Source organism: Cygnus olor, chromosome 11 (genome assembly GCF_009769625.2).
Source record: "Cygnus olor isolate bCygOlo1 chromosome 11, bCygOlo1.pri.v2, whole genome shotgun sequence".
In the NCBI taxonomy this organism is placed as follows: domain Eukaryota; kingdom Metazoa; phylum Chordata; class Aves; order Anseriformes; family Anatidae; genus Cygnus; species Cygnus olor.
This window is the reverse complement of record NC_049179.1, coordinates 12,642,456-12,930,813: the sequence shown is the minus strand read 5'-3', so window position 1 is coordinate 12,930,813 and position 288,358 is coordinate 12,642,456. Positions and strand designations below refer to the sequence as shown.

Here is a 288,358-nt window from a genome sequence, read left to right as displayed (position 1 = left end):
CATTTCTTGCAAAGAGAAAGCTATAGTCTGTATATGAAGTAACATACTATTCTATCATTCAGAGGCAGATTTCTATTAAATGTTAACATTGTCTTCCTTTACAAGTTAAAGGCAAAATAGACATTTCATGTTATATTTGTACTCAGAATAAATCACCACAACTACAAGAAAATTTTCCCTCTCAGCTATCACTTGATTCAGAAAAAATCTTTGGAATGTAAATTCAATTTTAAGTTAATATTCACTGGTTTAAGTATAGCATGGCTACTTTATGAGTTTATCAACACTGTAGACTATTTTGTGGGTTTTAATCGTGTAGCTTTAATTTGGCAGACATTGTTCAGAAGCAAAGAGATATTTTTTGTGCTGATTTTTTTTGAATTATGTATATTTTCATTTTATATTTATATTGTCATTAATATGTATTTTTGTTTACAGTTATATCTAGCAAGTGACCATAAATCATTCATCAGATTTGCTAAAAAATCTCACCTTCAGCAAGTATTTTTGACAGATGAGCTTTCTTATTTGACTTGCTGGCAAGCTACCTTCTTGGATCCACAGCTGCGTCTTGAATATGAAGGATCTCCAGTTCCTGTAAGAAATTAAAAATGTAAAAAAAAAAAAAAAAAAAAAAAAAAAAGTTGAGTATTTAATTGAAAGAGTAGATCGACTATTTAAAAGAAAATTGCATCCATTTTATTAATTCATTTTGCATATGTAAACTCTAAACTGTAATTTTAAGAAAGAGAAGAAGGAAGTTTTTGTTTGTTTGTTTGTTTGTTTTTAAACCAGGGAATCTGGTGCTCATTTGAGGTTGACTTGCTCAGTTTTTCAAAAATTGTCAAAGGTGGGCACTGACGTGTTTGGAGGATGCAGTACTTGGAATCTGCATTTCAGGACTTCTGAACACTAAATTCCATTTCCAATATTGGAAGCTTTGATTGTTTAAGAATGTTAAATTTAAAAACCAACAACAACAAACAGCAAGGCATCTGGAAAAGTGGATGCTTTTCCAAATTTTTTGTTGTTGTTGTAAATACATTAAGCGGATACAGTATTTTCCTGTTCCACATAACTTCTTGGCTTCCCAAAGTGCTGGGTGTATAGCAAAGTATCACAAATATAACGATTCCACTACAGCCTTGATTTGTGACTCATTTACATGAATCAGCTCACTAATAAACACAGTCAGAGTTACGTAATTGTCAAAGACAACATTCTTTCACAGTGGTGGTAAATGAGGGTGACTAAAGATTCTGTTTTACCAAAAAAAAAAAAAAAAAGGTAAAATATAAGGGTCCAGATCTAGGCTGTATCCCCAGAACACCTGGATCTCTCATCTGGCAAATATCCACTGTAAGCAGTATTACCCTGGCATAACTCTCCATTATTTATTATTTTTATATTATTATTATTAAAGTGCCCAACACAAGGGAGTGGAGTGGAATGTATTGGGCAGAAGAATGTGTCTGACCTGGGGGCTAAGTGTTTGGCTAGTCTGAACTGTTAAGATAGTTTTGTTGAGAACGGATGGCTTAAAATACCTCACTATCAATCTACAGCATGATACACAGCCATGCAGACTTGCATTAAACAGTAAAGTAAATCATTTAATTTGAATAAGAGTTATTAAAATCAGTCTAAAAGTATCTATCCCTCTTTTGGTTTTGTTTGTTTTTGTTATTTTTCCAGGCAAACTCTAAAGTGATTATTACTCATTGCCATACTAATCGGAGCTTAGCCGTTCCAAGAAACTTTTGGACAAGGTAAGAATAATTTATAACTGGCTGCAATATGCATTATGATACACCAGCTCAGTACATCAAGAATTACTGTAAGAAGCAATATAGTTGCTTTAGGAACACACCGAGGAAACGGAAAAGAATGCAGAATGCATGTTCTCCTTTTCCCCAGTTTTATTTCTTGGCTGTAATGTGTGCTACTGTGATCCTGTAGACAATCAGCTGTCTTACTCATATTTGTTCTTCCTTTTTATTTCATTTCACATCATGCTTCTAGCCTTCCTTAGTGTCTTGGTGTTTCTCCCTTTCAATATCTTGAGCAATTAAATTTATTTTTTTCTAAGAAAAAATGGTATGCCAAGAAGTGTAAGGAGTAACAGAAAATAACTACACACTGCATAAAATTCTATATTTCTTATATATCCATATGACTCACAACAAATGAAAGTTAGTCCAACAATTCAAGTTCATATGCATGTATTGAATTAATATTGGTTAAACGTTGCTAAGGAGTATAAAAATTGTTTCTCATTAAATTGAGGAAAGAAATTGACTGAGGATTTGTTTCAGTTTTTTGAGTATGAAACAAGGTCTGAAAGGCTGAGACTGAAATGATTAAGTAGCCGGATATATCTTCAGTCAGAAAGAATGGTGATATAAAAGGCTACAGAGAACCTAACCTGCTTCCACGTACTCAGTCAGGGTATCAGTGCTGTATACTGTTGGGGCTGATTTAGCTCTGAGACTAGAAAGGTGGCATTTCCCTTTGAATTCAAATTCCTAGGTTATTAGTGACTAACAAAGTGATATATAGTTGTGTTTCTATTAAGTGTCCAATCTTTGAAAGTGCATGCTAATATTTCTGAATAAACCAAGAAAAACATGAGAAAACGTTGAATGTCTTACAGCTAATTCAGACTTGCCGAACGTGTATATATTCATTCTATGCCCACACCCTTTTCTTTGACTTTGCAGGTCTTATTTTGGAAGGGAGTATGAAGTAATTTGTCACACTTACCTGGACTCCCATAGAGTTGAAGAAGATAAGAATTACTGGGTAGTAGTTACAGCAAATCCCAGTGACGATGGTACTATGATTGATAGACCCGACCCTCAGCCAGGGGGAATCTGAAAGAGTTTTGTCAAGAGACAGAGAATATAAAAATCCCAGATTACAAATGACAAAGATTGATGAGATTCTGATTCTTATTTTTTCTGCTCAGATTTTAATATTAGAGATGTTTAATTAAAAACAGAAATGAAAGTCTACCATTAATAATTTTACATAATCTCATTAACTCATCGGGGTTATGTGGATGGCAAAAATTGACTAATAAAGTTTGATGAACAATGCACAACATCAAAAATTTGGGAATCAACAAGGGTTCATTTTCGTACTTTCACATTCACTGATGGCAAAAGAAGTCAAAACACAGTAAATCAAGTATATTTGCACAAAATTACTGGCCTTTAGAGTGTATTTAACCAATGCTTCCAAAACCAAACCAGTGTCACCCTTTTGAAAAGAACGAGCGTACAGTTTCCAAAACACTAAAAACCAAACTCATGCAAGCTATCATGGGACACTTTGACATTTAAAGATCATCTGAGAGAAATTTGGTGGTTGAGCTTGTTCCACACAATGCAATGTTGCCAATTATTAAAAAATCTCAAGTACGGTCTCTATATCTCAAGATCGGCTTCAAATTTATGGGAATTAAATTAAGAAAAAAGTATAAATTTTTACTTTCATCTGTGTACTCTAAAAATTTAAGTTCCAAGTACTCGAGCAGTGCACAGCGATGAAGAATAGAAACTTCTGAGAGCCGTTTCCATGCATCACCATGTTCCATTTGCTTCCTAATGGCAGAATTTTTCAATCCATAATCATTTCAATCAAGTTTGACAGCAAGGTAAAATTCTCAAAGAAAAGTAAGCTCATACATGTCAAGATAGGAAAAAAATGAGAGACCCTGTAAATTTGCCTAATAAGACTTCAGTCTATGTTCATACGTAATCAGACACCACACGAAGAATCCACGTGAAAGTATACATGGCCCAAGAATGGTTAAAAGATGGAACTCACATTTTCTTAAACATCAAAATCAACAAATCACGAGACGCAAAGATATGGGAAACAGTTATCTGTCTTTATATAGAAGCTGAAACTACCACAGAGAAACTTCTTAATATTTGGCATTCCATTATATACATTTAGTACAGTTGCATGTATACATACTCCATTTCTTATTTTACTGCAATGGCAGGCTCTTTCTGCACAAACTAAATAATTGAATTTCTGAGTTAATAAGTCCATTCCCACAAAGCATTCCAAAGATCTTCAATGTTCGTAAAAGTTAAACTAAACTTGTTAAGTTTAACCAGAACAAAAATATGAAACTTTCACAAAAGAAGGGATCAGTCCAAACATTTATGACTTCAAGCTCTGTCCCAGATAGATGATGACCTGTTTCAAACCAACTGGGAAAACTTTAGAAGTTCTTGCCTTTATTCAATATAAATTAAATAGCAGGATAGGCTAAATGGCACTTGTCATACGGTGTCTCGGAGCAGGTGAAAGATTACAGTTCTGTGACATGCAGATTTGCTCTGGGGGAGCGTATCACAGAGGATCATTTTTGAATCACATTCCATGTGTGCGAGCCTTGACAGGTCTGCTATAGATAAAGCTATTTCAAATCCGGCAAAACATCTTTTCATTGAGTTAAATGTAATAAACAAGAAGCCTTAAAACAAAACTATTATTGAAACAAAGCTTCATGTGAACTCATGCAGGAATGAGAACTGTGTGGGCAGAGAGTCTTGGCTGGCCAATGTTATGGATAGGAGTGTTTGTGTGAGTGTGTGTGCATTTGTGTGGGAGAGAAGCAATGCAGGCTGTACAAAAACAGGTTTTGTATGGTCTTAGAGGAAAACCAGAGATAAATGGACACAGAAATGAGTGCAGGAGTAGACAATGTTGTAATTAAGTGCTGATTAAAAGTGGCTTGGAGTCTTTCACATGTTTTGATCAGACTGCACCTTTTGGGAAAGGACTACCTAAACTGTTGGAAAATAAACAGGATTGAATCAATTCCTGATTATCTTATCAGTTTTTCTTCTGACCTAGTACAGTTTTAAGACCAGAGATTGTGCAAAGTTTCATATATCACAAGATATCTATTTATAGTATAACTGATTCTTGATGTCAAATGCAAATATTTGTCTGTTACTCATTTTTTAAAACTTCTTTTTACACTTCTTAATATTGTCCACACGATGGCACCACGTTGTCTAAAAGGGGTGATTACTGCCAGCAGGATTATTGCTACATATGTAAAAATAACTTGAAATGTTCACATTCAAATAAGTTCTTGATACAATGCCAGAAAAGCTAACCAGATGAAATCAGGCTTGAATTTTGGGCTAGGAAATGTGATCAATGTTTTATCATCTTTTTAGAAAATAAAATCAAGTTAAGCAACAAAGGTAGATAGAAGACAGTACAACATATGTGCTTTGCAGGCAATCAATTTCTTAAAATTAATTGGAATATTAATTTCTAACAAAAAACATACAGAAAAAGTATGTTTTTGAAGAAAGAGTAATACTTTCTACATAAAGATATGAAACCTGATGTGCAGCAAATGATGCATGTTTATATAGGGGCACTGCTGTTATTTACACCAATTTACAGAGATTAAAATTCTGCACATTTTCAAAATAGATTGACATAATTCTACTTTGATGTTGTGGGTAATTAGCTAGAAAAAATCAAGCTGCATGAATGTACTGCAGAGTTTCTAATTTGACCAGTGTGGACATTTATTGGTAAACACTGGGTTTAATATAAAGCTTTATGGGACTGAATATTAGCACAGAATCTGAACAATCCTGTGACTGCCACAGTGTGGCCTAAATTGATGGAGTAATGGAGATCTGAACCATGCTCTAGACCTGACCATTGAGCAACTAAGGGCATGTACTGTATTTTGGTTTCGCTGGTTTTGCAATCCATGAAATGTGGACAGTGATTCATATTGCCTCATTTGCAAAGCACTTTGACATATAACAATGAAAAGCAAAATGTCTTAAGAAAGCTCTTAATGCTTCTTCCAAATTACACCCAGTAAAGAAAGGTCTACAAAGTACATTGTGGGCAGATAAAACTCACTTCCAGGCAGCTCAAACGCTGTTAGCATGAAGCTAATCCTGAGCTATTAGTCCCCGCTAAGAGACAGGGTGCATTAGTTCAGATTTGGTGCTGTGCTGATACAGCTTTTTGGAGGCCTGAGGTATAGAGAGCACTCGCATCTGCATATGTTTTGCTGTGTGATGTATATTAACAGCACACCATTGAAGTAAAGAAGAAGTATGGAATTCAAGACAGCCCTCATCTTCCTAGTTAACTGACACAGAAATAACACTGGAAAAATGAAAATCCAGTTATACATCTGCCTTTTCACTTTCCCTGCTCTTTTGCATGATCCCCTATATCATATTTCACATCACTTCTCCTCTGCCATGTCATCTACCCAAACCTACTGATTTGCAATGGTTATAAAGTTCTCTTCTAGCACTCAGTCCAAATTCCTCGTCCCTCACTCTAATCATACCAGTATCTTCCTAGGCTGCTTTCTATTTTCTGATTGTCAGGAGGTATTTTTTAGCTCAGTCAGCTGGTCAGAGGAGGAAGCCATATGCAGACTTAATAACTGGATATCTGAAAAAAAGAAAAAAGAAAAGCACAGAGAACATTACAATAAGAAATTCCACACAGCAGTGGAAGAATATATCCAAGCACTGGAAACTTTGGTGGAGTTGGCAGGTAAGAGGGTGATTTTGATAACGTCTGTGCCCACTCACCCTAAATTAATATTGCATAAATGCTGTAATTTGGGATGGAAGGGAGTGTCCTTCTAAAACGTTCTTTAGAAACACTTAGATATTTTAAGCATGAAAACTAAACTAAGGGGGCCACAGATGAGGAATACATAAGACATGAAATGCAGAAGGCATCAAATACAAGTGGAAATTAAGAAATCTCTATGTTGTTTTGTCAGCTACACCTCTCTTCTTTTCTGGTCTTGCCTCCATTCCCTGCCTAACCTGCTCTCCCTTAGTTTCCTTGCCTGTATGTAGTATAAAGAGGGAAAAGCACCTTGTATCATGCTGGCTTGGCTTCATCCTGGAAGTAGTAAAAGGGAATCTAATCCTAATTCTAATACTGTACTCCCCTGGGTAAGAGTAAAGGTTGGAAAGACCTGTCATCTTGCTGTGACGTGTGCTATTTCAGCAGGGAGATGTGCAGCCCTAATAATGCCAACTACAAGATTTGCATGATAGGTGTAGCACTGCTTATAATGAGAGGGACAACTTGTTATAAAGACAAAGGGAGAGACACCCATATTGTTTGTATTGTTTGCTTTTTTTTTTTTTTTTAATGGAGGATATACGATGAAGCGATTGACAAATGGTGGGCTTGTACAAGGCAATGCCTTTTATGTGAGAGAACAGAATCATCAGTGCTGTGCTAGAAAGGATTGCCATGACAGAGTCACTTTAGCTTTCTTTCAAGAAGTTTCTGTGTTTTTTGTCTAGGAGGTCTCAAAGTGCAACAGGATAGGCACAAGCATTAGAAAATGCTTGATGACATTAATACACACATTCACTGATGAAATTAATTCATACACATGCATCTCTGCTGTATGTTTATATGAGAAGCTCAGAGAGCTCATTTTCCAACATCTGTTAAATGCTGCTTCATACAGTACGTCAAAACAAAACTAAACAGACCATCCAGTTACAGGCCAGCTAGTATATACGTTTCTATAATGCTGGTCTTGTTTTAATTATAGGCTCCTTGGGGCAGGGACCATACCTTTATCTATTTCCCAAATAGGAACAACTACAGCAGAGATGCTCAGTAAGCAATAGCCTAAAGTTGTTATTAAAAGTGGTTGAAAGATGACAGGAAATTGAAATAGACCTGGTGCAAATAACCAGAGATACAGGCATATGAATTCTACACATAAACCAGCACCAACTAGTAAATTCTCAGTGTGGGGTATAAAGATGCAGCTGCCCGAGTAATTCTGACGTTAATAGGAGTTGCTAGGAGAAGAGCCCACAAACCACAGTGCTGTCTCTGTGGGTCTGACAAGCCCACAGAAGGGAATAAGAATTATACATGCCAGCATTTATTTATATATACATATATATAGTTATTTAATTATATGGCACACCGGTTAAAAATACCTAACCAGCTTTTAGCATAAATCCCATTTCCAAAAGTGGCAACAGTCCTGAAGAGCCAAAGAGTTGTTTCTGCAGCTTGTTCACGTTAAAACTTTTAGGAGTTAGGTGATCTATGCCTTTGAAGATCTCAGTCTATGAAAAAGACCTTCAAAAATTGCATTTAGCTGTTTCAGAAAATGTTGCATGTAGAATTTATAAAAAATATTATATCCTGAAACAGCATGAAAGCAAGAAACTAGTGAATAAACAAAGCTCTGAATTAAAGCTTGAGTTATCTGTCCTTTATAGGCAGTATTTAATAAAACTCTTAAAACTCCTGAAACACTATTTAGCATGGATTATTGTTATAGGGCCTCTTTAAAAATTAAACACAGCAGTTTGTGAAACATCAGACAGCAATTTCTATCCTTCCTCCCTGGTTTCCTACCACTCCTCTCTTGCTTGGGCTTTGTGCCTCTTCTATATCCTGAAGAAACAACTGAGCAGTTGTTTGGGGAAAAGTTTAAGGTTCATCAGCTTTTCCGGTCTTTTTGCTGACAATTTTGGCAGCATCAGTTCAGCCAGAACACCCAAGATGTATTATAGTCTTGCAAGTAACCAGTAAATTTAATTGACCATGAAAAGTTATATTTTGCCAAATAAATATATATCTATGCATGTATGTATACATATACGTGTATACATACATATGTATGTACATATAATAAAAGTGAATTAGCTCTATACACACATACTAGGTACTTTAATGTTGGCACAGCAATAACATGTAGTTCAGTGTGTGAAGGAGAACAATCTTACCTCATCTAAAAATATTAACTGGTTTCTTTTGAAACTACCTGAACTAATCTGTTCTTTCAGCGTAATCTTGTGTGGTCCTGGACATATTCATACTCAAGGCTGATTACAAATGACTTCACATCACATGGTAATCCAGAATAGCACTCTAGCTACATTTTATGCTTCATCATGTCCCTTTTTTTCTTGTCCATCATCTTTCCCCTTTCTGCCTGATGCACAATTCTGTCCACAAATCCAGTTGACCTCAGGTTCTACTTGTGGCTGAGAAGTCACTCAGAGACAGGCCAATTTATGAGGCTGTGCTCTTTGGTCCTCTTAAGCCAGTCAGTGTGATAACTCCCCCTAGGACATGTTGAGCAGATGACCATGTTGAGTGCCTCCCACCTTGTTTCCTACAGAGGGGAAGCCAACCAAGATAAAGGGGAAAATCAAGGTATGAAACTGCAAACAACAGTTAACCCCAGCCTAAGAAGTTCCTGAAGGAAGTAGTCAGCTGTAATATCCTTGGTAAGCCCAGAAACAAGCTTCAGAGGATGAGGAAGTCACCCAGTGATCAGACAGTCACAAAGATGCATGGCATAACAAGTTCATGCTCATACCTGTTACGAAATAAAATCACAACTCATAATAAAATAATAAAACATATTTCTTACAAAAATGGGAGTGGACTAGCTTTCTATGTGCATGGTAAACAGATGAAGCCCAGGTGAAGGACTGTAACTAACTGTCTTTTGGTTTTATGGCATCATCTTTGATTAGTGATCATGGTAGATAGAGGTAATAAATAAAGAGAATACCAAGGCCAAAAATCCCCTAGATTTGATCTTTGTATTTCTGGTCACTGTTTTAAAGAAAGTGAAAACTCCTTCCGTTTCCCTAGCTAACATGGGTAACAGTACCCTATTTCACACTTTGTCATACATGTATCAGGTACATTTTCATCCTTAGTTTACCATACCTGTGTGTTAGCATCCTTGCCTGATAAATGGGCATAACTCCTTTGTAAAGGATATAATAAGAACTACTTTGTGGATGGTTTCTAGGTGCTGACCAAAGCACCATATAAATATTGCAAATAAAATATTGTTCATAAATGTCCTGGCATTCTAAAATGTACCACAAAATCTTTCTGCATATATTTGGTGTCAAATCACACCAAAATTCACAGGTTTAATTAAAAATAAAATTGATAACTCCATCATGACAAAAATATTCAGGATCTGTTGTCTTTTCCCCACATTCTTTTTCCAGGCACAAGTGAAAATTTGTTTAAAAGGCATCCACATAACTATCTCAATAATTGCAGTGCATGACCTTTGATAAAACATACCTTATTGTTCTCACTGCTCATTGAAAATGTTGATGCTTCCAGCAGTGCTTGTATTTTAACATTTTCCTCTGTCCCATGCTAATTAATATCTAGCTGCATATATCAACTGATTATGCCATGTTAGGCGGTTTTGGAATTTTATCTTGAAGTGCTAAGTGATTTTAAACAGCATCATGCTCTGGGACTTGTGAATGGTTTCTACTGAACACTAGGCTTAACACAGAATTAAGAAACACCAACACAAATTCCTGCTTCCTATGAAATTAGCTTAACAAGGATTTGAGGAGTAACCATTTGCACTATATGGTTGATGTGAGCAACCATTTCATCAAAGCAATTATGTCTGAGAACAGAACATTCATTCATCACAAAAAGAATTGAAACAAAGTTGATTTATACCACACATTTGACCTGTTACACAACACAACCATTAGCTGTTTGGTTTTAGAAGTTAAATGTTACATGTAAGTGATGCAGGTTATTTGGTCAGTCCATGTAACCTATAGCAATTTTAGGTTTTCTGCAATAACACAAGGTTCATATCGTAAAGAAAGATGTCAGAGTCAGTATAAATGCACAATAATGATTCTTCAAACGTATTTCAAGTTATTGTACAAAGAGAACATATTAATGTGCTGGGGTAGGGCAATTTTTCTAAAGGAACAGTGTAATTAACTGAGGACAATTCTCCTGTGTAACTGCCATGAAGAGAGTATTCATCAGCTGGAGACGTTGTGCCTGCAACATAACAGCACCATTGGCTAAAACATGCTTCCTGAGGGTGGGACAGTGAAGTTGAAACTGAACTGATAGGCAAGGAAAGAGTTCTTAAAGAGCCTGCAAAACATATCTATGAAATCAAAACTACAGAGAAAGAGAAGAACATAAACTAAAGCTGTTCAAAATATTTTAAAATTTGTATGGCTATCTGTGCCTGGGGAGAATCTAATATGACATGAAGCATCTGAACGTGAACAGAGATTTTCCCCACAGAAATAAACAATAAATCATCTTTTCAGTTTAGTAGTCAGATATAGCTATAATTAAATTCTTCAGTAACAGTCTATGAAGTTTTTTGCTGATACTTTTCTCCCCTGTTGATCCAAGTTAAAAATGTTCACTTGAAAGAGTATTTTAGAGACTAAAAAATAAATAGATCTTTGCAAAAGTTAAAAATAGTTTGTTGCATATCGTTCCTGTTACTGTGCAAAGATCCTGGTATGCTTCAAGTTATGGAAAGAAAAGTGTGTTGCATTTACAGCCCTGAATTCATTGTCTATGTACCATTTTCATGTTGAGTACAATCAGGGCAGCACCAGGGGAGGTATAATTAATAGCTTCACTTAGGTAAAGAAAACAAACCATTAGTGAGGTGAATCTATTTTACCCAATTTTGCCAAATTACTGTGTTACATTCTTCCAATCCAGAAGAACATTAATGGAAAGTGTGAATAGATGGGCAGGCTTTTGTAAAAACAACAACTGAATAGCTCTTCAAATTGGTTACAAGAGTAACAGCTGTTGAAGATCAGCTATTATACCCCAAACCCATTGCTGCTGTAGTAAATTTCACAGAGCAGAATAAACATTCCAGAATGCTTTAATTACCTTAAATTATGAACATTTTTTAAAACCATATTTCTGATTCAAATAAGTCTGTCTTTCCATCCCAGTCCTCTGAATTCTGTCTCATGAAGCTATGTACACAGACAGCAAAGAAATCATCTTGCAACAATCTGCCAGAAGAAAATAAAACAGATTCTTTAGTCTCTTAGTGCAATACATACTCCTCAGACTTTTTATATATTTTTTTCTGAACTCTTTCCACCTTGTTAACATCTGTTCTAAAAAGAGTGGATGCCCTACCTGGGCAGAGTGGCTCATGTAATGCTTTATTCAGTGGTAAGGACACTGTTCCCCCTTAACACTTGGCACACACACACCCATTTCCAAGACTGCATTCACCGTGAGGGTGGGTGGGTGGCTTGGGGCTAGCCAGAGAAAAGGGTTGCAGTCCTCCAGTCTCCTCTTCTCATTTCCATTTGCTAGAGTAGTCTGAGACCTGCACATGCTGCTTCCCCAGCATCAAGGAAGCAGGAAGGAGAAGGGAGATTGGATGCATGGAACAAAATGTGGGTTCAATAGATAGGCTCAAAGCACCTAGGAGCTGCTTTACTGAATTCAGGTGTTACTGAATTATTCCATGCTGCTCTTGGGAGACTAGAAGGGACTCCTCTTGCACAGTAGGATTACGATTTTCTCACTCCCAACCATTCTGCTGCTCTAGGTAAATGCTAGTTTTGCCTACAGCTAGGCTGGCTGTATTTGTCCGTACACAGTTTCAACAACCAATTTCCATTAAATTCTTTATTAAAGACATTACAAAAGGAGATGAAGTTATAATTTTAGAGGTATAATTAGGTATATATTCTAAATAGCGTAAAGCATTTGACTTAGGGTCAGTAGTCAAGACCAAATAAAAAAACACAAGTTAATGGCTATTTTCAGCTAGGAAGCATATTAACAAGGAGATATCCAAAAATCTACACCCAAACTGGGATTAATATAATGTATTTACTACTCATCTGGAAAGCAAGCAAGCATGCAACAACAGAGATGGCATAACTGTGAAATTACATAGGATTGTTTAGAAAAGCCATAACTTAAAGAAATAAAGGAAATAAACAAAAGCTAAAGGAAGGGTCTGGGCAACAAGATGGCAGCTGAAATTTAGCATAGTTAAGTGTAAGGTAATGTGCATTGAAAGGAACAATTCAAACTATTCATATACACTGATGGTTTGCAAAATCACTCAAGAAAAAGATTTAGGCGTTACTGTGGACAGCTTAATGGAAATTTCTACTCAGTGCACAGCAGTGGTCAAAAAAAGCAAACAAGATGTCAGGCTATATTAAAGATGGATTGGAAAATAATACTGGAAATAATAACAATACCATCAAATACATCAATAATGTATTCTCTGTTTTAAGAATAGCTTATTTTGCTTTCACTCTTGAAAATCACCTAAAATATGGAATTGAAGTGGATTTAAAGGCATAGATAAACTTCTATAAAGTGAAAGTTTTTTAAAGGATATCAGAATTGTGACATCCTTGAAATTAATTTTCTTTTCCTTTAAACAACTTATCTGCTCCTCAGTTCATAAGTTTGTAAACAAAGATAGTGGGAGGCACTTACCTTTGCCATATCTATAGATGAATGGCTTAAAAATGACATACAGCCTATTGATGGGCCTCTTTCCAGCACAAATGCGTCATTTCTCTGTTACTGCTGAGAAAAATGGAAAGGAGCAGTTCTTCACCAAGCCTCCTCTCTGCTCTCCCCTGACCCTAGTCTGCAGGGCCCAATCCAGTGCCACTTCCTATCTGGTTTACACTCAGCTGGTGTCTGTACCCATCACCTTCTATTCAAATTTCACCTGCTTCCCCAGGTCCAGTCCAGCACCCTAACCTGAGACCTCCCTTCCTTTAATCCCTTCCATTTCCTCATGCCCCACACTTGCACATCTCAGAGCTGATCAACCCTCTGCTGCTTCTACAGTCCCACACCAGTTATCCCAGTGCTCTCCCACATGACTTTATGACCCACTTTTCCCCCACTGCAGGCACAGCTCACCAGCTTAGTTCCTTCAGCTTTGCTGTCAGGATTGTTGATGCTGCTGGACATCCCTTATTTGCCTCCCCTGCAGTATTTATGCAGCAGGTCGCTTCCCCATGTTCTGCAGACCACTGTCAGACATGCATTATGCTGTTGACATTATCACTTACACAGTAAACTAGAAAGACTAAAATCAGAGGTTAATTTATGGCAGAGGAACCCCCCATGTACACACCCACCCAGTTTAGGGCTATAGCATACCTCAGTGCATATATCGCTTAGATATTATTTAAGGCAGAGGTTTCTCTCCTGAATACTTGACATTCCAGATTGAAGGCTGTCCTATGAACTATGGACAGTGATATACACCAACCTTTGTGGTTCCTAGGTTCGTAGTGCTTGCTGTAATTAGATGTCAGATTTGTAAATTCAACATTGTTTAGTCTGAGGATAAGTGAGGAAAATGGGAAACTCATTTGCCTAGCAGTGGGAGGGTGTGGAGTGAGACAGTGTTGTTTTCTGCAGAGGATTTTTATTTTTATTACTAGACTCCTGAGAGCCTAAAGATGTCACTAGGTCCTTACGCTGTTCTGGGCTGTGAAACCAGCAAGGGAAAATATGAACTGATGCAGTTTTATATAACTTACAAATGTGTTTAGCATTTTCTGTGACAGAGTGAAGGCAGTCAAAAAATTTAACTGTTTCCTTTATGAACTTTATTTTGTTTATCTGTAAGCTTGCTCTATACCAGCAGAACTGGCAGTAGTCTTGTCCAGAGCAGGGGCAGGACACTTTCCCACATAACCATAAATTCTTATTTCAATGAAAGCAGGAGAAGAAAAAAAAAAAAAGAAGAAAAGAAAGTTATGCTGTGAAATGGCATTATTACCTCTAACAAAAAGCATATGGAATAGTAGCTTGCACATAGGTCTGAGAGCCAGGAATAAATCAGTGCTAGTCTAGACATGCTGATTCCAGCTGTGGTCCTGAAACAAGCTGTTAGTGCTAGAATTTGATTAAGCCTAATGCCCATCTGGAGAAGATGATGAATGAAGGCAGAATACCACTGTCCCATCAGAGTTGTGCTTAGAGGTATTTGTATTATGGCTGGAAAACAGGCCGGAGAACAAGGGTTTCTCATTGTATTCCTGTTTCTCCCAGTAACTGACTGGTTCCACAGCCAGTACGGTACAGACAGTGTGGTACATTCTATGGAATTGTGACTTACCACATAGCCCTTTTCTTCGCCTCAGTATAGGCAAAGCAGCAGCAGCAATGTCTTTACTCGGTCCTGGTTTCCACCTATTTAGTATGGCCCTCAGTCATTACGTCTCTTGTGCTTTCTCCACAGTGGCTGTAACATTTAATTAATTAATATTTATAAGCACACAGGAGATGGAAAGCCCTATATATTATATGTTTAAGGTGAGTAATTACCTCACAAAAAGACAAACTCTGACCAGTGATGTAATTTCAGAATGCAGAGTGCTGGCAGGGACTTAGAAACCCTCACAAACATACCTCCTCCCTCCTGCCCTTCTCCTTCCTTCTGCCTCCTCTCCCTTCCCCAAAAGAATGAATCCCTGTCAAAAGTGACCTGATATGAATAACATTTGCACCTCCTTTACTATTATTTTCTTTTCATGCAGCATAAGGGTCCTGGTTTATCTGTTCACTTTAGTTTAAATTCTGCCATCCGCAGACAAAACTTTTTGCTCCACTACACAGACTTTATTCACCAAAGAACAACCTCCCCAAACCCTTGCAGAGCTTATGAAAGGCGTTTTCACTCGCTTGGGTTAAATGAGCACTGTGTGTTTTCTTTCTTCTTCCTTTTTTTTTCTTTGGTTAGGAGTAATAAATGAATCATTTCAACTTTGGGCAAGGAGTTTAGGTGTTGTATTTGTACCATGCAACTACATAAACACAGAACGAGCCAGTTAACCAATGAATTGCAGGGATTAGAAGCAATGAGATGATCTAAAGCATTTTAACACATTTTCCATATATTAGTCCTTGGACTAGTTGTGTTTTGCTTTCTTACAACAGACACAAGTCAGTAAAAGTCCAAAAGGAAAGTTTGAGGTTTTACATTTCTGTTTGTGGTACAGGAAAAGGGTTACGATCTCAGTGGTTGATTCAGTGAAATAACATCTCTTTTATACACATCTGCCTAGCAAGTAGGGCGGTAGTTGGAAATACCCAATCTAAAGCATTAAAGATTTGCTGGCAAATAGCAAGGCATTTTCTGCTGAGGAAAAATTGTTATATTGAGTAGTCACTTTGAATGCTTAGGAGTTACAGTCAAATATCCAAACACTGTGGAGTTACACTGCATTTATTATTTTCTCAAGTATTTAACACACTGGGAACTGACTCTGCTGTATATATCATGTCCAAGAAGGAACGATAATAGTGAACTTAAATAAGAAGAACCTTGGCAATGGTAAGTAATATTTTTATATCAAATTATTTGGGCATCATACAGTCAACTGTTTTTATATGTCAGTATGTATCATTTTCAATTGTTTTTATTTGACAATTTAAATGAGAAGAGTAAACAGGTAAGACATAAAACCAGAGGTATTTCACAAACTATATATTTTTTGCCTTTCTATTCACTGTTTTGTTTTTAAGTTATATGAGAAATTTGAAGGAAGTTATTGTTGTTGAATTATCAGTCTTATGATTTAAAAGAGAGATGCTGTACACGGAAGTACCTTAACTTAGGTCACTTTTGCTTTGCTATACATTTCTCTTGACACATATGAAAGTCAGCAGACTGAGAATTTTGTGAGCTTGTAGCTTTCTTCAGTTTTGAAGGCCTCTTAAAATCTGCAATATTGGGAGGCAGAAAAGAAACAAAAACATAAATCAAATGATTCATTGCTCAAATGCATTTTAAATTTACAAATTCTCTCTCAATAGTAATTCATCTTCATAAAAAAGAGAAAGGAATTAATTTCAAAACAGGATATAGAGGAGAGGATATGGGATATTTTTTAGCTTTTGCTAAGTACTTTTTTTTTCAGAATTGTTTCTAACCTTTCTGCTCACTTCAAATGTTGTGTAGCTGCAAGCTTTACTCTTAAATGTTTTATTTTTCTTTAAAGAAGAAATATAGAAAAATGTATGTCTTCATGAGAACTGGATAGTACTACCTAATCCTCTGAAAACACATGCGCATTTCCAATCCATTTTACAATTAAATATTAATATGATTATTATGTTTCAGAACATACTTCCAGGCAAGACATCCAAATGCACTATTTACTTGAATCTCTGTATGAACTAGCCTATACAGGAAATCAGTAAATTGGTCCAGAGTCTCAGACTCAAAGGGGATGCATATTTGTTTAGTCATATACTATAAATAACATCTGTAGCCTTGGAACTGTGCCAACATTATTAATGCAATGCTCACTTAATAGTTCCCTCTGTTATGAGCCTCATTAGTAACTGATTCATACAGTATGAGCCTACAGAAAAAACACGCAGGCTAGTACAACACACACATTGACGATATATTGTCCATACTGCCAGCGTAACCTCATTTGTTGTGCAGCTGGTAAGCTGTGAGCCAAGGGCACACCTCCTGGCCAGCAGCCCCCTGGGAGATGCAGTCAGTGCAGAGGCTCTCTGCAGGGGGATTGCTGTCAGGGTGAAAGTGGGGGCCAAAACACTCCCCTCTTCCCCCACGATACCATCCTGTGGCTGGGAACAGATGACATAGTGCTCTGCGGCTGTCAAATTGCTTCACTCTATGCTGAGGGACAGACCCTACGGACCATGGCCTCTTCATCACTTCAACACGGTTTTGCTATTAGAGAGCACCAAGGATGTGGTCTGCTCCTTGTATTTTTCTAGTACTGTTATAACATTTATCTTGCCTGTATTACAGTATGACAAACACTGTACACTGTAAAATAACTTGCATATTTTCCTGCTTTGATATTTCTGGAATTACCATACAGAATAAACTTTGTAGGAAATATATTCTGCATAATGAGATGGGTTGGTATAGGATATCATTACTTGACACCAGCAAATACTTATTGTTTTCTAAGAGTAGTTGATTGCCTTGTCTAATTAAAAGACTATCACTTAATTCTCTTTTAGTACTTTTTATCAGAGAAATCCCCACCCATCTGAGAAAGAAGGTAACAGCCACAACTCATTTGCATTGATGAGGACAGGGATCCAGAAGCACAGGGAAGTAAACTTATCTGATGTTAAAGCATCAGGTCGCTATCAGAGCTGGAAGGAGATATCCAGACTCACAGTACAGTGCTCCGTTGAAAAATGGGCTGGGGCATATTGTTACTGTTTTATGGAGTGAGTGGTGTGTATTAGATATGGTAGATAAGGATAAATTATAGGTACTTGAAGTCATTGTCCAAGATTAATGGTCAGCCTACACTGATATTGACAAAAACTTAACATATTATACGTAGAGATCCTTTGTTTTGGCCAGAAACAGGAAAACCAAAAACCAAAACCAAACAACTACCACCAACTTTTAAACTCCTGTTCTTGTATGCTACCCCCAAAAGTCTGGATATTCTTAACTCTTGAATGTTTGAGTCAAGTATTTTAAGATCACAAATTAAAAGACAATATTTATAATCGGTTAAAAAGATGTTGAAGAAAATGTAAAGAAAACCAGACTGGAAATCTTGGGTTACAATGTTGGTTGTATGGTTGTCTTAGAACATGATGTTAGACAATCGTTTGGGACTCAAATTCCAGAAAAGACTGTTTCTTTTGGGATACTTGAGTTTAGACAAAGGATTTAGGATTATTTCTTACAGAGAGAACACTAGATATTTTCTGGATTCCTACTCAAAAATGGGCACATGTGAGGAAAAAGGCATTGAAAATTTGACCTGCCTGAGCTCATTTCTGCTCCAGTGTCAGTCATTCAGTGGCTGCCCTGAGTCCTAAGCCTGCTTTAGCACATGGCAATCTGTAAGCCTGACCATGCTGTTTTACACATTCACAGACATACCAGGTTTTTGCACATACCCAGACAGCCTTCCAGAGAGCCTTTCCTATTCACAAGACAGACATGCAGTCAGGAGGTAGACAAACTGTTGCATAATCTGATCTCACAGCTGCTCTTGTCCCCTGCATCAGTTGCAAAATAAATATAGTAGCTGTGATCTGAGTTATAACTACTTCTTATGGAATAAGGTATCCCTTCCACTCCTTAATGCAATGGATCTCAATTACCCACTCTCTGGGAACCCTGGACTACAGACACTGTGGAACTAACAGTTATTTTTCAGTGTTAAAACTGATGTCATCACAAAAATAAAAAAAAATAAAACCAATAAAATATTAGGACATGCAATAACGTTTCATGACACCTCCCGACCACCACCTACTGATCTTCATGAAAAAATGCTAGGGAAGTGATCATGGTTTTTAATGTGCCATAACAGTACTATTCAAGCTCTTTTGGACAAATACGTAAATAAATGCAAATGAGTATCTGAATACAGAGGTGTTTAAAATAAATAGTAACTAACAATCTATATATGGCTAGAACAAGTTTTCAGGATTGGGGGGATAATGTCTTCACATTCAGATTTGATGCTTATTTTAAAAGATATGCTTTACCTGGAGCAGAAATTGTTGCCATCAAGACAGGAATAACAGATTAAAATTTTCTTTGTCAGGCCAATTAGACTAATTAATTTGAACAACTTCTTCTGAACCTAAAATCTGTAGGAAAAAAAATAAAAAATCCCAGGTCAGGAATCCTCATCTGAGGCCTCTTGGTCACTAACTCCAAGCTATTTAACATTAGATACTGCTCTGAAGGTGTAGACTGATCTCAAAACATGTGAGAAAAGCTGTCTCCCAAAGACACTAGATCCTAGACTGTTTAGAATGCTAAATTTGGCTCCAGTATCAATCACACACTCAGGCTAGATTGTAGTCACCCTCATTGGATCTCATGAAGTGCCAGGAGCATTATGTTTTGTGTCTTACCAGGGAGCTATTTTTTCTGACAGACTATATTATTTCACCCACAAGAAACGTGTACGGTAATTTAGTCTCATCTTGCTGTCAACAATGATGCTAGTGAGCAATGCATGCAGTCAAGAGCGAGACAGCTGCCACTGGAGCTTTATACTGTTATCTTCAACACCACAAATAAAAACCATCCACTCAGACTCATTCTGATTGTCACAGCCTTAGAGGCACAGTAAAGCAAAAGAAATGTGTGTCAAGGTTTTGTTAGTGCAGAGAAGTGGCTGTATTAAGTAGCTGTGCCTCTTTGAGGCATCAGGAATGACAAATACTCAGAAGTAGCTTTAGCTAAAGCCTTGCAACTGAAATGACTACTGTACTTATAAATGCAGTAAAGTCATCTTATTCAGGCATAGGTATCTACAAGAAAGAGATTGCGTAATTTCTCATCAACCACTGACAATGTTAAATTAAAAACAAAAAAATAGCAAACCCAGCAACCAAGACAGAACCATGCATACTACCTGTGAGATGCTAAGTGATAAAAAGCCCCAGACTTCACTGAGGCTGAGATCAGGCTATAGAAAGTGGTGCCTGTGACAGAAAGTAAAATATGGAGCAAATTCTGCCACTAGTACTCAAATGGACTAAATATATTCATCTTTGATTACTTCCATTCATTCCTATCTCTCTGTTCAAGGCATAAAGGAAAAGGTAGTAGCAACAAATATGGCAAAATTCAGAGACTCACAATAAAAATGCAGCATCAGACAGGTCTAAATACACCTTTTATACTGAACTAATGAAAAATACAGAGAAAATTTTCATATGATTTTTATATGTGGAATAAGTTCATTTTTCTTTTTGCCCTTTACTTTTTTTGCCTGATAAATCATAGTTTTGGCAATTGATAATTCCCCTTTCATTCAACCTAAAGGGCCCCTTATTTCAGCTTACAGTTTAGGAGAATATAAATCAAAAGGAATGCAAAGTCAGATGAAAAAGGAACATTATGTGACTAGAAATGTGGAATGAGGAGGTAAAGTCATAACTTTTTAAAATATTTGTTTTAAATTAGAATGACACCATACAGGGGAGCTCACATACTGTTTTTACTACTCTTGTGCTGCAGTAACTTATAAACTCTGCATTGGTCAATGGCTTTAAAGAAATTGATGGACCTTTTTTTTCAGTACCAGCTATTTAGTAATTTCATAGTTCAGACACAAACATCCTGTAGTATCACTCTAATCCCAACATAATCATTTATGCAGTCTATAGACTCAATACAAAAATATTAAAATAATAAACACAACTCAAAACCTCATGTTTAAAGAGTACCATTCTTGCTGTGTGTGATACACCATACCATGGCTAAAGTCAATGCACTAACCACTGACACTACTGTTATTGTTCAATTAGACTTGCTTTTAATGCAGTATTTATATCATATAGGTTACTTTTCTGTAAACAAAGCATTGTATGCATAGAGTAACAGAGTTTGGGAGATGAAGCAAAAGTACCTTCTGATGAGCGTATGCTTCATATTAAATCTTCATCCATGGACCTACATAAGCACTATTTTACAGGATCTCTCTAAGGCACTACAACAAGCAAGAACACCTGAATAAGGTTAGTAATCATGCACAGCGAAAGTGCATGTCATGCAACATAAAGTATTTGGGAATACCAGGTCTAGGAACTTTAATTAACTCAAAGGGTGGCACTGCATTGGAAAAGATTCTAGGAGGCTGCAGAACTGGATACCATTATGAAAGAGTCAGGTAATAAAGCTCACACAAGGAAGTCAATTTTAAAAAAGGATCTGAAGAAAAAGGAGGAGATCCAAATATATGAGAGCAGCATGAAGCTGAGAGAAAAGAAGGGCAGAGGAAGGAAAGATAAAAGTATGCAGAGAATAGAGGATGACATCAGTACAGAGATAAATGAGAAAAGAATTCTACAAAGACTTGAAGAGCAGGGTATTTTTCCTAGTACAAGAACTGAACAAATTTTAGAGGCAACAAATTTGAAACAATTACAAAGAAGTATATTTTTAGGTAGCACATGAAACTCATTGCCTCTGGGTAATCAAAACTTAATGGGAGCCAGAAATGGGTAGATTATAGGTACACTACACAAGATTCATTTCATCTGTAGAAGAAAAATCCTTTATGCTTCCTGGCAAAAGCAGGTACTAAGTGATGAAAAGAATTAGAAAGAGATTTACCTAATTTGACATAGTGCAGTACTTATCCATTATGGCCTCATGTAGCTTCTCTTAAAACAATACTATCCAGTCATAACGTAAAAAGCTCCAACAGTTTTGGAATTCATACAAAACCTCAGAGAGCCAGCCTACTCTTATCAACAAGGCACTCAGAAGAAACTCTTCCTGAAAGCAAGTTACCTCTTGAGTACTTTTTTTTGCAAGGTAATTGTATTGAAGCAATTGCTATTAGCCATTGCTGGAGAAAATACTGGATTAACTGTGCTTATAGGGTGACGCAATGTGCCAGTTCTTATGTTGCTCTGTTTTGATGGATGGAAGGGCAGAGTGAAAGCTGCAAAACCCAAGACAGAGATGACTAATCCAGTCCTGGCTTAGCAGCAATGAGGGAAAAGACTGTCTTGTGCAACGTAGCTGTTGTCTGGAACGTGGCAATGTGTGAAAACTGTGACTGTGCTCAAGGCAAAACTAATTAATCAGTTTGCTGAGCAATGTAAGGACAGGACAAAAACTAGAACACCTCAAACTATTGGCTTTCTCTCCTATTAACACAAGCACTGCTTGGACTTGGGAGGGGATCAGGACAGAGGCTAAGTTCCATCATCACTTAGATTTGCTTTGCCCAGTGCAAATGTTCTGTTTAAATTTATATGTTGCTTTTTGGAAAAGGTTATCACCAGTAGCAACGGGCAAAATATTTGGTACTGAATAGTCTGTAAATTTGTCCTCTACAATCCAAATCTTTGGATTTGGAAAATAATTTGAAGGGAAGGAAGGATCAGCTCCTGTATCTGCTGTGGTTCCAGACACATCTTGAGTTTAGGCAAAAGAGAACTCTCATAAAAAAATAAATTCAATGGTTCCTCTATTGCCTTCTCAGAAAAGTGTCTCCACTTTGTGGTAACTAGGATGCTACCCCAGGGCAGAAGTATCACTCTACCTGTGAATGGTACTGTTTGACTTTTATTCTGAAGCAACAGTTCCTGCCCCTTCTGCATGCTATTTCCTTTAACTGCAGTTATTATTTTTTTAATCTACTCACCTCTTGGGGTGAAATCTGTGTCCCACTGAAATCAAAGGCAAAACAGCTAACTTCAAAGACCTAATAATTTCTACCTTCTCGTTCCTCATAATAATTATGCTTTAGATTTCAAGTATTTCCTTTTATTTATTTGAACTCTTCATTTTATTGCATTCTTCCTTTCCTGTCCCTTACATGAGAAGAGAGTAAAGAAACCCAGCTGATTTTCCCTATAGTAACTATTATTTCATAAACCTTTAACGATTCAGCTCCTTTCTGTAGAGAGAGTTCACATCACTTCAGTCTTTTCAAACAAAATCCCAGCCTCTGATCAGTGTTCATTGGCATTTTCCTAGTACGATAACTTTGAGCTATGTAATGAAGATTGACCACAAGATCCAATATCAAAGCATACCATTAGTGCAACACGGCAGGCGCAGCAGAGTTTCTCTCTCCCTCTCTCCTTTTCCTTACGGCTTCTTAAAACATGCTTTTCTGTTCACCACTGGGCACTGAACAATTACTGTACAGGGAAGATGGCAAAAATTGCAAAAGGTTACAGTGAAACATCAAGAAAAAGCAGCCCCTCCTTGTGATATTTATTTTTCTGCTGCTGGCCCTGGCAGAAGTCCAGATTCTGAACGAACAAAACTCCCAGTGGCTTAGGAACTACAGAATTCTGCCCATAGTCAGGAAATGCAATAGCATATGACAATGGGAATTAAAAGAAAAAAAAAAAGAAAAAAAAGCTTTCCAATCCTTTCGAGCTTCCAGCTCAATCAGTTTGGATCAAAATACAGGGACTGTTGAGATTTTGCATGAATGAGTTCTCTATTGCTAAACAAAAACATGTGTGTGTTACAGTGTAAGACAGTTAAATGGTAAACAGTACGTGGCTCTGCTGCCTCAATGATGTTTCATTTTCACAGTACTAGAACTTATAAAATTCCATTTTATATAGAAGGCCAATATCCTCTCTATTCAAACACAGTGCGGAACTGTTTCCTAAAACAGAAAATCACATCCCTATTTCTGACCTTTCCAGGAAAGCTACTTGATATCCACTGTTCACTACTCAGCATCAAATCATGATTCTTCTAAAGATTAGTATTTAAAAGACTGTGGTAAAGTTTATTGTCATCTAGTGATTCAAGTTAAAACTGTGTCCTTTATAACATATTTCCCTAGGGTAACTAATACCTGAAAACCCATTAGCTGGGAAAATAATGCCAAATTTTCTTCTTTTTGTAAATACTTAAAATACAAGGTAACCACTATTCTATTATCAGGGGCAGAGAGTTTCAGGGCTACTGTAGGTGCTGTACAAAGCAGAAATTTCAGCTTCACTTTTTGTCCCAGTATGTCATTCTCCTGGAGCAGATGCTTGCCTTCACAGTCCAAATTTTATCTAGAAGTCACAGGAGACCACTAAACATGAGACCATGTCAGCAAAATTTTTACAACCCTTTTTAAACTCTCTCTCTTTTGAGAGTTTAGTGAGAGACCAATAAAACCAGGATCTTCAAGCCTCATAATGCAAAGGGCAGCAGGTGTCTAAACACTCTTGTTGGCCATTTCCATGACCGGACAGGTCTGAATGTAAAATTCTGCTTTCTGTTTACATTTTCCAGAAAAGTACAGGATGCATGGTTTGTGAGAACATTCCAAAGAGGTCTCACTATTTCAATAAATTAGCATTAGCTGTCTCAGAGATTTTTATTTTTTTTTAATTTACAAACTCTCTATGTAACTTGTTCCTACTTTCCCCTGAAAGCAGTCACGCCATTGAGAGAAAGTAGGTTTCTGAAGCAAGATTGCTAATCATCAATGTGTGAGCAGAGCTAGGGATCGACAGGCAGAGAAGAGCAGACTGATGAATGAAAAACAGCTGAGCACGCTTAGGGACATGGCAAAAAGGTGGCTGTCTGCTCCTACCACTGACAGTGGATGCAACTCAAGCAGCGTTTTGGTGAGAGGAGCTGCCATAATAATAGAAGGGACTATGAACCATTTATTTCACAGCATATTAAAGGTGCAATTGAGAAAATGGGCAATCTGTGGCATAGTTCTCATTTCCCACATACTCCATGGAAGGAGCAACAATTTTCTGAGTCCTTGATAAGGCTGGATCACAAAGGTGCAGTCTAGCCCATGAAGGGGAGAGTATTTAAAAACTAGCAGGTTAAAGGGACCATGACACTTTGTGATGAAAAACACAAGGAATTGGTATTCAAAAGTAGCTCCTATTATTATTATTTTGCTCCTGGAGCAGAAGCTGCCTATGAAATTGTTACTAGCTTAATGTTTAAAATATCTGAAAAAAATTGTGTGAAACATGCTTGCCATCTCAGCCCCCAGCAGCAAATCCTGCCCTCGATTAATATAGATTCCCCCATGCTCCCCTGTAGGTTCAACATGTTTGAACCCCATCAATCCTAGGACCAGAGAGCGACGCATAAAAATAAATTACACAAACCCCTTAAATGGAGTAGCGCCTTTGGGTAACTGGAAGTTTGCTGGAAAGTTTCCCCCAATACAGCATCCCATTGCTTTTGTTTATCTATCCTTGCTGACATTTTCTTCAATTAGGAAACAATAGCTCCGTTCCAATGTACTGAGCAGAATTACTGAAAACAAGTCACGTGACGCCACGAGAGTGTGTTTTCAATTATTCACTCTGTCTTTTTTTGCCAGGCCTATGAAGAGGAACAGCCTTCTGCAGGAGTCAGGTTTGTCTGCCTCGCTGTTGTAAGTTTGTCCTTTTGAATTTTTATTTTACAATTACTGATTTTTTTTTGACTGTAAATTCAACTCTCAGAGAGTTTCTTGCTCTTTTATTAGAGAATTTCCAAATCTCTTGCTCTTCCTGCTGCCTGGAAATCCTTGACATCTGCAACAGTTCAGTTCTAATAGTACTGCTCAGTAACGAATCTGATGAAGATCACAAGATCTAGATTAAAAAGGCATGCAAGGTATCACGCTATTAGCACTTGGTAATGTAAAACTCATCTTGCTCTTGCTAGTAAAGAAGCTTTAACTTTCCTATTGTCTGGTTAACAGTAGTGCATTCCCATTCAATCTGGGAGCTACACCAGATTATTTACATCTTGTAAATGCTTGGTTTAATATCAACCAAAAATTTGAACCAAATGAGCACAGCTCAAATCACGTACTTTGTTTGCAGAAGGCAGACTGAGTTAGGACTTTTTAGATTTAAAGCTGGAAAAATAAAGCTTGGGGAAAAAAAAAAAAAGAAACAGAAGGAACATTTGGTTTGCATTACAAACCACAGACAACTTCCATCAGGCATGCTGAAGGTATAAGAATGGCAAGAGAAAATGACAAGCAGTGAGTGCACAGGAGGTAAAGATGAATGGGTTGGAGAATTGACTTTGAAGTAATTGTCCATGCCCACAATACCTTGAATTCAGTTTGCTGTAATATGGTAATTAATCATAAAGCTTTTCCAGCACTTGTGATATTGTTTTCTGTGTAACATTGTGTTTCTGGATATTTTTATTGGAAAACTTATAGAATATGTTTTTGGTGGCTCCTATATTTCTGTCACTCACGCAACCCTGAATCAGCAGCTCTGGAAAGGATGTTGCCTTAGTTAAAGACCTGGGTTGTAATCTAATCCCTAGAGCAAGAGCAAGCATTTAACTGAAAATCTTCAGGTCTAATGGGCTTATTTTCACTGCAGCCACTGTGTTGAGATACTAGGTAAGTCATTCAGGGTTAAATTTGGTCTTTGAGTGAATAAAGCTCAAAGGAGGACGAGGAAGTAGCTGATGCAGCAGAGCTAAAGAGAAATTCTCTCTCTATAATGTAAAATTTCTCAGGAGAATTGCAGAGGGGTGGGATGGAAGAGTGCACTGGAAGCAATGTTTCCTTCCCTGTGTCAACAGGTGCTTCTGTTTTCCCTGCATCCCAGATGCTTAGCACTAGTCAGAGGCACCTTTTGAAGCATTTACTATTGATGGCAGTGCTCGATCCTGATGCTCTTCAGCTCAGCAGCTTCAGGCAGTGAGAAAGGCCTCCCACATCTCCCCCCATCTTTTATTCTATCCTGCCAGTCTCCAGAGAGCTGTATTTTGACCATTAAGCTATTAAGTCCTCTGCTTACCCATGAGCTTAATGGCTGTGATTTTTATTTTTATTTTAATTATTTCTCTTCACAGAAGTAAGAGTGCAGTTAGTATTTGCACAACATAGTATTTCATTCAAGGATTTCTATTTCTCCTAATTTTCTCCCATAGGCAAGATTGTTTAGGTATGAATGTGCAACTTGGGCTCATTTCTGACAGTGTTATTGCTAATATCTAATAGTGATTGCCAGAATCACAAAAGAAACAACAATCCCTTCTATAGACTTTCAAGTGAGCGCAATCCACAGACCTTCAGCAAGTTAGTTCTGTTGCTTTCTACCCAGGTGATGAGGTAGAAACTTGAAGAAGTTACCTTAATACATCACCAGCAAAGCATGAAGTTCCCCTCATCCTAACCATCCTATTGCTTTTTCAAGTCCACATTCTGGTCTAATGGGCCAGATTACATTTTTTCCTTCCTCTGAAATACCTTCAGACGTACAGGAAAAGCAATATCAAGCTTTACAAGATAAAATTCTTAATATATTAGTGACTCTAACAGAGATTTCTCAACCCCAAAATTGAAACTAAGTTCATACCTATTATGGTATACTAAAGTTCTGTGCTAACCAAAACACTAAAAAGGTGTTTTTTTTTTTTTAATAAAAAATAAAAAAAAAATCACCAAACCCTGAAAGTCTTAATATATTAGTAGTATCAGTCATCTTTTAACTAATGTAATCAGTGAAAAATCATTGCACTTTTCATCTCTGTACTTCAAAATAAGTTCTGAGAAGTAGCTTCTCTCAATAGTGTAGAAAGGGAGATTAACCTCAACGAAATAAGATCACAAGTCAACCACAAAGTCCATCTGTTAAAGCTGAATTCCATGTCAACCCTTTCCCCATCCCGTCTGTATCCTTACATACAAGTTCAGATGTCCTTTATTTCAGTGTGAGCTGTACATCACAGGAAGGGAGCGTGGCTGTGCTGTTGGGTTGTCCTCCATCCACACTTGTGGCTGCATTCAGACATGGTTGCAAGTCTTCATAAGAAGAGGGGGAATTCTGAAAAAAAGAAAAAAGAACATTCAGTGCACTAAAGAAAATACACTAACTTAGTTTGACCCTGAAAGATTTCCTCATGACAGTGTGGGGAAGGCTGGGAGCCCAGTAACTTTGGTACCAATATTCCTGTAAAGTGGGGTCATATTTTTCCACATCAGCAGGGAGGCTCCCAAAGACACACAGGAGAGAGTCAGAAAATAATGGTTTTGATCAACTTGACATGTTCTCCAGAAACTTTAAAATTTCAACTTTGCCATGGCACCATGTCTTTCTGGAAATCCTGAGGAGTTTCTGAAGTGTTGGGGATTTTATTTTGGAAGAGAGAGATCAGGCAGCAGATCAATGTTATGACTGGTATGACAGAAGTAAGTTATAATTGAGGGTTGCAGGAGCATTACCTATCAAAAACATCAGAAAGGAGTGCACTCCCTGGGAGAAAAAGGGACCTCTTTTCTCCTCCCGGAAGAGCTATTTCCAAGGTTTTTCTTTTATAAATCCAAATTCAGATTCACACTGGATTGTGTACTTCTCCAGGAATGCCATATAGCTCCTTTAAACAGGCAGCCAACCACATAGTGCTTACCATCTTTTTTCCTTTTTTTTTTTCCTGGTTATTTGTATGAGATGAAAAAAGCAAAAAATATAATCCTTAGGATTTATTATATGGCTGTCTTGTGTTTATTTATAAATATGGGTCTGGTTTGGCTAGAATTTGCAGGCCTATGTTTCTTGTCAGGGCTGTAAGGAGCCTTTAGAAAATCTGCCTTCTCCTATTTCCGTATCACCATTTTGGGCAAAAAGTGCATATGTGCCCACCTAATTCTGCATCAAACCCAAACCAGACAGTTTGTAGCACACTGTACAACCGTTTTCTCTCAGTGGTATACTTGAGAATGTCTTTTGTAATAAATATGATAATCAAAATTAAGCAAGCCAAAGCAATTCATTTAGACTTCCTCACGTTGATTTTTTTCTAACACCAATAAATTCCTAACAAAATAGTTCCACACAATTTCTGAGAGAAAAAGGAAACAACTTTAACAAAACTCCCCTTTGCTATCTTAACATGCTCATTACGTTTTTTTCATTTTACAAAAGCTCCAACTTGTCACATTTTGATTGTATAGCATTTCTTCCATTTTCTCTTAATTTGGTATGCTGTATCATACGCTGAAGCAAACCATTTCTGTAATGGGACACTTTTTGATTGATGTATTGGAGCTGTAATCCTTTATAAAGTTCAATCCTTAATCAGATATTCATATCTAAAGTGCTTCACTGGATCTCTGTTACTGTTAAATGCAAAGTCTTAAGTGAGTTCTGGTCTGTGAAGGTAGGAGCTTTATAGCAGCCTGACATTCCTTACTCTCTCACGGCTAAGATCTTACTTTTGCTAAACCACTTACAAATCAGATGTGCCAGGCAGAGAACTTAACCTCGACAATTTGATTAATCTTTGAATTATAGTGGTTTCATGAATCAAACTTCAGAAGGAGCTTCCTCTTTTCAAGTAATGTTAGCAGGACAGAATAATGCTTTTAAAGTATCTTCCTTTTCAATCTAGGATTTCAACATGCAAATTCAGCAGAAGCCATAAAGCAGTAGTACAATGGAAGCATCAAAAACATTTATTAAAAGCACTCCATTGTGCTTGGGGAGCATGGGAAGAGAATGAAAAGGTGAAGGAGAATTTAGTAGAGCACTGCACAGAAACAGAATTAGCAAGTCATGAGATATCACGTGGCTGTTAGCAGACTGAAAGGCTCTGTTGATTCAATTTATTCATTAGGGCTTTTCAGTAGTGTAGGTTATTAAGTAGGGGTATATTACAACTTACTTTTTATATTTCCTTTCCTTGAGGATATTTAGCACCAGAGAAGCGGAGAAAGTTATTGAAGGTATCATGCCACATAAGTGGGAGAACGATAGGAAAAAGAGCAGCACCACCAGCTCTCTGAAGATGGATCGAAAGAGCAATGCTGGGAACAGGAAGTCAAGAAAGTTTCGCTCCATTTCTAGATCACTTATATTGTGCAATGCCAAAAACAGTGATGATGGGTCAAGTCCTGATGAGAAATGCCCTGATCCCTTTGACATCTCTACTAGCTGGGGTCAAGAGGATTTTGACTGCTGCCCTAGAACACAACTGCAATGCACAACAGAGACAGAAGACAGCCCACTTGATCCTCCACGTGTGATCACCAGCGTAGTCCAGTCCAAGGCTGCAGCAAATGAGAACTGCAACAACATGAGAAGAAAGTTACTCATCAAGGTAGGCAACAGCGTGTTATATTGTAATGTCTCCTATTGCAGTAATTCCTAAATGGGTTAATTCATATTTCTCAGGAACACAGGATTCCGTCTGTCTTTTTCAGAGCTTATGAGCTTGCAGTGTTCCTGCTCTGTATAAACTGCATGAAAATGTATTAGCTTCCCAGCTGTGCTGTTACACTCTGCTGATTAACGTTCTACTGAAATCAGTGACTGATTGGTCACTCCTCAGTGTATTCATACTAGCACAGCTGATGCTTCCTACTTGAAATATGTACTCAGCTCAAAATACAAAACTGTCGCTATAGGAAAATGAATGTGAGCATAAATTATATTAACACTGTTAAAGACGCAGGAGATTCAGCAGGCAGATTCCATCTGATTCAGGAAGGAGGTAGTGGTGGCTCCAAACCAAAGAGGTCACTTTCTAAAGAAAATATTTACATCTTTTTAGAGATGTAAATGTTCCATTTTTCTTTAATCAAGAAGCAACTATTTTAACCCCCAAACCATTTTTCAGTCTAGGCAATGTATTTTGGATGCCTTTAGAAAGTTGCTTCTCTGTGACATATCCTATTTGTTCACTTTCTGTCTACCTGTTGGTGTGAGGGGGAAGGGGGATGTCACTGCAACTATGATATGATTTTTAATAGTCTGTGTCCTTCCAGCACCTAATATCATTCTAATACCCAGTATTTTATGCTTTTTACCTATGCAAATAGTGGCTTATGTGGGAAAAAAAAGGTTTTCACCTATAATATTTCTCTTACATATTCTATTGTACTTACCTTCTGTAAAAATTGACTAAAATCAGACCTCTACATGTAAAGACAGAGTGGCACTGAAAATCTGAATCTCCCCTTACTTCTTGAGTTTCTTTCTGATGATCACAGCACACAGTCCAATATTACAAAGACTACAGCAGGACAGAATTCAGGTGAGGAGGTATTTTAGCCCCTTGGCAAAACCACAGAATGAGGACAAAAACAAGCTAACTTCCTATTGCATTCTGACAGAGAACATAAATAGGTGGAACTGACCAAAGTCCCAAAATACACTCAGTCACCTGCAAAACCATACAGCCTCCTCCCATTTGGAAACAGTTCACATGCACTCTGCTGATTTCTATGTGTGAGTAAAGAAGGAGCTGGCCTCTGTGGATTCTCCCCTTTTCTCTTTTATCACAGCCTGAAACACTTTCTTAGGTGTGTGTCAACTGCTGCAGTCTGATTGATTGCATACCTCCAAAATATGCCAAGCTCCAGTAACTGTCATGATCCATATGCTTGTGAAACTACTCAATATCTTATTGCAGACTCTAAGTGTAGATCATTTGGTTTTATAGCTGGGAAGCAGCTCAAATAGGGATCTGGGGAACAGAGTAAGTCTCATAACTAATGCTGTTGCACAGGTAAAATACAACTGCTGAGGGTATAAATCCTCTCTTAGGTTGGAATGTTAGTGTCACTGAACAGGGTGGGTCAGGAGCCTGGATGGAGGATGACATAAACCAGTCAGTAACCCAGGCCTTTCTGGCAGCATTTGGGTAGCTTACTGCCACTATAGACAAAAGGCACAGTAAATTCTTTCTCCAGAGCTCTCATAGCAATATAAAGTTCTTCAGGTGCCACTTGCTAATATTCCTACCTTTAAGAGTCATGGATCAGCAACTCTAAAGTCTTATCTCAGCATGCTAAATATGATAACTCCTACGCTGACCTTACCCTGTACCACTGCTGCTGAGGTTTTGCCCTATATTATGAAAGCAGTGATCTTTTTTTTTTCCATACGGCATAAGCCTGGCATAGCAATCTTTCTATACCATGTGTGTTAACTTAAGCTTAAAACCTCTCTGTCTAAGAAAGGAGTCAACAACTATTTTTCAAGTTCTAATGTACCACACTCTCTTCAGTCCATGTGACACTTCAGAAATTCACGATGTGTGACTCAGAGCTAAAGGGTCCTTGTCTTTGTTCAGGAAAATTGATTCCATTCTTTCTGTGGTGTTGCTGAGATTATTCCATTATTCTTCTGCTTTCCAATGCCTGCAGCCTTAAGCATGACTCTGAAGGTGCTAATAACTCCCACAGAACTGAATAACTTAATGTTTTCTGTCACACTGGAAGTAGAGAAGAATGTTTAAAAGTGCAGCATGATTTACTGCTCCCTGAGACTCTCTTCTGCAGAGCTAAAGGGGAACCTGGAGCATCAGTCTTCCTGATACTAGTTCTTCTCTACTGCTCAAAAACTTAAGTATCTCTCTGATCCATACCCTCTCAATTGCATGGGATTCACTGTTACAGAAACCATACTGCACTGATCGGGATGGGACTGAAAAGTGATGTCACTGTTCCTCCACCATCTGACCCCACAGCACAGTGCAAGCACTGACTTGTACTAACACACACATTTTTGTTTTTAACCACGGCATTCGTAGCCAACGTTTATGCTGCTAAAAGTTGTGACACTGACTACCATTTTCATTGTGATGATGTGTGGCAGTACAGGGCGATGAAGATGGTGAAGGGCCTAGAGGGGAAGACATATGAGGAGTGACTGAGGTCACTGTGCCTGTTCAGCCTGGAGAAGAGGAGGCTGAGAGGGGGACCTCATCGCGGTCTACAACTTCCTTGCGAGGGGGAGTGGAGAGGCAGGTGGCCTATTCTCTGTAAACACCAGTGATAGGACCCGCCAGAACGATGTTAAGCTGAGGCAGGGGAAGTTTAGGCTGGACATCAGGAAGAGGTTCTTCACCAAGAGGGTGGTCGCACACTGGAACAGGCTCCGCAGGGACGTAGTCACTGCACCAAGCCTGTCTGAATTTAAGAAGCGATTGGACTGTGCACTTAGTCACATGGTCTAAACTTTTGGGTAGACCTCTGCGGTGCCAGGAGTTGGACTTGATGATCCTTATGGGTCCCTTCCAACTCGGGATATTCTATGATTCTATGACTAGAAGACAGGGATTCAGTTTATAATTGCATCTTCTAAGCAACTTCCTTCCAAAAGCATATGGCATGGTGGCACAGTCACCGTGTAAAGGACAGACAACTTTACCTGTTGTCATTGACACGTCATCCATAGTGAGGTTATAACCTCTTTGGTGGAAGGGAAGAATGTTGAAACAAGACTTAAGTAGGAGCCTATCAACATCTATTGAGTGGTTCATTACATTCAAGGCAAAAACTTCAGTGAGTGCTACATCCATGTAAACTATGCAGTTACCTGAGACATTTGGACATTCAAATCCTGACAAAAGATGCCCATTATATTTTGCATAGGGCCCTGTGTACCAAATCTTAGTGGTTATGCCCTTCCATGACTTTAGCCTACACTGTTGCCATAGATATGTCATTCTCCTGCTGAAGTCCTACCTTCCAGTCACTTTTTTTTTTTGTCACAGAAAAGCTGTTATGACATGCAGAGAACAGAGAAGACAGGAGGCAATCTGGGAAAAGGGAAAGGGAAAAGGGAAAAGAAAGAACTATGAAGACAGGAAAAGAGGAAACAGAAAATGTATACTTGACTATAAAATACTTCAAAGCAAGTGAAGCAAGAGGAGGAAAAAGCAACAGCCAGGAGCAGCGAAGGAATCAGACTTACAGCAAAGCGCATTAGTTAACTATTCCACGCATCCTATCAAATACCACATTCTTCCTTTTTTTCCTTCTCTGCCTCCCCAGTGCATTTTGTGCATTGCAACAGCAGCTTTATTCACCTACATGTTGCTCAGCAGAAAGGCAAGTATAGATGACACACCTAAGGGCCATTAATTCATAGACTTCCCAACAATTTCTTTCTTTCTGTCTGACCGATTGTACAGGAAAGCAATAAAAGCAAATAACACATAACCATGCACACCCAGGCAAAGAAAAGCTGGATCAAAATCTTATAGCACATAACTCACACGCTGTAAAATTGTACCTGGGAAAGAATATCTCAGTCTGATCCATTACTCTCTCTTATCCTCTTCAATGCATCTCCTCTACTTTCATTATATATTCTAAATAGCAATGATTTTTCCCCCCTTCTCTAAATGTACTGCTAACAATGATGAGAACAGTCTTTTAATTCATTTGGTTCTGTGTTCCAAGATTCACTCATATTGACTCTTTCTCATTGTGCCTACAGCACCTGGCATTACCCAGGCATCATCCATTCAGCCAGCTCCTGAACCACTTAGCTTCTAAAGTGAGGCGTACTTACTCTGGCACTGACAGAGCTGGAAAACCAGCTTGTCAATTTATAAATAAGCAGATCTCCTTTATAGCTTGCTTCTCACAAACTCAGCAGTTTCAGTTGGCCTGAAAGGGAAAAAAAAAAAAAAGAAAAAGAAAAAGAAATTATCTGATACATGATGTACTGACAAAGCAAACACTTTTGAAGACAGCCTTGCCTGCTCATGTCATTACAAACTCTGAGGCTTTGTCAGTTGTAGGAAGGATGGACAGGAGTAGACAATATCGACTTGTTCTTCAGAGAACAGCAGTCTATGCTGGGTATGAGAGACGCTCCCAGAAGCATTCCATTACAGTCAGTGGGCTCTCCTCCCTGCACTGTGGGCAGTCTGGGAAGCACTGAGGTACGAGCCACAGAGGATGATGGTAGGGGTGAAAAAACATTTAGAATAAACTGTAACATGGAAGGGATGGCTCTTTACACAAACATTAGATCCAAAGTGATCTGACTGAATGGTTCCTCTTGGTTCTAGAAACTTCTCTGTCCTTGCTCCCCTTGGTCCCTGACCGTCTGCTTGAAGAAGGAAAAAAGCAAAAGGTCATTTTCTCTCTCGGTCGTCACAAGAATTATTTTTATTAACTCGCCTTTGTGCAAAAGCCAGTTAGTTGGCTGCTCAGTACCAGGACAAGTGTTATGGCAACAGACTGTAATGTCTTGAACATGAGCCTATGGGAAGGATGGAAAAACAAAGCAAGTAAGGGAGACTGTATTTATTTAGACATTTATGTTTTCTCCTCCCTTTTTCTATTTGCTCTGTCTTCCCAGTCTTCCTGTTTTGTGACATCAGGACCATGCTATGCCCAGAGCAAGTTGGGAAAGAAGCTGTTTTATTAAGATAGTGCATGCTGCAAAACGTGGGCCATTGCACAGGCTCCCAGAAAAACATACCAACGAAGGGTGGAAAGGTCTGTCTGTAACATCTAATATTCTGATTGTCTACGGAGGGCAGAACCCAAATCCCATGCCCTGATTCTTGCATAATCTAAAGGCATTCTGGCTTCTACCATTTTATTAATTGCAAAGGGAATATGCTGCTAGGAAAATGAATTACATCTACTATAAATATTTTGGAAGGACCAAGGCATCGGCTGGGGTGTCAGAATCAGTGGAGTCACGTCAGTTTGTGCCAGATATAAGCTGGAACTTTGTTAGAAATTATGCAGAAAAAAATGGTTCTTGAAGAAAATCCCCAAAGGCTGTATTCTCTTAAACTTCCACTTGGAAATCCCAGGCATTTCACAGTCAGAAGGCCAGAAAAGCCAAATATTTAAATTCACTATTGTACTGTTGTAAGACTTTTTGTTTTATTTTTTATTTGTTGGCCTTTTTTAAACAACAGTCAATCAGCTCATTGTCACATGGTTAGTTAACTGAGTCAAAGACCTTACTTGAACTAGCCTTGTGTAACACTTTACTTCATTTCAGACAATCTAACTACTGTGTCTTATGTTAAGAGTGCACAAAAGTTTTTTAGTTTTTCAGAGATGCCATGGTTACCCTTATTTCAAAACAACATCTGGAACGAGATGTTTTTGAGACGGGACTCTGGGCTAGAAACGTTTAATGAGAACATGAAGGGAAAAGAAATCTCTTAAATGTCAGATAGAAAAACATCCTCAAATTTTTCATCTGGCATGACAAAAGAACGGGAGCAGAAGGATAGAGTTGGCCTGGACTTGCAAATGACTTTTCCAGAACAAAACACATGAAAAATTAATCTACTCTCACCTGCAACACAAATAAATTTAAGACGACTCTTGAACTTTGATTTTAATGTTTCAGCAAAGTAGATTCAGCTTAAAGACTAATTTTGTTTATAATGCACTTTCAAAGTGTTGGGTTGCAAAGGCCCTTATAAGCAGAGAAAGATTATATTCACTGGCAGCAAATACACATTTAAACATATGTTCTAATAATGAGAAGGCAAAGTTGACCTAGAATCCACTTGCACACACACCAAACCTGTCAACCTTACTTTAGCAAATTTTCAGCATTTGCTACATTCAGAGCTATAAATCACCTTGCAAAAACAGCAGGACACATTAAAAGGGAGGAGGATACAAAACAAATACTGCCTTTACTTTTGGAACCATCAGCAGTATTTCTATGCATAAAATAACAAGTGAGACAGGAAATAAAAGACATTAAAGAACAAAACCCAAAGCAAATTGACTGCTGGAATGTGAATTGGTCAAATGTTTATTTTTCTAAAGAACAGCTTTTATTAATTTTCTGTCATGTTGCAACAACTTGGATGTGAATATAGTGATCTATATCCAGGATCCCAAAAAGTGCAAATGCTGACAACATACAGATATTTGCCACATGTCTCTGCAACCCAGTAATCTTTTTTAATTTTTAAGTAATTCACATAAATGAATTTTGAAAACTATTGACACACAGAGCCTATTTGAAATATAGCCCAACCTGTTAAGATGACTACAGATTTAAACAAAATTTTTCCCAAGATTTTTCTGCAGTTCACAATGAATTTAACTTCTTTTCTTCCAAATGAGTAAGTGTATGCAACTGCTCTTAGAAAGAACATTCATATAAGTTCTCATTGCTGTCATTTCACATATATGTACCAAAATTACCACCCTAGCACTTGTCCCATTGTACAAAACACATCGTTCCCAAAGGACTTAAACAGTGCAGCAAAACAAACAAACAAACAAACAAAACTTCAGAGCCAAACCAATTGTACCTCTGTGAAGTCCTGAGAAACTGATGAGAGCCAAATGCCTTTCTGACAATTAGATTACAAAGGGTTTTATAAATGCTATCAATGCAGCAGCTGAGCACTATAAGCAAGTTACTGGAAGAGTAGGAGCATAACTGATGATGTTCTTAACAGAGACAAGTAAGGGACAATCGGAAAAGGCCCACCATTAAGTTAAAATCAAGACTGAAATGGAGAAAGGGGAACAACTATGCAAAGTTCTCCATGTGGGTGCCTAACCAGTACCAGTGAGAGCACGTCAACATATTTCAAGGGAGCGGTACACAAGACTAAGGGATCCTACCTTTAATATCTACCTTACATCTTTTATGTTTTAGAATTAGCACATTGCCCTTCTGAAAACCTTAAAAATTTAATGGATGCTTCATGTTTGCAGAATGTAGCCCGTAATTTCTTACTAATACATAAAGCAAAGAACTAATGTAAATAAAGTTAGCTAACAATTTTTGCTACTCAAGATCTGACATTTCAAGACATTAGAATTCTAATCTTTGTTTTGTCACCATGCTGAAGGATTTTAAAGAAAAAAAGAACATTACATAGTCCTGATTTCAAGCATGTATTTTCCAGATACTTACTTTAGGTAAAAAGTAAATACAGAAGCTCCAAAACTAATACTAGAGTTCAAACAAACTGGTTTAAAATGGAATTTTGTCCGTACTCATGCACTTACCTATCACTCACTAGAAGTACTCTTCTTGAACAAAAGAGGCTTCGTAAAATTCAGACACTCCTCATTAATGGCAGACAATCTGGAATGCAAGCAAACCCACAGAGTTAACAAGTCGGTCAACACAAGTATAAACCTTATCCATTACCTACTGAATTCAGCCTGTAGCGAGCATACGGCTCAAACTCAAATACTTCTTTCATTCACAGCCTTAGATTTACTCTGGCAGGTCTCAGAATGGGAACCAGGCTTCAACAGCCAGGATGTCAATGACCTTTATTGGAATTGTTGTAAATTCAAAGTTTGCCTTTGCTGTCAGTCAGGTATATTGTGATCCCTATTGATCTGTGGTGAAAGGGCATCATAGTTCTAACCTTCAGGGCTGGATGAACTCTGCTTAGAGCAGAAATGAAACCCTAGTGATGCTGAAGAAGGTGATTACATAGCTTTCCTTGTGTTGTCAGAAGACTTTAAATCACTGGAAATAGTTCATGGCACTCTGACCAGGGGATCCTGGAGCAATACTGACAGTCAATTGACATATATTGTGGACAAGACAGCAGTCCTGACAACAGCCTGTCCTAACGTACGAAATGTGCTTCCCCTTCAGAAATCTATACCCCAGTCACACAGATCTCTGGGAACAAGCCTGGATCCAGGATACACTGAGGACCCTCTTCACTTTGTGGAGTATGGAGAGGCTGGTGGGGGTAGGGAAGGTGGATTTAGCAGGGAGGAGAATGAGCGAATACTTGAATTAGGAGATGTAACTGAGCAAATGGAGAAGAAATTGTGTGCTAACTTCCCAGTTTCCTTTGTTTCTTCAGAATTTTGAAGTGTTTAAGCATTTGTGCTACAGGAGTGTATTTCCTAGACGAATGTGTTGTCCTTTGTATGCTTAGTCAATTCATTCCTTGCTTTATTTACTCATATGACTTAAGACTATTTCTCTTTCTGTATGCCCACATGTTAATGATTCATAACTGTGTTACGAATGTGCTTACAATTAGTCCTCCAGATGCAACACACAGACTACAGCAACCTCAGCCTGGAGCAGACAAAATCTTCCACTGTTGCAGTCATCTTTGCTCCCCTGCCCCCTCCTTAACAAGTCAGCAGCTGGGGTGGAGCTTCCAGTGTTTTGTATACACTTATTTTTCATTCAGACATCTTGTGTTTCTGGCGTATTTCCTTTTCTGGTGTATGTTTGCTTTTCCTCCCTGTCTTTTCTTATAATAGTTAGCATAGGCAAAATTTATCTAGTTACTATGAAAAGTGTATTATCAGTTCTCTTCCCCTCTGTGCAGAGGCACTCTGCTGTAGTACTTCCCTCTTTTAGACAGAAGCCACTGATGTCCTAAGGAAAACATTTTTTTCTAAACACTGACTCTATAATATAATTATTCGTTCACAATTGCACAGTGTTATAAAGGCCTGTTACTCTTAAAGGCAGTCTGGTTCTAAGGACATTTTCTGCATTTCTTAAAAAGGCTCAAGATAAGTAACTTTTAACATCCTTGGTATGTTTTCTTTCAATGCAACCTTTCATCTTCCTGAATCAGGACAGCTGCATCTGCAGATTGTGTACAACCACAGGGAACAGCAGCTCAGCAATCAAGCTCTCTAGGAATCCAAACTGTGCACCTCTCTGGAAAGGGTTCACAGGCTGCAAGGTACCTGCTGGAAGCACAGCAAACAGGTACAGTATGTATGGAGTTAGCAAGCTTATTAGGGAGCTATTTGTCTGCATGGATTTTGCATGACCATGACAAGCACAGGTTATTTTCTACTGTCATAGTAGCCTGGTTGCAAGTTATTCAAAGTCCTTGAGCATCTGTCTACATACAACAAGCTGGCCAGCATGGGAGCTTCCAGACAGGGAAATGCAGGAAAAGGGAGGGAATGGCTCACGCTTGAGCTCTGCCCCCATAGGTAGTACAGATACTAGTGGCTTGAACCATTTGGCACTGAGAACTTAAGGCTAAACAAGAGCCTTGATAGTAAAGGTAGAGTAATTAGAGCCCAGGAATGCTTACAAGTAAGAGTATTCATGGTCAGGACAGTGCAACTGGCCACATCAGGGTGTCCCTGGGTGCCTGGAGCAGGACTGCAGCCATACAGCAACAACAGCACCTACCATGGCTTTATTCTAAGGTACACTTCAAGTCTAAACTGTATCAATGGATGCAGCGGTAGGAAAGGTAGTTGTTGACCACCAGGACTGAGCAGAAGGGAGTAGCAACAGGAAGAAGTCCTAGCAAGGGGTGGGGTGCATCATACATTAAAACATGCCATGGCAGCTCTGTTCAAGGCAAGGGGAAAACTGCAGTTCACTCCTTAGTAAGGCATGTAGCACACTAGTGCCATATCGTTCTTTGTCTGTAAAATGATATGCATGCATGTTCCCTTTTTTTTTTTTTTTTTTTTTTTTTTAAGGGATGGTTGTCTGAGCCCAAGGGACGAACTATTAACACTAAATGGACAATCACTTAAAGATCTGTCTGGCAAAGAGGCTGAAACTCTCATTCAGTCATCAACACGGCTGGTGAACATAGTGATGGCTAGCAAAGTAAGCATGAAAGTTGTGTTTTCCCCTCCAACTGTGGGGTGATTTGACAACATTTACTTGAGAGAGAAGGGGAATTTGTGCATCAGACATTTGAAGAACATGTTTTTGCTCTTCCTGACAAAACCCCAAACCTCTTGTGGTCAGACTCTGGTAGCTTTCAGCATAGCTTTTTCCCAGATAAACAGAGGCTATGGGGAAGCCAAGGCCCTGGGAAATTCTAGCAAAGGCTGTACAATCCCTCCTTTTAGAAACCAATTGATTGCTAATTTTCATTTGCCATTTGGAAGTTGAGCAAAGACAGAGGTGGATTAAAGGAAGATCCATGAATCCAGAAAGCAGGCCCTGTACTGAAGTAGTGAGTTTGTTCTTTTTTTTTTTTTTTTTTTTTTAATGTACGGTCTACAGCTAGGAAGTTCTTGGGATGAATGTTACTGGAGTCTGCTACAGAGACAAGTCATCTTCTGCTTTTTAATCTACAGTAGAATCACATAGAAAGCTCTGGTATAATCCTGGAATGAGAAAACAGTCCTGACTGAAGCTGCTATCAGGTCTGGTACAAAGTACCTCTTTCTAAGATTGTAGTGTTGTGAACTGTCTCACACAGATGTCTACTGGATTCTGCCAAAATTTTTGTTTATTTTCACTCCTTTAAATGCCTAAGTGGCCAGAGATGGACTATATTAAACTATTGTAGTATAGTACCACCCAAGATGCAGCCAGGGGAACTGTGCATTTAAAGACAAATCTGCTACAAAATACTTAAGGTTAACAGTAAAGACTTTTCATGCAAGCTGACTCATGAGAGAAACACTGCAAAAAGCAGTTTCATAATGCTTCTTTAAGGATCTGAGTTTTTTTTTTTATTTTATTTTTTTTTTATTCTGAAAAGCTCCCTAGAGGAAGGGACCAGAAAGCCCCAGTAGGATTTAGCTACTTAGCAGATGTCTCCACCTGCTGTCGAAGGGGAAAATTACCATTGCTTAGTTCATGAGAAACAGCACTACTGTTTGGCTTCTGGAAGAAAGGATTTGTCTTGGTTGACCCCAGACAAGGTAGAACATACAGATCCTGCTCTGATGGTACTCTATGACTTTCTTAGCCCCTGCAGAATATTGCTGACCAAAACCCTTTTATATTTGGAATTTTATTATACTTCAATCAGTTTCCCTTTATGGTCTGCATTCAATAATATTCTTCCTTTAACTGTGGTTCCTTCAACAATCAATGGCATTCGTTGTGTCACGACAGAAATAGGGCTATCAAAAAACATATATATCCAGAAGTTATTCCTTACATCAAACTGTTTTTCAGTTGTTATCATTTATTTATTTTCAAACTGTTTTAAAAACTTGTATTTAAAAGCCTGAAAGTGTCACCTACGTGTTTTTAAATGCTAGAACTAACGGCCATAGTTTGAAGTACAAGTTTCCAATTAGAAGGAGCTGAGTTTTTGGAAAACACTAAAGCCTAGGCCGCAAAGGTTTTTAAATGCCCGGATCATATTTGGTCATTCTTCTAAGATCAGCAGGAGTTAGACACCTATTCACCTTTGCAAAGCTGGGTCTAAACATCTTCTTTTTGAAAATAATGACCTTCTAAGACAAGGAAAGCTTAGTACCCAAAAGTGCCAGTCACCTCCAAAATTAGGCAAGTATGGCTACAGTTTACCCGTACATCAAAACATTAGTCTCTCTGAATTGGCTGGGGATGTCCACTAATTTGCTGTCCATTCTGACTAAAGACCAGAATCTATTTCTATGTTATTCCTTTGGCAAGTTATAATCGTGTTTTTTAGCAAAGCTTTGAGCTGTGTTCTCTTTTATCATCCTATTTATTTTAAATAATTATCTTTGCTCAATGTTTTTGATTCAGATTGCAATTTGTAGAAGCCGAATTAGTAGAAAATCTATTTTTAAATTGAGATCACTTTCAATAATTTCTTGCAGTCTTATTATAAAAATTCAACATGTGGAAGAATTTCTACTTAAAATGTCCCTGGTGTTTTTGTTTGTTTTTAAGGAAACGTCAACCTGTAAGGAAAGACCTTTGGAAATACAAAACAGTTGTTTTCTTCACAGTAAAGCCACATGTCAACGGACTCGCAGTAACTCAACCAGTAAGTTGCAAAGAAGTAATCTTTCTTCTTGTAATATTCGGGGAGCAAACAGCACAGCACTTCATCATGTGATGGTACTGCAGTGTTGAAAGAAATTGCAGCCATTGTCCAGACTTAGGTTGGCATCCTCAGCTCTGAACTGCTGACCAAAAATCATCAGCGTTTATATTCACAGTATCCTACAATCACGGGTGTTGTGCAGAAATTTTTTTTTTTTTTAAAGGTGTATTCTAAATAAACCAATGCTCTTTTGGTAGGGAATGTTTGCTTTTACTATACTTAACACTTATGGATACTCATGCAGTTAGAATTTAAAAAGATCACTCCCTTCGCAGGAATTTACAACTGGAAAAACATTTCTAAGTAAAATTTACCTGATCAGATCAATGTGCAGAAATGCCTAAAGCTAGGAGAAGTAACCAAGACCTTTCCCCATGTCCGTCAGGCATAAACCCATACTGGACAGGGGAGACAGACTGCACAGCACCCCGGAAAGCCGTGCCCTTCAGAGATCGGCAGCCCCACGCTCTCCATACCAGTCGGAAATCACTTTCCCAACAGCTGGACTGCTCTGGAGGGAGAACCCCAGTAAGTACTACAGGAAATCACCTGAAAAACATACAAAATACACTCAGATGAGAATCTTGGAATGACGCTGGCAGCCACGCTTTCCGCCAAAATGTGCCTTCCTCTCAAGCCCTGTCAGGGAATATGGCGCCAGAGACACCTCCTGTCAGGGAATATGGTGCTGGAAATGCCTCCTGTCAGGGAAGATGGCGCCGGAGACACCTTCTGTCAGGGAAGATGGCGCCGGAGACACCTTCTGTCAGGGAAAATGGCACTGGAGATGCCTCCAGTCTCTGTCATGCCTGCTACCTCTGTTTAAAACCCCACATCTCCTCCATGAGGAGCAGGAGAGCGGGCAAAGCACTGTGCCAGCAAAACCCCTTTTCTTCAGCAGCTTCTCCCTCCCCTTGCCCCGGCAGGTTTTACAGTGTGTGTAAATCACCCCGTGTGGTTTGCACCACCTTGGTAGCCACCCGGAGCCGCCTCAGAGCTCACCGCTGAAGAGGCCCCTTCCTGGGCGTCTCCCCGCCGCTGGCCATGGAGATGCTCTGTGCACGTGGCCGATAAAACCCCGGCCTGAGCTTCGGGCCCTGCCGCCGTGAGCCTCCCGAGTCACCTCCGTTGGCCCAGACACGGCCACAAGCAGGTATGGACTTGCCTCGTGGCTGGTAGTCACTGCCCCTAGCTGTGTGAGACATCCCCCTTTCTATTCCATTGGGAGTCAGACATATTTCAACAACCTCATTAACAATGCCCCTTTGCTATCCAGGTGGATGCTAAGTAATCCACTTCAGGCCAGAAGAGCAGAGGCAGGTTAGAGGGCATGTGGGTATTTGTGGCTGAAGTCCCCAGATTCAAGCCTGGAGTGGGGTGATGGAGGCAAAGCTCATCACAGTTGGCTGCCACCTTCTGAAGCCTGGCTGGGGGACTCGTTGCTGCTGCCCTGCCTTTCCCTGGGCAGTCCTTCACCCTGAGGGCACCAGAGCCTGACTGACAGCTTTAACAGGGGGGTAAGGAGGTGGCAAACTGGAGCACAAATCCCAACCAAACAATGCCCATGCAGACAGACCCTCAGGGACTTGCTGGACTTCATCTTGCTTGAAGGTCGCACGTGGCAGATGCTGCCCATCCATCCACAGAAGATCTTTGATGGCATCCCAGTTCTGGTTACTGTTCTGTGTACATCACACGCAGAAATACACAGCACATCCTGCACAGCCAGAAATAGCTCCTCTCACAGACAGAAGCAAAGGAAATTTGAAGATTTCCACTTTCAGATTCAGGAGACCTGAAAAAGGGGAATAACCAATCACCCTGATGTGGCACTGTACACTTACCAGGGTATATTTTTGGTCTTTCATAGGCACCTCCCTGTTCTTATGTTCCCAATACCATGTTGAATAAATAAGCTTGTATTCAGGTCAAATTGAGCCTTATTTTCTGGTATATGTGAAAGCCTAATTTTTCACTGATGTTCCACACACTTTCGCACCTGCTAGTTTCACTTTGCTGCATAAAAAAAAAAAAAGTGTTGAATTTGCTTGGACTTTTAAATGAGTGCTGTTAACTCTGGCCCTGCTGAACCTTGTTCTTTGTGTTAGCTTTAGGTAATGACTTTTGTCAATGCTTAAATTAGTTTCTAATTCCCAATTCTATGTTGTTAGGAGGTTTTCATTAAATATTTCATTAAAGGTTCATTAAAATAGGTCAAATCTCAGGGGCTGGAATTAATATATCTACTAGCTGTGTAATGGAGGGAGAAAGCACTGAGAAATTCCTTGTTTTGGTTATCAAGCAAAAAGAATGTGCTTCACCCGTTTCAGATGTAGAAAGAAACCTATTTGGTTGCTTATGGAAAACAGTGCAGAGTAGTTTGTAGTATGAAGGGCTTTTGTGAGCACTAATTCATATTTTTGGGGAAATGCAGAAAAGGGGCTCTGTATGTCCCATTATATTCTGTGGCAAAATGAGGGAAGAAGTTAGAACGTCTTGTTTCTTACTTCAGTTCTTAGAGGTAAATACCATAATACTTGTCTAGGGCCCCTAATATCCATAAACAAGATTTTGGCATGGATAGTCAAGTGAGACAACAAAAATGTGTCTTTCTACACCATCACACAACCTCAAGGGCCAATTGTTTTAGTTTTTCTCTAGTTTAGTCACTACAGGGTAATTTCAGTAAGCAGGACCTCAAAGTTCAAGTCATGTGCATTTAAAGATAGCAAAAGACAGACCACCAACTGCTGAACGTACCACAAAAAAGGCCTGTTTTAGCATAAAAAGCCCTGACTACTCAGTGTGGTCTTCAGTTCCATGCAAATTGATCAGCTGAAGAAACAACCGGCTTCTGAAAATGAGAAAGATTTTTTTAAAAGCGCTTAGTAACATCAGTTATAAAGAAGAACATTTAAAATAAACAAGTTACTCTAATCTACATCAAAAATATATGGTTCTGCATTAAGAGTATATCTATTTTTTTTTAATTATTATTATTTTTTTTTTATGTTCACAGGCAATTTCAAGGCCGTCTAGATCACTAAGTACAGCACAGCTAGTGCACACATCTTGTGGCTCACAGGCTTCAGTAATCTCAAACATCGTACTGATGAAAGGACAAGGGAAGGTGAGGCTGGTTCTGTTAATATAACATAAATGGAGTTTTAACTTATTTCCCAAATGTAAACTGCGAAGTTCAAGGAAATTACTTCAGGGTGTTTAAGTTGCTACTTCTAGATTACCAACTAATATCCAGGCTTTATTAGGAGTGATTAGTTATCATTATTACCTTCTTAACTTACTGAAATATACCTGTGAAATGAACTGAAGCACAGTCTTCAAGTTCTAATAACACACTCACATCAAGCTAGCAGCATCAGTGCTGACGTTCACTGCTACTTTTTTTTCACAGTTAGAGGTAAGCTCAAAATCAGACTCAGTGTCATCTGTGGGTTTGAAATAGCACAGCAACCATAGCGCTTCCTTCAAGTCAGATGTGAGCCATAAAGACCGTTCTGTTGAGAAGGAAAACAAGATATACCAGGAAACACACACAACCTCAATAAAAAACATTTGCAAAAACCACAGTAAAGTCTGGAGAAAGACAGAAGACAGTTATATCTAGAAAACTATTGTCACTGAAGATGCAGAATACAGAGAGAATACAGAAGCTATGAACTCAAAAATATACCTTTTGAACTTGTTGAATGAGGTTCTAAAGTTATTAATAACTATTTAAGTATTTAATATTTTAATTATAACTATTTAAGCTGTGAGATGACTCTCAGAAGTTATTTCATGAAGTATGATAACCATCATTTACAAAATCATCATTTATTGTCTGTGTTTTGGGATGATGTAAGGACATCATCAGCATAGAATTTTAATTTTTCATTTGAGAGATGTTAAATGGCTTCAGAGGTACAAATTAGTCTTATGACATCCTTCTAAGGGTAGCAGATAGCATTTGACTTTTTATATAAGAAAGAAGGGAAAAAAATAAATCAAAGAGAGGTGTCTACCTACAAGGAGCTATCAGCCTTGCTTAAGCTTACAAGATGCATTAACTCTGTTTGGTAGAGGGTAAGAGACAGCTGTCTCCACAAGATCTTCCTCTAAATGTCTGCAGTTAGTTGCAAGACCAAGATCTTATATGGTGGTTTTATTACTCTCGCTTATGGGAAAGTAAATCAAGGAAAACAACAGATAAATGAATCTCTGAAAGTCGCATACTGGTCCAAGATGGAAGGAGGGGGGATTTAGAAGCCTTCCTGTGTGTTTATAATTAGGAAACAATCATTTGCAACTGAAACAAAATGCAAATCATGAGAGTATTCAACTGAATTTTTCATTTGCTTTTACTACTGGCATATAGTTTTTTTTTTTTTTTTTTTTTTTTTTTTGTGAGTTTTTTTTTCATGGATTATACTATTCTGTTAGCTAGTACTGCCTATATAGCTAATGCAGAAGACACTGCAAATAAGCTATTATGACAACTGAACTTAGGCTCTCACACATCGTTTTTGTTCCATAAATTAGGGTCTGGGCTTCAGCATTGTTGGAGGGAAAGACAGCATTTATGGGCCAATAGGCATCTATGTCAAAACCATCTTTCCTGGTGGAGCTGCTGCTGCTGATGGAAGGCTACAAGAAGGTGGGAAAACCCTCTTCTCTCCCTTTTCCCACTCCAGATTCCCAAAGAATGATATCTAACAGCAGATTAAAGTAAAGCTGAAATGATACATAAGCAACTTTTACATCTGCATCCATTTTTGCATTTCCAAGTCTCCTTTTGAGTACACTTATAATGCAACTTACTGCACAATATAGGAATAGTAACAATGTGACTTTTCTTTTAAAAACAGGTGATGAAATCCTAGAACTGAATGGAGAATCAATGCATGGATTAACACATTATGATGCTCTACAAAAATTCAAGGTTATGTACTCTCCTTCCAGCACAATTTCACTCTTTATATGCAACATGCATGTTAAGTCAACCCATTCAATCATCTTTTCTTTCCAACAGGCCAAAAAGGGTCTTCTGACGCTTACAGTCCGGACAAGCTTCAGCACACCACATTCTGCTTCCAGCTACTTGTCACCCCACTTATGCCAGTCACTGAGCTCTAGTATATGCATAACCAAAGAAAACAGCTCTTTCAGTTCAGAAAGCACAACATTCTCATTAAATGCTACAAAGCCCAATGACAGGGTAGTAATGGAAGTTAGCCTCAACAAAGGTAAGTTCCAAAATTAATTTAGCACTTGCGACCAAGGCACTGATTCACAAAACACTATTAATTTAATATCTGAATCTTTCCTCACTCACCTGGTTCTTTTCTTAAGTTTTTCTTTCCTACCATACTAAAGTAGATCTCGGTACCTGCCAGTAGTAACAACTATCCTTCAACAGCACGTTTTTGAATACCATCTGTCCTCAAGAGCCAATCTTTATGTTTTCGTTTTTTTTACTCAAGCATTTGATTGTCACATTCATGTCCGTCACATGAAAAAGTAAATCTCTTAGCAACAACTACTAGTTATTAAGCAGATTATGCAACTTTTATCCTTTATTATTCAAGGATATTTTATTATTTATCCTTTTATTATTCAAGCAGCTTGTTTCATTCTTGAGAAGGCTTAAAAAGAAATAAAATACATACCTATCTTCTTGTATTTCTATCATCTATTTATAAACAACAACAGACAGGATGAAATACACTTTTAAACATGGGAACATCAAAATAACGAACAAAGAAAAGCGTGTGAGGTAACAGCATGACTTATCAAACAGTATGGGATCTGGCATTAGTGTGCAAAAATGAATTTGCAAAAATCTTAAGCAGCATTATAGAATGCAGAAAGAGGATTGTGATGATACATCAAACAATGACCACACATCACACTTACTCCTTAATTTTTAATTCTGTTTCCTTGTAAAGACGTTTGAATTCCACTGTCATGAAAGATTTTTTGCAAAATAAACTTGCATCTCACCATGTTTGTGATATACCAGTAATGAAATATGAACCGGATCTTGGATGGATAAAAAAAAGTAGTAGGAGCAGCAGCTAATATTGGATATGTAAAATTAATAAGCACAAGAGTAGGTGTCTGGTTCATTCAGAATAAGTTATTTAAACTGAAGACAGTTGGATAGTTTTAAAAAATACATTCTCTTCATTTGTTTGTTTTAACTGTTTCTTATGCTTCTTTAAAATTATTACTTCTTTCAGAGCCAGGTGTTGGCCTTGGAATTGGGTTATGTAGCGTCCCCTACTTCCAGTGTATTTCAGGGATTTTTATTCACACCCTTTCACCAGGTTCTGTGGCGCATATGGATGGGAGACTCAGGTAGGATGAAAAACAGTGTCTTATGACAAAAGTTTTCCATTGCTCTGATATGTTTTATAGCTTTATATTTGACCTGATTGGGCAGGAAGTCATAGTGCTTTCTGGAAGTTTTGGGTTTACAGCACATGTGCTATTCTGAGTGTTTGAGCATGTATAGTTGTAATATCTGGGATTTCTAGAAACACAGCAACCCAGTGGCACTACTGTCTTTCATCTACACTTGGCAAGCTTTAGAGGACTTAGACAAGCATATAGAATTCTTTATGGAGAAGATTTCTAAGTGAAGCAATAAAAACATATCTGGGGAAAAACAAACAACCAATAGATGGTATATTCTGGCTTGCATGGGCACTAATTTTTCCATATGAAAGCTCTTCAAATTCTATCCCTTCTTGCCAATAAAAATAAAATTTTCAAAATGATATTTAGTAGAAATTCACCTCATAAGATTTATGAGCAAGTAGTCATGTTGAACATATTTAGAGTTGAATAGAACACAGCATTTTCAGTGAGGCTTTTTTTGATTTAACTTTGTGTGCTCTGTAATCCTCCTCTCTCTACATGCCCAAGAACTTAGCTGAAAGAACTGTTCTTCACTATTTGAAAGTTTGTGTGATATGAATCAATGGCTTCAGTAGGCCTCTTAATGTATGTAGGTATTTTCAGTAAAGCAGAGAGGAGTGTTCTCAGTTTCTATGCGGGCCAAATAAAGATTTCATCTGGAAGGATTCAGTCTAGCAGCCACCAGGATTACAATAGTCTGTCATTAGAATTTTTGTATTAGCAAGTTATTCATATGTAGCAGACATACGAACATCCTTTCTGATCTTAAGAGACCATAATACTAACAGAACACTAGCAGACCATAAAGATATGAAAAGTGAAGTGTTAACTGGATAGGAAGGAAGGAAGATGTAGGTGGAAACTGCAGCTGAGCTGCATACAGCAGAAAGATCACAGACACAAAGCGTGCATAGCTGAGCATGAAGTTCATAAGTTGCATGCAACAAGGCCATAAATTGAAGAAAACTCGACATCCAACTCATTCCAATTCCATTTTCTGTAAAGGGAACAATGAGACATGGTGATTAATCTGTGATCAAGTTAGAGGTCAACCACGTGGATTTGCTTCTTGCATACTTTTACATGGGTGAGACAAGGTTGGGAGGAAAACAAAACATGTTTTGTTCACATCCTTTTTTTTTTTTTTTTTTTTTGTATCTCTGTAGGTGTGGAGATGAAATTATTGAAATTAATGAAGCATCAGTACAAAATATGACCCTTAATGAAGTTTATGCCGTGCTGAGTCACTGTGATCCCGGTGCAGTGCAAATTATTATCAGCAGACACCCTGAACCACAGGTAGCACTGTATTCTTTCTGATTTCCAATAAAAAAAAACAAACTGAAGAACTAAGATTAAGTAAGAAAAGAGGTGCTAATCTACAAACAAGTGAAAGAATGTTGATAGCAAAGATTGTGATCCCTCTATAAGCATCACTGCAAGTATGAGACAGATTAAGGTACAAACCTGAGATGTGCTCTTACACATAATCATGTAAGATTTGAAGACTGATGGAGACTGTCTTACATGAATTTCTGTGTTGTGAATAAGGAAGCTACAGAAATAACATTTAAGGGATAAAACAAATTATATATCTTAGAACGATAAACTTTATTCAAGAAAGAGTTCTTAATAAGAAGAAATAAGTTTTCCCTTGGAAGAGGGAACATACCCCTCCACCCCGAAAGAGGTGGGGGGGGAGAAAGATTTATACAGCCATCATCTTTCATACCGTAATTAAAATTTAGGGCTTGCTCAACCAATGTTTATTATTAAAATATTTTTTCTTACAATAATTTTCTACAAAATGCCTCCTAACACCAAGTACAGTATAAATGATAACATTTAATTAATTTCATTAAATTATCATAAAAATTCAGCATTAAACCATCTTACACTGGTAAGTCCAGAATTAAATTTCTAGTGAAATATACAAAAGAACATTTATCTTTGACAGATCCCATTTTACCAAAACAACCAATATAAAAATATATGTGTAGAGAAATTTCAACTATATTGGAATATATGCCAATATAATGGTGTGTACTTGCTTAGCTTTAAAATTATCTGACACATGATATAACTAGGTCTATTTATTTCAATTAGAGAACTTACAAAAATTAGAAAACTTTGTGAAAGGAATCAAGATTTAAATGTTACTCATCACACAGCAATCTTGTAAGAGTGTAATAGCATGATATTTCCTAGGTATCTGAGCAACAGCTAAAAGAAGCTGTTGCACAAGCTGTGGAAAGCAACAGATTTGGAAGGGATAGACACCAATGGAATACTGAAGGTAAGGGGATGACCGCATTCATTGACATGCAGTAATTTTGACTTTAGAAGATATATAGGATGAGTATGTGCTATAGTAGAATCCTTGTAAGATTCAAGTTGCCTGGAGTCGGAAAGAAGAGGAGAAAAGCTCACAGGACATGACTCCTAACATGCCTCCTAAGATACATTACTAAAGAATGAAAAGAAAAAGAAAAGACATTTCTCTGATCCACAGCAAGAAAAAAAAATGCATTGTGCAAACAACTTCTTGCTCTTGCTTACCCTCTCCAGTGCATAATCACTGCTTAAAACTTTTCAAACAACTGTCAGTAGGTAACAAGACCGTGACAACAAGGAAGTAAATGTAACCGTTGACATTCACTTACATGCCTTTAACTCCTTTTATGGTGTGATGCATAAATCACAACTTTGCATCAACTGATGATGGCATTTAGCCACAAATTTAACCAACTGAATCTTAGAAGTAAGCCCTTTGCATGTATCTGAATAGCCATTTTGATCATGTTCCTGATGCAGGTGTTAAAAACTAGACACAAGCTGGCATGGAAGACACCCATGTGAAAAACATATTGAAAAGAACGCTGCTTATTGCAACCGCAGGGCACAGAAGCTAATGACCCGCTCCAGCAGTGACAGCAGCTACAACCCTCGGTCCTTGTGTAATAATGGAGCTGCATACCAACTGTGTGACTTGAAAGAAAGGGTACATAGCATTGATGTACCAATTACAAGACAGCCTGGCCTGCTGTACTCATTGTCTGGAAATAATTTGGAGAGAAATTCCCCTCCTACTTGTAGTGAAGGAGGTCGACCCTTGCAAAATGCTAAGAAACCAACAGAGATTCTTGTTAGAAAACCTAAATCATCAAAGCCCAAACCTCCACCAAGGAAATACTTTAAGCAAGACTGCACAGGAAATGACCAGTATAATGCAGACAGAAATGAAAAGCTTGTATCCGAAGTGGCTGTATCACCTTCTGCAAACCTTCAGGTAAAGCAAAATTTGCAAAATTTACTTGTGTGCATTTGTGAGTGAGGCAGGGGAAGGAGTAAAGCAGAGAGAGTGACTTCAATGATAACAAAGACAGGGAAGAAAGAGTGTGTTTATGTTCGTGAGCACTGGGGGAAGGGTATGAGGTTCTGTTTTGAAAATAATGGAGAAAGTATCTGAGTAGAGCCACCTGAGTTCTAAACTTGATGTTCAAAACTGAAGTCACAATGCAGAGACATGTCTGAAGGAAATTTGATTCCATATCTGAGAATGTGAATCTGAATCCCAGTTAGAACAGCCTCAAGAAAAAATCCACATTGGCATTCCCTTGGAACATGTGCCACCGGTAGTATCGAGCATTCTGTGCTCCCAGTGGGACTGCAACAGCGAGGTTCTGTGGGCTGGGACTGGAGGAGTTTGGACTGACTCTGATATCAGCTTGCTATGGTTCTTCCTAACTTCAAAATTCACAGAGTCATATAATTTGCGAAGCAGAGAAGTTGTGAAACAATTGCTTTGTTTCACCACTGGACTTCTTTTGGAAGAAAGCACTAACAATATGCAGCAGGTAATCCCGGGCTTTTTTTTTTTTTTTTTGAGATGAAGAGGTGTTAAATAAACCCATATAAGTTATCAGGTACACATTTGTTGATGAGTATTTGAAAATTAAGTGCATATTTGTACATTACTGAATTTCAGTTCCTTCTCTTATCTAAGATAAAATAGTAAGACACAGTGTTTCACATTTGCATGAGTGTGCAGGATTGTGAGATACACATGCTGAAACAAAGTTGTGGTTTGTTTAAAAATGGAACCTCTTCCCCCTGAATTTAGTAATGTCAGTAGAAACGAACAGATCTCAATGCAATGCAAAACATTTCCCAAGCTGCACAAGTCAAAATAAACTGATACAGCTTAGACTGAAGTCCAGGTATAATATTAACATCCAAGAAAGTTTAAATTCAGCACCTCATGTAAGGTGCTTTTCCCATCCCCTAAGAAGAGAGCAGTAGAAACATTGTCATCAACAGCTACTAGAAAATCACCTACCAGAAGTAAAATTCAGGGAAGTTAAGTACTTGTTGAACATATCTGCACGCAACTTATTATCCTTCACCCCTCAGTTATTCCAAATGATAGGGAGAAAAAATCCATTTTAAGATCAATGAAGTCTTTGAAAAGTCAAGTTTCTCTGTTAATGAAAATAATTTCCTCTAGAAAGAAGGCTTGTACATCTGAGGACAATAGTCCTCTGTCCCACGGAGACAGAGTTTCATGTCAGAAAGTATTTTAGATCATTAAGAGGTTTTATTGCTGCTTTTTTTTTTCTTTCCTTTATTCTCCAACCTTTTTATACTAGCCAGTTTGAGGCCTGCACACCATAGTTTTGTATGGGGGTTCTGCAGACTGTAAGGTTGCTTTTTCATAACCAAGAATGATTATTGATTAATTGATGTTTTTGACCGTGCTTTAAACCGCATCAATACAGTAGCTATAATTCCTATCAGTAGAGAGTAAGTTCAAACTGTACGTTTGGGTACAAAACAAAATGGTACTTCACTTACTGAAAGTACAATGTCCATACCTAACAGCAATGGAATAGAAGCACAACTTTCAAGTAGGCCCCTAGTAAGCATGGAGAAAGGTTTTCCTAGATCAAGAAAGCTGCACCACCACCACCACCACATTACGGAAAACTTAAAGAAATCTTCAATTACTGATTTTTTTCAGGACACACACAGACCCTGGTTGGTTTTGCTTCCTATTTGTAATCCTGTAGTTTAACTACAAAGAGGGCGCTTCCAGCATCACAATAGAGGAGATGGCAATTTAGTGTCATTGCTAACAAAGGAATCAAGTAATTTCAAGAGCATCTGTTAATGGTGCTGAGAATAGCATTCATTGTAACCTCAAATTAATCCTCTCACAGTGTTTCCAGCCAAGAACATGAAAGAGAGAGTTCTGAAGATGCAGTAATGATTTAACTTGTCCTTCAGGGCAAAAGGTCTTCAAGAGAAAAAAATTGGTTTATGGTGTTTTTGCCGTTGACTAAATTTTTGGGAAGTTAACTGCATTTTTTTCAGTCTGTTTACCAGTGTGCCATAAAATACCAGGCTGGATCTCTTGAAATACAGAAACAATTAAGTCATATGAGGAATACATCTCAAGCAGAAGTGAAAGCTTGATTCCTACTCAGTATTTCTTTTCAGATTACAAGTAAATGAAAATATGTTTTTCTTCAGATTCATGTAGTGTGGTTTGTATAATTACATTCTGACATGCTTCAATTTCCTGTTTGTTCAGCAGGAAGTTAGAGAACCAATGCTAGAGGGACATCAAACAGACGTAACTCACAGTGTCTTCACCACTTCTCCTACAGCATATCATGCTGAACACACAGCTGCTGTTCCGGCGGGCAGAGATCAAGAAAGAAAAGCAAATTTAGGTATGTTTAATGTGACGCTTGGAGATGAAACTAGCATTTAGTTTGGGCTGACTTGACCTCCATCTTTAAACGTAGACTTCACCCATGTTTGTAATTTTTTGGGTGAACAGATGAAATTTTAATCCATTGATCAGGCCTTGACAAAGTAGAAACTACATTAAAAGAAGGATACTAGATGATTTCTTGTCCATTTGAACTTTTTACAAGTATACTATTACTGTATTTTTTCAGATGATGCTTTGCTTATTTATATTGAAAAAATAATATTAAAGTTTTGTTTTAGCATTTCTAAAATACAATTTTATGTATAGATTCAAGACAAGCATTGTAATGGTACAAACCATGGATAATAAATTAGTATCTTAAAAAATTAAAGGAAGCAGTGTTAAGGGAACTAAACAATCTCAAGAAGTCCCCTTCTAACCTAAACCTTTACAGAAATTTGTACCTTCTGTCTCAGATCATTAAAAGAATATTTCCTTAAACATTATATCTTTCTTTATTCTGAGGCAGATAAAAGTAACTGTGCAAACGTACAAAGAAAAATTTGCTTCCATTCATCTCTACTGTATCTAACCTATAAGATGTTAGGATACCTTATTAGTCTGTGACGTATAAAATATTCTTACAAGAGAATTCAGTTTGTAATTACTAGAAAAATACAAGTGGAAAAGTTTGCACAAATTTCAGCTAGCATAAACATTAATCAAAGATCTTCATGGGAGAGTCTGTTTACAGCAGGATATACTTAAAAATGTAGGAAACAAAAATGAGCTTTTAAAAGAATTTACTGTAACAACAGCTTTTTCACTGCACTGCAGATAACATTGCAATTTTATCCATCTAGTTTAACTGCTATAGTTTGTATCATGACTACAGCGTCTCAAAATTTCAGGTTACCTTTAGAAGTTACAGGCCCCTTTGGAAAAGAGAGCCTGTGCCTAAGCAAGCCTTGTTTTTTCAGTTAATTTCAGTGTCAGGAAACAGAACTTGTAGATCAAGAGTTGTGAATTTAAAGTTTTTTTATTTATATTAAATTTTATTATTAAATTTTTATTTATATTAAAAAATATATTAGAGTAAATACTTATAGCGATGAATGAAAATCAAATTCAGTGAAGTAATAGCAATGCACAAATAAAGGATGAATAAGGAGAAGAAGGAGGCAGCTTGCTAATAATCGATCTTTCTCTAATATAGGAAGTCTACTTTCATCAATACAAAGGCCTGTACTTAAGAGGCAAGCACGTGTAGATTATACTCTTGATACAACAACAGAAGACCCTTGGGTTAAGATTTCTGACTGCATAAAAAGCTTATTTAATCCTACAATGAGTGAAGACAACAGCCACTTAGATTTGCAACCTGGCATCAACACAAATGAAGAAAATCAAAACCGAAGCAGCTCAGAGGCGGTTCTGCAGAAATCAGAATCAGAAATAGTCAGTTCAAAAGTGCTAAAATCAGATGAAAATGACATTGTGAAAAAGGGTCCTCCTGTTGCACCTAAGCCAGCCTGGTTTCGCCAAAGTCTGAAAGGACTGAGGAAAGCAAATTCAGACCTGAAAACACAGGCAGATCAAAGTCCTCCTGGCCTTCAGAGTATTTCCACCAAAGAACTGCAATCCAGTTTATCCTGTCTCTCTTCCAGGGGATCATCAATAAAACAAAGAATAAGCTCATTTGAATCTTTGAGTGCTCCGCAGTCACCTGAAAAAGTACACCGAAGGCTTAGCCTGAAAACATCTGTCCAGAAAGAGCACCCTCCCAGCCCAAAAGGGTCAGAGGGGTCTCCAACCCATTTAAACCAAGCCTTTCTCCAATGCTCAGAAAATAGCCAACAACAGTCAAAGTCATCTGTGGTGATGGGTACAAAAAGCCTAGACAGAACTTCCTCTCCCAAGGAGGTCCTTGCAGCTAGCTCAGAGGAAAACAACAATGCCAACTCTGAAAATTCCTCAGGCCTTTCAACTACAGAAGCCATTACAACTTCCCGTGCATTATCAGTAACAAAAGCACATAACCTAAGATCACGAAGCTTTCCACTTACCGCTACCCAGTCCTGTGAGATGATGAAGACATACGATGAAAAATATAGCAAAATCTATTCCATCAGTAGCCAGGTGTCATCTGCTTTAATGAAATCTTTGCTTTGCCTTCCTCAGTCCCCAGTCCCTTCGGGAAACAGTGCATGGGAAGCTCTGGAAACCTTGTCTCAGTCCTCTGTGGAAGAGGATGGGACTTCTCTCTTACCTGCAAGTGAGAATCATCACATGGATACTGGATTTTCTCTAAAGTAAGATATCGTATTTAAAATCAGATTTGCAGATCAGTATTGCTGGGTCTGTGTTGTGATTAGCTGACAGATTAACACTCTATGTTAGGAGCGCACAATTGTAAAACACAAATTGAGTTAAGGAACTTTTAAGAACACAAAAGTTTGAATGACTTGTGTAATTATTACTTTTATTTTTAATTTGTTTTATATATATATAGGCATATTTCAAACTTCCTCCTAGTTAAAGAGGCAGAAGGTTACCAGTAATTATTCATTACTGATAATGAAAAGTATGCATTTGCCAGTGAGGAAGCAGAGGAATTTGAGTACCCTATTTCTAAATTATGTGAAAACCTTATGATTAAGCTTCCCCAAAATAAACTGCTGTAGCCAGTCACAGTGATGAGGTGATGTAAAAATCCTGACGCTCCTAATATTTGACTTGAGTGCCACCAACTCTCCGGGTAAGTTATGCAGTTATACTGTGTATCACTGCAATAATACTTCTGTCTTAAGCAGAAGCAATTCTGGCTCAAGTACACAAAGGTGATGTAGCAGAGTGGAGCCTAGGCATTCCCCATGACACAATAGTATCACCCTGCTCAGTCTTGCTTCCTATGATTCGTATGCATTTTCTGTTAACAGCTAGTCAGGGATTTCAGGAAAGAACAAAGTGAATAAAGATAACACTTGACAAAATATTTCAAAAGTACATATGAACCTTCCAAAACTCTTTCAAAATTCTATTGCACAGGTTAAAAAAAAAAAAAATCTACTGTTTGTCTTCTCAGAGACAGTTTTATTAACAAAACTTATTATCTTTTACCAGAGAGTTACAGTCTGTGACGGCTGCACATCAAGAGATTTACATGGTGATCCAGATAAACCCTGGATTTCGAGTGTCCATCTGAATCTCTTAAATCTGCTCAACTTGAGTAGTATTTTCTAGCTCTAATTAAAAATACTGTGAAAATTGCCTCTTAGCAAAACAGCCTTACATGCATACCTACAAGAATTCCTTTCTTGATAAAAAAAGGAAAAAGCCCCAAATCAAAACCCACCTCTTTATCTAATCCCAGGCTTATCTGGAAAACACAAAATCGCATGAGAGATTGAAAAACAAAACAAACAGCAACAAAACCACAGACATTTATTTAGGTCTGTTTTAGCCTGGAGCTGAGAGATTATTCTTGTTCTCCTATATGATGGATCCTGCTTCTGTTAAACTATGATATATGTATTTATAAGACATATTACAAGAGAGAGCTGCCTCCCCAAAAATGGTAAGATCAAAATATGACTGCTAGAATTGTCTGTTCTATGCTTGTGTATATTCTTTCATAACTCAACGTTTCCTTTTTATTCTTTTCACAATGGGACACAGCCTTTCTGAGTTGAGAGAATACACTGTGAGCTTAGCAGACAGCGAGAAAGAGGAAGAGAAACAGGAACACGGCTCACCTCAAGCATCCGGTGTGTCAGGGCAGTCCGTCATCTCTCTGCTTTCCCCTGAGGAGTTAGCAAAACTTATAGAGGAAGTAAAATCATTAGATGAAGCAACCTTAAAGGTAAATCAACTTTTTTTTCCTGTATGATTTTCAGAGAGCTGTGGAGTGGATGTGCCTACTTAATCTTTGCGACTTTACATTTTTCACAAATGAACAAGTTACATCAATATGTATCAGTAGTAATAGTTAGCTCTTTTGATCTGAAATCTTAAAGAAGTCTACCACGATAACTAAGCAAGACTAACACCCATTTAAGTAACTGATAACAGCTACAGAGCAAGTGAGGTCAGTGCATGAAGTAGACACTGATACTTGGGACACCTTTCATTTTTTGTGGGTTCCCAGTCTGAGATGCCTAATGCCTCCTCTTGGGGATTGAACATCCTTTAGTACTCCTGGATTCATCTAGAATTGTAATAATGTTCAATACGAGCCAAAATCAAGGCTAAACGTGTATTCCAAAACTGTAAAGACTTTTAAAAAGACTGCCCACACTCAAAGAAAAAGCAGACAATATCTAGTGCTTTGCATGGAAAACAGTCTTCTGCTGGCAGCTGTGTGTTTACCATGTTAGACTTTACAAGCAGCCCAAAAGCAGTATAACTATATTAATGTGCCAATGAGCCTAAGTTAATATATTTTTGCCTCTTAGCTAAACTGCAGTGGCACAACTCCTAGGTTAGTTGTGGATTGCATCTGTACTGAATGAAGCTTGGGTGCCTATCTATTGGGTGCCTATTCATGTCTGCCTACCACAATACCAGCCAGGTGGACATTTTCTTGCTGACAAACTTGCAGCTACTAAAACACATTTTCATGTTGTATGAAATCAATATTAGCCTCTAGTTCTTTAAGAACTTGCTGGTAAATTGAAAAAAAAAAAAAAAAAAGCAGTTTGATAAGCAGAATTTATGAAAGCCAAGTTTCGTATCAGTTTGTGCTTCTTGTCAACATCCCATGTTGATATTTCTTGGTCTTATTACCTGTAAAATTATTCCACAATGAAACTTTAAGGACAATCTCTGAGCAGCACCTACGCTCTGTCTCATTGCAGATGGCTGGTGAATTCAATTGTGGAAGGAAACAAGACAATAGCAACAGATGCAATGACAATTGGTCACATTCTGAAAACAATTACGAAATGTGGTCAAGAAAGCCATGTTTCCTTAGGAAACTACACTAAACAGGAGTTGTTACCATATACAAATGCTTTTTTGCAATAACTGTCAAAAACAGTTCACTCTGATTCTGTTACTAGACTGTTGTTAAAAAAATAAAATACATTTTGGAAGCAATCTTTAAGCTATGGCACTTATATCCACATTAGTTGTGTGACAAATTATTTTTCCTCTTTTTCCAAAGCAAGGCCCTCTACACAATTAAATATTTTCAGTTTCTACAGCTCTCTTTAACATAATCCAATTTATAGTCCAGACCTAACAGATAACCTATTTACAGAACATAACAGTTTTGGACACAGAAACGTTTTATAAAATAGGTAATTGATTTGTGAATTTGATCAAAACTATAAACATGTCTCAGCACTATGTCTATGTCCTTAGGTCTCATTACAAAATTCCCATGGACAAAAACAAAATGTATGGATTTTCCAGTTATTCTGATTTATATACTAAGATGTTCTTAACACAATTCCCTTCTCTGCCTAGGAATTTGATGATATTCATGTTACAATTTTGCATAAAGAGGAAGACACTGGGCTTGGATTTAGCCTGGCAGGGGGCGTTGATCTAGAAAACAAAGTGATAACAGTAAGTAGCATCTTTCAAAAAAGTACTCTGAAAACAACTACTCTATCTAAAAAGAAATGTATAAGTTGCTGGTTTTCTACTACAGAGGTTGTCTTTCAGCATAATGAAAATAGGCAGCTGTGCTGATAGATCAGAAAAATCGCGGTCTTAAGTGTGCAAGAACGAGATCCTTCTGCACAGTGCTGCCCTCTCCAGGTGACTGGCAGTGGTGTCCTGTTTTCTCGGGCACCATCCTAAACAGGTCTGAAATCCAACAGCCCACAGCCCTCATGCTTATAGAAGACCCCAATGCTTATAGAAGACCATACAGGGTGGTCAGTCCTACCAGGAGGAGTGAGGTGTGTGTGTAGACAGGCAAGGCTAGAGACTAGCTTCATACCTTCTGACTGGCAGAGTAGCAAGAGGGTCAAGAAGTACAGGCATGGTACGTACTGTGGGCAGCAGGGTGTTGGCCATCTGATACCAGGGCTAGAAAGATTGCCTTGCTGCCTGATGAGTCCTGTGTCCCGGAGAGCTTATCTGTACAAATACTTTCAGCCTTCAGCCCTGAAATGTGCTAGAAACAATTTTTTCCTGTCACAGAATGAAAAATGCACATAGTAAAAACTATTAACCATAGTGATTTATCTTGTTTTTCCTCTTCTCTTTTCTTGTGTGTCTGCATGGTGACTGGGCTTTTCAATAGGTTCATAAAGTGTTTCCCAATGGACTAGCATCTCAGGAAGGAACCATTCAGAAAGGAGATGAAGTACTGTCCATTAATGGAAAGTCCCTTAAAGGTGCAACTCACAATGATGCCTCAGCAATTATGCGACAGGCTCGACAACCCAGACAAGCTGTTGTCGTCACTAGAAAAGCTAAAGATGGAGAAAAAAACAGCATTTCAATTGATTCTAGTACATCTTCAGTAGCAAGTGATGCCTCACAAGACTCTGGTAAGTTCAGTGCCGTTACCTTGCTGCCCCCACCTACTAAGTGTTTAATCATCACCTGAAATCCTTGCTGTTCATAAAGCAGCTCAGTAAGGCTGGGTAAATCTGAGAACCATGATTATGGACAGAACAGTTAATAAACAATCCTGAAATAGATATTTGGAATAACTTTGTTAGAGTGGAAAAGAATTGATGGATTTCTAAAATAAATGAACATTCTGAAGAAAGAAAGGAGAAAAAAGAAAGAAGTGTGAGATCCTCAGTATGAATTTCTGAAAACATGCAAATACTACTATCGTAGTAACAGGTCTAAATACAGTTATAGTGACAGTTCAGCGATCAGTGATTCTTTAATATTACAGTTTCTACTTTACAAGACTTTTTCTTTGTGAAAGAATTTTTGGTTTGAGCATCGTGCTAGTGTTTGATGTAGCTGGTGGCTACATCTGAAACATGGCAAGGACAGATTTTTGCAGAAACTGACATTTCTAAGATATTTTTTGTGTTTTGTTCTAAAGCATAATCTTGAGATCTGGAGCTTTAGTTATGTACTGCAAATAAAAATTAGCCCTTTATAATTAATAAAAATTTCAAAATTAACATCAAGTATGTTTATCATAAATTTTGTTCATTGAACATATTTTTATAATTCTAGTAAATATCACCAGCTTTCATTTTTATATTTCTATTCTGCCATGAGTTCAAATACAACGTACTCCAACTTCCCAGAGGGCCTGACAATCACAAAAAGAGGAATTAAAAACTATTGTTTTCTTTTTCATTTGGCAGTTTTTAGTTCCTTAGCAAACAAAACAGTTCATTTTTTGTAACAGATCCAGATTTTGTAACATTTCCAGATATGTGGTGCCCATCTGATAACTTTCCATTTATTTTCAGCAACTGAAGATACAATCTGCACTGTAACTCTAGAAAAAACACCTGCTGGTTTGGGATTCAGTCTGGAAGGAGGGAAGGGCTCTATTCATGGAGACAAACCCATTGTCATCAACAGAATATTTAAAGGTAACATACTTAAATGTGCATATGCAGGTTCTTAGCTGATACAAATGTGCAGTTCATAACTGACTGCTGATTTATACCCATGAAAATGATTGTTTTTAAATGCAGTGCAAGTAGTTTTTGCCTGCTGAGACCAGGTGGTTTATACCAAACGTGATGGTGATTCTTAATGAGTGAAAGAATCACTAAAAATTCCTCCATTGAAAGATTTATTACTATTATTTTTCTTATTACCCCCCCCCCCCCCCCCCCCCCCAGGGACTGCGTTAGAACAAAGCAGCACCGTTCAGCCTGGTGATGAGCTATTACAAGTGCACACAACTGCCATGCAAGGACTCACTCGTTTTGAAGCATGGAATATAATCAAGGCATTACCTGACGGGCCTATCACAGCTATCATCAAGAGAAGGAATCCAAGCTCTGTTACCACCAAGGCATCTGAAACTTTGTAAGAGGAGTTATTAGACTACTGCCAATATTACCAAAAAATAAAGAAAAAAATGGGGTGTAGGGGATTATCATTTGGCTAGCAGAGCAAGATATTCAGAAAGAATATATGAAAAGTACATACAATTTTACTGGCAGATACAGAGAAAGCTGTTCGGGATAAAATGTGAAGATGTGCACAAAACATGCAGTATTATTATTTCAACATTCAGAAGTGGTTGTTACAAATCGTAGAATGATAAAAATGATTTATTAATAATATACTGGTTGTAATAAAATGTGACGGCTATAGTAAGTACTCTCCTATTTTAAGCCATTAACTTAAATATCAGAAGCACATTCTATGGTTAAGTATTCAGTTCTGTTCTGCTGTTTTTGCTCCCTGCCTTACCTTCACAGAAGGAGGGAAAGCCAACAACTAAACACTGCAACACAGGATGCATAAAAGGCAGAGAAAGTGGGATGCATCTTAGTGTATCAAAACTAAAACGTGCCCTGAGAAACTCCAGCTTTTCTATTCAAACTGCAGAACAGCCAAAAACTAACTAGGGTAACTTTCTACTAGCAGTTGAAAGAGACATCTTGACTCCAGCAGGCAAACACAGGGGAGCATCTCATCGTATTGCACGGGTGAGGCTGGAAGCTGAGGGTAATACAGTGGAGGTTCTCCCAACCTTCCTCTGGCCAGACATCTCAGAGTACTAAAGTGGGAGAGCAACAAGGCCATTTAGAACCAAGACTTACCTTCTGACCACACATGTATTTTGAAATATCTCTGCTAGTTTTGTAAGGAAAAGTGCCAGTGTTTCTGAATTAAACCTTCCAAATCCATATATTTATTCTAGAAACACTAAATAACTTGGACACAAATCTATACTTCAAATGCTGCTATCAGTATTCTGGGACTGATCTCCAAACACTGTATGGAATCCTACAAACAGCACGTGCACCTACAGGAAGGCGATCTTGTGCACCCTTTGGTTCTCTCTAAACTGTTTCTCTCAAGGGAGACAAACAACACCAGGATAGAAGTATTCATTCACTAGTTGAAAGCCATATGGCTACACTGGTTGTCATCCTTGGCTGCTCACCTTCCCCATATTCTGGGAATCTGCTGCATCCTTCTAAGGTTACACAGGGGAGTCCTCCAAGATCTTACAGGATGATCTTCACTGGGACATTTGCATCTCCAATTTGGCATAGCAGAAGACTGAATGTTAAGTGCTCTTAATTCCTTCTGAATAGAAAACACTGAGCACTCAGAGAAAGGATCCTCAAGTTATTCCAATGAAGAGATTCACCTATCACCTTTATTGTTCAGAGTAATATAAAAATATAACAAATATACAATAAATAGCTAATAAAAGGCTCCCACTGTCTGCAAAAGGTTTACTTGCAGGAATAATCAGTGGTGATGTGAGCTCTGCTCTTTGAACTTTTTACTAATTAATCATAATCCTGCAAAGATCTGCCCAGATATCAAACTTCATGCCCAACTAAAAACTATAGTATATTTACTTAAATACATACAAACCTCTGTAATATCAGGCCCCAATCTCTCCTCAGTGAATGTATTACCCTTCTTTAAGCACAGAAAGCAGCAATCTAAAATGGAAATACGGACCAACCACAGACCAAAACACCTAGTGGGGAGCGCAAACAGGAGTGAAAGCTCTTCTCTGCCTTATTGCATTGAATTCAGAAAGATGCTGGAGGTCTGAGTGTCTCTTTAAGTTTCTCTGTGCAGGTGAATGTGGAGCAATTTTAGAGAATCATTCAGGAAAACAACAAGACAGCAAAAAAATATTTATTTCATCATACTTGTACGGATTTTTACATCTTTCTTTGCAAAAGAGACTAGATTAAAAATTGCTTCCTTTAAAAATCTATTCCACAGGGTGAAAATGACAGTGGAAAACTTTGTATGCAAATCTATACCCCATACTAAATATAAAACAAATACAGAACAGCAAAGCATAATAACCTTGTTAAATAACCAAATTACAGCATTAAAATCACAACCTACATTTAAATTTCTAATACAGCAATTTATTTTCCTTTTGTAATTATATGTAACCATAATAATGTCTGACACTCCTGCAGTAACCAGAAGCATAAATATTTTCAAAAGCTGCACACATCACTACACACTAGATCAGGAGCTGATTTCCCAAGATAGTGCTGTGAGGTAAACCAGTCTTAGACAGAAAGAAATGTCCTTATAGGCTGTCAAGTCACTACTGAGCTACAGAAAAGATTATTTACCCGTTAAGACCTCTCACCACAAAAAACGGTAAAATGTTTAAAATACGTGATCATTACAAGTGCAGTTAAAAATAGCAAGTAAAGTGCTTAATGCTCATTATTTATTGCCCCTGTGTCAGTGCAGTTTGGTTCATGACATTACGGAAATCACTGGTTTTGGTAGAGGGAAGGAAAGAGGAGTGTCTATGTGTCAACCAACAGACCTATGAATTGATTTGCACTGCTAGATCTTGATTTAGGAAAAGAAGCACCTAAGATATATTTACCATGAAGACTACCTGTTATCTGTGGGAACAAAAAAGTAGATCCTATAAAAAAATCCAATCAATTCTGACTTTTAAATCTTACTGGCCTGGTCTCACTGGAACATCTGAGCAGCTCTATGAGGGCTGGCAGCAGAAGAGCTACCTCTTCATTTGGGGAAGGAACATTGTTCTGCAGGAGTCTACAAGGAGCTTCAGAGACAAAACAGGGCTCACTTGCACCTGACTAATACTGGTAATGCTAAGTGGATTTTAGTGATGCTCCTCCTCTTAGGCAATGAGAAAGAAGAGTTCTAGTACACACATCTTCTCCCCGCAACCAGCCAGCAGTGCTGCCTCTAGGATTCTTCCAGCCTCTGTTATGACATTCCTCTAATTATGAAAATGAAGGAGAGCTTATTAGAAAAGTATGCGTTGCTTTGAATAGACAGGCAGAAAATGCTGTTTTAGAAATGTACTTTGCTCAATCCATTCTTCCCATTTCATGTTTCCCAAGTTTCTTTGCTGGTTAAAAAAAATGGCTATAGGTCAGCTTCATATTTCCCATGATTTCTACCCTCAAGCTACCAGTTCTTTCCTACCCTCAGCTCGTGATGCCAGCATTTAGTCTTGTCATGCTTTTAATGCCTTAACGGCTTTGGTCAGATTGCTGTAAAATCCAGCTATGCTAGCTGGAAAGAAGGAATCCACCACCGTCTGGGGAAGATAGCCACCAAGATCTGTCTGAAAGAAACTGAGGAGTTGAGTCTTGTCTGGTTCCCTGCAAAGACAATGCAAATGATTTTATAGCCAGAGGTTTGGAAACATTTAGGACTTTACAATTACTCTTACATGCATTATCTGATGACAGATATTTCTAAGTTCCTTACATGCATTATCTGATGACAGATATTTCTAAGTTCTTTTTTTAGGAAACAAGAAAACAACAGACATTATTTCTATGAACGTGGCTATCCCCGCAAATCAAATTACAGTTAAGCTAGGCCCTCATTAGGTACACGATTCTGTTTATGAACAATGACAATGTAATAAACAACTGGATACTCATTTCCCCCAAATTAAGACCATACTTGTATGTTCTGCTGAATCTCTGTTTAAGAGGTCAGCAAGAATCCTACCACAATGATAGTTCCTGTAACACTGAAGAATTATCTCTAGGAGAGACTAATTCACCACACAGAATAGAACAAAGAAGGCACTCAGTCATAACGACTACAAGTCACAGGAAGATAGGAATGTGTTATTGCTGAGGTGCTATAGATCACGTGTAGCCATATACACAAAACCACACTGCACAATGGATAAGAAGGACTTCAGAATACATAGTGGTCAAATAGATCTCTACTTACCCTGGAAGAGGTATACAGAAACAGCCACAGGGATAATTAAACCCTCTCACAAAATTTGGTTGACGAGGACACTGTGGGTGTTCCACATTGGTGGCTACAAGAAAAAGCAATTAAGTAAGAGATGTAATTTTCACAGGAGATGGGAAAGGGCCCCTTGTGCTCAAAGCACCAGCTGAGCAGCAAACTCGCTGTAAGAGAATATATTTAAGAATGGCTGCGTAACATTTTTAATGTTGGGCTGCGCCATGCAAGCAGTCAGAAAAGACCATTAAAAAGGAACCACTCTGGCTACAGAATTGAAAAAATCAAAGAAGTTTTAAATTCAGAAGCAACAGTTACTGAGCTCTAAGTATTAAGATGTTTTGAGGGAGTTTTATTGAACCTGTGCTGTGACAGTGCATTGCTTTTCTTGAGAGGTCATTCAAGTTGCTTCCAAGTAATCTATGCCACAGAGGTATAGGCCCCTTGATTGCTGAGAAGCTGCACTCCAGCAGGTATATAAATTCCTGGCAAATTGTTCCTGAACAGGATGGGAAAATTGGGCAGCTGAACAGAGGGGCAATAAAAGCACTGACTTGCAACAAGCAAACAATAGGATGAAAAGGAAAACAAAGAAGCATCCTTCCATGCAGCAGTCCCTTAAAAAATCAGCACTATTTGGTTTCATAGGAACCACAAGCCAGCGGTATGATATTCTGAACTTTAACATGGCTTTATATATATACTCTGCCTAAGAAAAAACAGTGACTAGAGACCACTAATATTTTACCTTTTGATCAAAATCAGATTAATAGCTACTAAGCAGCATATAACTTTGTATTTTATATTTATTTCTGGTAGCTGCCAATTAACTCCCAACACAACATGAGCACAAGCATCTTACCAGCAGATAGCATTGTCCCATCCTCATATTGCTTCATTAGGACCACATCCACAAATTCTCTTGGTGAAATAATCCTCATGAAAGCCGAAGGGGTTGTGGTTCTGCATACAGAGACCGCCTAGAAATTACAAAAGCCTTATGTCAGCTGATGCTCTCACAAGTTCAGCGTAAAAATCCCTGTGCCTTCTGGTACTCTTTTAGTTACGCTTGAAAAACTTATCATGAGTTCTATTACACCATTTGTTGAAAAAAAATGCAAATCAGCACAGGCAAAAGGCACCAAGGTATGTTGACAAAGAACAGCTTAATGAAGAAAAACACAATGATGCTGCATTGTTCCCAGGTCACTTAAGGTCAGATACCACAAGGGGTGCTGAAAAGCAAATCTGGCACATGTATGCTCATGGGACAGTTAAAACGCTTCTCTTTTCCAGGAATTTCATGAAGATATCTTCTTTGTAGCATATCACATAGTAAGGCAACTTGATACCCAGATTTGTTACCCTGAAGAAACCTTAAGACTTCCATCCCCTTCTATGGAGGCTCTATAGTGGATAGGCACCCCAAAACAGAGGTTTCTACTACATTGGTAAATGCTGGCAAATCTGACAATGTCTGTGAATTTCAAACAGCAAGCTGTACCGCTTCTGAAATCAAGGATTATAACTGATTGCCTGTAAGGCTCCAACAAGAAAAACTTTCACAGGACTTCCACAAACATCCCTGGGAATGGTTGTGCTTGCACCCTGGATATCTCCAAGCACAAATATCCACTTTTGATTTGGGGATCTAAATCCAACATGTTTTTAAAGTTCTGACACACAAAGAAAAAAAAAAAGGAAATTAGACTGTACAATCACAGCAACAGGAGCAGCCACTGCTCACACACAGCCCTTTTCATCTGTAATGCTCCAAGTGCAGCATCTATGTTTTGAAGAGGGAGACACTGAAGCAAAGTGCTGAGCCAGCCAAAGACAGTGGCACAGAGCACAGAGCACTGGGTGCTGCCATGGTGCAAGACAGGGCCTGAATTAATGGTTGATAATGTGAACCTTCACTACTTACTTAAGTCTATATGCTCGCTAAACCTTCTCTTTCCTCACAGATATCTTGTTAAAAATAATCACACTTACCTTGATTTACAGCATTAACAACAATGTAATGCTGGAATATTTGTAGTTTAAAAACATGTAAGTTTACAACATTAAAGTATTTAGCCAAAAACGTACAGTAGTTCCTTTCACAAAGATAATCCACTGATAATAGATAGAATTTACTCAAAATTGTACTCAAAAGAATAGATTCCTAATCCCAGTACTGTCACACTGATCCAGACAGAGGCTGCACAACTTCTTGAGACCCTTTTTACCTGCACGTGACGTAGGCTGTTTCAGAAGGCAGAGCCCAATCCCTCTGAAAACCCCGCTCATTAACCCCACCGCCACGTTTCTTAAGGAACTCACATCACTGACGGTTTCCACGACCTCGAAGTCCTTCACGTTCTGGTCCCACTTGGTTCTCAGCCCGCCAGCCACCGGTTTTATGCACTCCCAGACATCCTCCGGGCAGGCGGGCACGGTCCCCTCTGCCCTGTACCTGCGGCAGGGCGAAACGAAAGCAAATCCCGCTGCTCCACCCCACATCGCCCCCAGCCCGGCCCCGGTCGGTCCGCAAAACGCCCCAGCTTTACTCACACGTTGCCGTTGAACTCAGCCGAGGGTCTCCACGACAGCACAACCTCGCTCTGCGGGGATGGGTGAGAGCTGTGAGCCGGCATCAAACTGACCCCCCTGTCCCCCTGCCTGCCCCGATCCCCACCGCACGTCCCTCCCCGGGCTCACCGTGCTCCGGCAGCCCCGCCAGCCGCCGGGGTCCCGCCGGTACAGCCCGATTTTGGCCGCCGCCGCCTCAGCGAGCCCCGCGTAGTCCATGGCCGGGCAGGGCGGAGCCGCCGCTCGGCCGCAGCCTGTGAGGCGCCCGCTCCCTGTGGGCCGATGGCGGCACCTCCCCCTCACCTGAGGGGAAGCGGCCTGCCGCCGCCCGCCCCGGATCGGCTCCCGAGCCAGGCAGCGGCGAAGGGACGTCGATCGGGTCGCCTCCGGCCTCCAAGGAGCGCCGGGAGCCAGGGTTTTGCTGCTTTCATCCGAGATGGATGGCGTACCGACAGGCCGGAGCGGCGGGCCGGCCGGCTGCAGGCTTTCATCCCGAAAAAAAACATCTTCAGCATCTAAAGGAGGCGCAGAATTGCAAGACTGTGTGAAAAAAGACAGGATAAATCAGGAGTAATGACATACGTTTTTAAAAGGCCATGGAGAGAAAGTTTTCCCCAAAGTCTTGTAGTGAAGTTTATCAGCGTGAGCTGAGGAGGCTCCCCAGAAAATGAACACAAGACCTAGGACTTCATCTGTGAGGCTGCATGGACTTCCACGATCAAATAATTCAGTTGTCCATGTAGTACAGTGTAAAGAAACTCACTAGGCTCGGTAATTGACCTGTCACTGATTTCTTTGAGCTGCCCCATATTCAGGGTAGACTCAGCAAGATGTCAGTCGGGCTACAGGTTGCGGCCCTGCTTGGAGGAAGGTTATTACCTGCTCAATTTATTCACTGGGAGCATCTTAAGCTGTGACTGTGTCAAGGAGACAAAGAGAACCTCATCTGACATGTTTGGGTACAGGTTTAATTAACATGCCCCGAGTACATAGCTTCTGCTTTTCCAGTATTTTTAAACAGCATAACAAGTAATAAATTGCAATAATTTTCCAAGTTTTGCAATGCATCAGTTGTGATATGGAAGCAAGGTACAGTTAACAGTAAAACACAAGGCTATCTATACTTTCCCACCTCAAATAGCTGCACACACTGTTGTTCCAAAGACTGTTGTAGTTATTCGAATAGACCTCAAACAACAAGTACAACAAATGCACATACACCTGTCCAAAACACAAAAAAGGCTGGGGCACTTTCTCAGACATTTGAGCATACCAGTTCATTAGGCTCAGACATATTTAGATCAATACTGTTCTTTGATTTCTTTTTAGTGAGTTTTGACCCAGGTTTCAGGTACTTTTCTTTGCTGTGAATGACCTGGATATATTGGTCATTGCTGCTGTTCTGCGGATCACTGCTGGATTCAACGGAACCTGAATCAGATTCTGTGAGAGATTGCTCCAGCTTATGCTTTGACTTAGGTTTCATATGTGGCTCAGGACAGTGCTGGTCAGCTTCAACATTTTTCAGGTGCACTTTCTTGTAAGCATATGGAGGTCTGTCCAGGTCTAGCTCGAAACCATCATCCCAGGATTTGTAATGCACTTTGGCTAGATCCTTGCTCATAAGAACATGGCCATCAGCATGCTCCCCAACGTAAAATCTTGGTGCCGGGCGAAGATCAGACAGTGAACGAGGGCGGTGGGATCTGTTCATGTAGTGTCTCCTAAGTTCCTCTTCTTCCTCCTCCTCTTCACTGGGATGAGGAGAATACACCCGGTGTGGTGTGCGAACCACATATCTTCTAACGTTGCGTGGATACAACTCAATAACATCTCCTGGTTCTTCCATTCGGAATTGCCTTTGGAGTCGGGAGGTAAAACGGGACGATTTTTTGCGGGACTCATTTTCATTAACAATAATGTATCTGGTAGCATGTGGTCTGCGTCCCACAAAAACAGGAGCCCCCGCCCCAAGAGCATCTGAATTTGCCTGCCGGATGCTTTTTCTAAAGAGAGGCTCAGAATGAACATCTTCCATATGCTTTTTGAAAGTCATTGGTGTGTAGGGCTTTGTTTTACAGAGCTCACTTGCGCTCCCATGCACAACACTTGGGTACCTTTAGACAGAAAAAATGAATCAAATGTTGAGAGATATTCTTATGTCTCAATATAATCGAAACACATAAGAAATTAACTACACAGAAGTCAAACACTGGATTGTAAGGACAGAGATCTCCGTTGCAGAATCTGTATTGTTCAAAAGTTTTAGGAACAGTTAGAGAAACACACAGAAATTAGGAGATGCATTTGTACTTCCCTAGGAAATGGCAACAGACTGTTGACCTTTCAAAGCGTGTTCCAGATCTGTTTTCTTAATATTTTGGGAACTATTTAAAAACACTTTTAATCTCATCACTTGGAAAAAAATAAATAAATAAACGTCCCCCAAAAAAACAACAAAAACACAACACAAAAAACCCACACAGGTAGCTTAAATCATCAGTGTGCTGTCTGAACCAACATGTCCAAAAACAGTCATGCAACAACTAGACTTGCACAGGCATTCTGCACAGGATTACTTCACTGTTACTGTGTCTGTCTTGTTTTTTTAAATAGCGTCTCACACAAACTATTTTACTTATATGCCAGACGGAAAGCTTAATATTTACCTCTGCTTGAGGTATGTGTAAACTCCATCAACTACATTATTTCAAAAGTTTTATAATCCTGTCTGGCAGGCTGAATTAAGAGAGAATTAAGGAGGTGCTGTTACCAGCAGTCTGAATAGTACCCATGAATGAATCTGCTTTTACAAAATTCCTTAGCTGCTGTACTGCTTCAGACAGTTAGTCTGAATACACAGCTATTTTGCAAATAAACACAGGTATGTCATGGAGTTGAGGGAATAAATGTCATTTCAAAACAAAAAGTCTTGCCTGTTAGCGGTATGATTGTTTCTTGATTTCTGTACACTTGATACTGAGGGAGCTGACGTTAAAGAAGTTGAAGTTGTGGGATTTGCATTGACAGGTCTTGCAACATCAGTTGAGGGCACAGTTTGGGGCACAGACTGGGAAATGGTTTGTATTCTGGTGCCTTTGCTCACAGGAGATTCAAAGTTCAGGACACTGCCATTCTTCCGGGGCGTTGAGGACCGAACAGAAGATTCCTGACTGATAAGATCACTTTCTTGGTCTGGTCTCTTGTCATTCCCACCCAGATTCTGGATTCTGGCTAGAAAACAGAAATTATTACACGATCTCTCCAGGCCTCTACATTTAGAAGCAGTTGTGTAAGTGCATTGGCTCAAATTCACCCACCGGTCAGGGGATCACATGATGACAGAACCCCACAAAGAGATACTGGTGCTATACTTGTAGACAGGGTGGTAAAAAGGGGTGTATAGGCACACTGCAGTACGCAGCAGACATACTATTGCTGAACACAGAAAAACACTAGAAATTGCACTGTAGAAATCCAAGTGGGCACAAAGCCACCGTCTCTTTTCAAGAGCCCAGTTTTAGTTCATAACGTGTAAGAAGATGGCCAGATTGAGCAAACTGACCCCAGTGACTGTGCTGGTCACAGCCAAAAGCTGCATTTGGTTTCTGTAACAACGGAAATCAAATTAGCACACAGACCTCATCACACTTCATTGCCCTTTACAGTCACTCCTCATCAGTACATTGCTCTACATCAGGTTTTTCACCATTTACGTCTCCACGGTAGCGATTTAAGTGGTCAGTAACATTAAGATCTAGCCATAAGGCTACTGAACCATGGATTGTCTTTTTTCGTTTTCATCTTGGCAAATATCTACTTATTCCTTTCACTGGGAGGGATTAGAAGGACTACATCCTTTTTGTGGTTTCTTGTTGCTAAAATCTGAGAGGTGGAAGGTGTAGGCTCAAATTCCCTCAGGCACAGTAAGCAATAAAAACTTAAAATTCTTCATTGCAGATGAAATGTTCAACCCAGGGAGGTCAAAGAACAGGGGCCATTCCCTTTTCCCTCTTCTGCCTATTACCCTATGAATTTTGAGCAAGGTCTGACATGATTTGAATCAGGGATGCCTACCAGGTTCTGCCCTGTATGTGACAAAAGTAAGAAAATACTCAGCCCAAGTCAAGCTGGGCTCAAAAGTCATCTAAAAGGATGACTACCAGAAATAGTTTTTTTGAACATGGTTGAATGTCTCTCTATATAATGAGAAATCAAAATATATTTGTATCCAAATGCTTTATTAATAGTGGAATTTCTAAAGCTCAACAACTTACCCACTGCCATCTGAACCACCTTTTTCTTGTCTTCAGTTCTTTCCTAAAATGTATTCAGGAGAATGAGAAGCAGTGGATTACTATGGACTAGAAACTAAATTCATTGCTGCATAAGGATAAGAAGTACAGAATGTGTTTTACATTGTGAAACACTGAAAGTGACTTTCAAGGTGTAATTAGCTAGCACTTTCCTGAAGACCCACCAAACTGTATATAAAAGTACTTTGAGCTGTACTTACTGTTTGGATCTTCATTCTTAGCTGATTGTTGGTGAATTTCAAGGATCTTGCAATACTTTGTAGGTAATAGATAAGCATGCTAGAAGTGAAAGAGGTGATTATGAATCACATCAAATATTCTTGACAATATTCTCTTTGAAGGTTTATAAGTCATCAAAATAGTGTACAGGGTCAGTTGGTGTTCTCTAGCATTTCCTGTATATTGTAATAATGGATCACAGCCTTTTTTCAAGCAAACACACATGAAATGTAAGAAATGTGATACTGAAAACAGATTTAACAGTAGTGCTAATTGTGCCTGTGTTTTTCTTTTTACAGGTCTTTTCATTTTGCATGTAACCTTGTGTGCATTTCTAGCTTTCTCTTTCAATTCTGGACACACTCAAAATGAAAATTTTCTCCTCCTCCTTTTTTTTTTTTTTTTTTCTTTTTCTTTTTCTTTTCCAGTCCAAGGTTACTTGGAGAGGAACTACAGCTGAGGTGCACGCTCATCACAACGTCATTTTGTTGGCTGCTTGGAATAACACCTTGTTTACACTGGCACAGCTGACATCAGATCTGGCTTGGCAATGTATTACACTGGCTTTCAGATGATGTAAAGTCTTATAACTAGACTCGTTAGCACAAACATTTACATATGTGCTTAGCCATCAGTTTAAAACAATCTATAGATCTACTTAAGTTTGTAAATATGTTTATTTACGAAGCTGTGGCCTTAAAGGAAAAAGTTACAAATAATAAATACTGCTTTATGTCTTTTCAATTTATCTGAAAATCAAGCTGGGGATTTGCTATAAAAACTTGCTTGGTACTACAGTGGGACAAACTCTGCAGTCGTCTGTAGCTTATGGGGAAAAAGAACAGAAAGAAGCAAGCAAAACACATGACACTTCACAGAAGCAAAGTGAATTTCAAACAGCTCAAAGCAAATATTAATTCCCAGCTGTGAACAATTATTTAGAGACTGGAGTAAGAAAGGACTTCCACTGGAAGCTCTACAGGAAGCTGTATTACATTAACACTTAAGAGCAGACCTTCATAATTGATTTATCTTGTCAGGAATCAGCAGGACTGGGTAGCTTCTTTCAATGATGGCCTGAACCCTGTTCACAGTCATAAGCTCAACTAATCACCATGAGGAAATGGAAAATTAACTTCTGAGGAGCTCTTGAGAGGGAAGAAAGGTCTTAAAACTTCCTAGAACCAACAGCACTGTAAGCCTTGACAAAATGGAATGAACTTGCTTTAACACTGTTTCCCAGAACAAGAAATGTCCTTTTGAAAACGTGTTGACAGTCTTTTTAATATCCTCTCATTCCCATCTGATCTATATACCACATATTCAGTAAGAGTTTTTTTCCCTTCAGATATGCTTAACGCTTAACAATAATGCAGTGGTTGTTCCTTAGTATCAACATTTGACTCTCAAGAGATCAAGTTAACAGTCAAGTTAACTTTTCTATGAAAAAAAAATGCTTACAATAGAAGTAGGAGTGCAGGGAGGACCACCACAGGACTGCTGATATAAGTAATTACTGTGTTGAACCATGTGGGAAAATCATTTTGAATTGTTTCAGAAACAATATCATATATTTTTTCTTGTCCGCTACAGGAGGAAGAAAAAAGGAAGTAAAATTAAATTGTAAAAAATGTTTGGTACACCAAATTTTTAAGGAATATTGCACTGAATATATAAGAATTTTCATCCAAGACCACTTTGGAACAGTGTAGTCCAAGGGGAGAAGAAAAAAAAGATAAGCTTTTATAAGGAAGTTCATTACTTTTTAAACAAATTTACAGAAGTGCAAAAGCATTGACCGGGCTTGAAGGGTGCTTGAACTGAGACACAGGATAGTGATATGTGCTAGATTTCTTGCTGGCATATTACATCATCTAAATATGAAATATTGGAACCATGCGTATAAAGCAACTCACTCAGGAGGTTGACATATTCAGCTAATTAATTCTTAAACTGGAAAACACTGACAGCACAAAAGCATTGTCCCATCCATAAACTTCTATTTGTTGGTAATTTGGGTAACGTTAAAGCTGGTTAATTTACTGAGAGAGGGTGAAATAAAACATTCTCAATTTTCATTAGTCCATTATAACTTACCTGAAGGGACCACAGTTTAAAGATGGTTTATATCGGGCAATAGCAAAAATTGTTGGTAGCATGCATAAAAACAACATGAACAGCAACATGGCCAAGTAGAAATTATTGGATCTGCAAGAAGGCATAACATGTTTCAGATTATACTAATCAGAGAGAAAAACAGAGGCAACATGAAAGATGTAAGTCTGCATCTACCTAACAAGTTCAAGATCTATGTTTTTGAAAGATCAAAATCATTCTGTTCTGATTAAAAAGTCTGAACAGAGCCAGTTTAGACAGACCCTTAATGATCAAAATTCTATTTGCACTGCTTTCCAGATACCACTGCTACAGCCAGAGAACTGTTTATAGCACTCGTCTTTAAAAAACTCGCCTTAATTCCCAGACATGTCATGGGGAGAACACAAAAAAAGTGGCAGAACTTAAATCATCTTCAAAACACGTTAAAAATAATTGACTTTTAAGATTTAAAGATGCCCTAAGTTATTTCCATTTTGAGTAAACAATTCTGATATTCATCCTGACAGAATAAAAACGTGGAATTCTGTTGTGTTGTGCAACAGACATAATCAGATACTTAATCATAAAAAGAAATACCAAGATATAGGACTTGCAACAGTTTACACATGTAGCTTATTGCACCTTAATCAGATTTCTATGGAAATAAATCATGTGTTAGACTGCATTTACTGGTCTATGAAAAATATGTCAGGGAGGGAATATGCTGTTCTATTCATCTCCAAACTTTGGTAATAAAAATAGTTTTGATACTATTTGTTAATTTCTTCAGTGAAATGGGGAAACCCTTGATGAATCCTTCTGCCCTGGATACTGCCCATCAAAATCCATACCTTGCCTTTTTGCAGGGAATGTCCACCAGAGTTTTCAGTACAATCACAAAACAACCTTGGGCAATTCAATGCCATTTGCCTCTCTTCTGTGTACATCTTTAACTACCCAGCTTTTCAAACTCTCCAGTTTCTCAGTAACTACTTTTCTACTTTTTTTTTTTTTTTTGCTTCACAGACCTTTGTTATCTGTCAATTTTGATTGTCAATTTTCAGAACTAAAAGCTCCTTTCATTTTGTTTCTGTGCACAGAAGGCATTTCTACTGTCTGCATTTCATTTATTCTTTATCTTTCATTCTTATTTTGACTAACCGAGAGGCTCTGAAAACCTGCTGATGTGGTACATTACACGTTAACACAGCCCAGCTCCTCAGGTACATGAGTCCAATCAACTTGAGAACATTGAATGCTGGTAAGCAAGGTGAAAAGAAGGCTCCCATCCTGCAAAAATAATGTCATTTCAGTGCTCAGTATTGCTGGAGCAATTTTTATAGCAAAAAATGCATGAAAAAATAGGTAACTATCAACGGACAATCTCTTATTACAATAAAGTATAAAAATGAATTTCTAATATCCTACTTAAGTAGGTTTAATTGGGAATTATCAGACTTAGTAATCAACCCACCGACCAAGAACAAGAAAAATCACTTATGGATTACATACCAGATCATTCCTTGATTGTAGACCAAATGCAGTACATTCTCTGCAATTTTGAATTCTCCATATTCTGGCTACAATAAACACAGTGTAGAATTAATACCTTACCTTAATCCTTCCCCCTCCCCCCCCCCCCCCCCCAGATCATTTATTATAAGTATTTGACTGATGTGGTTGTCAGACAGCCCATAGCCTGAAACGTCCAGATCAAATACCCAGTTTTGACAGGCAGTGAGAACACAGTAAAACCTACTCTGTAGTAGGGGATTAAACTAATTCCTCTCTAATTCTCTAATTTACTTCACTTCTTTATTTAAGGACAAAGAACAGACTTCAGCCTTTCATGACAAGAGCTGCTTGCTAACCAAATATTACTTAGCTTAATTTTCTTAAAGGGCTATATGCTTTTGGTTCTTGCTTCTTGGACCACTATCTCCATTATGGATTGTGTGACAGCTACAGAAAAGAGGATGTGGGAAGCAACCCATGCACTTTGTTTTCAAAAGGCCAAACTACTCGTCTTTCTCTCTGGGACTGTTACATCATCTCATTTTGGGAAAAACAAAGTTTTTGCACCACAACCATGGGAGTAGGCTTGAGAAAAACACCCAATCTTAGCATTTATCCCGTGCCCTCCAAAGAGAAGCTCAGTGTGAGCTGTGCCTTTATAGACATGTGCTACCAAGAAATTATTTATCTCTTGAAAGGCTTTAAGAACATCCAGTACTAAGGGAAGGATCCTACCTATCTTTAGCATCTTTCATAAAATAAAAGCCTGTACTTACAAACTTGCTTTCTAGATCCCAGCACCAACAATCGCTTAAATATCGGACACACAGTCCACGGAAAAAATCAATTAGCAGGATGCTTGCAACTGTGAAAATCATGTCGATGATTGACAGCTTTAGCATCTCCTGAAATACATATTGTTCCAACACACAGTCATTCTGGAAAAATATGCCTCGCATACGGCTCTTTTGCATTTATGCTTCTATTTCATATTTTGGCTCCAGATTATTACCCTGATGAAATATGATTTGAATATATAACTTGTTGCCTTTTAAGCTTTTCCTGTTTGACTTCTCTTATTTGCCTTTGTTCTGGCAAAGAGAACAAATATAATCAAAATTCCAGTGTGCCTTCTACTGCTTGCAACAATGTAACTGGTCATAATGCCTTCAACCTTTCTTTCTAGTGATTGTTCTGAAAATTTTACTCTGTTGAACTCAATGCTTTATTATCCTCACTGTTGTAACACGCAGTGGATAAGTGCTTCACAATGAGAAATGCTGATTCTTCATACAAAAACACAACCCAATGACAGTAAGATCAGCAAGCCATAACAGAAATCTGTTTAATGCTTACAAAGGAATAGTTATTCCTTATTTGACCCTTAAAAACACAAAATTACATTAAAAAAGATCGTTTCCAAGAATCTCTAGCCCATTCTGAAAAAAAAAAAAGGGAAAAAAGAAAAAAAAGAACACCAATTAGAAAAAATACCCGATGCCTGTGTAATAGGGAGAGTGGCTATACAAGAATAGAAGTCAACCTAATAAACCTGGGAGGAGATTTTTGCTCCTGATGATCAAGCAAGACCTTTAATACTGCTCACTCTGGAACAAGGAGCTAAGCAAGTCAGGTGCACACTAGCGTCATTCTTACTCCAGTGGCCTGGACACTAGACATGTGCAGCACTGACAGAGACCAAAACGAATCAGGATGAAATGACAACTTTTGTCTTATGCATCCTGTTAAAATACAGTCTGTGTCAGTATCATGCATCTGTAGAGATCTGCCTGTGCAGAGCTGAAGACAGAGACTGAAGCCCGGCAAAAGGACATTCATACAACACTAAACACATTGTAGATACTGAACAAAAAAACAAAGCTCAGATCTGTGGCCGTATCATTTTGCATAGTCTTCGCTCTTTCTACACAACCCTTAGCTAAAATTCCAGAATTTGCACAAAGAAAACCTTTAAAATTGAATACAGCCCAACATGATATTAACTTTTTGGTCAAATACGGATTAGGAATGAATTGATTAAATAATATAAGTGTTACATACTTGGCCAACATAGGTCTCCCAGCACTGATCCTGTGGATTCTGGGTATTATAGGAAGCTGTTTTGTTAACCTGTGAGTCAGGGACTGTCAAGCTTTGAGTGTGAGACTCTTCCGATGTGACAATGCTGCTACTCACAATTTGTACATAAGGAATAGTTGTAGATAAATTGTCTTCTTTAGAAAAAGTTTTGTTTGCTAGGAAGGCAGTAGAATTACTTGCATTGTTGTTAACTTTGGAGCCCTGAAAAAATAAATGTCCTGAGAAGCTGCATTTTCACATGCTGTTACTTGCAATACGTACAAAAGCCCCATGCCTTCAACAAGGCATACATACGCATAAAGACATTTCTTCATGCATTTTCAAGCAGCAATTAGGTGACTTTCAAGTAGCTGCCAAAGTCCAGATGCAATTTTAGGACAGCACTAAATGCTGAGTGGAGGTCAAATATTTCCAACTACCTAAAGTGCTGATTTGTTTGAGTAGTCAAACAATGCACATAAATCTATTTTCTTACTATATATACATCAGTGATTAAATGGATCCAATTATCCTAAAAGACTACAGGTATTTGCAAAAGAACATTACAAAATAAACTTTACAATCCTATCAAGCCGTAGTGCTTTTAATACTTTGATTTGAAACTAATTTTCACCTGACTTGATATATATATTACAATAGAAGGAATTCTGTAATAAAATCTATAAATCTATAAAACCAACTGGTTTTACACATAAGCAAATATCATTAAACTTACAGTGTCACTCATGATATTCACTTTATCCAGGAGAGCAATGATTAAACTGTAGAGATTTCCCAGATACAGAACAAGAACTCTGAAAACAACAAGAAAGAGATAAAGGTTATTAGCATTGATATCCCATGGAATTCTCTTCTATCCTCTGGTTTGTCTGAAATAAAACTTGTGACCAGAATGCATCTTTCCTCTTCCTCCCTTGCTTTTTCTATGCTGCAGAATGCCCATACCTGGCCAGCTGAAAGCGAAGTGTGGTTCTTGGATGATACATCTCTAGAGCTGCCACAAGTTCAAAAGCAGAGGGTGCAATCATGGTAATCAGTGACACAACTACGCTTACCTACAGAACAGAAAGACGCAGCATTTTGTAGCTTTGCATGTTGATCTCCTGTAGTGCCTTGACTACTGACTGAAATAGTACTGCATATTTTAGTGATTGATTTTCTTGAAGAATATATGTTAAACGGTTATTATTGACATCAGTAATAACAGCAGCTGAGATCCAAAATTATAGATCTGGAACATCACTCAGGAATTTTTACTCTAGATAGTTATAGTCTAGCTTTCAAGTTATTACTTTATTAATTAAATTATGTTTGTTGAAAATATAAAGACAGCATCTTCCTCTGAAATTGATGAGTGTCTTCTCCATATCCATTCACTTCTTATTCTCAGCAGCCACTTTTTCCTCTGAACTGAAATATTCACAGAACATTCAGTACCCTTCAGCTGAAATCAATAGCCATTGTCAAAGCTGATTCCTTTCTAACAGTCCTTTCTAGTCCCTTGGGCCAGTGTTCGCTCAGCTCAATCATGGGCACAAAAGCAGATTTGTAAGTGACAGAGGAGAGTTTATGCTTTGTCCTCATGAAATAAGGGGCAGCTAGAAGCGCAGTCTCTGTGAAATGAGGACCTGCAGCACCTCCCTGCCCGTGTCAGTTCTGCTGACACCTCAGTGCAGAGCAGAGACAGCCAACATGCAAAGAGACCCAGGTAACCACAGCTCTGCCCTATTGCTCCTCATTTCTCATCTCTCATGACTTACACCTCAGTGCACACTATCACTATGGAGAGCCTCGAGACAATAATGCTGCTTCTAACACAGTGGTGACAAATGCAGCATACCTCATTTTTTTCCCAAAGAGTCAATTCCTTTTTGGCATGCTCTAACCTTTGGGATCGATCCACGACAAAATAAATGATGTAAATACTTCCAGCAAGTGAGAGAAGCACAAGGATGTTTGCAATAATCCTTAAGCTTATAGTGACTGCCCTGAAAAACAAAAAATCACACAGCCAATACAGTAGGCTGTCTTATGACACCAGGGGTCTTTTCTAACATGCTTTTTTACAAGTATGAAACGAGTACATTAGCTCTGCTATCTGCATTGAAGCAGTGCTTTGGAAAGTATCCCCAATCTTATATACATACAGGTTTTTGGTTTTCTTCTTCTCCTGCTCCTCCAATATAGCTTCCTTGAAAGAAACACAACATTATGATTTTAATAGCTGTCAGCAAAAATAACACATGCATCTTTCGCAGTAAGTATTAAGTATATTAATAAAAAACTTCACATCCTGGAAATGCAAGTAGATAAATGCCTCTTTGTTCTGCATAATGTTTTGGAAGTGCTAAGGGAGCTTAAGAATTGAAGATTTCTGAGAAATAAACATGCAAGTAATAAAATATTTGTGCACTTTCAGCCACTTTTGTCTCTTACTGTGCTGGACAGGTCCTGCTAACTTGTGTTGTCGCAGTGGTTTCATGGTCTACTAGTAGAGGTTTACACTACTGGATCCTTTTTGCAGGATGTGCCTATAAAATCTCCGAGTTAGTAATATAATACACAACTGTCAAAAGCTATCCTCAGTCACTGAAGTAACTAAATCTCATTATTAATTTGTCTTCAATGTAGTTTGAAGTAATTTGGTTTAATGATTTATAAGAATACACTAAATTTATGAAGTAAATTGCTTTTGAGGAAAACCATACCTGTTTTTAAATTCTAAGTGGAAGATATCTGTATTTAATTCAACTTTTTAATATTGATAGAGATGTAAGGTGTCTTTGGACCATTTGTTACAGAGATATGAAATAAATCAGTGTTTTTACATTGTTAATGTAACTTTGATTCTACTGTTCAATGAAATTGCATCACGAGCAAATTTGTTGCAAATTTTCTAGCTTCCTGTCACACATATGGTGGCATTAAATAAAACATTTCCCAAGAGGAACACAATGGCCATGTAGGGACACGACAGTATGAAAAGGAGCAACAGCATCGGCAAGTATGATATGACTGCATTACCACACAGAGGTATGATACCAGCCCTCCCCTAGGCAAAGACATTCATCAATGAACACCAAGAAACAACAGAGTGCAAGGAAATGAGAGGAAAAGCGTATTTAACTTCCAGCTTAACAAACAATTCAGTTCTAAAAAAATTGTGGGGTGGATGCTCACCCGAATGCTGTTAACTATGGCAGCAGCTTTGCTCTCTGCAGCCTCGGGATTTCCTATTAAATAGTCCCAGGCACAGAACAGTCTCCAACAGAAAGTGTAATTTTCATCAGAGGCACTTGCTAAACTCATTCTTGAGTTCTTCGCCATTCTGGACCAAAAAAAAAAAAAAAAAAGAAAAAAACGTTGTTGATGTGTGAAGATAAGTATCAAGTCAGTGGTTTGGTTCATAGTTTTCAGTTGTCTTTGTTTTAGAACCATGAAAATTTTGTGGCAATTGGTGTCATTGCTGTAAATTATCTGAAGAAAATAAAATAGGGTGAGGTTGCAAGAACGAACTTCACTTTTGTTCTAGTGCACAAGTGACTCAGGGTGGAAGTGCAGTTTGGTATTTACGTTCTTTATAGCTAATAATAAAAAAAAAAAAAAAAAAAGCAAACCTATCTCACTAGAGCTGTGAGCTAAAAGTGTTTTAAGATCTCCAGGTACGATCCAGCTAGAAAATGCTGTAACATATCATCACAATTAATGTGATTATGAGCCAGTCTGGCAAAACTAATGATCATGCAGAAGATCTGCTTGTTTTTGTTTTGTGTGTGTTTGTTGTTGTTTTGTTTTCATCCTCAAAATATATGTTATTGTCAAATAGAAGCCCAGTGCCATTTTACAGACTTTGGGAAAAAGAAAAAAAACACAACACCTACTTGTCACAGTCAAGAATGCAGAATATTGCAAACTCTAAGAAATTAAAAGAAGATTAATAGCTTATGAAAGAAAGGGCATCTAAAAGGACAGTGTTAAAAGGACTACAATAGTCAGGCAACCAAGAAGTCAGTGGGCTAAATCAGAAAGAGAAAAGCTAATCTGCAGAAACTGCAGATGTGTAAATCAGTGTCAAGCGTATCAGTGACCCTGGCACAAACTAGCAGCTAGAATAAAAATAAATGAAAAGGGATCAGTTTTGAAACAGAGAGTTATTATAGGCAACACTAAAAATCACCCTGGACTACACTGTGCCAGATAAATAGGTATCCAGAAGGGAGGAGAAAGTGAATCGAGAGGATAGAGTGACCTTGCCCTTCTGTAGGCACTGCACATTCCTGGATTTATGGCCAGCACTTAGTCTTGCTCTCTTCTAACTCCTGGCCCTTAAACAGCAAAGGAATTAAGCTCATGTTTGAATGGGATACCACATACCAGCTGAAATGATGCAAAGGATATTGCATCTATGACAGCATTTTTATACTTGTGTTTCAGTAGATGGGAATAATAATGCTTGAAAGCATTACACGTAAAATCTAAATTTCTGTCATAGCAATATTTAAACCAGTAAAGAGGAAAAGAGAAAAACTTCCAGGAGAGTCAGACCTAACTCTATACAAACATAAACCACACAGATCTTCTGTGCTGCCCTCCTTTTATAGACTGGGAAACCGAAGAGGGAGAAGAGATCAACAGCAAGATAAAGAGCACGCTATAATTAAAACCAGTCTGCCACCCTGCTATTAGCAGGTTAATAGAGCCATGCAGGATAAAGGCAGAGGAAATGGGATAAATACACCATTAACTGCCAGAACATGTAAGCTTATGAACGGCAACAAACGGGAAATCTTACTTCTTTAAGAGAATGATGAAGCTGTAAGCAAACACTGCCATTCCCACGAGGAAGTAGGCGAGGGGCAGCCGGTATCCTGCTTTCCCAATCTTCCTGTCCCGACCATAGTAACCGTAAAACAGAACGGAGTACTGGAGGTAGCCCTGCAGAGAGCAGAGTCGGTAAGTAAGGTCAGTAAATAACGGCTACAACCAAACAGCGAGGGGTTTAAAATAAAGAGTGGATTTAGCCTTGCCCCCAGTGACCAGATGGTGTCCAGATCTTGAGCAGAGGCGATGCGCTCCTTGGGAATGGTCTTGCTGACTGTGCTGCCGAAGGGCGCTCCGGCCAGCAGCTGGGAAAAAAGAGACAAAGTCTCAAAAACTCTGAGGGACCCTCCGACCCTCAAAGGCCTGCCCCCCATTTGGTATATCAGATAGCGAGGGCTTTGGTCATCCTGCCCCAACTAGCAATTCCACGAGAAATCCTGCATTCATTTTCCGCTAAACTAGATTTTTTTGGCCATCTGTGGTCTACCTATGAGGTAATTTAGTGCTCTGTAGACATCTTCTAAATGGCTGAAAAATGAAAAGAGAGGTCAAGTGAAATCATTAACAATACATATTTAAAATGGACAAATATCGTCCATTTCAATTTAAGCATTTTAAAATTAAATATAACAATATTTGATCTCAAAATAGTATTTTAAAATTAAATCCACTTTTATTTACAAAATCAAAAAATGAAAATGAATCTTTTCCATTTCAATTTACTTTTTTTTCTTTTTTCTTGTGCTTTGGGGGTGCTTTTCTCTTTTATCATCTTCACCAATGTGAAGAAAAATGAGACACTGACACGTTTCTGGTGACATTATTGAAACACAGGTTCGGTGAGGCAAGATAACATTTATTAATTATTTAACAAAGTTAATAAATAGCCTTATTTGTATGCAAGACCTAAACAAAGTTATGTCTGTTCAGACTTCTAGAAAATGCCTTCTAATGGACAATAAACTGGAGCCTGGACGCAAATGTTATGTTTTTCTGCCTGTAAACGACATTAGCAGGACCTGAGTGTACTCAACACCAGCTGCAGCTTTTAGGATTTGATTCTTCATTTTAGTAATCGGATACAAACATATTCTATAAAAGCATTAGTACCATGTTGACAAAATATAATCTCTAACACTAATAGCAAAATTCTCTTACCCTTTGGCAGAAAAAAACCCTCTTAACAGTGGAATTTATTTTAAATAATTTATTTTAAATTGATGTATGCCTTTAAGTGTGGCATTTGTTTAATTCAGAAAGGGAAGTGCAACAAGTAAGCATTTTTCTGCAAGTATTAACCATACGTTCTTACCTCTGGTAAGACTACAAATGCTCCTGTCATTATGGTAAGTACAATATTGATTCCAAATAGCCATCTCAAGAAGATGAAATAGGAGGCAACTCCAGACCCAAAATGACCTTAAACCACAGAAAATAGTTATCTGAGCTACACAGTATATAAAAGCTCATATCATTTATTCATGAAGTATTACTTAAAGACCAAAGAAAACCATGCCTCATTCACGCGGTGCAAACAGCAAGGTCGTGAATATGTTAGCATGTCAATGTGGAGAACACAATTCCGACACAAACTCTGCTGGGGAAGTCTGATAATTACCAGCAGTATTTATGCAAGAAGCTGCCACACTGGGTGACATCATGCAGCCATTTCCTTTGCTGCAGAAGCACATAGGTATGTGCCAGCCACTGGGAGGATGATAAGCACTGCCCTAATTCATGTCAATGACACTGACACCGGGGCTGGCGAGGCAGGTTGTATGCCACACGTGGTCCTGGGCACATCTGGACTTGGCCCAAGGATGCTGCCCCATGGACTGCAATAAGCTATGCCCAAAGCTTGCTGCTCTTTAAGAACCACAATGGGACAGAACTGATTTTATTTTTTAAAGCTACCCCACACTAAGGTCATAAATGAGAACTGTGCAGTGTCTGAGGCAAAGTAGGAAAAGGGAAAGCTCTAAGTGAAAACTGTGTTGCTGCTCAAAGTTTACGTTTAACACTTCCTCCCAAGTACTATTTAATTCAGTAAATCCAAAAGTAAATCATTTCAGCAAGTGCTTTACTGTTAAATCCCATTAAATCTTTATACTTACTCTCAATTTTTTTTATTCTCATTTCCCAAGGAATAAAGATGACCACAAAATTATATGCAAGTCGAAGAAACTTCCTCCAAAGCTGAGGAAAAAAAAAGAAAACACAAAGAAATGTGACAATTTTGCATGGAAAAGAAAAAAAAAAATCCATCAGAGCACTTTGCTCACCTCTCTTTTATCTGGTACCACAAGAAATACTGCAACTATTAATTGCTGTGGTCTCAGAGCATGTCTGTGGGGTTGAGATGGGCAAAGCAAACCACGGTGAGTTTTAGAAACACGCAAAATGTGAGAAGGCACGTGAGCCCTTGACCTTGCTTACAATCAAATCCTAACAAATATGAGGGATTTATACACCTCTGTGGGTACAGTCAGTAGCCATCAACCTGCACCTTTGACGCACAAGGGCCAGGCATACAGAAGCTGATAGGCGCTGTTCCCCATTGTTGCCCCTTCAGGCTGGGGCTGTGGAGGGAGATGCTGGGGGAAGCAGCTCTCACTCTGCCTGTGCCCATCACCCCCTTCTCCAGCCTGCCAGATGGAGTTTGGTTGCAAGATGCCTGGAAGAGCATCACAAAATGACTCCACGGCATACGCCTTTAGGGTAAGAAGTTGCAAAGATATATAACTAGACCTGAGAGTCAAAACCAAAACAAAACAAAACACAGCCAAGATCCTTAAGAGGAATTCTACAGGTCCTCTAGATAAACTAAGCCAATACAAATCAGTCTCCATATACTTTATGAGGGAATCCCACTGCACTAAACATAATAAATTGAATTTCTAGGGCAAACAAATGAACGTACAACAAATTTCAAATTTGAAGAGAAGTGGGACACCAGTTTTTCTTAGAGGACAAATAAGCTTTTCATAATTCAACAGCAGTAAATTCAGCAACTATATTCTCATCTTTGCACATTGCAATTGGCACCTACAGAAACACTGTGCTTATGCTTTGTACAGTCCTTATTCAATCTCCATATTTTGGCATGCTCAAAGCAAAGCATCTTCCTGCACACAGTGGGATGTGCACGTAGGAAAAGAAAAGATCTGCATGAGCAAAACTGAGCGTAGACTTTGATTTGTTGAATTAGAGCTGTAACATGACAGTATCAATAGAAAAATAACATTTGTATATCTTATTCATTATAAAGTACATTTCATAGTACAGCTAAATATTTTAAAAACTCTATTTTAGTCAGCAGCAGTGTCAATATTGCATCATGAAATCTAATCTCCTGAAACCAAAGAGAAGTAAATCACATTTTAATTACTGAATGTATCATCAATCTTTTTGGCCAAAGTTAATTAATTTTTATGGCGATGCGAATATTTTTATTGCATGAACTGGAACTATTTTAATTAAAGAAATTGTAGATGTTGCGAGTTGCATGGGAATTGCCAGGATTGCTACTTTCATTTGAAAACAGGATTCACAAGGCTGAGACCGGAATCAGGTAGCTTGTACCAGTTGTGTTGCAGTTTTATAAAGTACACTAAGATGTCCATGTAGTTAAAATTATAGTTAGATAACTATCATCTCTTTTTCTACCTACTACATACCTGAATAAAAAAGAAAGGATAATTATACCCTTATAATCCAGAGTATGGATATCAGCATTAAATGTAAATGTAAAGAAAAAAATAAACGTGAAAACAGTTGAACTGAAAAACAAAATTCCTTCAGTGGCAATGTCAAAACAGTAATAAGTACTTTAGCTTCAATTTTTATAAATACCATCAGGAATGGCTTGTCCAGTTATGAACAGTGTGTATTTTGCCAATTTTACAAGCTAATTTAAAAATGGATACACTTAACAGCTTCAGTTACCTTCAGACTGTTGATGACATCTTACAGGTTGATGCAAACATTTCGTTTTTAGCTCAAACATTAAATTCGTATTCTGATGATCTAGTGCTTGTTTTTACTGTGGTGCATTTTTGGTCACCACACTATTTTCTAAGATAATACTTCCAGTTTAATAAACAATTCAGCTTATTCTGTTATACTTATTATTATTAATAACTTAGCCCTGAAATAAAGGCTATATTCTTTAATTTGTGCCGGAAAAAATAATATCCTACACATAATAAGTGGTGCTAATTAACTTCTGAATTATATCTCTGTGCAGAATATCTTCAGGCAAAAGCATGCAGTAGAGGCAAATAGATTAGATACAGGCTTGAATCATTGTGAACTCTAAGATGAAATCTTGATTTTGTTATAGAAACGGGAATAAGAACAAGAAGGGAGCCCAGTACCTGATTTACCAACACATACTGCAGACCCTTAGCATGTCTCTTTCTAGTTAACATCCTAGTTCCACTGAAGTCCAAGGTATGAAACAGTATTTAACGGTATCTTACTTCCACTGCATTTGCCATACACAAAAAGGCAGAACAAGAAAAGATGAGACTTTCCTCCCTCAAAAAGTAGTAGTTTTAACTTTTGCTGTGTGCCACCATAACAGAAAACAAGCTACACATGCAGCCTTTCACTTGTTCACACAAATAATATACATGGTGTTCTATTTTACTGTTACAACCCTGACTTTTAGAATTAAGATGAATTACATCATTAAAAGTCTACTCATTATGATGACACAAATATTCTTGACTGCTTAGATGACTAAAGACCTCTTCTCTGGTCATTGCATATTAAGGACAAATTCCTGTGTGTTATTAATTTCCAGCAATTAGGGCCAGGGTCTATTTTTAGTGTTATAAATAGATTTGCTAAGATTAGATTCAAATTATTTGAGTATTATGCAAACAAAAGCCTTCTTTGACAATGTATTTATAATAAGCTACTGTAGGATTGTCTTCCAAAATAAAAGCTAGACACATTTTTCATACTAAACTATTGAACTGTGGCCCCACAGTCTGCTGAAATTGCTCTTCAGAGAATACTGACATTGTATTGTTGGTATCCCATTCCCATCACCCCCTCTGGCAGACATCAATATTCATATATTATTTGAGGAGGAAGCTTATCCTGTGTTAATAGGAGATCCATCCCTCACACATTAAATGAGTCTGCAAAAATGTAATTACTAAATTCACAATTGGAAAAAAAGAAAGGAAAAAAGAAAAAAGAAGCTTTTAACTCCTTTTTCCTCCCTCTACAGAGTTCTTGAGATGGAGATTGGGACAGCACAGAAAACACACACTCCTGTGAATAAAAACTGCAAATGACTATAGGTATAGAGAGGAGCTGTAATTTAAGAAGCAGCAGACATACCTCTGCACCAGCAGCTTGGTAGCCTCTTGTTCTAGTGAGCCTCCCTTCATACTTCAGCACAATCTCCTTTGCCTGTCTGCACAAGAAGGTGGAATCTTGTTTTACATCGATGCCATTATTCTGAACCCCTAGCTCTGCACAGGCAGCAACTAGTAAAGTGCTCTGAAACACTGTCATGGACTATGTCACACCATAAAATCCTTAACCAGGCAAAGCTTTTTTTCTTTTCCTACTGAAGTTTTTACTACCACTTTAAAACCACTGACAGCTTTGTCTGAGAAAACTTGACATTAAGAACTTTTACTGCAGGGAGAGCTCTCTCTCTCGTGTGTGTATGTGTGTGTGTGTGTGTTTTTCCCCCATGTCCTTTTAATTCAAATCTTTCTTAAAGCAGCACAACCGAAATGACTAAAATAAGACAACTGTCATGACAGCATGTTTAATCTTATGTGGATACATAAGAATATTGTATAGAGCTCTTTCAAGATGCAAATAGATTCATATCCGATCCTAAAGCTGCTTATCCTCGATCTTTAACTTCAGGAGAAGGTGGATGAGGACCACAGGAAACTCATCAACACAGAAGTCATGTAGGAGCAGGGAGACATCAAGTCACTATTCTGTGTAACAGAGAAAAATCACTTTGTTTCCAAAATTAAGCAAGGATCCTATTGCTGCTGGGACTTCCTCAGGACTACAATGCCATCCTCGCATCAGACAGTGTTTTAAGAGAAAGAGGCCTGATGAAGAGGAAAAAGAGCAAGTCCCAAGTAGACCATACTGTGAAAGACCTAACACAGTTTAACTGAAAGAGTTGGACACCCACCTTTTGCATTGCAAATATGGCAGTGTTAATATAACTATTGAGATCTTAAGCTGTGAAACATCATGACTACACCAAATGTGCTAACAGCATGCATTACTTACCGCCATTTACAATATATTACCTGAAGATTACAACCAGCTCTCAGGTCTCATCAGAGCGTACTCACACCGTGCTTTCCTAGCCACTCTTAATCATTTCTGGGCTCGTTCCTTTTCAGCTTACACTGGAAAACTGCAGCTGGAAACACGGTCAGTCAGTAAGCCTGAGAGCTTCTGTGCAAACACCGTTACCTGAGCGCCCGCAGCTTCTGCCTCATCGGCCACGGCCTGCAGCGGATGTTGGACATGACCTCCTTCTGGTACTGAATGTTCTGAAAGATCTGCTCGGGGTCATGGTTGTCAGCCTTATCCTCACTGATATCCTCATCTGAGTTGCTGACGGTCCAGCACACACCCCATGAGAGAAAAAACAAGACAAATTATTACCCTCCAGATCCCCAAACTGTTGATTTGTACAGCACCCAATCTATGAGAGCAATATGACAGCAATAAGCTAGGAAACTTGCATGACCTTCTTGTTTTTAGAGTTGATGAATAATTCGGACGATTTCCCCATCTCTAAGACGTGCCTCTTCCTCCCCACCACCTGCTACTCAGTTATAACTCATCCGTGCTCCCTAGCAGGAATTCCAGTCTTTGCTCTCCCAGCCTTTCCAGCCATACACCTTTTACATCAGGCTAGCAAGACATTCTGTATATTTTTCTGGAACAAAGTGCAGTCTAAACATTTCCAGCAAGAGCACTTAACATTCATTTGCTTGCCATGCGGTGTTGGCCTTTTACTTTGATGGTAATAATGAAGAAGTTTTTCTTTGTTAAAATGAGGGGAAGAAATGCTAAGAAATTCTTGCCCTTTGCGCCTGTTCTCTGCTGGGAGGACAGGAGTGTAAGACCCCAGCACACCAAGAATTACATATTCCTGTAAAAAAAATTATGTGTTCCAATGCAGATTTCTGTGAATGATTATTAAATCATCTTTTTGATGCTGTCACCACATTTGCTAAGCTACAGCTCTCTCATCCCATTTTAAACAGGCTATTGTACGTGATAGCAGCAATCTTCACTCTTGCAGGGACTCACGGCTAAAAACCTGTTGCCACTATTTCCCCTTGCATGATGTGAACAGAACTGAACACTTTTGAATCAATTTGAAATAAATCAACCTAAACGTTTTCTTGTACCAGCATTCAAAGGATATACGTGGTCAGATTGCTGGTCCATTGATCCACAGTCCTCACTCTGACCTTCGGTCACAGTGGATATTCAAGGGCAATTATAATACACAGGAAAAGCATAGAGAGATTTATTACCCTGCTATACCCTGAACTCACTAGAGTTATGCTGAAGATATTTATGATGCAGTATGAAATATTACTTTTATGAGAAGAAAAAAAGAAGAAAAGAGGTTTAAAGTACATCTAAAAATAGAGAGAGGAGTGATATTTCTCATGCTCCTTTTCACGTTAGTACACTCTGCCTAAACGAAAGGCAAAAGACAAGACCCCACACTTCTGCTCAATAAGGAATATTTGCACTTCAGGAGAGAGCAGGATTCCTTACCTGTGGGGTGGCTCCTGGTAGGTGTAGATGCTGGCGTGCCGCTTCACTGTCTGGTACTTTTTGCAGGACTTTGCAGTTTTTACTGCAGCAGCACCTGGAGCTGCTGCCATGGTGGGAGCTGCCGCCAGCACCAGGTGAAACTCTGCCACGCTAGACGAAAGCCTTCAGCTCACTGGTCAGCTGTCTCCCAAGCAGGCAAACGTTATTAAGTAGAGAGCAGCGAGGGAGTGCCGAGCCCTGATCATAGGATTGCTGCCTGCGCCTGGTGCTCCTGCAGTGGCAGGACCTGAAGCTTGGCAGTGCGTGCATGCCTTAAAGCGGCAGCACACAGCAGCCAGGGTGCTTTTAAATGAACTTCCTAGAAGTGAGGTAGGGAACAGGATCCAAGGGTGGGCCAGCTGCAGTCCTTAAAGCAGAGCCAAGTTTCCCTTGTGACAGATGAGGTGATCCCTCAAAGTGCCACCCTGCCAAACCAGGCTGAATCACGCTGGGTGATGTTTGCAATGACCGCGCTGGAAAGACTGTCATCATTGCTTCATGTGTTTGAGAGAAAGTTCTTGCTCATGTAAAGCAGGAATTGTTTGTATTGTATTGTGTCTTTGCTGACAGACAAAAATGTGATGGCATTTTCCCACAGAACTACCAAGGGGACAGCCCTGCCACAATGCAAGAGCTGCTGCTCTCCCGGGCCCTGGCCCCACATTGCAGTGTGACCTGCACTCACTGGCCCTGGATTTATGACTTCTCTTTTGGATGCATCAAAATACCTGCCATTCAGACAAGTACATGTTACCAAGCAATTCACTCTTTCTCAAAACTTGTAGTATCTTAGTTATTTTCAATTCCATTAAGTACTGTAACTTTTTCACCATTTGCTTTAAGCATCTTCTCAGATTATCAATATTAATAATTATTCCTAGAGCTTAAACACAGGAAAATATTGTCATCTGATGTTCATTTCCCATTTCTTCAGCTCTACTACTTAACTAATTTTATTACAAAATTAATTTCATAGATACTAAATGCACACCTAACACAAAGTCACTTTAAAAGTCAATGAATGGATCAGTGATGGCAGCTTAAGGACCTGTATTAAGTAACTACTATCTTTCTCTCACTTTATTCAAGTCCTGGGGCAAGTTCTTGCATTTTTATGCCTCGCTTCCCACCAATAAATATAGAATATTTCTGCATTTCACAGGAATAGCATGCAATTTATCACAAATTTTGAGGTACTCTGCGTCTATCATATGATGATTATGTATTATTCACAGTAATGCACTTCATTAACAGTCATTGTGGGCATAAACTTCCTAAAGTTCCTATAGTCAACTCCAACACCACCTCTCCACGGTACTGGTATTGGATTGTCAGGAAAGAATAGACTGCTCCAAGTTTTGTTGGGACCAGCAACTTGCCACATCATCAAGTGAATTTCCAGGGCCTTTCTCCATCATAAAAGTTACAGGTATTTTAGGTCACGTTATTAAAACAGAGCAAAATGGGCCAAAAAAACACCTTTGTTATTAGATTCTATGGACATAATTTGTTGCTCAGAACTTGGGAGGAAAGGGATGAGTTTACAGAGAGTTTTCACTTGTTCCTAACTTGGTGTTTCTCTCTGTAATAGCTCTGTGCACAATGTGGCAAAGGTTTCAGTTGCATAAATCAATGGTCTGTTGTAGTTAACTTTTATTTGCAGCCTCTGACAAGAAAGAACATTAAGTTCTCTCTGCTACATTTCCTGTAGAGACACGCACAGACTGCTTTTCCCCTTTGCCCTGAGCTAATCAAAAATACTGCCACTAGCTGAGAAATCCTACTTTTCCATTATTATGGTTCAGTCCATTGTACTATACTTATTTAGCTAAATAATTAAGGGACTAAAAAGTCACAAGCCTCATTACCACACAAGTATCTCTCAGACCATAAATAATGAGGCTTGTGAAGCCCAGAGCTCCAGTTGCATCTTGTTTGAAGCCTCACCAGAAATCTGGGACTTCCATTAGCACAAATGGGAAGAGCCACAGAATAGCTCCAGAAATGCCCCACCAAAAGCTCAGTGAAAGCAGGCACCTGTATTCTGCACCACTCCTTTAATTCCTCCTTTTGTCACATGTGCATGACTTCTAAACATAGTTAAAAACATTGGTGGAAACATCACTTAGCCATGTTCTATTTACTCTGTAGATTTTTCTCTGAACTCAACTCACTCATCCCAACCACATTCTGAGCATCTTCTGTACACACCTCCTTCAGCAGCAATGGAGACTAAAGGGTGTAGGCTCCAGTATTCAGCTTCCCAAGAAGAATGGAGCATAAAAATCCTACTTTTTCTGTACTATGTTTTATTATTTTCATAGTGAATTCTGTAAAACAAAGGTTGTTAGATCTCTGGCATATCAAGCTACCTGTGCCTTACCTAAATTCCCCAGCCTTGGAATGGCTTTGTTGTTTGGCTTCAAGTTCACAGGCCAGAAGAAGCACCCTAACATCCTCTCTGTGCGTCAGACCATTCATCAAGTGAAAGCAAGCAGCCAAAAGGAACATGTTTCAGCCCAGAACTATGTCTCCATTAAAAGACTTATCACCACTTTCCAGCTGGAAAAACAAACAGAGGAACTATTCTGGGTGCCAGAAAAGCCTTTTAAAGCTTTGATGTTCAGTCAGTACTGCAAACACACCCACATCACCACTTTTGTGACCTGCTGCAAGATATGCTTTCAATTTTATAATCTGAAAGCAATGAAACGTCAGTTCAAATATATTTTCTGGGTTGTAGTTAGTTATTTGCTTTGCATTTTGGCCAGTGGTACAGCAATGGGGACCAGATTCTGCTGCTTTGCTCAGGAGAATAAATGCCTCTCTATTCAGGACAGCCTACTAAAATCCATTAGTTTGCTACTTATTCCAGCTATGCTTAGTCATTGCTCTCCTTTAACAAATTCAAATATTTTCCATATATACGTAATTTCAAACAATGCAGCAATCTAGCATCCACATGGCTGTGTGTCACCCTATATCATGTGGAGAGACTATTCTGGGCCAGAAGAGCAGTGCAGCTTTGCGTCCAGGTAACAAGCCCATTCCATCAGCACTAATTGACTGTTAACATGCCTTTATTTTTTATTGACTAGTGCCAGTTGGTTAATGCTGAAGATCTCTGCATAATCGATTATCAATGTAACAACATGCCCTATGAAACTCAGTGCACCTGAAACTTATTACGCGTTTAATAAACCAAAACACACCCTTAAAACTGAAGGCTTCAAGCTAATCAAGATGGTGAAACCTAGATAAAACCTGAAGCACCTGACACCTGGTGGTGTCTTTACAGTAAGCTGACCTTGCTGCTGTGCTGGTCCTAACAGCCAGGGTATCCAGCTTTAGGTCTTCATTTTGTGGTTTGCCTGCACCACAAACTCAAACAGAAGCAGAATAATCTGAGAAAGAGCCCTGAGTAATGTGACAAACATGTAGAAACATTAAACTCATGTTACTGATAGAGGTCTTACTAAGGAAAATTTCCTCCCCCACGGAAAATAGGTTTTAACACTAACAACCCAAATCCCTCAGAGAGCATGATCTAGACCTCCAAAAACAACAGGAGAAAAACCTGTCCGCTTCTCCCTCTGTATTACAGTTCCTACTTCCCACCTCTTGCTTGGCTTCCAGATACACCAGCTTTTATTTGAAGAAACCACATGGGAGATTAAAACTTCACATCAATGGCAGTTCCCAGGGATTGCTACATTTCACAGATAAAGCGGTGTCCTTTTATGCGATGGTGGTACAGCACTACCAAAGACGTTAAAATGCTAAGATTAATGATTTATATAGATTTAATTAGCTTGTATATCTTAACACATCAACAGGGAATATATTAATTTCCTTTCTCTTTGTTAGAAGAAAGCCCAAAGTATTAAAACAAGGGGACAATTTAAGCCTGACATTTATATGGCTCTAATACTGCCAGCGCTGGAATCACATATGCAATCTGAAGTTACTACCAAACACTAAAAGCACAACGAGCAGCCAGAGACTCATGAATTCAGAGCCCATCTGACAGGAGGATGCAGAGTGCTTTTTAAGAGAAAAGAGAAAGCTGGCTTCAAGAGTTTATCCCTGATGTTGGAGGCATCCTCCGTTACCCATGACCTTTGCAATAGCCTCTCTAAAGAACTCTAGGATTCACTTGGATCACAAACAGGGTTCAGGTTTGGCTGTTCAATTCAGAAGCAGTTTAGCAGCCAGAACAACACAGCAGCCTGCTTCAATATACTCTGTTGAATCCAGAAATGTACTGGGGGTTGTTTTACTGTGAATGAATACTACAATGGTTATAGATTTGATTTCATTGTCATTAAGTGGATGTAAAACAGGATGTTAAACTTTTACTGCAAAATGTATAGTGGCATCTCTCTGTGCATAAAAGCAAGTCTCACATTTGATGCATACGGCCATGTTGCATTTTCAAATACTTAGCTGGGGAAAAAAAAACACACAAGTGGGTGGACTCTGCACATAGAAAATTGGAGTAATTGGAGCTATCTTCCCCATGCTTGTCCAGTCCTATGGAGATTCAGTTTAAATCTCCTCTTTCTTTCAGCATTGCAGTTAAACTTGGACCTTTCCCAAATGTTCTTACGTGGGAAGGGGACATCCCAATTCTAAGGTGAAAATTCAGAAAAGACTGATGTTTTCAGTGGTGTCTGTAAAAGAAAAAAAAAAAAAAAAAAAGTACCATCCCTCCAGGTTCTTAAGTATATAAAACAGATGGTGAAAAAAATATTCGGAAACACTGAAGAAAGAAACTTGTGCATCTTTAAGAGAACTAATTATCAGTACTGCTAAAAAAAATCAACTCTGTAGAAAACAGTGATAGGTAATGATGCTGTTCAGCATTCAGGTTTGTGTGAAAACACAAACCCCTCTTAGTTTGAGAACATTTACTTTTAGAGCTGGAAGAGCTATGATCAGAAGACAAGCCAGTTGGACTTCAAAGAAATACGTTCCATTCTCAAAGTATAATTTCAGTTCACCTGTTCAGGCCCCAAAGATATTAGAGATGCACAGCTGGATAAAAAAGAAGATATGGGATTTCCTGGGTAATGTTGCCAAAGCCATTGCCTTCATGAACTGAGAGTAAAATTAATCTACTGGACTCTGTTAAATCATCGTCTCCCCATTAGTTTGTTTGGACAGCTTAATTTCATACAGTAGGTTTCACTCTTCAATTTCTGCATGCTCATAACTCTTACTGACATTTATCAGACTTGGATCAAGGGGAATACTCCCACTGCAGTTCAATTTTCTCATGAATTCACATCCCACATAAAAAATCTTTCATTAAAAAAGCTCCTTGTGTAGTTAACTGATCTTACATCATCATAATAGGTATATTTTTATTCATTAGATGATTACCATGACTATTAAAATATACATTTCTGTGACAGTACAAACCACAACAGAATACATCAAATTCAGAAAACCGTCAATAGCAAAATCAGGGTAATGCTTACACGAGCATTTTAAAGCCTAACGCTGACAGTGGCGAAAGACAAAGGGAGCCACAAGCATAGCCAAGCACCCGTGTTGGGGCAGACCATGTCCCACCAGCTTTTACAGCTAATGCAACCAAGCACAAGGCCTGCAGCGCTGCCCTGATGTGCATGACACTGCCCTCTAACTTGCAGCTTCCTACTTTCAGGTAGCAAGAAAGTAACTGGACACCTAGGTAAACTTACTTTTCAATTGCCATAGGCCATAGCTACTACTTCTACAAGGGAATCTGTGTTTTGTGCAGCTTTGTCTATCCAGCAGTATGACGTGCATCCTACAGACACATTCATTTCACCAGAGACCTTTCTGAAAGCACTGTAACTAAATTATTTTCCAGGCTTACGTGAGTCATTACAAGCCAGACCTAGGAGTCATTGAAAATGCAGAAGACAATTTTATAACATTAAAAGAGAAAAGAGAGAGGAGAGACAGAGAGAGACAGAGAGAGAGAGAGAGAGAGAGAGAGAGAGAGAGAGAATTTTGACATTTTAGAAGAAAAAAGAGGAAAAGAAGATCAAGAAATTTCACAATGGCAAAAAGTAACCAAGTAATCAGAATCCCCCCCCCTTTTTTTTTTCTTTTTTTTGGATGAGATTAAAACTTTTGCACAATTGCTTCTAATAGTCTGCGGGGAACTTATTTGTCCATTAGAAAGTCTCATTTTGGCTCAGAATGAGGTCATGAAGAGCTGTCAATATTTTGAAACACAGAATGGTTGTTTCAATTCAAGTTGGTTTTCATTGTCCTCCAAACATTAGAACACAGTTTTGCACCATTTCTAATACTCACTAAAAACACAACTTTGGTTTTGCAATTCTTTGAAATGCATGGGATGAAGTTCTTAGCTACGGAGAATTGAAACAGGGTAGTCAGCATTTTTTCCAGCAAAGGCAAGGACTTCTGTGCCCCAACAGAAAAGCCTCTGAACTTCCTCCTGACCTCTCTGACATCACAGCTCATGAAAAATGGGGACACAAAATCCAGATCTACTTAATTTACTGCATAAGGAATGTTATTAATTCTACTATAGTATGACGTAGGAAGACACTTCAGATACACTATAGTCATCTCATCAGCAAATAATCTTTTGTCCACGGAAAAATCCCAAGCACAGCTATTAAAAGTATTGTCTGCAAAGACACGAGCTTGTTCTCCAGGATATCCCAACAACACAATTCCTCAGAAAAGCCAGGTGCACCAGCCTGCAGTTACATGATCACCTGAATTCAGCACCTCTTCACAGTACTTCTGGCTATCCTGACCCACCTCCAAGAGTAGGTTTTAGCAGCTCAGTTCTTTGATTCAGCTCCCATTCAGCAGCATAATCCCTACTGTGAGTGCAGGAGAGGCGGAGGGAATGAACCAAGAAGGATACATCAAGTTGGGTAGGCTCATCCCTTTCAACAGTAGTATGGATTTATGTCAAAAGAAAGTTGTAACTACCTGAGAATTGTTAAGGCCCACAAAATCCCACTGCAGTTGTTCGTTCACAGCTTGTGCCTCTTGTAGAGTATTACCTTCAAAGTTCTGGCTGGTCCCTTCCTTCCTCCCTTGGAAATGTACCTGATTCATCTCTTAAGCTTGTCTTCTCATTTCCTTATTCAGTCCCAAACTCCTTCAGCCAGCACAAACTTTCTCTCTTTCTTTAGGCCAAGGAGGCAGAGCAAATCAAACCCAGCTTTCAGCCACCAGTGTGCTCATTGGAAGTGGTCTTGTGGCCCATTTCTATTTCTCAGCACATGAAGCACACAGTAAAAATACAATGAAAGACAGTCAAGCATATACAGAGTTTGCAATATTAAACCAGGATTCAAAAGCTCTACCTAGACAAAATCCACAAACCATCAGAGTCAACCGTGCATGATGAAGATATATAATATCCTTTGCCTGGAAAACAAATCGAGCTGATTGTCTCTAGATGTAATTTAGACCAGACTGGTGATGAGAGAAACTGGTAGCATAATGACTTAGTTAGAAGAGTTTTCTAAGGGAAAAAAATGTATTTGACATTACGAAACATATTAGACATTAAAAAGCACATTAAATATATATACAATATATATTCAATATGCATAAATATAAATATATTTACATTTATTTTATATATATAGATATGTGTATATATATAAAATATATATAAGAAATATAAATACATCTAGCAACATCAAGAAACCGCCAAGGGGGAAACTTTGAAAGTATAATAAAACAAAATACCAAAGCCTTGGAGACTACAAAACATTATGCACTGGCACAAAACCATTCTTAATACCTTCACGCAAAAACAGTGTGCTAAATACCACAGTAATTCAGTAAGATTTGTCATTCCTTCTTACTCTACCCATAAGATACACCTCAGCTTCTAGGAATAATGATGTTAAGATTGATGTTTATTAAAAGTTTCAAAATGTTTTTGTTTTATGCAGTTTCTAAAGTGCCCTGTTGCCTGAACTCCCCTTGTATTGGATGACCTTGAACGTGCCTGAGTCATGGGCAATTCTAACTGCCATCTAAACAACCATCCTAACTCATACACATTGTCATGTTCTCATTATCTGGACTTTGTACTTTCCTACCATGGAAGGATTTTCACATAAATTATACAGGAAATGAAGCAAAATGTAATTACAGTGTCCAACAGTTCCAAGGAGATAGATAGCACAAGGCATGGAACACAGTTGAACTGTCAGCTTTCAATAAATGTCACCTGGTAGAAAGAATCTTAATGCAACATATATCACTAAGCCACCCGCTTTGGAATTATATCATTATCTCATCACAGGAATAAAGAGTTATAAGGTTATGGCAATTTCAAACAATCAACATTCAAGCAGATTTCTCAAAGGGACTTTCATTCTTTGCTTTTACACATCTCTATTTGGACTTGAACATATACTAGCAAATTCTATTATATTTTATTGAGTTATACCAATGAAAACATTTCTAGTAAGGTTAACCCAGACATTTAATAATCCATTAGCACCCTCACTTTTTCAATGTAATTTTTCTCATAATAGCTTTTTATTCTCAAAAGGAAAAGGCAAAGCTGTAGAGCTTTAAAGTATTCTGAACTCATGCTATTGAGCCAACAGAAGAACACTGCAATGATGAATAAAATCACATTCTTGCCCTTAACTGCAGTGGATGATAAGTCAGACCCACAGCCTTTGCATTAAATGTTCGTAGCCTAGTTTCTAGAGGGGAGCACAGAACACCATCACATTTTCTAGGGAGTATTCTTTCTTAACCTATTTTAACAGGGTAAAGATCTTGGGTTTTTGCTTGTTTGGATTTGGTGGGCTTTTGTGTGCACTATCCTCCACACAAAAGAATTATAAAAACAATGCAAAAAAGCAAAATATAGTTTAAAACACTAAGGAAATAATTACAAAATTGTAATATCTCTGCATTTCAAATAATCCTTTCATCCAAGGGCCTCATGATGCAAATACCTAAGCCTTACTCTGCTATTGAATTGTTATCGACCAGGTTATTTATGTGGAGTTTTGAGCCCCCAAAGTTAGAAAAAACTCAAATTATACAAGCAGCATAGAGACTTTCTCAGATACTGTGGTAATGATTTTTTTCTTCCTGCCAGCATGCATGAAACACATGCTGTTTTTCTTAAGCGTCTATTGTGCTCATTGGTCTCATAGTATTTTTATATGCCTAGTAGGTGGAATGTTTTGAGAAATAGACAGTATGGGCTTAGCTAAATTAACTTATCTAAGATTTGTTATGTGTTGTGAAGATGCATATGGGCAGACCCTAAGGCTCAGCTCATGCAAAGCAGTTTATGCCTTGGTAAAAGGATTGTGGATCACAACCTACCGTTAATATTTTTTCATTATTGTTGTATAGCAAAATTAGACTGATCAGCTTCATATTTTGCTCTCCTTTCTTTTTTCCTGCTTATCTATCGTGTGATTATACAGTTCTCCTGTACTCATAAAAAATAATTTTCACACTTTAAATAAAACAAAACATATGTTCTTTTCAAGGTTTTAAGATACCTGGTTCTCTTCATAATTTAAAAATATACCCAAGAATAAAACTAACCACAGAAATTGTATCAATGGAATTAAAGCAATTTTTTTTTCACATTTACTTAAATCAGTGCCATCTCTTATGAACTCCTAAATCATCTTAGCTGTAACTAATACTGACTTAATTGGTAACTAAAATCAGGTAAGTGGTTTAAATACCTAAAGAATTAAACTGAACCAACTCTACGTTAGGATGTTATTTAATTCAGCCTCTGCAATTTGTACATACAGACAGACCTTTACATTTGCATTTTAATTTAAAGCACATGAAAGAGTCAGAGAACACACCCACTGAAAGTACTAGTCTATGATCTGATTGGTTCCTTCAGAATGTGCACCCAGCTCCAAGGGGATGCCATGACTACCAATAGGTAAGAAAAGGTAACGAAAATAAAATCTGTAGGAAAAAAATAATCAGTGAGAGTTCTTATAAAAAAAAAGTCTTACTTTTATCAGCTAAAAGGTTTTCCTTTGAGGCTTCATTTCCATTATAACACAATGAATCTTCTGCCATCACAGACACAGATGTTCCCCTAAGTCTGCACAAATGCACAAAATCTCTTTGTCTTAAAATCCACTCTGGAAGGACTTCACTGTTGCAGATTAGCAATTTATTAAGTAATGTTCCTGCATCTGCTGCTAGTCCTGAGCCTTTCCCTTCAATGTGGTCCAAGTCAAGTGCTATAAGAAATGAGCCTGGAAGAAAACAAAGTATATAATGAGCTTCTTACAGGCAGAAGCCCAGAGAAGAAAGAGGGTGAAAATGATATGCTGTTTTTATTTGTAAACGTAACTGTGTATATCAGAATTTGATGCATCTAGACATGAAACATAGGCCAAGGACCCCTTCATCTGCCTGTGACAGTAGGCTAAATACAACCATAATGCAGGAAATAAACCGGAATTTGCTGGTCTGATTGAATTGGTAATTAATTTCACAATTAGATGCAGTTTCCAGAGATGAAAACCATCCATCCACACTTCTCGTTACAGGTATAAGGATAATTCCCCACATAAGGAATGACATTTCTAGGGGGAATTTACAGGACTTGGTACCTCCTCCTCTGCTGGAGGATTCTGGCAATCAGCACGTTTTTTCTTGCAGGGAGAGCAGAAAGCTCCACCATGTGGTGAAGTTGCTTCCTTGTAAATTGCTTGTTATCAGAGACGATGGTTTCCATTTGTAAATGTGTTTTATCCCTAGTAATATTTAGATTAGCTCTTGGGAAAACAAACAACAGATTGAAAAGATTTTTTTTTTCAGCTAAACAAAAAAACAGGTGGATAGTTTATTAAGACGTATTCTGACCTATTATTTCAGCTATCACAATTTCGCTTGGAATACTTAAAACATATTCCTTGTCCATTTGACTAGAACACAATGACAATTACAGCCTCTGAACTAGTAATTGGTACAATGGAGACTCTAGATGTACAGTCTATTCAAATAGCAATCATCCTGATTCATACAAACTTTGCTGATATTATTCCCCCCCCCTTTTTTTTCTTGTAGTACACTTGTGACAAGACATTTCTAGCTAATAAACTACTCCAGATCCAGTTGTACACTCCAGATCTAGTTGCACAGCAAGAGCAAGGGATGGCACTGGGAAGCTCAGGCAAGACGAGGAATACTAAAGTCACAGAAAATTAATGTGAAATTCCAGAAACAATTAAATCCCTGCGTGAAATCCAGATCAGCATTTAAAACCAAAAAAATATATTCTTCAGATTCTTTAATAAGAAATGGTGAGTAGTTAACTATGAATAAAAAAGATAGTCTATGTAACACATAAGATACATTTATTTCAGTTATTTTAATGTATTTTATTTACTTTATATCCTTCTTTTTTCCTCACTGAGATATATGGGGTGCATCTCTTTCTCTTGTTTATTTTCCTTTACTTTAAATATTTGAAACATTTAGAATGTTTTTACTTCATCCTTTCTGCTGAACTCTTTAGTAAGCTTTTTAAGCACTGCTTCTTCAGTGAAGCATAAATATTCAATACCCTATTGAAATGTTCAATATCTGTAGATGGCTATAGAGATAAGTATTATTGTTGTTAAGACATATTGACAAGAAAGCTAAGTGAGTGGACATTTAGGCTCTCATTTAGGCTCTGATTCAAAACCTTATTGAAGGTTTTTTTTTTTTTTAATTATTATTATTATTATTTTTATTTTTTTCAGTGTGTTCTAAGGCTTTTAAAATGCTCTAGCAGGACACCAAGGATTCCAGCCATAAAGACCTTGAGAATATTACCACCATTTATTGATTTCCCAGTTTGGAGTAGCGGAAAAGGTAGCAATGCAACAGAGTTTTCTTCAAAGTCTAATCCCACGCCTTCTTACCTAGAACAAACTCATCCGTTTACAAAAGCAGCAACCTCTGTGGAAAGGTGAAGATCTCATAATAAACGAGATGTTTTTGAAACTAAAAGAGGTGTCTGATTCAGATGACTAGTGCATATACCACATTTCCTAGAAATGTGTAACATGACTCTACTGTCTGTCATAGAAAAATTTCTTCTCGTAATGATGAATAATGAATAATGTACATGCCAGAACATAAAACAAACCCAGTGTGCAGACCACATTATTTGTCACTTTCATAGAAGTTTTTGAGGAAGGTAAATGAAACTTACATTGGGAACAACACTTGACATATTGACTGCCAGAGCATTTTTCTGAAAACTACTTTTTCAGGTTAATTCACTGTTTACGTACACTGGAAAAACTCCTTGAAATGGGGGCGATGCATCCAATATCAAGTGTTCTTTTCCTCCTGCACACCTGAAGTAGACAAATTCTAGAAAATATAAATTTGTAAGTACCAGGACCAGACATTTAAGCTGTTCTGTTTAAGAACAAGAAACTAATCAGATTTTGTTTTAATCTGATTTGGAATTTGTAACATGACCTAATATGAAGAAACCAGATCAATGAGATTAGGAACCTACACTTCTCTAAGGAAATAAGCCAATAGAATAATCCACAGACATACACAGAGACAAAACAACTGGAATCTGAGATGAATGTAGCAAAACAAGATTCCATCATTTGAGATGCAATCATTTCCTGGAACATTTAATATTAATACGATTTGCTACATATCAGTTAGGAGCCAAGAACACCTGAAAAAGAAAGGTTCAAGTCACTGGGTCACAAATCCCTGCTTCAGAAGATGAAAATTCTTATGCACCCATTACTGGCAATATATTCTCACCCTGGCCAGTGCAGGAGCAAACAGTTGTTTCAGGAATGGAAAAAAAAGGCATAAAAGCAATGCCTAAAGTGTTTGTCCCCTGGATTAGGAATAGCATCTGCAAGATACAATTTTATGAAAGTGGGATATGTAGCAATGCATCACCTACCAGGCACCAACAGGAAGAACTAGAGCTCAGTTATTCAGGATGTCATCACTCCTACCATATATCCAAACCAATACAAAAGGAATTCTTTTGTGAGACCGGTACAATGAACAGCACTTTGTCATCTCTAAATGTGCCACAAAGTTCAGATCTCAGAAAATCTAAAAGCTCAATTATAGCAATGAGTTTCACTGATCATGAACCATCAATGTTTCAGCAAATATGAAGATGAATTATTAATTAGGACAATCTTAAGAGATTGCTAGGAACAGAAGTTACAGAGAAATCATGGGGATGCTTAAGGATTTTCTCTTAGTAATAAACATCTGTCCAAACCCAGATAAACATGTCAATATTGATTATATTCTTGGTAATTACACTTTGATTCAGCTCTCAAATCTCATCCCACATCTCAGACCCTGTTGACAACTGCTTAATCAATTTAGGTCTTTTTTTTTTTTTTTTTTTTTTTTTTTTTAATGTGGATGACTTGTTTGTTTAATTCTTTTCATTGTGAGATTATCTGTTGGGGGTAATTATCAGTGAGCATTTAAATAATTGCTGCAATAAACTGCAATTTCCTGATCAAACAGGAAGCGAATTTCTTTTGTTTTAATCCCTCTCTATGTACATATTTCTCAAGTATATCCAACAGAGCTACCCTCAACAGCGGACCAAAGCCAGGAGGAACCTGAGGAGGAAGCAAAGGCCACAGCCTCTCCAGCTGCTCAGTTCTCCACGAAGATCTGGTCACGAGATTCTTGTGGCAGCCTTTTGCCACGGCCTCCCCAAATGGTGCACAGATAACCTTGATTTCCAGTGCATAAATTTCCCCATGATAAACCAGGAATAAATTTAGAACAAGGACATGAGCCATCACCAAGAAGCCATTTCCACGCTGCCCACTATACAAGGAAATAAGGTTACTAGGAGACATCCCTGAGGGCTGAAATCCTCCTATCAATAATTGGACGGTTAAACATGGCCAACACAAGTCAGGAGGGGAGAATGGTAGTAGGGCAGCTTGCTAGAGAGCTTGAGCAAGTTCCATTAAGGAATTAAAAGAAAAATTATACAATATACAATAGTTCTTAGAGGGGAATTCATGAACTGAATGGCCTGTACCTTCATGATTTAATACTGTCAGTCGGTACAAATCTGTTTCCAAAGGAAACTTGCTTGGTCTCTGCCTTCCTATGAGCTGAATCCACAAAACCCTCAGGGAAATGAATGCTATTTCTACTGAAGTGAGCATCCTTTGTTTTGCTGGTTTGCAAAGCAAAGTGCCAAGAGGGGAGGACAGTAAAGCAGTTATGAAAAGAAAGGAAATGCCGTCCTCAAGTCAAATTCAACTGGTTGAGTTGGCAGGATAAGAACAGTAAGGGTATAATCAGAGAGAGTGGGAAAATAGAAGGCATCTAGTTGACTGAAGGATAAAACAGACATGGCCTGTTCAGCCTTTCAGCCTGTCTGTAGCGCTGTCAAACAGCTAATCCTTCCAAAACTCCTTAGGGAAGTCAGCAGCGACTCTGACAACTGCTGTGCCACAATCCAATAGATGTAATTTCTTATGAAGTTAAAGCTTCATCGTGGCAGGGGCCTTCAGCTCTGCAGCCAGCACCCCAAACTCTGCATTCAGCCTCCTGTCAGCCTGTGGCAGCTTGGGAGGCAGAGTCAGGCCCTCTTGCTGGGCTGGTGCCTGGCAGCAGCATGCAGCCCCAGGAGCTGGGCAGTAACGTGGCTTTTCTCTAGACAGGCAGCTCGGGTTCAGCAGACTTAGCAGGAGATGTAATGTACCTCACAAGCGAGCTCCCAGGGGCTGGAAAAAGCCTGCGAGCTCAGTGGCGTTTTGCACACTAAGATCAAGTAGCCACAGGGGGTGGAAAAAAACTAAAGCCTTCCTCAGCCCTGCTAGTAAGTCTGTGGTGATGGGGGGGGGGGGGGGGGGGGGGTGGGCGGAGATTTAAAAGTAAAGGAGAAATTGTCTACCAGTACCTAGTCACTACTCACTGACATATGCCACAGGACTCTATTCACTCTGACCCAGCAAAAATTCACAGAGGCATGGAAGAGTAAAGCTTCAATGGATGTTACCAGCAACGCTACACACTGCTTACTGCATGAGTCCCTGGCGGCTCTGCCTCAGCAGACGTGCACAGACTCCCCGCAAGATGGCTGCAGAGACTGCAGCATCATAGCTGAAGCTGTGGCATCTCAATCCAAGGGCAAGATACTCGGAGTATTTCAAATGCACATGGGCACAACAGAAAGTTGCACCTTTCAAAAATGCAAATCCCCGAGATACTTTTCAAAACTTCATGAAAAAGGATGTAAGATTTAAATGAAACATTTCTCCCTTTTTGAAGTGTTTTCCTCATCCCTGTGCTCATACAGTTCTTCACAGCTTTTGGTTTTTATATGTTGCATAAGCACATGTTCCAAATCATTAGCACTGCATTTCTTTTCTTTTTTCTTTTTTCTTTTTTTTTTTTTTAAATTTTAAAATATATTTTTTATTATTATTATTTTTAAAGACCTGTTGAAAACATTGCATTTCCGTCTTCTGCAAATAGAACTTTTCTGTTGATTACACTGATTGTCAAACGTGCTTTCTTACCCATGTTTGGCTGTCATTCAGCTGTTCTTATTACTGTTCACTACACCTCCTGTCCCTCCCCAGCTTAGATTTTTTGATAATTGGCCATTCCATACCCTTGCTTGTCACTGGCTGTGGGTCTTAAGCTCTAATTCAGCCAAGGAACACATGCACAAATCCAGACATAAGCTTGGGTATGAAAAGCTTGGCCAGTCACCTAGCCCTGGAAACTTTGCCCTGACGAAAGAACATCAACACAACCTAAACAGAAATCTAAGCCAAGGATATGTACTCAATGTGTCTTAATGTGAACAGCTGTGATCCAAATTCTGCCTCATTCTACCTGCAACGGTTTTAGCACAGGCACTACAACAGCTTTAAACCAGGGAGATCTACATGCCCTTACACAGCCCTAACTTCCTGAGGTCTGAAGGACACAACATTGATTTTAGCCTGGGAATATCTTCTGAAACAGATATTAAATATCATCATAGTCCATGATCCCTTTTTAGTCCATAACTAATTGCAGCCTTAGTTTGGAAAGTCCCACAAAGAAAGCCTACAGAAGACTACTCCCAAACGAATTTCTATCCTGTCCCTGGTTGAAATCTAGGTCTTATAAGTTTTCTCTGCTGATCAGAATTCTTGTACTTACTCAAATCTATTTCATATCCCTGTAGTGGAGCAACCTTTCGTCTAAACATTGAAGCAAAGCCTATCTACTTCAACTCCATCAGACTTCAGGCCTGATTACTTATAGATTCACATGCCCTTCTTACGCATCCATTCTTCAGATGGGTTCTTCGAAACTTAGTCAAATTGCTGATGCCAGCTTCAGCTATAACCTCATCATGGAGACAGCTACTCTTGCTGACCTTGGTTTCCATCTAGGTCTAACAAGCAACCCTAATTTTCATCCGTTAGATGTGCCCAAACATCAACCAAAAACTCTACACTTACAAAAATACTTAATGCCTTTGGTTTTAAATCCCTCTTCCTGCCCCAGTAACAAACAAAATTATTCAGCATCAGACCTCCATGGACCTAGTTCATCAAGAAAAAAACAACTTCTCAACATAAATCAAACTTCATGGCCTCATCTAAACCCAGGCCCCTAATTTTCATGATTACAGGGTATGTAAAGTAATGTGAGTCACACAGATATCCATTTGGATAAGACCATAAGACTTTGTTCTCCAGACCCTGAATGTGCACATTTAACCTTCTGAAATCAATTTATATAGTCATTACTAGCTGTTATTTCATGCTTGAGGATTTGAGGTTTGGCTCTTATCGAAGAGCTGATTAATTTCAACATTGCAGAAACCTCATTTAATTAGGGGGACTTTTCTGGAGTTTTTTTAACTGAAAAACAACCATAAGAGTACATTAAAATTATGTAAGTTTGAAACTCTGAAGCTTTTCATGAGAATTTGCATTTAGAAATCTTGTGTTCTTCAAAAATACTTTCAGTCATTATGTCACTGAAATTAGATGCAATTAATTTATAACTTCTAAAAAGAGTGAGAATTATATATATACCACAAAACAAAGTTCATAATATGCCAGGTACAGGCCAAGGTCCTAGACCTGTGCATAAGTACAGAGATAAATACTGCACCAGTCAAAATTACATATTTTAGACATCTTATTACCAAAAACAGAAAGGACAGTTAAGCACTTTGTTTCTTTTACCATGGAAAGCTGTTCCATTAATGTAATTTCTCACTAAGAAAAAATATTTTATTAATATTTGTTTTGTAATTAAATCAAATTATGATTATTTGAAAAGTAATAATTGCAAATTAATTTCTTTTCCATTTTCCCTTCTTATTTTATACAATACATGATAAGGAGTCTGTGAAAATGGGAAGGGGCATCCTTTTATAACTACACTGTTGTGAGAAAAGGATAAGTAGTATAAAATATTTGGGGAAATGTGAAATCTTCAAAAAACAACATGAAAACATGAAACCCTTTCATGTACAAATCACAAATCATAGTCTTTGAGGTGAAACAACGCACACTGCAATATTTTAAAGTTTTAAAGAGAAGTGATAAATTTTATCCAGACTTGGAAACAAAGGAAGTTCCAAAAGAAAGTTTCTTCAATGAACACACAAAAGTTCAAGAATTTGTATCGTCAAGATGTATTATGAAAACAGAGTTATTTTCCCTGTTCAAATTACTATTTTCTACCTTTCACAGAAACCCTGTAATGGCTCAGCCACACTGGAGATGTTAAAAAAAATATCCTGGCAAAAAACACTTTTATAATATATACCAATTAATAAACAATATGACTGTCAATCAGATATGAACCCTAATTTTTTGAATGCGTCTCATTCTGAAGTAGGATTAAAATTCATGCATCATCCTTTGGAAAAAATAGTATTAAATAATTATTAAACTATATTCTGAATATGACCATTGCCTTTATATCCATTTGTTTTAAGTCAAAACCTTTTCTGAATGTTTCATTTTTCTGTAAATGGCAAACAGATGAATATAAATGGTATTTATCAAATTCTGGAAACAAATGGAATAATAAAACTACTATGAAATTATTTGTGTTCAGACTGTCTGAAAAGGCCATATATAATATATATATATATATATATACCCATATATAATGGATAGACTAATCAAGTACTGTAGGCTTCCTAATTTTGCAACAAAACAAGTGACACCAAGAACAAGTATACTTTAAATGGTCTTATAGAATCTAATATTGATGATTTTGTTGTTCCCACCTACTCCTCTCCAGAATGTTTGCTTTTTTACTCGGCTGGTTTTCTTTACTTCTAACGCCCTTCCATATGTTCCAATGATTCTGCATGTTTAAACAGCCTCCACAGATAGTTGACTTATTCACACGTTTCAGGAGGCACAGAAAAGCTGAAGAGCGTTACAGATGGCCATCAGAAACATCCCTTACAGAAAGGTTACTTCATGCCCAAGAGAGACAAGTTTATTTGCCCATCCATACCCCTGAGGTTAAAGACAAAATATTGAAGTATCTTGAGAAAATCCTAGTTGCTTAAAGGAAAACTAAATGGTGAACAAAAGAGACACTTCAACTTCAAGTAAACCTTATCTAGTTGGGGAAATGTAACAATAGACAGTAATTTCTTCCTGGGACAGAGGCCTAAATAATCTTCCAGACAAAGCAGTCTTAAGAATCCCTTCCTTAAGGAAATTCTAGCAGGGTAACTGTGTTCTGAGTGTGAGGAGCATGAGGAGGAGTTTGGTTTGAGTGTGAGGATAATTGCTTTACAGCAATTATCTTCTATTAATGTTATTTAACTAAGAAACCATGATCTAGCTCTTCCCATACACGGATAGCAGTGTCCTGGAAGTGGCTAACATTCTTATACGATGGAAGAAAGATCTATACATGAAATAGTGAAACACAGTCCATCCCTTATTTGGCTAATTAAGAAAGAAACTAGTATTAGCAGCTTTGAGAAAATCCACATGAAATTTAAGCATCTGGTGTTTTCTACTCATCTCTTAACTTGGGCTTTCTTGGCATATGAGCTGTCTTTTGGCTGATTTCCACTACAAGCAGGGAGCTTGCATTATAGGAGAAGTCAAGAAGAGTCCTCACTTTCCCACCATCCATCTTCACTCTCTACAAAAAGGAAGTGATAAGGCCAATGTAATTTCTTTGGCACCCCAGGCATAGGGGGAGATATCACAAACATCAAAAAATTTTAGCGTCATATATGCAGTTGCAGTATTTTTGACATACTTTCCCTACACATCAAATGACTTGGGGATTCTTGATGTCTGTTTTGGTGACTTTTTTTCTTGCCACCTCCTTTGCTATAAAATCCTTCCTTTGCTGCTGCTGAGTTTGTGGGGGGAAAAAAAAAAAAAAAAGGACTGCCAACAAATCAGCCAAAGAAGAAAAACTTGCAACTCTCCTCCTCCTCAAATATTTTCATGTATCTACTTTCTGCAAAATTTCTATGTTCCCATGTATACTAAGGATTGCAAATATTACTGAAAAAGGAAAAAAAGTCATATTACTAGACTTTAAAATGAAGATTTCATGGTGCGTGAAAAACAATCAGTCTTCTCCACTGAGTTTGACTTCATTTATCATGAACACAAGTTTACAATAGCTGATGTACAAAATAATTAAAAACCTGTTTCTTGCACATGATGAATACAGGTCTTGAACACATTCCCTCTAAACAGTTCCAGCTTTGGTTAAAGCAAGGCTACAGTAAAATGTAGTTTGGGGTCTTGTATATAACACCAGAAAAGAAATCACAGCAATATAAATTACATTTTGATCTCCAACACAGACAGTTTAATAGGCCAGATTCAGCAAAGCATTTAAGCAAATGCTTAAATCCCATTGATTTAAGTGGAATTTAAGTACGTATTAAGTACTTAGTTGAATTGGGGCCATACTGTGAAGGGACTCATAGAACAAAGAAAAAACAGTAGGCTTTGGGGATCTTTATTTACAGCTCAGACGTTAAACTTAGCAAATTTGGCTTAGGAACCTGTATAATGCAAAAGGAGCCAAGGACAGACTGCAAGAACATTTGGCTGCCCCGGGTCACTTCAGGATAATGCAACATACCAATATGGGATGGATTTAGTTTCTAAAATACTTTTATCTCATAATTTACAACATCTAATTTACAATTAAGGTGTGCCGCCTTAATGCGTCGTTCAGCACTTTACTGTACAGAGAGACTTCAGATGCTGCCAACTTTCTCGTGCTCTTATTTATTCATCTCCTGTTCTTCCCTCCCACTTTTAACCCCAACCTTCTGGTTACAGGGTGAGGAGGAGGCATATGACATTTGCTGTTTGTCAGTCAACTCTCACTGCATAACTAAAGAGGAAAAAAAAAAGGAAGAAAAAAGCTAACAACATCAAGTACATCATCCTGGAATATGGTTCTCCAAGAGGGGATCAAACCAGACATTTCAACTCAGTCAAAGGAGTTCTGTTAAAATTATGTAAATTCTCTTGTAGGTGTCTTGGAGTGAAACCAAAACTATGTTTAGTCTACATATAATTTCCTAAACATTGTAGCTGACAGAAAGAATTACATTGCCCATAGGATGACTTTTAATTATTTCCTTATCTTTCCTTCTTGACTCTAGATATAAGTTTTCTAACTCTACTAACATTACTGCAGATGGTTGAACTATTTCTATTTATCTTGCAAAGTAGAAGTTAGCTTTTGGGGACATTAATAATTCTTGTTGTCAGCTTTTCTTTTTGGGAATAAGCCTATTTCCGGGGAAGTCTGGGAAGCTTGGTTCCCTAGGTCTAAGAATAGATGAACAGGAAACAGAACATTATATCATGTCCAAGCACTGCCATTTGTAGTGAAATTAAGACTCAGGGTTTTATGAAATCTCCTAATCATGTTTTAAAACAGATTAGTTTTGAGGTCAGTTTCTATTTAGCAGAATGCTCTCATGTTTATTGGAACCCTTTCTTGGTACTATCTTCGTGGCAAGACCAAGTTAAAACATGATCAAATTTTGGTGAGCTAAAAAACCACCTGATTATATTGCTCAGGCTTATTTCAAAAAATATTTAATTATTATAGATGATACTGTCAAAATTGATAATTATAATAATTTCCATAAATAATAAAGATTATTTTCAGTTAGATAAGAGATGACCAATTTTTTTCAGGTATTTAACTAAGGTGAAGGGAGGGTTCCTAAAGTCATCCTAGACTTACAGACAAAATTTGCATATTTGTGCTGAACAATTTTATGATAGTGCCAGAAGCTAATCTCACCTTTTCTGATTCCTACGAGGTGTCACATTTTCAGAAGACCATGTTTCATTCCAGGCAAGAAGCATGAATCCACTTAGAGTACTGTCACTGCACAGAAAGTATATACAACTATTCATTCAGGTCACCAAAAAAAAAAAAGAAGAAAAAAACAACAAAAAAAACCTCTCTAAAACAGTGCAAGACCTATTTAATTACATGGTAAACTGACATGTCATTGCATGCACTTTTATTTCTGGTACTTAAAACCTGCTGAGGAAGTTGCATTAACCAGCAAAATTACTGACCCCTTTGTGGGTGCAAACTTAAATGAGTAAACACAACCCTGAGCATACAAAGGATCAGCCCTAGTTGTTCTCACCTGTGTGTGCGCAAAATGCTCTGATTTCATTACACATTAGATTTGTTAGTACTGTGTTAATCCCAGCCTGAAACTTAGGACACAACAGTCTCTGAACTGAGGCCAATGTGCTTCTAGTGATTAGCAGATAAATTAGGAAAATACCGAGCCTATTAAAATGAGCATACTCAGAAATGTAATTGGATAGTGAATGAAATAATTTAACACTGATCAAAACAGATAAACACCACAATGTTTTGTGCTCTGAAAAAAATGTATTACCTGACAGTTCATACAGCCCATCAGAAAACAAAGAAAGAATAAACTTTAGCAACAACATTCATAACAGTATGACTACTAAAAGAATGATCACTATAAACACTTATCCCAAAGCAAATTTTTGCACTGCTCAACAGGTATTTACAATGGAAAGAGGCTTACTTTTTCTTCATTCTCAATCCTGACAGAACACTCTGATCTCATTTACCTCCTCAGCTAAACCAAGTCTTTTCTTCTGCATACCATAATATGGCTACAGAAATCTGCTGTGGGAAAAAAGATTTAAGTGAACAACTAAATAAGAGTGATTTTTTCTTCCTCAATAAATGCAGTAGAAGTTTCCAATACTTTGTTTTCAGTTTGCAAACTGTCTAAATTCCCAAACAGCAGACAGCAAACAGCTTACGTGGCACAGTAATACACAATTTTCATGCTGGACAGGAAAAAATAAAGAACTTTCAGTAAAATTTCTGTTCAGTATTTTACTACATTGAGCTGATGTCAATTTTATTCAGAATTTATGTTGCATGTATTCCATCTTAAAATAAAAGCTGAAGAGGGACTGTTCTCATTCAGAAGATACAAATCCATGTACCATTTCAATTACTTGTGAAGTAGGAAATTCAGGAGTCACAGTGAGTCTGAGAATCTCACATCTGTCAAGTTAAAGTGCTTTAAAAAGACTTGTATGAATTTATTTTTTCTTCAAAAGAGTATGATAAGAATCAGACTACGAGGAAAATAATATAGTATTATTCATGTTAAGCAGCTAAACCATGTGATTGACACCTGTATCCCCCCAAAATATGCGAACAACAAAATTCACTACAACTGAAATTATTAAAAAAAGAAAAAAAAAAGCCCAAGCTTGGGAAAAATTCTGCAGTGAATTGTGACCCTGCTGTTACTCTTCCTGCTTTATATGCATAACAGCAGTAAGCCAGGCTGACCTTCATGTAATCAGTTAAAGTTACATCAATAGGACAATTCTCAAGGGGAAAAAAAGGTGGTAAGGAGTAAAGGGGAGAGTCAGCCTAGATATTTCTAAGGGAAAAATTAATAATGATTGTGGGCTAGGGCGGGTATCCCTTACAGAAGAGCAAAAGCAAAGCACAGTAGTCTCACCCCAGCTTTTTTTTTTCCCCTCCTCTTTTTTCTTTTATTAACATGAAAGTGCTTAATTGTTTAGGATGACAGTGTCTCTGCTTGCGAGAGGGAAAAGTCTAGGACTGATAAGCTATAAAAGGCAGGGCAACTGCACTTGGTTGGTGTCCTTCTAAAAGGCTCAGAAAACACAGCCCCCAAGGTCTACCATCATGTTCTGTCCTCTGCCTCATTACTGAGTGCCACGAATGAAGGACTAAAATGGCATTTATAGGATGTGTCTTTTTTCAGACGGCAGGAATCCTGAATTACTCAAGTTAATGTTACACAGGCCTGCTTGAGTCTTGGAAGTCGTCCAGCAGTTGCAATGGAGTGATCAGGAGAGATTAATTTCATCTACTGCTTGGGTACAGTTTAGAGTAAAATAGCACATTTTGACCTCAAGCTGGTAAGAGAAGGCTGTTTCTGGTACCAGAGTGATTTTAACAGTGAAGAATTTCATTGCAGGTTTCTGTGAAGACATACTGCTTTTTTCATTTCCTTGGCTTTGTGACCATCAGCTTAAAAAGTGTATTCATACCTCCTACAGAAACACATGCGGGGAATGCACAAGGCAGGAGCGCCACAGTAGGCTCCCAGCAAACCTCTCTCAATGGTGCGGCACAAGCGAACAGCACTATGCCTGGCAGGCAAGGATGCAGAGTTTCACCACCCTGACACTTTGCTAAACTAATACATCTAACGCGACTCAACCAGTGACAAGACTCTGAAGGAATGTGGTGAAAACCCAGCTTGGCCTGGGGAATTTATTGAGGAATCATCACAAATGAGAAGGGAATTTACTGAAGGGATCATCCAAATGAGGCTGGAAGGCTCTAAACAATGTAATTACTCTTGTTAGCATCTAGGGGATAAATTTTCCCTCAGATGGAAACTAAACCCATAAGAGGGGAAAGTTATTTGGTAAACTCACCACGATAAACCACGAAGAGTCATCTCAAAAGCAAAGCTATTTGCAGGCCAACAAAGAGATACAGTTTTAAAATTCCCAGCTATCAATGTTCATAATCTTACAAAGAAGTACTTCTAGATCTCCTTAAACGTGTCCAAAAGCACAGATCTTCCAGCTATTCCTTCTGTTTCTGTAACACTGACATTGGGTGATTCTCCATCATTTCCCACTGAAATCTTTGCCCTGTCCTCCACAGCACATAACCCCAGTAAAGCTACTGAGGAACAATGCCACAGACAAGTTTTCCCTGTAGCTTTTTTTTTTTTTTTTTTTCAGGTTATCCTCTACAGTTTCAATGTACTTAGGTAGATTTAAATGGCGATTACTTATTTGCATATCTTACAAATTTTATAGTGGAGCTATGACTCTATTATACAGACTTTTCTGCTCTATCAAGTCAAGCTGTAAGCAGATAACACAGCGTGACCTGCTAATAGTTACTTAGGAATACAAAACAACTAAAATAAACAACTATCCCTATAATCAAAACCACAATAATCTCCATAATTAGCTTTTTGTTTGTTTGTTTGTTTTTTTAACTCCCCTCTTTCTTTTTCCTTAATAAAGGAGCAAAAGGTCAGGGCTTCAAGCACACAAACAAGAATCAAGAAAAAGAGAATAAGATCAAATATCTTGGTTTTACCAGCAACTCTTAGGCTCAAAGACTAGCAAGTCTGTGGAAAAGTCAATACACAGAACTTGCGGGCACCATTATATCATTTCCTGCTGCTTTTCCAAGAATCCCATGATCATTTAATGTGGCACTTGCAGGAAACACATAAAAAGGAGCACTGAAAAAAGGAAAATAAAACAGTGCTGTGACTTGAAATGTAAATACACATCATCCAAAGATTATTCCTAAGAATGGTATGAAAAATAATCACCTTTACGAATTCCAAACGCTTAGAACGGGTACTTCTAGAAGGTACTGTAGTACTTCTCCAGAAGACCATCACTGGCAGTCAGATTACAGGAGGAAGAATCTGATAAATTAGGCCATACTATTGAAGAAATGACAGAGTTGATACATAACCAGTATCTGAAGAACTATCCAGTTCCTGGGAAGGCATCACAAGTACTGAATTGAATACACAACCACAAATAAATAATGATTTGGTTTCCAGAGAACTGAGAAGACAACTATTTGTTCAGCTGCAGGGGGCATAATACGTGTTTTTCCTTTGTGCCAATATGCTATAGGGTAATGGTATTGAGGTCAAACAATTTCAGAGGTGTACTTTCATTGGGGAATTAATAAACCATTTCAATACCTCAACACAGCACACCCCCTGCACCAGTCAGGAGGGTCTAGAAGCTGGTCATGCTGGCTTGGAACACACTGCAGGAATCTCCTGTATACAAGCAACAAAGGAGGGCCAATATTTGCTGCACTAGAGCAGCAGCAGAAAGCTGGGTGGAAAAACCAGCTCAGGCTGTTTTCATCAGGGTTTTATTTAACCCTGTGCTAGCACAGCTTAAGCTGTGTTACTGTCAGCTACCATTGTAAGATTTATTAGAAAGGAGTGTAAAGGTAGCCTTAAAACAGTGTCTTCTGTTTGGAAGAGGATTTCTAACAGTATGCCCAAATATGCTCAGACTGTAAAAACAGGCTTTGGACAATAGGTTTTATTAGAATCAAACTGTAGGAACTTATTTTTAGTTCATATCAAGCACTCATTAGAGGGGAAGAGTTCTCCCATTAAATATTCAATTAGTTAAAATGATCTCTCAGTCATGTTACTGCTGCCTGAGACACTAGTTACTCATAAAATACCGAGTTGTGAATAATGACTGAAAATACTGTCACCAAGCGTGAAATAATACAATGTAACAGAATGGGGAATAATAAGAGAAAGACTTGTAAAAATTATTAACCTACAGAAAGAAGTCTGCACGCGATGAAGGATAAAGCAGCAGCTGTTGGAGAAATGCCTACATGAGAAGACCTCAGCATTCTGCTCTGTATGCCAGCTTTCTCATGGGACTTTGAAAAATGTTGATTTTTCTTCATATATACATAGAGTAATGGGAACCACAATACGCGTTGCTGATTTTCAAAGGAAGGTGAAAAAATTTATAATGGCAATTATAGGAAAAACAGTTTATGGTATCAAAATATCTGCATAACTGGTGACTTATAGCTTCCAGTATTCCTCTATCCCCCTGCAAATATATTTTAGAATATATTTGCATCTGACAGCCACTGCCAGCGCTGTCTGCACAATGCATGTATCCAAGCACTCCACACCTGAGCTCGGCTCCTTTCTAAGAACCTTATTCTGCAGCCCCTTACAAGTTTCCACTAACATCAAAACATCCCAGACTCATGACAAACTATAGCAAATCTCAAACTAAATAACTTTTTAAAATATATATTTGATGACTTCCTTCTGATGACTGGAGACGTGTACAGTAAACAGAATTGGCCAGCTATTTTCACTTTGCATATGACCCAACTCAGATTTTCTCTTGAAGGTAAGAGACTCAAGATGGCAATAGAGAGCTGGAAAAAGCATATTCTAGGAGAGTACTATAAATATCTCTTTTGTTGCTTAATGTGTTGATAAATCTCTTGCTAGAGAGGCCTCTGGTATTAATCTGCCCATCAGTGTCTCAGTAATTCTCATCTAAAATTATCAACAAATAATTTTGTTAGTACAAAATGTTTATTTGCAGTTACACAACTCCCAATTTGCAGAATATTAGCTGCTTAAAACATAAGCAAACAGCCACAGACTATAAAAGCCAGTGCTGAGAAGATTAATTCATAACCTTATTTTGAAGTAAATTTAATGTTACAAGATCTAGTAATGTTCCCAAAGTCTGTTAAATGTTAGTGCCTTAAGGGCAAACATTTTATCTGAATTGTTTTTAAATGGTACTCAAAAAATATGATCAAGATTTCAGAAAAAAAATATACTTATTTTTCTTAACTCAAAAAGAGGATTCTCTGTCCAGTCACACAGAATCACACAACAATATTAACTGGATGCGGAAATGCTGAATATGCCCTGAGATTGCTGTGAAGCACTGCTGTGTGCTGCTTGACAGCTGCTGCCTTCCATCCCAGAGGTGGCAGCCTATAAATGATGAATGAACTTATTCATACAGTCTGTAGCTATCTGAGTGTAAGAGAGATCTAATATGCATTACGTACATCTGTCTAGATATATGTACACAAACTGAGTTTGGTTTAATAACACTGGAAAGAGTCCCAAAACTAAGGAATTTTAGAGTTATCACTTCTCGGTATTTTCCAAGATAAATGTCCAAAGAAGTAATATTTTCTACAGAATTATTCTTAATTAGTATTTATCATTAGAAGATCTTGTAATAGTATGCTTCCTCCAGCCTAAATGACTCTACTGGCTAAAGAACTTGCTATGCTAAGGGCTGGACCAGAGCTGATAAGGGTTTATCCCTTTACTTCAGTGGACTTCAGTTCAAACCTATGGCTCCTGCCAGAGGAGAAAAATGTTTTTTATAAGTAGGAAAGACAAATTTCTGCCTAAGCTCCTGCTTCTGAACAGAGCAAGAGTTGAAAATTTTAAAGCTGATTACAAATTAAAATCTGTCTGTCCCCAAATGCTTGCCTACCTTCAAACAATTGGCTGCCCCTCTCTGCTGAGCTGGAGCTGCAGGGACAGGTGTGCTGAGAGCTGACACCTATTTCAGGATCAGAAGAGGGCACTAGGGTTTAAGGTATATTCAGAATAAATCCAAGACAAAGGCAAAAAAAAAAAAAAAAAAACAACAGTGAAGCATGTTAGAAGTAGTCCCTTGTTATACTTGTCATATGAGAGAACCAGCAGAATAAAGTGAGAAAACATAGGCAGGACTGGAGGCCCAAGGGACCAGGGGCTGTGGCAGCTCGAGCACAGCTCAAGGGTCTTGTTCAGTCACCAACATTTACACAAGTTTTACACAAGTGCTTTCAGCTTGCAATAGCCTCACCCCACCTACTGCAGCCCTCTCCTCCATCCCACCTCTCATGGGTAAGCCTCACCACATTATTTCTTTGTTGGGCTCAGTTTGTGACTGCGCTGGCAGCAAACAGGCACACCACCAGAATGACAGCAACTCACAGAGATGCTGAGCTGCCCAACCCACCAAGACAAGAAGCAGTCAGATGGGTCAAGAGAAGGGTCCTTTGGGGGCTCAAGAGATGCAATGAATTTCACACTGCAGCTTAATAAGCCACACACACCCACAGTGTTTAATTCTCCTTGTAGCTAGGAAGTAGAGTAATTGCACTGTTTGTTTTTCTCTGTTAAATCCGATGTGGTATTTTGACACAACACATTCCATCACAGAGGGCTTGCCACATATTGTGCACGTTCTGTGTTAAAGGGGCACATTCAGTGGTGATGGACAGGTGGGGTCAGGAGAAAACCCTCTGTGCTGTGCAGTTTGTATCAGCAAGCTTAGCTGGTTCTTCTCCCTCTGGTGTCAGTGTTTAGGAAGAGACTCTACTGACCTATACAGTGCAGTGCCTACAAAAACTGACCCTGTAGAAGCGTTTTAATATGCAAATTTCCAACGTATTTGAGTCTGTGTCTTTTGGAACAAATAAAATATTCTAGGATCACTTGATAATGCTGTACCCTCTCCCTTGGACTAGGATTTTTAAATCTTATTCAGCATATTTTAGAACTTCTAGAGTAGTTGCTACTCAGGCCATTTCCTCTGGTCCAGTGAAAAGAAGCTAGTGTTAGTCTTTTAAGACCTTAGAAAAGTACACATTGTTGGCACAAAAAACGTCAACAAACAAGGAATCCACATAAACTTGAGAGGAATTGAACGAAAAGGCTAAATTACATCTTTGCAGTGAGGTAAAGCTGCCATACGTGCTATACAAAGGGACTTTACCAGGACATCTAAACAATCTATGTTGCTCAATTAAGAAACATCTGCGTGTGTGTAAATGTGATGCCAACTACAAAGCCACATCAGACTGTATAGAATTCCTAGAACAAATTCTTATTAAGGGGCGGTATCTTGTCAGAATTTAACTCCTGTCTTCGTGCTTTCTCTTTACAAGTAACCCACATGCCTCCCCTGAAATTTTCTGAACTAATACCAGAGACTGTCTGTCTCTTGTCTCCAAATCTTTTTTTTTCTTTATCTTTGCTTTTCAAACTCAAGCAGTTGACTGAAGAATCTAAAAATGCAGATTTGTCAGAGAAACACAAACAATATTGTCTTTCATAGGGCCTACCACATGCATACAGCCGACTTGACATTTAATCCAAAGACCAAAATAAGAACCTGTATCTTGCCAGATTCTTCTTGTAGAGAGTAATTGCACCTCAAAATTAGCCAAGTCACAAGCATGTTGCACTGAAATGGGTTATATTACTGGACACCTATTCTCTTCATGCACAGTCACAACAACAGAGGAGAGTCTTATTTCATAGATTAAGTATATGATCTGACACAAAAAAGGTAGTATCACCCACAAAAAGTGACTACAGTCATGAGTCAGGATTATAATACCACTGTCTTGGAATGTCTCAGTATTTCAGCACAGACAGTACATACGCTATCAGAAATATCCAAAGGTTTTCCATTAGCCAAGAAAGAGCAAGAAAAAGAGGAGACGTTCTTGACTACAAACAATGACATACCGAGGTGCAGATCTTAAAATGGCAAAATTTGGTTCCCAGACCCCCTGGTGCAGGGCTGGCTAGGAGCAGAAGGATGCTTTACTCTCTCCCAGGGAGAACTGGAAGCTGAATTTGAGCTTAAGTAATTAATTTATAGCTAATGATAACAGCAAAAGTGCACATTTATCACAGAAGTTGAAATTTCAAGGGCAAACAGTCACAAAGATGAGAGTCAATAATGGCTTAATAAAGCTGGAAATTAAAGGGACATAAGTATTAATATTGTACTTAAAAAAGGGAGAAGACCAAAATTATATTAATGCACATGTGGAAAAAGAAACACTCACAGCAAATGGAAAAATAATTAGGAAAAGAATTGTGGCAGTTTAGTGTGATTGATTTGCTATTTGAAAGTTAATGATGAAAGACACTGCTTTGGAAAGGAAAAACAGGTCTGCTTAAAGGCAGACACTCCTTACTTTTTTTCACAAAGCCCTGCGAAATAACGAGGAAAAGTTGAAAGCTAAGGATGTGTTTTGGTGAAATATAACACATCTTGGACGTTAAATGGGAATAAAGACCAAACAGTAGCAAAAAGTGATTTTGAACTGAGACTTCTGGAGAGACAAGATATGTATTATAGGGAATTGCTCCTTTTTCTTAGAAAGGGTATGATGATTTTACAGACCTTCCTTTAAATTAGACCTTTGGTATTTCAAGTACCGAATATACCATCAGGAAGGGTTAGGAGCAATATGCCAGCTTCACTGATCTCATCCATTTCTATCTGATCAAGCCAGTAACAGATTGGACGCAGACTGATCAGGATAAAATTGTGTGGTGATCAGCTCTGCCTGGAAGAAAGTGCTATACTAAGTTAAACATGGTTTCCTGGTATTAGATAAAATGGTGAAAACAGCACAGAAAAGCAGAGGAATACTTTGAGACTCGGTGCTAGTAATGACTTCTAAAGGAAATGATAAAAGTTGCGCTGGAATTGGTCTAACATGTTTAGCCCTTGAGCCTTTTTGCCCCCTAACAGGAGCACACTTCTGTATTGATTTCTATAGGATAGCTGAAGATGCAAGTATCGTTATTCCCCCATGAAATTCTTCCTGCTCTTGTTAAGGCAAGGGAGATTCAAGGCCATGTCACGCTCCTTTTCATATTATCCTCCTCTCAGAGCACCATAGGGATTTGTATTGAGGTTTAAATTTAGTTCCAGCTTGTGCAGAGCTCTCTCTGACAAGTATACATGTGATGAGAGAACTGTGCCCTTTTGATTGTAAAACATGCTCTTCTGAAGACAAAAATAAGACATGCCCCATCCTGCAATCCCAAACAGACAATAAAGAGAAGTTACAATTTCAAAATAAAAAATATAGACGATTGCTAATAGATCACTGTCTATCCTTTCAAGTTTTGTCTAGCAACACATCACTCACTGCACTTCTACATTAGAAATAGTACAATTGTAGTTACCTTTCTGAACAAAGATTGCAAAAGGGTTCAGAAAGTGGCCTATTATTATGGTCATTTACATAATGTGTAACAAAAATTTGCATACAAGCTATTAAGATATTCTACAAGTAATTTATAATCTTACATTCTAATGGCATTTGTAATTAGCACCTTCATGAAAGAGTGATGTATTTTATTGCCCGGATTTTTACTTTGGAGGGAGCATTACTTTTTAAAAGTTCAGCTGAAGGCCTCAGAAAAATTCTCCATCACATGACTGCATCACCTATATTCCGACATTTAATAGCTGTTAATAAAAGCTAGAAGTGTGATAATACTTAAGGAAACAAAGTGCTTTCGCTGGCTATGTATCACATTAAGCATCTACCTTGGCTGCATACAGAAGCTCCCCATGCTTACCTGAACATGCAAAGTGCAAAAATGCTGATTCCCTGTGACCCCCTGGAAGTTGCTCAAATGTAACCAATAACAACATCTGCTCATATCTTTTCTGCATTTCTAATTTTGGAGGTAAAAACCTCTCAACTTCAGCTTCTCTGTGGTAGATGTTGAGAAATATAACATTCACACTGCAACAGTCACAAGCGTGAGACCCATTCCTCACGCATAGCATACAAAATAACAATTTACACAACTAAGCTGAAGAGCACACAGGGTCTTACTCAATATACTCTTTCATTAACCGCAGAATTTACTGCATGTTACTACAGATAACAAAATGTTAAACAGTGTGTTTTTACTGAAATGTACAGCTAACCAACAAGATAAAAACTTATTACATATATCTGTAAAGCCTGGTAGCATAACAATGCATACATTTAAGACTTAAACATCTTCAGAAAAAAGGACTGAATGGGAAATTTCATAAGACCATGGTGGAACTATGACAATGTATTATTATTTATTTTTTACAAACTGAAGAGCCAGCCTTGAGACTAGAACAGAGTTTGTCGAGAAGGAAGGCAGTCGGTAGGATTAGCTTTGTAAGGCAACACTCATCTGTACCTTGGGGAGTGGTTTTGGTGAGTTTCATGGTGCAAAGGTAGCTCCTTCCACCTTGCACACTAACACCCCAAAGCTTCACATACAGCTTACAAAAAACAAAGTACACTGTTAAAAAAATCTGCTTTTGCCACCCCATAGATTCCCACAGTAATCTCCATAGGTCTGAATGTGCGGAAAAAGAGGTAGTTTGCCACAGGAGGAAAGCATTTGCAGTAACATTATGGGCTAAGTTAATGTAACATGAATAATAACAACTTGCTCTTTAACTATATGCTAACATTACCCTGCAGCCCCATGAGACGGTGGCAACACCTGCGGAAGTTAAACATCAAAACTTAGAAAAAGTCACCATATGCCTATTGCCTAGAACGAAGAGTCACCTTTAAAACATATATATAACTGCTGATTATTTACTGCGGTATTTTTCATTTATGCTAGTAAACAGAACAAAAAATACTCCAGAAATGGAGATCTGAAGCTGAAACCATTGCTCCACTAAACTTGAGATCGTCTGCATGGTACTTTGTTTTATGTTTGTAATGTGATACTCCGAAAATGCCAGCAAACTTGACCTCACCCTCGGCTTTGGACTTGCAAAATGATCTCTGCTTGAAACTTCCTCACATTTCCTTTCATGTGGAAGATCAAGACTGAGACCAATCAGATAAAGCAGTGTGTCTTGAAGGCTTGACTCACAGCTGTCCAGACAGTTAAGCTTAGCCATGGAGGGGGGGAGGGGGAAGAGAAAAAAAAATCTATTTTCTTTGCAGACTTACAACTGCTGTATCGCATGATGTGACACTAATTTCCCAACAGTGTATACTTTGAAGCTGACAAGTGTTAATCTGTGATTAAAAATTCCAAATGAATCTAAGTGCCTGTCACTTAGATGTGTCCCTCAGTTGCATTGGTGACCACAGGAAAACAACCAGGACTCCATCTGTCCATTTATGTGGGAGGAAGGTGCTGCAGAGAACTAATTACAGGGTGAATCAGTCAGCTTTCTCAGCAGTTGCAGATCAGATAATAGTTGACTCCAAATAAGCCTAAATTAAAATGCAGTTTGTTTGTAATTTACTGTTAGGATAAAGGATAATACAATGGACTAAAAAAATGAAAAAAAAAAAAGGAAATAAAAAAGCCTGAACAATGACAACCACCCCAAAAAAAAATCAATGGGAAATTTTGCATACTGACATACTGACTTCCAGAAACTCACGTGTATATTGTGAACAATTTTACTAACTGGTTGAGAAAAATAGTTGTTTTATCAATTAATTAAAACATGTATCAATTAAACAGCTGTACCAGGAATGCAATAACTGCAATAGATAAATAAGAAGTGTAATTGGAAAACATGCAGTACCTGCAGGGGAAGTTGTGACTTTGAAGGAACCTCATATCAGGCAAACGTGACAGCTTTTTACAGACAACATACCTTTGATAAGTACACTACAACTTATTGCTTATGCTTTGAATATGCATTTACAATTAAACAAATCTGCAGCGCCTTGTTAGCAGTACATAAGATTGAGCTATTTTTGCTTCTTTGATAAATAACTCATTCCAGAACCTTTTAGAGTAATAAATTCATTTTAAGTAAAATGCAGCTAACTGTAGAGGTTGTTAAACTGTAACAAAAAGATATAATAAACATTAAATATAAATTAAACACACTAAGTAGGAACATTACAGATGATTTAAATCAAGAACTAAAAGCTACGAAATAAGTAGAAAGATTCAAAACATTTTCAATAATTAATAGTTACAGCAAATATTCAAAACTGTTGTTTAGTCTAGATTAAATCCTTATTTGGGCCATATTAGACTAAAAAATGCCCTCTGGTGTTCATGTGCTGGCTTGCTTTTGTAATGGAGTAAGAATAAGAGGAATGTTGGAGAGGAACACTAACAGTTTTACTCTCAAACACTTACTTACGTGAGTAAATCTACTGTGTGAGGAGTACCACTGAGCTCCCCAGGACTGTCTGTGTAAGGAGTTCCTCATAGGCATCATTTACAGAACTTAAGCCATTAAAATCTATTAACTCTCCTCCTTGGCTGTAACGTTATTTACATATTTCCCAATGAACAGAGCCAGTCATTAAGAGGAAATAAAAAAAGACTGTGCACTGGACAATAAATACATTTCTCACGAATAGAATTATTTAAGTTATATGTGGTTAAATATGCTGTCAAGGAAGAAGTTGACTAAGCAAATCAGAAGCTTGGAAATCAGTTTAGATCCTGCAAAGCACATTTCACTTAAAAAAAAAAAAAACGAACTAACAAAAAAGAGCAAAAATATATATAAAAAAAAAAAAAACAAGAGAGGAAAAAATCCCCGATGCAGTAAACATCTGTAGCTTGTGAACGCCCTCCTTTGCCTACAGTGCTGAAGCTTCCAGAGCAGTTCCTCCTCCCTTACCCACACCAAGAAAAGTGACACCCAGAAAAATGTTACAAACCAGACTCCTCTCTTGTTTTGGCTCACAAATGCTACACTATTTTTGATGGAAACAGGAACTAAATAGTACAGCAGCTGGCCCTTAAATTTATGGAAAATAGCCGCCCTTTTCACTGCCATGGCAATCTTCTCACGTCACTGTAAACGTTCGCGGTAGCACGTGTGTGTTTCTCTAAGGAGGATCCATGCACTGTGCGCACAGTGCCCTGCTGAATTTCATATAGCAGCAGAAAAAATGGCTATTTAAAACCCTTGGAATCACATTGCTTCAATGCTCTCTTTATTTTATATACAACAGATCTCCTCTTTTGAAAATTTATCACTTATTGTCCCCCACTGGATGCCTTCTTGGATTCTAGTTTCTCTGTGAAGTCACCACCATCATTTAAAAAAAAAAAAGTAGCAATGGCATGGCACACTGGCAGTTAGCTAATATGGACCCACAGTTATCCGAGTGATTTCTTAGATATAGGTATCCCTATTAGCGTGCCCATCTACATTAACTTCCCTTGCTTTTGAGCATCTTTTTCTCCACTGACAGTGGTATTTGTCTCCCCCAAGCGCAATGGTCATCAAAATGCAGCTATAACAATTCCAAAATTACTCACAACAAGAAATTAGTATCTTGTTAGGAACATGGCATTGAAATGATGGCATTATAATCACTGAAAGATTTAAGCGGACATGATTACAGTAATTTCTGTCTCTACATGATTATGGTAATTTGTATCTATTAATTAACACACTTTCGAAATCTGTTGCCATGTTCACTTTTTAAACAAAATGATACACTTCAACTTAATGAAGTGAAATTCACCCCAGCTACGTTACTTATTTCTTTTCAATATTTTTGCACGACTGTAGCACAAGCACAAAACAAGTACCACCAACTACTGAAGAGCTAAGTTACCTGGATGGGATAAGAATGAAGTCATGTGCATTTCTAGTAGTGCCGGCGGAGAATCTCTTGACAAGTCTTCTACATAAGTGACACGGCTGTTCTCTGCTGTTCCCTTGACTTCACTCATCATATAAATACAGCATTAAGGAACGTGCCACTTGTACTTCTATCCATATCGACATGTCCTGAGTCAGATTTGGCTTGTGTGTCACTCAAATCCATTTATGTTTCCAAACTACAGGGGGAGAAGAGGATTTCTGAAGACTAAGTTTATTGAGCAATTAAATGATAGTCTAGAGTGAAACCTTGCTAACAAAATATCTATATTTATCTAAATAATAATATGACTAATAATACCTCATACTTTCCGCACTGAATGGAATAGCAGCAGCTAGGCATACATCTATTGCTACTGTACAGCTGAGAAAGTTGAGGATGATAAAGATGAATGAATAGCCTTAAAATCACCCAAGATTATGTCATTATTATTAGTAGTATTATTTAAATAATGAAATAATGAAATAAATAAAGAAGCATGAGAGTCTTGAGGAGGCAGCAACAGAAAGATTTGGAAGAAGGATAAAATATATACCAGGAAAGGGTAAAAGCAAGCAGAGCTTTTCAGACAGCACAGTGAAAGTCTCAGCAGACATCTCTTCTCTCTCAAGCCTCCCTTGGATATTAGGGCTCTCCAAGCTGCCTGTTACCCATGTTCATGAAAGGAGAAAAGCTACAGCTGATTAACTCTTCAGTCTACTTACTTTTAACCTACTAGCTGATGTTTAGCTCTTAATGCTGGCCAAGCTTGTTCTCTATTTGAATGATGACCCCTACCTTTGGAGAGGGATGTGTAAGTGGTGACAAGCACACAGACGAGGAGGGTAATGAAGGAAAATAGCAAGCCCCAGAAGCAAGTTAGATAAAAAGGTCACAGACCAACCAGTGATAAAGTAAAGTGAATTTGGCAGCCAAGTGAAGAGAAGGGGGGTGGGAGGCAGAAATACAGCACCAAAACCAAATTACCAGTGGTTAGCACCACCTAGCAATCCCTGCTTTCTAGGGCATGCAATCAGATGCTATTGATCTTCTGTAACTTCCAGCAGACCCCAGGCAGAGAAGAATCAAGTTTCAAGAAAGCAAATCAGGCTCCGGAGCCAGGATACATATTTCTACCTTCTTTCCCTGTTATGTCCTTGAATTTCCTGGGCAGGATTGAATTACATCAATTTCTCATTACTCACCATTTTAACATTTTACATTTACAGTAGCAAGACAGAGCCAACAGCACTTATGCTTGTATCTTAAACTGGCAAAACTTCAAAATGTTGTGCCATAATTTCACAAAACAGGCTGGGGATGGACTTGATTTGTATTTACTGTTTATACCAAAGAGACACTGTGTCAGGACACTAAAATACCTCTGAAAAAAACTATCAAGGAGGGTGCTCTATACAGCATAGGTTTATGCGGTTACTTTCAAGCAACCCATATATAATATTGTTATGCTACTGCCTGGTAAGAACAGAACAACTAAGTTGAGCTTTGTTATAGGCTGCCTTGAGTATGAATCATGAACATGTGTGATTTTAACTTGAAAGCTAAATCAGAAGGAACATTTGATTCCAGATAAGGCATTTAAACAAATCTACATAGCTGATAAAACCAATTCCAGAAATTATGTGAGGAGATTTAAGGAAGCAAGCGCAAAAGTTAGTTCATGTTAAAATTCATAATAAATAGGCTGTTGTTTTAATTCAAAAAATTGTCACTTCATTAAAAATATATGTTTTTAAAAAGCCCACTCCTATCAGAAATTCTTTTTATATTCTTTACCTCATACAGGTCAAAGAACCCCAACATATATGCTTTAGTTGGGTTTATATCATTATTTTTTGGAAGGGTTCAAAGATTTCAGAAAATCCTTTTAGCAAATTGTCAAAAAATTAAGTTAGCCCTTTTAGAAGGGCAGGTAACACTTATTCATAAATTCATCGATTCAATATTCAAGACCTCCTGACTATTCCCCCCCCCAAAAAAAAAAAGTCACGTTATTTAGGTGTGATCCCAGCTGCTCAGCTTCCCCAGTATATCCTAGAATTTTTTGCTACCTGTACCTACATTATTTATGAAGGCAATACCTTCCCTGAAGCAGGAGTTTGATTACTTATATATGTATACAATAACTAGAACAAAGGGGACCTAAACTAACAACAGAAGATTTAACCACAGTAAATCAAATAAATATTATGGAACACATTTTACAACTAGGTAAACTGAATTGAATTGACCAAGGTGAGGGAACAAAGTAACAGCAGACTTGGAAATAAAAGTGAGAAATCTTACCTAGCTACTTATTTTAACTAAGCCCACCAGATATAAGCAGAACATATGAGACACACTTTTCACTGCATGCCTTCTCCATTGAGCAGATGTTTCTTGGAGTGAGAGACTTGTTGCTGTCCAGAGCTCTACCTGTTGTTTCGTGTCATCTGCAAACTTAAATGCCATCTTCCTTGCTGAAAATGATGAATATGCAACAGAAAAGAACAATATAAACTACAGTTTTTTATTTAAAAGAAGAGAATGTTTTATTGTCTTTGCAATTGAGATGTAGGAACATGCTCGTATGGTGGAAGATAACCTGAAATAGGTTGCTCTGTTTTTCTATTTTGTCATTTAATTATTAATTGTCCATTATAGTATGTCTCAATTTTTTTCCTGAAAACAAAAAATATGTGCAGCCTGTAAAATCTGGGTAAGTTTTGTAGTTGTTTTGTTTTCATAGCTGAACACTGCTATTGCAATTCACTCTCAAATATTGTTCAAGGACTACTGGTTTTGCAGGGTCTCCTAAGCAACTCGTAAAATAGCAGTGCAAAGTGTAAGACAGGAAATTACCTCTAGATGCATATTTCAAGACATCTCCACCTCCCAGTTCCCTCAACTCATCTGTGCTGCACCACTTACAAATTCCTCATGAAGATAATGATCCTGAGACCCTCTTCTTCCACAACCTCACACCATTAGAACAATAAATGCCAATAGACTCAGTAAGTTAATGACTATAAGAAATTTACAGTCTGTTCCTAATAAATAGATTAAACAATGACAAATACAGAAAAAAAAAACCCTGTGATATTACACTTTACAATTTTCCCAAAAAAAACACATCAGAAGAAAGGAAGACTGATCAACCTGATAAACTAAGGAATGCATTTAAATTAAAACCTGATTATTGACATAATGCATTTTTACTTAGGAAACCAAGTGATTAATTGAAGAGAAAGTCAGATGAAAAGTGGTCTATAACGGAGTTGTGGAGGCAGCATCTGTAAGCTGACCAGACTAAAAATGCAGATGTAAAACTGATAGCAGGTTTTGGCTTTTTTTTTTTTTTAATTGTTGTTGCATTTGTTGTTGTTTTTTTTTTTTCAAGAGACTTAACATCATGAATTGTATTTGAAATCTAATTTCAGTGCCAATTACTTTCTCTAGCTTAATGAAAAAATATATTCATAGTAATGCAGATTTCATGTACTTAAATTTCATTTGAATGTCTAATAAGGAAAATGCAGACAAAACAATGATTGTGCTTCTCCAGGTTGAATGGAAACCAACTAATGTTACTGTAACAAATGTTCTTTCTGGACAAATTTCCTAGACATTTCTAATCTATATGCAACTTCCTGAGGACGCAGAGTGGTTTGGAAATGGGAAGAGTTCTAGCTTCACAGTACACACATGAAATGTAGGCATTTTCTCTAGCATTTTTGCAGGCGTCTGTTTTAATCTACTTGTTAATGACATCACTGGTGGTGATACAATAATATTTCTCAATGTTGCATTAAAATTATACTCTATTAAAACAGAATCATTAGTTGATTTATTCATTGTTGCCTGAAGTCATTCCCAGTGTCCACTGGGAATGTCTCTTTTAATTTTCTGTTGCCCCCTACCCCCCCCCCCCCCCTTTTATTTTATTTTATATATTTGAACAATAAATCCCTCTTTCAGAGGAGGCAAGTAAATATTAATATTTCTCACTGTTACTGCAGGTGAGAAATAGTAACTCAGATCAGAGCTGAGTCTTTAGAACGAAACCAAGATAGACATACTAAAAGCCTGGAGGCACATGCCTTGATGAGAAAAAGAAATGGCAAGAGAACTTTGCAGCTGCATATAAAACATACTGAAAAACTTAAATGACATAGGAAATTCTACGTGCTGCATTAACACACAATCATCACAACACACATTTTCCACTCCAAAAAAAGTTTTCGTCAATGGAATCATGAACCTTCATTATGAACCTTCATGAAGGCTTCTTATAGCCATTAGTCTAATGGTAGAAAATATATAATAAAATATAGATATTTTAATGTACTATAATATTATAACACCACCAACAAAATGTTGTAAGATGCTGAGAAAAGATGCGGTAAAAGAAAGAACAAAGAGGACTGGAAACAGATCTCATTCTTGTTCCAAGTAAAAAAAAACTACTACTTTTTTTTTTTTTTTTTTTTTTGTGTTATGTACATCATTCATGTGGAGACAGACCATGCCTCACATCTATAATGCCTTGGAAGGTTGTTGGTGATTTAACTCTTCTAACCTCAACAGAGCTAGCTTAGCTTAGCAACGTCCTTCTTGAAAAGAAAACCACAGCCCAGATTGAAAAGGAAATCTCAGTTTTATGGAAATCTCATGAAACTCACAGAGCAGCCAAGACTCCAGAAAGACTTCCTTCACTGTTGTCCTTGTGGGTCTACAGATATGGGTTTTGGGAAGATGGGGAGACCGTCTCTTAACCATGACAATCTGGAAATAAGGAAAAAAAGGAAAAAAAAATTAAACATTAAGACTCATGAACACTACAAAATAGGCAGAAAACTAAATAGGTAATACAACTCCATGTTCTATAAATATTTGCATGAAATGCTTGAATTCAGGTGTGGAGGCAGTTGCACTGAATTCAGACAGAAAAAGCATGAAAGTAGAGGTGCAATTAAAGCTGATGATAGTAATCCAATATCATTGTCATTTCTGATGATGTAAGCTGTCAGCCAGATATTTTTCTCTAAAATCATATACTTTGTACCTTAGCTATATTTATTATCATGTATCCTTTAATACATAGAAGTCTGAAGGCTTAGCATTTTTTTTTTTTTATCAAACATTCTGGTGTTTTAACCCCGTAGTCAATGATTAATTGGTGTGCTAGATGAAATACTTGTTTGAGACAGTCAACTTTACAAATACCAGCATTTTAATATAAATGAAAAGGCCTTGATTTAGTAGTATTTTAACATTAAATAAGAAGGGTCTCCAGGGGCTTTGCACCATGTCTTTCTTAACAATAGTAATAAAACAATGGCAAAGCAGAATCGAAGTAAGTACTTCTGAATTCAGAAAGCCTAAAAAAGCTTGTAAACAACCTTACTCCTACACTTCCCTGCTAAGGATCACTCCAGACATTTGCCCCTCGTAGAGAAAAGACCCCCCTTCAGTACTCACTGCTTTCCATATTCTATCTCAGATCCTCTCTCCAGATTTTCAGATTTCCTTTCACTGACTTAAGAAGCGCAGCCTCAGTCTACCCTGAGAGATGAAGAAAACAAAGGGACACTGTTCACAGCAAGCTCTTCATGTCTCAGCAACTCCCATGGCTACTATGGTTTTGATTTCCATGGTAAAACCAGGAACATTGTGTGGGAAGGGTTTGCATTCCTCGTTTATGTATTGAAAAAAAAAAATGTTCCTCTTTGCAACAACAAACAGGACTAGTACATTTTTAACACAAACAAGCAGCCGTAGGAACCTCAGACAGCCTGGGTAGCCTAGCAGCATTATGTTGGAAATACCAATACACCAATAATAATGCCATCTCTGTAAAATCCTATGAACCCCAAAATTAAAGCCAGCAGAGTCTTTACAGACAATGTATGGGGGAAAACTAGGTGATAAAGTCCTGACCCCTTCCTTTCTTGTCAATATCTTTAAGGGCATTTTGTCCACCTGCTTAAAAAGAATTCACCAATATCAATGAATGTGTTACAGTTCAAGAACAGTTATTGTTTAGTTAAACTCTCATTATTGTTGTATATAATTACAAAACAATCCTCAGATTTCTCTTGCTCCTGAAAAAAAGGGAGTAGAATTACATAGCACGGTAATAAAACAACCTTATCTTACAGAAAATGAGAAATTCACGTTTAATATTATTATTTCCTGCTTGGAAATGATCATCCTCTGTCTTTTTAATAAAAAGCAGAAATGTTATAAAATATATATGAAAAAAATCATCACTGCCAGATGAAAAGGATTACGGGTAAGTAACACTCCCAGTTTTGCAAGTTATAAAGGCATACAGCCGTTTGAAGTTGGAGACCCATGCAGATGACAAGCTGCTTTCAAATACAAGCATTAGCCTACCTCCTCACTCCCCAGCTGCCCTTTTTGGGACTATTTCTATAAATGTGACAAGATGTTAGATTGCCAAGATTGCTGATTAGAACATTTTAAGTCCTGCCATCTACTAAGAGAATCATTTAGCCACAAACTCTAAGAATTTCAGATGTTTGACCATTAAGTCATGGGTAGCATCACCCTGGGAGCCCTATTTATAGCTCTTTTGCTTCATTGTAAGGTCTTAAGGTCAATGTAAGGTCATTAAAGGTAAAAAATGTCTTCAGTTCTTTTACACGCAGACAAAAAGCTGATGAAATAAAGTCAGTTCAGTTGAATTTTCAGAGCAAAAGAAATCAGCATTCAGGGTGCTGCCTTTGAACAGTGAAAGAAGCTTTTATTCTTTTTATAAATATCATATTTTATACATGGTTTATAAATAGACTTGGCAAAGAAATTTCACCCAAATGTTAGCAATTTCATATCTTTCATTTACAGGATATTGACCCATTTGATTTGTAATTAATTGCAGAGCTTTTTCTCGTTAGCTTATCGATTGAGAAGTCTGCAATGCATTCTTGACCACATTATAAATTACAGCCTTGGATCCAGGGTACGTTTGGTTGCATTTAATTCCGGTTGTCTACATTATTCACATTGTAAGATTTACCTGCTCTACATCTTGCCAAACTATATCCTTTAGAGTAGAGAACTACAAGTCCTTTGTTATTGTAGATCCACTATGATTTATAAATTCAAATTTCTACTTATTCAGATTTAAGAATGCAACAGTAAGAAACAAAAAAAGCTTCAATTTTCATGCTCTGAAAAAAGGCCTTAGCCAAATCTCATGAAACCTGCTGGAGGCTTTCCACTGATTTCAAAGAGCTTTGGATCAGTCTCCCAAGTGAGTAGGTTGTTGCAGAAGTGTGATTGAAGAGCATACTTTTTGAAAAAAAAAAAACTAAAAATATAACAAGAAAAAAAAGTTAATCAGATCATTATTTAAAATAAAAGCAATAATAATAAAAATCCTTTACCGGAAGCCCCGTAAGACTACCAACATTGGAAACCTTTGCAAAAACCTCATGTAAAATAAAAGCCAAAAAAATCCAGGGCTGGTTAGGAAGGGAGTAAACTTCACATTCATTCAAACAGATGCAGGTATCAGGCAATAGCATTCATAAACACTTGCTATTCAGTAAAGGTAAGTGCTCTTATTAAAACAAACAAACAAGCCGACCCTGTGCTTAAAGAGCACTTACCTGATTTCACAGCAGTGGAGTTCAGTAATAAGCATTAAAGGTAGCATGAAATCAACATTCTGGACCATCTTTTGCACCTGTACAAGTTAAAACAAATGCAATAAGATACAAATTTAAAGGAAAGCTATTTTGTCTTGAGTGTGGCAGGAGAGAACAATGTCACGCCCTACATTTCATTTGAAATAAGAAAGCCCAGAGCAGCTCTCATTGCAAAACTGAGAGCCACTTCTGCTCAAGAAGGTGCAGCTCTGAATCACAGTTATTGCCTTTGATGTCCACCCTGACCCTGCACCACTGTCAAACACACTCTCAGCAGCCCATAATTCTATTCTGGTATTTTAGCATTTAAGCTGGAAGGTGCTCTCCCCAAAATGCATCTCCTTGGCACTACAAACACAACATCCTGAAAATGGAAGGAATTCTGTATTTCTTAAGTACATAAATTACTGACCTGCTTGAGTCATTACCAAGAGGAAATGTTCATTAGAATAGAATTATGATCTATTCTGGCAAACACTGAAGAGCTGCATTTCCACCAAAAACGGAAAGGCCTCCAAGGCCTCCAGTCACCTTTTAGAGGTCCATCTCCTCTCCCTTGATCTTCACAGAAGGATTTCTATCCACTAAAAACCCGGCTACTTGGAAGAATCTAATGCCTTGCTTTTATATAAAGGTTTTCCAGCAAATTAGATAGAACTAAACTGTAATATAAACCCATTCCAGCTGTAAAAATCAATCAATCAAAACAAAAACCAAAAACCAACAACTTGCATCAGTATGAGTCTCTGTTCCACTACAGACTAAAGCAGTTGCTAAAAAAAATAAATAAGATAATCCAACCCTAGAGTGATATTTTACCATGTTATTCCTCCAGGGTCTTTACCCATAGAGCTATATTCATTCTAAGCCCAATTTCTTTACCTCCTGTGCAGCACTGCAACTTTGGCAAAAACTTTTAGGATGTGCTGAGGTTGTGTTAGAAATGGCACCGCAGGCAGGTGAATGCCACTGCAGTAGGAGCGTTGAGGATGTGCGAATGCATTTTGTACTGACAAAACTGCGTTTACACCACGAAGCTTTTTCTGGTCCTGTTTATTGCTCACTCCTGCCCAACAAGTACATACAGCATAGCCAGAAAAACTGCATCTGCTCTTGGTGCTTCTCCTAGCACAAATCCTCCTGACAGGGATCAAACTCCTTATCAAACGTGGCTTGACACAGCCCTGCCAGCAAACATCTGTAGCTGAGACATAGCCTAAAAGCCGGTGTTCTGAAGGGAAAGGCCACCAGCTGAGTTGCACTTTCTCTTTGATCTTTCTGAATGGTTTTATCAAAGCAATCTAAAGGGTCTCTGCTGAAGTGATTGTTACTGAACTGAAAAAGAAAAAACTGAGACACAAGAGGAGGAGAGGGATGCCTTAAAAAAAAGGAGGGGGGGGAGACATTCAAGATGGGATCGTGATGATATTAATTTTATAGTGGATGCATGTAACTGGATATCTGAAGATCTACCTTGTTGCTTATATAAAAATGTCTAAATTCATCTGGCTAGGGATTACATATCCATCTGTGCAGCCAAATAATTAATAAAATAACTTATTTCTCTTCTGCCACTCAAATTTCTTTCAGAACAGTGTCAGTAATAATGATCTCACAGATGGAGGCTTCCACCAAAGACTGAGTATTGTATACTCAAGACACACAACAAAAATTACTGTGGCAGTGCATTATTTTAGATCTATGCACCTAATTGTTTCAAGCTCTTGAAAAAGCTTGTTTAAACCATAATTTATGAATGGGTTCAGAGTAACTAGTGACTGCAGCCAGCACAAAGTCATTGAGCAGCCTGAATCCATTTGCCTGGTTTTGACAGAGGCCAACATGCTGCCTGATGGGCTGGTGTGCTTCTCCTCCCTCCCCAGGTGGAAATTCCAGACCTGCTCAAGTGTCTGCTCATTTTGCAGCACACTGGCTGAGATTGGACAAAGATATGTTGAGACGTGTTCTCACACAGCCTAAAGCAGCTTCAAATAAGGATTCTTAATGTGTGTGAATGTCAGCTCGCTATCACACAGGGATTTTTGTTTACCTAGAGAACCTCGCCCCCATTCTCCAAGGCAAGCCAGCCAGCTAGCCCAAGGGACGGTGACCTTAACCCACATTAATCTGACAGAGCTACGATCGCTGCTGCTATTCCCTGGAGGAACCAGATAGCACTGATGACAGATCTTTGGGGGATGGCGAGTGACTCAGTAATACCCTTGGAAAGCACAAAATTGCTACAGCCAAAAAGCTTGAAAAAGAGATCTTTCAGGAACTCGAAGAGCAGACTGATTGGGTTATTTCTCTTCCTCTCCAAAACAGATTGGAGGAAACAACAGGCAAACTCCGACTGTCTCACGGGGGGAGGGCACAAACTCATCATCCTTAAAGCAAACAGTTAGAAAAGCAGAAAGCCCCAGAGGAGCCCCCTTGCACACATTTACTAGCAAACCTTATCCTGGCCTCTTAGCTCCCTGATGACACTTTCAAAGATTAAAGACGACTGTTTTGCTTTCCTGGCAGCTCTGCTGAAAACTGCCAAGATAAGGAACAACTAAGAAGGGCCATTTTAATACCTAAAACAGATATTTTTTGGAAGTCTTGAATGGAAAGGTAAGACAGAGGATGTGAAATTAAATGTGCTGGTGAGAATTAATTCCCCCAGAAAAGTACAAGAGGCTGGCCCACTTCCAGCTCTGAGTCATTTTGTTTCCGATCTGTCCCATGTTGCCTTCCATCTTTGTTCCTCATCAGTCTGGTATTGCCTTTGTCCCTGCTCTTGGCCGTTCCCATTTAGCCACACCTGCTTCTGAAGCACAGACACACAGGCACACACTCACACACACCTCAGAAAACAGAGCTGAAGGTCTCTGCAATGCCAACCACCCAACTTGCTTCGATCTGATGACTCTTGCTTGCCCCCAAAACCACTTTGTTCAAACTGAGTTTGTGACACGGGCTTGTGCACATCACAGAAACCAAACCAGGCTTAAATAGCAAATAGTGCTAAACATCCTAGCTCTGATGAATATAGCAGTTACTAGAGGCTAACAACTCATGCTTGAGAATGAAATTTTCTAAGATACCTCATAAATTATTTTTTGTAATGAGCTTTTTTTTTTTTTTTTTTTTTTATTACAGTTTTCCTACCTAAGTCCCCTGTGTTGCATTCCCATGCACAAATTTTGAATGATTTTCTTCACTTACTGTTTTTATACAGACAAGATGGCTACTTCCTAGCAATGTTAGGCCAGGCTTCTCAGTAGTGTAACAGGATGAAATCACAGTTACCTGGTTTTTGGTTTACATTTATCCTGCATGGGTTGAAGGGAAGGAGGAAACAGACTTACTTTCAAGTGACATCAGTCAAGAGGATTGCAAACAGTGCACTCGGTCAACTGTACAATTACTAACTGAAAAGCAAGTGCTTATACTTTTCCTGTGCTCACAAAGTCAGTCTGATGGATAGCTTTAGAAACAAAAGTCTTATTTAGGCACAGAGTGTACCACAAGGGATACTGTTACCTTGCCCGGTTTTGGTGGAAGAGAACCTCAAAAGGCTGGAGGTGCAGACTGTGTTACCAGCCAGTTTACAGGGAAGCAACCTGGGCTGGTCAATCACAGAAGCACAAACTGTAGCAAAACTTCCTTTAGCAATTTACCTTAATCTAGTCATTGCATTATTTAGCCTAAAATATTTATCAGCTAAGTTTATCACACCTTCAAGAACAAACATTTAAACGGGTTGCATTGGTTTAGCTAAACAGACTTTAAACAAAAGTGCAGTGAAATTCATGCTTATGGACATCAAGCTACTGTTTGTGGCTCTCACCCACAGACAGGATGATTCACTGCTCCCTAGTGAAGTGATTTAACTGGCTTCCATTCTAACTTGCCATTTTATCAGGGGCAGAGAAATTGAGCAATATGGGGAGAGGGAAAGAGGGAAAAAAAGAAACCTCTTCCAGAGAATGGAGCACAGCTAAAGTTTTGGTTTGATTAACTTAGACATAAGACTAAGGTACATCCAGTAGAGCTGAAAAGTCAACACACAACATTCATATCACTAGCAGTGAGTGCCTTGCTTCTCCAGTGGATGACAGTGTAAATATCCACTGGGTAATTCTCACCAATACATTTATGGCACGTCTTTATCCCAAAATTCAAAGTATCAGCTATCAGGAAACATGCTACTTTCTAACACAAAGGCTTCAGAAAGACTCCATGGCATTCCAGATAGAGCAGGAATTTTGACGATAGTTTGAGCATGTAGCTTGCATAGGACTTTCACTGCCCAGACTCTCATAATCAGAGAATTGTGTCAAGGTTGAACATGCTAAGAAACAGAGTCAGTCTGCAAGCACAGACTGATTTGTGCTTTTCCTTGTCCATGTCCTACACAGCTAACCATCTGTCTATTCAATGAGAAAGAAATACAAGTGGCTGAATGTAGTCAGATCCTTCTCACTGCAGTAGGAAAAAACCAAAATCTTACCAAGAAAACTCAAGCTGAGAGATTTCATTTCCTTAGATTTGTGTCATTATATTCTTAAATGATTCCTGCAGAAGTAGAAAACAGAGCAAAATTATGACAGGCAAACACTCACTGCCATGCACTGAAATCTAAGAGCCAGTTTAGCTGCATTTGACCTGTCTGCTAAGGTTTTTATTTTTATTTTTATTTATTTATTTATTTTGGTGGCAACAGGTATAAGTCACCTTAATATCAGGAGTGGGTGTTTATCAGATGAATGGATTAATTGCTTGAATCAGATGATCCTTCTGCTAGGAAACCTGGAGTCTATAAAATGATTAATTAATGTGACTAATGTCAACAAACTCAAGTGTATGTTTCAAGGGCAAACAGATCAGACCTTCCTTTGCCCCCCTAATGTATTTATGGTCTTGTGCAGAGGAGGAACACATTAGGTAAAGGAGAAAACTATAAATACTAACAGGCAAACCACCATAGCTTTTTTTTTTTTTTTTTTTTAAACCAGGCAAGAAAACAGAGTTTTAGTGGTCAAGAGTGCAATTGGCCCACATGTTTTGGAAGAAAAAACTGCTTCTCAGCCCCCATGCTATCCCAAGCAAGAATGACTTTTGAAGAGAAAATGTTAGTTCTCATAGGAGACCAGCACAGAATTTTTATCACACCCACTGGCAGTGTTTTTTTTATTTTTTTATTTTTATTTTTTAATGTTAATCTACTAGGATTTAAAAAAGAAAATCCTGCTGTTCCATCATAATGGTCCACCCTAGTCAGATATTTTTTAAATTACTTTCCACATTAGAAGGTTTTGCTGATGAATGGTGTAAGAACGATCACGATCTGCTGTGCTACCAGTTTCAGTCTTACTGAGATCAGACTCCAGGGCACTTTGTAAGCATATTTCTGCAGCAATATAATGTAATGGAGTAAAACTGATATCTCAAGCACATTGATTGAGCCTCTTTGTAAAGCAAAATGATGTTTTCATTTCTTAATGGCAGGCTCTTGCCAAACTCCTGTAAGAGCACAGAACATGGCAAAAAACTGACCTCAGTAGTGCTTAGATATTTAAAGGATTAGAACTCAATGTTGGTTGTGCAGCAGCAACCAGTCACTCATGCAATGCTCTCTTCACAGTCCTTGCCTTGGCACACTACATATATTTGAAAAAAAATAGCACAAGAATTTGGAAGCCTAGAATGCAAAACACTACAGCCAAACATTCACACACAGTTTAGTCAGAAAAGAGTGCAGAAAATCTAAATAAGATGCATGTCGGTAGGGTAGTGACTGCAGCTGAAAAGCTCAGTGTTTTGTGCACTGCCCAAGGTTAAAAATTCTTACTGGCATCTACCCCGAACTGAATTTTTCCACAAGAGATCTGAAAATACTATCCATAAGAGGCTTCATATTGGAGTCCTGACATCTCAAATATCTCACAACTACTTGAAGACTATTTGTAGTTTGAAGGACTGGGCCTTTGTAAGAAGCTGTTTAAATAGACGGTACTATACTAGGTTTTGCTGAAAAGCAAGTAAATTCCAATTTAAAAGTGTACAATTGTTATTTGATATTTACATAAAAAACATACACCAATTCAAAAAAAAAATAGTCCTACCTAGAACAAAGAGCTTTTATATCAGCTTCACAGAAGCATATGACATGTTCTCATCATGAACAAGAACAAACAGGAAAGAACGGATTTATTGTGAACTGGGATTTTTGCTATAAATTAAAAGGCCATTCCCTTTTATATGTCATGTGTATTTAATTTCACTCCATAGGGTAAACTTCTGAGAATTCAGAGTGTGCCAAGATCTACTTTCCCCATTCCTTTTATTTCCTTAGACAACTATCTAGAATTAGAGACAGAAAAGATGAAAAAAGGGAAGGCCAAGGGAAATACAGAGGTCCAAGAAAGAAAGACCAGTCTAAACAAGGATTTTTCCTGGCCTATGCAAGCAGCACTGATTATTTATAACAGGGAAAAGCACCTGTCTTTGATTATGATTTCACATATACTGTAGATGGTGGTGAGCTTACTCTGTGCCAGAGAAGACTGTCATCCTGCAGTACAAAATTCCAATGAGACAAACTAATCTCTCTCTCAGGGAGAGACTTCTACCTTTGATTAACCGAAGGACATACGGAAAGTGCATTTATGCCAGGAAAAATAAAACTTGCAGGCTATTACAGAATGCAAGGAAATCAGATTTAATTTACAAACAAAAGATAGAGTCACAGTGCATGAATTTTGAGTAAATATACTTGAAAGTGTAACCGTATGAAGGAGCTTCAGCCAGCCTACGTTTTGCAACAAAACTTAAGAATGCATAGGATAGAAAAGATCAGCTTTCCTTTCCACAAACCCCTATACAATAGTCTTTAGTTTTGTATTATTTGAGAAGCACACGCACGTTGATCTTAGGAAATAAAAGCAGCTTATGGACTCAAGAAGGCAATCCATAAGCACAGTACATGGATGCACATAAAACACTTGTGCACAAGTAAATCTACAGAGTTAACCTAGAAAGGCACTCTACCATCTTTCAACTCATGACAAGATGCTTCAATCTAACAATCCATTAAGTTGGCAGGTAAAATATTAAACCTACTGAATCTGTGTATTATATTCTCTTTCGGTGCAAACTAGAAACAGCTGAACCTCTCCAGCCAAGCCAATTCATGAGATGTGGAGATAACAGCAACCAGAAGTACCTCACAAGCAGAGGATTTTCTCAGAATGGAAAATAGGTGCCATTTCAATGCTGATCCTTTTAAGAGGATAGAAAATTATACACTACAATGACAAGAGTAAGAATCCTCAAGATGTGACATTTAACAGTTTGAACAAATGCTCCAGGAGTTTACTTCCTTTTGTAGGGCTGAAGGAAGCAGCTTCCAATTAGCCATTCTTGCCATTCAGGACACCCAGTTCTATTTGAAATCAAATGAGCAAAGCATGAAAGTCTTCAGGGCTTCCCTTCTTCTCATTGCCAATTCATCAGAAAAAAAAGCTTCACTTGCCATCTTTACTCCATCAAGACCAGATTTGAGGCCTCAGTTACAATCAGATTCTCTTTCTGCTCTTTATAAAAAAGAAAAAAAGCCACCAAGCAACCTAACGACACTACCAATAGTGCCAAAAAAGGACATCTGATGATTTGATGGACAAGCTACAGTTCAGAGTAGTCTGAAATCCATACAGCTTGTCAAGAGGCAAAGAGCTGACAGCATTTTGTTGACACATTTCCTCAAAGTAATGCGCAGACTTACAGATTTAATTTTAAAATACTCTGCATTTGAACGCTGCCAAGTGATAACAACATGTCACAGGCACTGAAACTCCATCTTATCAGTTTCTCATCAGCTTGAACAAACGAGAAGTCTAGATAAGACTTTTATTTTTATTTTTTAATTGTGGTGGCAGGGTAATTACTGAAGTTTATCCACTGGAGCAGAATGTTGTCCAAGAAAAGCTGTCTTACTGATCGAGAGGCTACATCTGGTAACACATTAGATCAAAACTCTAAAATCGCATTAAACTATTTTTCTCATAGTAGCTACTATTTTACAGCTCCTCATTTAACACACTCCATTAAGAAACAGAACATAAATCCCAGGTACAATAGCAGAACTACGGTCACTAATCACAATTGGATTTCTTTAAATAATAGAGCTTCAGGTCTGAGCCTACACTGTTGATGTGACTGGGATTTTTGCCATTTCTGTACCACTGAAGTGGGATCAGACTCAGAGTTAGTTAGCTATAATAATAATGATAACGAATGATAATTTCTAGCAGGCAGCCTAGGTTAGCAGGCAAGGCTGTCACATTTATTTACATACCTGACACTGCGCTGAGAAATTACTATTGCTGCATGAGCTGACTTAGGACGAGCATAAAAGAAAACGTCAAACTGAATCCAAACTATTTTCTTATTCTCCCACATCTCCTCCCTTTTTAACAGCTTGCTTAACCCCCGACTCAGTTTTTAGACCGCAGCCTGTCCCAGCCCCAACACCCCTGCCATTTCCAAAGCAGCCCAACCCAACCATCTTTTAGTTCTGAAAATGGAAGAGGAAGCTGGTTAGAGGGTTTGTAAGGGACAGGGAATTAATATTGGAGCCAAGATTTATTTATCAGTGGTTTCTGCGAAAGGTGTGAAGTACACAGAAACCCCAGCTTGTCAAGAGAAGTGGTTCAGCTTTTTAAGACCATTAGGTCCCTCTAAGTGACCCCTTAAAGACTAAGGCCAGAAAATCCCTATTCACATTTAAGTATTTTAGAGAATGCCCAGTATAAGTGCATCAGTGTTGCTTCACGCATTTTCTGAATCTTGACTTTATATTACCTTCCTCATTGATTTTTGTGTGAGAGTAGAAACCAAATGAAGCATCTGTTTCCTTCTTCAACACCAAGTCCCAGCAGGAGAAATATAGCTTTTTTTTTTTTTTTTTTTTTTTTTTTTGGAAGGCCTTTGCTGAAAAAGGCTTTTATCCTTTTGGGTATATATATATAAAATAATAATCCTTTTTCAGAGGACACACAAAATTTCAAAAGCTGCAGCACTGGCTTTTTGGACAATAATGAACACCCCCTGATACCACAGGAATTCACAGCCTACTACAGACTTGCTGCGTGTAGCAAAGGCAAATACAAACACAGCTCCCAGATCTAAAACCTGGGGCTGAACAACTTAGAGGTTAAATGTCAGTGTCTAGAGAAAGCAAAAGGTTTAATAGTGTTGGAGAACCTTCCTTGTTGCCAAAATACAATTAAAAGGTCGTTAAAAAAAGGAGAAATATGAAGAAATAGTATCAAGTGTTTAGCAGGCAGCAGGCAGAGAAAGTTTCATCCACTTGTACTTTTACTTTACTAATTCCTTCATTCATTTGTCCCATTGTAATCTCTGATACTCAAAAAGGTTAAAGACTCAACCGTGTGGTATGGCATAAGTGACAAAAAGTAGGAAATTAAAACTTGATACTTGGGAGGACAGGTTACATGCCCTAGACTTTCAGCAAAGTCCAAGAATTAGACCTGGTTTAGGTCACTAGGGAAAACGCATTTCTGGTCTCTCTGGACACACACACACACTTTTGAGTACCACACCACATGACAATAGAAGTACTAGTGGGGGAAAAAGAGCTCAGGAACTGTGTAACAAGAGCATTGTGGGTCAGGATGGTGGTAAGAGCAAATAGCTGGTGTTGGGAATTTTAGAGGACATCCTCAGCCACAGGCTCAGCTAGCTGCCGATGCTCAGGCACCACGAACAAAGGCTTTTTCCAGTGAAGTCAAACTCCACCGCTCTGCTTGCCCACAATTCCAGCTTTTTCAGTGATTTACCAAGAGATTTTTTACTTGTTGTGGATATAAAAGGCACCACCTAAGATCCAGAATAACTGAAATTCACCACTTCCTCACCCTGCCAGCTAGCGTCCAGGATACCAAGGGATGGTAAAAGGAACTGTAGACATGAATGCTCATCACCAGAGACCACAAGGCAAATGTTGAGATCCACGATGAAAAACAGAGAAAAGCCCAGCTGAGAGCAGTATGGCTGTCTCCCCACACATTAGATGCCTTTTTTTCCCCCCTCCTGTTTTTCTTCTCTCATAAACAGTCACTAAACAAATTCCTCAATGAAATATGGTTCATTTTCTTAAACACAAAAGTTTAGAGATATTCCACAGGCAAACACAAAATAAATGTGAACCCATGAATGTTATTCAAAACTAATACTCATTCTTACCTATAAAAAATTAAAAATCCTACATCATTATATGATCTTCTATTTTTATATATGTATATATATATATACACACACAAGCAGGGATGTTACTAGACTTAACTAGAGTTAACTAGTGGATCTGAAGTAATCTATTTGATCAGCTCTACAGACTGTGTTTGCATTTCTATTTGACTGAGTACTTAAAATCTATTTTAAAAAGCGTTGCTTGTTATACCAATCTCACTAGACTGGAGCTACAGCGATAAAATTTCCATTATGCTTAGAGGTATCAGCAATCAGTCAACAAGACAGAAGAACCAGAGACAGCATATTTAAGCAACGTATCTTAGTTATTCCTCATTGTCTTTAATGAAGACTGTGCAAGAGAGTTAAGAATGGACATACAGTTTCAGTATCACAAACCAAATGTGCTTGGATTTGCAGAATTACAAAATAAGCATCTAGTTATTCAATCAATTTTGAACTAAGCAACTCCCTGTCTTAAAAATAATCACTGTATTTAGTAAAATATCATTCAAAGTCTGACTATACCATAATGTTCAGAATTGGGTGAATGGTTATAAAATTGGGTGAATTTTTATGCATGACTCATAAAACCCCTGCAAATCAAAGCTAGCTATGGAAACAGTGACGTAACTACAGTAGCATTACAGTTTCGTCACTACCATAATGAGCTATGATTATTTCACACTTCAACAGATTTGCACATGTTCATGATCCTAGCAGCTATAAGTAGTAACATATGAAGACTGATGAGGCTCTGTTCTCAGAACTAGATGTCTTTAAGTAGAAGGAACAACAGGAAAACCTTAGGAATCTCGTCACAACCTTAACATCATTTTCCTGCTAGATCATAACTCTTACCAGGTTCAATCTTGCACTTCTTTGATATTCTCTTAATAGGATGCACTCCTGCTGAGGCCTGAGCTAGATTAGTTCTCCACATTAAGATTTACTGAACTCTTAGAATTAAAATTGGTGTTACTGAAAGCTGGAAGCACATAGGCAGTGGAACCCTAATTTGAGGTTTAACAATGAATAGAAAACAAGGAGATGCTTTTCATTACATTAGGCATATTGAAAACTGAAGATTTACAGCATACACATACTCTCTGGAAACGATCAGTTATTCTACTTAGATTTAAAAAATTGCAATTGTCTTTGTAAAACAAATCATTAGATTTGCATACAATCATACTGTGTAGCCACATGACAATAAATTATATTTTCTGCTTGCATTTCTGTTGCAGATTTAATTGATGTAACCATGCAGAAAACTGAGACAAAATTTTATTTCTTCTGCCTTTTAATTACCATCTGCTGACATAAGATTACATTTCTTAAAGTGACTGGGTCTACCTGCCAGCTGAATTTTTCGCCTGATTTCCTCAAGCTCTGGCAGCTGCCTTCATTATTGGTGAAAATGGCATGGCAAAGCTAGCATGAAAAATGAGGCTAAGCACCTGTCACTTCATTTTTCTGCAAAGAAACAAAGAAAACACATGAAACCCGATGCTCTGCACCATCTATACTCAGTAACATCTTGCTGCAAAAAGGATAGAGCGTCAGTTTGTTCTTGCATACAATAAGAAGCATGACATATAAAAACACTTCTAGCAACCTACGTATTTATGATAATCAGAACAGATACATCTCCAAAAAACCCAATACAGGGAAATAAAAGAAAAAATGTGCATAAAAATCTTACTCATCATCACTGAATTCTGTGAATATAATCACCCTCTAAATACGGGCTGTTTGGGGATAAGAGCTTTACCAGTGAACTTCACCTAACAAATGATAGAGTCAAGTGTCTTACTGATTTTCTTTACAGTAAAAAGAGCCTCCTATTAAACCATGAATCAGCCAGGTACTAAGCACTTTAAGCCCATGAGTAATCTCACTGTGGTTACAAGTGTATGGATGCCTTAGCTTTTTCCAGAATTGAGGTCTTGATCCCTGTGGAAGATGGTTAATATTTGGTGCATCTGAAGCCGAAGCACGCCAGGAAAGGCAACCTTCTTGTCAGAAGCAGCTATTTGAACGGCCTTTGAAACCTGTCAGCTTTCACGCATGGAAGAACTCACCTGAAAAGAACCCAAAGTTGGAAACTATGGAGGAGGGCAAAGAAAAAGGCTTAAAAGCACATTATAACAGCTTGTTTCTATCAAATTTTCTGCTTCATCACAAAATAAGAATGGTTATGTCAGCTGTTTTTTTCCAAAACAAAATAACCATTCAGGATGCCTAAAGTTGTTCTGATGAAGTTGAGCTAAAACAGGACTTGATGAGAACACAGTTTTGAAGTTATCTAAGACTGCTGAGCTGGTGAGACTGGGTGAACATTTTGGCTAATTTCCACCGTGGTATCCTCTGTACCCTCCTCACAGTACAGCTCTACAGCCATGGCTCTGATTGCCTGAGGGGAACAAGGGTGAATTTATGAGCTAATTCCTTTATTAAATGCAAAAAATGAGATGAAGAAATACAGGTAAGTTCTGTTATGGCCGAGCTATAACCTGCTTTGTCCCGTGAGTGGAACATCCAGAACCACCTGCCACAACTTGTGCATCTACTTCAAGCATACTGATTGCAAACTTTCAGGGCTTTTAAAAATACCCTACACAATAAAAAGGAACACAAATATTAAAAAGTGCCCAGGAGTGTGGAGGGGTGGGGTACGCACAACAAGATTTTGCTGCTTTCACTTGGAGATAAATTTGTGATAGGCTGGATTCATGGGGCAGCACAGTCTACTTCACAAAGTGACAGAGGAATCCTATCAATGGAAAAAAAAAAAAAAAAAAAAACAGATGTGAATTTTCTCTCTCTGCATTTTTTTTTTTTTTGGTGCATATTCTCCCCCCATTTGCTTTCATGCCCATTGTTGTCTTTTCTGCCAAATTTTGAGGGAATGTCTGTGGAAGATTTTGATGAATTGACATGAACTATGAGCCATCTTAATTTTACAAATGGTCCAGCAACTGCCTAAAGGAAAGACTTCAAGTTGTCAGATGCAGAAGCTTGTTTATATGAGGTCACAAAGGGATTGTGATGCAAATATTAGCAAAAAAATGTAAATTCTCAAACTACTTCACCCCATTAGAAAGACTCACTATTCCTAGTTTAATCTCTACTTCAGTATCTCTTCTTCAAGCAGAGGCATGTAAAACAAAGCCTTCTATTCTGACACTTGGTCTAGTTTCATGCTGTTACTATAGTCATCCTGTAAATCCAAATGATACATGGGAATCCAAATTACCAACTGAACAAAAACTTTGAAGTTCTGTCTGGAAAGCATTCAAAATACTCATTCCATGAGATTCAGTTTTTCTACACAACTGAAGTTGTCCTCTTTTTCTTTGGAAATGAAAATACACATGTCCAAAGATGGATTTTTTTTTCCCCTCTGCTTTGCCAAAAGAAAGATTTTAGTAGGAAAAAACATAGAAAGATCTGCAATTGCAGTCATGCTGGAATGAAGAGTTTATGGAATAAATATATACTTTATTCCATCCATATTTATGGAAGGTTAATTGAAAGGTTTTGCATGAGAGACTTACAATGATATGCTTTTGAGCATCTAGCAGGACGCACAAAGTTTTGTTTTAATTCCTTTAAACGACATTTCTAGTTTTTATGAGAGACAGACTGAAATATTGCATCAATTATTAGCATATTTCTGAAGAAATCATTAACAGTATATTTTAGCACTTATAGCAGTGAAGAGTTCAAATCAGGGTCAGATAATAGTAATGTTGTGTGGGTTGCTATTAATTTCACTTTTATTGCAGTCTCTTATAATTAGCATGTTAAAACACAAGTTCCAATGTCCACACTTGAAAAAAAAAATACATTTGCAAATGCAGGGTGCATTATTACCCTGTAGTAATCTCATCCAGATTAAAAACATTACATATGCCCATGCCGTGTAAAGGCCTTTATCCTCTCATAATTCTTACAATAAGCAAGACAGGATTTGTTTAGTATTTTGGGTGAAAAAGCTGGCAAATACAGATGTTGCAGAAAACAGAACTGGTAGTTCAGTAGGTGGCACTCTTCCCTTGGAGTTGGTACTGAAACAAAACACCAGCATATTAGGCACCAGGGGACATTAAATGATGAAGCAGATACTAAAGAGAGACCTTTAATTGCACAAGGTCAAAGATCCCAAAGTGTCTTTTCTAGAATATTAGTGCTAATCATAGCATCCTCTTCAAGTTTCCCTTTTGGTAGTTGCAGCCCATCAAATTTCCACCTGACATTTCCACAGTGTAAGGAATTTCACGGCTTGCACAACCTGATGGCTTGTACAATCAATCAGCAAAAGGGTTGAGTTTCTCAAGCAGGAGACATCTGCAGTTCAGGTTGTTCAAACCAGGACAATACTATCACATGCCTTCTGCAGTATGTGACCACTTTGAAAGCTTCAAGACTTTCTGAATGAGACAGTCAGTAAAAAGTTTTGTCACAACTTTTCTGTAGGAGTTAATACCTCCCTTAGTGGATTCAGTTTTAACTTATCCCTTGTGTCATGATTTATATTCATATTTGACCATGAAAGGAAAATAAAATCAATATATTTTTCAAAAAAAGTCTCAGAAAAGACAGTTCAGACTATTCTAAATATGTAATAAGTAAATAACCCACTTTTCAGAAAGAACTATGAAAACACTCAAAACACATCCACCACTTACAAGACAAATGTGCAGCTGGAAATGCACATGGTTGTTTATTTTAACGTACAAGGTGGTCTCAAGGATTTAAGCATCATGGACCAAGTTACTACCTACAGAATTCTGCCAATCGTTAAACCAATTCCAATATGTCAGCTTTTTATCCATAGGTTTTTCATATTCAAAGTAACTCCAATCCTAATCTTCACATGTAAAGCAACAAACCTGATGAACCTGATTTAAGTCCTGAGTCTTTAAGGAAAAGGAGCTTAAAAAATTTAGCATGTTTACTTCATTCAGTTTAGAGGGAAAATAATCAGGTTCAGCAAAGGTTTGGGCTCAGCAAAGTTCTGATCGGATAAATGTTATCTGGGGGCTCTAACTACACCTGCATCTGGGCAAAAGAAACTCTGCATTACATTACGCACTGCAGATATATAATAAATATACAGTAAATACAAGTACAGTGAAAAAGTCAATGAGGATATTACTAGAATATTACCAAGAAAAAAGATGTGGTTCTGCACTCCTTATACTTCCACAATGGCCTCCCAGCTGCGGGGGGGGGGGGGGGGGGGGGGGGGGGGTGTTATCTAGGCCTTTTATGTTTGTTTTGTTTCATTTTTAGGTGTTTTGATTTGATATTTTGAAAATCTTTTTCATGTTTTTAAGAATCCCATGTAAGAGGACTCCAAACATGCTCATTTACATGACAAAGAAAACAAAAATACCGGAGTTTTTCAGCTTATGAAGCAGACCCTTTGGGAAATGAACAGTCAAATGTTTTGAAGTCAGAAAGGATCTGGTCTAATAGCTATTGAACACAAACTGAAGATTCTCTTTCAATTATTACTAGATCTGTTCCATCGTTTCAGCTCTAATAGCTTCTTTATACTGATGCCCAGACTTTATTGAGGGAATTTATTTAGCCCACTATTTACAAAATTACAGGTACCCCTAATGCCAAAATTTATCCCCATCTTAACTATAGCCCTCTATAACCCACTCACCTCTGAGCAGATCTCCAAACTCTCACATTTCCATCCTGTTTGTCCTGCTAGGCTTTCATTATCCACTGGTAAAACATTTCTTTTATATGACCACTTTACCCTAATAGTGGCTGAGGCTCACTGCAAAACTGCGAGGTTCCAAAAATAATAGAAATTCTCATTTATATGGTCCCTTACCCTGCACAGCATACTTACAGTCTCAGTAAAGAGATGACATTACCAAAGAAGAATTGTTTATAGTTGGTCCTTTGACGAGATGGTTTAAACATAGAATTGCTTAGGAAAAATTCAGTATCAATGGATACTGAAAAACTGACCCTCCATTCTCTGGAAGTTAACACAAATCTTCTAAGTTCCCTCTCAAGCCCTAGCATTAATGAAATTTTAAGTATTCCCTCACACTTTCCTGAACCTGCTCATGTTTTTATAGAAATACAGCTTGGATCTTGGACTAGCAATGCAAGGGAACAGAAAGCTAAGGTTTTGCTTTCCCCAGAAGACAGACCAAACATTATCAAACTCTCTTTCAGGAAGACAAGAAAGTCATAGCTGTGTTGTTTGAGGGCATTCTTATTTGAATATCAGAGGCTATATCGCAGCTTTTTGTAACCAAGCCCCTAAATTACAAAAGATGACTTTAAGCATTTCAAAGAGAGACAAAGCAAATGCTGACCAACTTTCTGACATGTATCAGGTACACTACTTTTGGTCAGACAGAGAATGTACAGATATATTTGCAGAATGTGCTGAAAGTACAGTGTGAATATCAAAAAGCTGAGAAGGTCTTTTAAGTCATTTGCTGTCCATATGAAACAACATTACCTAATACCAATCCAGTCTTTCCCAGAGAAATCAATATTAGACTGTGTGCTAAGTTCATATTTTATTAACCACCCCACAGAGCAGAAAGTGCACGTGTTCAACTAAGCTCAGCCATTTAATGTCCTTTAAAGGTGATGAAATCTTTTAAATATGAAACCTTTCATATCACGCTAACATTTTAAAACAACTAGGGGAAAACTATTGATAAAAGAGATAGAGAAAATGTGAAAGATTGCCCAGTTCATGTGAGATGATAGCTTTTCAAATATTTTCTATTTTTATAACATATGTGATATAATTAAAAGAAGCAAAAAACAGGGTTTATTTATGTCCTGTTATAGTGATAATTTGCATTACAGCCCAGTACTACATGTAAAAGAATAGTTTGTCTCAAGCAGAACAGCTATAAAACTCTGAGTGGCAAGCTGCATTTAGTAGACTGCTGGGAGGGCTGTGTAAACAATTATAATTTATGTCAAGACTTATGTTAAGGGTCATTTTTTTAAAAATCATAATGACATTAAACAGTTTGACTTTTTTATTAGTAGTTAATATATTAACAATATTTAATAACTAGTCATATTGTAGTCCTATGACAAATTCATCTCTGGAAAAAATCACAATTGTCTAAGATTTCCAGCCAGTTCATTTATATAAAAGGCTCTTTAGGCGTAAAGCAACTGCTGTAATTCAATCTTATAGCACACTATACAATCTTATAACACGTTAAGGTGTGTATCAAAAATTTGCAGAAAACTATGTACAGATGCTATACATCTCATCAAATCAGATTGAGGTTACCTTCTAAAGCCAAGTCTTTCCAGAAGCTGAGTGAAGGTCAGCAAAGACCAACCAGTCAGTTGGAAGTATTTGGAACAGGACTTACCTCCTCTTCATAGAACCATAGAATGGCCTGGGTTGAAAAGGACCTTAAAGATCATCTAGTTTCAATCCCCCTGCTCTGGGCAGGGTTGCCAACCACTAGAGCAGGCTGCCCAGAGCTGCATCCAACCTCTCTTCAGAGAGATCCATCCACTTACTCATTGCTCACAATGGATTGATTGCATCTCTTCAGAAACCTCAGTCTCCTTCTAAAAACTCTGTTTATTCGAGAGAGACAACTTTATTTTTTTCTTCTAGAATTAGCATAACAGTTTGCCTTAAAACATGAAGTGGAAAAGTAATTAATATAATTATGGTATAATATAATTAAACTACAGTAGGTAGCACTGAATCCTCTTAAATCTCAGTCTCTTCTCCATTATATCATCCTGTTCTTATTCCATTTTCTCCATCCCTCGCTTTTCATGATTTCCTTCACTGGCTCTTTCTACTCACAACCTTAAAAGGCCTTAACTACCTAATCACCATTTCATTTCTCATTGCCTATTTCTCTGACAATTCAATGAAGATGAGATGATATCCTCTTCCCAAATACCGTCCCCCTCACTTTGAATCCCTACTTTTTTTTTTAATTATTATTGGACACGGATTATTCTCTCTTCTCCTAAGGCAGCACTGGTTTTTAGTCTGTCCTTCCCAGACCTTCCAACAATCTGTCTTTGATGCTGTCCTCAAAGAACAAAAAACATTTGAAGCTTTTTACTACTTTCTGGTTTTGTATCATCTCCATTCTTTACTGCTTAAGGCTCTATGCTTTTAACTATATATATATATATATATATATAATTTTTTTTTTCCTGATCTATGCTTGTTTCAGCCTGGCCCATCAATTTTATGCAATTAGTGTAAACGTATTTGTAGTCCTCAACCCAAATTTGGTCTACATTAGAAGATTTGTACAAGTTAACTAAGGTGGTTCAGGAACGTGAATCTAAATTACATTGATTTTCCTGTAGAGCAATTTGAATATTCTCCCTGATTCTACTGCTACTGTCTTCAAATAAGAACTCAGTGTTACTTCCTTACTACAATTCATGAGACTCAGTCCAGGAAAGGCAGTGTCTTAAAGAAAAAAAAAAAAAAGATTAAATCCCACAATGGGGAATTCTCACTTTGATTTTGGAATGCTGGATATTGCATATTGGGAGAAATGGGAAAAGTATCATGTCCTAGATGTGAAACAATCTGGGAGTAAACACTCAATCCAAGATACCTAGTCATCTCACCACACTCATATATATTGATTCCATCCGCTGTCCTCCCCCCTGCTTCCCCCTATTTCTATAACATCACTGTAACTCTTGCTCAGACCAGGATTAATTTTGTCTAAAATGAACCTTAACATCTTTTTTTTTCATTTTTACATTTGTTCACAGTTGAATCCTGATGTCCTTTCAAAGCCCCTCAGCAACTTTCTGAGTTCATCTTCAGGCAGAGGTTATCATGCCATTTTTACCTTTCCATCCTTGTGTTATTCCTCCCATAAGTAACATACACCCTTCAAAGTCTCATCTATCAGAATTGCTCTGTATTTATACTACCACTGCTTTTAATTTGCAACTGTCTTCTCTCACTGAAATCCAACCTCTGCCTTGCTTTCTATATATGCAAGACACTTTACACGGTTCTGTAAAGCATTATCTCATTATTCTGTCTCTCACTGTTGAGCATTTTCAGACCCTCTGTGTGAAAGATGAGATATAAAAATAAATTGAATTGGAATACATGATGCTAAGTCCTGAACTTAAACAGACTACACTCACAGTGCATATGTAATTTGACAGCTACAGGCTATACTTTCATGATATACACCAAACGGATTAATGTAAGGGATTTAAAATTCTAACCATTCTGAGTAGTCTGACCTAGACATTAGTCTCACGGCCGTGTAATCCTGGGTTGTTATTAACCAATTTGACATAGAAAAACTAGGGTGATTATTGCAATGATTACTAGTTAGGTAGTATGCCACAGCCAGCCTTCAAAGTTCAGCACTTCTGTAAACATTCATGTCTCCTGTCCACCATAACCACGTAGTAGCCATGTTAGCTGCCTTCATTAATACAACACAAGAAAGCATTTGTAAGACATATAGATTTCTGTCAGACAAAAATAACAACAGAATGTTTTGGAACATTTCTAAAAAGGAGAGCTGTGTAGTACAGAACTTTGGGTGTTGACTTTGATAAAGCTGGACTAAGTAAGGGAGGAAGCGTTAGTTAACATTTTCATTCTAAGGAGGAAAGAGAAGTACTGAAAATGAAACCTGGCACAAGGAAAAGGCAAAGCTCCATCTGACACAGAATCTCAAAAAATCCACAGAATTTTCTCCTCTGTTTCTTTTTTCCTTTGGTGTTTCAACTCATTAAAATAAGGGCAGATAAAAAACTTCATGCATTCATTCCTTTAAATATAAGAACAGTATTATATTTTATATCAATATTTACAGATTTAATATTTATAATTGTTTCACTTTGAGGAAAAACAATAAAAAAATACATCAATAGCAGTAATTCCAATTGCTCTAACTTTAGCTAGCTCTCTGTGCAAAAGCTGTGGTTTTGCAACCGCATTCCTCCACGTGGTTTTTAATCACAAAATATATAGCAGTTAACTTATCAAGAACAAATAATGAACATGTCATACCTTATTTTTTTTCTTGAAATAAGAATAAAGAAATCATTATGATCTGAATCTATCTGATCAGAACTAAATCAGAAATGTCTACTGGGGTTTTTATTTCTTTCAATTAAATAAAAATAAAAGTTTAAACTAAGATCTTAAATTGTGGTCATAAGACTCAGATACCAGCTAAGACCTTTGCAAATGTTCAGTTCCACACCCATCTTGTCCTGTAGAGGCCGTGATAATGATTCACTTACATGTCTGCTTATTAGTCTGCTAAAAATTCGAGCGCTGAGATCCACATTAATTCTTGAGTATAGGGCTAATTATTTTGACTGCAATACAGCTCAGAAACAGAGCCACACAAAAATTTTATTCTTAAACACTATGAAGAAACAATATTAAGAAAGCCTGTGTGTTTCTCTTAGTAGAGCTGTGGATGTACATACTTCCCCAAACCAATCAGCCTTATGAGTCTAATGACATATTGTGCATGAGCTGTTCCATTGTTTCATGAACATCAAAAAGTACAGCTGAGAGTTATTCCATTTGAGGATTAAGATCATAAAATACAGGATATTTTTACACATGAAAAAGAAACAACCTCCCATTTCAACTCTCTTTCTTACTCAATACAACATGAGAAAATGCTTTTTTTTTGTTTGTTTGTTTTCATCCCTCCCCAACTCACTCTAGTAACATAATATTGGTAAAGCTATCTAATAATATAGGAGGAATTTAGCTAAGAGCAACAGCTGTTTTGAAGTGGATTCAGTCCTTCCATCGAATCTCCAGTAAAAATAATTTAACTCAGGTAAAACTTGACATTTTCCCTCAAGCCTTCATTTAGAAGCTATTTACCCACAAGCATAGATTTGAAAACCTCATAGTATATATTGAACAATCCAAAAGAGAAAAAAACGCTTAAAAAAGAAACAAAGATTATGTATAAGCTGGAAAGTAGAAACATTCTAGGAATATTTATTGTAATTATCAGCCAATTTTATATTTCAATGATCTAGCTTTAAATTAGAGAGAAGCATAAAACATGCTATAAAGAAGCAATTCCATTTATTCCACTAATAAGTTGCAACCTGTTTCCGTTTTACAAGCGTGCACATAAATGTATTCAGTTAGCATGAATTATATATGCATGCCTGAATGTTCATGAACCATTCCTAATGGCTTTAGGTTATTGCAAATCTGATATTCCAAAAGTAAGTTATCCTTAAGTATGTATGGGAGCAGCAAATTCAGCCCTGTGCCTTGTCTGTTTCTGCTTAAGGGTGCCGAGAAAAAGCAATGTGAAACTTGAATTCTGGTCCTGCAAATGGGTGGTCTTTTAGTTTGCCCAAGGGCTGCTCTATGCAGGATAGAATCCTGTCTTCAGAGTCACGAGCACCACTGAAAGACTCGTCCTGCCTGCTGGATTTCCATAACCATCTGATTGCTTCCCAGAGAGAGATGAAAGAATCTGGGGACATTTAGATAAGGAGGAAAGATGGTCTGGGGAAGGAACATGATAAAAGTGCACTATGCTGCTTGTACAAATTGTATGAAAATATGCCTGGGATTTGTAAATAATGAAGCACAACCTGAACTAGCTAGTTTCTAGACAATATACTAGTATTATCATCACCTCCTTAAGAATTCTGGCTCATTTGTTTTGTAGCTTGAGTGCTGAAAAGAGAAAGTTCAATAAAATTCACCTCTGAAACAAACACTCAAGCAAGCATACACACATTCCTGGTCCTCTACAATGACTTGGCAGGTAACCATAGCCTTAGGTGTTTGCTCTATGTTGCAAACATTTTTCTCAGTCTGACCATCCACAGAGCAGCTCTATTCCCCAAGAAGCAGATTGACAAAAAGTGTTCACAGGTAGTACAAACCAGGGGAATACTATTTAACAATATCAGTACTAAACAATGGCATACCCAGACAGTATGTAGAAACCGTAACTGAAGGAAAACAGGAATGGCAGCAAATGACCTGGATTTCCATCCACACTGCTGCAAAGCCATCTCCTCCCAGGAGGAACAACCCTGCTCCCGAACATCTCCTCCCTTCCACAGGAAGAGGTCAGCAAGCCTCAGCTCTCACTTTCCTTGCAGCCCAGACACTTGCTGTATTGGCCAGTGATCAACTACTGTTCCCAGGAGCAAGGTGACAGGAGGGTAAGAATTCTGTCAGAGACACTTCTCTGACTCAGAGTATTTCTGGACCTTGACCTGGAGTCAGAGCCTCCCTGCTTGCATTTAATATTTCACACACTGATGGGATGAACAGCAGAGCATTTTCTCAAAGCTAAGAAACACCCACTCACTCTAAGACAATGATGAATACAGACGTTGAACTCAAAAATTGCTAAACAAGCAATTCACATGACAATCCTCCTAATGCTCACAGAAAACCACAGCCACAGGGAGTATCCTACTTCTAGAACGCTCCCTGTGCAAGAGAGGTGCTTGCTTAGGGCTTGTCCACATAATATCTATTTTATCATTGCTTAAAAAAAGGAATATCCCTATAGAATAGACTATGGGAGCTGCTATTATAACCAAAAACCAATACACTTTCTTTAAAAAACAATTCATAGTCTAATTCCTTTATTAAAAAATATATAAACAGCCTTGATCCTACCATACAGCTTGTCACAGGCCAAAGCAGGAATTTGAATTATGCAAAAGAAGATTTGTCTGACTGGTGCGTGGGTGTGACTAAGAGGACAGCAGAAACACCACATACAAACAGATTTTTATAAAGGATATCCAGATGCAGGCTGGGCAAATGTGGGATGCAGCACTGAGAAAATCCTAGACAGAGCTTTTGGGTCTGAGTACCAGCTGAAAACAATCTCCTGTTGTTTGATCCTCCTATGCTCAGGGAAAAGGTGCTTGGCACATCTCTATAAGTAAACAGGATTTCATGAAAGACATTTGTCTCCAGCACCAAATTCTCCTAACTGGAACAAACTTGTCAGGCTGGCTGCTTGACTAACTCAGAAACAGTTACAATAGATTTTTGAAAAGCCTTCCAGTGTTCTCATTAACAACACCCTGTCAATTAGGTGGTCACTGTGCCTTAGTAGTTCAAAAAAATAGTTTCAAATTAGAGTTTTTTTACCACGAAGCAGTAAAAACACACATTCTGAAAGCAACCATAAAGTTTGATAACCCATTACACTAAAAAATATTTCTGGGGGCTAATCCATGCTGATGACTCAAGACATACAATCACTTTCCTAAAATCCTGATTTTTAGCACTGCAAACAACTGCACAGCTGTGGGATATGCTGGCTCCAGTATTAAGTATCATGAACATTTAACACAAGATCACAGTTGTAATCAAGCAGCTATGTATACATTTAATGTAATTCTACTGGTCTAAAGCACAATCTCTCCTTTCTTTGAGGACCTTGGATGTAGGACAGATCCACAGCAGTACTCTGAGGCACAACCTGTGATGCCTCCAGGTAACATAATGAATTATACAGCCAGAACTCTGAATTTATTGATCACTTAACATGAAAAAAAAGCAAGCATATTTAAGACTATGGACTTTTCCTGACAGGCCAACTTGCAAAATACATTGGCAGATGTGTTTTATTACATGGAGAATTTCTCCAGCCATCTAGCTGCTATTTTTAATCATTGCAACATGTATATGAATGAAGACAAGTAAAAGAATTATTACCAGCAACTTCTACTCCTGGGAGAAGACTTGGCTCTACACATTTTCAGACAAAATACACGACTAAGCCATCAGCAACTGCAGTGCCAACTTCACCAGCTTATGAACAGGGCAAGACAGGCAATGCCTGGCTGCACGGTACCAAAGGTTCACTGAATTCATTTCCAGCCTCCAACCAGGCCCATGATCAGATGCTCTGAAGGACAGGATGAGTATCCTGGCTAATTTGCTTCCTTGTTAAATCTCATCTGTGTGTCAAGCGATAGCCAAGAGGAGTGGCAGTGCCCATGCTGTACCTACCTTCTCTGACAGGCAGGCAAGGTCCTCATTCCACTTTCCAATGGCTGAGCTCGACTCTACTTCACACAGCCGCACACATTCCTTCCTTTTTCTCAGCTTCATATTTCTATTTGATTTCATCGACTCTACGGAAATGCAGGCAACTTTTCTGCCAGTTTTAATGGATTTCACCCTGAAATCAATAGAAAAATGCCCATCTATAATAGCAGCTAATTTAGTTCCTAATCTGTATTATGCCAGACAGGAAGTTTTTTTGGCTGTCTTACTTTGAGGGAAACAGTCAGAAACACAGAAACGAAAAAGGGCAAGATTTATCTAGGAGGTGGCAGCAGCTAAACTGCTTCGACTAATGCAGCTGCTGACATTTCCAGCCATTCAGTGCATTCCTCCCTAGGGAGAATAAAGCTGAAAGAAACTACTTAGTATGAAACTACTGGATGTCCATTAAAAATCATTCTAGTGGTAAAGATGAAGAGACTCATTGGCAAAATACCCCTTGTATAAATCTAAAAACAACATTAAAAGCCATCCAAAAAGCAGGCAGTTAAATAGATTCTTTCACACTGAGAAACAGCAGTACAGGAGACTAAAATGGATTCTGGAGAAAAAAAATTACTTTTGATTTAAACCACTGATAAAGAGATTTCCCAGTCAATGTCTGTGCAATGCTGAAGAGAATGATTTTTTTTTTTTCCCAAAGCCCCAAGAGATGTTAGAAAATATGATTCAAAGAAGAGCTTTAGAAGCAGAATTCAAAGAATTTGGGGGGGATGGTAGACCACTTTCTTGTATTACCAGCTGTTATGCAGGGTAACAAAGGAAAAAAGAGCTTTCCTCTAATGAAGGATGGGATTTAAAGGTTCTCTCTCTCTACTCAAACAGTACAGAAATTCTGGGGTGGTAGCAACACCTGATGCAAAGGAACCTTATTAAGGAATTAATGAAGCCATGGTGATTTATACTAATTGAGAAAAAAAGTTTCCTTTAGCTAACCTATGAAATACAATACGTAGTTTTAAGAAAGGAAGCTTTGTGAGGTAGCTGCCAATGGCTTTATCTTACTCCGATGAATGGGAATATACCAGATGTCTCCCTGGACATGACACGCTATACTGGTTTTGGCTGGGATAGAGTTAATTTTCTTCATAGTAGCTTGTATGGTGCTATGCATGGGAACATTTTGCAGTAATTCTATAATCCTATTCCTTTACGCACTGAAAACTTCTATATGGTAACACCTCAGGATCCAAATCAAGGTCAATGCTTCAGTGCTCCAGTCTTTGTATAAAACTAACAATTCCTACCCCCCAGAGCTCCAAGCTAGCAAGCATACCTATGTCGTAGTCTTTCTTGAAACATAGCTCTGGGAATGGACTAATGCTGCAAGGAATAGGAATGGAAAAGTGCCCCACAGCAGTCCTATTTTGCCTTCAAAACAGATACATCAGTCAAATCCTCAATTTCTGTGTTATCTCCTCCTCTAGATACTATAAACACACAAGCGAGGTGATACATCCCCTGATTTAACCAAATTTTCCATGGGCATGTTTTTATGCTTTGCTCACTGACCTCCAGCTCATTTGAGTTCACTGCATATAGTCAGGTTATGTGAACCATACAGCTTCAATTTAACACTTCTATTTAATATTCACTTCTTCTGTTCACCACCTCCATAACTGGACTGAAAATCAAGTCTTTTACCTCATTATAAAAGCTAGAAAGAAAGACAAGTCTTTTACCTTGTTATATAAGCCTAAAGTGAAAAGCCAAAAGACAAAAATCTAAGCGGGGATCTTTGTCAGCTTCTGTGAATGCCATTTAAGAAAACTGAACAGAAAATAGATATACATGGAGAAGAGGGCTAAGGGAAACATTTCAATTCATTTTCAGCAAATCTGGTTTTCTACTTTTCTGTTGAAATGAAAGCACAAGTGGCAACAACTCCATGCCTACGCTTGTTATTGCCTACTCAAGAATCAAGTGCTCTTTCAGTCAAGACTTGATTGTTGGATAGAAAATAAACTGTCAACTGGTGAGGTTTATTATCAAGCTGGAAAGTGAGAAAGGTTTGCTTGCTGTTGCTAGTTTTGGGATTTCATCAAAATGGCTTTTAGAAGCACATTCTTCTGCTGCAATTCTTGAAGTAGTTCTCTTAGAAGAATAGCATGCAACCAATGCAATGATGTTGGAGGCAAACAGCACCCCAGGCTTGGTTTTCTTAGCGTTCTCATCCCTGTAATTGAGACAACATGGTCCAACAGAGGAAAAATATGGGATTCCAGAAGCTTCAGTTCTTCTCTCAGCTCTGTCAGTGACCTGTTTTTACACCATAGGAAAGTCACTTAATCTTTCCATTCGTCAGTTTTCCCATCTGTAAGACATGTCTGATATTACCCTTCTAATGACACACTAGGAGGTCTTAGATGATGTCTATTTACACAAGCGAACTTGCAACAAATTAATTTGGCATTTGATCAAACCTCATGTTCTCCTTCCCCTGCAAATTGCCTCCGAGCTGTAACCCACTTCCGTTCTCTGGGCAGCAGTTGCTCTCTTCATGTTTGTCACAGCACTCTCTCTAGAATAGGACAAATTAAGAGATTTTTTTCCCCCCATCACAGCTTTTCATATCTCACCACATTTGTAGCACTATACAAATACTACAAATGTCCCTGATTTTTCCAATACTTTGCAGCTTTAAAGCCTCTGCAAGGTTTCCCTGCATGTTCAGAAAAGACTGTACAAGAAGTGTTTTCTTTGGCTTGGCAGCTTTCCAAAATTTTCAAAAGCGAATGCTATATGTGAATAAAAAATCTCTAGAAAGGACCCTTCCACCCTTCCAGAGGTGGGGGTGGAAAGGATGAGAGGACAATACACACCCATAATCAAAACAAATAAAACTAAGAATTAAAAAAGAGAAAACCTGTTTCCACACAAAGCACAGTCCTGCTCCTGCATAGAGGGCCCATAAAAGTGGTTGTCCCCGCTTTAACAGGATGACAGGAATGAGAATGAAGGCTGAAATGAGAATAAGCCTGCAAAGGCTTAGGTTCCCATGGCCTTAAACTCTAGGATCACCCTATCGTGCAAACAGCACTACACTTATAGATCCTATAGTTTTGGGGCCAAACACCTGGAAGCTGGGTGTTCTGAGAGTTTCAGGTCAATATGAGGTTCACTCACACCAACAAAAGATTATTACAGCACTCAAGGATTTGCATGCTTTCCAGACTCTTGGAACACACAGCTGGCATCATGGGAATCTAAAGAGCCCAGGAAGTCATAATACTTAACTGTTACTTTGACAAAAGTAAAATATTCAGACTTTTATTGCTTGTATTTTTAAGACTTTGGAATCCCCCTCTACCTCAGCAGGAGTGTCAAATTTTGCATATTTCATCCAATTTGCTTGTAAACAACCCATTAAATGCACCAGTAAATACACCTGTATGACTCCAAGTTTGTATGAGCAATTTTCCACAACAATTCACTGGGTCTACTACAAATAAAACTTTAAATGGGTACTGACAGAACTCATTTAATTTGCACCGGTGGGACTACTAACCCACATATACTAAACATACATAGGGAAAGGCAGATACTCCCCAACAGATTACATTCAAAGGAAATGCCACCCAAACTTTAAGCTAGAAATCAGTTTGCATGCTGAATATTAAACAAAAGCTTCTTGTCCTGCTAGCAACTGTTACATGGGTATGAAATTCTTCTTAGGGCAAACCCTAGAAAAGCTACAGAAGACATACAGCATCCCACTGTGCTTGCTGCTTGGTTCTGGCTCTCAGCACTACTTCAGCAGGAAACTACAAACATTGCTATTCTAAAGAAGTTAGAGCAATGGGGGCCGGAGTGAAAAGTATTTTGACTGATGTGACTAATAATTCCAAAAAGATAGTAGCAATTCCATTACATTTCACTTCTTAATTGCTAGTAGAAACAGCCTTCAATGAGACCTATACACAAGGGTCTACATATTAGTTAATAATTTTCCAAGGTTATACTAACACTAAAAAGAAACCTCCTAGATAATTAAAGGTAATTGACCTAGGTCAGTGTTCTTATTAAACAGCTACAGAGAAATGCGGAAAGATAATTTGCATAGACCAGATTAACATACACATAATATGGGCCAGTAGCGACGTAGCATATGTAGAACATTAAGCAGGAGAGCGCACTGGGAACTGACACATAATTGTACCACTGGATTTAGTCCTCTAGATTGTTTTTTATGCAAGTGCTTAAGTAACACTATAAATGAAAGAATAATATCATATGCAGAAATTAGAATTCTCAGAGCTAAATTGCATCCGGTCTGCAGCGCAGATACTTAATGCAGACCTTTATTGTGTGTTTTAGCAAGAAGAAAGCCATACAGAGGGTTACACCAAAGATTCATTTAGCCTGGTATCCTGTCTCTGATAACAGCCAAAACGGATACTTACAGAAAGGGTATGAATACAGGACAAGCATAAGGCATGCCCTGCCAATTCTAAGCAAACCTGCAGTTTAGAAACTTCCTGAGCTGGAGGCTGGCCCCACATCAGTGTCTTTAATGGCTCTTTATGAACTATTCTTAAATGAATTTATCTAATCACTTTAAGAAACCATTTCTATTTTGGCATCTGCAACATCCTGTAGCGATAGCTTCCGTAATTTAATTATGTGCTGCCTGATAATTTCACTTGGGTTTTGTATAGTGAGAAATAATAAATAATCACTATCTTTTCACTTTCTTTATATCACTTTGACTTTATGTAGCTCCGATATATCTTGCTTCCCCTGATTAGTCACCTTTTCTTGAAACTGTAAAAAAAAAAAAAAACTAGGTTACTGGAACCTCCCTTGCACAGAAGCCATCGCATCCCTCTGATCACGTCACCTTCTCTTGCACTTTTACAACTTCCATCACACCATTCTTGAGATGGGACAGTTGGAGTCGCACAAAGCATTCAAAATGAGGCAGCACCATTGATTTTATTCTAACGGGGGAAAACACTGAGAACATCATTCATAACCCTTAACGCTTTTTACAGCAGACCCCTTTCCTCAATGGGCACAGTATCTCTCTAGGATCTGTGTGTTCTGTCCTCAGCACTGAGGACATCATTTCTATCATCCTTTTACCTGTGCTCTGACAGCATCACATCTTCCTCTGCCTCCCCAATTTCTTTTGACTTCAGCTGCCAGACAGCAACTTCCCTGTTCCATCTCTCTGCAGAACTGGAGGACTTATGGCATCTTTCCCCATCTCTAAGGTTTGTGCACTTCCCATGTTTATGTGCTGGATAATATTTGCTGGAAAATATTTGTTGCCACCTTCCTTTATCCTGCCCCACTCTGCCTTAGCTTAGCAGCTGAAGCCAGAATTTCAGCGTCAGAAGCAATCTCTTTTCAGGCATTTTAAGACAAATTTTTGTGTATCAAAATACCACAAGGCATTTTGCCTAAAGAAGAAAAGCTAGGTAAGACATACTTGCTCAGGTACAATCCTCACACTCATAGCTACATAAATTAGGCACATAAATTGCGAAGTCTTAAGGACTTCTCGCAACCATAAAGGCAAAGAAGAGTTACCCTCAGGGGCAGATTCAGCTATTGGAGGGGTCAAATTACCCTTTGGAGATACTCATATCTCACTGACTATATTGAGAATCTAGGACATTTACAATCCTAAATTTAACAGCTCAGTTAAGTGAGATGACTCTGGGAATTCACATTTCTAGGACAAAACAGTCTGGGGTTAGATGAAAACAGAAGAGCAGCTAAAAATCTAAGCCAGACTCTCCACACCCCAGTACCCTCAACCCTACAGCTAATAGCTAAAATCTTAAAACCACTTTTTCCTAGGTGGATTTTACACAGCTAAAGTCATGCCATACAAAAATTGTAGTAGGCTGTGCCAAGCAAAATTCCTGGGGCATTGGTTTCTGTTGGGAATAATTGCCAAATGGGGCTATTCATTGAAACTTCAGCTATCAGGTTTCCCTGCTGTCCTTATAAACTTTTACAAGATGGGCATTTCAAAACACTCTAGTTCACATCCAAAACACTTCCTCATGGCAAGTTTTTTTCTTTTTTTTTTTTCCCCCCAGCAACACACAGTTGGAGCTCCAAGAATAAGCAGCAAAGCCACCAGCATCTGTAAACACTCTCTCTCTTTTTTTTTTTCCCTGAACACTGCACAGTTCTTACATTTGAATTTCATTTCTTTTCTTGGTTTCTCAGTCTTCTAGTGTTACTTTAATGCAACTGCTTAGTTGTTAGCAGAACACTTACTGCCAACTGTTTCCTTGAACCAGCCTGAGACTGACACAATAAAACCAAACCTCAATACTCTCTCTCACACAAATATGCAGAGAGCAATTGGCTCTGGTTAGTGCTTGTTTCATTTTTATTTTCATTTCATTTTTTCATCATGACTGTAAACCAAAATAAACCAAACAAAGGGAGTGAAACCACAAACAGCAATGTTCATGTAAGGCTTCAGAAGAAGTCTCCAAGAAGCAAAAGACTCAGTTTCTAAGCAAGGGGAGCTTAATTTCACCTGTTTCTCTATAGTCACACAATATCCTAGAATGCATTTGCTTGCAAAATTTTATCTATGGATCTAGAGTATTAGTTCTTGTATCTTCACTGGAAAATACAAAGTGTTTATATTTACTTGGTAATCAGGGAATGACAGGAAAAGAAAGAAAAGAAGCCTAAGCTAGTCAAAGCAGGAGTCAGGGAGCTTATCACTGCAGAACTTGGATTTGGTGCACAACTGTATTCCTATCCCATGTCCTATCCCATCACCAATAGCTTCTCATTTTGAAGTATTCTTTTTCAATCTGCTTTTCAGAGGAGTCAAAAGAACTCTCCTTCTCCTTGCTATTCCCTAAGTCCCCTGGTCCCATTATACCCAAATATCAGGAAGGTACATTCTTTTCCCTCAACTTTTCTTGACAGGTTGGCAATGTTTTAGTCTGTTTACCTTCTGACAAACAAAACATATTCCTCCTATAAGCCACTCTGGAAAGGGGTGTTTATGTGAAGGAATAGAACCAGAGATGGTATCTTCTGAAGTGATTGATCATGTGGCCATGGGTATAAAAGGTTCCTTCCTTTATTTATTGACTTTCCCCAGTCACAACATATCCGGCTAAACAGATTTTGGACATGGCTTGACAAGTTTCCTCTGAATCAGTGCTGCTTAACGTTACAGAAGTCTCATCCCTTCCAGAACAAGCACAGCAAACTCATTTCTCAGTACTCCGAGGCCCTTCTCAGAGAAGACTGAAGGTCTAGGCTGAAAACACAAACTCCAACGCACAGCCTGATGAGCTGTTCTCCCAAACACTCTCACCAGCACACATTCCTAGACAAAAGCCAAATTCTTGGCTGAAAACAAAAATATGTTTTCAACTCCATTCCCATATCTACCCCATCAAGATATTGACTGAAGTATATTTAAGATTAAATTTAGATTTGAAAATGCACCTTAAAAAGAACTAACAAAAAATGTGACTTTTTACACCATCTATTAATTTGTTTTCTTTATATTACAAGACTTTTCTAAAATGGCCAGGGCTAAGCTCCAAGAAGTATAAAATCCTACGCTGGAAGATATGTAAGGAGAGCACAAGATACCTTCTATAAAGAGATTTATAGCTGCGAAGGTAAATGTGTCCATTTACCAAACAGCCTGATCTTGCGGATGAAACGACCTTACTAAAATAATTGAAAAATGTAAGCAGCATGATAGAGTTTGGAGCGCAGCTTTGGACACACACTCTTTGCAATGATTACAGCCATGGAACTGTGCCCACCATAACAATAACTGAAGTCAGATGAGGGATGCATGTAGACAGGCCTGCTCGTACAGTCTGGCTCTTGCACACTGCACTAGATATTCATTCTGATCTCAGCGGGAAAGCATGTGTTTGCAGAGCTGGCTTGGGCTGCACAAAGTTAAACTCTTTATTAAATCTTCTAGTTGGCAGTAGTCAGCAACAACTTTCAAGCATGCTAAAAAAAGTTTATTTTTGAACTCCAGATTTATACAGTGGAGTGCTGCACATGTTTTCTGAATTAATGTTTCCCCCTTCTCCTTCCCTGTGGAGACCAGAGCTGCAATTTTTCCAGAGCTGTTTGAGATTAAGACTCCAGCCCCCCTTTCAGAAATTCCAATTTTGAACTGGCTATGATTCCTGCAACGTAACCATTTACTACTACTGGCACTGTTCTTAATATAAGTTTTCATTTTAGATCAGTCCACGGTCAAGTGATGCATCAAATTCTGGATGAAGAGTCACTGCTTCAGAAAGAGAAGGTGCACCAAAGATTTGAGGCTAAAGCTACCTAAGTGCAGACTGCTATGGCTAATTATATCTACAGAAGTGTTAACCGATTCACATCCTGGGCTGTTTTAAATTAGACAAAAATATCTAACTGAATTTCATTATACATCTTCTCTGGGTTGCAATGCTTGGCCCACAGCCTTTTGAAATTGCCATGCTAAGGAAGAGAGTGCCTTTGTGAAAACAGCAGGGATTGCTGTACAGGTCTTAGCTCACTCTCTGACAATTATTTGATATTTCAGTATCAATGCAGTACAGTTGAGAGAAGATCTGGCTGGTAACACAGTACCGCAGCAATTCACTTCATCAACATTATGCTTACAAGTTACCATTGCATGCAGCAGAAAGCTCCAGTACCCCCCCAGGGTTGGCAAAAACACACTCAGCCAGTCTGCAGGGAAGGAGGCTCCGATCCTGAGCAGGGTCCGGGTGAGCTGCTCCTTCACTCACCCTCCCCAAGGACCTGCATGGCAAATAAAGCCGTGCCGGTTATAATCCACGTGGGCTGAAAACAAGTGAGCTAACCACAACATTTACAGGTTAGCTCTTTACTTCAGATTTCAATCAAATTATTTTGTAATTTGTTTCAAACCAGATAAATTTGATTTTATTTGGAAATAACCAGAGCTTTTACGATAATGTTGCCAACCTTGAAAGCAGCTTTTTTAAAAATACCTAGAAAACATATATTTTAAACTACCATTAAACATTAATTTCACACTGAAATTGATGCACATCAGAGAAAAAACATCCAAAAAGCATTTACCTTACTAATTGGATTAATAAGTAAAAGTATAAGCTAGTTCTCAAAACCACAGAATGCATAACTTTTCAGTCATCACCACTTTTTAAAAAAAATGTATTTCTTTTTTTTACTTTTGGAAGCTCAGATTTAACCAGCTATTGTCTAACTAATGCACTATGCATTGATGAAGCCAATTTCTGTCACAAAAGCTATGGTATACACATACAACTTAACACAAATATTTTTGGCAATAGTGTATTTTAAAAAACACACTGCTATGCAATTTTTAAACAAGCTGAATTAAAAATAAATCTCAGACAGCTTGTCAGCACCTATAAACATAGACAAATTGACCTCTCCTCCACCCCTCTCCACACATTCTTGCCAAAAGAAAATTGCACACAAAAATGAAACAACTTTCAAACCTATCTGCCAAACCCACGAGGGGAATTCAGATCACTATTTCTATCTATAAATGTCCATTTTAGCCTCTTAGGCAGGAGCTCCAAATATAGAACATTTAATGCCAATGTCAACTTTTAAAATCAACTCCATAGTTTAAAAACTCTCTCACTCCACTGCTCAATTATATATTGCAACCAAATCCGTTCTGAGCTGAAAACCTGTGCATCATTCTTATAGGCTGGGACACGGAGACGTTCTTACTAAAAAGGGAGGAAGGACTATTGCTGGATTAGAATGATGCACCTATAGCAAGCAGCAGATTCTAGTTTTCATACAGTAATTTCATAACAAAAAAAGTGTTGTCTTAAAATACACAGCTTATGCTTGCAGTTCAATCAATCATGAAATGACAAAATATATTGACAAGATTTTCAAGAAATCTCTTTCTGTAGCTGTGCCCTACTGGGTTCCATAACACGGCGACACAGTGTGAACAGCTATAAACTTTACAACCTTTTAGGTTGAATGCTTTCTGCCAAGCACAACAGCAACCACACCAATATATCAGAGAACAGAAAGATTTATCCCTGCTACTTGTCCAGTGCCAGTGTTTCTCTCTGGAACAGTGAATCTCCTCCATTTCTGCCAATTTTTTTTCCATCGTGAGGAGTGTGATTAGAATAGTATTATGTGCAATCATGTACCTGACAACTTCAAACTCTCATTCATTGCATTCCGTGCCCCTTAGGGTGAGTTTACAGCTAACCTTCATAAGAGAATGCTCTTCTCTCATGTGGAAATTACTTTATGCAATGCACAGACTTCACTGATGCGCTGAGAAACAACCTAAGAGTTAGTGACACCCTTGAGAGAGCAATTCATCGCTCGCCCAAACACCACAGAAAGAGCAATTTACTGGTTTCTTGGACAGTGCTGACACATTTCCTCCTCAGAATAAAACCAGTCAAGGGCCCAGCCTCTTGCTTTCAATCAGGATGTCCTTTAGTTTGCATTAAGGAAACAAAAAGGTCAGGTATGAATGATAAGCCATATTAAATCAGTTCACAGACGAAACTTGTTTTTAGTTACATGATATGTGCAAATGGGGAAACTACCAAGCTGCTGAGAGAGCGTTCAGCTACCTGCATTTCAAGAAAAATTTGCAAACTTGGAAATTTCCTCCCAATTATTTCAATTGTGCATTATTTTTTTTTTCGTGAAAAAAGATATCAGAAAACAGTTCCAAAGGGATTCTTCCAAAAAGAGCAAATTAAAAAATGAAGTACAACCAGGTCTCTACTGAATCAAGTTTATTTGTAGCAATGCATTACGAGAAAGAAAAGCAACAGGTTTTATACCATTAAATTGCTTGATTTAAAATAATGCAACAGTCATATAGCTACAACAGAATGCTACTCCCACCGGATTTCCATTGCACTTTTGTGAACTCACATGAGCAGATAAACAAAATAGGAAATGTTCTCAGACAAAGTATAGCTTTTCACTAGAGACAACAACTGTGGCTTCCCATAAAACTCAAGATCTTCAATGTACAAGGGATTATGTAGCATAAAAACACATAGCTGAACTTACCATGTTCTAAGGGCATCCATACATTTATTTTTTATGAAAAAAAAAAAAAGGAGAGTTACGTCATTTATGGACATTTTCATGAAGAGAGAAGTACTTGTGCTAAAGTACAGGGTGTAAATTCTGGCCTCCAACAACCTTACTTACTGTTTGGAATTACCCTAAATGAAAATGGAATCTGTTCCAAAAAAAATTTCTTTTGTTTCTGAAGGAGTATAATATACTCCACCTAATATTTCATTTGTAACTGGGGCTGATTTCGGGGTACTCCATTCTGTTATCTTAAAAAAATGACTCATAACAGGTTATACATTAATATTTATCCTGCTCCTTTTGTGCCTTTATCACTTCCAAAAAGCAAACAGAGGATGCATAAGTTTTATTTGAAGAATACAGCTCGAAGAAAAACTGATGTACGGGAATGGGATCCTCTGCTATACTAACAACGCTTGCAGTGTTTTTATGTATAAAGCATCTTTCAAATGGATGAAGCAGGACCTGAGAAGTTTATACAGCTACAGGGGGATCCTCATGGCACAGAAGTATTGAGGATCCTGAATTCATCACAACCTTTGCATAACTAGGTAACCTGATATTTTTGCTGCCCCCAGGTCCTTACCAGTCTTGGGGAGCAGCTGCCACCTTGAACAAATCCATATCCGCCCCCATGTTGCCCTACCCCTCAGAAGAGGGCTGAATCTGCACATATCCAGCTGTCAAAAGTGCAAACAAGTTACCAACTGTCTAATACATTCAGTGCTTATAACCAGTTATAAACCAGGTAATTGATGTTACAAGGAAGATTCATGTCCTCACAAAGGGCAGTCAGTACCTTGAAACCAGCAGGGATAATTATCTAGCAAATAACAATGCACAGAATGGACAAGAAGGAAAAGAGGAACAAAATAGAAAAATAAAGTTTTAAGCGTGTAACACCATTCTCTTAAAACCTTCCTTGCTGTGTGAGAGATGACAATGGATTGAACTTTGAGGAACACCCTGAGAATCACATCTCATTTGTCTTTTGTTGCTTTACATCATACTTGAGAACCAGGAATATTTTATTTGCAACGTCTTCCTTGAGATCATCTGTCTGCATGTACCCCTGCAATGCAGCCAGTTCTAGGAGCTGCCAGCACTGTACAGAGACAACATTTTTCAGTGTCTACCTCCTCTTTACAAATAATTTCTCAAAATTCTTTAAAAACTTCACACACAACGCACTACACAGACAGATGGCAATTAAGCCAGTGGGTGCAGATCAGGGCAAAAAGTAATTAACGATACAAAGTAATCAGGCACCAGGTTCAATATTTTCCCCTAAAAGAAGGAAGGGGAAGCTTTAAAAAGAAAAACACATAAAAAACATTATTCAAATACAAATTATGACTGCCCATTTACCCTAATGTGAATAACTGTTCAAGGGGATACAAATACCATAATACTTAGGCACATTTTCTTCCTTGGCACAGGTGGCTGCTGGAACCTAATCAAATAATGAAATGCTCCAAGTTCTTCTGCTGTTCTGATGGTTTAATTCTTTCATTTTCCACACCCCCTTAATATACAATTAAAAAAAAATAATCCAGCAACGTTGAGCTAAGACATCTACAAAACAAACTAGAGTTGGCTAATGAGTAAACCACTCCAATTATCCCTGTGAAATAAACTGTTGAATTTCTTGTCATCTCATTGCATAAAATAAACATTTTATTCTGGAAAAGAATGCATCCCCCCACTTTCAAGAAATGGAGGAAGGCTGTTCTTGGAAACACTTTTTGTTGATTATACATGGGCAGATCCAACAGAAGCCAAAGAGACTCAAGTATGGCAATCTATTTGCTTCTTACAGAGCAACTTTGGGGATGAGGGCAAACAGTATGAGAGACAGATGGCAGAAGTATTACATATCAGTACACATACAGCTGATCAGAAGCACTTATCTCATTAGTGACGCACCAAACCATTAGACTACGAACCTTGTACCAGATAAATCAATATTTCCAAAACATTTCCAGATCTGAGGTGGGATGAGACCGCTCTGGAAGCTGACTGCTACTTCTGAGTAGGGAAGCACGGAATCCAGACTCAGGCCCATTGCTCAGCAAACTAGCTGCAAGCTTTCTTTAAACCATACAAGTTTCTTCAGATTGCCAAATTCAACCTGAACTTTTACAAAGAAAGGCTTTCCAGTGCTCTTGCCATCAGAGACCATCTTCTGTAACGCTCAGATAGGGTGGTAACGAGTGGGCTATAAAACCTGAGACAGGATTAGATAGACCAGTCTTGCATGACTAACAAAACTTCCTTTGATTCCATGCCAGAAACAATAGAATCCAAGGACCAACACAGTTACAAATATCACAAGAAACAGCATTTCCAGAAGGAAGAGAGACCTTTTACTTCTCATTAAAACTAACGTATACAAAATAAGTATTACAGCATTACTTCCTTAAAAAGCACGGAAGTCCAGAGACCTCCATTTGCTTCAAAATGGTGCTTTCAAGTTTTATCCCCTGGTCCCCCAGGACTTCCAGACATATTGATAAATGAAAGTGGATTGACTACTCTGGCATCTTGGCACGTAGTCATTTAAACCAGAGACACTTCCTAACTTGTACAAAATTGAAACATTTGTTTGAGAATAATTAGTGCCTTAGCCCAACAATGTTTGGCAGACTTTTCTAATTAGTTGGAAAAAATGATTGAGGCGGGCAGGCAAGCAAGCAGACTTTGTCAGGCATTCTGTAAAAATAATTTGGACCACACACTTGGCTGCAGAGCCAGATAACGTATGTCATTCTTTGCTATCTTAACAGGTAAGAAAAAAGAAAAAGAAAGGAAAAAAAACAACAAAACAGCAACAACAACAACAAAACAACAAGAAACAGCCATCTGGCATCTGAAACCTGAGTTGAGAGGACTTTTCATTTCTCCTAACGTAGCTCTTCTCTTTTCTCTGTTAGCAACACAATGATCAAGTCATACTGTGTTAGGCCCCTGCAAATTACTTATTTTCTTTTGTATTTCCTATTGTACAGTAAGAACCAGAGCTGAAAATATTCATTGTGAGTCACAGGCTGTGCGGGTCCCAGAACAATATTTGCAGAGTATTCATGCTGGGATAGCCAACTGTGCTTTCCTTCTCCAGGGATATTTTAACGTGCAGAGCATGTTCGAAGCAAACTGGGATCAGGACAATATCAAATCACCACATGTTTTACTAGGCTGTACAGCTTCCAGGCACGTTTCCTTTCTGAGACCCTTCCACAAATTAGTCAATTAGCAAATGAAAACTCAAGGTGCCATGTAACTTAGCTATTCTAAACAAAATTTCACAGAATTAATTTCATAAATATTGCAGCGTAACTACTTCCTACTTCAAGATAAACACACATATTAATCCAACTAAATCAGGCACATGGTAGAGGTAGAACTTTTTGACATCCAGGCATATCAAGAACTTCTCACCTCAGCATTTTGCATTATTTCAGTTTAGGGAGCAATCAAGGGAAAGCAAATTTCAAGTTTTAAAACCAGATTGCAAATTAATCTATAAAACAAATCAGCCGGTCAAACCATTAGATGTAAATGGATATATTACAATTTTAAAACGTAGATTTATGATATAGTTATATTTGCCAGCGGCATTTGCATACTTCCCATGTCTGCAGAATTTAAGTGGTAGCCATTTGGCCTATTCTGCTTAGATAACCACCTGGAACTCCCTTCCTGGGAAAGTTCCCAAGTCTAGACACTAGAAATCACATATGTTTTCAATTATAAGAAACTATCACTATAAGGCCAACATAAATCTCCTACATCAACAATCAGTTGCCAATTATATCACATTCCACAATAAGCCTTCTACTATAACTAATTTACGGAATGCTTGGCTTAGAAAAATCAATAAAATTAAGAGAAAGGGAGAGGTAAAAATATCAGACCCTGACATTAGAGTGAACATTTGAACCCAAATATTAGTTTGGTGAGTGAAAAAAAATCTGCAGTGAATTGGATCAACAGAACTATAAATTATACAAGCTAAAAAGCTTCATTGTGCAATGATGGTTGCATTATCCACAGTATTCATCACTCACTCCTGCATCATGCATACAAGATTCTATGAAAGATTTAACAAAGATAACACCGATTAGTGTTTTCTTCTCTTGCTACACTACATATCCACTGTACCAGAGGCCAAAACTGCAGTAAGGCTTTTTGAACAATGCAATAAAACCCAGGGGGATGTTCCATTTTTCGTCAATAACTTTTAAATGTTTTTGCCGTATGATTACAAACAGCAACTATCTAAAAATAATCTGATTTATTTTTTTTTGTAATAATGGAAAACAAAGATGATTTAAAATGAGATTAGTAGAAAAACAGCCTTTAACAAAATGAAATAGCATATAGGAAGAGACAGATATTTTATACATACATACATACAGATCACACTTGAAAGGACAAGAGAAAACACCTGAAATATACCTAAAACAATAGAACAGTTTTCCATTCCGTTTCCGAAGTGGACTGATTGTGTTCATCTACCTTATCTTATCAAGCAATATTAGCTTAACTCTTTTGGGTAGTACTATTGTAATTTATGCACAATAGAGTCCTCTATGGGAAGCCATTAAGTGTATAAGTAGAAGTAATGTAATTTGAAGTTTTAAATTGTGAGTTCATTCTGAAAGTGATCATTTCCCCAATTTACAGATGGGAAGAAATATCCAGCAACATAAAGATTAATATTTTTAGTTCCAACAGCAAATATTCAGCTTGGTCCTCCATTCTTCCTTTTAAAATATATGTTCTCTTCCATTTTAATGCATCTATTTGTGCAAGTGAATAGCTCAAAGTATAACAACAATAAAACAACACTTAGGAAAACAAAGACACAAATGAATCATGTCAAACAAATTAGAGTTTTTCCCCCAAACAAAGAATGGTTTAAAAGCCACAGCTCCTCACTGTTACTGTCTGATTAAACTAGGTATAATTGCAAACCATATAATTATCAGCAAGATACTTTCATGGATAGCACATTAATTCATCTTTCTTCTCATTTCTTAATTATTCACTTTATAACACCAACTTATATTACTGTTTACCTTTAAGCAATTCCTGAAAGTAACAGTGTGAGGCAGAGGGACTTTGAGGTGGTTTTAATGACATCTTCAAAGAGTAAAGACTTGGCTCAGGACTGAAAAATGATGGAAATTCATGCTTAGCCTGAAAAAAAAAATAGTTTTGGATTTAGATTAATCATTCAAAAGCAAAGAGCACCTGCCTTTTCTGTTCTAAAGAACTTTATATGTCTGGTAGTTTTGCATTCACATGCCTCACTTCTGTGAAGAACTTAAGTTTTATATTCTTTGAGTTGCTCCAATTAAGTTTTTCAGGTGTGCATTCTAGAGAAAATCTCCTAAACATCTAAACAAAATCCACATTTCTGACAAGTGGTCTAGTACTTCAGAATGACTCTTTTGATATGTATACAGTATTTAATACTGATACAAAAACATCAGTGGCCAAACCCCACTGACTTCCAGTGAAACACATACCACTTATTTTCAAAATTATACAGATATCCAAGCAGCACCTGTACGGTTTTTCAAAAGTATAATGGTTTAGGCCCAGGTTTTGAAAAATTTCAACAGAAGCTCAACGTTTTATCTTGTTAGACCCTTCTGAAAATCCTTGTAAATGCCTGTCTGCATGCAAGAATTTTAATCTTGATGTTTTCTAAATATTGAATAACTGACTTTATATGCAATAGCCTTTGTACACGTTTATTTTTGAACATTTAAATGTATAAGACTCCAGTACAGGGGTCTACCCATACTGTATGACTGCTGTATTATCTACACGTGTTTTTTTATTATTATTTTTTTTAAATGTGTAAGAGTTAGGTCATAACATACAAATAAAGCAGAAAAATCTTAAAAGCTTGATTGTTTTGACAGAAAGAACTGTTGAATGTAAACAAACCAATAATCCTAAAATTAAAATTCACAAATAGAACAGGAACTTCACTCAGTTGGGTCAAATAATCTATATATTAAAGATCCCTAGAACACCACAGTCTATAATGAAAGGCAGAAGCAATGTGCAATAGCTATCATTGCAACATTTTCTAACAAATGAGAACATCCAACTGGCGATGACGACAGGGCACTTTTTTTTTTTTTTTTCCAGGATATCATGGAGAGATTTTAATTATAAAGCTGCAATGAAGTCAACAAAAATAAAAATAGAATATACCATATAGAAATAATGTAGGCATATTGGCTAGGATCTGATGTCTGTGGTCTGTACTGCAGTCAGTAATCAAATTGGGATCAGATTGTCCGATACACTGCAGAATTACAAGCAACCCCATAATTTAGTCTTTGAGATACTAGTGTGACAAAAATTAGTGTTACAGCTCAGACACAGATCTCAGAATGATGAGAGCTTGTGATCTGGGCACGTTACATCCATACAAATGGCATAAATTCTCATTTGTGGATGCAAGAAAGAAAAAAATCTGGAAATAGGAGATTATGGCAACCTGGTCACAACCTGTAGTGTGCTGCTGGGGGGACAGGCTGCTCCTGATTACACGTAAAAATCATGTGAAGAAGACTGTAAAATGTAGGATATTATTTTAATTTTCTTGGAGTAGGTTGCATCCCCATTACAGTTCTTATTGAACAGTTTTATTTCTTGTTTTGATCTCAGGAGTAAAGCCAATAATCTTATTGAAACACCAAGAGATAAAAAACTGACAAAACAAAGAATGGGAAACATTTTTACCTTCATGGCCTTCAGAGCAGCAAGGGCAAACAGTAACCTCAGCAGCCTCTCAAATGTTTTTTAAACTAACAGTAAGTAGTGGACAGCAAAAGCAGGGCATGGAAACATAGCAGCACAGGAAAATTCTCATATTGCCACTGTTTCATGGTCATTGAAATAGCATAGCAGTGCCACAAAAAGCTTTTCCAGATGGTTTTGAGTGACAACACTAATCCTTTATCCTCTGCTTCAGGCCAAAGCTGAGAAACTGCAGGAGGTACCTGAAACCTCTTCTCTCAGGAGTTCAGGGGGATGTAGGGCCACACAAAGTTGAAGGATCCTGCAGGAGTAGGACTCTTTGGCCAGCTGTTTTCTTTAAGCTTTCCATAAATATACAGCACCTGCAAGCTGCTGGCAACCACCTCAAGTTTGGGATCACAGGGCCACTCAGCCTATCCTGCTATCCTTCCCCTTGTTCACTATATCTCACCTATCTTATGTCACCCAAAGACTTGAACTATCCCAAGCTTCCCACATCATTCATCTCCTCTTTCTCCAGTGTTCATCCAGCAGGAGTTGTGATGATCCCAAAATAAAAGTCATTTCCATGCCCTGTGGAAATACGCACTAGGAAAGACGCTATGGGTTTGTGCAGCTTGTCAGATGAGGAGGCAAAGGTGTTTGGGAAGGGAGAAAAACAGGAAAGGATGTCATGGAAGAACAACACTCATCTTGAAAACAAGATTTGTCCTCTCATTTAGGAGGTTACTTTGCTTACTACATCTCTAGAAACTAAAGCACATTACTATAGCAAACGAACAGGTAGAAAAAAGTTGGGTAAATTCAGTGGACCATTCCTCCTCCCTTTAGCAGTCAGTTATCAGTTAACAGCAGCTCCAAACAACTGAAAGCAAGGTTTGAATGTTATTCCCCAGAACCAATTGTTACATTCAAGACAAAACAATGTATTTTGTTTGTTAGGTTGTGTGACCTCAAATGCCGTCAAAAAACCAGCACAAAACCCCAAACCTGACAGTCATGTTTTAAAACTAGGGCCTCCTTTACTCACTCAGTAGCAGCATAAAATAGCAGTAATTTCATCCAACACGCTGATCATCATCCACCATAACTTAGAACAGAATTTTTCACTGAGCTTTTCAGTACGGAACAAAAGCATTAGCTTATTGCAGTACTCAGAGCAAAAAGTGATTCTCCCTGTATACAAACTTACAGCATAACTTAACAACCTACAGCAGAGCTTTGTTTGCTTGATAACAAAATTAGGCAGTGAAATAAGTAGAAATTGGGAAGCCATTTGAGATGCTAAAATCTAGAGGCAAGATAAGGAGGTGGCCACAAAGATTTGATAAAGGATAATGCAAACCTACAAGAAAAATGCAGAGAATATACATCGTGGATTTTTTTTCCCCACAGATTTGGACTTCTGTTCCCATTGTATTTCTACACCATGCCTTAAAAAGGAGGCAGTGGTACTATTTCTATGTCTAACTCATGTCGTGAGACTGGGGAAGAGGGCTATTTTGCTTTTCTGAGCCCAAAGAAATGCAATATTTAGTAACAGCATGTGACAATTGCCTTGGCAATGTTTCCAGAAACTGCATGCATGCCCATACCCCACCCACTGCGGTGTACAATACACACATCTCTCCAGCCCAAGAGGGGAAATAAGACTTCAGACAGAAAACTGTAAGGATTGATCCTGTGCATGCTGGAGGCAGTGATGATTTCACCACTGAATTAAATACTAAAACCACTAAATAGTTTACCTGCAAGAAAGAGCATAGGAACTGTTTAAAAAAAGGGGTGGTGGTGGTGAGATAAAACAAAAACAATAAAAAAAAAACACCTGATGCAGTTGTAGCCATAATACAATCAGGTATAATTTGTGACCTAAACAAGAAACAAAGGCAAGAGCGTAAATTTTCAAAGAGCTGCACAATATATCGTGTACCTTAAAGTTAATGGGATTTGTGTCTCTAATTTGGTCTGAATGCACAAAATGTCCTATCTGTACAGATTTCTGCAAGTACATTTTTCAAATCTTCAACAAGGGAAGAAGAGGAGTACTGATTATGTGGCCTGGGGTGAAATGAGCCATTCATCAACAAATACAGCAGCAGGCAAAGTGAGAAAGGTAGCCAGAACAGGACGTAACTAACAGGTAAAAAGATAGAAAGGCAGAAAAGGTGCCGGTAAGTACTAGAGTTAATCTGAGACAATACAAGTAATAAATAGGTGGAGGCACAGACTGTAAAAATGGAAAATTTCATTCAACAGTGACACACTAACACACATTTCCAGGATGGCTCAGGGATCAGATGAGGCTCAATGAACAGCTGCATGAGTATATTACCGACAACACACACAGAATTCACAGACATGATAAATTAATATTATGCCCCAATATCAACAGGGATGTACAGCCAACCGATTCCCAAAATTGGACTATATCTTCCAGGAGAAGAAACAGAAATGCTACGGGACCTCTGATTTATATTTTTGCAGATGTTGTTTTAGCTTAAGAAATGATACATTCTTAATTCTCAACAAGAATAAAATTACTTTCTAAACTTGTCAGAAATTAGGCTGAGGCAACAACCAGACATTTACATTCCTGGTTAGACATGGACTCGCTTGGTGTGAGAGTGGCAGTGAAGCATGGAGAAGATTCTCTTTCCTAGAGCTAAAGCCCAGCTGAAGACAGACACATCACACTTGTTCACACTCATTTCAAAGATGAAGAAAAATTTGCTTTGATTAAGAAAGTTAAAAACACACACACACACACAAAAACCTAACCCTTTGGATAAAAGTAAAATTGTAATGAAAAACATAGTGTCAAGTCCAACTCTCCCAGTTTTCCATGACTCACAAGCAAACCTCAACACATAAACTACCGAAACTCCCACCTCTGAGGCACTCCTGTAACTCTTGTACAATGTTCAGCAGCTCAGCAGAACACTTTATAGATGGAAGTGAGAAATGCTCCATCCAACAGAAAGGACTGGGAGCTGAGGACAGACAGCTGCCCCTTGGCACTGCAGGGATGAGAGACAGGGTCTTTGAATCACACCGAGCTGGTGAAATTAGCATCCAGAGACCACCGTCACCCAGACTTGGATTCAGCACTGATTTCAGGAAGGTTTATGTAGCTTTCTGAGTGGCTAAGGCACATCTATGATTTTCTATGTAAAATAAAGTTGCAGACAAACCCTTTTAACTGGCATGGCTGGAGGCTGGTAGTGGGTGGTCAGGCTACATGCTTAGAGAAGGGGAAAGGGGAAAACTAAGGCAACAACAAACAGCCCAGAGCAAACCATGCCCACATACTAACAGTGAGAAAAGCTGAACTCCAGAGATGAATCATTTTCAGCCTACCTTTAAGGAGTTGCAGCACAGCTGGAAGAAAAGTAGCTCTCTGAATGACAGAGAAATAGCAAAGTGGGTGCCACTTGGGCAAAATGAAGCTAGGGAGCTATAAACTAATACATCTGACCCTTGTTGACAAGGTAAGGTCAGAGTTTAATAAAAGATGAGATCACAAACCTTCTGGGGAAATGGCCTGATAAAGTTAGCTTCAAATGATTTAGGAAAGCAAATGTCCTCACAGACATAATGAGATTTTTTTCTTTTGATTGAGCCAATCATATGAACACGTAGAAATAGAGCCATGAGCCTAATGCACTGTTTCAAAAGGCATGTGAACTTCCTGTAAAGCTAATAACACTTGGAATACAAGACGGATGCCATCTTTGATTGGACTTGGTGGAACGAAAGAAAGCTGTTTCCAACTACTAAATGTACCAGACAGTTCAAAGGAAAATTAAATGCATGTTCAGTAAGAAAGCACTAAAGGACCACATCAGAGAGCAAAATTCTCCTGTTACTGAGAAAGTCTGACATGGGGCCCCATACCCAAATAGAGCCACTCCCTGCCAGACACCAGCCCATCCAGGCACCAGCTGGAGCAGTTGCCCGCTTTCAGACAGCAAAGGCTGAACTTGGGCAGCTAACATAAAAGCTCCCCCCAAAATCCTCTAAACCCTAAGCCTCTAAACCTCAGCATCGGCAGACAGACTGGCAGACTAAATTGGGTGGACCCACAAATGGCATAAGTGAAAGGACCCCACTCAAACATACTTGGTCAGGATAAGACTCAGATGTGAATTCACGCAGTTCTGAGACAGAAGTACAAATATCTGTTAGACACAACAGGCTCCCCTTGCTGATGGGAGGCAGCTCCTTCAAACTGTTCCAGTACTGCAAAACAGTCTTCAGATGAGCTTCTAGTCTGCTGGGAGAATCCCCCAAGGGTGGAGAACCCCTCACATGTCATGGTATAGATCAGCAATCTGCTAGTCCTTGGTGGGCTGTTGGTACAGGAGAGTATGGCAAGAGTCAGCACTTAGTATTCGAACCCTCCAATATCTAGAAATACAGTAGAGTATTTTTTAATCATCTCTGATTTTTATACTACAGTGAGGTTTGGCCTGTATTTAGACAAGTATAAAGTGGCTTATAACCATTTTTTTCCATCTATACTCATGTATATATATACATATACATCTATGCTCTGGAGAAAGAATAGACATTAAAGTAGTACAGTGCAGTACAGTGAGACAGGCAGGGCGCACCTATTGGAGGAATCTGGGAACATTTTGAGGCTCAGAAAGGGCCCTGCATGAATTCTGAAAATCTGGACGTGTGTATATCCTAACAGCACTGAGGTCTCAGCCACTGGGATTTTCACAAGGCAGCTGCAAAATCGTCTCTGGCTGCCCTCCACCTACTAAGACACAGAGGACCGTGTCTGGCAGGACAGGAGATGCAATGTGGCTTCACAAAAATGTGCTGTAATCATGAGAAATCACAAGGTAACAATAGCAGGGAAGCAGGGAGAGACATTCAGAACAACAGTAAGTTCTAGGACCATATGAAGCAAGACATTCATCAGCATAAGGAATGGGCTTTGAAGTTAGTACACACAGAACCCAAAGTGGTCAGATTATAGCAGGAAGAGTCGTTTCAGCTGCTGTAATGAACCGAGTAAGAGCTCTCAGGTTAAGTTCATAGAGAATGGGTAAACATCTCTCCACATACATCAAGTTTCTCTTCTCACACGTTCTCATTTTAGAGATGCAAGCCAATAAAAATTGTGGCAAACTCTTTCATAATCTATTTTTCCATTTTAAACATACCCGGATGGTCAGAAAAGTTAAAATTAAAGATGAATATAAAATCAGCCATTCTTACTTTCAATTTTACCTGCCAAATCTGTGTCTAAAGCTGGTGTGTCCACCAATATCTGTTTAATCTTTGGCACTAAAAATGCTTCTACAGTTTTAATTACTAACGTTTGAAAAAATCAGTGACAGGGAACCAGACACTTTAATTTACCCATGAATACAAGTAATGGGTAACAACATGAAGCAATTTATTTCAAGCTTAATCCTAGGAGAAACATTTATATGTAAAAGAACAAAACCCATAAATATTAAATTACTGATATTTACCAAAGAGGCAATACAATTTAGAAATGGTTAAAAAATAGACTGAAAAAGATCTTGACTACCATGAGGAATTCAAAACATTTTTTCAAAGATACACAAATTAAATTATAATTTGCAATAAAAAAAAAAAATTGGCTGAACAACTGCATTAGTAAAAAAAAAAATGAGATAAATCATCTTGTCAGCCATGTTTTAAAACTAAAGCATGAAGATGGCCTCAGCTTCAGAAAGGGAGCACTAGAAAATTGCTGCCCATGTGGTATGGTTTGCCCTAGCAGAGACGTGGCTCTCAGTTGTGGCACAACTTCCCCAGGAACTGTGAAGGCTGAACTTCCACGAGACAGGTGCCATAGGACAGGAAAGCCTCATGCCTTTCAGTGCCACCCTGTGAAATAACATTTTTTGAGAATGGAAGCAATGGTAATTTGCCACATGGAGCAGCAGTTAAATCAAATGCAGCTGATGCTCCCCAGTCGTACTTTCTTTAAAAATCATTAACATTGACCAACAAGAGTAGGTTTGCATACTTAGCTCTGATAATTTCACACTTTCATACCTGTTCTTCTCTTCCCTTACCATTGTTAATTACATCCTTGAGCACTTCCTTGCCAGGATAACGTTTTTGTCTTATTGGTCATCTTCTCTCAGCCGTGGAATGTTGCACTAAATTCCCAGCAGTTGGCTTGTGCTATTATGGCCTGTCTCGGGGCCTCTCTGCATTGTCAACAGCTTCCTGCTGCCTCTTGGCCTGAGCAGCTTTCCTTGCAAGCAATGGGAGGAAAAAACAGAGCAATGTGGTGAAGAGAAACAGTACCATTTGCAACAGAAGCAGCACAAGATGATCCGATCCCTTTTGTTCTGGGGGAAAATTCTCCTACTACAGAAGCAAACCAATTTCTGCTTAAATGAGCCTTGGCAAATTCATAACGTGAGATATGTTCTAGAAACACAGACCACCTAAAAGGGAAGTGTTTAAGTCACCAGGGCACATTGATTTCTTGTTAGAGCCTCAGTACTGTAGATTTAATGGAACTTTAGTAACCCACATTTCCTCAAAAAATGATAGTAAAAAAACAATTCTTTTATGAAGAAATTGGAGCTGGTCAGCCTCTGCAACACATGATATGGCTGAAGTACTTAATGCTTTTTGGTTGGTTTTTGCCAAGAGAATGTAATGCAAACATTTCTAATGCACTCTGTTTCTAAGAGAGCACCTATTTAAATGAAAATACAAAATAAAATAAAGCAGAAAAGTAATTTACTATGCCATTTTAAAATGGTTCTCATCCTTGCTTTTGCCACAACAGTTAAGATGGGTTTTTCAATTGTCTAGGGGGGCTTTTTTTTTTTTTTTTTTAAAGCGTAGTGTGGTGTGTGTGTCAGGTTGTGAGGGGTTTGTTTGTACAAGCAAGCTTTGCCTTACACACTGATCTGGATAGTTCTTGTGCCAGAAAGGTATGGCACAAGATAGCACTAACTATTAAGCACATGGTACTATGGCAGTCTAATCACGTTGTAGGAAGCAGACAAGAAATGTCATAACAATCCTTGGAGTCAGTTTATCAAAGTACCATTTCATCTGCCATACATTAAACATCAGCTACTGAACAGAAGTTCATGCTAATTTCAACTTAATTGGAATCTCAATGCAAATGCCAGCTCCTCTACTTTGCTACAGGCCTTCTAGCTGCAAAATGAAAGCTGCTGGTAAGTATGTTTGGTTAAACAAATACACCACAGGAGAAGAACAAATACAAATGAGTCCTACTCTGCCCATACCTCTACATGGGTTACTCCCAGCTGAAGATAACAAGACCTATAATTACCTGGCAGATGATGAAATTTGGCTCAATATCCCTTACTCCAGGTTTTCACGTACAACTGGATAGACAGTTTCTGGGTAACTAGTCAGAATTAAAGCAAACTGGAACATCTTCATCTGACACAGTCACACTAATTTGCGTTGTTTTTTTCCTGACTGAGTGTGGAGCTGGTGCAGTATGTCAAGGTCATTTCACACACCTGGAATTCAAAGGAAAGTACTATAAATACTGTGGTGGTAATCAACAATGATTCATAATTCATTCAAGTAAACATGAGTTTAGAAATAAAAAACTACTTAATAACTCAATCTAATTACAAAATGAATTAAGTGGATATGCTATGTTTAGAATTTCCCTAGGTTTGATTAATATTTTTAGACGCCATATGAACTCTCACCCATTAAAGCTGAAAATATCAGACACAACATGAGAATAACAGGTTGGAAGTGGCTGAAAAATGATAGTCAAATATTAATTTAGTACCATCTCTAGTGTCACGGAATAGCATAAAATTCAATTTTCCCTCTATGTAAATATGCCTGTAGGAAGAGAGAGTAAAGCTGCATCACCAAACAACACGATCTGGATATATTGCACAAGTCAGAGCAGGCAATGAAATCAGACCTATATTGATTACGAACACCAACACCAGTAATGGATAGGAACTGACCTATAGGGATTCATCTTGGAAAACTTCATATCAGTCTGAAAGCTTGTTTAAGGCAAAGGAGCTGAGAATAACTTGTGAAGACTGGGAGCTTTCCAGCAGACACTGAACTGCACATCAGCAATAGAGCTGACCTCCTGCCACCACCACAACTCACTCAAGCCTCCTGGAAGAGAACTTGAACAATCCCAAGGAATTTCCAGGTGCACCTTCATAAGCCTCTGTGATCAGGCCTTTGGGCCACTGGTGGCAGTGATTTATGGTTTTAATGCCTGAGAGTTACTGCGAATTGTGCGTTTGTGCCTTTGTGAAAAGTGCTCTGTTATGATCAACTCCAAATCAGTGAAAATCCTGGAGTTGCACTGGGTGCTGTCTGAAAGAGGGGGGAATGCAAAGATAATGCACTGTAAATTGGACTTCATTTCATTAACTCTGATCCAGTAGTTAATACCTTACAATATGGTCATACACACTAGCCACCGCTTCCTCATATACTTGCCAAAGAAACTAAGTATTAATAACAGGCTAGTTCACTGTTGCCTCTAGTTTAAACCATTGCTGAGAGGCAGAAGGAAGCTTTTTTTTTTTCTTTTCATGAATTATAAAGTCTGCAAATTATTAGAGTGCAAATTAACAAGTTTCTACTGTGTTTAGTTTATGTACATTTAAATTCCACTTTATTGGCTCTTAATTAAATACATATTAGGAACGTCAGTTTGAAGCACTATGACACTCTCCTAATGCCTTCATTATTTTCTCTTCACAGTCCTTTTCTGATTTCCCATTCAAATTGTTGCCTTTGTAACCATTTTAAAACTAGTTTTTACTATTCCTACTTAATATTAGTAAACGACCTTTCATATTGCAAGCACTCTAAGATACCAATTTATCCTAACAGAGCCTCTTTTTTTTCTAAGAATAGTTTTTAAGTATGTGAGACCTGAGGTGAAAGGCATACAGGAGCTTGCTACAACCCATAAAAGTAACTTAAATCAGAAGCAGAAAAGAGCTCAGATGGGAAAGGAATTGATGGATTTTTGTTGTTGTTGTTTTGGAGAAGGAAATGAGTTTTTCAGCTATAAAAATAATTTTCAAATCAGTCATAACCTATGGATGTAATTTGGTTCAAATTCAACAGATATCTTTGGCTAAAGGAAACAATGAAGGGAAGGGCTCAAAAACGCCATAATCATTATTTATAAAGCACGGGTATTCTTTCAGGCCAGATTTACAAATCGGTTGGTCTGTCTTGTATAGAAGAAGGCCTTCTTTGCCCTGATTGCCCCAGGCACTCCAAGAGCATCTCCAAGCAGGGCTATACTGCATGCTAGGACAGTGCTTGGCATGACAATACTGAACTTATTCACTGGCCCAGAGACAGAGAGGTGTATAGAAACTCCTAAAACAATTTAAACAGCATGGTTTTGCCTGCTCTAAAGGGGGGCAATAACGTTCAGGCATGGGACAGGGACAAGCAGCTGGAAGCAGGAGCCTTTTCGGCCAGTACAGCTGCAGCCAAAGGAGGATGCTCAAGGTTGTTCACCTACAGCTTAGGTACGATGGCAGAGATTAGCAGTTGGGGGAGCACCCTCAGAGATGCATACTCTGTTTGCAGCCCTTGTCCCAGTGAATGTATATTTTATTTTCTGAAATAGCAACTGCTAAGTTTGACAAGTCATCATAGTTATTTTCTATATTATTTATTTTTCATTTCACAGAATTATTTTTGAAGCTGGAGACGATAACTTATTTCAAGAATTAAAGCATTCTTCTATTCCTAAATTATCTATAAACAGACTTTTTTAATAAACTCATGGATTATTCATGTATAAAAATACCACAAATATATTACCGCCTACAGTCTGTTTACTACTTGCTGCTCTTAGAGCTTCAGCTATTTATATCATATACAGTCGTAAATCACATGGCATTGTTTCTCAATCCAGGGCTGGATGAATGAAAGTGTTATAAAGGAGGAGCAAAATGAGAGACTTTACAATGAAGATGAAGCGTTTTCAGAACACACCTTTCAGAGAAAGTATACACTTACAGTCTCATATATGCAAATATAACTCAAGCGAAAGACTAAGGTAGATCAAGAAATCCTCAATCATTCAGATAGCATAATATTTAAATTTTTGAAGTGTTCATTCTGTTTTAACTAGTTTGCTTCTTCCTAGCAGGAAATACATATGTTGAAGCAAGCATAGTAAAACCCAGGTCCCTAGTGCTCAAATTGAAACCTTTTACAAACAAAAAAAATAAGATGGAGACAGAAATGGGAAAACTGCAGTCTGGTCTTGGTTTGCAGAAGCTTCTGTTCAATTCATTTACTGAACAGTGAATCTTCTGCACTGCAACATTAATGAGAACAGATACAAAAAGCTTTCAAACTTAAACACAGAAATGGCTGCTACTTTAGGGTATTTTCAGGCATTTTCCACAGATTAACGTAGGAGGCAGATGCTAGAATACCAGCACACAATACTTTAATTTAGTTCAGCATCTCTGCAGGCAGTGGCTTCTCTATTACAGCTAGTTCCCAGAACACAACAGAATGTTATTGCAGGGCACTTTTAGATTAAAATCCCCAAATAAGCTGTTAGACTTTACACACATCAATCTTTTGCAAGTACAATAAGGCAGATTTAATTGGTTTTACTTTCATTTTATAACAAATGTTATTATCTATTATATAAGAAAGCTATTTTAAAAAGAACCATGAAAAGGATTAGAAAGCAATTCTGTAAATGATAAAATAGGGGCAGGGAGTTATTATGGACGAATGTGAGCAAGTACATTGCCAAGGTTGTTTACTCAATGCCAAATAATCATCTTTGGAAGTCGAAATAATAAACTTAGTTTTGCATTAAGGTTAGCAAGAAATTGAGGAGTTATTGAAGAGGTAGAAGAAATTGGAAAAAAAAAAAACATAAAATGAATCCACATAACAAATATTAACATGATGATGATGATGAATATTTCATCTAAGCTAGTGAGGATGAATAGCACCTGGCCAATAATTTGGCCTGAACTGCAAAGCTCCAAAAGGAAACCACCTTGATGGAAACCAAGGTATTTGAACACGTGGCAGTAGCCTGAACCCCAGTCAAGCCCCCCCCCAAAAAAAAAAAAGTACAAGTTGGTTTTCTGTTGGTTTCCTGTGAAGATCAGCTTCAGGTATTGTGAATTTCTACAGCTAAAAAAGATCCTCGACAAGGTGGGTGAGTGAACACGCAGCACATATTCTTTTTTTTATTTACTGCTGCGTAATTACTCATGAGCATTTTAAACAGATTTATCCTATTTTCTGCTAGTGCCCAGTGCTAATATTTTATCAATACCCACACATCTACATATACACATACTTCAGTTCAAATCCATGAGCACTTCAGCTAAGGAAGAAGCTGGAAGGTGAAGCTAAGGTCACCTCTAAGTGACCTGTCTTCCTTCCAATGAGAAGCAAGCAGCATACAGGTGATGCAGACATTCAGTCCAGCATGTTGCATTTTTGTCAGAAGTGTTTTACTGTATTGATGGGCTTTATTGTCTATTACAACTTCTCAGAACATTTTCAAGTGGAAAAATTTGAATTAAAAAAGAAAAAATCTTTTAAAATCAAAATCATATAAGAAGAATATGCATTTCAACATCGTACTACCAGAAGGTTCTGAAGCTCTCCAGTCAGGTCCAGAAAGAGCACACAAATGACAGGACCTGAAAATTTGAGCTTTTCTTCAGTAAAAACATTTCCATAAAATTCTGTTTCACCTCATTGTAGGCTTCAAGCCCAATGTGGAACAAATTAACATAGCTCTGTAACTTATTGGACAGATGACCTTCCAATGACCTACTGGAGTATTCTAGTTTCAAGACTGAATTTTTCTGCACTCACCAATCCATAAAAATAAAAGTCAGAATGCTTAATTTACTGGTGTGCATTTTTTATCTGAAATTCTGACAATATTTTTATATTTTTCACCTTTACAAGGGCTAACATAACTCTTGCTCTCTGACTTCTGTGTCTCTGGTATGTTCCTCTCCCCAGCCAAACAGTTGCCTCCTCCTCCTCCTGCTCCTCCCCCCCTTGCAGAGCTTACAAAGATATCTGCGCACACTCTTCCTCCCTCTTTGGCAGTTCTCCTGGCTCCAATTTCCATAGCAGGAAACTCACCTCGCTAATAAATCAAAGATCTCTGGAAGAGGTGACTCACCGCCTTCCTGTAAGTGGTTAAAATAAAAATGGACTTCGGTCATTGCTGTGGTCTCCACTGCTCTCTTCTTTAAGCTCTGGTTTCCCCCCCACACCCCATACCACAGGGTTTCTCATCTCCCGGAGTTATTTTCAGCTTTTAGTGCAACATACTCCACCTTTTCTGGTTGCCTTTGTCATTTAATTTGTTCCTGCTCTCCCCCTACATGCTACACTCACTGGTCTTCTGTGTCATTAGAGTCTCTGCCTTCATGGCTGACTGACTAGTCGTCACAATATCTTGGAGTATAACCCGGCACGTCCCTTTTTATTCAGATGAACAGATTTGGATGTTGTATTGAATAGAAAACAAACACTCCCAACATACAGCAGATTTTCTTCCAGCCTTATGGCAGGAATGCATATGCTTCGGATGCAAACCTATCACCCACAAAGTGCATTTTGATCACGTGCAAACTATGAACCATAGAGTCAGTCCTATTGCACTTGTACATATATATGCACGCCCGTTATGATCAAATTGCTTTGCCCTCTGGTCAGGTTATAGGCATAGGGTTGTAGCATCTGGCCCTCAAGGGCTTCCAGAAAAGGTTGTATTTCTGTAGGCAGGAGGGCAGGCACCACTGCTTACAGAAACAACAAAACAGCTTTGCAAATGAAGCTATGTTTATGAAAAAATAGTTTCCAGATTTAAAATAGAAAGCAATTCTTTCTTTTACACAACCAACTAGCAGATTTAACAAACCATCATGCTTCTGTATTGAAAATGCAGACTCCTGAGCTGCTTCACTGACTACTTAATGGTTCCACATTCTCTGGGTAAAGCTCAGCTACTACAATACCATCTGCTAGTACAGAGATACCAAGCAAATTCCCCTGGAAATGAGCAGAGCTGCCTCCACCAAGCTCTGCACCGGTGGATTCCCATGTAGAGTGCTGTCTAAGTTTGTACCGAGCTGTATACAGGATCATTAATGAACTTTTTCATGGTCAAGCTCAGAAAAGGAAACCTATTAGTTTATTTCCAGAATCTAGAGTCTGTATTAAAGCACAACCAAGCAAAACTCCAGCGTATAAAAGGGAAGTTTATGATAACACAGCAGAGATTTTCCGCTTGCTTGTTTTTACTGAACTGAGATCAGTATTTTGAAGTCGAAAGATTGCTTTTCAGTGAACAAAAGCCAAGCTGGGCAGAAGAGATGTTCTTAATAATAGAAGTTACGGGCCAAATCCTTAATTCTTCTTGGCTCTAGTCTCCAGGAAAGTGAAACATATCCAGTCAGCCAAGGCTTCAGCCCCACCTTACTCAATTTAGCCAGGACATTGCTACCCCTTAGCTGTCTTGGTTTCCAAACAGAAAGCATGATTGCGTTGCGCATAGCAGTCCCGTGGGACAAACTGGTTTCCAAAGACCTTTGCAGAGGACAACATGCAGCTTCAGCAGCCTGGAACGGCACTAGCTCCTGTGGCACCAACTTATGGCCCCAAAGGGACAACGACCAGCAACACGAAGGTGCCAACTGCCCACACAACCTGGGATTGATCTCCAGGCCTCCATCCTGACAGTGTTGCTCCACTTGGGTTCTCTTTGCTTTGGGGAGTTAGCCAGTCCTCTTACCACTTATTTGATTTGGAGTTTTAGCATTCCTCTGCATCTTTCCAGATTTGCATGGTCTATATTATTTATCTTTTCCATTTGATTAACCAGCTGAAAAATCAATAGCAGTGCATTTTATCATCATTTCAGAGGAGCCCTCCATTGTGTTGTGCTGCTATTTTAGGAACTAGAGCAAAGTTTGTGAATCTATACAAGCAGCTTGGCAACCTGCTTTTTCTTCTTTTGCCCTCTCTATTGTGTGGGACAGCACAGAAATCTTGCTGTGGCTCCGCATGGTAAAAATTGATATAAAACAGCTTTGGTCATTTTTTTTTTATTCCCCCTCCCCCCTGCGTTAAGAAAGTTAATACCATGGAAAAAACTGGTCAGGAGGATCAGATGTTTATGCAGGACGTCATGCTGCTTCGGTGTGCCAGCTCTCCAAGAGTCTACAAGGAAGCCAGCCAGACGGGCTCTGAAGCCTGCGCCCTGACCCCAGCGACCTCTTAATATTTCAAAGTTTATCTAGCCCCATCCCAGCAGTACTTGCATTGAAACCAATCCCCCTGCTCCTGGATATTTGGCAGAAGGGGACTTCCTTCATATGGAAAAGTGTTTAATACCAATTTAATGGTCTGTCTAGCCACTGTAAACCCCCAGCCCCCTCCCTGAGTCTCCCACTGGCAAGAAACAGTGAAATAATATGCTTGAAATAGCCCTGATTCTTCTCCTCAGTGTGGTAGTTGTTTTTCTAATAAGCATTTTTTTTTCAGAAAGCTGTAAAAAAAACTAGCTGTTACAGAGCTGAATGTAATCTAATAAGTTCTGCCCTCCACCCCCCCCCCCTTTTTTTTTTATATCATCTCTTCATATATACATTTGCACTGCCAGGAATGGGCACCAGCAGAACCAACAAGGCTTCCATTTGAAGTTGACAGGCTTGCTAGCACCAGAAAAACAAATCTCATTTATGCAAATTCACTTTTATACCAAAATAAGTCTAAGTAACATGTTTATCTTTGGCTGTAAAAAGGCAGGGCTTCTTGGCACAATGGCCACAAAAATCCTAGGTACAAAGAGGCTCAAAGAAGTTAAATTGACAGCTGCTATGGCTTCCCTAAAGCAATCAGTTTTTGTTGTTGTTTATTTAAACAATGAGAAAGGTGTAGGCCAGTCCTTTCAGATGAGAAAAGGTCTGACACTTTGCAGCAGGATGGCTCTGTTAGGGAACACAGTGCACTCTCATGCCTGCCCCAGCTCTGGAGCAAAATGGTAGGGCAGAACCAAGCAACAGATGCAATTCTAGCAAGTTAGCTTGGCATGATGCATGTCTTTGCATTCATGAGAAGAGTTCCAACATCCTTCTAGTCGTTACATTAGGACAACTTACACTTAGGCACTTTGTGGTTGCAGTAATCAAAAACTGAAAATTGTTACAATAGTGATTTGATTTTTCTGCCTCTAAAAAGTGAATTAAAAATATCCATCCCCCAATTCTATACTCTTTTAAAAGGTAAAAAGCCTGTAAGTATCAGCTTCTTCCTGCAGTTTAAGGAGAAAAATCAGACAAGTCCATCTGAGAACACATGAAGGAACATTACAGTCTGCACACCCTCCCATTAGGGTTTAAGCCACTTAATTTTCCAGGAAGGAGGAGGCACATTTAGATAGGAACATGGAAGTAAAAACAGTTTAATTGCAACAAGCTGCACTGTTGTGCTGAAATGCCACAGGGCAACATTTTGCGCAGAGCTGTGAAGGATTCGGTGTCTTGCACTCCTGCAAAGGGTAATCTCCTTGATGCCATCACAGCAATACAACATATAGAAAACAAAAGAAAGAATAACAAGAACTTTCATATGGATTCTGTTTATACCATTATTTAAGTCAACATTTTCTTAAGTGAATCAAAAAAAAACCAAACAAACAAAAAAACTCGACTGAAAAGCTGATCTACAGCGACTGCTGTTTTTTCTCTCTTTGGAAATACAAGTATGCTTTAATAACTTCAAAAGCCAGAAAATCTGGTGCTGCCAGTCAAATAACAGCAAGGGAGGCACCAAGCAGGATCTCAGACAAGGCTTACAATTCGCATCACTGCATGCACTGCCGTTCCACGCACATCCACAGCACTTGGAGAGTCCAGACATAGGTCCACCCACCCACCAGCAGTTACACAGACATGTGCAGGACTTTCAAGGCACCCCTTGTGCACGCAAGTGCCTGTAGTGCCCTGAGAGGGCTCCCAGGAGCTGGGACCTCATGTCTGTGCTACCTCAGCATGGCCAGCCTGTCCCCCAATCCCAGCTGTCTACCCACCTGCTCACCCACATTCCCTCTTGCCCTTCCACTCCAGGTACAACCTCTTTGAAGTATTAACCCAAGGACTCCTTTTCCCCTCATTTTCTCTCACACACAGACACAGTGCTCGGGTCTGAAGGCTTCACAGGAGGAAGCACAGCCAAGCAGCTGCCAGCCTACATCCCTCACACAATTCTCGGCCTGCCAAGGACAGGGGAGAGGAATGGAAGGGAGGAGGCAGCCTCCCTGTCAGCTTCTTGCCATTGCATGCACACAACAGATCTCAATCTCAGACTGAAGCCCAGCAGTTAAAATAAAAGTCACACTCTTCATATGGCTGTTAGAGAGAACATTTTCAGAAGTGGAGAAATGAGAGATGAGAAAGGGAGGAGGGCATGAAAGAACGTAAAGCTCAGATGGAGCTTTCCTGGGCTTTCTGATGCCCCCAGAGGATATATGCTGCACAGCCTTCCCTGTAAGACCCACTGCTGTATCTCATGATTTTGAGCTCTCAAGAAGTGCCTACACATCAGGAACTACAGCTTTCAGGAATGAGCTCAGACTTACTTTCTTTGGCAACAAACAATATGCTCATCCCTCATTCCCTTTCTATGTACCACATGGTGGCACGGCCCTGGAATTATGGCAGTCCCAATGCACCATATGTGCTGTTATGCACGGCACAGCTCACACATTGTAACCACAAAGAATCCAAAAAAAATGAGTGAGGGACCTCTTCTGAAAAATGGCTACAAATGATCAAAGAATATCAAACCTTCTTTGAAAAAAAAACAGGTTATGATGCATCATGAGCTAAGTTATCCAAGACCACAAAAACACCCAATCGACTTTAGTTGTGCAACTGTTTTGTTGAAATTTCTCTGAATACATTGCATTGGCTAACTAATAAAACAGTAGGAAGGTGAAGTATTATGTGAGGTCAGTTTGGAAGTTCACAGAAAAACGTGCAATCAGTTATAGTATGTTTACTAATTCTGTAATGTGGCTATCGTACAATGTACCACCTTGACTACTATGGTTGTTTTTTGAAGGTCCTGCAATTTATCTTACAATTAGTTCAGCAGTGCAGCTTTTCTGACTCACAGCCTTTCACTTTAAGTGCTCTTTTCTTCCCCCCAGAGATCAAAGAGATGTTTTTGTGGTTTGCTGTTCCATCCACACTCCCGCTCCCTCCTCTCTTCCTTCCTTCCTCGGGTTCCCCTTGCTGGAGGCATCACCCAGCAGCCTCAGGCACAAATCTCTCACGTGTGCATGCACACACAGCCACCACCACATCTCGGATGAGCTCATGGAGCCTGTATCCTGCTCTGGACATGACCTCGCATTTCAGCAGTTCCCTGCCTCTCACTTTTGGGGCACTGAGTTGGTGTCTGGGCGCTTGTTTAATTTTAAGGCCTGATTTGGATTCCAAGTCAAATTGAGTACCTTTCAGTATTTGATGGTAAGAGTCTAGGAGGTAAATGATAATTTAGGGAAAGTGTTCAGATGCTTTTTTTTCCCTGGAATCTGCTGCCACTGCATTCCCACATTGTCCCAGCAAGGGTGAAGCTATTGTACAACTGGGACAGGACACCAGCTTTGTTTTCCAAACCAAGGGGTTCTGGTGCAGCTTGGGAAGAAGAGGACAGACCTTTTTACAGGGGCATAAAATAAACGCTCTACTTGGAGTGGAGTATCTTCCCATTAGGCTAGTTTGGGGCAAAGTTTTACCAAACCCTTTAAAAGAAAAGAGTTACAGCTCTTTTCCTGGCATGTTATTAGATAATGGTCAACTGAGAGCTTGGATCAAGACCAGCTACAGCAGATCATGACAGAGACCTCATCTAGAGCTTGTTTTCTTTTTATCTCACCACACAAAACAGGCTTGCACACTGTTAGAAGTTTCCACACAGACAGACGAGGTTTCCTCACAAGCATTTGCTCTCCATGCATTAATATACAGACATTTTCAGTTCTATTCTGCCTATGAGGCTAGCCAGTCACAACTTGACAAAGCCTAAGCAAAACCTGCATTAAGATTTGTCTTCCTATTCACACAGGTAGAACGAAAGGCATGATTAAATACTACTCTTGAACCATTGCACAAATAATCCTTTCCAACAGTGCATTGCAGTACTGAGAATTCGAATTCCCAACTAGTCTGGGTGGACTCTCAGGTGCTTGGGATGTTAGGAAATTCTCCAGAGCATGACAAGAACCTTCTTCTCCATTCTTGATATTCACAGCTACACATTTCAAATCCACTGCCATAAATAAGTCTATTATATGACACTTGAATTTGTTGTCAAAGTAAACAGCCCTGTCAAGACCTTCCCACATCAAAATATTTAAGCAAAAATAATTTTCAGGAAGAAAACAAAAGGAACAGAGTTCAATGGAGTGAACAGTCAAAATATAATTTTCTAGATATCAGATTTTTTTTTCCTTTTTTTTTTTTTTTTTTTTTATAAAAATACCAGAAAACTACAGTATGTATTAAGACAAGGACAAATGACTCAAAGTATTATGAATAAATCAGCAGCTGAGTGCATGTAAACATCACCTCTCAGTCCGCATACAGAATACTTGACGTGAAGAGACTTGTTGAGAATGCACTGTCACTTCCATAGGAAGTTCCCCCAATTCCTGTTTCAGGATTTTTCATTATACAGCACATGTGGATGGCATTGTCCTGCTTTTCAGCTTGCTTGAAACTGTTTACAGTGTATGATTGCTTCACTGTTAATAAAGCACACAATACGAGAGCACTGCCAAAACAGTATTTTTGGTGGGGCAGAAAATGCCTTGATTATAAACACATGAGATCAAGAAATTAAAAAAAAAAAAAAAATACTGTCAAGGGACGGGTCTCTTTTCCCAAAGGAACATCTGTTACTAACATTTCTCATGAAAATAAATACTTGAAACCGTAAGTCCAAAACAGAACCTGTCTTCAGACACTGCTCAATAAAAGTCCCTGGAAAAGGATTCTCTTTAAAATTTCCAGCAACCCATAGGCTTGAAGAGAATCATTTCCTCTGCATACAGTTCAGCTCTTCAGAACTGCAGCCATTTGGCAGCAAGTTTGCAAAGCCACAAAAGGATGGGAATTAGCCATGTCAGCATCTTCCCCGGCTGCAGAATGCAGCTCAGCCCCTCACCCTGCCAAAAAATCAGTTGTAAAAGCCAGCATGACAGCCTAGAGGAAGGTAATCCTCGCCAGCTGTTTCTGACTGCAGCCAACTCCATCAGTAGCACAGCGAGCACCAACATGCATCAGCAGAGAAGCTACCTGAGAAGCGGTATAGATGAAGTCTGATTCCAGGATCAATAAAGCACCACCGGGATGCTGACAATGCCTAGCTCACTTCAGCTAGCTGATTCAATAGGGTTTGTAGCAACGTGCTGGCCACACAACATGGCACCAGGCTATTAAGGACTTCAATACCGAGAATGGGAAATTCTCATCAATCCATCACCTTTGGAGAGCAAAGAAAAAGCCTCAATATTCTCATACAGAACCGACAGTCTAAACAGATTTCAAACCTAGACTGATAATGAGATTTTATTATTAGGTAGGCAAAAAGGGATTTTTCCCGTCTCTTCAGCGTGTCCCAACTACTATCCACCTCACAGATCCCTTCACGCTACGTGGCATGTGCAGCCTGGCAGAGAAATGCTGACTGAGGCGCAAACCCCATCCATCAATAATTCACACCATGTTTAGTTAAACTCGGGGGGTGGGAGCAAATGACCTGCCTTGTCTTTTCAATGCTTTTGCTGGTAATAACTTTAAGGATGTCAGATCTGTTCTTACTTGTTCGTCTTGACTTCTTCCTTTACACATACTGAAACAACAAAAGAGCTCTGTAACATATGTGTAGAAATGATGAAGGCTTACAGCTGTCGTCTAAATATTTTTACTGAAACTGTAATCAACTGTTTCTAAGAGCTTGGCTTTACTACAAAGTTAGTCAGAGAATAAGAATATTAAATTTCCTCTGTTATCAATCAGCAGTTCTGTTCTAACTCTGCAAAGTGTACCTTTGAGGCATCCTCTCTTCTTACTGCTGTTTTGCTCAAGGGAAAAAATGAAGGATTTTTCCTATGTTATACCCCATTACACAACACAGCTTAAGCTACATGCTTATGCCATACTAAATGCCCCATTCTGCTAATCTACACAGATAACTAAGCTTAATTACATTAATAATTGTTGTGGTTTAGTATGGTGCCAAAATTTACCTCTTCGCTTGTTAGGCCGACAATTTAATTAGTAGCAGTGAATACAATCTCAAATGAGCGATATTATCTAAACAATTATTTAAGGAGTTTTGCTGTTGTTTCTGTACTGCCTAAACAAACTCACTGCTTTCCCAGCACTGGTGAGAACTGGAGCTGTATGCCCAGACATCTATGGCACGAGGAATAGATCTCTTGACCCACTCACATTGTACTGACGGCCAGCTGCAGCAATACAGCAATGTAAGCAAGCTCCAACATTGAAGACTTCTGGGACAAGTTTACTTTTATCTGATTTGCACTGAATCTCCCACCTCAGACAGGTTCCACCCAGGACCTTCTGTTTTACCAATGCTCACTCTTGCCTCGCGTTTTGTTTGCCGTACAGGACAGACAAACCTCCGTCAGGTTCTTTCCTCTCTAACCAACAAAAACAAATTTTTAATTCATTTGAATTCAGACCAACTCCTGTTTATCTCAGAAACAAAGATGACAATGCATGCGTGATTTCCTCTAGCAACCAATGCTACCTTAAACCTGAGCAAGCCCTGATTTTAGCCAAGTGGCAATCACTATTAACTCCCCTACATTTAAACTATATTATTCATATTACATAAACGTGGAATAGAGCCAAAAATACTACAAAGCTCTTTAATCTCACCAGTCACAGTGTCATTTTTTTTCATCCTCTGTGTGTGTTGTTTTTGTTTTTCCCCTAATGTAACTTACAGGCCTATGAAGAGCCTATAAATCTTCCAGGTTAAAAGATATCTGTTCAAAACGTTTACCAAACTTCCTTATGGTACTACATCATGCATACAAATGTTTTCAGTTTTACAGAGTGAATAATCTGTCAAATCAATAAAGCATTCCACCATGAAGCTTAATTAACTCTCGCAGCTTCACTTACAACAACATCCATGCATCAGAAGCTGAGTTACTAAACTAAAAAAGCAACCTTAAGTGTTCACACCAAAATATGTCAGAACGGTGAGTTACCGTAAGGTACAGAAATAGTATTCTGGAAGAACCAAAACAGATTAGGAAATGTTTGCTATGTTCAGGTATGTTCAAAAAGAAAATGTATTGGAAAACAAGTGTTACAAAAACCACCAAGAAGCTCTTCACTAACGTAAGTGCCTGAGCCAGACCGTTAACGTCTCTCTTGTATGTATGCTTGTTTGATTCCTGCAGTGATACCTCAGTTTGTTTCTCAAAGGGAACGAAGCTTAATAGGAAATAAAATGAAGAAAGAAAAATGTTCCTTTCCAGCAGAACAGTTGTGATGCCTAACTATGCCAGCATCACATTAGCCAATATTAATCCAAGTGGCTCTTCAGTTCTTCATTGGCATTACTATATGTCTGACAATAGAAAAATAAAAGAAAACAGAGCCTGAAGCACATACATGGCAAGAAGTCATCTTGCTCAAGCCAAAAGGAGACATGCTCACCAAATGAGCATCTTGCTCTGCCTCAGCTGCAAGCGGTATGTCATTTCTGGGAGCATTTTAAAGATGCCTTGCAACTTGCACAATGATCCCTGGGGAACACAGCTCCTGCACTTTTTGCATCATGTCCCACCACAACCTGTGCAACGAAGCTGTCTCGGTTGCTAAATACAGTAATGGCCATAATATGGAAGATCTGGAAGGCTGCAGGCCTGGCAGAGGGTTGACATATTTCACATTTCAAGATAGTGACCTGCAGTTTTATGCTATCTGATGGCCACTTCCTAATTGCTAAATACACCCAACATGCCTCACCAACTGTGATTACAGGATTTCTCAAGGAGAATTTCTTAAGGTCAAGAACAAGATTTCTTGAGTAATTACTGCCAAAAGTAGTCACCCCGTTTTCACATTTAAATTGAACAATGTGTTATTTCTCATTGGAGAACTTTTAGTACTAATGATGAATGTGTGAGGTTCCAGATAAATCCCATTTTCAGAAACAGATCTCAATTCCCTTTGAAATCACAAACTTTTAACATATCCCAAAAGCTGGACAACTAAATACTAATAGATGCTTCTAAAAATCTTGTTTCACTGTCATAATCACACTCATTTATAATCACATCCAGTTGATTCCACATAGTGTAAAAGCAAAATGTCCATTAGTAAAATACAAGTCTCAAATCAAAGCAGCTCAGAAGAACTCTTCTTAGGAAAGTACAAAAACACAGACTGTACAATTCTCACAAGGTTAAGGATTTCACTACATGTGCAAAGGCTTATCTGCAAGTTAGTGAAGTCAGTTGAAAATCTTATACAGACTATGCAGAATTTGGCAACTTTTAGTAAATAAAAATGGGTGAAATTTGACAAGTCTGAATAATTTACGTGTTAGAATCTGGAGAATTATTTGAGTTGTAACCTGCTCCAAAAACTGAAGGAATGTAAATCCACTCCAGTACCAACCCCAGGAAGTTTCAAAACATCTCTGAAAAATAACATGGCCAAGTTCAGCATAAACCAACGTGGTCCAGATTTACTTTTTTTTTTTTTTTTTGAACATTAATAGAGTAAATCATTGCCTTAAGCATACCACTGAAGACAGTGCAAAATGTAACCCATGAATCAGTAAATCTCACTTTAATGCCTCTTCCATGGGCTTTGCCCAATGCCTACAAAGTTTTTGAAAAAGAAGGTATCACTGTCTAATATCTCACAGGCTTATTTTGAGATGTGCTCTGAGCAGATCAGGCTTATGACACAACTAACACACAGCTATGGGTAGTAAATCAGTCCTTTACTAATAAAAGCTCAGCTCAACCAAAATGGATTAAAATTGAAAGGAAGTAAAAAATTTAAAGCCAGATGTACACCCACATTTGATTCTGCTTTTCTTTTCTGATGTGCTTAAAAACCACACATTGAATGTTCTTGGACTCCAGAGGCACAAATGTGCATAGGAAATCTGTTTTTGCATCTTTACACTATCTTGAGTCCATATACCAACATACAAAATCATACAGAGATTTCTCTGTACCACACTGTGCAATATCATCTCCTGGAATGCTTAGGAAAAAAATCAGTATAAAATTCAGGTTAAACAGATACAACTCCCATTTAATTAAAATAATTTCCTCTCCTGCATAAACTGCAGTCTCTCCATATTGTTTGGGTAAGTTTTCCATATCCTATAGTGTTTTGCTAGACTAGCTTTCACTGTTTTAAGTGTGCCATTTATGTCACCAGGTTAAATAAATCCAACAAAATGCTATTTAATTAACAAGTTTTCATTACTTGCACCTTGTCTAAATTGAAAACAAAGCTGGTATAACAAGGATCAGCTATTGCTCCTTCCACTTAGCAGATTTTGTAGGCACCATCACTTTTATACTCACTCCTACACTCCACTGTAACATCGCAGTACTCAGATACATTCAGGTAGCGTGCCACTGTAGTGCGCTGACAAAATTGGTATTCAAGTGCTTCTCAATAAAGGCAGAACAAAGAGATGATTTTGACTGTATGCTGCTTAATTAGAATTGGCTCTCCCAAGGGAAAGTGCAATCCCTGACATTTCACCTGAAGGCAAATTCCAGGATCCTGCTCAGAGAAGCTCATCAGGGGAAATGAGGCACATCCTGTTTGCTTTTCAGCTCACTTGGCTCATTAACAGCTACACACACACACAGACACCTCACCAAATTTGGGGTATTTTTTTGCATTTATGCAATGCAGGTTTGTAACTATATAGATGGATACACACAGACACACACTTTGCACAATTTAACGCCTCTGCTTTTAAATATGTCTTTCTATTCAAACAATATTTTGATAGTTATTCAATAAAAGGTTTAAACCGAAGATGAAAGAAGGAATTTAAAGGAGTGGACATTATGACACGCTATCTTTTTAATATCCCTTATAGATACCACTGACAATAAATGCCTTGCTTGTAGCAAGAATTCCAGCTTTTCTCTCTAAATAACAACCACAGTTTTTAAAATGTTTTCTGAAAAGACAAATAAGGAACTAGGATGCTTTAACACCACTTTATTTAGTACAATAAAGCTTTTACTTGATTTTATGGCTAAATTCTGTTTTAAAGTCAATGGTTAGCCCTAAATCTGAGAGAAAATAATCTGAGGATGATAGTTTATGTCTTCTCAGTACTACAGACCGCTCAATATTTGAGCGCTGGCAATTTTGACATTATGCACTCCTGAATTATACCTCAGCCCTCCCTCTTTTCCCTTATTGTAGCCTAAAGCTCTAATGAAGCCTGTACAATTACAGAACTGAACATATCCACCATTTCCTTTTATCCAACAGAATTGACCTATGCAACTGCAATCCCCACCTTGTTTCCTCTGTGAAACAACCCCCGCTGTTAGGTTAAAACCAGCCCAAGTACTGGGGCCTTGAGGAAGGCACCGGCAGGGTGACTGAGACAGCTGACAATAACGTGCAAAGCGGCAGTGTGAATAACAGGTTGTGCAAACTGCTGAATAAATCCATTTGCTAATCTGTGACCATGGAAATTTTTCTTCAAGCTGAATGAAGCGATACTTTGCTTTCCCTTCCCATCAAGTTTTATTTTGCTGAGGCCCACAGCACAGTCACTAGTCTCATCAACAGCTGTTTTTCCTTTTGAGCTTGCCCTGTCACTTTTGGATCTGACTTTTTGCTGATAAAGCGTAATAGAAGCTGTTTCCTGCTACCCCACAGTGAAGCAGATGTTGCAGGAGTTGTGGTAGCCCTAAAGCTGGGCTCCCAAGCAAAATCAGCTACAGGCTAACTCTTCTTCAGTCATAAAAGTTTATGCTATATTTGTCCTCCTGACAATTGATGGAAGTAGGCAAAGAAACATCTTCCATTTTACCCAAGATTTTTCGGGTGGATGGGGTGCCAAAAAACAACAGTGTGAGAATGAGAAATACAACCAGTACATCAAAGAAATTAGGAGATGAAGGACAGGAAGGTGCCCCAGCCATCCCTCGTTTACCTTGCTGCTCCCAGGCACAGGCATTGCTGCCTATGGCAGATGTTTGCCAAGCCTGTTCTTACAGAGCTGAAGTGATTCCATAGCAGCCCTAAGCAATCTATTCCAGTGACTAATTATCCTTACAACTGCAAAGTTTCCCCTCATATCTAACTTCTAATCTCTTTTTGCTTTAATTTAAGCTCATCAGTTCTTGTCCCGTCCCCAGCGGACATGAAAAACAGATCATTCTCTTCCTTCAAACAGCAGCTTTTTGCTTACATCTTCTCTATCTTCTTTGCTTAACCTCTAGACTAAACAAACCAAATTCTTTCAGTTTGCCTTCACAGCTTACATTTTCTTTTGCCATCCTTCTTGCTCACCTCTGGTCTCTCTCCACCCAACGCATGTCTTTTTTGCTAGGTAGCATCCAGGTCTGGAAGTCCTATTTATGCTTCATCCATTTCCCTAGCTCTCTTTTTGTGGTCACAATTCTTGTACTATAAAGTCCTTCAGGTGAACCCCGTACCCATGCGAATTTGGGATTAAGGCCAAACTGCAATTCTGCCATGGCCATATTTTCCACATACTTTCTCAAACCATGGCATGAATAAGCTTCTTGCAATCATTTACTGTTAAGAGAAATCATTTCCCTTTATAACCAAGGAAACAAAGCAAGAATTATTCATCTGCTTTCACATGCCAGAAGAGTGTTTCAGTAAGATATCCATCTACATGAATCAGAGATGGAGATTCTTTGAAGATTTACTATAAAAACCTCCATCCTATCACACTACAGATAAGCGAAAGTCTCATAAGACATTGTTACTGCTTTTGAAAAATATTTCTCTTAGAAAAAGCCAGATATCTAACACAATGTTCCCTCCAAACACTTCTATTGAACCATCTCATCCAGAAAACAAATATATAAATGAGGATAAAGCAAACAAGTCGTTAACCTAACAGTTCAGCCATAGACATCAAAGACAACACGAACAAAAATTACAAGATTTGTAGTCCATAATTCAAAAGGAATTTCTACCAAACACCGTCTATAGAGCAACGCCACAATCCACTCCCTGTGAAATGATTGAGCAGTTTTCACTGACTTTTGCTGGTGCAGGAGCAGCTTACCAAAAGCAAACTGGAAATTATAAAGGTAGGCTCTCCAGTCAGCTGCTAAGGACAGACAGAGCAGACCAGAGGCAAAGTTAAGAAGGCAGCTAGCTGCGTATCAAAAGACAGTTCGTGATCCAGAACAGAAAAGTTAGGCAACGAGGTCCCATTTTTATGAAAATGAACAGCCAGCCTGTGACCTGCGAGCACGCATGCCAGAGAAACCGAAGTGCCCATCTTTCCTGTGTTTCAACCTCAGGAACTGCTAACCAGCCACAGACTGTAGGGCAGGACGCACCCAGAGCAGGCGGGGGATGTCCAGCAGGGGTGTTCCCCAGCTGTGCAGCACTGTCTTTACAAATGATGGCCTTTCATGAAGGAATCATAGTTAAAATCTTCCAGTCTTGCTGGAACAGGCTACTACTGTAGTCATTCCCAACTAAGATAACGAGCACTAACTCCACTTATCACTGCCATTAAAACCCTGGTGTAATTAGAGCAGACAGACTAACACAGATTAACACAATTGGATCAAAGCGATCCCATCGAAAGCAAAGCCCTTCCGAGGGAACCTGCGGTTCGCTCCCAGAGAACAGCATGGAGTTAGGTCCACACAGGCTGCTATTTTTTGCCACAGCAAGAGTTCTGCACTGAGAGCACCCCAATTTTGGCATACACAAGAGGAAAGAGGGGTTCCCAGGGTACTTACTGCTTTAGTTAGTGCCTGCCATTTCTTCCCCAGGTTCTCAGTCACTTTAAACGATCATCAAATATTTCAGGAAAGTTTTGAAGGAAGCCATTAAAAAAAACCAAAAACAATGTTTTTATTTCTCTGAAATGGATCAGGCTTCCTTTTTTTTTTTTTTTTTTTTTCCTAACATAAACTATTTAAAAACTACACAGCAAAAGTAAGATCAAGAATTTCTCATCATCTTGCTCAGAATTTGCAAGGGTAGATTTGCAGAGATACAAAATAAACTAAGAATTCAAGTGTTGCTACTTGGATACAACAGGTCCTACGCACAGCGTATAGAAGGAATTTAGCTGGGACAGCAATCAATGCTGGCTGCAGTCTTCTGTACTTCCAAGATATCCTACACTCGTTAAAAGCAATTCTGCAGAGTGGAACTTTATACTTCTGCCAGCGAACATGTTGCTGTCAGTGCCAGCAAGAGGAATCCCTGCCAGCTTTTCTCGTTCTCCAGAAGGTAAAGCACGCCAGGGTGCTGGAGACAGCGTGCATATAAGAGGAGACTCTTAGCCATCTCATGAATTATCCAGGCAGGATTCAATGATAGGTTAATGTTCAGCAAAAATCCCCAGGTAAAACCTTTTTTTTTTTTTTTTCCTACATTCTTTGCAGTGCCACTGACTTTGCAGGCACCATAGGCATAGTTTTCTGTTTCATATCAAGTAAGACCACCACGGTGTTTTTGTGTCACTCATGGAACCTCTTTCTTCAGGGTCTCAAAAACAAGTTGGGTTGAGGATTTCTTTCATGTCTTCCAGTGCTGACCATGTAGCCTTGAGAGGATTTAAGTTCATCCTGACCTACATTCATTATTATTTTTTTTTAATTAATGATCCACATTTATTCCTGATGTTACACAGTTCACTTGAAAGTCATTGGGATTACCAACAGACATTAACTCAAGCAAACAGAAATAAATAGGCTGATTACCAATTATACCAATTTCAGTTTCTAAATGCTAAGGAAAAAGGAGTTGTTAAATTCAGAGATCTCCACACCCACGTTGAGAACTGTCAGCCCCGACAGAGCTTCGCACAGCAGGGAAGAGGAACAAGTGCTTGCCTAGGCACAGCTGATTGCAAGCCTGAGTCCCAAGAAGTGACAATTTTCTGAACACTGATTCTGCTCAGCCCTGCTGTGCTCTCCTATCTTCTTGTGCACTTCAACAGCATTTAAAATTTTAGCTCAGGTTAAACAATAAAAAACCACACACCACTACTCTTAAATAACACAGACAATCTCAGTCATCGTAAATGCAGAAGTCTAACAGAGGTGATGGCAGCCAGGCACAGCACAACCAGGCAGGTGTTGAGCAAGTTTTCTACCATCAGCAGCTCTGCCAGCATATATCTGGCCTGCGGTACCCTTGCTATTTCTGTCCTGGATATCTCTGGAGGAAGGACTGCCAAGTGAAAAGTACTGTACCAATTTGTGGGCTGGCTTTGTGATGTGCATAAATGAGTTCTTGGATAGTTCAAATTCATATTGACTTGTGATTTAAGTGCAAATTTAAATTCTGGTATGTCTAAAGGGGAAAGATTTGCACATTACTATGCAAGTCTGCCAGCTGGCTTCCACTGTGACTTTGTTCCTTTGCTTTTAGAACTAAAACATGAAGCTTAAAACAGTTGTTTTAATATTTTGCATTATAGAAGGTCATGTTCATAGCAGAGCCCTGGAGAAAAAGCAGCTCTTGTGGAACTGTGGGAGTCACTAAATGTCAGTACACCTAGGACACATCAGTTGCTTTATTTTGATATCTCACCCCTAATGACAACGCACTGATAACTATAGGGCTTTAACCAAGGACTGATAAAGAACAACAGGTACAGAAAGTAAGATTAAACAGATTTGGGGTTGAATATACAAGTACTCTTTGATAAAACAAAGGGGTGACTGTAGTGGTATCTTCCAGCTTTAAAACACCAAGGTGATATTCAGATGGAAAATTCAGTTCCACATACCGAACACCCAGCGATTCCAACAGCACAATCTCAGGGCCTTGTTACAGGTAACTAAGTCAAATCCCTAGATGCTATGTAATGCATACCTTGCCCTTGCTGTATTGAATACTTATCTTCCAAACAAACTCTTACCATTTTGTTCCTTCTTCAGTAGTCTGTCCTTCACTGCTTTAAACTGCTCATTCTCCTTTCTTTGGCAGCATCAGACTTCAGTCACTATATTTATATGGAGCTTGTGACCACTGAAACTAGATGGACAATTCCTCAATGCCCATGTGAACACACATCACACTACCTGCAATGGTACTTTAGAGCCCCAGATGATGATCCTACAGGTATTCAGAAATATTAGCCCTAGTTTCCCCATAAAGCTGACTTTACAGCCACCTGCGATGCAAATAAGCAGACATAGCAGCATAAAATAGCAGTCAGCTGAACTGTCACTTGATATTTTTCAAGATGAGTGAAGCACAATAATCATTATTCTGTCCAAATATTGTATAAGATGTTAAAAGGCTTTAAAAATCAGAGGCACTCATTTCAAAATACATTTAAATATTTACCGTCTATGTTGTGACCCCTCAGCCTGGTGCTTGGCTTGCAGCTCCTGTAGCAGTTACAGTACTCCTGTACTCTTGGCTATCCATCTGCCAAAGCCCAGGTTCTCCATTTATTTGAGAGAAAGAAGTTAGAATGAAAACACCCCACTTGGCCCATGTTCAGAGTCATTCCCTGGGCATATTGCTTCCATGAACTTCTATCAGTTATCAGAAACAAGAAGCCAATAACTATTCCCCACTATGATAATATGTTTTATTTATTCATTTTGTAGACTCATTTTCTCTCTCAATAAACCAGGATCAGGTTTAAATTCTTCCCAAACAGGAAGGACAGTTTTGAATACAATAGTGCAACAAACAGTTGTCTAAAAGAAGTTCAGAAGAGGATTGGGAAAGAAATACCACTGCTCAAGTTAAAGTCTCCATTGCTTTCAGCTACAGTGGCTATTTCTGATTTGTTCCACTGTGTAAACAAATGTTGAAAAAGCCACCTCCTTAGAATACAGATGTGCAGAGGGCTTAATTCCTTCTAAATATGTCAACACAGACTTAGTTATATCATCTTTCTCACAGCCTTCAAGAAGGCTGTCTGCACAGCATCCATGCAGCAAGAGCTTCTGCTCTGCATATGGAGAAGAAACATTTTAATTTTACTGAGCTGAAGAGATAATCTGTGTTTATCCAGAAACCTGATAAACGTAATTGATCACTTGAAAATGTAAAAATGCAAATTTAGCAAAGATTTATTTTCCCTGCTGATCCACTGGTAACAGCTCCAAGCAGAAATCTTCCTCGCTCAAATATAAATATGTAGCAGTCTCCTAAGAAAACAGTCCTGTAACCACAGTTGCTCAGACTGACACAGAGAGGATGGTGACAGATAACGGGAATATAGGCGAACAAGGAGCTGACTTACTGCTGCGCTTGCTCAGCACACCCACAACACAGCTATTCTGTCTCCACAGACTTCTAGCATGCCACACAAGTTGCAAAGAAAGACTATGATTTTAAGCATCTTCTCCACTTAAGCACGGAACATTATAGTTATTTGCAAAGCCATTTCATTTGCAAAATGCTGCAACACCTTCTTCAGGCACTGAAATGTTAAATACAACTTTAGTACCACAGCATGCTTTATAGCTAATTGGTTTATACACGCAAATACAAGTAGATTGTTCAGATTGTAAGCAGTCACTGTTACCACGTCTGTTCCCAAAAGAGAACTGCTGGGACCCAAGAACAAAGACTTGCATACAGATTAAGGATGTTAGTGCTGCATCAGGCTCAGTGGGTGTGCATGGCCAGTATGGAAACCCTGCTCAGGTTGCCACAGGATTCACTGCTGTTAGCCTGGAGAGGGTTACAAAGCACGTGTAATCTGTTCTCTTACCCCACTGCACGCTCAAGGGTAGTATTGTACATATGTAACCACTTTGACAACCTCAAATCTGGGGTTTTCCATCTTTTGTTGAAGAGATTCATGCCCAGAAAGCAGGTTTGTAATAACACTCTAGCCTTTTCACACCAAAAGTGGTTCTCCTTCTCAGCACGACCCCATGCTTCAGGTATTCTCCAGCAGGACACGACAGCCAGCACCCTCCGAAGGGAAGCCACATTTAGCCACTGGAAGCATGCCTGCGGTGGGCTGGCCACAGCAGAAGCTGAGCAGGTCTGTGAATTGTGGAGGAGTCCCTCACAGAACGGCAAAAACCACTGCAGAACAATCAACACACAGTTAACCCCGTTTCACTGCCAAGTAAATGAATTGTCAGCCTAGGTATCTCATTTCTTCTCTCCAACAGCTTTAAATTGGGGGAAAAAAAAAAAAAAAAGTCCTATTAAGTTCATGAGCAAGAGCTAAGGACAGCCCTGAATTAAAAATCCTGACTGGTGTTTACGAGCAGCAACTTAAATTACCAGCTAAACGCGTGAAATGTAATGACATAGAGAAAAACGCAAGTCTTAGTGAAATATAACACAAGTAGGAAGAAATACTTCAATTTAGTTTGGTACTTTTCTCTCTATTTTGCAAATAGTTGGTGCGTCAAAGGAGCCAACAAATCAAGCCAGAGAATGATCTAAAGCCCAAAGACAACCAGAGTTACTAAAAATTACTTGTAGGAAAGAAAACCTAAATCCTTAAAAAGGCCAGAGCTGTTTTTTTAACATCCCTGTTAAAATATACATCTGCTTCAAGTGCTCAGGTATCAAACGCTTCTTTTCCATTTTCTTTTTCCTAACTTGCTACATGCTTTTTCTCCCCCACCATCCACAGTCATAGCTACAGCAATGCCCAATGTGACACACTCCACTCTCTCCTCTGCACACAGCCCCTACTTAAAACAAAAATCTGATTTATTGAATACTGGACACAGCAGCATTTCAGATGTCAAATATCCTCATGCTAAAATATGTATATCCTTGACAAACTAATTGTTTTTCTGTGGCACTGTGACCTAGACGAAATCTGGACCTGCTCTGAAGTCCCGATCAGGGGGGTTGACAGCAGAAGAGTGATGGATGGCAAAGGCAGCCACTTGCTCTGGCTGAGCAGGCTCCACTGTACCGCCCATCCATCACCCTGACAGCTAAAGAAATTCTGTACAAATTTATCTACAGGGCACTAAGCAGGCAGAAGGCAGAGCATATATCCCACCAGCTGAAAGGGGAGATAACCACAGAGGAACATTAGGCCATTTAGTTTCCAGAAGTAAATTGGTAAATCCCATTTGGCTCCACTGGCTTTGCAAGTGAGAATACACCAGGAAGAAATGCCATAGAATAACAACTGTGAAAATGATAATTATGTAAGAGAAAAAAAAAAAAAAAAAAAAAACACAGTCGTGGGAAAGAGATTTTTCAACCCCTGCTTTTATTTAAAGGAAAGAGCACAAGGAAAAAAAAAAAAAGAGGAGAAGAGGAGCCTGGGCCATAAAGTGGAAAAAGATGAAAGGTCATAATGTAATTGAGTTCTTGAATTCTTGAATACTGACAGCTGAAGCTTTAAATCAGGACTTGACTGACACAAAGATTTAACTGTCTCTGTCACTTTTTCAAGCCATAAATAAGGTAATACTGCATATTATTTTGCTTAGGGTGATGAAAATATTCTCTTCTGCCCATATGCTCCTTCCCAAGGTGATGCAGTGTGTGGTTGTATCATGTGTCACACTGCCATTGGTATCAATCTACCAAAATAAACTTTGCCTCCTCTAATACTAATGCATCTTAATGTTCAGTATCTAAGGATCGAACAAAACTGACACTTCTGTTTTACACAGAGTGGACAGTGGCTTGGCTGCGGCAGGCAAAAGGATGCATCTTAGTATTAAGCTGTAGTCAAGATGGGGTTGAGCAGAAAAAATTTAGACCCCTCAAAGACATCCTTTTTATTGCTTCTGCCTTTCACTTTTCCTGTTTGAAAGGCAGCAGCCTGACTGCACAAGATGTGCCATTGGGTATTTATCTTGAGAACTTCCTGCAGGTGATAGCGATTTTCTATAGATTTGAAGATCAGAGGAGAACTGAATGCACACACTAAGTAAACAACTGCCTGTCAAACTTTCAAATGTTTTCCTGCAATAAGAGGGAGGGCCATAATTGCCAGAACCGCTTCGTTTGCTTTGTTTTGTAAATGAACATCCTGCTTTAATCAATCGACACTCCTCTTTAATTAGTAAATTTGTGATCTGAACATCTCTTGCTTTCTCTTAATAAACTCCTCCAGTGTCTGGTACCACGTTCCTATGCTTTGCTACATACATAAGTGTGTGCTCAGAAATGCCAGATTTTATTGTTATACAAGTATTGACTTTCAAGCTAGCTCCTCCAGAAACAGTGTTATGCTGTTCTTAAACATTTACTTTCAATTTAATCAATCATATCAAGAAAAAAAATATCCGTGTCGCCCCCCTCTCCCTTCATTTCTACACTGTGGAAGTTGCATACTTTTACCCATGCTCTTTTGACCATGAGAGAACACAGACCCTGCTTAGACAAATTTCTTAAAGCCACAGCTCACGCCCAAAACACCCAAATTCCCACCAGCTCTGGGGCCAGCGTTGTCAGGTGCAGCACAAAATCACCCCAGCATTATAGCAGCTGTGTGATGACGTGCACATTTAAAATAAGGGTGTCAGTTTTACATTTGAGTACTTAAGTTGCTCTCACTCTTGTAAAATAGAATATACAAGAGTGAAAAGCTTGTAGCTAATTGCTAACTCCAGAGAGCCACTGGTTATCTTTTAGAGAAGTTAACTTGGGAAGCTTAAAAAAACTGAATGCAATCTAACCTGTCCAAAGAACTTCAGATCCCCTTTAGAAGTACAGGTCGCATTTCTACCCCATGTTCCCTACCTAAGAGCACCAAACCCTACTGTGATCTTGTTTTGTAATTTCCCCCTGAAAAAGGAAGTAGTAAATCAAAATGTTATTAATGCAACCTTATGAAAATTTCCTAAGCCCTTCTGGGTCAAACTTCATTTAATTAAACTATTTCACTTTCATTCTTAAGAAGAGTGTTGAGTGTTATTATTCAAAATAATCCTTGCTATTATATTAATAATAAATTAATGACCAAAGAAGTCACGCCATGCAAAAAGCATTTGGTTTAGGGAGAGGTTCTGAGCATGAAGAAGTGCAATCAAAGAAGTGCAGGGCCATTCGAGAGACAGCATAAAGAATAGACATCTCTTTAATAATGCTTAAACTGTCTACTCCAGATCACAATGATGGTCTTGTTCTTGCTTGGCTGACCATATGGAAATTAAGCTTTTCCCCTGTTCCTCACTGCTGTTTTCCTAACATTGCCTTCTGAGGCATTTAATTACACCCTGTCATAAAGCCGGGTGCTCAGTCCGGCAGGAACAAGGATCACCTAAGCGCTATTGTGATCACCGGTGCACTTGTATAGGCAATGGAGGTGGAAACCTTTACACTTTGGAGAGGGAAGAAAATGCATTTCATCACTCACAACACAATGCCTCTCTTAAGCCTAAACAATTGCAAATGTACAGACTCTCGGACATTGCCATAACCACAATAAGGCCATTCATGTAGACTTTGCTGAGGCAAGTTAGGGCAAAAAGGTCAGAGGGCTATGAACTTTGATCTATGGTTTCAGACTTGGCAGGCCTTAAAAAACCTCCTGCTTCAGTAAGTTTCTTGATTAACCTAATAAGAATTACACAAGAAGTGCTGTGATCTTAGCACTGCATCGGATTAGCTGCCTAGACGGTGTTCTGTGAAGCCTAAAAATCTCATCAAGAAGCATAATGAGAAATAGACGATGGAAATGTTGAGAAAAAGGTCTCGAGTTTGTGTTTTAATTATGCGGGCAAGGATTTGGAATGAAAGGTACCTGAGAGCTGCATCTTCCGAAGAATCAGGGGAATTTACCTCTGAGGAAAATACAATTAATAAATAAAAAGCTCAGAAGTGTTTTCAAGATGAACTTTTGATAATCCAGAAACACTTTTGCTTTTGTCGCTTCCACACAATATAATCTAATAGTGATATTCATATTTATGATAAGTTCCACAAATTAGTTCAGTGAAAAAATGCCATTATAAGCATTAAGAATTTCCACAGCTACCTTATTAAAACCATGTCAAAGAATTGAAAAAAAATCTTTATTGTTACAAAGGCAAAGGCTTACTGATCAATTCCAGAATTGGGTCATCAGTATGTTAAGAATTTTGTCTATTTAATTAACTCTCAGTGTGTTAGACCATTTTAGATTATATTATGATTTAACTTATTTATCAGCTACAACTCATCCTTGAATTGTCAGGATTATTCTTTTACCAGGGATTTGTTTTGAAAGATTTCATTGATAACATAAATGGAAATCTGAGTAGCCGCAGCAAACCTACTCTTCAGAAACAGCTATTTCATGAAAAGAACTAGATTTTACTCTAATCAGAAAGTTCATACTCCAGCATGTTTAGCTCCTTGCTATAACACATTTTTTAGTCTACAGATATCTCAAGTGATCAAGTCCTGGTTCACAGCTCCTTACACTGCACACAGGTAGAAGGAAAGAGGCTTAGAAGCTGGCTAATGCAGTATAAATATGTCTGCTGGCTTCTGATCAAGCACCAGCAAAGGCAACCAGATCCATACCTTTAAATGGGAGAAGGAGAAGCTACGTGACTGAATTAAAAACAAACCCTCCATGCCATCTTTTTTTGTAAAATACTTCTGGTCCTATTTACAAGGTGCCGAGTCCCCCTTCAATACAAAGCACTATCTAGCATCAGGCCCCGAGTTTTCCATACTCACTCGAACAATGCACTTTAAACATCTAGAAATAATGGCATCTTTGAGCATCACACAGCTCCATGGACAGTTGTTCACAAGGACACAAGCAATCCTATAAAAGTTACGATGTGCTATAAACTGACTGTATAGCAGTGCTAGGCAGCTGCATTCATCATTATGCTAATATGTAGCCACAAGTTTTGATATATCTTTAGCATCTTGCACTGTATGCTCACACATCAACAGCAAAATGTTCCCCAGGAAACATTCCAAGATTGTTTCTTTGAAAAGTAAAGTTCATTTGTGGGTCAATGGGGTAATTATGGCAGAATGAGTCTGCCTAGCTCCAACAACAGTTTCACATTTCAACAGCACTCCTTCCCATGATCCCAAACTACTAATTTCTCCTATTCTGTATGCCTCTTCTCTTATGAAAACGGTAACAATAAAAGAAAGCTAATCACTCCTATCAATTAGGAATCATCTCATAGAGCTGGATTATACTCTGAAATTAGAAAAGAAAAGCATTTTACATCTGTATTGTGCTTGCTCACATTCATATTTGTATTGCTGAAGTGTCTAACAGCCCCTGTATCACTTATCAGCTGTGAAGGATGTTGCAAAAATACACAACAAAAAAAGTGCATTTTCCAGAGAGCTTATAATTCCCTACCATCACCTAGTTTTCTGTAGAAGAATTTGAAAGAGCATGATATGGTATCTAGTCTATATATCAAGGAGCCAGGAGAACCAAGAGGAAAACTCTTCCAAGAAGCTTTTAAGTTAAAATGAAACTTGGTGCCAAGTCAAAAGCAGCATGTTGAATCAAGTTGTTGAACTTGCTAGGAAGCCATTTACATATACAAGCCACACTAATTGCAAGATAATAAATTTGTTTATCTTCAATTAACCAAACCTCACAGCATAAGCTTACATGTCATTTGTGCTGTCTTGCACACACTTTTTTATTACTGTTACAAGAACATTTTTCCAATCAAGCACATTAACGGCAAAATTAAAATGTAACATGAGTAAACCATCCCTTATAGTCAGTAGGGGAAAAAAACAGTGGAAGAAGGCAAGTGCTAGTGGTAAATGAAACATCAGCACACTGAAACAGAAAGCAGTGACCAGTGCAACCAGCTACAGACACAGGAAGGGAGCTATGGCCCTGCCTGACAGTATTCCCCAGTCACTTGCAACAAAGAACAGGGTCAAAGACAGAGCAGAGCTCTGGATCAATCCTGTAACAGTACTGTAAGAATCACAAAGTAGCTTTGAAATAAAAAATAAAAATAAAGTCACTGATGTGGTAGCAGAAAGCCCACACTCACAGCTCAAAGCCCTGCTGGACTTTGTCCTTGAGCTCACCAGCTCAGCCTGACATGGACGCTGCCCACCAGAACCCCTCGGGCTCAGCACTGAGGTTGACCATGGGCAGAACAGCTTGTAGCTGCTGCACCCAACCACGTGGAAAGGCCCCTGCGGTGCTCAATCACGACTTCTCCCTAGGTAGCAGCAATTTTTCACTACCAGAGCTGATTTCTTTGACCCCCAGAAAATAGGACCACATGCATTAACAGTAAACAGACAAGGGTTTGATCATTACTTACCATCCAGATGTATTTGCCTTCTTGTTTTTAAGGTACATATTTTAGTTCACGGGCAAGTCCGAGCAATTCTAAATAATTGCTGAGTTTTAAACATCATTTGGGCACTTAGAGTTCTGCCAAATCCCTCATCTCAACCTCAAAAAAAAAAAAAAAAAGCCATTCTGTGCATTTAAGTGGTCCAAGTTAACCTGGAAAGCAAGTTTGCAGGCTGTTGTTGGTTTGGCTGAACTACTTTATCTGTCATTTCAGCGTGACTACACTTTTTCAGCATGAGACCTTTAAGGCTTTTAATGCTATGTATATATATATATATATATATATATATATTATAATCAACTAGATACCAGAAACTACAGCAAAAAATAGACAGCATAGTGCTGTGAAAGGTGTGTGTTCACTGCTGAGGCTATGGTATGGGCTTCCAGACATGCCTGCATTCACAAAGGCTCCCTAGGCTGGCCATCATCAGCAGCCTGCTTAACAGTATGCTCACAGCCCAACGGTACATTTGGTACTTGGGCCTGCTTAGATGCAAAAGCAAGTAAATGCCTGATGCTCAAGGGTGCTTTACGTTGGTTATCAATGAGAATAAAAATAAATCAAGATGAAAATGCATCTGAAAACAGTTTGTCTTACAAAACAAATACACAGCAAGTGATACAGCTTTCATATACATTTTGAAATTCAAAGCCTCCTTCTTGAAAGATATCTCCATGCTATCACCTACCTGGAAATATTTGCTTACATTCTCTACCATGCAGCAGTTAAAATTACTCACTAAGGTTTAATGTTATTTAGCTGCAGAGCCATCTCAAATGCCTTCAAGTGAAACTACTGTGAAGATCCTAAACTATAAATGCAGTACACAATCCTTCTCTTATATCTTACTGCAGGTATAAAAGAAACATCCATTTAGAAAAAGGTGAAGCCTATATTCACTGTTTTTGCTCTGTTTCTAGATTTATAACTACTGAACTGTTGACTAAACTGCTTTTGCCTCCTCTTTCACTAAACACTTTAGCCTATTACAGTGCCTTCATAGAACTGACACACTGCCAAGCAAAGTACAATGTCTCCTAAATCAAGATTAATCTTCAAATAAGTGAGCACAGAGATCAAGCGTGTGTATAGTATCTCAGCATCCTTAGGAGAGCAGTTCACATGCATTTTGCACATTGGGCATTTGCTGTGGTCTGTACTACATCCAAGGCAGATGCATTGGTCATGAAAACTAGTATGCTGTGCCTGTTTACCTAGAAACACTTCAAGACAGGGACTTTGCGAGGATTAAAGTCATCTAGCTTGTGAGGACTGCATGATATAACAAGACCTGGATTTGTTGCATTACCACTAAAGCTTTGCACAGGCTGCTTAAAAATGTTACTAAATAAAAATGGCTCTCTTTTTTGGCATGAGAAATGCAGCTCCCACATAGAAAAACATGCATTTATCTACAATGTACTTTATCTGAAAATATTCTGCTGGAAAAAGAGTATTTCTGTCATTTACACATACAATATAATTCCATTTTCAGCCACATCAGTTCCCTGCTCTACTCATAATTATCTCAACCTGTTGAAATATAGTTGCTAAATAGCTGAAACCTAGGCTACAAGAGGCAACAAATCATACAGACTGGAAGCAACTTAAGGATGCAATAAGACGAGCTATCAGCAACAAAATCAGTGCTCAACTTTTGCCAATATCTAAGCAAAGGATGGTTCCCATTGGAAATTTCCATCTTAATATATGAAAATTCTTGCCCACGTGCATCTTTTCCATTAATGTTTAATATTATACATATAAAAAACAAAGCACATTTATTAGTATTATCGCCTTTTTTTTTTTTTTTTTTTTTTTTTTTTTTTTTTTTTTTTAAGACAAAGCAGAGAAAATATCTCGGTAGAAGCACATAGGGATGGCTTTAAACAACTTTCTTTTTTGCTTGATTTATATCAAGGCATCCAAAGAGGTAACCTAGTGCTGTGCTGGTCAGAGAGGTTTTCTAGGACCTGGATTTTAAAAGTTAAAACACAAAGGCTTTAGTTTAATTTTGCTTGCTGTTAACAGGTGAGATAAAACATAATTCACAAATGCAAAAAGATCAAGTGAGGAGGAAGATCGATACGAAAAGAATTAGTGCATAAGTTTTCAGATAGATGTGCCAGCATTTTGCTTGGATTTATAATTATAAAGCAATTATTACTTAGCTCAACAATAAATTATTAGCTGCCATAGCAACTACTGAAATACAGGGCAAGCTATTAAAGACAACAAGATGGTCTGCAGGAGACAAAGGAGGAAGGCAATTTATTCACCGGGCAGACTGTGCTCTCTCCCCTACTTCTTACACTACCGCCCTCCACTTTCAGGTTTGCTAAATGAAGAATTATAAAATGCTTGGACCCACACATACAGCCAATTGTCAGGGTTTGGGGGGCTTTTTTCCTTCCAAGAAGATAATTTAGAGTCATATTTTTCTGGTGTACAAGGGATATCCCACATCTCCTTTTTACCTAAACAACTGCATGGAACAATGATCAGCAGTTATCTCTGAGAACTTGTACGAGACAGGCAAGGCCACTGAAAAGCAGAGAAATATAGAGTTAATGCCTAGTATCAAAAAAGATAAATTGAGGAGAAGAAAATTATAGGCTAGGCAGCTTAACTGCAGTTTCCTGGAAAAAATCTGGAACAAACAAACCATTTATAACCACCTGGAATACAACAAGGAGATTATGAGCAGCCAACATGGATTTGTCCAAAGAAAATTACATCAAAACCAGCCTAATTTCTTTCTAAAACAAAATAAAAAGCTCTGACTTAAGGCATCTAATGCTGCCATCATGTCCTCCTATGCAAACCGGGGAAGTTTACTCTTTCAAACACCTGTATGACAGAGGCAAAATTATGGCTGCAGATTGGTGACCTACACGTTGTCAAAGAAGAGAGAGGTATCAAACAAGACTGCACAAAGCACCATCTAGATGCCATTCCCCTCAAAATCATCACTGATGATTTGCTGATGGAAGAGTTCTCTATTAAATGCAAATATCACAAAGTAGAGCAAGAGTGCCAAAACTTTGGAAGGTGGATTAAAATTCAGAATCCTTGCAGGGGGTCTCCAAGATGAACATGAGTCAATTATGCTATTCTGCAGGTTTTCCTCAAAAACAAACAAACAAACAAAACAAACAAAAAAACACCTCACAAAGATATGTGGAGCATAAACAGACTTCAAGACACAAAGATACGTAAAGTAGGGTTTAGGGTTCCCTTTGTCCTACCCTCCCCTTTTCTCTCTCTCTCTTTTTTTTTTTTTTTTTTTTTTTTGTGACAATAGACCCAAACCAGGTACAGAGAAAGTTATTAGAATAATCAAGTGCTGGAAAATGTGATCTATGAAAACAGATTAAAAGAAGTGGTTAAATTTAGACTTTAGGAAAAGTCTTTCTAAATTAAGGACAGCAGAGCATGGGAATGACTTGCCTAGGGAAGCTCTAGAGAACCTTTCCTGGAGGTCTTTCAGAGCAGGTTAGAGACATTAATTAGGAATGTCATAGGTGTAGCTGACATCATTTTCCACCAAGGAGACATAACAGGTAACTCCTGAAGGTCTCCTGGGGTCTTTCTGGGGGTAGTGGGTGTACAATATATTTTTTTTTCCCCCCTTTTCTAATCTCATCTGGATGAATTATAAGGAATTTGTCTGGGCTTTCCAGACATGAGGTAGCCTTTTCCTGGCAAAAACCCTAGACTGACTACAGACATGTTATACCCTCACAGGGCACATATGCAATATATCTAATGTTTCTGCCAAGGACTGTTCTATATCCAGAAATCAACAGCACATGTGTAATAATCCAACACTTTGGGGAAGAATCAGACTTTATTGAATAGGCACTAGAACAACAGTGCAACAATCAGGAGAACTGGCATAAAATTACTTGAGTCCCAGAAATCCTACTCCTTGAATAAAACAGGAATGAAACCATCTGAAGAAAATTCTTTGTTCTCATCTCTAGGCCATCACTCTACCAAAGCGCACACTCAGCTATGTGTTTCCTTATAGCTGATTCCTTCTCTGAAACAAGAAATTCCACCAACCTATGCCCCAGCTCTTCTGTTTAATGATTCAGTCTCCAAAATAAAACCCTCCATCACACAACTGAACTCGAACACTTAGTTATTAGCATTCATAATGGGCAGAGAGGCAATTTATTTTTCCAGTTTATCTTAAACAAGGGAGAGGGGTTATATTCTCCAGTTTCAGAAATATTTCTATCAGAAAAAACAGGATTTTCTTTAATGCCTGCATAATTTGCAAAAGCAATGATCTGCACCACAAAAAGCCATGTGGGAAACTATCATTAAAAAATTAAGGAATATTAGCGGAGCTGATTGGCACAGGACAGGAATTGTGCAAATAGCTATACGGATAAAGAAGGAATGCAAAGATGGCAGAGTCACTATGAAAATTCATCCTGAACCATCCCAGAATTCTTTGGTTTAGAGCAGATAATCAAATCAGCATATTTGTTCAAATTACAGCCCTATGGTAGTAATGAATGCATTAGGTGACTATTCACACTCAGACAGCAGGCAGCAGTTACATCATTGCTTTGGCCACGTAAAGCAAAACCATGGGAAACGTCTGTACCTAATTCCAGTAAATATGGTATCTTAAAATGAATGTAAGCACGCTCACTAGGAATATAATACAAAGGAACTCGTAATAGGAAATCCTGAAAGAAGTTTCCAATTATACCAATCCCAAGCCTATCAGCAGAAAACAGTCTGCCTTTTCTTTTTTTAAATAAATATGCTTCCCATCAAGGCTTCTTGTACACAGTGGAAACAATTCCTCCTAGGACTGAAACAAGTAACACCTCTATATATTTGCCAAATGCAAAAAAAAAAAAACAAAAAAAAAAAACAAAAAAAAACAAACAAACAAACAAAAAAACCACCACCAACAAAAAGCACAAAGGCAGCTCACCTTGTTGCCCTACACTAGGAGGAATTATCTGTGTGAAGTTCTACCTGCAGAGCCTCATCGCAACAGCTTTCAGCAACTGAGACAGGCAACACCGTGCTCCACAAATAACTCAAGTGCTTACCAGCATAATGCAAACTAATGCTTCAAAACAATGCAGATTTTGAAATCAGAAATGCCCATCCCCTTTCCTTCTCTCCTGTTGTCCACTTTATCAGTTTTTCCCTGGAACAGGAGCTAACAAATATCAGAGTGCTGCATAGGGTTCAAATACAAGGAAACATGTCAATAAAAACCACCAAAAGGGCTGGTGCGCTTCTGTCTGTCCTGAACATGGGCCTGAAGAAAGACCTCCTAACTGTTAAGATGGTGAATGTGGTCCTTTGACATGATGCAGCTGAACATGGCTGGAACATGGCTGAAATGTTACTGGCTCGTCTTCATGCTGAAATAGATTTCACTATTCTTGTCATTACAACAGTCAAGTTCTTTGCTAGTTTATAAAGCAAAGTGACCCCATGGGTGCGATCATTCTGAAACTGTTCCTGTTCCCTATCTGCTTGTGAAAGAACACATTGGAGGTCTTATGGCCCACCCCTGCTGTGCACCCCCTGGCAAAACTGACACCTTCATTATTCATTGGAAGAGATAAAGGCTGAGGGCCCTATCCCCACCTAGTTCTTCTGTCTTACTGAACTGATCAGCGGCAGCAGAGTTCTGATCTGTTCTCTAACTTTCAAGGGGTTGCTTTATTTTTTAACTTTCAAATTCTTAAGTAACACAGTTATAGCCAATTTTCTCCAAAGCAACTTAGAAGAACTACAACTACACTTGGAAAAAAGGGGGAGGAAACAGAAGTTGACGTGGAGAACAGGTGTACACTAGAACAATTAAGCCAAAAGCACAGAACTTCAAGGTAACTTTGCAAGGCATTAAAGTGCAAATGCCCCAGGACCACGCAAGTAGAGCTGTGCTTGGAGGAGCTGTTCTTTCCCCAGGGTTTTCAGTAGCAATGAGAGGCTTTAAATTGCTGCTAGGGATTCCTACTAACCTTGCTAAAACACGCTGCCCAGGGACATATGCTGAACTGGCAGATTGTCAGGGAGCTTGGCTCGGCTCTAGGCCTGGCTAGTTCCAACACGCGTTGCTGTGCCATCCATCAGCAAGCACGAGGCCAAGCACAGCCCATGGATGGGCTGGCAATGGCTGGTATCCCCAACCCCAACCACAAAATGAAATCCATCACAGTTAGTGCAAACTACTGCATGGTATAAGGCATATTTCAACATATTAAAAAACAAAAGTATGAGAGAAAAGATGAGCAGGCAGAAGGGAGATCCTTGTCTTTCACGAGTTCCTTTTTTTTTCCTGATTATTAAATCAAAAACTATCTTCTAAATTCATTTTATCATCTTTTATTGAATTTTTATATAACATTTTCCATGGCCAAATTACTTCAATTTTTTCATTATTACTGCCCTATTTTTAACTTCAGTCTTCCCAGAACTTGGCTCACAGATTTAATGCATAAATCACAAGGCTACTCTGGCTAATACTGTAAGAGAAATGTCATTAATAATACTTTGCATAGAAAACAACAACGTTTTCCAGAAATGCTTTATCACGGAAGTTTAACAAATTTGTGGAAAAAGAATGCATCTTATCCTGCTACTAGTTTCTTATGTGATTTTGGAAAAACCACAGCGTTCCCCAGACTCCAACCTCTCAAGGGATAAGTAGTATTCATTCACCTCACGGGAAGAACAGTGCTGCTTGATTCATTAACATTTCTACTGGAGACATATAACATAGATATGCTAGGATGTAGATAGATGATAGACAAATCTTCATTTAAAGATTCAGTGTTGATTTGCTTGGTTAGCAGACGACAGCTCTTATAACTCAAACAAAACCCAAGTAAGAGATAAGAAGGCAGCCCAAAGACTTGGCCTCACAGTTTCTTACTGAACTCTTTATTTCACATTCAATTCAAAAGACTATCACTCTAACACAACCCAATTGCACGAGGTCCCAAGTTCAAGTCAGAAAAAAGATGCCAGACATCCACAAGCCTGCTGACATAATAAACAACAGAGAAGGTGCTGAGCTCTTTACCAGATCCAAATGTTAGTAGTCGTCTTTCAGCTCCTACAGACACCATTTGACAACTACATTCCTTTTATGTGAAGGCATGAAAAGGAGGTAAGAAAAGAAGAACATAGCTCAAGTTGCTACATTAAATGATGCTTTGTGCCTCTAGGAAAGAAGCGATAAAACTGGACAATTCTGAAAACGTTCTATCCTATCATCATGAGGCAGAGCTAATATGGACAACTAATTAGAAACTTCACATTTACGCTGTCATTCCAGAATTGCTTTATCTCAATAGCAGTAAAAAGAAACCCACTAAAATGCTCACAAGTCATGAGTATTCTGATTTGTACTGTTGCCTGTTTTCCAACAGCTCGGCTTTCTTAAGCCACCTTTTCTAAAACTGCATTTTGCTGATGAGCATTGGTTAATATCTGTAACACATTCTTGATAGGAAAGCTGCCGAGCATCGTGATTCATTGCCCTCTTCCCCCAGCCCCAGCAGGAGTGACATCTCAAAGCTGATGCATCAGACCGGGTTACATTTATTTCATTACACAGCATAAGAGGCCAGCGTAGATGGTTCTAACAGGCTCAGGCCAGGAGACTCAACATGCTGCTGCTTATTAAATATCATGCTATCAAATCTCATTAGAAACATTAAAATGAAAATGTATACGGTTGGCTCAGTGTTCAGAATTTTCCTTGAACTGCTTTGAAAAAATCTTTTTTACAAATCCCTCAGTGAAGCAATGAGGGATCTCCAAAGATCGGAACCTTTGAAAAATCCAGCTGCAAATAGGACTGAATTTACTTTTACATCAGACTGCAATTACAAAAAAAGTGTCCTTCCAGTTGAGAGGTGCATGCATCTTAACTTCCACATCACCAGGGCCAACCAATGATAGTTATCTTGCGTGTAGGGCAAGGAGAAAAAAGTAGTGACAACAGCTGAGATCCTCCCATTGTCCATACATACACGGAAGGGGCCAACAATAACATATTCCAGCTTCTGCTCAGCTGCATTCTGGGGGGAAGTCTAGCTGCCCTCTCCCCAGCTGAAATTTAATGCCACATTAGAGTGGGAGGTGAGGGGTGGTTATATTTTTCATATATTTGTATATCTTAGGCATTATCTATGCTTTAAAATTAGCTTTATTCTAAATGAAGCTACTGTTGCTTTTTATTATTATTTACAAAAACCTAAGCCCAGGGCTGTGTGTAAACAAATACCAGAGTGAGTGGGAAACAGCAATCTTTCTTTTGAGGTTAAGAAGCCCTTGGATATAATTGCACCCTGTCCCTCCACAAAGAGCTCCTGTGGCAGTAGCATGGATCCCGTGACAGGTAGTCAACAGATTTGCACATATTAAAGTAGAGAAAGCCTTTAATAAAGTGCATAATGTGGATGACACAACCATTTGTACTCTGTGCTGTTTTTATTTTATTTTTTTTTTTATTTTATTTTTTTTTAACCTATGGAGACATGCCTAGCCGGCGCCATGTTGGGCAGTCCTTCCGCAGCTATGCCCTAGCATGCAGGAAAATTTGGTAGTAAGGTTTGATCAGCACTGTGAAATCTTCAGTATTAAACTACAGTACTACCTGCACTTTAACTAATGCTAAGGGCTGCATGAGTGTGTCTCTAAATCTGCATGTCTTGTTATTTTAGCTTGGTGCACGCTGTGTTTAACCTCTGCACAAGATTACAGTGCAACAACTTCACCAAGCAGCTGGAGTCAAAGAAATCCGGTCTGACCATGAAACAGATATTTCAAATACCCTTTAAAGCAGCTATAATGCATTCATTCTCACATTTAAATACAGGTTTTAATAACATTTTCATTATGCTTCATTGTGCCTCTGAGATTAATACATCTGAAAAAGCTTCGAAAAGTGCAAGAATGTTATTTTCACTTATTTAGCGCATTCCTCAAATATGATATTGCAACTCCCTGTGAAGTCACCTAATAATCAGGTGAAGAAAACGGACCACAGGGAAGCAGGAAAAGCTCAAAGTATTGAACCAGTGCCCAGTAAGCCAAGGAGAGTCTTTCATCCACCATAATGGCCTCTAGCTCAAACTCTGGAGAGAGTTTGGTGCCTCCACAAAGTAAGCTCAAGGTTCATGCAAAACCTTGGGTCCCTATAAATTAACAAAGCTTTACGTGATCTTACCTGAGTGCCACGGACAAGAGAACAGCTCCATGTTCTCTACTGTAGAAGGTGTCATGCTAATAAATTAAAAGGTACCGAAAAGGTGAAAAAAATGGAAATATCCTTGTACCATATTCTCAGGTAAGTTTGTTCAGACAAGGATGAAAAACTGTTGAGAACTAGGCTGAAATAAGCATATAAATAAGCATATCTTTAGGTCCAAGGCCTGGAATACAATTTTACCAGCACCTGTAAATGTTTTTGACATTTAGCAAGGTGTTGTTTGTTTTTTTTTTTTTCCCCTCCCAGCAGGACACAGCATTTCAGATTCAGCTCTAGAAAGTAATCACATGTGAGTTCAGAATTTGCTTTCCATTAACATTAATGCCAATTCAAATGTGTAAATGTTTATAAGAGGGAAAACAGGCACAACCGAATCAAGTCACTTGAAAGGTAAGCACATGTATTCAAACTGATTTTTATTTATTTATTTAAACAATCTTGTGCCTATTCTTCTCAACCCATCTACTTCACAGGGATTGTACTTTACCTGTTGCTACAGGTACGCAGATTTTATTTTTCTATCCCTATTAGTATTCTCGCTAAGAATTAACAATTTTAAAGGCTCCATAATGAAGCTCTCATCTTGAGCATGTTAAACCACAGCTGTGAAAGTCAGCAAGACTAAATCCAATAGTGGGTTTTCAGTCACAGTGAAGAAGCTTTAGACAGTCTGAAAGACAGAAGCTTAGAGATTCAAAGCCAGCTGTAAAAATTCTTATTTGAGTTCTCAATGCAAAGTTAGGCAGCCCTACTATAACGACACAGGCTGCTGCCTCAGATTTCAAGTAGCCTCTTATTTTCCACAGTGAATTCTCACTTTCTCCAAACTGGTATCGCAATGTATTTCCATTACAAACTGTCTCAGTAATCCTACATCTCAACCAGATGATGGTGGTGCAGGCGGACAGAAGGAGATATACAGATGTATCTGTTGTAGGCTCCATGTATTAATCTATAGATTTAGGAATCCAAAGCTTTGAGATAATCTCTGTAAAAGCAAATAATATAATTTTGCAAGGAAAGCTAATCTGAGAACAGATGTACAGAAAGTAGAGGTTAACTACAATTAGTCTAATGAGATCTGTGAAAAAAAAATCTTAAAAAAATACAGCAAATCCCGCCTGATGATTGGCTTAAACAGAAGTATTTATTTAGCTGTCATTCTTTTCACCTAAGAATTGTTCACAAGAGTTCATTTCTAAGTGTACAGTAAACACTGTCTCTTGTTCAAATGTAAATAGAAACCAGTAGAAAAATATTTAAGAGTTACCCAAACTAACACATCAGTGAAGCCCAGACTAACATAGTGAAGCTGCAAGGAAAAACTAAAGAAAGTTGTTCCTATTAAAATCAGATTTTTAAGTTAAGTCTGGGCTTTATTCTGGACACTGTGATTCATGCAGTTTTATAATTTTTACATCACTACTTGTCAGCAAGACTCAAGGCCAGCAAGACAGAAGCTGTTCAGTTTTTTCCTTTTCATTTGCATCCCAAATTCTATGTCTAGATACGATTTGTGGTGCAAAATTGTAAAAGCAATCTATAGAAGGACTTGTAATTTTAAGAAAGACTTCGTGCTGTTATTATGAATATTTGACTGCAGAAAAATCTTCGGATAGTCTCTTTTTACATCTGTCTCAAGTTCTAACATTTGCAAAAACCATAACCAGGCCAGCTCACAAATCCAAGGGAGCTAGAAGCCTTGGAAGTAATCCCTTGTACATTCAATACGGTTCTTGATCCTTTTATACGTGTTTATTCATTTGTTCCTAGTTTTGCAATGGTAATGAAAACCAATCTCAGACAAGCTTTATTAGATTTTCATTGCAAATATTTGCAACTGACATGTGGTTAATTACAATTAAAAACAAACAAATTTATATACATATACACCTTGCAGAGCACGTTCAGTATGAAAAACTATTTATGTACACTCTTCCTTGATCTCTTTGGAAAAGCCTGCATTAAATAAGGACATCAGAAGATGCAACTGAAATTATTTAAGACAAATGGGAAACTTGCTTTAAATTTTCATTGTATTATGGACAAGCAGATTGACTCTAAATGAAAAGACATTTATTTGTCCAACCCAGAAGCTACCTTAGTTAACTGATACATGAAACTTCAGTAAAATGTTCCTTATCAGGAACTGATAAGACAACACCATGCCACCACCACCACCACAGTTTATTCCCACAGAGTACTTTCATAGATGATGAAAACACTGACATTTAATAAACAAAACTGCTTGTTAGAAAAGGATCACATTCCATTTTCACTGAAGGCTTGAGTTTTTATACTAACATTAATGAGAAGAGAAACTGGCCAAGCATCTGGCTGACAGCACACAAATGAAAAAGAAAAAGTGATCGAAAGAAAGCTTATTTCAGCAAAAGTACGTAGCAATATGTTTATTATCTACTTACCCCTTTATCTTAAAACCAAGCTGTACGTACCCATACAGCCCTTATTTTTCCTAGTGATGGTTTGTAATAAGATTAAGTGAACACTTAAGGAATATCTTTAAAGGTTTAAGTTCAGTTTATGAAATACAGGCACAATGGGGGAAGTGTCACATTCAAAGATCTAAGGGGACCTTTTTTTTTTTTTCCACATTCCCCAAAAGCTTGCACACAGCAGGTCCAGCAGAGCTCCTCTGCTGAAGAACAGCTTGGCTTATAAAAGCTCTTTTCCTAAAAGCAAGACCCAAACTAGGATGGCACACCTGTGCTGGGGTGCTGGTGAACAAACCTCTGTTCCGAGGCACTATTAAAAACAGCTTACATATTTGCAAAGCTTTTAAGGGCAGCCATAATTCAGGCTTAAAACTAGTGACTTCTGGGAGCCAAGGGAAGCCCAGACCATTTTTCCTTGCCATCCCAGCTAGCAGCTGCTGGCCTCTCTTCCCTCTGTTCTCACCCCGTGGAGAACCTGGGGCGAGTGAGGTGGCAGAGGTGCCACCAGCTGCCTGCGTGGCAGAGCTGACAGCAGCTTCAGTGGACACCAGCAGCTCACTTGCATGGCCTTGCGCAGTCCCCGGTGTCTCCCTTGGGTTTTAGGATGTCCAAAAAAGCCACCAAAGGTCTATTTAAAAGAGCTTTCTGCTTGTTTTGTCCATTCAGGAAATTTATACAAGCCAAGCATCATTTAGACCAGAAAAAAAAAAAGAAATCCCTTGTCTGTTGTTCTGGGGGAAAAAAGAAGTTACATCTCTAGGCTTTATGATGACCATTTTCCACTGACAACCTCTCAAATTTAATTTAAAGCAATCTGAATTATTTTCCCACTTCTCTTGCTTCACATCCATAGTGACTGATGCAGTTGCGCTAACACAAATAGCCCTTCTTGCAGCTAGACATCTCTTCAGAAATCTTAATATTTCTTCTGTCGCTCATGCAATGCCTTTAATACAGCATAACAAATTCTGTCTTGTTGGCTGTAGTTTTGCCTCCCCCCCTTTTTTTGGTAAGGTAGTTAGGAAACACTTAGAAATAAATCTGTGAGCCCTCCAGAGCAGCATATTTAATTGGTGTTTTTTCCACAGGCTGTGTAGGACAAGTACAAGTCATGTTTCAATCTGAAACAAAAAGACTGATTTAAGTATTTTCCCTTTGATATCAAACTGAGATCACTTCATGGAAATCTGATTATTTTGAAAAGAGACTGACTCATTTTCATCTTTAAAGCAATTCACAAAAATGAAACTATGGCACTGTTTTAAAGCAATCTAAAGGGTGACACAAGCTAACAGAAAATACTAACATCTATTAAAACCCTTCCAAAATTACATGAAAATTTTAATTTACTGCACTTCAGGTTACGTATCTGTTGTTTCACACAGATGTAAAATTTAGTGGACCTAATTATAATCATCAAGGAATTAATATGGGCTTTACTTATGGATGATCTTTAGCTATTTTAAATTAATAACATAACTTTCAAGGAGAATGGCAGGCTCTCCGTGGCAGCATACCATGATAGCAGTTCAGTTTATTTTAAAATGTTTGGTTAGGTCTGACTCTTGGAAATAGTTGAGCTGTCATGTCAGCCCATACAAAGGCTGAGGAACAAAATCCTTTGCCCCACCTACGAAATGTAAAGCTTGATTCGGAACAACTGCTTCTGAAGACTGTATCGTCTTCCCAGGAGGGTAAAACAACAAATAAAACCAGGGCTTATTCTTTCAAATTGTGGAAGTTCTCCTTATTCCACAAGGTGGTTCTTTGTTGGTTGTTTTTAATACATCTTTCACATCACGTCTGTCCAGCAGGACTTCTAAAAGGGAACCACAAAGTGCCTGCAATGCCTTTGGGCCTAAGATGCTGTTTCTGCAGTGTTTACCTCCCATTCAATTACATATTTCTCTCAGCTACTAAAAGTCAAGGTGCCATTTTAGGATGCAACCAGGCTAAAAAGAGAGCAAAGCGCACTGAGTAGCTTAGCTGAAATCATTTGCTACTGGCATGATGCATCTGTTGCAGGTTTTCTGGACCGAGATAAGGTTGTAGCTGATTCATCTACAGATGAATACCAGAAAGCTTAAATTGGAAGAAGGGATTAGAAAGAATTTCTTGGTTAATCAAAAAATCCTCAGGCCTTTAACTGATGAACTGAAAATGAGATATGCCCCCTCATGTGACTTTCTGGTTTTTGCAGCAACCAGGATTTGCTTGGAATAAAAACTTCTCAATGTTCCTTGTTTACTGGAGGAAACTGCTGTTGGCCAAAGCCCTGTGCTGCAAGACCACAGACCAATTCACCTCCAGGACTACGTGTTGGCCTGGCTGTCAGCATTTACCGAGGTGTCTGAGCTACCATCACAGGATGCCTCCTCTCCTCCTCCTTCCTGTCTTTGCAGAAGTGAGCCTCTGACAACCTCCCAAGTTCAGGGAGCCTGGTGGCAAATGGCTCACTTGAACAGACTTCAGCCCCATCAGGAGCAGCTGTGGTCTGGTACAAAAAAAAAAAAACACAACACATGAAAACCAACAAGATTTGCTCTCCTCACTTTGAGATTTCTCTCCATTACAGGATGCAAACTTTTCTGCTAAGATATTTACAAACTGAAATGTCTGTGCCCCACTTTGCTCGTGCTCCCACGTCCCTCACCTGTAATGCCCACAGGTGGCAGCAGCCCACAGATTCCTGCAGGGTTAAACCTCACTGTCTGCGCCAGGGGAGGGAACAGCACCCTGATGAGGATGAAGCATAAGTCAGTGGGGTATAAGAGAGGTTCCAAAATTAGTCTGTGATCGTCTTATTTTGCCAACCTTTTGAGCAGCACAGCACCACCATCCCAATGCATGTTTCCTCTGTTTTCCTATCTTGAAGATGATACAAAATCTGAGCTATTCCTCAAAGCATTTTCAGATGTGTTTATTGTTAGCTCCCAGGTTTCTTGCTTTTCCCCTCAGAGTCTTCAACTCTAGAGACTGAGGGAAATGCTTAGGGTGACTCACACTTGCACTTTACTAGCAGTATGCAACCCTGTGCTTCTGCAGCTCAAGCCACACTTTATTTGAAACAGACTTTTCCTAATAAGTTCCTAGAAAAAAAAAGTGTTAGAGCTGCAGAAAACAGAAAGCCTGTGATCATCACATCTCTGGATTTCATAACGTATCCTTGTAGTACTTTTTGCACTGCAGTCCTAAAGACACTCAGAGCTCTGCGCCACCTCACCAAGCCTCTAAGCTGGAGGGGAACTAGAAAGCACCTTCAATATGTTTGGGCCTAAGATGCTGTTCTTTAGTGTTTACTTCCCATTTGTTAGCATATTTTAATACATGATTTTGTTTATATTGTGCAGCTCCATGTGTACTACTGCTACTGAAATCACAGTTCCTATTAAACATATTTACACTTTCTAAGAAAGATGTGTAAAATATTGAAGTACCTTCAAAACCTTGGCTGATTCCCTTGAAGGTTAGTCATAATAAATTAAGGGATATATTTCTCTAAATACTGCTGTAAAGTTTCATTGAGTCACTGTCCTATGGATGCCTGGGAGACAACAACCAACAGGATTAACTGTTTTTACAGTAAATCATAAAAATACACAAAGTTTCAGAAGTAAATATTAGCTAAGATGTTGAATTATATACCTCACACCAAAGTATACACAAAAGTACGATCCCTGAGAATTCACCTCAAGTTAGAGCTTGGATATGAAATCACATAAAAAGATCTAGGTGCTGCAGAAGTACGTTGTAAATTGATGTGCAATTCTGCACCTTAAACAGCATTTACTAGTCACAAGAACAAAGATTATTCACTGCAACTGGTACAGAAACAACCTCTCAGCAGGGGATATGTTGGCTTCTGAATCAGTAACAAAGCACTACCAGAGGAAGATATTAAGGGATTATATTGGAGATTTCATCAGAAAAACGACATACTGCACAAGGCGACATTTATCATTCTTTGCTGTTATGCTCATCACCAGCTCAGCTACTGAAGCAGACTTCTAACAGCTCCTCTGGAAGCTTCAGTTAGGGGGCTCTTCTGCAGTGTTTCTCAGGCAGTTTTACATCAAACATTGTTCCAGCACAGAGGTGAGAAAAAAGATCCCTTCGGTTCAGGGATTTAGTCAGTGTACATGGAAAGCTTTGGAAAAGTATTTGTAAAAAACAACAAGAAAAACATTAGCTCCTACTTGCAGTTGTCCCTTTCATTGTAACACAGACACAAAAACAAAATTAGCAGGTTCCAGCAATATACCGTAGATTAGTTCATCCTGCTGATCTGGCAGCTTGCAGAACTCCTCTATAATACATTCATAACCTGCTCTTGAATCACTGAGTTAATACTGGCCTCAGCTACTTCTGACAAGACGTCCAAGTCCTCATGAACAAGTAGCTCTCTCTGGAGCAGGCTATGCAATTTAATTAAAGAGAGCTTCCCTCAGAAAAAAAATAAATAAAAATCCAGATTTTCTCATTTTCTGTAGTTGCTAATTGACACAATGTGTATTTTAAGCTATGCTGACATTTTCAAGATAATCAGCATCTGAGACTTTGCTTTTAAAGACACAAGCCTTGGCCTGCCCACTGACTGCTGGGGCATGAACAACGCAGCTCGGCAGCACAGGTATTAGTTATTGCAGCACAATGCAAACAACTGGAGATTTCTTTTCACATTGCACTGAAGTTCACTTAAAAACACTGGCTTTTGGCTGATCATTTACCAGAAACCTGCAGTGGCAGAGAGTATTCTTAGACAAAAGAAAACCAAGGACTGAAAGTTACCATAAATCGAAATTTAGAGTAAATGCACAATACTGGAACCCTGTTAATTTAGAGGTCATTAATTGCTTGATAAACTCTATAAAATCACAATAAAAATATGCCTGAAGTTTAAAAAAAATGTACTAAAAGTAATGTCTTAGTTTGGACAAGATTTCTGCACAGCAGAGAAAAATGCCATTAACAAACAGAAGAGATGGTACATGATTAAAGTTACACATGTACACAGAAATAATTAAAAAAATCTTATTTTTCCTGTAAGAATGACTTGCACTCCATTGATCTGAAATCTAAATCACAAAGCTGGATTTTATTATGAATCCTCTTTGCTACAGATATGTCTGTTTATACCCTCTACTCCAAAGCTAAAGTAAATGCATTTCATGCTAGCTACTTTTACGTCAAGAGACGGATCTAAAAAAAAAAAAAAAAAACACTTACCTTTGCATCTCACAACAATAAACTAGTAAGAAGGTTCTTCTCCTGACAAATTTATTGATTATGTCTTGCAGGGATCAAAGCCTAATACATTTCCCAGAAATGGAACAATTATGTTTTGACAGTACTTAAGCATTTACAGGTATTAAGACAGCAGTGTCTCAGAGGTGTTTGAGTCTTTGTCATAACAGGGCAAAAAATATATGCGTTTAACTGTACAGGTCACAGTCTTGCTCTCACTTGCCTCATTCTTTCTGGTACATTTCCCATCTTCCTGCTACTTAACCATAAATTGCATACACAGACCTACCAGAAACATCACTCGTTTTGACCTCACACAGATGATTTTATGCTGGGATGACACCTGCAGCCTCCACGTCTGCCCCTCTCCTGCATTTGGGACTGTGCCACAGGGTTGTGGTTTGGCAGCTGGAGGGCAGGCAGGCTCCTAAATGAAGGGTCACACTGCTGCAGCCACTGCCAGGCATTGCCCTGCAGTTACCTCTGCCTGAGGCACCCATGGTCCCTCCACCTTACACCCAGCTCACCCTTCGCGAAGTCCTGCGCCATTAGACTTGCCCAGCAAGAGCCTGTGCTCAACACCCGTGTGACCTGGAAGATCTTCTAACATCCAACAGCAATATCAGGTAAGGAAATCTATCAAATGGGGAGTTACGTGGAAGGTTTACTGACAGATACATGGCTTTCCTTGAATATTTTACACTGAGAGCTGGTTGACCCTGGAAGATCATATGGCAATTGGAGAGCTAACATATGATATTACACAAGGGAAGACACAGACAGCTGATAACAAAGAGGACTTGGTGAATGTCTCAAGCTTCAGTGATTTTCTTAACGTGGATTCAATTTTATTAAGGATAAAAAAAATTGATTCATCCCTGCATTTCAGTGCCCAGGTGACAACTTATGCTATTTATTCTCATTTCTGCAGCACCTAAGCACCACTGCCAGGCTTCTTAACACATGTGAGACTTCACATGCTGGGTTGCTATAAAAGGGGCAGACATCTGGGATAGCAATTCACAGGTGAAGGAGGGATCTTTGTCCTGGTGTTCTGCCAAGAAAGGCATCTTCCACTGAGAGGTTTCACAAAGAGGTTTCACTTACTCCAGCTACATTAAGTCATCTAACACAAAGCCGTACCTTCTCCAAAGGACTTCACTTCTCTCAGATAATCACAGCCACAGCATTACTACCTCAAGACTAGTGAAGAGTTTCAGCCAGCTAAAATTGCCTGGCTGAACAGGAGCAGACCCAGAAGCAGACTGAATGTCATTTCTTTCTGATAGCTTGAAACTTTTACCCTCTCCTTCCTCATTCACACATCATACTGTGAGAAAGACAATGGAATCCTTCTTCAGTATCTGAGTAAAATTACTTTACCCATTTAAGCATTTTATGAATGAAATCATTTAGGAAATCATTGTACTTCGCCTTTGGGTAAATGGGCTAGCAAGCTTGAATGAATATAATTACTTGCTTATTAGTTATTCTTCAAGATGGATAAAGGTTTCTGGAAAATAATCTTTCTTCTCATTGTTCTCCGACACAATGTCATCTACCCTTCAACTCTTTCATGACTTCCTACAGAATTTTCCCCCTATTACTGTAACCCCAGGAAAAACGGTCTGCTTTCTCCAGGACTTCCCACCTATTCCACCACAGCAGCAGCAGCAAGCTCAGCAAGGCTAGCACAGGCATGCTGGTAACTCTCTTAACTACAACATCTTCAAGGACTGCTCAAACTTTACAAAGGAGGGACAGCAGTTACAGCACCAGGCACACAGGGCTATGCCCCAGAGCCAAGCCTGACCTAGTTCTGAGCCAGCTCATTCCAGCCACAGTGGCCACATTTGCAAAGCAGTTCAACTCCGCTTCTCCAGAAGAGTGGAGCGCTCACTATAATTAGTTGCAAGAACACAAAACCCCAGCTGGAATGGGCTCTAATTGCCTTAAAAAAAAAAAAGTTTATAAACATTCCTTTTTACCTACTACTGAAGATGGTAGTTTTTTTTTTTCTTGAAGCCATTAAGCTCCTCAGTACTACAGTTGTACTACAGTTGTACTACAGTTGTAAAATCTATGCAGAATTTCTGCTTGCTTAAATTAGCATTTGCATTGGGAAAACGTTGTAACTTTTGTTTAAAATAAAAGCCATAAAACAAAATAAAAATCATCACAGCACTTAAAAAGTCAAATTCATTAGTTTGTTTGGCTTACATTAAATCCAGACAACTCCTAATAGCAAGCTATTCTGTAACAATTAAATCAGTGCACTTTTGAAAAAGGACAAAAATTTTGGTTTAAATTATAAGTTTTGCACTGAAACAATTGAAATCGGGTAAATCCTAACTTAATACAGCAAACACTTGAGCACATATTTAAATTTCCTTACATTATGCCAGTAAGACAAACTGTAAAAGTGAAGTAAATCTCATGCGTGTGTGTTATTGTAGCTTATGTAACAGAATGAAGTCACGAGGAGACACTGGCATAACTGCGCACGATGACAAACTTAAAGCAATAGTGAACTTATTCTAGTTTCTTCTGTTCAGTCCTGGACAAGTTTAAAATTTCTCTTCCTTTTGAAAAGGAGAGATAAAAAGAGTATTGATTAAAAGCAACTCCACCAATCTTAAAAACAAGAAGCACACTTTCCTTCACACTTATGTTCTTCGTAAAGAGTTTACAAGAGCAAAAAATTCCTATGGCTGGTTACAATTAAGTCGCTTGGCCCACAGACAAAAGTCAGGCCTTGTATTTTTCATAAGGAAGAGCAAACCTCTATAGAAACAAGACCACCAGATTTGAGACCCAGATTTATAAAGGGTGCACACCCACTGGAAAGCTATATAGAGCAGGCAGCCAAGTACCACCAGTGACAAAAGCCTTAAGGTGGAGCAAAGCCAGAGTACCTTCTATACATGTGACCTACTGCCTTGCTGTTTAGTTAGGAGGAGCCTTTTTACCTCCCATCTGACCACAATCAGCAGAGTTAGAAGATGACCAAAGCTGAACGAGCTTTTCACCTTCATCTATGCCTATAAAACATTTGAATATCAAATAAGGATTTAGCTCAGAGTGTAAGTTTAATTTTCTCAATATACACTGAATGCTGCATATTTGTACAATACATTCAAGTATTGATTTAATATGATCTAATAGTGTTGATAGACAACTCAGACCAGTTAATTGAAGACAAATCCAAATATTTAAATATATGAAAGGTCCCCAGATTGTTGGGAAAATGCACTGCTAAGGTGACTTCCCTTGCAGTGAGTACTTCAGTCAATGGTTTTTAAGGGTGGTCACTCTTTCCAGATACTGGCTGCATTTTGTCACAAAAAGTGATTGCTTAAGGATGGACCACAGCAATAGGAGCTTTTCTTATCTGCTTAGCATAATTACTTTTACTGTCTGCAGTAACCATGAACCTATTGGTGGTTGGTCAAATTCTGTAAGGAGAAGAGCACAGGAAAATAGGCTAAATTAGTCTTTTGCTGGGATTTCCTTCTTGTGTGCTGTAAAATAACTATAATAGTGCCATTTTAGTTCTCAATTAGCATAAAACCACTTAGAAATATCAGTTGTAAATAGCAAGCTGTTTATAAATTGAGTATTGGTATAAGCAGTGAAGTGAGTTATGTCAGAGAAACTCATGGAAAAGTGTTTTGGTTATATACTAAATTGGTGATATATTTTCAGACACAGAGCTTCTCGGATTATGTTTTAGAAGCACTACTGCTATAGCTTGTAGTAGTTCAAAATATCCACTTTCCAACTGGCGTCTCAAAAGGTTCACAGATACTGTGTATTAAAGAAAACCAAACTGAAGAATATTTGTCCTCCTGCAGATGCCCTGAAAGAAATAAGCTAAATCTATTCTTTGGCCTAAAAACATGATAATGCACACAAGACAGTTTCCAGAAAGCGCTCTTTCAACTTCCCAGGATCTAAAAGCTCATTTTAATCCTACTATCTCCCCAGCACAAGGGCTGGGAGCAGACCAGCCTTCTGGCTAGAACAACAATTATTCCTATTTATGGAACACCAACAGCATGCATAGTGCTTAATGATGCCGTGGCAATAACTTTGAGCATAGGAAATAAATGGATCAAGATCTGGCCCATAAAAGGTTGCTTAGAAGACAGATTGCCCCAGCTTAATCAGGTTTTATGCCATAATGTTACTCATTCTTTGCTGAAGATTACAAGACAGGCTGCAGAGCACAAAGATTCTTCTTGTTTCTAACTTCATTTTAAAAAAAAAATCTTCCAGCAATATAACTTTTTCCTCCTCCTTTCGTTCAACTTTAGGACGCATGTCAGCTAAAAAAGCTGTGGGCAGTGACTTCTTCAAAACTCTTCCTGGTCTGAGTAAGCTCCAGTACGCTTGAAAAAGACTCCTCTTACATTCAGCTGTCACATGTTCAGTGCACGCTACTAACCTCCACAAACTGCTGAGCAATCTTCACATCGCAAAGGGCCACTGCTCCCCTTCCCAAGATGCCAGGGTGTTCATACAAATCAGCATCTGAGCAACCTCATTCATGCTGTATTCAGCCCTTATTCTTTTGCAGTAACAGTCTGCTTTAATCAAGCTTTTTAATAAAATACATATTTTCTCCAAAGTCAATTTATTACTGAAGGGAAACATTGTTTCTCCACGTCTCTCAGTGGGTAGCCACCTCAGCTGAACCTTTTATGACTCAGTGTCATTCAGAGAACACAAACAGACAACACAATTCCTCCACTGTTGCATTTTTGCAGGCCAGTAGAGCAGCATGTTGTTAGCTGCCCTCCCAAGCAAAAGGTGGTTTGGCAGTTGCACTTATTTTTAAGCTACATCTCACACCCAGACTTACAAATAATTGATAACAACAATAGCAATGAAGTACCACCAATTCAGCACGGTTCTCTTCTCCACCCTTCCTTTGCCAGATTTGCTTTCACATGCACATTAGGAGCAGCAGCCTCACTACAAGCACTCCCTGAGCTGTTGGAAAACATATGTCAGCTGTATTCTTCCATCCTCCTGATGACCCTCCTATTAGCTCTTCCTTGCATCACCAGTAGCAGAGATCAGTTTTGAGTTCAGGATTTAGGAATATTATATTTAAATGCAAGTACGTGTGTATTTGTAAATGTATGCTTACAGTACTAAAATTCAGCCTACAAGAAAACTGGAATTAAAGTGGAGCAAGAATGAGAGAACCTTGAGGTTTAGCCATCACATCAGCCTGCGTTTAGGAATAGAAAATAATTTGTAGTACCTGTGCAGCTGGGCAACGTCATGCTGTTGGATAGAGGGAGAAGTAATGGGCCTGATTCTGTGTTACTCTGCTATATTTGGAGTGACCTTTAAAATATTTTGTATTCTTCATATACAAGAGGTCAATCAGAGAGCTCTCTGTTGCCTGCTGTAAACCAGAGCAGACAAATCTCTTTCTGTTGCAGACTTGTTTCAAAAACTTCACTCCTGGCCTCCTCAAGCATCCCTTCGGTGCTGGTTCTTTGCTCCATGCAGGCAGAGAGCTCCTGCCCACCTGAGGCTGAAGATGGACCCAGGAGCCAGAATGCTCTGCCTCGATAAAGCCGACACTCTAGGGTAACCTAAGTCATCTTCGCGATGAAAAGTCATCACCTCTGGGAAAATCTCTACCTCTAAACCTGTACAGGAGGTTTAAGCAATGTGTGGAGATAAATGAAACCTTTTCTAAAAAGAAATCAGTTTCTCAGACACCTCTTCGACCAAGGCTGAGGCAGGAGAACATTCTCTCCCCTCAGAGGCACACAAAGCAGAGGGAAAGCTAGGCCCAAGCAGCAGGAATAAAGCCATTACAATATGTACACCGGCTTTCTACAGTTTCCACTGCCCCACCTAACCACGCAATGCTGAGCTTTACCTATTTACAGTGCTCAGCAACTTCACCCATCTCAATGCTATGCCCAACTGACCACAACCCTTACAAATGCAATTTCCCCAAAAATAAAAAAGTCCCTAGTTCAGGCTCCAAAACATCTTGTGAGGTTCACCCACAGGACGTACTCTCAGGGAGTTTTCAATTCCATTTATGGCCACTTGATGTTATGACAGAGTAAAAATAAATCAATCTTTAGCATACCTGAAAAACATACCCATGACATTGGGCACTTAACATTCACCCAAGGAAGTGAAAACAAAACAAAGCAAGAGACTCAAAACATGTGCTGTAAGGAAAAAGTGATTTTCTTTGTCATTTTCAGATTTTTCCCAAACAATTTGTGTCAACTCACTGGAACCATAAAAAGGCCATAAAATAAACATATGCAGAGATCATTGAAGAATGCTAGAGTCAACATTATGAAAACTAAATGCCCGTCAGTAACTGCTAAACTGGAAAGAGATGCAGTCATTTAAAACATCCTATGCACAAATGAGGGTTCACCAGATGTGAAGACCGCCTGCAGTTAAAGGCATTGCCCAGGTTTACAGAAACAACTGTGCTGCTTAAGGACCAGCCTTCTGCCATTAAAAATTGAAGGGGTGTTGGTGTTTCCATCCTATGCCTTAATTTCCCGATTTTATAATGATTAAAACAAAATGATTGAGGTCAGACATGGGCTAACAAGATTTTTTTTTTAATGCCTTATTTATAATATTGCATTTTCATATTCCACAATAATGTAAAAATTTATTTCAACTGATTTTTTCTTTTCCTTTTACTATTCAAATTTTATGAGTTTTTATTTGAACATCCACAGTCAACTTTTTTCTACTTAAAGGATAAATTGCCATTAGCATGCAATATCATATGATTTCAGTCTTTTAAAATAGCTCATAGGCTGATACTCTCCAACAACAAGCTCTTGTGTTAATTTTTTAAGCCTAGGAATCCAGGACAAAAGCTATCACACTTCTCCCATCCCTGTAATTGCTCAGCACCTTTAAAAATCAGGCCACTTTCACTGAGATGTCTAAATATAGTTTTAGATGCTTAACATTAGGAACTCAAATTGGAAAAAAAAATGAGGTCAAAATGATTATATAGATCTAATTGGCATTCAGAACTAAATGAATATTAAAATGGAAGTAGATGCCTAACACTTATTTCTTTCCTGAAATAATAATCATTTTTATTTGCAATATTTTATGGCTTTACTACCTAGACAGCTTGCCCTCAGTGTCTGAAATACAGTGGTACATTCTAGCAGGTTTGCAAGCTAAAAGCCCCATTCTGCCACCCTTCTGATACAAATGACTGCATTAGGAGTGCTTGAAATGTCTCAGCAGGGCTGCAGAGGCAATATTCCAACAGGTGCACTAATTTGCTGAAATGCAAGGCAAATTGCCCCCATACCAAAACAGGAAATGATACGAACTGGAAGCCTTAGTCGTGAAAAAGTATAGATTGGCAACATCTTTCTTTGCAAAGCAGAAATTCCTTTTCCTGTTCTGCATTTCACCCTACAGGAGCCAGAGCACTGTTTCTAACCAGGTGTGATACTCCCTACCAGCTGGTGGATGATGGTACTTGCCCCATCTGAAGGCTAAAGATCCAGGCTCTGGAGAAATTTGGAGTTATACTTTTTCTTTTCTTTTCCCCACATTAAGCAATAGCTCAAACTTTTGACAGCTGAAGTGACACGGTCATGATCTATCTAAAACCAAATGCATCTTGCTCAACCTCACCAGAACAAGAAAAATATTGTATCTACAGTTAATAGCTGGGCAGCAAAAGAATGACAGTTCAGGACTATAGAAGCCACTGAGCATAACAAGAAAAGCACAACCATTGCTTTTTATGTATGCATATATAAAATATATATTTTTTTAATCCCACAATTCCCTGCAGTTACTCCCACCATTAGGATGATTCCACAAATATCTCTTTATGTACAAATGCTGGCAAAGAGCAGTACGATGCCCACAGAGTCATCTGTAAAATGCAATCCCTAATATATAGCAGATGAAGGAAAAAGTGCATTTTTCCCCTCTGCTTTGGATCCACTTGTGGTTAGTCTGGAAGTCTCAGCCCAATTTTCCTAACTGACATTACATTACTCTGCAGTTATGCATTTGCACTTTAATGTTTATCTCATAAATCTTGAGCCATACTCTTTGGTCATGTCTGCGGAATATGATATAATCTCAGTAGATGTGTGCAATTAGAAAGATATAATCAAAACCCATAACCCAAAGGAAGATCTTTTCTTTTCCAGACTTTAAATTCATAAGCAACGTTGAAAACAGTTTGTAATTTAATCCCCGTATGCAGAACACTGAAGTATATACAACGCATACTAACTTTTTTTTTCCTTAGGAAAGGAAAGCAGCGAAAAATGGTTCACAATATCATTCAGTATCTTCAGCATACAGAGAATTACCATACATCAACAGTTTCTACAGAACTAGATTGCTGTTCCTCGTATGCATCTATAGGACTTGAAGGAATGTGTACCTCATTACTGTTACTTGAGAACAAAGTATTTAAATCCGCTTTCATGTCCAGTTCCACCCAGCAATGCAAAGTGAGGGGTGAAAACTTTTCCCATTGTAATTACAAGACTAAAACATCACTGAAACATGCAGCAGTCTCAGTGACTGATAATTGTTATAACTCTAGTAAAGAGATTAAACGAAGGGTGAAAAAAGTTTGGTCTGGATATCAGGGAAGAATTCCTAAGGGTAAGACTTGCAGTGCCCAACCCGAGCATCCCTGAAGGCCGCACTGGCACCTCACCAGGAGCTGAGCTTCATTTGCATATAAATTTACAGCAAGCCTTCATCAGAGATAAATGTGCAAGGCTTTATTTATTTATTTACGCCGCTAAACGTACACAATGCTCTTCAAAAATACACAGGCAGACAAAATAACAGCTCAAGAGCTTCAAAGGAAAGCTTTATCAGTGAAAAGACTGGCACTGCTTCTTTGCAGCCCGCTTCATGTCCAACGTTATCTGTAAGGCAGCCACCCATAGCACAGGGCGCTGCCCTCTGGGATTTGTTCTAGTCTGTACTACAAGGAGGCTTGCACAAAGAGCAGTCAGCCTATGCAGGCAGCAGAGACATTTGAACAAGGTTTCACCCACTTTAAATTGAAATTTCATTTTATTGAAAAATATCCTATGTTCTTAGATTAATTCTGGAGAACTATTTCTTTCAAAAAAGAAAAGAGTAGGTTCACTGTGACAACAGCAGCAGAAATAACAGTGATTGAAATACATTTCAGTCTTGAAAATGTCAAAAGTTCCGCAATTTACCATTTTTTTCTTCCAAATTTTAATTTCTGGCTGGCATTCATGTAGAAGAGCGAAAAAAAGAAAAAAAAGGCATGAATAAATACAGACTCTTTTGCCCACCAGAGCCTGATGGGTTGCTTCGAGCACTCCCTCTCTTTCCCAAAGGCAGCAGGGCAGGGAGCAGCGTCCAGCCGAGCCCCATGCCTGAGGCTGGCTCTGGGCACTGACTCCCCCAGCAGCCGTTTTCTTCTCCCCAGAAATGCCTCTATCGTATTTTACAACTCAGCAATGTCAAAATCAAGTTCATCACAAATATTTTTCTAACAGTGCCAATCCACATCCTTGTGACACAGGGCAAACATGAGCGAGAGACTTTGAAACCTTTCTGCGTATGGCCATTGTACCCCTTACTTTAATTTAAAAGTCCTGAACAGGAGGAGGAAGTTCTCAGCGGCTGAACTGGTTAATTCTGTTTTGGCCATGAATTGCATCATCCTGTTCTATCCATGACATGGCCGCTTATTCAAAAAAGTGTCATATGAGATGTTTTACAGCACATTAATATCTGCCCCTCAACTACCAGTCATCTTATTAAATTCTCAGCATGTTCTTGCTTTGGAGCCATCCCAATAATATAGACAGCAACATTAACAGCAATAAAGACATTGCTATTGTAATGTAGTATCTAATTAACAGTGATCTCAGTGGGGCAAGGCCAGGAGAGGACAACTAAATAAAAATCATCTGCATTATTTAAAGTTAGCAGAATATACAATTAATGGCAGGAGTACCAGCTTTAATTAAAACTTAGAGGTGGTGATCCAAACTGGCTAAATTTGACACAGAAGTAATGGCCCTGATCAGCCTAGCCATCCTTCTCTTGTCTTTTCCACTTATTTATGGCTCAGCGTCTATCAAAGCCCGCTGTCTCGAGCTGGAGCCCTGCACTTCCCTCGCTGGCACGGTGAGTGCTGGCCACCCAAATATGGGGCTGGGAGAACAGCTCAAGGCCGCCCGCCAGCCTTCACACCCCTCCTTTCGTGTCCGCCCATCGATAACGGGGACGAAGGCTGGCACCTCACGAGCTGCTTAACAGGCACTGGGCAGCCTCAGAAAGAGCAGAAGGCAATAACTACAGCTGGCAACGCCTCAAAAGTTTTAAGAAATAAAAATAATTGCACAGCAGCCCAAAATCAAATGAAATGAAGCCATTTGTTACCGTATGCACCTTCACTTTCATCTCCTTTCTTCAGTGCCAAAACAGCACACTCCTACTCCAAACTAATACAAACCTCTTTGTTTGCAAGTTCCCTGTATTCTGCCTCAGGGATGCTTTCCAAATGCTCCATCACCATTTCTCTCATTGGTCTTGCAACATACAATGGCAAAGAGGGATGTTTCCTATATCAGTGTGTGTTTGGAGGGACTGTCAGCAAGCTCACTAAAGTTTCCTCGTTTGTATTTGTTGATATACCTTCACTAAAGCCTCCCTGAACAACTGAATTTTATAATCTACTCACAAGCAAGGATTCAGTTGCATGATCAACGATAAATGTTTTTAATTCTCACTATATAGCTATTTTTCCCTCTTTTCAAGGATAGCGCTTCCCCCTCAACTTGTGAATCACTGCAGGCCTCCCATCTCTCAGCCTGCCAGTTCCAGCACCGGTTCAGTGAAAGACTTGGCAAGTCTGTACTTTTTTTTCACCTGTAGTTTTGAAAATTCACTCAGTAACTTCTCATGCAGCACAGCACGTTCCCTTCTGGCCCCCACGAAGATAATGTTCCAGCCGTACGTGGCTAGGAACCTCCCCCCTCTCACGGCCAAGCCAAACAAAGGCAGCTGCTCCCCGGAAGACACCACTAATGCCATCTTTCCTCAGTATCCTTTTTCAGTATTTTTTTTTCATTCATTCTTCTGAACAGGATATCGAAAGGTTTCTGACCTCCATGAAAGTTAACAAACAGCACATCCTTCCTCCAGCCTTCTAAAGATATTTTCTTACCTCTCACAACTTCAGACCGCAGCATAAACTCTTTAGTGAATTAAAAGCATCCTCTGGATGAGACTTTCCCTAACATCTTTCCCAAAGTTTTTGTATCCATCTCCACTCCACATCTTAATGTATTCAAGAAATAAATGTAACCGTTCCTTATTTCATTTATTTGTTTCTTTATTCCTCAGGTAGTCATCCATTGTACATCACTGCTCTTTCAACACACACACAGATCCTAACCCTGCATTGCACTGTCAGAAGTCAGAAACCAGTCTTGGCCAAGGCGGGCAGTTGAGCCTGGCACACTAAGTACCGGCTAGAAGTGTTTCAGATCCTGGCAGTTGCTTTGGATGCCTACTGTCATAATTGCACACTTACTTTTAATGGTGACTTGCCAAAACAATGCCATCAAGGTACTCTATGCTCTTTCAAAGTATGTTTTCCCCATACAACGCATGATTTCCATGATTTTCCTAAACGTTACATTGAAATCAAGTTGCATTGTTTCTGACTTCATTTTGTTTTACCTCCTTTTTAGCAGGTTAAATACAGAAATGAAAGTAATCTACAGACAAAACAATACAGAGACCAGGAGAGAGGACTGAATCCCACCTCACAAGGCACAGCACCATGAAAACTTTGAGAAGGAGACAACAAGCTCCCAATGCAGGGAGACCAGGAGCCACCCCGAGGCCCTGGATGGAGGAGAGGGGAGCCCGGGAGGCGACATGCTGCAGGCTCAGCACCTCTCCCCCCCCCCCATATAACCACACACAAATGGAGCAATGCTCTCCCAGATGTCTCCACTGAAGCTGTGCCAGGTTTTAACTGATGTGCACTAAGACAAAGGATACAGCATCCACCCAGAGTGCATTAATACTAACAGGATGATCTGAATCACTGACTTCACCCTGATGTCAATCTTCAGGTTAGAAGCCTTGCTTTAAGGATTAGATTTTAATCTTGGTCTTTGGTTTTATTTTTCAGCCACTTTCCTAACCAAAGTGTGATTCTCATTGACTGCATTAGTAGTACATCATTGATTAGGCAAATACAAAGAACTTTTATCCTGAAATTTGGTACTTCTGCTAAACAGGAAGGTACACTTAGATAAACATCATTTAGGTAACTATATTGCTTATTATGAGATGGCTTTTTAAATTTTACACACTGTCAGATGGCTGGATACAATGCATTATTTACAAGACTAACAATGAGGTCCATGAATAGACTGGTACAGGAGAAAATCCAAGAAGCTGTGGAAAGAAAAAGGGGTTTGAAAAAGTGTAATCAGCAAAAGGTTAAATTTTACTAGTCATTTCATGTTTTTAATTATTTGCTGTGTTTTAATTTCATGCTAATAGCTATCAGCTTTAATGTTGAACTCGAGCCTTGTTAATATAGGACTCTGTTCAAACTTTTAAAGCCTTTGATGTTTTAATGCTCACAAAAATAAAAAAGAAAGCAAATGTCTAAGTACTTAGAGAGGCACAGTGAAAGAGGCCTCAGCTTCAGGTAGCATCAGGGCTCAGCTTCTGACGAGGCCTCAAGGTCTAAAAGCTGACACCAAATATCACACTCCCAAGGCCTGCTGTGGTACTCACTCCCCCTTTCTCTGTCTTTCACGGACATACGTTAAGCCAGTATCAGGTTTGACTCACACGTACCAAAAGTTGTGTAAAGGATGAAACGTGAGGAAATGATCTCATTCTGAGCCCAGCAGATCTTTTATTGCTTAATCATGGACATCGGAATTTCCTGCTGCTTCTGTAATGCAGTTTTTCTGGGGTCCTTTCAAGGCTGCATTACAGAACAGATGACCAAGTCCAGAACTGTAAATCCACAGCAGGATGGTGTGCCAAAGTTCACAGATGTCTAATGAATAATATTCTAAAGAAACACTTCACCATATGCAAGATAACGCCCAAAACATTATAGAGACTCCAATGCTTATAGCAGCCTCAGAGTCAGCACATACGTGGATGTTACGCTGTTGCATTACAAACATGTCCCACATTCAGACCCCCCGCCAATCAAAGTCCTACAGCCAGTGGATTGCCCTCTAGACTGGGCAGAAAACATGCTCTTGAGAAGTGATATCTAATCCCTCCAACCACCTCTAAGAACACAACCATCTCCAAGCAATATATTATTTCTTAGAATTGCTCCTATCTAAGCCCACTACTACTAAATTAAACTACCTGCATCCCTCACATAAAGTGAAAGCTCAGAACATCAATTTCCATCTCTCAATCCTCTGAGACATTCATAACAATAAACTGCCACATGCAACCACGTAGACATGGGCTCAGCCTTCTTCCAGCCCTGTACAGTAGAGTTGTATGGTTTTTAAGTCAATTTAAAAGCAGCATTTTGTCCTCTTTGCTTGTCTCTTTAAAGAAAAAGCTTAAACTGAGGTTTATGTCTAAACTTGAATTTAAATCTAATTCTGATGTGTATATAGCGAAAACCCTTCCTTCCCTGTTAGCTGGCCTGTTTGCCATCATTCTGTCACTTAGCAGCTTACTACTGCCCTTGCTCAGACCCTATAGCAAAAGCTACCTGTAACTGCCATCCCTACATCCAAGCAGGAGCTCAACAGCAGCTTACCAATGAACCTAGAGGTGAGAAAAAGTTATGAAACAAACAGGAGAAAGGAAGAAAGGATCTGCAGAAATAGAAATCAGAACATACAAGCATTTTGTTTTCCTAGTCACCTGCCTCTCTTTAGGCAAGTGCAGCTTTCCCCGCACCTAAGCACAGCTACACAGATGAAAATACCCCAATTTACATTTGCTCATTCTTTCTTGCAAGATTAATACAATACTCTGTATCGTACTAAAAATGGCTTTATGCACTGCTTTGTTAGTAAAATGAAATCACTGTAAATGAATAAGAATTCCATTCTGAACTGACATGCTGAGAATAAAAATTATATTTTATAAAACCATCGTACAGAACTGTAATCTAGATGGGCGCTGCTCGCATGAGCTATTAGACAACACTTTAAAAGCTGCAGTCTAGTTTAGTGGAGATAATTTTAATTGACTCAAGGGTGTATCTCAATGGTCCTGAAATTGTTAGAAAAATGTATTGCAGGGAAAGAGCATTCCCTCAGCTGTGGGGAGCAGAGTCAATGCAATCTAATAAAGCTCTGGGTTTCCAACTGCTAGATGCATTTTGCAATTGGAAGTGATTGCATCGAGGATGTAGATGGGCCACATAAATGGAAGCTTTTATCGCTGGTTAGCATAATTACTGCGACCGTCTGCACAGTGTTTGCATCTGCTGGAGCTTGGTTAAGATTTCTGAGGAGTCACATAATAGGAGAACAGTTGCTTTCACAATGAGCTGTTTCAGTGGCTATTTACATGAGATGCTGACTTTCACCTTCTTGGGGTTTTCTGCTTATCTTCTCAGGAGAAAACACGTCGTGTTCTAACATCCCACTACACACCACATAGAAGTGCACTAAACTGTTACAAATCACCGATAAACAAAGAGCTCAAAAACAGTTATAACAAAGCATCTCCTGCTACTTATGAGCATTATCTGGGAATCTAGTTAAACAAGCAATAGGATATTTATATATATATATATATATATATATATGTATATATTTATCTGTTCCTTTCTACTGAATCCCTTGCTTAGGGCTAGTTAGCATCTTTGAAAGAATTCTCTCATCAGAAACCTCAAACGAGAGACAGCATTCACAAATCAATCATAACCTTCTCCCTTCCCCCTTTTAATTTAAATACCACCACCAACTTTTACTCTTGGACTTCCTCCTCTTGGGTAACTTTTGAGACAATAAACCACTTTTTGATTTTAAACAAACTTATGGCAGTGTAGCATTCCACATCTGATTTTCCTATTGCACATAGCGAGGCTTTGTTACGCCTCTATTGTACTATTGGCTATACCATGCTATAGATTCACAGCGGGTCACCAGGAACGTATCATTCAGGGCTCCAGGCACTATGCTGAAAGTTCTCCTTTTAACACAAATCAAACCCAAAGTTCCAGTCCTAATCTTTGAAGCCTTCTTGAGGGTTGTTCTCAGCCCTCTGAAAGGTGGGCCCCTCCTGCGACTCTGTGGGGTCAGCCACCAGCCAGAGGCCAACACCCACAACCAAATGAAACCACGCTCTCAGCAGCTGGCTGCAACTTGGACATTGCCATCCTCAAGGGAGCGTTAGGTTGGGCCACGATTCTCACCACTGTCAGAACAAAAAGAGGAACTCACACCTTCACTTTAGCTTTTGTCACCTATTTTTTGAAATAAATTGATAAGAGGGAGGAGAAGAAGGATTAGAAGTGGCAATTGTTTCAACATAGGTTTTTTCATGCACTTAAAACAACCATCAGTACTACACCAAGGGACTGGGCTCAGCTGAAAGCCTGTATGCATATTGCGTTTCCTTTTCCTGGAAGGAACACATGCATGAGAATTCATTTTACCTTTGATTTTGTCTGATGCCCTGAGAAAGCATAAGCAGCTAGGAAAGGCCTTAGGCAGGTTGTTGGCCCAGGTCTACGTGCCTGCATAACAGCTCAGACCTCACTGTGGCCGTGCCAGGCAGAATCACACCCCACAAGGACCTCAGGGCCCTGAAATGGCAATTCCACTTGTTGAGCCAAATCGGATCTTCCAGATTTCTTCAAGTCATGCTAGTGCTTGAATATGAATGGTCTTAAGCTGAATCTACTTATCCCGTTCATCTCTAACCAAAGGTTTTAAGATCACCTCATTCACCATTGCCACAGCTGGATATTTAATTGGTCTTCAAACTGCAAGACTACCGCAAATCAGGATGTAACAATTTCATATTAGCCCCAGTAGACACAGCACCTACTTTTACAGAACCAAGTAAAGGGAATTTGGAAGCCTTTGATTAAATTAACACAGATCGTTTCAAGTGAAACAAATATTTTACTAACCCTGAAGTTGGGACAATTGTGCAGCAGGTGCACTACAGCTGGTGTGCTGCTGTTACCTTTGGCATGACAGATTAAGCCATGCAGATCTAGTTTTCCAGTCAATGGATCTAATGTATTAAAAGGATTACATTTTTGATACCAAGTTCATTGAAAAATTAGAGCAACTATCCCGATTTGTAACACAATCCCACTGTATTTTCTGCCATGTTGAAAGAACAGAGGAAGAAGCAGGCATTTTGCTGATTCATTTTGGTTTTAATTCACTTGAAACTGCATAGTTATTGTAATGCCTGGATAAGTGAGCAGACAGACAGATCCTGGCAATACCAATGCAGTTATGAGCATCTCTGATGGCACCACAAAAAAAAAAAAACAGTCTTCATGTGCACAGCCTGGCACAGCAGTGGGGTACCCAGGGCTCCAGGGTAGCTTTTTTTTTTTTTTTTTTAAGCTCTTCTCATAGTTAAATTAGCAAGACTGGCAAGTTTGGCAATGCATCTGTGGTTTCACAAAAAAATGAAAGCTAAGTAAGTTAAAGAATTTTGTTTTCTTCCCCCCCACCCCCCTTCCCCCGTCATCACCAGTGATGGAGGCTGGTATGGTGTCAGTCAGGCCACTAACACAGCAGCACCCAGCAGTAACTTAAAGCTACTTGTTTCACATATGCGACAATTGTTTAATTCCTCACCAAACCCCATATTAGTCAATTTCAGAGACGCTTATCATCAGTTTACCCACAGAATTTTCTACTCATGTTTCTTTAAAGCTGTCTCAGCAAGAGCTGCAAAAACAACCACCAAAATCCTAGAGAATCTTTGGATTTACAATTGACCATTTTTGTTGAGAAATTCTGGCATATTACTGTTTTTTCAATCTAACCATTCAAAAATGGCTTAGAACATACTGTAAACCCCTAGATTTGGGATGCAATACATACATAAACCCTAGATTTGGGATGCAATAAGCTGCGAGTGCCTGGTGATGTATAGGCTACCAATGGAAAAAGTAAAGCTTTCATGTAAGAGCATGAAGTAAACATCAGTCTTTAACCTGCCATGGTTAATGTTCTCTGAAAAGCAAAAGCTAAAAGAGAATCTCTCTTAGGTACTAATTGCTCTGCTTTCCACCGAGCTAGAAACATTTTAGAGACAGTAATATACTTTTCAAGAATGTTTGGTGCATTAACCACAGAATTACATATAAATAGTTCTGACTAAAGCTTGCTTTTAGGTACCAGTACAAAGTGTGCCAAGAGGAGACAAAAAGTACTTAAAGACCTATTCAAATTTTATTTGAAGAATAAAAATGAGCTTCGGTTAAGACTTTTTTCATTGCTACATCAATGCCAAATTCTTATTTGCAATGTAGAGAGCTAAAGTGAATAGAGGGATCTATCAGTTCAAATCCTGATCCTTGGATACTCTATTATTATTATTAACTACAATCTTTTAACTGAATACAAAATTAATGTCACTCAAGGTAATAAGTTCCAACCATGTAACTTGATAAATCTATCATCATTATTACACTGCATTTTTTTTTCCTTCCAATGCGATTACACAATACTGGCTGCCATAAATTAATTGTTCTTTTAATACAGTAAGACCAATTTAATGAATTCAAGTATGAAAAGGTCTAAATTGATTTTTTCTCCCCTCTTATCAACCTGGACCACAATCCTTGTCATAAAAGTACAGTCTCTTCAAAAAATAATTGTTCAGAACCAAATTTAAAAGCTTCAGCAAGAGCTTAATTTGATCTTCTATCTAGCCTGCAATTAAAAGAAATACACTATAAAAATAAGGTTGTTTCAAGATAGTAATGGCTGCACTAAATTTAATATATTTGTTTAAAACCTTACAAAATTAAGTTAAAAGGAACATCTCTAAATCAAAGAACAAGCATTTGAATTTATGCAGAACATTCTTCCCAGATTTTTGAAATAAGTGGAAACATCACGCTGTGCTGCTCTGTGTAATTACAGGTTAACATTTGGTTCATCTACAAAGTAATCACCTTTATGAAAGCAAAGTGGTAATCACTATTTTTGTTCTTGAAAGCGTGTAAATAAATATCCAAGTTTATCTATTCCTGGCTTCTCTGTGCACGCCTATTCACAAATCACCAGCGTTATATATAGACATGCATTAAGGTACAAGGAAGCTTGAAGAGCCGAGTGTAACCAGCCACCCACAACCGTCCTAGAGTTCAAATAGAGGGCACCTGCTGTGAAATACCACTTCTCCTACTACGTCCTCTTCCAAAAAGTAAACCTTTGCATAAGTAAAGTCATTTATAAAAAAGTAAAACAATTGACATTAAAGTGATCGATATTTCATTTAGGATGCACATAATGCAGCACTGAAAAATGTCTTAATGGCTGGAAATGAATCACATCCAGAAAAATCTAAAACCAAATCCTGTAATAAATATTAGCTCACCTGTCAGGCAATCAACCAGCCCATTTCTGATGAATCTTTTAATCACACATTTGAGCCAGAGCTATGCCCAGTCAATTCCAGGTGTATCTAGCAAAGTCTGAAGCTTGTGACAGCTCAGAGAGGAACAGACTTTTTGCACCACCCTTGTTAGGGACACCCTGATGCACAGGGCTACTGCCCAAATACATCTGTGTGAGAACACTGCCTAACATAACACCTGCAGGTAAGCAGGTTAGTCGTGTCCCTGCAATGCCTTCTTTAAAATGAAAGAAACTAAGATGATTTCTTTAATGCTATGAATTGTGTCTGTCTAGTTTATCCGCAGCACAAGTTTTAAGGTCAGTTCTTTAGCTACATGCTACACCTATAAGCTGTGGTTAAACACACTGTCTCTTGAAGGGCTTGTTTGGATGTCCTGGTTTATTGGATTTAAGTAGTCAAATTCTTCACTCTAAGCCACACTTCCATTCTCTTACTTAGCATCTACAGTTTGGATAACTTGTGAGAATAATTTCTATTCCTATGCTCAGTTCTGTTTCCTACCACCAGGTGTTTCAGCAGCTTCACTAAAGGTCATCTTTGGTGACCAAATGTATACCCCTGTAATTCATTCCAGGTCAGGAATAAAAATTCACTCACTGAAGTCAGTAAAGACAGCTGATTACTCTTTAGCTACATGGCTATTTGAGGGCATTTTGTTAATTTGGAGAGGCAGGAAAAGACTCAAAACCACAGTCATGGTGACAGTAGTATCGCTTGCACTTAATTAAAAAAGAAGTGAAGATTTATCATTCCCCTTTGGCTTAAATCATTGAGCCTTAACATCATCCGATGATCAGAGGAACCACTAAATAGCATTGGTCTGACATGTATAATATACTCAACTGTATCATATTGCTTTTTGACATTAGAATGAGATATGGGATAAGCTTCTGGCCAACGTTTTGCAGCTCTATCAATCTTAACTTAGAAAACAAAAATAAAATAAAAATTATTTGATGATGCGCTATCCAATTCCGCCTGTGTTCAAACCGGCTACCTGTAGAGGCCAGATGGCGAGGATCATTTTTCTTTCACATTATACAAATAGATTTCTCTGAAAATCTTGGGCAGCCAGTTTTGTTGATGACTGTGCACTTTTATATCTAAACCAATTATGGCCACTGCACCAGGCTGTTCAGGTAATGTAACAGAAAGCACTCATTGACAAAAGAGATTTGGTCATGTTAAGTCATTCTAAATTAGTTGCCCAATGGGCATCTATCGTGCAGGGAAGTCATCCATTGACTTGTTAAAACATCCATATTACTCTACGTGGCCTATGGGGATGTTAAAAAGGAACTTTGCCAGAACTGCCCAAATAATCAGACACCCACCCCTCCTAATACTGCAGTTTAAGAAGGAAACTAGACTATAAAGTTGGGGGGGGGGGGGGGGGGGGTGTAGCACCACAAAAAGAAAAAGGGGACAGCAATAGATTTTTATTTTTTTTGGATAACATTTAGCTAGGAACTCAATTCTTCAGCAATGATTCTGATATTAGGACAATGGGAAATCTGTTCAGCAAAATTCTGCTTCATGGCATAGACTCTTCTAGGAATAGGGTCTAGTTGGGCTACCAAAAGCCGCCAGCCACAGGTTACATGTTTACGCAATTCTGCTAGTATGTTGAAGGGGCCTGTGGGGACAGTAATTGACAGCTAGCTTTTCACTGAGCAAACTGCAGCACAATATTAGAAACAGGCATACTTTTTTTTCCCCGAATCACACCACCTTATTATCTGGGAGCTTTTGTTATGAAAGTATTCCATGCATGACCTCAAGTACAACATTCCCATCAACTTCAGCTCAGGGCAGCCAAAGGAGAAAAAATGAAACCAAGCAATTCAGCTAGATGATGCAATAGGGAGCACTTCAAAACATTTTCCAAAAATAAATAATAAAATAAATCCTAGAAACCTCCTCCTACGTGGACCAGACTGTGACTTAATCGCAAAAACCTTTACGAAAACCTCAAAACATGAGATTTTTGCACAAGTCTTCAGAGCTGACAAATCTGCTGAAGACATTCATCCCTTTAACTCAAGATGTTTCTATTTCCTGTATGCTCTTGATATGAAATAAGCCCATTCAGATTAAAGTATACAGCTGCTTTTTATTTTAACCAAAGATAACAGATACTCTGATATCTTACAGTATCTCCAACTCACTTTAAACTCCAGCTCCTCACTGACTCATTGGAAAACAGTGAAATCACAGAAGCGTCTCAGCCAGCTCTAAGATAACTCCCTGACACAGGAAAGCTTGGCTGAAGCCATTTGCAAAAGATTCCCTGTTAACTTCTCCTGAAAGCAGCCGTTCGGCAGTTACTGCATCTGTTAAACTCTGCACTGCATAAAGAGGATGACCTGTGGGTGGCCCAGATATTGATTTTACATTCTGAAGCAAAACCCTCACAAACTTATTCCTGGTATGATTCACAACATATTATACAATGTGTTTCACTAGCGCTTCTCCGCCCACTGCTGAGTTCCTAAAGCTCATGAGGTAACCACAGCAATTACTTTACATAGGGAAAAAAAAAATCACTGCACTATAGAAATCACACAATATGTTTTAGCAACATATATACAGAGGAGGAGTCAGCATTGTGTAAGCAGTCATGTCTCTGTGGACCACCAGTAATTTTTTTCCCCCTTCTCTCTTTCTAATAGAGAAAGAGAATTAATTCCACCCAGATTTCAGTTAAAGCATGGACACTTTCCACAACAACGTCCATCACTGACATGCAGAAGCGTGAAATACTGTTACTCAGAAAATTCACACCGTTTTGCAAATGAATCTTAGCTAAGATGTTAACAGCCTGTTATAAGCCATATTTTCCCCCCAAAAGCAATCTACTAGAAACACAAGCAAAACAAAAATAAATAAATAAAAAGATTTCCTGGCCCTTTAGAAGAACAAACTGAAAAAAGCAAGTGAGGGTGGAGAGGAGAGGAAATTATCTAGGGCAACACTGGTGCTTTAACATAATAGCCTCACATTTCTTCCTTGAGGGAAACATTTGGGAAGCTCTGAAAGGTCTGAGCCTCTCACATCAGCCCCACCAGGCAGCTGTGTCCGGCTGCGGCCACACCACAGGTACAGCAGTGTGAAGCAAGTAACACGGCCAAAGGGAACGCAAAAGGAGTGGTTACTGTGTTGGTTATTGATTATTGTGTTGATTGCCGTCCTTTTCCTTCCAAGTGATAAGACAAAAATCCCTTAATGCAATCATCTTTTCCTCCTGAATGCAGCCCTATAAAAACAGTGGCTCCAATATTTTATTTGTTTATTTTTAGTCAGATCATCACTGCTGGACCAGGATATTGTTTCAGGGAAGAGGATTATTGAGGTCTCAGAACCTGAGCTCTCCCAGCACACACTGAAAAATACTCCATGCGAGGTATAAAACTTGTGGGATACTATTCTGATGTCCCCGAGGCTAAGTAAGCTCCCAGAGCATGCAAGCTCTGCACAAAGAAGAGGGAATCCTACTCTTGTGTAAATTCCCTCAGGTGGATCTATAAGACACCCCTGAAATTTTTGCTTGATATTTTCATAATCATAGCCAAGGATGTGCTGGAATCAACACAAAACAAAAACTGTGTCAATAGCTTCAGGTTGTCCTGGCCCTCGGAGTCTTTCAACATCAGAAGCTGATTTTGGTGCCTGAGCTCTTTTCATCACTGCTGCCAATCAACCGGAGGAGAAAGGTGATCTCATCTGATTGATTTTCATTGCCCACAGCTAAAATCTCTTTCTCAAAGGAGGCAGCTAACTTGTCATCACACAGCACCACATTTTCCTTACAGAACCGTGCACACAATGAAATACTAGAGACATGCACCACTCTCAGACAGCAATTTTTCCAGAGAAAGAATACATACGTATAACTTTATTTTACCTTCATGCACCCTCCACTGCTGTGAAAATCAGAAACTTAACTCTTCCATTGTTATTCCTCAATAATATTTAAAAATCCTTATACTATATCAAGCTCCTAAGTGAAAGGTTTCAGCCCAAATAATTTCCTACTAGGTTTTAGCCTGTTGCAATGTAGAGAAAATAAAATTAATCCCAAAACAACCTGTGTAAAAACATTTCACATACTTTCAGCTTAATAGGAAACATCAGTAAATGCAAACTGTTAAGAAAGAAGCAAAGCTTGTATTTTTAATCGTCGATATATACTTGTTTGTTTCACCTCTAGCTAAAAGAAAATTGTGTTTTGTCAGTCCCACATGGTGTAACTCCCACGTACAGTACCTCAGTTTCCCTAAGAGAACCTGGTTAGTCTCAAGAACAAAGGAGCTGTTGTATCTATCATCATGCTAAGGACAGGGCGTTGTTTTCTGTTTATTTTCAAGTCATCCTGGATTTTCATCATCATCATCTTTTTCTGCATGGAAGCTTTGAGACTTTCAGTCAGGTAACACAACGAGCTACTCTTGCAACAGACACCGAAGTGCAAAGGAAAAGCAACTGTTTCAAGCAGCAAGCTCATGTCATAGATTGTCAGTGAGCTGTGTCCAAGCATGCATACTCTGATAAAAACTTGGCCCTACAAATACTATCCATCTCAACGCCCCAGGGAATTCACTGACCATTTGGGTTGGAGAAGAAATTTATTTCCTCTTTTGACCAGTGCTCTCTACTGAGCAGATGTTTTCAGTGATATATCTACAATGATGCCAAGACGGTGTTTTCCTTTTTTTTTTTTTTTTCCAAGCAGTTAATTTCTCATCAAGCAACGTGTGCAAGTAATTTAAAGTTGTTCCTTCTGATGCAAGATACCTCACACTTGCCTACACTGGCTTTCATCTGCTGGCAAGCTGTTCGCACCAGATAGAGCCACACAGACAACAGCGACCATGGGACTGGGCACAGAAAAGGGGTGTAGGATCTCACATGACACCGGCCAGCTGTACTGGCACACAGAGGCACTAGAGGAGAAAGGTGAACTTTCTTTACACCATTTCCTTCCCCATTAGATGCAACTTCAGCCATGCTGAGTGGTTTGGTTACATTCTCTTAACTCCTTCCTAGTCTACACTGACATTGATTAAGCTAAATACTTGCCGTCCATTTGTTTTTACAAATTTTACAGTCTAATTGATTTGTAAGAATATTAACAATAGTCTTTATATAGAAGCTTCAGAAAAAAAAATCATCGTTGAAAGCAGATTAATTCCCGTCCTAATCTAAAAGCCTGTCTGCAGAAGTGCAATCAAAAGAAATTACACAATTATGTTCACACATTTAGCAATGATGTAATTTCAGATTTCAAGTGCTGTGTTTTGATTTATCAAGCAACTTTAAGTGTAAAGGGATACAACACAGCCAAACTCATGGCAGCAGCTTGCTAGGTTAGGTTCTAACAATACAGCTCAAATATTAGGACCATGGGCAGCTTGGGCTACCAGAATTGCTCCCGTGCTTACTCTTGAGCCATATTTAAACACTATTTTCAGCATCTTCATGCTATATTGCAGAAAAGCGACTCCACCGTAACCTTGCCCTCTTGCAGAGGATTCATAGGACTGACCAAAGGTTTCCTGCTCTATAACCATTTAAACACTGAAAGGTAGCACTGGACTAGGTTGCCTAGCAGCACTCACTCTTCCCACTTTTATGTTTGTTAGGGATAAATTCATCTTGGAGATCATTCGTCCAACACGTACCCCTCTCTTATACCAAACCCTAACCTTACGATCAAAGACAAGAGCATGCGAGGCCAGGCAAGAACATGGCCAGGACACAACTTTAAATATCTTCACTTGCATCTAATCCCCTGGGGACCAGTGCCAGCAGGAACAGATGAGCTACCCTGTGCTAAGGAGGGTATAATAAACACGGCAGTTTTCAGCAGCTTCCTGACATCTCCACTATCTGCTACACTAAGATATTAGTGTGAAACAAAAGCCATCCCAGTCTGAATGCAAAGACTTCCACTTGGAGTACAGTGAAATGAAACTCATGTCATCCAACAAAATGAGGCATGATAGCACAGTTATGCACTGGAAAACATCCTCCCATGCATCTCTGCTCATTTACCGGTTGTGGGTAACCCTTTTAAATGCAAACCCCTGCTTTGTAAGCAATATATATAATTCTTAAAAGGTCAAATTTTCATTCTTGATAATTTCAAGGTCCATTAACAACTGCAATATGTACAGGGCAATTGTAACGGACAAATAATCAAAAAGATCAAAAAGCAAGATCCTTTGTATCTTAAATGGAACTGGTGAAACTGAGATTGCTCGTCATAACATCCTGTAGGTCAATCTGAAATTTCCATAAAGTACCTGGAGAGGAAATGCATTTCAAACCAGCAATGTGACAAAACCACATCAAATAATTGCTATGGCTGGTTGGAAAGTAACGGAGATGTTTTGGCACTCACATTGTTCCTTACTGCTCTCCTCATGTTTCTAGTTTATTAGAAATCAATGTGAAATGAACTAAGTCTGGGTGGCAGATGCTAGCCGCCTCCAGAAATGTTTTACTCCCTGTATATTAATACAGAAAGAGACCAAGGCAAAAGTCCAGGTTCCTTATGGTAACAACTGGGGAACTGGTCCCTCAGCAGCCGGTTCTTAACAAGCTTTGCTTTCCACAAAGCATCCCAAAAATGGAAGAACCTTTGTGAGCAATGAAAAACACAAACTACACACAGACTTCAGAAAAACATTTCTTTCCAATCAATCCCTTGACTACATGCAGGCCTTCCTGCAGAAAGGAAAGAAGCCCTGTCCAATAATTAATTCCAACAACATTTGAGTCCCAGCCAAGATGGTTATCTGATCCATATTTTAAATCGTGTCGTAGTTGCCTGAAACGCCTAATCAAATCCATAGCTTTGGTCCCTTCCCAGCCCCTCTGCAGCTCCCTGCTTCCGTTGCAAGGCAATGTACAAAAGCCATTTCAGATGGAAGGACTCAACACTGAAAAGCATGGTTGATCCAGAAGGAAAGACTTCAGATACACTGTAAGCCTCAGTATATCAGCGAACTCCACCCTACTTGTCGTTTGTTTCAAGGACATGCTCATTACAGAGATAAGAAATTTACCTTTGATTTTACAATATGAAATTTACCTATCAATACTGCTTATCACTTGTTAAGTAAGTCACAGAGGAAGAATCTCAGCGTACAACAGTCCTGCGATAAGAGTTACAAAAAGGCAATGCAATGTTTTGTGATCTGGTAGATCCTCAAAATTTGGAAAACAAGTGCCACTGTTTGCAGAAGAGTCTGTCTGCTCTTTAAATATTATCCAGATTCCTTCCTAACAGTTGAAGGGAAGGAAGGAGGAAACGCTGTGTTCTTTTATCTAATACTGCAAGTTTATACTAAGAGCAAATTTGTGTATTACAGGTCTGTTTTCACCATGACTTAGAACCTTGCTCTTCAGACAGATACACTAAAGGCTTAACTTGCACAAACTCTACTGGTAGAGCACAGGAGCCCAGCAGCACAGAGGCATGAACCTCCCACTGATTTGTCACAGCAGTTAAGTCACCAGCTTCACTGCTGCCTCAGAAGCCTTCAGCCTCCTAGCTGTTTGAAACAGAAACATAAGACCGTTCTCTAGCCACTGCTACTGGATCCTGAGAGAGGTTTGTGGCAGAGGATATGCTGTTTGTGCTCTGGCTCAATGCAGAAGTGTTTGTGGCTGCTGTACCCTGCCCTTCATAATCGCCACCAGGGGATTTTAAGACAATACAACAAAAACTTAACAGCAAAGAAATGGTGTGAACAAGTGTTAGAAGGCCACAGTAAGGGCTGTGTTTGGTTTCACACCTTGGTTTAAGATCTCATCTCAGAGAATGAGGTCTTGCAGCTGTGTTTAAACTTCTGATCTATTCAGAATAAAACAGGTAGCAAAGTGCCATGTTTTTGCATCCATACAAGTCTGAAGCTAAACCAATACTCTTCTCCATCAGCAATTGTATAGGTCAGGAAGATTATGACCTACCAGCAAATACACAAAGTGAAAGCAAGCAGTCTCCAAGCAAAACTCTTCTCTCCAGGGAATCTATATTTTGTAAGACTGTTTCCTATAAAAGCCGTATAAATTCAAGAATCCACATATATGGTTATAGTCCCATGGAGTTCTTCCCTTGCCTGAAATGGATGCTGTTTCTAATTTGCATAGCAATAGCTATTTGGCTATATGACAAATCACAAGCCACACCTTCACACAGGAGCTTGCCAATGCTTCACAACGAAGCTCTCTCCATAATTTTTATTCTCCCCCCCCCCCTCCACAACTGCTCTTTCTGGTCCTCATGCTTCTATGCCATTCCAAGATTAAGGCACCTGAACACCCATTCTCCGAACAGCTCTGGGATTTAGATAATCCCATGCACCAATGTGTTAGCAGAACACAAATATTTCACTGTTAATAGCTATATTCCACCTTTAATCTTGTTTTCTTACCTGGTCACATGCTTGTAGGTATAAATAAAACTGTTATTGTGCTAAAAGTTGAAGAAATAAAGCATATAAAAATATTCTCTGAATAAAGCTTTGCAACATCAGCAAGCGAGACATTCTACTAGGCCACACATTGCTCAAATATTTTCTACAATCATGTTTGACCAGAAGGCATCCACTGCCTTGTTATACAGCTCTGCAGTTGGACCCCATTGAAATATCCTGGTATTCCCCTGAAGTCATGAAATGCAGATGTAGCAGTTTGCACTGAGCTGATGCTTTGGAGATGTGCCATAACACAAACTCAACACATTATGAATCTGGTCACAATTTCCATTTAAACTCAATGAGATATTTAAATGATGTTTTTACATTTAAATTATAGATAGGCTTGGAAATATTTTAATCAGTAATCAATTTCTTACCCCACCCAAAAACACGTGTTAAAATATTTCAATTAATAGCAGGAACGTACAAAGAGAAAAAGGCTTAGAAAATAACACTAAGCTACACAAAGAATGCTTAAATAAATGGGCCAAATGTCAGGTTTGCCAGAGCCAGGAAAAAATCCCACTGATTTCAGCAGATGCAGGATTTGGCTCCAACTTGCAAAGGACGGTAAGGTCAGAACTGAGGCCTACAAGTGCACACTAAGTCAATATCAGGGCACACTGGCAAACGTCAATATTTGCTTGTTTTAAACAGATGCTACACGCTTCCAGAGGGTGCTCTCAAATGAAGCATTAAATTATAAAGCATTTCCTAATTGTTTAAAGTTGTAATTCTCACCACTTAATATTCATAGGAAACATTTTTTTTCCACTAAAAATATATTTTACTGATAATCCAGTTATATATTTGATACAAAATCTTCCCAAGGACAGTCATAAAAAGACAGCAATGGTCTCACTGATTTTGAAAATACAGAGTAGAAACCTACACCATTATATGCAAATCATGTGAGATTTGTAAAGAAATAATACACCATCTGTTTTTCTGGTTAGAATCTCCTGTTCTAACTCCAGCGAGACTGTAAGTAACGATAATTAGCAACTACCGGCCAGCTCAGCATTTGTAAGCACAATGCTCGCCTTCGAAGCCAAAACTGCTCATACCTGTGCTAACCTCTATTTAATAGGAAATGAAAGACCAAATTTTGATTTAAAAAGGTTGATGTTTCTAGATATGCTCCAAATTTGGCCAGATTTGGGTAGGTTTGTATACATTCTGGACTGTCAAAAGAACATCTTATGAATGATATGACAAAGTTAATTTTGTAAATAAAATATTTGGAAGGTATTTGTTTCAAAAGGATAAAGGACTATATTTTTTCCAACCATTATTCTTTGATGTGCCTACATCACTTAAACAAAAGAAAACCTGAAACTCAAGTGTGGAGAAGTTCACCCTGAAAGTTAGAACTCAGTGAATTTAGGAACTAAAATGAGTGCCTTATAGCAAAAATACTGGCAAATGGCTGTACCACAGAGCCACATGTGACAGCTAGCCAGCGAAAAGCATCCACAGCCTGACTGTATCTGGCTGTAGCTTCTTTCACCCTTTTTATTAAGTTAGAGGCTAACATTCAGGAGACACATACAGTTGCTTAACTTTCTTAGGAAGGAGTATGTTTCCTTATTAACCTGACAAAAAGTTTGCTACATCCTACTTTGCAACAGAACAGCCAAAGTCACTACAAAACCTGACAAGCTGCCTCAGCACAGCTTTTTATTTGCCCGAGGGAAGGAGCAGTTTTAACAGGAAAGTCAACATGTACCTTCACTGCACAAAAAGGAAGATACTAACACAGAAAACCTATTCTCCCCCAGCACAAGTTTATTTTCCTCACAGCCAGCTTAAAATAAATAAATCAACCTATCCATAGCCAGAGCAAAGCTTTTTACTTGTTTGAAGTTTTGCAGGATCAAGATTTTTCTTTAGCAACCACTGCGTAAACCAGCAGACTTACTGCATCTTGCAAAGAAGCTGGCTTTGAGTATTTGCTAGTTTGCAACATCCCAACAATAGTTACAATAAAAACAGCATTTAATGCAGCCTGTATTAATCTCTGCTGTGGTTTCTGCAGCATTCCCTGTACTTATAAGGGAAATATAATATTTATATATAATAATGCTCTTTTACTTTGTCTTCTGCTATTGACTTTTACAAGGCATGTTATTTTATTTGATTAAACTAAAATCCAAAATAATTTTGAAAACACATTTAAGAAGTGAAAACAGAACTCTGAGCAATTGTTACCACTGGCTACCCTATGTGGAGAGTATTTCCTTTCAATGCAAGAGAAGTTTCACCATCTTCAACACAAGCACTTCGGGCATGTCATTCCACTTTAGCTCTTAAAAACCTACCAGAAAATATGGCAATGAAACAGGAAGAAAAGTAAATGATGTCCTAATGAGGAACAGCCATCTTCTAGCTACTCCCCCCCACCCCACTTCTTGAATCACAAGGAAGCAAGGATCGGAGGGGTAAAATGGCTCTGGTTCATCGACACACCCCAAACAGGCTACAGTCTAGCTGGAGTTCTCCTTTGAAAAATCTTATGGTAAGTAGAATCAAGTGTGTAATGGAAATGGTAGATTTAAAAATGATATGAGGGTAAATTGAATAAACAACAAAAAATCCTCTTATTCAACATATTTTAAGTCCTAAAAGGGGACAAAAATGTCCTAGTTTTGGAAAACAAAAGCATTTCACAATAAAACTATACCTTCAGGGGGGTAAATGTCTTTAATAAGTCAGTACGCCTTCAAGGGTGTAATTCTTTACAGGTCACTTCTTCCCCTATGAGTTTATAAATCTATACTACATCTTCAGAGACAGAAATGAAGAAAGGTGCTCGCCATGACACCACTGACCTTGAGGGGTTGTTAGGAACACACATTTAGGCAGAATGGGATTAGCATATTACATTAGTGTTTAAGATCAGGAAACAGGCTGCACTTTGTAACAGCATTTTTCATTTGTGTGAATTTCCGAAAGAAAACCTAAAGCATATGGCATGTGCTGCAAATTAGGTTTAAATCCGACATTTTTCTTTTAGAGCACAAAGTATATTCCAATCCCTCTATAATCAAACATGGATGTGAATAGTAGGGTTGAACCAAGATGAGAGAAAAAATTGCAGTTAACTACCCTGTTTTCTTTTCTGACCTAAGCTCTTGGTCACAGGACAGACGTTTTTCTGTAGCATGTTAGCATTAAGTTTTCTCCCACACAAAACTCCGTCCATTCACAAAATGGAACCAAGAACTCAGATACCTGTACCTTCTGCTTGCAATATATAAATAAAACTTACATTTCAGTGTAGCTGTTCGTAATGCAAGTATTGAAGTTTTACATAATTCACAACTTTAGCAACCTCTGTCTTTAAAATTTTTTTTCTACTTCTTACTCTCATTACTATTTATCTATTATGCTTACCAGAATTCCTAACTGGGCCACTGCCACCTTAACAATGTGATTGGATTGATGTGCAATCATCACTTCACTATTAGATGAAATAACGTCCTCATACTGACCCAACTGACTCAAGGAAAGAATGTGTCTTCACTGAAGTTGAAAGGAAACCAGATTTGTTCCATTAAGTTGTTGCTGAGAGTCCTTGGACTTAATCTGCAGAAATCTAAATTCAATTGTCCTAAAGCCTATTTATGGTTCTCCAGTTCTCAAAAATAGCTGCTCCAAGAACTGAGCTTGGCTATTCAATGTAAAGAAAGGACAGCCACTCACTAGCTGCAACAGCTCCATCAAAAATAAATGTAAGCATAAAGTTTAAGACTATGTGACTCTTACAGAAGAACTTGGACAATCTAGTGATGTCTGTCATAAAATTGCAGTGACACTGATTTTTAATACTGCAGTGACTTCAACAACCCAAACCCAGAAGGATTCACTGTATTATACTGGGAATACTTGCGAACACTTGAAGTAGTAGCAAAAGAAAAAAATAAAAGTATGCTTAATAATCAACTGTAGGACCATAGCACAAATTTCAGGGCATTTCATTTTACAAGTTCATAAACCAGCTCTGCCTCCACATTACCCACTGTGTTTTATAAGTTGTCTGGAGGACCCGTTTAATGTGTTTGTACAATTGCTATGGTCTAGGAAGAGAGCTCTATTCTAAATGAAGTGGTAACATTAATCTTTGCTCTGACTGGGTTTATAATGAATTACAGGATTGACTGCTGAAGGAAGCAAAAGGATGAAGCGTGATTTCTTTGATCTTGTGTGGGGCACAGTATTTTCACAAAGGTGCCATGATGAAACAAAGATGGTAACTTTGAAGCTGCATAAAGAGAACACTACTTCCCAGGGTCAGAGTCAGTGCTAGGTCAGTCACTGCACTAGGAACCTACAAATGATCTTTTCCCAATGCTTTTAGTTTCCAAGACATCTTCAGCAGATTTGGAATTTCAGCTGAAATTTTATTTTCTTTCTATTCATTAGTTACAGCGTTAAAAATGTACAACCTTCTGTAGGACCAAAAGACAAATAATCATCATGACGGCATTGCCTAGTTCAAAAGGCCACCCTTCCTCAGTGCTCAGCATAAGTCAGGCTGTTCTCTCCACCAGCTTCTGCCTTCTCAAACATCATCCTGCAAAACTGATCCAGATGAATCCCAAGCACTCCAAGGGGCTCAGCTGCACTACATGGACCCAAGCAAGCAAAGAAGATATGTCCAGACATGAACACAACATTTTTGGGGTGGGGGGGGGTCATTAATCTACCCCAGATTACCTAGTCTACCACAAAGTGATTTACTTGAAGTGCTGCAATATTTTTTAAAAGTAGAGGAAGTTTGGTCATTACTCCTATGCAGCTTCCAAATATAAGAAATTATGACATGGTAAGAGTATTACATATGCATGGAGTGATCCTGCTTGCTAGGATAACACTGTACATGATGGCTGGAATTAATTTGCCAACTAGAAGACAGTGTTATTAATAAATGTGACAGAGGAAAAAAATCAAATGTTGATTTAAAAATCAAGTAGTGTCTTTGTGTAGCAATCAGATACAACTTCAGTAACAAGTGTATTATCATAACCCAAGAGACAAATTGGTATTTTCGGTGTAACTGTGAAAGAAATCTTTCCTGACTCAGGCAAGTAAATCAAGTGGGATTTTCAGAAACAGTACTTTGTCTCCAAGCAAAGCAAGTTCTCAAGGAGAACTGTGTGGCTTCACATTCTTGCACTCAGAAAAGTGTCTCACATTGTGTCCCACTCATATGGAAAACAATAACACCTGCCTGTTTTGTTCCACGGTTTTGTTTCCTAAAGAGAAACACCAAGACTTCTGAACAAGACTGGGACCAAAGTCTCTTTGCTAGTTCAATCAACCATGAAGAGCATAGCTTCTCCTTAGCAAGTCTGCGCAAGGGCAACCTGATACCATTTGCTGATCCATTTAATCCCAGCACAAAGGCTGTATGCAAACAGAGGAGGTTGTGCAGGCGAGGATGCAAACAGGACAGAGCTAGTGTTGTCTAGTACAGCCCTCCCATCACCTAAGTAGATGGTAGTATTTGGCATTTCAGCATCCAGGCCAGACAGCCCTTTTCAAGACAAATATTCACTCCATCCCCAAGCATCTGTTCCACACATCACTGCTTGAGTAGAGCACTCAGCTCCTGTCTTTCACTCTTCTCCCTGTTAATGCTTCCTCCTCCTCTTCCTCTGCTACCCTCAAATCCACAGCCAACCCCCCTTCCTTCTTCTTTAGCATGGTTCAGTTCATCTGCCTGTTCAGCTTGTGTAGAAACTGCCACTCACACTCACTCAGTTCCCCAAAGGTACGGACAGATATTCAAGAACACTTTTAAACAGAGCAAAGTAAAAGGCTTTGGTCTAGCCCTGCATTTCAGGACTAGACGTGTTTCAAGTCTGCCATGCTGCTGTTGTTTAAATGCACCTTAAAGCATTCCTAGCAAAACCACGGATTAATGAATATCCTGACAGTGGCTTTAGCTCTTTAATTCCCAGTAGATAACATGCATCCAGCACATTCACACCAGTATGCACGTGCCTGGTAGTTTGATAGTTAATACTATTATCTCCCGGATACCCACCAGGCTATTAAGTCATTAGCCATACCCTTGCAGCCTGAGATCCAATTGAACATGGTGGGGAGGTAAAGAGGCAAAGAGTCTTTTCAAATCAGTCTGAAACTTATTTCCAAATGAATCTTCTACACAGTGTGCTCCAAAAGGCACTCTTGACTGAAGCAATCTTTAATAAACAATGCAGAAAAGTCATTTACTGTGTGACCATTATCAGAAACCACTGTGCTCTTCAGAGTGGGCAGACATCTGTTACATCTGTTTCAATGAAAACCCCCGGGGAATATTCTGCAGTTTGGCACCGCAGCTGTGTGTTATAATGTCAAATATGAAGAACATAACACAGCAGGGTGTCCAGGGACAGGGAAAGGCAATCCAACGGACTGCCCTAGTTTCTGTTAAAAATAGGTCAAAGAGCTGGTATAATCAAAGTCTGGCAGTGCATACTAATTACTGACAGAATGTCTTACACTTGCATTGACTGAAAGCAACCCGTACATGATCTTATTAGCTAAATACACTAGGAGCCTTTTTAGATATTAAATATTTGAAATGAAAACGTAGATTTCCTATTACTGCAAGAGATTGGTTTTATTCTGGATGACCTGGCAAATTAATTTATAGTTAAGTCAATAACATATGGAGACATACTTTCCCCATAATGATTTAAAATTCATTAACATATATTTGATGAACTAATAAACAAATATGTTATGCTACGAATCCCAAATAGCTTGTAGATGTTGATTACAGAACACAAGATTGCTACACAAGTGCATAAAAATTATTCATGATAGAACTGGCAGGGAGGAAACAATCAAATTAGAGAGAAATTGCGTATTTTAAAAGGTAAAATGCAGTAATTAAGAGACAAAGATGGGTCTCCACTCCTAAAAATTAACACATGGCCTCAACATCTAAGGCCAATCAGCAACTTTCTTCACAAATTACAAGCAACCGTAAAGTAGAACAGAAAGAAAAAGCTAATGTTACTCTGTCCCTGACAGTGAACATCACTAGTTTAGCCTTAATCACAAATTACTTTAAATACTTATGTTTTGTGAGTTGGCAAGGTTATCAGAAAAGGGACAAAAGCTGAGAATGTTTTGCAGTTTATATCAAAACAAGCGAACTGACCTGCTAAGCAAATTGTATTTCCAGAGACTTATTCACCTCAAGCAATCTCACAAAGTCTTCCTAGATGAGCACCTGTAACAAAATAAAGAAATATCTTGAATCTGAAAACTATACGATATAACAATGATTTCAGTTACATACATAACTTTTAGCACTTCATAACAATATTGGCTTCACTACATCACTTTTCTTCTTCAATTGGTTTACATCACCCAAAAACACCTTCAATAGCAGTAATATTTATTATGCAACAAGATCATAGGTCTGTACAGCCTCAGGAAGGATTGCAAACAAACATGCCCAGAAAATTATTTTCCTAAAGGACTATTCCTCCATGTTCGAGATCAGGAATGGGAAACCAGATAGATTAATATAACATATGATTTCACATGATTTCTTTCATCCTACATCACTATTGAATCAGTGCATTTTTGGACAAACAACAAATCCATTTGAAAAATGGATTTAGTTGTGGATGTAGAAGTTCCTTCTTCACGTGCCAATGCAAACATTTTGGATATGGTTAATGTGCAAAACTATTGCTAATGGCAATTTGCTATTCACACAGTAGAGCAAGTTTAAAAAACAGAAAGTGAACTTCTCCCTTCAACAAATTTCCCAATTATAGCAAAAGTCACACTCAGCAATACAAAGAAACTAATTTTCTCAGTTTTAAAGCATGAAAAAAAAAAAAAAAACACAAATAAGAAATCTCATTTACTTAAATAAGGGTGTTTTCTGTGTGTTTTATTTTTAATGACTGGATAATTGTATCACATAAGTTGAAACAAACTCCTGTCTCAGCAAAGGTCTTGTGGTGAAGAGCATTGTTGATTGTATTTTGTGATCGGTAATGAAGAAAGAGCTGGCTAGAGCATTATTTGCCCAAGAGCACATAACTGAGCATTACTTGTCAAGAAATGACTGCGTTAATTTAGAACACTTCAGTTGGATGTACTAGAATCATTGACTGTGTTTGTCAAAATTGATTTTTCCATAGCATTACATACTTGCAAGTTACCTATGAAAATACTAATGCAGAAAGTTATACAGTACCCTTTATCCTTCTGCCTGTAAGTACTTGGCACTATAAAGCTGTAAGGACAGAGCAACATCAGACATTTTAGGACCTCCCATTTTCCCTGGTTCTAAGCAGTTTGTACTGATTTTATCCTGCACAAAATTCTATCAAAGCAGCAAGATGTTTCAGGTTTTGACCCAAGAAGTGCTGCTTCCAAGCCAGGTTCTTCTGACAAACATAAGTCATGGAAATCTGTTCCTCCCTCCAGCAGGGCTGTGCTAACAGCATACTCAAACCGGGGGGGAAGTAAGTCCCTTATAACAGTAAAAGGATGTGGAAATATGGTTAAATATGTTAAGAAAATGTACAGATATCCGCAAAAACGCTGTCAATTTAACAATCAATAAATATAAAATTTCAAAGTGATCAGAGACCCTGTGAATTTGGTAAAAAAAATAGACTTGCTTCCCCCTTTTATTCTAAGAATCACATCATTAATATTGAATTATATAATTTCCAGCTAATTTAGTAAATCTAGATAACCTGAAGGAATAAGATAGGTGACGAAGACACAACAACATTGCATGGCAGAAATGCATCATTTACTGTGGAACATGGTAGGGCACAGAAGTTATTGGAATATCAAGGAAGTCTACAGGAATTCTGACTAAAATATTCCACATTTAATAAGTGATGGAGTATTTCTTGGGATGGTTGATTCTACTTTATGAATAATGAGAGACTTCAGTGTTCTCTCATGTTTTCCTCAAATGGCAGCACCAATCCTGGGAGGCAGGATCAGTAAGAGTGAAACACTGCACTTGTATGCCACATATAGCTTTGCAACGCGTTGCTGCTACACCTTACATTTGATCATTTAATAGAGGTTATCTAATGCTTAGGTTGTTAGTCTGTCCCAGCCTTCCAACTGGAAACTACTACAAACTTTTGGTTCCAGCAGTACCAACATGGACAAATTGGTCTGTACAAGTCACTGGTGAACAGTGCTGAGGTTTCTGTAATGCAAAGGGATCAACTATCCTAATTACACATCTCCGTGCTTTCAAGGCAAAATGTCCTTTACCATCAGTTTAACTGCACATTTTAAATAAGATAGAGGGGGAATCAAATAGCCAGATTTTGGCAGTATTCTCCTAATACAGGATTCCTTCATGAACTGTATGGTATGAACCGTTAGGAGTCACTTGAAGGACTGTATTTGTACACCCGCGAGCACAGAAAACTGAGTCACACATTGCTGTCTCTCTTGACCTCAGCCAGAGGCTTGCGCTGTGCTTGCAAAGATTTCATATCCCATATAGCAAGCTGTAATGTTTAAGAGGAAAGAAATCTCAGAGCAAGTCTCACACCTGCAAGTCCGGAGCCAAACACTGCATAGAGAAATCCCTGTATAAACAAAGCAGCTCAGCTTATTACTTTATAAGAGAGATGACTACCCAATACCTGGCAAACACAGCCATCAGACACTGAGTATAATTACTAATGTACCAATAATACTAAAAGTTTTTTCTTCCCAATTTTTATAACCTAGCAATTTCCAAAAGTGTTTTTGTTTAAATTAAATTTTTAAAAAAGTAACAAGTTGAGTCCCATAACTGAGTCCCTTCGATGTTCATTAATGCTAAATGAAGTTTCATGCATACACAATGAGCAGACAAGCATCCTTTATGTAAAAGCTTCTGTCCCAAGCAGATTTTTCAGTCCAATTTCTCAAAAAGAAGTCAGTCTTGGGCGATCATGGTACACATACACGTGCCTGTCCAACTATCCATCCTCCCAGCAGCTTCTCAACACATTGGCCTATCTGAGCTACATTTGCTCCCTGAGAATATTATAATTCTATCAGTTGCACAGAAATCGGCAGGTAAACAAAAAGTGATGAGGAGAGACAGACAGATGTATAATCTTCTTTTCAGACATTTACCTCGTTCCTCTACCAAAAACTGTTCCCCTATACCAACATACAAAGTCTGTAGCCTGGTGGTAGCCCACGGGCAACAGGCAGAGAGGCTGGGCCTAGGAGCAATGTCCCCACAGCCATCTCTGCTCCTCACTGCCTTCCCGCACCACCCTCCATTTCCCTGGGTTCCACTGCACCACTGCTTAAATATCTCAAGGAGATCCCAGCTCCTCCAGGCTGATCTCAAGTCTGCTGGCGCCTGCAGTAGTCTGGAAAATACAGTCTTCTATGTCAAGAACCTGAAAAAACAGGCATGCAGAAATTAATTGTGATTTCCAAAATCTTATTTGAGTCTTTGAGCTGGCATCCAGAAAAAGAGATGTGCTAACTCTTCTCCAAATGGTATAGGTATTCGTATAATGAAGCAGTGGAAAGCAACTCAACTTGGTTCCAGTTACAAGCTTTAAGTACACCTCCAGAACTCCCAAATGTACTAAGATTCCCTTGTTTCAATGCACAGATTATTTTGCAACCTGTTTTATTAATTTCTGAGACCTATTTGGACAAAATTTGTTGCTTTGGTTCTATCATTTGAACATGGTCCCGTCAATGCTTCGGTACAGCGTATGCGTTTCAATTCAGGCTTGTTTTTCAAGGGTGGCTGAATAAAAATAATCAGCAACAAGGGTACAGCCCTAAGACAATGCTTCAAGTGGCACATAAAATATTGAAATTCCAATAATGTAAGCTTTAAAATAAAAATCTGATGTCTCATAACTAAGTCATGAGACCTCATCAGCTCACTACAACCGTCTCGATGCTCCCCCTAAAAGCCCGGCTGTCTCCGGGGAGCCATCTTGCTAATATTTCTCAGTAGAACGTAGTCTGAGCACAATTGCCGCTAATTTTACTTACCTCATTTGCTTGGTATCTCAGAGCTTTATAATGGCTGGCACTTCTGTTGCATTTTAATATGGCTTAAAAAGGAATCGGCCTGAATAAATACATGAAAATGCTATTGTCTCCCTTCCCTGTGTAGCTGAAATCTAATTGTAAATGTTTTCTCATTTTCCTGGCAGAGTTACCACTGTTTTTCCACACAGGTCTCATTCCTAAAGATGTACATGGCAACTCGGTACAAGGAATCGACCCGTTCCAGAGCATGGTGTCCATCAGCAGTTTTTCTCAAGCAGAGCCAGGCCCTGTGGGCAGATGGCAAGATCCCTCACCACTGAGCATAAGACAACCTTGGGGTCTGTAACTGAGGGCAGGGGGAGCAGACAGGACAAGACCCGATCTCACAAGGGATGTTGTAACAGCCTGAAAGGAGGTCATGCAGTGAGGTGGCTGCAGCTGGACAGGAGAACAGCAGCAGAAACACCAGTTCAGGGTGCAGGATACACTGCGGAGGACCACAGGAGACGCATATGGTAGGAATTGTGCTGGATGGGCCCTTCTACATCTCCCCCCCAACTCCCAGCAGCCCCCAGCTCCTCTCCACTTGACGTTCATGCTCCAGCTGCAATGGCTCTGACCTCTGCAGGCTGATCACTGTGCTCACAAAACCACAGGATTCAAAATTAGCAAATGAGCATTTAATCAATTAATATCAGGCAAGTGTGACAGCCTCAGATAAGCCAGTCTTTTCCACAGCAGGAAATCACCAACGTTTCATTAAACAGAACATATTTTCTTGCATACCTCATGTAAAACAGAAGTAATAAAAGCAAAGGGAAAAATAAGCCAATTTCCACAAACCCCTCTAAAGGATTGTTTAAATGTGTAACACAACAGCGTACCAAGCCTTTGGTAGCTATTTAAGAAGTAAAAATGGAAAGCTGCAAAAGCGTTTTAGTTTCAGACCGACAACTGAACAGGAGTTTTTGAAAAAGGCTCAAATTCAGATAATTCTCTCTACCTCACCCCCCTGTGCATCACTTATCCAACCATTCACTGACAGCAGCAGGAGAAATTTTAAAGCTGTACAGCTCCATCACCCCCCCGACAAGTGTTCCACACCTTATGATGAAGCAGCAGTTTCTTTAGGTGGACAAAATGAGCTGCTTGGATACCCCAGGCTGGGAATCTCCAACTTACACCACCCAAACAGGGCACCTCTGTTTGCACATAGCCTTTCCCACCAAGGAGGTTTTCCAGCAGACCCTCTCCAGGGAGGGAACTGAGCACCTTCTGGGCTCTCAATGCACATGCATACCTCTGGGAGCTCTGGGCTGGCACTTTTTCCACCCAGAGCTCAAAATTAAAAAAAAAAAAGACTTCTGTTGACTTACACATGTGCTCTGTGGGCACAGCAACTGGTGAACCAGAAAGCAGCAGTGCTTTTCAGTGGAAGACAAAATTAATCAGCTCTGCTTTGACACACTGCAGTGTCTGCAGAGCTCTCAATGAGGTTAAGTGAGAGGGTGCAGAAGCAGGTGGGGGTGACCTGTCAAGAGCACATTTCAAGAGTTTTCCAAAAGGGATACAGACGCTTGCACAACCAGTGAGTGCCTCTTTTCATTCAAGTGCTCAGGAATTTAGCTTTTCTGAGATGACAACGGGCTCTACTCCCCAGAGTGGATTTATGGGCACATGTTTCCAAGGGGCATTATTTACTTGTGACAGTAATTGCTGTCCCTCCTGGTGTACAGCTTTCATCTTTCAGCAGTGTTGGAAAGACCACTAGTGGGAATGGCAGGACGTGGATTTCCTAGAATGCCACTTTTCCACCTCTAAGCCCCACATCCTCAACACTCCTTACTGATCACAAAAACACGGACCACCAGCCATCTGAGAGTAGGCTCTATTTCATGTACAGCAGAGAGAAATGTTTTCCATAAGGAAAACATTTGAATGCTCATTTTCCAGCACCAGTTGAAATTAGTAAAATTCAACACCAGTACTAGAAAATTCAGGAATGGTGAAGCACTTTGTCAAGATTTTCCTGCCTTGTCATATTCCAACCATATTCAAAGCAGCATCAGGACAGCATCAAAAGAGCTCTCAGTGTAACAAAGCTACTACAGTTCCTTATCTGTCCTCTATGGGTCTCATTGGTTAAAAAGATATGGCACAGTGGGAAGTGAAGAAAAACACTATCGCTTTTTTCTTTTTCATTCTCAGTGGGGGAAAAACTCTCACCCACATATTTTAGATTAGTATTCTCCTTGTCTTTTAAGAAAGAGAAAATTACATCCTTATATTTAAAATAGTACACTGAATCAAGCCAAGCATCCTCTAAGGTTATGTAAATACTCCAAGATCCCCCACAGAACCAGAGTTCTAGCTTTAAAATAGGAATTTGCAATCCCGCATCCAGATCTTACCAAAAGAGGCAGGCTTCTCTCCTTCAGTTTGCATACAATGACAAACCATTTGTTTGAGAATGAGATCCCCCTTAGAATGTATGTCATTAAGAAAACATCTGTTTAAAGCAGGAAAGCTGCCCTGCAGGTTATGCATTGAAATGCCTCTACCGCACAGCTGGTAGCCAAGTAGGCTTCTTCTAATAAAATCTAACTTAGCCTTTAGCCTTCCTGTAAATGGGGTATTTACATTATGTTAACAATCTTTCAGCGATAATAATAAATGCGCTGCAGACAAAGTAAATACAATTCTATACAGTCGTGTAACTATCAGACAACATAGAGCTACATTCTTCTGTCCAGTAGCATCTGCCAAGTCTGATAAGCAACTGCAAGAAAACACTTTTTTAATGTATAAATCATAATCCATGTATAATGCACAGAAGATGATGAATGTGTCTGGACAAAAGCCGGAACAATGCAATGCTCTGGAATGAAATCCTTGGGTGTTACTTAGTTATCCGCCTTGCAGTGGGCATAGTATCACCTCCAAATACAATCTCTGACTCTTAAAAACCAAACAAAAAAAATCTTAAACCTGAAGTTGTACACAGCCTTTCACTCTCAGAAAATAAGTTGCTATTCACCAACCACACAATTGTGTGCAAATATTTTTCCATGTAGGAAATGGCAATATACTGTATCTTGCTATAAAAATTAAAACAAACAGAATCCACCATATTACACCCCAACTGAAGACCTCCACACACAAAATCCTGATTAAAGCCTCTCAACTGGATTATGTAGGGAGTTTATGATTACGAAAAATATGCCGACATACCATCCTTACAAGGACAAGAGCATTTGAGACAGAACAAACTATTTTTGTTGGCAAAATACATTATCACCCTTGTGCCAAGCTGTAGGGAGCTTTGGTGTCTTGAAGGTTATTCAGCAAGTGATGCACAGTTGGCTTCCTGCCACTCTGATTTTTAATCATGAGCAGATACAAGTTCAGATTCTCCAGAATAAAACAGGCACAAGAGAAACCTCAATTTCCTAAGCACGTAACTTCTGAGGAAGAATATTAGTGTTTGTAATGTTTGGGGTTGGCAACAGCGTGCTCATACTATTTTAACCTGAGTATTTCTGACTGGTCATTAGCATAAGCATCCAACAGGTACATACACATGATTGCAACAAATACTTAAGCATAAAGTCGGCAAAAAGGTTCGTTTAAATATTTGCCAGCACCCTTCACATGTGTTTGCACATTGAAAGCAAATTCTGACATTTCTACAGTAGTACAAGACCAACACTGAATATTTGATCCTAGCTCTTGAAATCCAGACTACATTTAATTTGGAAGTACAGTGCATAAAGCAAAAGCCCCTTTCAGCTAAACATATTTAAAATATATGGGCTGTTTACGATTCAAGGATTTTTTTTTTAAACGAGAGTATAGTATTAGAAAGATCTTAACTTCTCTCAGACTTCTGTTACTCCATATCCATTGAAAACATTAAACTGGGGGCACCCTGAACCCTTATATTTACCCATGAAAGACACACAGAGCCACCAAGCTAGTTGTTGGAAAAACAAAAGAAAAAAAAAAAACAACACTGTTCTGTAGAAAATTCTCAACTAGGAAGACTGAAGAGTTCCAACTAACCTAAAACATTCAGGTGAATGCTCAGCAAAGACCAGACCACTTAATTCCCTATGGTACCACCTTTGAAAGGCCTACAAGTGCTTCCCAGTCATACATCTCTCTTGTTCGTGTTCAACCCCATCAGAAGATCCTGCTATAATATTTATGACCCAGTCACAGGAGACCAGCGCTCAGCTAGGCTCTTCTGTTCAAACTCCTTCCCAGCCATTGCCAAACCACCGCCAGCAATACCGCTTCCTTATCTACCTTGCCATTAGGTGGCAATGCAGCAACATGCATCACCAAGCCCTGGTGCCCAATAGCCCGTTTATTTGAATTCCTGGCAACACTGATAGGGATTGAATGTTTTGAGGAAAAAAAATTGTTTTCCTCACGTTTATTCATCATCTTACTTTTAAGGAATTTGGGTTAAGATCCCCAGTCCCAAATTTTTAAAGTACATATTCCAATTTTCATATGACAAAGATGCCTTACGAAACCCCACTATGCTCAAAATGATGCTGTCAAGCAAGGGTACTCTGCCTGCCCATCAGATATCAGTTCAGAGACTCAAACTCGCACCCAACAGCTCTGAGGCTGGTGGGTCCCAGTCCTGCAAAACACAGATGAATGAGGCAGCACATCAGTACAGAACTGGCAGCAAGGGTTTAGTTGTAACTGAAATCTCTTCACACTCGCATCACTTAGAGAAGGCTTATTCCAAAGCGAGGAGCAGTGGTAATCATACGTAAGTTTCATCACAGCCCAAGGGTCTGTGATGAAAAGACCTCATATTTCCACAACAGATGCAAATACCACCTCTCCTAAGCAACGCCAACTTTTAAGCCTTAAAGACAATGGATGCAGTTTATGAGATCAAGAAAAATTGCCAGAGATTTCAGGGGAGGTTTAGTGCGACCAGAAAAGCACGTTCCACCCTTCATCAGGCTTTTTCCTATAGTGAAAAAAAAAATATCGAAAAACACAAAAAAGGCACTAACATGTTCTCAATGAGAAAAGTTTTTTAAAAACTGAAAAATCACACGATAAATATTGATAATATTTATTTATTGATAAATATTTTTTAAATGATAACTCAGTCATATTAATATGTCCTGGATTTCTCTTTTTCTTTGCCTTGCTTTATGTTCATAGTGCCAGAAAAGTAGCTTTTAACTAAACAGCAGCTGGACTCACCCTCTCTGGGAATTACTCTGTTTTCATCTATGCTTGGTCCGACTCATGACCAGACCACTTCCTGGGGAGGGAATCTAAGTCTTTTATGTCACGGGGTCACAAGCTGTGACATATGTAAGCCCTCTGCAGGAATTCAGCAAGAGCATTCGCAACTAGAAGGGAGGGGAAAAATTGCTTCCATTAAGCCTTATTCATTGACTTTTTAAAACTCCTGCAAATGAATTCCACAGTCTGCTTCTTGTTTTGTTTGTGGACCATGACATTGGCCTTTGCATTCAGCTTATGTTACGAAATTCAGCTGTGCCCAGAGCAAAGAGGCCAACTCTGAAGCACCATGAAATAGGAGACCTGAGCGCAAGCTGCTCTCCCCTCCCTCAGCAGTTGAATACCAGTAATTCAGGTGAGGGAGGCCTGAAGATTGAAGCTCTTGGTATAATTTTGTTTTGGAGAATAAGCACACATGCAAAGAGAGAGATTTGTAAATCCAACTTCTACGCAGTGACATTTTAAAAGCTTCAGCCTATAACAAACCTTAAACCACCTGGTCTTGGAATGAAACCTGGGCTACTTAAATACAGACAACTAAACTTAATGTAGTACCCAGTCCAAGGGAGATAGAACTACAACTTCAAAACTTTTTTTTCTTTTTTTTTTAAAAAAAAAAGCCCTCAACCCTCCATCTGGAGCATAAGCATTCCTTTAAAGTTCCCATTTCATTAGACAAAAGACAACAGAAGTGGTTTAGGGGCTTTTACCAAGTCTCCCCTTGCCTGCTGTGCCCCTCCAGGCAGGCTCTTACTTCCAGGTCTGGTTTCAGTTAACTCAGTGACCATGCCACAGCAAAATGAGCCTGTGATTTCCCCTGAAGCCTGCCTGCTCCACACTCCTCACTACCATCTCCAAGACTCCCTCCGGCCCCAGGTATGTCTTTCCCACTCCTTGCCCTGCCTGCTAGGGTCTGAAAACTTGCTCCCCTGATCTCCCAGGGAGCTCCACCTGGCCCGGGCATTCTCCTCTGTAAGAAACATGATACAGTTGTGAATAAAATAGTGAAAAATAAATAAATTAAGAAGTATACTGTCATAAAAGTTTTTTTTTTTTTTTTTTTTTTTTTTAAACAAGTCTCCTCCTGCATACACCAGGTTTGCCCTCAAAGGTGCAGAAGCTCAATTGTAGCACATACTCCCTCCCACACACACACACACCTCTTATCACCACAATGACACTAGTGTGTGAAGTTTAGCCTTCACATTGAGTTTTCAGATTAATATTTACACATGACCGGGGCAACAGCTCAATTCAGCTGACATTTATCATGTTCTAAGCCAACACCAGTGCTACGTTGGTGAAAAAAATCAGGAACAGTCTATAATACTGGTTTCTCATTGCTACAAAGATGACTTTCAGGTAATAACATTCTCAAGACTGTACGTCATGACTAAGCACAGAGAAAATAAAATACATATCAAGCTACTCTCACGTGTTTGCATTGGGAACAAAGGACCCCTGGCTGTCAGCTAGAAAGCTGTAATCCCACCTTGGCCCGAGAGGTGTCTGCATAAGGAAGGTACAAGGACCCTGCGAAACTCCTGCAACTTGCAGCACAGTGAAGCATACAAAGGATTTGTAACCAACTGAGATGATGCACAGATTTAAAAGGTCGAGAAGCACTGCTGCTCTCTGGGAGCTTTCCACTATACTTTATAGCTTCTAACTATTACAGGCATTTAAAAAAAATCAGTGCTGAAAGCAGTGCTCAAAGTTCATTTTCTTGCTGGTGACTTGACTTATCATTGATTTATGCATTATTGATATATTTTAATTTTTATCACTTCTATACTTTTCCTATAATTCAGAAAATATTATAAGCCTAATCACCCTTCTGTAGGGCAGGATCCAAATGTAGCTCATTACATCTGAAAGGGTGACAGAGCACTTCAACAGGCTGCCCAGAGAGGTTGTGGAGTCTCCTTCTTTAGAGATATTCAAAGCCTGCCTGGATGCCATCCCGTGCAACATGCGCTAGGTGACCCTGCTTGGCAGATGATCTGCAGAGATCCCTTCCAACCTCAACCATTGTGTGATTATAATCAATGCACTTGCACTGCCATAAAACCCATATAAAAGGGAGAGAGCAAGGCCAGCCGTGAGCAGATGCTACTCTGACTGATAAAGTTCCCATACTTGCTACCTAAGAAGCACTAGACGCAGCATGCACTAACCATTCTGCAATAAATAACGCCAAGCACACAGTGGATTGTGCAAGCCTGATAATGGCATCCCACAGTGCTCCTTTACAAACAATAGGGTAGAAGCCTGAGAGAACACTCCCTAAGCAAAATACTAACGAGAAAATGCGAGCACTGAGGAGATCAGTGCAAAAGCCTTAATTTTAGGGAAAGCACAAGTACACAAAAAGTAACTCTGGGTGCAAATTAAAAGCCAAAAACCATGCTACTAGAGCATTAGTTAGAAAGCAAGATAACACACACTCAAACTGGGGAATTCAGATTCATGGCAACTTGTGCAGTCTTTATCCTTCCTTCTTGCATGTCTGCTCAGTGCACTGAGGTATCACACAAGAAAACATAGATGATTATAAATGAATGTCTATCACGCTGCATATTTATCACATTTTTGCAGGACTAAATATAGTAGCTGGCAGAAGAAGAAAGCTGTTATTCCAGGGGGAAAAAAAAAAAAAAAAAGCTAATGACCACTAGGGCAAGGTGACCAAGCTCGGCTCCTTAAAAGAGCAAGGAATATCTGGCTTGTATCCAAGGGTATGGTGACTAAGCCCATCTGCCGAGGGGATTTGCCTCAGCGCAATCAGGCCCTGCAGCAACAGCTATCGTTTTTTCAGATGAATATTAAACTGTGTAGCTCTCTAAAGCTGTAGGACTGCAGCAACCCCCTTTATTAGCACACCTGAGGGCTGATTCAAGAAGGGCCAGCAGGCAGCCCAGCATATGGCCGCCCCCTTCTGTCACAGGCCCTGTGAGCCACGGCCTCCAAGGCTCTGGCAGCACCACAGGAACTGGCTTTTGACTTACTGCTGAAGTTACTATTTGGTCCAATGCCAACACTTTTATCGTAGGGAGAAAAAACAAAACAAAAAAAAAAGGAAATTTAAGATGATCACCAGCCTATATCTGAGCTTAGACGGAACAGAATTCATGCACCAACAGAACTAATGCACCAAGAAAATGGCGCTGCCCTGAAGACTTCTCTTTGCTGACTTCCAGAGACTGGAGACACACAGCAGAAGTGCTGAGCTTCTCCAGCTACCGCAAAAATCCCCTCTAGCAAGGTGGTAGGAGTTCTCTTCAGAAATGTCACTGCCAGCTCCTTCTAACACATAACATGGCTAAAAGAGTAGAAAAGGCAACATTTCACCAGACACCTCCATTTAAGGGGAGCTATATTCAAAAACAGATCACTAAGCCATGCCTTTGTTTATCATTAAAAGATGAACAGAGTTACCCTAACCTCTGCACCTCAGGAAGACATCTCAACTTCATGTTAAAGAGATTCTTGCCTGCAATTCCTTATTCCCTTAACAGAGAAGTGGAAGGAAAGGGTGGCATGGGGTGGTTCAAGATTTTTCTAGCAGGTAGAGGAGGGGTGAGGTGCTGCAGCCATGTTGGACCTTCACAGCGATGAAGACAACTGTAAGCTCGTCACTAAACATACAAACAAACATATCACTCCACAAACATCACAGTATATCCTCAACATCTTCAAAAAGCATCTCCTAAGCTCATAATCATGCAGTTAATTAATAACATAACCACGAGCATATGCATAAGGGGCCGTCTTATGCTCTCACACCTCTCCCCCAAACAGCCAGGCTGACCTCGGAGAATCCACCGACAGTCCCCCACCAGACAGGGAGCTTTGGGCTGCAGTACGACCATACCAGTGTCTGTCCATGCCTCTGTGCTTCATCAGCCCCAAGGAAAGAGCATCATCACCACAGAAAGGCTGCATCTCCCCAGCCCTGCCCTTGAGCCCTTGGCATTGCCACCATATCCTCACTTTTAATCCCACCTGGCTCTCTTAAGAAGAGGTAAGAGTCTTGTCTTCTCCCCGCAAAGTAGCTTTGGAGGTTTCTACCATTCATCTCCACCACAAAGAAGTGCCTGGCACAGCAAGAGAAACTCCCAGAAGCTCTGAGCTCTTTCAAGGGGAGCCAAGACACGCACAACAAAGTCACTTCATTTCCATTCCTCTCATGAGATGCTGTATAATTTAGGGTGCATCACAAAAAATCCCCAGAGATGACAAAAAAGTTCAAAGTCAGGACACTGAACTTTAAACTCAGGTTCAACTGGGTCTGCACTCTGATTATTAATATTCATATTGTGAAAGCATAGGGGGAAAGCAGGAAGAAAAGTTATGAAAACATTAAGGGGAACTCAGAAGAAAGGGCAAAGTTGGGAATAAAATGGCACAGAGGTTAACTTCACCACGTTTTCCATAGGTGCAAAATCCGGTGTTAGGTTCTGGAAGAGCCTGGGCTTTAAGTTATTTTTATTAACTCCTTTCCCAGCATATCAGGGCAGAAAAGCATTTGGAGCCCAAATGACTAATTTATTTATTTTTTATTACCGAAACAAATGAAACTGACTTCCAAAAGTCTAGAATGATGGATTCTGCAGACAAAAAAATGTATATATATCAAATTTTCTCCCAATTTTTTGTCGTCTGTGCCAAGTTACAATTCATTGCAGATTTTCTGCATCTGCATTTTAAATCTTCAAACATAAGCATTCATATTGCAAAGTAATAGACTTCAGAGCTGCAGAGTGATACAAAGAGCTATGGCTAGTCTGTTGTGAGCAACAAAGTGTAGATCTTTCTGTTACAGACACAATCTTCCATGTAATATTTCTGTATCGCTTTACAGCCGAGCAAGTGCCAGTCTGCAAGCTAGTAGCTGAGTTCTTCATTTCACCTATATTTTCTCTACTACTTGCTAAAGCAGTGAACCAGATTAAGCTGGTTTGCACTGCCTATGACAGGATATTAGCTATTGAGAGGCTGCATACATTAACTGCCAGAACAGATGAGTGCTTTAACACTTACAAATCACGGGAGGAAAAGAATAGAGCGAGAAGAGATCATTCATGTGCTCCTCGTTTAGATATGCTGATATCTTATCAGCTCACCACAGACGAGCCAGATGTGGAGGTGAGCAGAATTCAAGTACAAAAAACTGTCTGCAAAAGCAGGCGGCAAGTACCGCAGGAGTGCAAACGAGAACGCTCTCAGAGGTGCTGAGCTCGAGCACTACAGAAATTCCAGCTGTCAAAACCCTCTATCATATATGGAAATTAAATCTCAATCCTCTGGTGAAAAAACATAGGAGGGTCAGGGCAGGAACAACTTCCTTGATTCAGTGCAGGCGGAGAGCTTGCCTTGTTACTTGCATTCCTTAATGGCAATCTATTACTGAGGAAGTGACATGAGTTCTGCTTAATCCCCATTTTGCTGCATATTGCTATTTGCTCACACAGGAATTTCCATTTGTTTCAGCCTTCCACAAGGTTATTCAAGGGACAGTGCAAAAAAAAAAAATTAAAGAAGGGCTAAGAGATTATTCTTCCAGAAGCTCCCCTATAGGAAGAGAAAATAAAATCTCTATCTCCTTTATGGACTAGATAAAGGTTGAGGTTTCCCATACACACGTAATGTTTGTTTAAATGGATATAGTAACTTTACATTTGAGGAAACACATTTATTTCTGTATATAAACAAAAGTGTGAAAGATTAAGGACAGCTGTGCATCTGTTTATCCATAGTATATACACTATTATCTGACTCAGGGCAAACAGACATTTTAACCTCTCCTTCGGCACCTGATGCATCATTTCTTTCATACTCAAATGCCTTCCTGCGACTGCTCAAAGACCAGATTGCTGCTGGGGGGAGTGGTGGGGAACCAGAGCATCTGCACCACATTGAAAGTAGCAACTGGGAAGGAAGAGGGTAAAGCCCTCCTTCCCTGTACTTCACTTAACTCTGTACCAAGGCTGTTCCTTTAACTTTATAAAGTATCACTGCTGAAAACAAACAACAAAAAAAGTGGAAAAAAAATACAGAGTGTCTCCTGAAGCCAATGAAAAGTGGGAACTGGACTGCTCCAATCCTAAAGTGACCCAAGCTATTTATAAAAAAAAAAAGATATTAAAAAAAAAAAAGAGTATGCTGTGATCAGAGCCATCACGGCTTTTTGCTAGCAGCCAGGATCTGGTGGATTATCTTGTGCTGAATCGCATACCTGTTACTGGCGTCCACAGGGGCATCTGGAGAGAGGGGAGCTCTCAGACCAAGAGGGCAGGTGGCTCCCAGAGCTCCAAGCATGCCTGGCTAGGGAGCAGAAAGCAGTGCAAAAGCACACGTGCCAGGGGACACGAGGCTCAGGAAGGTGACCAAGGAGGACAATTAAATGGACAGAAACTCCAGAGGTGCCCGCAGACTGGTCACCTCCACATCACATATCTCCAGCTACACCATATCACATATCCAGCTGCAGCAGCTTAACCACCACTGCTAACACAGCAGCACAGAATGTTTTCTCCGGTACTCGTTCATTGAAATATTGAGATTTGGCTGAGCCAAAATAATTCACATTGTAGTAATCCACAACTTTCTAAGTCACTGCAGTTAAAAAGAATATTCAACATTTTTGGGGAAAAATGAATTGCTCTACTTTAATACACTCTAATATAAGATTTCAGACATTGCTGAAAAGTGTTACTTTTAACTTTAAAAAGAATTAATGAAAACTGGAACAAACCATTTCCCTTAAAACTGATTTTGTTTAAAGTTTAAATGGTTGTGGGCTGTGTTTTTTTTGTTTGTTTGTTTGTTTGTTTTTGGAGGGGGGTAAATCCATTAAAAATAAGATTACTTCTTTCACAGTCTAATATTAACACAGTTGTAATAGCCAGATTGAGGAGAAAATGGTGGATAATTCAGCCCTTACAGGGTAAAGAATTGCTGCATGTCTCTCTAACAGGGAACTGGGAAGGGAAAAAAAAAATAGTAGTCCTAGAAATCTCTAAATAGGGAGAAGGAAGGCAATTAATTCCACATTTCCTAAGATATTTTTTTAGTGTGTTGGTTGGGCTATTAAAAACACTGTTATTTATAGAAACCTGTAGGACTTATGTGAAAGGAGACCTTGTTAGGAGGGAAAGTATTCATTTTGGACTGGCCAAGCATAATGTATGCAGTGCTTTTATACCTGCAGGGCATTTCCTCAGGGTAGAGCCAGCATGTTAGAATGCAGATTTCTGCAGTTTATGGTCTCTCTCCCTGATATTTCTGGAAGTTAGTCTTCCCCAGGGAGGAAGAGGACAGCTAGGACCTACAAAATCAAAACGCAGAGGTGCTGGTCAGCTACCTCCCCTTCAAAACAACAACAGACAAAGATTTCAGGCCTTATAAGCAATAACCCCTTTTTCTTTTGCGGGAGGAGAGGGGAGGGACGAGAATGCAGTCATGAGGCCCTGGAGTTTTGTCCTGGTGCATTTACTTCCATTTTTTCCATATGTTGCCTTTTTTTGATGGCTGGCATTGTTTTTAGTGGATATTTAAGCTATAAGCTCAACATTTTCCCTAATGAAATTTGAAAGTAGAAAAAACACCAGGCCACATTTCTAGAAAATACATACACATTTCCTCTGAGCTGGTACCTAAGAATGTAGATCTAAACCCATAAAAGGGGTGTGTGTGCAGTTTTGTCGGGGACATCCTGTAAACCCTGCTTGATACTGATGGGGCAAGCTCAGAATTCCACCTCAATTTTGCCAATGAGATGAACCCTCACAAACCATCATGCTGAAACAGCAGTTTGCCTTTGTTCACTAGTATTTATGATGCTGCCAACAAGAACAGATGCAGATATAGTGTGAAGATACTGAGAGACAACCCTGTCACCAGAAAAAACATGCAGCACCAAGCACTGCAGGGAGGGATGGCGGCACCAGTGAATGGTGAACTAGCACCTGGCTGGCTGCTACATTTCAGAACATTTCCTAGTTTTTCAAGGCACTGAAACTTGTATACCTGTGGGAAAGTCCATTCAGTTAGCAGATATCTGAATAGCAGCTTATATATTTATGGAAATTTTCTACCTAATTACTTCCAGGTTCTGTTTGGGTGTACAGGAACACTATGCAGTTTCCTGTATCCAAGATTTTTTTTGGGGAAAAAAAGCTAGACTAAACTAATTTTTATTAGAAATGTTGTACCGAGCAAGAGGTAAAAACCTCTTAGCATCAACACATTAGAGAAGTGCCAAACTGGGATTGCTGCTTTCCCATTCAAAAGCCTTTTTTAAGCCTAGATATTAGTCGCTGCACTTGAAAGCCTTTTTTTTTTTTCCTGTTGGTTGACATCTATATTCCCACACTTTCCTGCTCAATTCTCCTTCCCTTTCCACCATCTTCACTCTTCTTGCTGCAAACAACTATTTCTTCCTTGCTCAGATACAGATTTTTCACAAAGCCTAATGAAAATTTCTATAATTTTCTATAAATTTTCTACCATCTGTCTTGGTTGGTTAAAATTAGCCACTAAATGGGGTAGGATGTGGAACAAAAACTGGCAGTGGGACAGACAGAAAGCACAAGCCTCCTCTCCATAGAAAACCATTATCAACAAATTAAAGGCAACAGAAAACTCTGAATCTGGATCTATGTTCTCACAGAACTCTTTGCTGCTGTTACTTGGACTACTTCATTCAGTCTTAGTCAAGTGTGTATCCTTTAAAAATGAATACTTTTAAGGGAAGGATTAAACCTAAATAACGGAGTCCCAACCTTGAACAGAAACCTAGATGTGTTACTGGGACAATTTTTTAATTGCTCATTAGCACTCCCCAGAAAATTGAACTAGCCACCAGGACTAGCTGGTTTTTTGTTTTGTTTTGTTTTTAAACGCCATTTTAATTTGAAGATTTCAAAAATAAAACAGAAGTTTTTCTAGAACAGTTTAAGCTCCTGTCCTACTACATCTGCGTTTGCAGCTTGATACCACTCTGCATAACCAAGCCTGCTTTTTGAAAGTTCATTACAAGCAACCCCAAAAAGGAAACGGTATCCCAGGTGTTAACAGGCACGGTGGAATAAAAGGTCTTCCCATGCAGTCCTACACAATCATTAATGCACAGAACCTTCAGGTTTGGGAAGTAAATCATCACTGACTGGTGACACAGCCAGCCTCTAAACACATTTGCACTGTTACAGCCACATAGTGTGTTACATTTATTTATCCACCTTATGTCCTGGACCATATTTTCTTCCTTTGGCAATTTATGATAACACCCGTGATTAATATATGAAGTCAAACTTCTTTAAAAGCATTATTGCAACTTCCACCGCCAACTAACACGAGGTAACGATCATTTGTGTGATGAACCTTGGCAGTCAATACTGACATTATTGAACCCAGAGCTGAAGTACAGAAAGCAAGTGACAAACAGAGTCCAAGGAAATACTCGGGCTATGGGTTTTATCACCAAATCAAAGTTTTCTTCTTCTAGCTGGGAACGTACAATTATTTAGTATTCATATTACGGTGCAGTCCCTTCCCAGGCTGATTTAAAGCCTATATTATAATTGCTAATGATTACTCATGAAAAAGAGACTATTATATGTAAAAACTGCAATCAGCGCTAATCTATTCACCTATCCATTTTATACTGATACATTTTCTAAACAAAGCTCTGCCTGAATTGCTCATAATTAGCTTCTATTCTTACATTTTTAATTGCTCTTCTCCCCCTCCCATTTTTAAACAGAACATTTTACATATCTTCAGACTTTTTTAAAAAGGACTCGGACTGAATTTTTATGAGTGAAAACCTGACAGTGTACAATTTGGAGTTTTAAAATAACTCCTATGTTGTCAAATAGTAAATGCCTAAGCAGTGTTTCAGGAAATAAATATTTTAAAATAAGTTCAAAATTTCAAGCAAAAGCATCAGTCTATATAGTCTGAGAGCAGTAAGAGTTACAGTACTAAGGCAGAAGAGATGGGTTAGCTGTAATTTTATTTATTTTTTTCCAAAAGCTGAGTGCATTCTGCCCCTCATCTGCAGACCGTCAAGAGCCTGGTAATCAAGAGACATTTGGCACTCCAGCTGGGAAAAACACCGCATTTAAGGGTCTCTCTCTTCAGAGACTCTAGTGCTGTTACGCCAGCTCTAATACACACAGTATTGGACATGCTCTTCCCACTCCCACTGCCCTTCAGATACCCGAGCCGCATTGCCTGGCAATACTATGAGAAAAGTTCACAAGTAAGAGCCAACAAAACGCTTCCTATATACAAAGACACTGTCTGCAGTATATAGCTTAGGTTCTCCCAGGTATTAGATAATGCATCTTGCTTAGAAGTACCCCCCCTGTCAAAATGACACTTAGAGAAAATGGAATTCTAATCATAATTCCCACTCTGGTATTTTCTCCTTCCCCACTCTATGAGAATCGATCCCAACTTATAGCCAGAATAATATCTTATCTCTGGTCCTCAGAGAATGAGGAATGCATTTGGCTTTAGCTACAGGCTGCAGAGTGGCTTGTTGCTGAGCATTCCCTGCCAAACCTCTCGCACATAAAAAGTTATGTAAAGATGACAGAATTGCTCTGTTTCGGCTGCATTTGACTTGTGAAAAAGCCACTGATTTTAATGAACTGTTCCTCTGCTAAAGCACTTATAAGTGGCATTTGCTAATGCTCATCTTTACATCAATTTCAGAGGCTGCTGGAACAGGCTCTCAATCTGCAAGAGTCCTTCACCACCAGCTCCGTGCAATTTGCAAAATGTTGCACTAATCAGGGGATGCGCTTTAATCTTCATAAATACAGGAAAGCTCTTAGACGCTAGTGCTAAAGTGACTGGAGAAACTCATGCCAAAACGTGTTATTTCTTTCAGAAGCCTTGTATTTTCAAGCTCAGCAGAAAAGGAAGCGGACTGCGTAACACAAAAGTCTGGAACATGAAAGACTCAGAGCTAAAAGCAACCAAATTCACAGTATGTGCAGCCTTTCCAGCAGAGTTTATGAACCAAATCCACTGATGGACTCGTAACCAAGTCAGCCAGCACCACAAATTGTTTTCTTTGTACAAATTCCCCATGAGCTCTGCAAGATTTGTACATACGCATCATGCACGTTCATAAGAACCTTGCACACGAGTACATTGTCACATACATTCGGTTTCCAGCCAACTGCCTTAGCACAGGACCTATGTTTTACTTCAAGGCAGAACTACTATTTGAAGTTAGGAAAAGTCACCTTCAAGGTTTGCAGGCCTCACTGCTGATCAGGTTTAGATTACAAGCACAACTTAACATATTCTCAGAATTGCTCCAGCGTACACTTCCAACACATCCACCCCGCTAGCATGAACAACGTGCTTCCTGACAAATCCTCTTTTACCTCTAGACCTGCCTTCCTGTTGTGCTTCTGACCAGAGAATGACATTATTGTAGATAAATTCAATGGAAATCAATAACATTGAAGCAAATGTAAGGAAAAGAGGAGAAAATGAAGTCTGGTTAGCAGAATTCTCAGCTTATTTTTTCTTTCAAAACTATCTGTCCTGGGTCTGTCTGGGATGGAGTTGACTTTCCTCTTCACAGCCCATACAGTGCCATGCTTTGCATTTGGTGCTGATCTCACACTGATGTTTTGGCTGTTGCTGAGCAGTGCCCTTGCTGAGGCTCCCTCTCCAACCTGTCCCTGGAGGCAAGGAGGCTGGTGTGGGGCACAGGCAACTCACCCAACCCAACCAGAGGGATGCTCTGTGCCATACAATGCCATGCACGGCAATAAAAGCTGAAAGAAAGGAGGAGGAAGAGAAGGGGACATTCATGGTTAAGGCCTTTGTCTTCCAAAGCAATCACTACATGTATTGAGGCCCTGCTTCCCAGGAAGCGTCTGGACACCTGCCTGCTGATGGGAAGTAGTGAATAAGTTTCCTTTCGCTTTGCTTTTGCATGCAGCCTTTGATTTTCTCATTAAACTGCCTTCATGTCAACACACAAACCTGCCCATCTTATTTTCTCACCCTGGCCCATTAAGGAAGGGGAATGAGAGCCCAAATGGGGGGCTCTTTACAGAGGGGTCTGGCAGCCAAGCAAGGCAGCCCGCCACACCACCATATCCCTTGTAGAGCCCAAGCCAGCAATTCCAGTATTTTGAAGTAGTGGTAAGGTTTAATTTTTAAATTCTGTTAAACTCATACCTAAGATTACTCAGATTCTATCAGTTACGCTGGCACAGTTTAGCAAAACAGGACAAGGTGAGTGTTGCTGTTTTTAATATTTGAGATCCTGCTGCAGAAGCCAAATAATTCACATACAACAATCCAAGCATGTAAAAGCACTTTTGTTGCAGTAGCTTTTCTATAAGGATTTAAACCTCCTCAGCAGATGAAAGCCTTAAAAAAAGAAAAAAAAAACCTGTGCAACCCATTTACGCTTCCAGCCACCTGAGCAATAAGATTCTCTCTAGCTGCAGCTATATCACCCCAAGTGTTTTCCTTGGCCTCTCAACAGAAAAGATTGCAACTGCCTCACACGCCCAAGGGTGTCACAAGCAAAATAATTATTCATTTTATTGTCTTTTATTCTTGTGCCAAAAACATGGCCATCTTTTATGAGCCTTGATTTGATTTAAA

At 38.7% G+C, this 288,358-nt stretch overlaps 4 protein-coding genes and 2 long non-coding RNA genes across 13 annotated transcripts in view; 2 read left to right on the top strand and 4 right to left on the bottom strand.

Moving 5' to 3' along the window:
• Positions 1-3,098, top strand: part of CFAP161 (cilia and flagella associated protein 161) — a 5,495-nt gene extending 2,397 nt beyond the window's left edge. The window contains exons 5-7 of the mRNA XM_040570357.1: positions 439-597; positions 1,696-1,769; positions 2,721-3,098. Coding sequence (XP_040426291.1) covers positions 439-597; positions 1,696-1,769; positions 2,721-2,877 — 390 coding nt within the window. The 3' untranslated portion in view covers positions 2,878-3,098. The remainder of the gene's footprint in view (positions 1-438; positions 598-1,695; positions 1,770-2,720) is intronic.
• Positions 3,099-5,610: 2,512 nt separating this feature from the next.
• On the bottom strand, positions 5,611-43,253 carry LOC121075956. Of its 3 annotated transcripts, none has more exons than XR_005823268.1 (11): positions 43,117-43,253; positions 38,061-38,139; positions 30,315-30,372; positions 27,997-28,134; positions 23,395-23,502; positions 16,470-16,584; positions 14,978-15,103; positions 13,768-13,880; positions 13,330-13,422; positions 11,740-11,867; positions 5,611-6,468 (listed from the first exon to the last, which is right to left on the bottom strand). It is a non-coding gene; the product is annotated as an uncharacterized LOC121075956 (long non-coding RNA). The 3 variants fall into 3 exon arrangements; XR_005823270.1 differs by having other exon boundaries at positions 13,330-13,419; XR_005823269.1 differs by lacking the exons at positions 38,061-38,139; positions 43,117-43,253 and adding an exon at positions 34,612-35,153.
• On the top strand, positions 25,712-65,490 carry IL16 (interleukin 16). Of its 3 annotated transcripts, XM_040569757.1 has the most exons (21): positions 25,712-25,727; positions 30,004-30,406; positions 39,620-39,756; positions 40,494-40,626; positions 42,646-42,742; positions 43,188-43,330; positions 45,822-45,932; positions 47,345-47,459; positions 47,671-47,744; positions 47,835-48,048; positions 49,045-49,162; positions 50,392-50,524; positions 51,434-51,527; positions 52,045-52,514; positions 54,822-54,960; positions 56,161-57,256; positions 58,623-58,806; positions 60,414-60,515; positions 61,201-61,450; positions 62,345-62,470; positions 62,726-65,490. In XM_040569757.1, the coding sequence occupies exons 2-21, from the start codon at positions 30,038-30,040 to the stop codon at positions 62,917-62,919; spliced, it is 4,299 nt and encodes a 1,432-aa protein (XP_040425691.1). In that variant the 5' UTR covers positions 25,712-25,727; positions 30,004-30,037; the 3' UTR covers positions 62,920-65,490. The 3 variants fall into 3 exon arrangements, with proteins under 3 accessions (XP_040425691.1, XP_040425690.1, XP_040425689.1); XM_040569756.1 differs by lacking the exons at positions 25,712-25,727; positions 30,004-30,406; positions 39,620-39,756; ... (7 more) ...; positions 49,045-49,162; positions 50,392-50,524 and having other exon boundaries at positions 51,434-51,521; positions 52,040-52,514; positions 54,819-54,960; XM_040569755.1 differs by lacking the exons at positions 25,712-25,727; positions 30,004-30,406; positions 39,620-39,756; ... (8 more) ...; positions 50,392-50,524; positions 51,434-51,527 and having other exon boundaries at positions 51,863-52,514; positions 54,819-54,960.
• Positions 64,706-69,665, bottom strand: STARD5 (StAR related lipid transfer domain containing 5). Its single transcript, XM_040569758.1, has 6 exons — positions 69,516-69,665; positions 69,369-69,418; positions 69,138-69,270; positions 67,675-67,792; positions 66,792-66,885; positions 64,706-66,202 (listed from the first exon to the last, which is right to left on the bottom strand). Exons 1-6 carry the CDS (start codon positions 69,603-69,605, stop codon positions 66,055-66,057), a joined length of 633 nt encoding a protein of 210 aa, XP_040425692.1. The 5' UTR covers positions 69,606-69,665; the 3' UTR covers positions 64,706-66,054.
• Positions 69,666-70,333: 668 nt separating this feature from the next.
• TMC3 (transmembrane channel like 3) lies at positions 70,334-93,028 on the bottom strand. Of its 3 annotated transcripts, XM_040569751.1 has the most exons (22): positions 92,255-93,028; positions 90,926-91,069; positions 89,810-89,885; positions 86,569-86,650; positions 85,767-85,873; positions 84,661-84,759; positions 84,426-84,568; positions 82,814-82,961; positions 81,781-81,824; positions 81,474-81,621; positions 80,579-80,688; positions 80,349-80,427; positions 79,595-79,834; positions 78,310-78,438; positions 77,531-77,598; positions 77,180-77,308; positions 76,019-76,129; positions 75,383-75,508; positions 73,903-73,981; positions 73,664-73,706; positions 72,323-72,620; positions 70,334-71,503 (listed from the first exon to the last, which is right to left on the bottom strand). In XM_040569751.1, the coding sequence occupies exons 1-22, from the start codon at positions 92,362-92,364 to the stop codon at positions 70,642-70,644; spliced, it is 3,375 nt and encodes a 1,124-aa protein (XP_040425685.1). In that variant the 5' UTR covers positions 92,365-93,028; the 3' UTR covers positions 70,334-70,641. The 3 variants fall into 3 exon arrangements, with proteins under 3 accessions (XP_040425685.1, XP_040425686.1, XP_040425687.1); XM_040569752.1 differs by lacking the exon at positions 79,595-79,834; XM_040569753.1 differs by lacking the exons at positions 82,814-82,961; positions 90,926-91,069; positions 92,255-93,028 and having other exon boundaries at positions 89,810-89,872.
• A 2,758-nt stretch (positions 93,029-95,786) lies between these two features.
• Positions 95,787-266,636, bottom strand: LOC121076208. 2 transcript variants are annotated; one of them, XR_005823388.1, is made up of 15 exons: positions 266,568-266,636; positions 185,037-185,232; positions 183,787-183,971; positions 181,841-182,070; positions 176,014-176,134; positions 159,803-159,974; positions 135,481-135,557; positions 133,325-133,408; positions 132,526-132,628; positions 130,706-130,821; positions 130,151-130,323; positions 127,817-128,042; positions 104,508-104,655; positions 102,307-102,555; positions 95,787-96,052 (listed from the first exon to the last, which is right to left on the bottom strand). It is a non-coding gene; the product is annotated as an uncharacterized LOC121076208 (long non-coding RNA). The 2 variants fall into 2 exon arrangements; XR_005823389.1 differs by lacking the exons at positions 130,706-130,821; positions 176,014-176,134; positions 181,841-182,070 and having other exon boundaries at positions 95,790-96,052.
• Between the last annotated feature and the right edge of the window lie 21,722 nt (positions 266,637-288,358).

Bases quoted from the DNA above. Each gene is read 5' to 3' on its own strand.
- IL16 (XM_040569757.1), top strand. From the start codon at position 30,038: ATGCCACATAAGTGGGAGAACGATAGGAAAAAGAGCAGCACCACCAGC. The intron at 48,049-49,044 runs GTAAGTTCCAAA...TACTTCTTTCAG, and splicing joins GGAAGTTAGCCTCAACAAAG to AGCCAGGTGTTGGCCTTGGA. The intron at 51,528-52,044 runs GGATGACCGCAT...GATGCAGGTGTT, and splicing joins ATGGAATACTGAAGGTAAGG to AAAAACTAGACACAAGCTGG.
- STARD5 (XM_040569758.1), bottom strand. From the start codon at position 69,605: ATGGACTACGCGGGGCTCGCTGAGGCGGCGGCGGCCAAAATCGGGCTG. The intron at 69,419-69,515 runs GTGAGCCCGGGG...CCATCCCCGCAG, and splicing joins GGCGGGGCTGCCGGAGCACG to AGCGAGGTTGTGCTGTCGTG. The intron at 66,886-67,674 runs GTAAGATGCTTG...TTTTTCTTGTAG, and splicing joins TGGGACAATGCTATCTGCTG to CCACCAATGTGGAACACCCA.
- TMC3 (XM_040569751.1), bottom strand. From the start codon at position 92,364: ATGGCAGCAGCTCCAGGTGCTGCTGCAGTAAAAACTGCAAAGTCCTGC. The intron at 85,874-86,568 runs GTAAGTATAAAG...CTGTGGTTTAAG, and splicing joins GAGAATAAAAAAAATTGAGA to GTCATTTTGGGTCTGGAGTT. The intron at 73,707-73,902 runs GTAAGTACAGCT...AATACATTTTAG, and splicing joins TAAGAATGAAGATCCAAACA to GAAAGAACTGAAGACAAGAA.